The 288358-nt window shown below is 39.8% G+C and overlaps 12 protein-coding genes and 3 long non-coding RNA genes across 52 annotated transcripts; 8 read left to right on the top strand and 7 right to left on the bottom strand.

Moving 5' to 3' along the window:
* Window positions 1-91404: 91404 nt before the first annotated feature.
* On the top strand, window positions 91405-112170 carry LOC137194146 (mucin-2-like). 2 transcript variants are annotated; one of them, XM_067605750.1, is made up of 29 exons: window positions 91405-91686; window positions 91897-91949; window positions 92097-92171; window positions 94253-94473; window positions 94581-94662; window positions 95104-95501; window positions 96241-96805; window positions 96938-97134; window positions 97229-97618; window positions 98113-98402; window positions 98988-99253; window positions 99703-99771; window positions 100204-100341; window positions 100453-100709; window positions 100826-100910; window positions 101045-101113; window positions 101323-101457; window positions 101594-101850; window positions 101975-102059; window positions 102214-102435; window positions 102551-102688; window positions 103192-103448; window positions 103750-103834; window positions 103920-106469; window positions 107847-108055; window positions 108222-108378; window positions 108476-108867; window positions 109861-109990; window positions 110462-112170. In XM_067605750.1, exons 1-29 carry the CDS (start codon window positions 91610-91612, stop codon window positions 110602-110604), a joined length of 7992 nt encoding a protein of 2663 aa, XP_067461851.1. In that variant the 5' UTR covers window positions 91405-91609; the 3' UTR covers window positions 110605-112170. The 2 variants fall into 2 exon arrangements, with proteins under 2 accessions (XP_067461851.1, XP_067461852.1); XM_067605751.1 differs by lacking the exon at window positions 99703-99771.
* Window positions 112171-117898: 5728 nt separating this feature from the next.
* On the bottom strand, window positions 117899-123346 carry LOC137194148 (cystatin-B-like). Of its 2 annotated transcripts, none has more exons than XM_067605752.1 (5): window positions 123230-123346; window positions 122940-123071; window positions 119386-119510; window positions 119145-119246; window positions 117899-118237 (listed from the first exon to the last, which is right to left on the bottom strand). In XM_067605752.1, the coding sequence occupies exons 2-5, from the start codon at window positions 123016-123018 to the stop codon at window positions 118109-118111; spliced, it is 435 nt and encodes a 144-aa protein (XP_067461853.1). In that variant the 5' UTR covers window positions 123019-123071; window positions 123230-123346; the 3' UTR covers window positions 117899-118108. The 2 variants fall into 2 exon arrangements, with proteins under 2 accessions (XP_067461853.1, XP_067461854.1); XM_067605753.1 differs by having other exon boundaries at window positions 122940-123068; window positions 123230-123319.
* A 7536-nt stretch (window positions 123347-130882) lies between these two features.
* LOC137194144 (paired box protein Pax-3-like) lies at window positions 130883-154283 on the bottom strand. Its single transcript, XM_067605748.1, has 9 exons — window positions 149496-154283; window positions 148650-148885; window positions 148057-148186; window positions 147626-147769; window positions 138331-138530; window positions 137565-137730; window positions 137223-137443; window positions 133339-133602; window positions 130883-132256 (listed from the first exon to the last, which is right to left on the bottom strand). The coding sequence occupies exons 1-9, from the start codon at window positions 149578-149580 to the stop codon at window positions 132239-132241; spliced, it is 1464 nt and encodes a 487-aa protein (XP_067461849.1). The 5' UTR covers window positions 149581-154283; the 3' UTR covers window positions 130883-132238.
* A 1881-nt stretch (window positions 154284-156164) lies between these two features.
* Window positions 156165-161113, top strand: LOC137194145 (RING finger protein 228-like). The gene has a single exon (XM_067605749.1). The coding sequence runs from the start codon at window positions 156457-156459 to the stop codon at window positions 157081-157083; it is 627 nt and encodes a 208-aa protein (XP_067461850.1). The 5' UTR covers window positions 156165-156456; the 3' UTR covers window positions 157084-161113.
* Window positions 161114-164121: 3008 nt separating this feature from the next.
* On the top strand, window positions 164122-175665 carry acsl3b (acyl-CoA synthetase long chain family member 3b). Of its 2 annotated transcripts, none has more exons than XM_067605747.1 (15): window positions 164122-164351; window positions 167290-167741; window positions 168455-168632; window positions 168726-168835; window positions 169019-169157; window positions 169694-169841; window positions 170058-170181; window positions 170342-170413; window positions 170565-170704; window positions 171038-171210; window positions 171379-171453; window positions 171544-171735; window positions 171822-171936; window positions 172172-172329; window positions 172573-175665. In XM_067605747.1, the coding sequence occupies exons 2-15, from the start codon at window positions 167391-167393 to the stop codon at window positions 172728-172730; spliced, it is 2133 nt and encodes a 710-aa protein (XP_067461848.1). In that variant the 5' UTR covers window positions 164122-164351; window positions 167290-167390; the 3' UTR covers window positions 172731-175665. The 2 variants fall into 2 exon arrangements, with proteins under 2 accessions (XP_067461848.1, XP_067461847.1); XM_067605746.1 differs by having other exon boundaries at window positions 169691-169841.
* A 12037-nt stretch (window positions 175666-187702) lies between these two features.
* Window positions 187703-191095, top strand: scg2b (secretogranin II b). Of its 2 annotated transcripts, none has more exons than XM_067605708.1 (2): window positions 187703-187851; window positions 188395-191095. In XM_067605708.1, the coding sequence occupies exon 2, from the start codon at window positions 188412-188414 to the stop codon at window positions 190215-190217; it is 1806 nt and encodes a 601-aa protein (XP_067461809.1). In that variant the 5' UTR covers window positions 187703-187851; window positions 188395-188411; the 3' UTR covers window positions 190218-191095. The 2 variants fall into 2 exon arrangements, with proteins under 2 accessions (XP_067461809.1, XP_067461808.1); XM_067605707.1 differs by lacking the exon at window positions 187703-187851 and adding an exon at window positions 188189-188277.
* Window positions 191096-191309: 214 nt separating this feature from the next.
* On the bottom strand, window positions 191310-196110 carry ap1s3b (adaptor related protein complex 1 subunit sigma 3b). Of its 5 annotated transcripts, none has more exons than XM_067605742.1 (6): window positions 195970-196110; window positions 193938-194116; window positions 193696-193804; window positions 193012-193149; window positions 192270-192331; window positions 191310-192107 (listed from the first exon to the last, which is right to left on the bottom strand). In XM_067605742.1, the coding sequence occupies exons 1-5, from the start codon at window positions 195970-195972 to the stop codon at window positions 192290-192292; spliced, it is 471 nt and encodes a 156-aa protein (XP_067461843.1). In that variant the 5' UTR covers window positions 195973-196110; the 3' UTR covers window positions 191310-192107; window positions 192270-192289. The 5 variants fall into 5 exon arrangements, 3 of the variants coding, with proteins under 3 accessions (XP_067461843.1, XP_067461844.1, XP_067461845.1); XR_010930928.1 differs by lacking the exon at window positions 191310-192107 and adding an exon at window positions 192435-192545 and having other exon boundaries at window positions 192273-192331; XR_010930929.1 differs by lacking the exon at window positions 191310-192107 and adding an exon at window positions 192452-192545 and having other exon boundaries at window positions 192277-192331.
* Window positions 196111-196310: 200 nt separating this feature from the next.
* On the top strand, window positions 196311-200890 carry LOC137194139 (dehydrogenase/reductase SDR family member 12-like). Its single transcript, XM_067605741.1, has 10 exons — window positions 196311-196557; window positions 197002-197135; window positions 197212-197294; window positions 197398-197493; window positions 197590-197671; window positions 197763-197824; window positions 197957-198061; window positions 198292-198382; window positions 199382-199519; window positions 199654-200890. The coding sequence occupies exons 1-10, from the start codon at window positions 196502-196504 to the stop codon at window positions 199818-199820; spliced, it is 1014 nt and encodes a 337-aa protein (XP_067461842.1). The 5' UTR covers window positions 196311-196501; the 3' UTR covers window positions 199821-200890.
* On the bottom strand, window positions 200674-210450 carry LOC137194133 (cullin-3-like). Its single transcript, XM_067605706.1, has 16 exons — window positions 210196-210450; window positions 207438-207635; window positions 207086-207199; window positions 205222-205382; window positions 204380-204494; window positions 204058-204286; window positions 203785-203930; window positions 203446-203622; window positions 203133-203303; window positions 202869-202976; window positions 202529-202653; window positions 202342-202438; window positions 202126-202260; window positions 201811-201997; window positions 201437-201582; window positions 200674-201258 (listed from the first exon to the last, which is right to left on the bottom strand). The coding sequence occupies exons 1-16, from the start codon at window positions 210253-210255 to the stop codon at window positions 201127-201129; spliced, it is 2301 nt and encodes a 766-aa protein (XP_067461807.1). The 5' UTR covers window positions 210256-210450; the 3' UTR covers window positions 200674-201126.
* A 69-nt stretch (window positions 210451-210519) lies between these two features.
* LOC137194141 (uncharacterized) lies at window positions 210520-215749 on the top strand. The gene is made up of 2 exons (XR_010930930.1): window positions 210520-210627; window positions 210940-215749. It is a non-coding gene; the product is annotated as an uncharacterized lncRNA (long non-coding RNA).
* A 4698-nt stretch (window positions 215750-220447) lies between these two features.
* LOC137194136 (muscleblind-like protein 1) lies at window positions 220448-264535 on the top strand. 30 transcript variants are annotated; one of them, XM_067605712.1, is made up of 12 exons: window positions 220448-220594; window positions 233882-234893; window positions 252573-252788; window positions 252984-253208; window positions 254805-255044; window positions 256115-256168; window positions 257422-257575; window positions 258504-258539; window positions 259417-259508; window positions 260014-260058; window positions 260791-260862; window positions 261043-264535. In XM_067605712.1, exons 2-11 carry the CDS (start codon window positions 234720-234722, stop codon window positions 260845-260847), a joined length of 1293 nt encoding a protein of 430 aa, XP_067461813.1. In that variant the 5' UTR covers window positions 220448-220594; window positions 233882-234719; the 3' UTR covers window positions 260848-260862; window positions 261043-264535. The 30 variants fall into 30 exon arrangements, with proteins under 30 accessions (XP_067461813.1, XP_067461840.1, XP_067461812.1 ...); XM_067605711.1 differs by lacking the exon at window positions 220448-220594 and adding an exon at window positions 221043-221221; XM_067605716.1 differs by lacking the exon at window positions 220448-220594 and adding an exon at window positions 225472-225932 and having other exon boundaries at window positions 260032-260058.
* Window positions 243860-252565, bottom strand: LOC137194142 (uncharacterized). The gene is made up of 2 exons (XR_010930931.1): window positions 247703-252565; window positions 243860-246871 (listed from the first exon to the last, which is right to left on the bottom strand). It is a non-coding gene; the product is annotated as an uncharacterized lncRNA (long non-coding RNA).
* Window positions 264536-268018: 3483 nt separating the features above from the next.
* LOC137194132 (ras-related protein Rap-2b-like) lies at window positions 268019-270154 on the top strand. The gene has a single exon (XM_067605705.1). It carries the CDS (start codon window positions 268370-268372, stop codon window positions 268916-268918), a length of 549 nt encoding a protein of 182 aa, XP_067461806.1. The 5' UTR covers window positions 268019-268369; the 3' UTR covers window positions 268919-270154.
* Window positions 270155-274987: 4833 nt separating this feature from the next.
* LOC137194131 (complement C1q-like protein 2) lies at window positions 274988-277590 on the bottom strand. Its single transcript, XM_067605704.1, has 3 exons — window positions 277228-277590; window positions 276965-277087; window positions 274988-276805 (listed from the first exon to the last, which is right to left on the bottom strand). The coding sequence occupies exons 1-3, from the start codon at window positions 277472-277474 to the stop codon at window positions 276525-276527; spliced, it is 651 nt and encodes a 216-aa protein (XP_067461805.1). The 5' UTR covers window positions 277475-277590; the 3' UTR covers window positions 274988-276524.
* A 513-nt stretch (window positions 277591-278103) lies between these two features.
* On the bottom strand, window positions 278104-280167 carry LOC137193417 (uncharacterized). Its single transcript, XR_010930818.1, has 3 exons — window positions 279918-280167; window positions 279570-279692; window positions 278104-279410 (listed from the first exon to the last, which is right to left on the bottom strand). It is a non-coding gene; the product is annotated as an uncharacterized lncRNA (long non-coding RNA).
* Between the last annotated feature and the right edge of the window lie 8191 nt (window positions 280168-288358).

The following is a 288358-nucleotide window of genomic DNA, read 5'->3' as shown; positions in this document are numbered from 1 at the left end:
CCATCCTAGGGATTACATCCATTAGCTATGTTCTCAAAAGGTAGGGCAGACGTTTCTAGAGAAGGATATCATTTATCTAGTCTGAGGTCAGTATCACTCATCTATCCACAGAGGGATAAGTCACTATTCACAAGAGACACCTGACAATATTTCTTGTTTTGGAAGATCTTTATTGAAGCAATTTCAGTGCTATTTCAGGGCTTGCCATGCTTGTTACTGTTTTATTCTATTCTCAGTAAATGGGTCTGTAATTGGTATAATTGGCTACAGTCAACTGGGATGGATGTTAATGAATTCCCTTCATGACTGATTCTTTATTATTTGTGCTGTGGATATTATAAGCAGTGGTTTGGACATTTTATACCCTACCTCTTCCACATTACAGTATAAAGGGTTTTTTAAAACTGAAAAAGTAGCTAAGTCATTCATCTTGTAATATATGGTGGACCTACTGCACTATTTACAATGTGTAAAAGATGAGGGCAGAGTTCATGGTAAAAGATGGCTGTCCTGGTGTGTGTTGTGTAACTAACGGCTGTAGAGATGAGTGGTCCTGTGATGAATGGTGCCGTCATGCGCAGCTATAATCACGCCTACGCATGGCTTCCTGCATAATTGATTTTTAATCCCCTAATAGAAAGTAAATCACACGAGCAAAGCCTGCTTTAGCGCTGCCCTGGAAAAAAAAAAAAAGAAGCGAATAATAGCAAAGCGAGAGAGAGATGGGGGAGAAAGAGGACAAGGGCTAGAGGATGAGATCAAAATGAAGAGTAAACGTATAAAGGGTGTGAAATAGAATTAAAAATCTTTTAAAGTTGTTGCATTAGAGGCAAAAAACAAACAGATTTACTATATTTGCTGCTACATTTTAACAGAGGGGTGCTCTACTAAAGTAGCCATATATGAGATCACTGGAACTGAATTTATTGTGATGCCTTGTGAATCTCAGCCAAGATGATATTGTTTGGATAGAGTAATGAGATATAGATTGACCCATCAGCTGATACTGGGGCAGATTGCATCTGTCATCCAAAATAAATATGGCTGACACACCACTCATGTGCTGGACAGAACACAGCCAAGGAACTGTCATTCGGGCAGAGAAAACAGGCACAGAAATACATTTTGCTCAGTACACAAAGGTGATGTTGAAAATGGATTCTTTGGATTGGAGCTATTTTTTTGCATTTGCAGGGTGAGGATTTTGTGAAATATCTGCATTTTGCAGGGGTTACATTAGTATTTTGGTCACACAATGGTTTTCTAATGTTTACAGCTCCTCTGTTAAGATGTTTCAACATTTACTTCATTGGAGAATTGGGAGAGGACAAATTATTTACCACTGCAGCCAGAGCTTTAGATATGGAGATGAGCTGGTATTGATTTTAATGGGCTGTCCACTTGGGAAGCAGATTTACATCTAACTTACTTTGCTCCTTGTCCTAATGTGGTCATGGAGCTGATGACTTTAACAGACCGATTTCTTTCAGAGTAAGCAAGAAGGAAAGGAGGATGGGCTGAAGGAAGGACAGACTATTGTCAAAACAAGAAGTCAGTGGAGACACAGCTCTGATAATTGTCAGCACGTGCTCTGCTATGAAAAGAAGAGCCAGTGTGAGTTAGTGCCAAGGACTTGCTGTCACTAGATGTGCCAGCCACCCAGCCTGAGGAAGATGGAGGAGAGGAGAGAAAGACAGAGAGGAAAAGGGAGCCAGCACAAGAGATAAGAATGAAACACTCCAACAGCTGTCTCTCTGACTGTCTCCCTGACTGATGAGATTAGGGCAGCCGTGTAATTGCCTCCAAAAGGTGGGAATTATAAATTAAGTTATTTTATGGGCAATGTACGGGCAAATCAAAAAGGTACCAAAACCGTCCAATCTATATTTAATTATCAGAATTAATAGATTAAAATAAATGTTATCAATAATTCATTACATGTGTGACATTTCACTGTATCAGTTAATTGTTACTGTCTTAAAATTTTTGTATTAACAATATTGCTGCCCTGCAGCATTTCACTTTGGCATTTATATGAGTTGTTAATTTCATTTAAATACTTCTTTATACTGGCTTGTTATTTCATTTTTATATATATAAATACAACTTGTAAACTTGTATGTTTGTAAATGTACATTTAAAAAAATAATTCCTAGCAAATGGTGGTACCCACGTCAATTAAGTGATTAGTTGATGAACAGTTAATTTATTAATTACAATTTTGATAATTTAAGTCATTTATTTAGTGAAATATCAAACATTCACTGATTACAGCATCTTATAGGTGACGTTTTGTATTTTTTCCTGTCATTTATAAGTATGGAGCAATTTGAAGATGCAGTTTTAGGCAACTTATGATATTTAGACATATTTACAGTTTTTAGACCACTTTATTAATACCTTTTATTCAACAGAGTAATAAATAATGAAAGCAATAATTTACTGCAGCCATATTCAGCACTTAATCTTGGTATTGATATTTTTACTTGCTTTTTTTAATGTGACTTGTTGGTTAGAGTGCAACACTTCATGTTACACAGTCATGAAAGCTACATCGATCCTTCTTACGTGTTCCTGCAAAAGAATGTTTTCCCCCCAACTGTCTTCAGGGAACATAAGCTCAAAATCTCTACATTTTTAGACCAAGTGTGCGCTTGAGGTCACATAATCGATGCAGTTGTGCATTTTTCCAACTTTTCCAAGCAACTCTGAACTACGATATACAGACTGCAGTGTGTTTTGTGCACAGAAGGTTTCTCTTCTTTCTTTATCTTTTGGACTGGATGTTCATATTCCCCCATCACACACACACATACACAGACACAGACACAGACACACACACACACACACACACACACACACACACACACACAGTCACTTTGTTCTCGCTGCAGTTTCTGAACAGTAAGTATTTCTGACCTTGGTGACGAAAAGACAACTCCACTTAGCTGCTTTGAACTGTTTTTGACATCCTGCATAATGGTTAGTGACTGTCTGCCTCACCATGTTCACCACTCTGCCACTGTGTACAAAGATACCGTATCTATTTTGTAGATGGTAAATTAATAGCATCATTCCACAGGCTAGATCAAAGACATTATATTTAAATGTAGATATCATAAAGTGACAGTGCTTACTCTGAGCCCTTTGTGTTTGGGGATGGTAAGGAGATTTCCATCTGTCTAGTTTGGGTTTAATCCTGATGTTGACACAATGCATTCAGCACTAAGATTATAATAAATAGCCCTCGGAACCAATTTGCTTCAAATATAGCAGCGTTGAACTCAGTCTGTTGGATCAATTTTAATGTTATGTTAATAACTCCCCTTGTGTACAGTGTTTTCTGCAAGTATAGCACTGGAAGCATTCACACTCTCAGCTCACAGTAATTTGGTAAAGTTTAGCTTTATTTGTGGTTAATTTGGCCCATATTACTGCACAGTATTTTCATATTCTGTAAACACATTACTGTAACATTTTCACACATTTTATTGACTTTAGTTTGACATGCTTTCAGTATTTTCACATGTTCTGTTGAAACCAGAGAGAGAAATACAATACTACTTTCTGCTGTAACCTGAATACTTAAACATGTAAGGAAACTAGGTTTCTCTGGTTTCCTTAATTGAGTATGGGAGTGAAGCTCAGACAACACACTCTGGCTATGCACTGTATGCAGTATGTTTGGGTATCCTAAGACATTGTCTATATGCATTGTTTTCCACATGTGAAAAGTAGGTTATTTGTATAATTCAAACACATTTGCAAATAAAGAACAATCCCTCCAACACAGAACCCTTGGTCCTTTGCATGTAGCCATCTCCACAACCTAGCAGGGTATTTAAATGAGTATGTGAGTATGTGGTTGAAATATTGGGGTGGTTAAAATCAGTGGTTGTTGTACTGAATGTTGTTGTGGCTGTGTTGGCGGCTATAATTAGAGTAAAGAATTTGTTAAATGTTTCTGTGTACATAATAACTCCCCTTTCCCTTCTCCTGATATTATCACAGCAAGTGCACTTCACTCTCTCTCACACACACAAACACAAACACAAACACACACATTTGCCTTATTCAAAAACTTCCTGAAGGAATGTTGCAAGAGATGATAATACAGAATTATATATATTATTCAATAATACATATCAATAGCATGAACACCACTGCTGAGATTTAAACATAGGTGATCCAGTTTCATGTCAGCAATCTAACTCACTGCACCAACGCTGCAGGAAGAACTTCTATTTGGCTTTCAGGCTATGTAGGGCTGGCACAGGCTAGCTGCTCAATTGCTGTATTAAACAAATACGCCATCCTATCATTAGCAAAAAATAAATAAAGATGAGGTTACCCTTTTTCTGCGCATGCAATTAGTCACAATAACCATGCCTTCACTGTGTTGTTGGTAAATAGCAATGTCCTCGCTAATGATACTAATGATAAACTCCCCCTAGTGGAGAATCTGCAGCCAGCTAAATATGAACTATATATGAAATGATATGAAATTTGACTGTTTGCTGTCAAGTTTTCTCTTCTCACATGGCGCATAACACTGATAACAGTGGCTGATTTACGACTTGATAAGCAGGCCTCTCATTTCAAGTAAACTGGACAACTGGAAGTGTTATCAGCTGTTGCAAGCTAGCTAATTAATGCTTCACGAGTTGGTTGAAAATGTTGTCTTTGGCTGACTTGTTTTAAAACAAGAACCATGTAAAAAGGTCTTCAGTATGCAATTGATGGCTACATGATATCATGCTAAAAGAATGAAGCTAAAGCTACATGTCCCAGGATAAAAGTTAGTATCCACACAAGTTGATGGTCCATAGAAGACAACATGGAAATAAAGGAGCAGCATGGTTATTGTATTGCAGGGTAGAGCAACTTGTACTTTTATTTTCAAGATTTTGTTGTTTAATTTGGAGGACTTGTTAGGAGAAATTCAAAGCTAAGATCGGGAAATCCCATTTCCTCCCATTTTATTTTATTGTCCTGTAGTTTCTACGGTATTTTTGCATTTTTCTACTGTATGTATGTATTTTAAATAATTTTGTTTGTTGTGGTGTCCTGTATTTTTTGTCCTGTATACAACTGTCCTGTTTTGTGATGTTTTTTTAGCACTGCGTGGCAAAACCAAAGATAATTTTCCACAGTTGAGGAAAATAAAGTTCCTTCCATTTCAGTCACTATTCAGGGGAGGTGTTTAACAGTCACTTGTGAATTTCACACTCGGCATGTGAGGTGGTCAGTCCAAATGCTCTAACAAAACAAGGAAAAGAAACAATGTGCTGCGTCATGGTTAAAAAAAAAAAAAAATAGAGGAGAAATTACAGGGGAAATAATCTGATTACTGACCATCTGCATTGGAATGCAGATTTTTAAAATTTCTCCAAGTAGTCTGGTTCCTTTCTGTGCATGTAAACATAGTGAATCTCTTTGTTAACAACCTCAGTCCATGGGACAGCGGTGAGAGGTAGAGCCATCCTTACATGAAAGCTTTGTATTAAAACTGACATAAACCCAATGGAATGGAGCTCAAGTGGGATCCTCCCACTGACTGCTGAGCCTGGTTAGTCATGCATGCTATGGGAATGGAGCCGAATGCAATCACCTTCCCTTTTTTAATGGAGCTGTCAGGGCAATCACAAACCTATACCGGCCACAGCAGCTGAGGGTGTATGAAGAGGCACTAAGCCAGCTGATGAGCCCTGGAGGCCTGATCACTTTGCTTATAAATTCGGTATGCATGATATTACACATGTGGGGAGAGAGAATTCTGAGTGTGTGGACATATAGTATGTGTGTGCTTGTGCATGAATGTGAACATTTGGGTGTGTGTAGTCAAGTGAATTACTGGTATATATTTTGTGAGTGTGTGTACAACATACTGTACATTGTACACATACTATGTATGCTTCAGTGTTTGTGTGCCTATGTACGCATACGGATGTGTATATGAAAAGAACTATCAATCAAATCCTTCTCTTTGCTGGTGTGCGGATGACACAGAGTCCCTGATGAAGGCCCAGTCATCAAGTGGCTAAAGGGGATTCTAATGAGATCCTAGGAACAAGAGAGCAACATCTCCACGTTCAGCCTTTCAAGTGGAGGGCGGTTGGGTCAGACAATGGAAATTAGACTGGGAACATGAGAGGCAGGGCATTACATGACTGATATGAGCTGACATTACTGGACTGTATGCAGTAGCATAGACATCACAAAGGGAGGATACTTCTCAGCTCAATATAACATGTATCAGATTATGCAGCTGTGTTGGACTGTAGGAGATCATGTCTAGAACATGTATTTGATTATTAGATTGAGTGCTCTTGGTAAGGTCTACTAAGGTTTTCCCTGCTATAGGAAGCAAAAAATGATGATAATGTTATATATACATCAAAAGATTTTAAAGCATATGTTAAATGAGGAAGGCTACATAAATAATATAAGTATCAAAAGGGGATACATTAATGAGAAAGCAAGAGCAGAGAAAGACAGACGGAGTGGGTGTATGAATCATATTTTATAAGGTTAATTATCAATAATTAAAACCACTGGTGTTTTATCTGGTGATTAGATAGAGGACAGAACCCATATAACCTTAGGGTTACAATTTTCTTACTTTTGTAGAAAAATTAATTTCGTGCGATGATTAAATCTTAAGATGGGATAGTAAGTAACATAATTAAAGGTTGAGTCCAGAATGTTTTATCTAGTTTATTCTATTGATTGCTAAGTACGGTTATTTTTCAGGGCATTGAAAAGAGACCAGTATTTTTCCAGCATGAGCAAGGACTGATATGAAATGTGACATTGGCTCATGATTTCATTAATCGTGGAAATCCCACTAACAACGGTTGACTAGTTTCTGCCCTGGATATTGCAACAAATGGACTAATTTGTTTCAAAGACAAGAATAAATTGTGCTTCTCTTTGCTTTTATCTTACCAAATGTAATTTTTATATTTATGCCATTTCTACAAATGTCACATTGAAATGATAGATTTAGCTACTTACAGTCATTAAATTAAGTGAGAATGGTTGCTCGTATGCAAAATCCTTGTATGCTTTTAGTCAGTGCAAAAAGTCAACATGCATTTTCACAGATGTACTCCCTTGGATGATAATACTTAGGCTCTTTGCAGCAGAGCACTGGCTGATCTGAATATCAAAGCATAGTGGTTTTCAAATGTATTCAGCACGTGTTGTTTCCCAGTGTAGCTCTGACCCTGCAGTAGGAGCCTTCTGTTAGGATTCACACAACCCCATCACAGGATTCAAGCTGATGCCGCCCATGGGGACCAATATCAAAGACTTCAGTTTCGGTTACCAGATTGCATGTTTGTGCTGTGCTTCCTACCCTCTGAGCTGGGGATCAGCGTTTGACTGAGGAAAACACCATTCTGTCGCAGCTCTCTCTAATTGAGGAACTTAAAACAATAACAAATATAATCTAAATGCAAAGGTTATAATCATGTAGTTTCTTCTCCTTCATATGCTGTTTGATGTCAGTAACCAGCCTCGATGGGATCTCAGTAACGAGCTGAGGACTGGACACAATTACACTAAAGCTTTACAGCAGTAATTGTTTACAGTGAAACAGTTTTATGATAATGTAAATAGTGTTTTGTGAATATAATGTTGCAATCTTAACTATTTTATGAATCTCATGTGCCGTATCTGTATGCAAGATTTTGCAGCACCTTAATTTGACAATGCTAGTGTACCAAGATAAGTGAATCAAGTATTTTTATAGTATTTTAACAGTAACTGTATACCTGATTGGGATTGCATGGTGACTGCACTGCATAGTATTTTAGTGTAGTATATCATAAGTCATCTATATACCATCATTTTTTTCTACATAATATGTTTTTCTGAATAACATCATGATGTTTTTGCAGGTTCTACCCCTTTACTTAAACATGGAGCTGAGTGTCCTTTATTTAAACTCCCTGCTTGCATCATTTTGTATAATGCAATGCATCTCACACAGTGCTGGACCACAACTTGGAGGAATGATTAGTCTTCCTCCCCATGGAATTGTACAACATTATGATGTATATCTGCTCATCTCTTTCTCACCCAAAACTTTTTTGGCCTTCCTCAGCATAAAGTGTTCAATACCTACCAAAATGACTTGTGCAGATCTCTCTCCCATGACTACTTTAACTCCCTCTAAACTTAAAACTCAACTGTGCTACAACCCTCAGCAGCTTTTTCTTTACATAGATGTGTGCATACAAACATATTACCTTTACATACTATATTTATCTATTGTTATTTTCTCTAATTGGCTCCACCTGCTTTCCACCCTAGTCCCCATTGTTTTCCCATTATATTTACATTTGTAATATCTGATGATTTAGCACCTTCTCCTCAGCATCTGCCTCGTGGAGCCCCCTCCTCTGTGACATACATAGGTACACAGAGACATTTGGCACATTATTTGACAGTCACAAACCAGTGAATCCTCCCCGTTTTATTCCAGTGTGTGTATTCAATTTTATTCAGCCTGGGAGAAAAAGTAGAACACATGCTATCCATCCTGTCAGTGAATCAGAATGAAATGCAAGCTGGAGCCTCTGCAGTGATGCATCCGTAAACAGTTGTTCCAACTGTATTGTTTGACTTCAGCAGCATCACTGTCTTTTGCAGCTACAAACATTAACTGCACACCCACTCAGATAAGTGTATGAAGTTAAAAGGGTATGTTTTATACAAGAGTTAACAAGGCAATTTTAATTCCAGAGCTAAACTATTTGCTTCATGTAACGATGGCTTTGTTTCTTTGAAGCCGACCTGATATCAAAGATGTGAGGAGGTTTGTTGTATAACATGCCACTGAAAGATGACTAATACCCTTGCTGATCTAATACATAACTGTCAAGTGTCACAGGGAAGCACGCTGTTTTAACATCTATTGTATTTGTAACTCTGACCATCAGTTCAGAGTAAACTGTTAAGCATCTGTGCAAGTTGTTGTGATGCCAAGGTAGGCAAGGCAAGGCAGTTTTATTTATAAAGCACATTTCATACCCAGAAGTAGATTCAAGGTGCTGTACAGAGAATTCAAAACAACACAATTCAACATTAAAACGACGTAATTGGAAAAGCGCAAAAGAATAGATACATTTTATTTAGAAATGTAAAATATAAAAGAATTAAGAAGTAAAATAAAATAATAAAATAATAGAAATAAATAAAAAGATTAAAAATAATAATAATACAATAAAAATAAGATCATGAGTTTTAAGAGCATTTAGTTAAAAGCTGGAACATAAGGCTTTCAGTCTGGATTTAAAAGTTGTGTGGCTTTGGGCATTCCTAAGACCATCAGGCAGCTGGTTCCAGCACTGTGCTGCATAATGACTAAAAGCTGCTTCTCCTTGTTTGGATTTTGCCCTGGGCACCACTAGCAGTCCACTCCCTAGTGATCTAGGAGGTCTTGCAGGGTTATATTGCTCAAGCATATCAGTCATATATTCAGGGCCAACTCCATGTAGAGATTTATAAATAAGTAATAAGACTTTAAAATCAATTCTGAGGTTTACTGGCAACTAGTGTAGAGATTTAAGAACTGGGGTGATGTGGGCTGTCTTTTTGGTTTTGGTCAGAACTCTTGCGGCTGAATTTTGAAGTTGCAAGTGCCTGATGGTCTTTTAGGAAGTCCATTACAGTAATCAATTTTTGTTGGAGATAAAAGCATGAATCATTTTTTCCAAATCTTGTTTTGTCATAAGGTCCCTGACCTTGGCTATGTTTTAACGTGATAAAATGCTTATTTTTTTATTGCTTTTACATGAATGTTAAAAACTTAGGTCAGAGTCAATTAAAACACCAAGGTTCTTAACCTGCTCTTTTGTTTTTAGTGCCTTGTCCTTCAAGTGAGCAGCAACCCTGAGCCTCTCATCTTTGCTGCCAAATAAAACTACCTGTATTTTGTTTGCTTAATTGCATGAAATTTTGAGACATCCATTTGCACAATTCATTTGCATAATGACTCTATTGGACCATAGTCATTTGATGAGAGAGCTAAGTAAATTTGAGTGTCATCAGCATAACTATGATAAGCAAGGTTATTGTTCTGAAGGATGTGGCCAAGTGGGATCATGTGTAGGTTAAACGTAAGTGGGCTGAGAATTGAGTATGATTTCAGCCATTTTAAAATTGTTCCAGAAAAACCAACCCAGTTCTCCAGTCTATGTAAAAGTATACTGTGATTGATGGTATCAAAGGCTAAGGTCTAAAAACATTTAAATCTTGTCTTGCCTGAATCACTATTTAAAGGAATATCATTAAAAACCTTTATAAGAGCCATCTCTGTGCTGTAATTGGCACGAAAACCTGATTGAAATTCATCAAAATAGTCATTTAAAATTAAGAATTGTGTTAGCTGATTAAAAACTGCCTTCTCTATAATTTTGCCTAAAAAGGGTAAGTTTGAGATGGATTGGAAGTTGCTGACATTTTTTTGTTTTGTTTTGTTTTTTAATAAGAGCTTAACAACTGCAGTTTTCAAAGGTGAGGGAAAGGTGCCAGACAGAAGTGATGCATTCACAATGTTATGAACATCAGTTTCTATGGAGTTAAAAACATTTTTTAAAAAGTTTGTGGGCATACTGTCAAGAATTAAGGTGCTGCACTATTTTTAATAAGGTATCTCTGTTGATGGGCCTGAACTCTGACATCAGGCTGGGTTCCTTGTAGGTGTGGTTGGGCAGTTGAAGGTTTGGTTTAGCTTTTTGCGAGGCGGGATATGTTAGTCTCTCTTCTGTAGCAAATTAAGTGTGAGCTTTAGTGTGAGTTTTATTTTTATGATACTGGAGAGAAAGGATTGTCTTTCTTTACAATTTTTTTGTCCCCAGATCTATATCTGGGGCAGTTTGCCAAACCAAACCACCCACATATTCATCTGCGCATGCTGGTTTGTTTACATTTCTGAGGCTGACTTTCAGCCCAGTTAGACTGTAAGGAAACTACACAAACTAAGTGCAAAGACTGATTGTCCCACGGACAATTATGAAGACGATTGTGAGTCATTCCACTTTGAATGGCCGAGCATATGTATTTGAGCTGGAGTACACAGAGAAGAGATAAAACAGCTGAAAGAAGAAATCAAACTTTTAGCTCCCCATGGTAAGAAAAATGTGATTATAACACGTACCTGTGTGAGGAATTACATTATGCAAAGTCTCTATCATCCAGTGGTAGTCCATGGAAACTGCTCAGGCTTTATCTTGTAATTTTATCCTTGCAATTTGGAAACTTGCAGACATGATCCATTTTATTTCATCCACTAAGTTACTACTTCTCTAGCATGAACAAACACCGAACTATCCACAGCCTCAGACGTAAACAAACTAACGTGCAAACTGCCCTGGATGTAATTCCCTATGCAGTTAGCCATAATGCTGCTACAAGCGGCTAGCTCCCGTGTTTAAGAAGGGGGGATGTAGTGACTGGCAAGTGGGGGGAAGTCCTGCTCGTCCAGGATGGAAAATTTGTTGGTCAGTCAGCTGGAGGGCCTGAGGTGGATGGGGACAACAGGGAAGTTTCCCACTATCTTTACCCTTATGGGCAGTAGTCCATGACTCCTTCTGGCTAGGAGGGGAGCTAACCGGGGCCTTGGGCTTAGCTCCTAGCTGGGTCCAGTGGTCTGCTGTCTGGGCAGCGACAACATCCAGACATGGGACAGTCGAGTCTAGTTCTCCGGTGGTGGTGGTGGTGACATCAGGGCCCAAGGCGATCAAAAAGTCGAGGATCCGTTTGAGCTGGTACAGGACGGATATTCTCCCTTCCAACTCTGAGATTTTCTGGGTCAGGCAAAGACAGCTGTTGCATCCGGATGGTGGGTGACTGGAGGCATGACCTATAAGGTCAGGTGGTGGCTGCGGCACAGGCCAAAAGACTGGGCCTGCTGTGATGGATCAGCCTCCAGTAAGTGGGTTTGATAGTTGTGGTTTCCCCCCTGGTGAAAGCGTAACAACAGCCGTGATATTATCTGCAGTACCCATTGGTTAGCTAGCTCCTATGCTAAAAATGAGCCGGGTAATGCTAGCAGTAAATCCACTAGTGGTGGGCTATCCCACCCAGGAGAGTGAAAACTTAAGATCCCAACATCTGATAACTAAAATCTTTTGGATCTTGAGTAAAGCGTCAAAATGTGGCTTAAAACTGGATAAAAATGTCAACTTATGACAGAGCTTCTGACGGATAAACACAACACCAACACATGCACAAAGGCACAAAGAGTAGGAAGTCTTTTGGGTGATAACATTACTACTTCATTTGTGTTGGCTCAGAAACAGACTATAAACTTCACAGTGCACTGCAAAAAAATGACTTCATACTTTGGACATTTGACAGTGTCTCATTTTCTTCATCAACCAGTTCTCTTCTAGATAGGCTAGTCAGTGAGGTGATTAGATTACCTGGCCTCTCACACACTGTAATTTATGCTTCATATTTTACTCTGAATTACCTTGCTGATGGGACTAATTAAATGTGGCCTGTGGTGGAGGCAAGCAAGAGAAAGATTCTTTGGAATAACAAGAAGGATTTTTTTTATTTCTTGATGCCACTAACAATGACCTCCATCCGTTTTGAGGTGCCCTGAAGCATGTGAGCAGGTGTGAGAGGGGAGAGAAAAGACTGTTTTAGTTCTTATACTCTTTTTAACCAAAACTGTGCAGTCACATATTGTAATCCTATATTTTGTCTTGCTCTTTCTGCAGGTGAATGAGTGGTGCTGATGACAGTCTGGTAAATTATGTCATTGTGCATGGAACTTGATGTTCAGAAGAAATCCAAAGAATAAGACAAACCATACCCCAAAAAGCTGACTGACCAGTATAGAATTGATGACGGTGATGATGTGAAACTAAAATGCTTCCCTAAAATCAATGGCAGAAGAATTTAAAATGTGTTTTGTATTCGTTATATTGCCAACCCTTGTCATTCCTCCCCAAATTGTCGACTGCTTATATCCCTTTCTGTCATCTAAAGAACTCATAAAAGCTCAACTCTCCCACCTTCTCTCTCACACACAAACATAAATAAACATTTCCAATATATCTACCATCCCATTGTTGTCTAATTTTGTTTAAGACAACCCATCCAGCCGTCTCAAATCTCAGCAGAGCTGCACTTCAGCTTCCTGACAGCTGTGAGCTTGATTCGTACCGGCAGCCATGTCATTGATTCCTTGGCAGAGGCAGAACTATATTGCATCAATCTAGGCTGCAATATCATCACCTGTAACGAGACATCTCTGCTTTTACTATTTTCATATGTATCGCCACACACACGTGTACACACACATGCACACACACACATTTGCCTGTCATTCAACTAAGGATGAATGAGTTATTGATTAGTAGTTCAGTAGCTGTAGGTTATGTTAGCTTACCCATGACAAAAGCCATACTGCTCCAAGGGTAAATTTATAAAGCAGGATGTGCAGCAGGAATATGCTTCACCTTCTTATTCAGTTACATCTTTTTCAGTGGTGTAAGCAGTATTCAAATTTCTTGCTATACCTATCACAGTGTTCCACTAATTTTGCAATGGCCATGAGCAATCAGTGTTAACTCTTCCACCTGCATTATGCTCTTGAGCAGGAGAAAATTGCACCGTATGTGATCATGGCTGTAACCTTTAAGTGGTATTCTAGGGTTGTGGGTGTTTTAATTGCATCATAAACCTGTAGTATATACTCACATGTCTGTGCTGTGGTTTCATCCAACAGTCCAAAGACACGTTATGTTAGGTAAATTAACAGCACTGAAATGCCAGCAGGTGGAAATGTGAATGTGAATGAGCATGTGTTTTTCTTTACATATAGTATAGTATTGGTGATGGCCTGTTCAGAATATACCCTGCCTCTACCCCAGTGCATGCTGGGATATGGCTCCAGTAACCCACAGCCCTGACCCATGGTTGAATAAGCCTGATAGTGAGCCCCTGGGGAAAAATGAGCCATTGACACCTAATTTGTTACAGGGGACAGATGCACATGCACATTTCCAGGTCTAAATTTATATTCTGGGGCTCTACTGGAATATCTTTGCATGATTTACAGTTAAAAAAAAACTCCTTATTTATCTTATACTGGCCGTTTTTTGCAGCCCCTTAGCTCAGCCTTTGTCTGAAACAGGCTGCTTTAGCTCCTGCCTCTGTTCTGATTGGCCAGCTCCCGGAAGCTGACCCTCAGCAGACTTCCAGTGGCTCGGGAGGCTACGTAAACAGACAGTACCAGTAGGATTTCACTTATTTTTCTTGTTCTCTAATCGAAATGGAAACTTCTTAAATGTATGCTCTACATGTTCAAGCCCAAAACTGTTCTGAAATCTGGGAGTCATGGAATCTGATCTCATGACGAGGAACAAGTAGAGTTAACGTTGTTTTTAGAGCAGGCTGAAGCCCTGGCTTTTGACTTGCAGGGAGCATTTTTACATGTGTACACCTCAAGTTTTGGAACTGATATCATTACAGCAGAAAATCACAAAAAGCATGATATGTCCCCTTTCAAGAGACTGAAGATTCAAGAGAACTTTATTGTTATTATCTCCCACAGCAAATTTGTAGTTGCATCTCCAATCCAGTGCCAAGTCATTGAGATATATAAAAATAACAATATAAAGATTCCAAATCAAAAATATAAATGTAAAAGCACCAAAATTCACAATACAAAATGTCAATATCAAAGTGCCAAATGTACTATTTTTAAATAACAAATTTATCAAGAAAGACAGCCACTGAATAAAAAGAAAGAACTACCCTTCAGTATACAATAAATATTGTGGTAATTTGGTTGAACACAAATTTATTTAAGAATAAACACTATGTAAATAATGACACATGGCCTTTCTACAAGATAAGTACACAAGAGCAGTATATGGTCAGAGTAAGGGTAGGCTACATTGCTCTTAGTGCCTCTTGACATGTGGGAAGGATATTGATTATCAGAGACCTCACTTTAAGGTCAGTAAGTGTAATATTTAGTGAAAACTGATAAGCGTAGGATCTGTGCATGTGGAATTAAATGTCATCTCTGGAATGAGGAAATTGGGTGGATTTGTCCAAGTAGCGCTCACAGTTAGAAATACGCTAATCCAAGCAGGGAGAGGTGTCTGTGTCCATGGAAATAGAAGTGATCAAGTGCTTTTGGAGCACTTGAAGCAAGCAACACCAGGCAAGAGGGGGAAAAAAAACACAACAAGATGAAATGGAGGGTTGAATTGTGCGTCCACGCCATCTCCCTTTGAAATGACTAATTCCATTTCTGTTAATTAGCAGCTACACTTGTAAAATGACCTCTGAATCCTGCCTCTATCTATACTGCCCACTGCCTAGCGACAAAGGTCTATATACAGAGAGGATCAGAGCAAGAAAGAGAAAGCAAGAGATTAGGGGTAAGGACAATAAGAGAGGACAAGGTACACTGGTTTAAAAGAGAAGAGGGAGAATAAGTGATAACAAAATGTGTGAAAAAAAACACAATCAACCAAATAAGATCAACTTTCTTGAAGCTCAATCTCTAACAGTCCAATTATGTGTGGCACTGGGTGACAGGATGTGTGAGTGTACTGTTTCTTTGTCGGTTTGGCAAGAACTGAGATAAGGTCAAGAGACAAGCGGATGATGCAGAACAATGAGATTTTTTGAACAAAGACAATGAAAAAAAAAAAAGATTTCACTGTGTACGTGATTTTCTGCCATTGGTGTATCAAAAAAATATGTGACAGCACAGATATTTCACATGGTGCATTCAGACACAATCAACCCTCCAGAAACCGCAGTCCATAATGAATCCAAGAAAGCACAAAGTATGGGGATTTGAGAGGAAATTTCACTGCTGCAGTGGAGTTTAGCATGCAGGAGGTGGCCTATAAATTCACAGAATGATACAAAGGGAGATCAGTGAGTGATGGATGGAGGATTGGTAGTGCAGATCCAGTCGCAGATTATTTATTGATTAGGTAGCAGAGGGTGAGGCAATAGGTGTCTTAAAACTGACCTCCATATGGACATTGGATAAATTACTCCCACAGACATTCAGGCAGAAGTTTAGTCTCGACTCATCTCGAGGAGAAAACACATCATACATGTAGCTCGGATCCCTCTTTCAATTTATGGCCATCCAATCAAATGCTCCAGGTTTGTATGACCACTCAAACACACAGAGCTTGGTAATGATTAGTGTTTAAAGTTAGATTAATTGTTGATCATTAGACACTGTTAACTACCTGAATCACAGTTGTGTAAACTGTGACAGACTGAATCTAAGTAGGAATCCACATAGGAAGTGAAATGTGAGCGGCGCATAAGTGCTATTTGTTCAATCCACACTGATTCCGACCCGATGTGTATTCAGCGTCTCTGTCCAGAGAAGCAGCCGTCTGCCAGCAGCAGCTCCCCAGGAGCTGAGAGGACAGTGGCTGGACAAACTGCCCTCACTAGGCCGACTGACAGCAGAAATTTACAGAACCAAAATACTTTTTGTGTCTGCTCCACAGGAAGAAATCGACAGTGTCTGTATAGATTGATTCATTGATTTTATTTCCCACTATAACAGGCAATGGGTATCTGCCTGCAGTGAAACAAGCAGCTCACAGACAGACTGGGAGCCTATAGGCCTATGCAGCGGGATATCTGTGTGATTTAAACAGCTGTCTGTGCAGATTACGCTTCACTAAACATGGTAGAAATAGACTCGGGACGTAAAAACACGGGCAGTCTCCGTGAGACGCACGTCATTCGCACATCTCGGAGTCAGTGTGGATTGATACATTTAATAAAATGGAAGCGTATCTATTCCGTGAGACGCACGAGTGACGGACGTCAAAAACACTTCTAAAATGCTTTCTATGCGAATTGGCCATAAGAAGCTACATCTTGCCCAACAAAGAGAGACTTGATTGAGTTTGTCACAGTCCAACCAGTACACATATTCAACAATTGCCACCTGAGTATTAAAATTATTCCGGGATTTGCTGCATGAAAATTACTGGGCTATGTGATACTGGCCAAGTGCTGAAGCCCCATCAATTACTCCTGGTAATAAATTGATTTGTGTGTTTATAGTCTGATAGTCCAGCCTTTCATCTCCGCAGAGTACACAGCAGATAATAACCTTTCTGGCTAGAAGGCCTTCCTCCTATGCATTCATAATGACTGACCTCTTTCAATCAAACTATACACAGATACATCTTGTGTTATGTAGTTCACAGTGCACATAATAGTACATAAAGAAGGAAGTATGTGGAACATATTCTGGTATTAAATTACTGTCCTCGGCATTAATGAATGATGAACATTTGCATCACCCCCTGATGTGAACATAGAGTTTCAACACCATCTGCTATTTGTTCTATTCCCTGTTTCCATGCCTGTGCTCCTTTGAAGAGGGCCTTTTAAAGGCATTCAAATATAATGCTAAATAGCTGTCACTGCCGGCATTCAGACACAACCAGAATACAAATGTACAGTGCAGAGGAGAAGGAAAAAATCACAAATGATAGCTACAGCTGCTTTCAAGTCCTTATTGGGTTCAGGGACCAACAAGTTGAGAGGACACCCTGCAGACCTGTGGCCCCCCAACACCTGGATCACACTCACTTGCTTTAAAATAGTGAACACATCATAGAATGCAAACAGTAAGAGATCCTCTTTGAATCAGCTAAGCTGCAGGGATCATTATAACATCTGGTTAAACTGCCTGAATAAATAGTATCAACAATGTTCTAATTAATGTTGTTTAAGTTGGGTGACATGAATTTCAAGTAATGTTTTGCTGTTCAATGAATTCCCTTTAAGAAAGATTGATATTATCTGAAGTCTGAGCAAGAAAATGCAAAAGAGCTGCTGATTATGTTGTGTTGATGGCATTGAGTCCAACAAAGTATTAAAGAGGTTGAAACTACAGCAGCTTTGTGCTTCAGTTATACTTTTATTATTCTGCTTTCACCCAAATTTCTGCACAGTTTTTGTCCACATTGAACCTGCTTTTTAATCAACTGTCACATACTGTTTACATTTTTTTTTTTTTAATAAATTCAAAAATAATAAGTTTGACATCATCAAATATAACCTCCAGTCATAAAACTAAATGACTAAACTACATATTTTGCCTAAGAAAACATTTTATGTTAAGTCATTAATCATTAATCATCATTAATCAAGGCTCCCCACTTCCAAACGTGAGAGACATCCACTCGATCCATTTCCGCAAACGGGCCTCTAACATCAAGAGAGACCCCCTTAACCCTAGCTGTCCCTCGTATTATTGCCTAAATCAATCAAGCTATCTATTTATCTATCTATTTTAATATTTTTAGAATTGTTCAGTAAGTAAATTACTTGTAAGTATGCAAAATAGTATAGCTGCAGCAACAGAATGAAAACATTTCCATAATCGTGATTTTTTTGTTGTAGAAAATACGAGTGACACAATTGTATTACAATAATTGGACAAAGGCCTTGTTAGGATTTTTCACAATCTGTGTTGGTTAAAACCAGCTTCCACACTCTCAGGTCTGAAAAGCTTTTGATTCTTATATTAAACGACCTTAATATATTTGTTGAGTGTAACATGTATTTAACATGTGCTTAGAATATAAACTTTGTTATCATTCTGCAACAGGTGTATCTAAAAACAAGTACTCTATTAGGATGTCTATTCTTACATGACCTATGGCTCCGGCATTAGGTAAACAAGGTGATTTGTACACAATATGGTTTCCAGCGACAATGACGCTTGAGCCAGGCCAACCGTGACATTTGTAATTGGGACTAGCTGTCATTGTCACAGTGATTTATGATATAATTAATGAACAATTAGGTGACATATTAGAGTGGTCTTCTTTGTTTGGCTCAGATTTTGTTTGAAAGTTTTTCTTGCTGATTATTTTCTCACAGCCTCTCTGGTTTCAGGCAAGAGCTGGAACTGAATATAGTGTAAATATATATTTTGAATGTTACACAATCCAAGCACTAATGAGTGAAATTATAACATTATGTCGTTCTTGTTGATCACAGGCAAACTAACTTGAAATGTAAAACTGATTTTGTAAGTTGTGTTAATCTTAGTAAACAGCTGTTATTTGTTGCTTGTTTGTAATGCATATTCTGTAATGAACTGACAGCTTCTGATATTTGGGAAGCTGATGCAGCAACAGTACTTTTCATATACTTTTAATGTCTCCAGTAAGGTAGTTTCATCCATCCCATCTGTAAATAAAGTGTACCACTGGCAGTGAGTATGTCATTTCAAGGTAATTAAAACACAAATTGGCCGATGCCCTCGAAATTTATCCATTTTGGCTCCTTCAAAGCAAAATAAAATCTCCTCGTTTCTTTGAACCTGTGGCGAGGAGGTGTGGTGCTGCATAGTTCCTCAACGAGGCTTTCTCAGACTTGACAGAAACAGCTGGAGATAATCAATAAAATCCTCCCACCACCTCTGAGAGGATGAACTTGAAACATACCAGCAGACTTAATTTCTCTCATGAGACTCAGGAAGGGGACTCATTAGACTAATATTCCTTTGTTAATTACTCCCACCATGATCACTATATAACACTAACATTTAAAAAAAACCCTAACATGTTGTTTTCTCTACTAATGGCCAGATCGGCCAAGATTTGCTAACCGATCTATCACCTAAGCACCAAAACAAATTGACTCCACACTGCCAGGTACATGCCTCAGGTTTTCACAGACTTTTATCAGACTGTACTTTCATTCAGGATTCGTTTATGTTAAATATTGTGTTATTTCAGATTTAAGGATGGAGAGGAAACTAATTAGTCCTAATTAGCATCTAACCCATGACTGATAAAATTTGCCTGATAGACAAAATCTGGATAAGAGATAATTGGGAGATCAGCTTTGCTTCTGTTAAACAGGCATTTTTCTTTATCCCTCTTATTTGTTGCTGGCCATGATAATGAGAAAGGTTTCTGTCTGAACATTGACAGTCCTGCTGTTGTGAACACAGCTGAGCAACAATGAACATATGCAGCCTATCACTCAGGGAAAAGGATGTCTTTCTTACATGTGACACAGTAGCAGTGCTGCAGAACCCTGGGTGGATACAATATTAGTGTTCACTGCCTTTCTCCTCACCGATTCTCACCCCAGCTCTGCAATATCTATCGGAAGAGTTCCTTTGCCACACTGTTGGTTGAATGTCAGTGTGGTGGAGAGATTAATCGGTGGTCACCTGCTGTGGGTTGTCAATTGAACGCCTCAGGAAGAGGCATATCAGCATAACAGGAACCCATTTTCAAATATATGTCATATTCCATGAACACAACCTGCCCTTGTTTTCTCTTTTGAAAGGAGATCTCCACCTCTTTGCTTGCTGTGTCTAAAGATTAGAGTTAGTGTCAGGGCAAACTATGTAGCACAATGGCAACCCGGCACTGCACGCCACAGGGGGTGGATGAGGTGTGTTTGAAAGGGAAACTATCAATACAGAATAAAACACAGCAGGAGACAACAACTACCGGTCAGCTATCAGCTTATTACAAGGGAAATAAAAGAACTTCAGAATGCATTTGAGTTCTTCTCATCTCAAGGGATCGCATGGATAGACACACCTGGAAAACAGCACAGTACACCCACCATCACTCCCCTTGTTTTAACACTGGTAAAAAAAGTTAAGCACCTTTGAAAATGTTTAAGATTAGAATCTATTTCAAACGCCTTTATTATGAATGCAACAATATCTAAATTGGTACTAAAATAGACACTGTTTTTCTAAGAACTATTCACAGCTTCAAAATATATTTTACTGAGCTTGCATTTGCTCCAGGAAATGCCTGAGGATGTGCCAGAGGCACTTCATCCATGATTATTACAGAAATTTAAAAAGGGTAGAAAAAAAACAGGTTAGCAGATTTCCTGATGAGGTCTGATATGTGTACAGTCATTTTACATGTCATACATGCTGCCTATTACTCAAAGAAGTCCAGGTGTCTTCTATGGAAACCTGCTGATAAGCCAAGCTCCCTGTGGATATGATAAGATGCATCATCTATTAGAAGTATAATCTTATAGATCTTATAGAACAGACAGGATGTGGGAGAGCTTTCAGTTTCTATTAAATCGTTTTTTCCTGTTTTATTATCAAAGGATTTGCCTGGCGTTACAAACCTTTTGCTATTACATTTCTGCTTGATGACATAAGCTATATTTATCTGGACAACTTCTCTGCAATGCTTATAAAGTCATATTATCATTTAAGCGATAATTCTGTGTTTAATTAAGTGAGAGGTCCTGTTAAACTGAGGTAATTGACTGCTTACATGATGCAAAACACCTTTGATGCTGCAACCTGTGACAAAAGTTTCATGTGCATTTGTTTCAGTGAGAGCTTTTTGATGTCGAGTTATTCAAATAAATGCTGCATGGATACACGTTATTGTTCTGTAACCCTCACACAGTAGGAAAGAACAGGATAGTTTCACCAATTGGATGAATATTATAGAAAAATGAAATTGACCATGCTGATGCAATGTTAAATGCCTGCTTGGGTTATTCTAAGACACGCTTGAAAAAACAACTTCTTTTCTTTATTTTGTTCAAAGAATGAGGAATAAAAAGAGTAGACTTGAAAGCCACACAGCTCACGCATATCAGGCCTCTGGCTTTCATACTTTTATTCTTCTTTAGAAATTCATTCTTCTTTCTTTTGTGTTAAAAAAAATCTCATATTACAGTTGTGTTCTCAGTCTTCAACTGTTAAAAGCACAAAACTGAAACATCTTAGGAACACCGCCAAGATGGCAGCATAGTGAAAGCCCTCCCGACCATTCCCGACTAGATTATTTTAAACCTTCCAAAAAGTGTGAATTTTCCATCAAACTAAACTTGAATTGAAAGAGGGTGGCAATGGATACCAGGCTAAAAAGCAAAAAAAACAAAAAAAAAAAAAACAACAAAAAACCCCACAGCAACCAGAAATACACAATGAAAAAGCCAAGCAACTTTGAAGCCATTCACCAGCCAGCAAACATACAGGCGAAGTAATGCAAATGCCTCGTGAAGAGACCATCGATTTGGAACTGATTCTTTGGGAGCTTAGAGGTTGCCAGCATAATAAAGAGCAGCTATAAGTAAACTAGATGCCAAAAATAACTGACCAGGAAAGCCTCCCCAGGAATGAGAACATTAGGATATACGGAGTTCCTGAGGGAAGAAAATGAGTCACCATCTATGATCTCCTCTGTGGAAAAGTTACTCTGAGAAAATCTCAACATACCAGACAAAATAATCCACAGAGGTACATAGGTTTCTGAAAGATCGACAAATCCAGTTCAAAACCCTGTATCCAGCACAGCTAAGAGTCAAACATGATGATGAAACCCGAATTCATGAGATCATGAAGGAGGTGACTCAGGACCTGTAGAGGAGGGGATTCCCACTGGAGATCATCAAACCCCCAGAGACACTGATGGAACAATCGTGACAGCTAACCTGGTAGAGAAGCAACCTGCACTAAACAATGTGAACTTCAAGGAGAAACTGCAAGCATTTAGAAGAGCCTCAACATCCACAACTTAAAAAACTGGACATGCTTTTTTGCTTGCTTTGCTCCTCTTAAGGACACCCCAGTAATTTGTTTTGAAAAATCTGAAGGCTGGGGTGGGTGAGTCCATCAATATAGCTTTTGATCAATAATAGAAATATCATTAACCTGGTGATACACTTAGTATAATAATGATAGGGACATGATGGGACTTTTCAGTGCAGCTATTTTCAGCAGGGGCCCCTTCTGTTGGCCTCTGGAGAGGGGCTTTCCCTTGGAGCCATTTTTAAGAGGCTCAGGTAGGGTCATGGATAGTGGTGCAACGGATCGTAGTTGATCCGTGATCTGTATGGATTGCCCCCCACAGTTCAGCACGCATGTGAACCATGGATTAATTGCAAAATGTAATGTCTCATTTAAGACAAAGTAAGCAAACTGCTGTAAGTACAAGTCATGGACAAACAGCGTGTCGCTAACGGGGATTTTGAAGAGAAATGACCAAACCAGCATCTAATGGGTCCGAAGTGACATCTACAGGTATTTTTACATGATGTTTAATGTGCTGCAGCTGAGCAGCTAATTAGCTATCTAGCTGCTAACTGACTTTAGCGATGAATGTTTGTTTAGTGGCTCGTTCAATAAGCTAAGCTGCAGGACAAGACGTGTGCTCATGTTTGTAAGTTATCAGGTTTTAATGATGTGGACACAGGCTGTTGTTTCATCCGCTACCATGTTTAAAAGAGGAAGGTATCATGCCTCATATTGCAATTTAATTTAACAATTGAGCATTTAATATTTTATATATTTTAAGATTTTATTTAACCATTGGACATCTTGAATGTTTTCATTTAAGACCATGGGCAAAAGTTCCTTGCTGTAAGTGTTTTACAGAATATATGGAAAACAAAGTTTTATTCCGTGACTCAAATCCATGATCTGATCCGAACCGTGAGTTTTGTGATCCGTTGCACCCCTAGTCATAGAATAGACCTCTATATTAGAAGTCACACTAAATAATATTGCTAAATATCATACTACCTTGATACGTTATTTTTGTTCAGTGTTCAACTGTTGTTTACTCTCTGTCAGTTCTTACAGGGAGGGGAAAGCTTTTCCAGTTTATGATTGGGGAATGGTGCTAGGTCACTTAAATGCAAAGTATACCTACAAGATTAGCTTCTTTTAAAGTTAACAGGGTACTCGAGCCAATTAAAAGAGAGAAAATTCTATCGAAATTAAAGAAGGATAAAATTCAGATAGCTTTTCTGTAAGAATCTCATCTTAGTGACACTGAGCACACCGAATTAAACAAAATGGGATTCAAACATGTGAGAATGAAAGGAGCCTTAGTGAGTCTTCTTAACGTGTATGTTCCCTCAGGTAGTGACTGGTCTTTCTATAGACAAATATTTTAAATAATGGCAACAAAGAGCAAGGGGATTTTAATTTGTGGAGGAGACTTTAATGTATGTCTAAATCCAAGACTCTTCTAGTGGAAATTCAGATTCCAAAGGTATCAGTGAGAAGGGCATTACATATAGGCATTACAGATGTTTGGAGAGAAATATATCAATCTAGTCGGGATTACACTCACTACTCCTCACCTCATGCAACCTATTCCAGGATAGATTATTTTTTCATTTTGAGTAGAGAGCCTCATAGAAGAGAACAGTTTAATATTGGTCCAATCGCTCTTTCAGACCATAGTCCTATACATATATACATACACACACACACACACACATATATATATATATATATACACACAGTATTGTGAAAAAGTTTTAGGCACTAAAAGTAAAGTGAGAATTCTTACAAAAATATTGCTATAAATTGTTTAATTTATCAATTAATTTCTTACAAAGTTGAGTAAACAGCAGAAACCTAAATGAAATCAATGTTTGCTATGGTAACTTGCAGGTAGGTTGTTGTAACCATCCTGGGGAAAGAATGTTCGGTGGATTTATTATTTAGGCCATCTCAGGTGCTTCTTCATGTAATCCCAGATTGACTCCATGATGTTGAGATCAGGGCTCTGTGGGGGCCATACCATACCATCTGTTGCAGGACTCATCATTCTTCTTGTTGCTGAAAATAGTTCTTTATGACTCTAGCTGTATGCTTGGGGTCATTGTCATGTCATGAATAATTTGGGACCGATCAGACATCTCCCTGATGGTATTGCATAATGGATAAGAATCTAAACATCTAGGGTGCCTAAAACTTTTGCACAGTTCTGTATATATATATGTCACTTTATCTCAATAGTAATTTAAGATCTACACTTTGGAGACAGAATTCAAATTTTTTAAATAATCCACAGACCAAAGAAAAGTTAAAGAACAAACTTAAAATGTACTTAGATCTGAATAACAATGCCAGGATGGCACCATCTGTGCTTTGGGATGCACTTAAAGCGTAATTAGGGGAAAATAATAGCTATCACTTCTCATGATAAGAAACTTAGAAAGCAAAAGCTTCAGAATTTGGAGGATAAATTAAAGCAGTTACACAGAGACCATGTAGACACTCTGAATGAAGAGGCTAAATCAAACATTACCTAAATAAGGAATGAACTAGATTAAATAAATACACAAGAAATACCAAAAAGTTGTTATTTACAAAAGAACGTTATTATGAAGTTGGTAGGAAATCTTCGAAACTTCTATTTTACAGATTATGAAAACAACAAGCAGATAATACTATATACAACATAAGAAATACTGACTCAGGAGAGATTGAGACAAACCTAGAAAGAATCCAACGGAGTTTCAAAAAGTATTATAAATCACCTAACTTCCAACCACAAATTAATGACAACCTTCAGATTGAGTCATTTTTATTGAATCTATCTTCTATTACTAATGAACAAAATGAAAAATTGATAGCGGAAATAAAAAAGCGGAATTAAACTCAATGCTCAAAAGCAATTGGGAAACTAAAAGCAAATAAATCCCCAGGCACAGGTGGTTTCACTTGCAAGTGGTATAAATAATGCAGGAACAGTTGGATCCAATATTACTGAATTTTTTTAATTGGGTGCGACCTTCTTCACGGAAGGATGCAATAATTTCTGTCATACCAAAGGAAAGGAAAGACAAACTAGATTGTGGGTATTATCATCTCATTAGTGTATTAAATGTGGACTATAAATTGTTCACATCCATACTGTCCAGAGGAATAGAAAATATTCTACCAGAACTCATCCATTTAGACCAGATAGGTTTAATCTGACAAACACAAGATAATATCAGGAGAACACTGCACATTATTAGACATGTCACACAATAGGAAATAGAGACAGCCATTATAAGTTTAGACACTGAGAAGGCATTTGACTCAGTCAGATGGTCTTTCTCACACAAAGAGTAATCAAAATATGGCTTTCACAAGTCTATCATTGAAACATTTAAAGCAAGGATAAAAATTAATAGTGATTTATCAAATTCATTTATCCGAGAACGACGAATAAGACGAGGTTGCTGTGCCTCATAACTCTACTCACTCTTCTACAAAATGCTGATATTAAGGGGATAGACATGTTAACAGGGGAACATAAATGGGTTCTATTTGCTGATGATGTATTGATATACTTTACACAGCCTACACAGTCACTCCCAAACTGATAAGTCTGCTAGAAAAATATGGGACATTCTCTTGTTATAAGCTTAATATATAGAAAACTCAAGTAACGACACACCCAACCATATTAGACGGAAATATAAATTGAAATGGGATTCAGAAACAATTGAGTAACTGGGTATCAGCTTGTCTAAAGATATCTCAAAATTATTTGACTTTAATTATGGTCCATTGAATGCAAAGATAAAGTCAGACATATTAAGATGGAAAGTTATTCCTCTTTTGAGTTGGAGTTACAGAGTAGAGTCAATTAAAATGAACATTCTGCCATGAATGCTGTATCTTTTTCAGGCTCTTCCAGTGAATTTACCGAACAAACAGTGTATGGAATGGGATAGGTTGATATCCAGACATTATAGCAAGGGGAAAAAAACAGGATCAGTTATAAAACTTTACAATTACGAACAGAATGTAGTGGCATGGACCTCCCCTTACAAGAATACTACAAAGCAGCATAGTTCATATGTTTGTGTACACCAGCATACTGACAGAAGGGGCACCAGTAGTAGCGATGATAGCAGATACTGAATAACAAAACATGGTAAACAAAGATAACCCTTGGATTAATATATTATTGAAAACCTGGCAGGACACAGTAAAATTAGGTGGATTATGTAATTCATCTAAACTGTTACAGTGGTGTGCTTACGATACAGAATTTGTTCCAAATGGCCTCACTAATTATTATACATTTGTTCACAAGGGGGCATTCCAGAGCTTTGAATCCTTACAGAAAAAAATATGGTCAAGAACAAAATGATTTCATAGATACCTTCAAGTTCGGCATTATTAAAACCAGAACCTGGGTGTAGCTTTAGAAACGGGAGAGACAGGAATCATGAAAATATTCTTATCAATATCTAAATCCACAACATGTACAGTAATAAGATTATCTCCAGAATGTATAATGCTTGTGTTAAATCCTAATTTACCTTTGTCTTTTTTTTTCATGGATCCGGTGAGTCCTCCTTCTGGCTAAAAGAGTTGGCACCGGAAAAAATGGTCTCTTATACTGTGGCTGGCAGGAAGTGGAAGAGGTCAACCGGGCAGGCCAGAGGGGAGTCTGCCTTTCGGGATCCAGTTAACTTCAGTTACTTTAGGACTTTAAGTTTATTTTTCTTGCTTTTGATAGTGGTTGTTGGATTGTTAGTTGGGTTGTAAATAGTTTCTTGATTTAAATCTTTGTTGAGATTATGGTTAATTTGTGTTATATAGTTAATTGTTTATTCCTGCCCCCCTTGGGTGTCTGTGTAGGCTAGCCTGTGTGTATATAAACCCCCTCCTTATGTGCCATTTGTCAGGTCTGTTATGTTGAGTTCACTTTAGGTTGCTGTTTGTTTAGTTGACCTCAATTTGAGTTAAAGGGCCCTAGTTTTTGAAATTACTTTCCTCTAGTTTTTTCTATATTTTGTATTTTGGAAAAAAATAATTTGTTAAGTTGAAATTAAGTTGTAAATAAATTACTGATTTTTGCTTCATACACCTTGTGTTCTTAAGTTTTACTGCTCGGTCCCTGACAGTGTCCCCTCATGAAAATCAAATGCCCGTCCTATTGATTCACTCTAGCACCGCGTTGGAATATATATACATATATATATATATATATATATATATATATATATATATATATATACACATATACATATATATATATATATATATATATATATATGTATATATATAGTGAGAGAGAGAGAGAGAGTTATATGCAGCGATCTCCCCGCAGCTGCGTCTCTCCATTCAGAGGCACTGTGCGCATTTACGCACAAGACACAGCAGCATAACTTTCATTGATTATTTAAATCTCTGACACACCGAGAGGATCGGTCAGGCTCTAATGTTAATTAACGCTCTGTGTTCTTCTACACATCCAATAGGTCAGCTGTTACACACACACAGTCCAGGTTCATACTGTTTGGAGTAAAGCAGCCGTCCTCCTGATAAATCCTGAACTCATTATGACGAGCAGCACAGCAAAACTAAAACCTGTAGTTATCAACTTAACAGGACAGAGGAAACTATCCAGCAATGTTTAGCCTCTGAAATATTTTTTTAGACAGACAAGTGAAAAAATTAATGGGTGAATTTCTATTCTAATTGTCGATTTGAAAGGGGAAACTGGTTAGGGGAATGAGAAAAACAGGAAAAAACGAGAGGTGGATAACGTTTTTAATTCACATGAAAAACAAAATAATTTGTTTATCCTGTTATCAAACAAGTTGAACAGCTTTGGACGGAGGGTCCTGTGCCTAGTCTGCCAGAAAATAGGACGTCAGTTGAGTAGGCGGCCCTTCAATGTGGCCCAGGATGCTTTGCATTTACACTACTAAAAGAATGTGGCTACATGCGGCCCAGACCACCTCCAAATGTGGTCTGAGTGATCAGATCTCAATCTGTTCTCAATGCGTCTTGGGTGCTTTTAAACCTGTATTTAGAGCTGTCCACTTGTGATCGGATCACCCGAGACACATGTTAATACAAGGTGTAAACAGGACCAAAGAGAAGTGGGAGAGTGCTGGAGAAGAATAAACTAACTAAGCTATAACATGTTAATTTATGAGATTTAGAGGTACTGGTCGGACAATTACTGTATGTTACCTTTGAGCAGATTCAGGCTAGCTGTTTTACCCAGTTTCTATTCTTTATGCTAAGTTAACCAGCTACTAGTTTTAGCTATATATTTACCATACAGACATGAGGGTGGTATCAATATTCTAATCTAGCTCTCAGCAAGAATGCGAAGAATAAAAGCCCATTTTCCAAAATGTCAAATTATTACTTTTAACATCTAAATTTGGCCTAGATAGAGGGTTAGTTGAACTCAATCGTTGTGTTCACTTGGTCAGTAAGCAAGCTATGTGTAATAGTTAATCTTGATGGAGAAGTTCATGTAGAAATGAGTGATTGGTATTGTTGTTTTAAGTGTATCAGGAAAATTGTTTGTTAAGAGTCACTCCACTAATCTTATTGCACTCCTATAACATTGCCGGACAATTCGATGGACAGTTTTTTCAAAAGGGAATTGATTCAGGAGAACTAGAGATCACCCCTTCTTTTTGTTTTTTATTCTATGCATTCTTCTCCCTTGTCAAACCCTGGTCCCTTCATTACCCATAATGCAACTCGACTGCCAACAGCTCAGTTGGTGAGTCAGGTGTGTTACGCTTGTAGTGGCTAATGTAGCCTCAGGTCGCTAGACTCAAGCAAAGATGAGGAGCGGGCTACAGAGGTCTGGTAACCTTACTTCTTCCTAACTCCAAAACCCCAGATTTTTTTCAGTTTCAAACTTGTAGTCTTCAGCCCCAACAGATGTTATCAGATATCACACTGCTCCCTCCGGAGCCACAAAAGGCTTTTTCACATATTCAGTTGTATTCTCCAAGACCTGTAAACAGACTTTGATGTGTAAAATTGGTGGTGCCCCCCTTTAAGATCAAGGGAACACAGTGTGAACAGACTTAAAAGAAATGTATGATCCATGTAATATCGACATTTAATCATTACCCAAATACTTTGATTCCAAGAACAAGTGGTTGAGTGTTATTCAATTCTTACTCATGAAAAACTGCAGAAGCTTGCCCATGAGCAGTATGGTTACAAGGCTAATTCCTTAGGAATAGTGTAATCTTTTCTGAATTTTTGTCCAGAATCATACAGAATATTCAGTTATTTCAGTATTCCAATAATATATTTTTACCTTTCTTGATAAGGACAAAAAACGTTCTAAGTATTGTTCTTGTTAGTGAAAACCTTATATTTTTAGTTGAATTGCGTTTAACCATTAGTTTTATGAAATGTTGCACCCATAGACTGTATATAAAGGTGGACGAGGCAAAGGATGACCTCACCCATTGGTTTACATTGGAGCTGGTTTGAAGCCCAGAGTTGCAGCTTATAGTCAACCCCGTCTTTTCCAGTTGGAGCCATGACATATAAGGAGTGTGGGCTATTGCCTTTCATGCTCTGCAAACACATCCCACCATCTCGCACTGAAGTAAATGCTAGCTTATTGGGAACATCAAGTGGTGCACACTTTGACAAACATTAGATACTTTAGGTAAACTGTGCTAACAGGGTATTATCAAAATAATAAAATGGATTGTAATCAAGTAACATTTAAGGGGACCTATTATGCTCATTCCCAGCTCTATATTTTTATTCTGGGACTCCACTACAGTAGCTTTGCATGATTCACAGTTCAAAAAACTACTTATTTATCTTATACTGGCCCTTTATGCTGCCCCTCAGTTCAGCCTCTGTCTCTAACAGGCAGTCTTAGCTCCTGTCTCTTTACGGCCCCCCTCCCGATGAGCCCACTTACTGGAAGCCTACCTAGGGGCAGCTGTATCAGAGTCATGTTAAGTTACCGCTGATGCAAATCCAACATTTCCTGCTTTACTGCTTCAAATCAAAATAAAAGCTTTTAAATAACTAAGTAAGAAACGTGTTCCTCATTGAATTAGCAGAGGTTCGTTAGCGGCGCTAAACAGTCTACACAATAATATATGGAGATATTTGGAGCTCTTTTGTCAGCAAACAGCTACAGTGATGATGTTTGATCAAGAGCTGCAGACAACCAGCACACCTCCAATAGGTAAACTACTTATTTTACTTTGCTGTGCTATGTAATGGAAAAACCCTCACAGTGTGCCAGCTCGACTCGAGTCAAGGCTTGATGTGACTACCACCAAAACAATGGAAAAATGCCATAATGTTAGCGAAGCGGAGCAGTGAACTCATACACCGTGTGTGGAGCATATGACCATATAACGAAATCTGTGATGAACCAATGTCTCAGGCTCGGGCTGAAAGTAGAGAAAAACATTGGAGATCGAGTGATCAGAGCAGTCTGAAGCTGGTGCTTTATGCTCACAGGGATTACTTCTACCTACGTTTACCTCATTATTTTACACTTTGGCCACATTTAACATGAACATCCAACATTGTAACACTGTATATATATGACTGAAAATAAGGAAAAGCAGAATAGGTCCCCTTTAAACTTACCGAAATATTGCAACAATATTCCAAGTCAGTGTGATTCCCAGAGCCGGGGAGAGCAGCAGGCGAGCCAACTCTCAATCATAGCTGTCAATCAACACCCACACAGCAGACATCATAGCCTACTATAAATCTTAAAATTTTATTAACGGAGGAATCATTTCCAAAATGACCACCAGCACACTTATTAGAGGGCCTGAATTTAGCAGTTGAGACCACAATGACTCGTTGACTAAAATTATTGACTTTGTATTTCTAGAGAGAAGTTGACACTTTTTGAATGGGAGTCAATTAGTGCCAGGGATTTTTTGGAACCAGCATCTAGCAGCCGTCGGTGGCATTGCACTTCCGCATTGGCTTCAGCCTCAAGCCGTGGCAGCTGTTGCTTGGTTGCATGCCTTGTGAGAACATGAAATTCCTTAACTGAAGTTAAAACAAGAAAGAAACTGAAACTGTAGAGGGTTTTCACAGTTGCTCACAGACTGCACAAAGTGCTTCTCAGAATAAAGAGTTCTTTCACTTTCACCACTGCGGCCAGCCTTCTCCCTGTGTCACACACACTGTGGATTATACATGTGGCTGCCTTGCATATGAGAAGAGTACGTGATGTTGCAGCAAGGAAGTGAGCGAACACCAGAGAGAGATAAAAGTGAGATATAACATGAGGGTGATACATATTTAATCCAGAGCAATACTGTATTATTAGCCTTCTAATGTATTATTTCCTTTTAGTTCCCCCTGTAGCTTATTTCAAACTCACTCTGTCAAACAGGGGAGGTTTGATATCAGATTTTCCAGCTCCAAAGAAAAGTTGAAGAGTATGAGATTACCTCCTGGAAGTGTATCCAGAAAATGCTGATTTGATATCTTTTATTGGAGTTTGTCAGGGGAGTTCCACATTGCCTCCATTTCATAGATTTTTTTTCCATTTACAGCTATGGGAAATTAGATAGAGGCTGCATCTCACATCCCATCTCGCTCTCTAATACAGCATGTTAGTGGGACTGTTGAGTTGTTCCTGGATGATGTGATGAATTCCGACATTCAGTGAAACAGGGAGCTGGTGGAGAGAGTCCTTATTGCATGACAGGGAAAGAGGAAGAGAGAGAGCAGAGAAAGGCTGTGGGCAGAAGAAGAGGAAAGGAGTATGGTAGATGAGCTAGAGAGGAGTATATAACATCAAAGGAACAAAAGAAGGGTTGAAAAGGAAAAAAAACGAAAGATGGGAAGGACTGAGAAGATGAAGAAAAGAAGAAAAGTGACTGGTGATTTGGTTTATGGATGCAGATGAAGAGTGCCCTCTAATGGGTAATCCAGCATGTAGTGTCACATAGGCAGCTTCCCCCAAACAATTCTGCTTATGAATGAAATTTCACCTACAATGTAATTACAATCAGAATAAGGCAAAGAAAGAATATTCGTCATTAATAATAACTGAGAGACAGAGGTTGGTTGAGGCTTGGTGTTCTGCTGTGGCTGCAGTAATTGCATAAAAGCTAATGATAAACCTACTGTGAAGAACAATATGTGAACGGTACAGTAGATGATAATTATGTTTGTTGGCAAGTGTCTGAAGCAAAGAAGCTTTGAGTGGAATTTATGTGCCCCCCTCGCTTTGTTCATGTTTGAGGAAGAACTGAATAAACAGCTAAATGGCCATGTTCTGAGGTTTGTTCCTGTGTAACCTTGGTGAATTGCCTGAAAAAACGATTTCTCCAAGATTGACTCTGCAGAGAGAGATTGGGAGGAAAAAAAAGAGAAAAAGATTGTTTTATTATTGTGAGTGTGTATATGAGGGGAGCACAGGGGGGAGGATAGTAAGAAATGGAAAACTCAAAAATGGGCAGGGTAATATTTCAAACACAGCTCTCTACTTTCATTGTCTTAAAGGCACATTGCCACACACAAAACCTTCCAAGATGTCTTTCATTTTCTTTTCTTTTTTTTTCTCCCTGAAGGAAGCCTTCTTCCTCTCAGTGGCTCAGACCAAAGCCTGTGTCTTTATCTGCCCCTTCTGTGCACCACATCGCCCTACTGAACATCATATTTGATCATTGTCTCCACAGGAGGCTCCTTTGCCCTCTCCCACAGCTCCATCTCTGGCCCCGCTGGCTCAGCACCGAGCCCACATCAAGAAGACCTCATCATAACTGTCATTGTTTTCACTCAGTCACTCTGGCTCTGACTTCCAAGGACGTGCCCCCACCTCAATCACCACCTTTTCCTACACACAATAAGCCCTAACTGCCATAATCAGGGGGTATCCTTCTGTTTCTGCCTCTTCTCTCTTTCCCTCTCTACAGTTTTTCAATTTTGTATTTTTTTGCTGCCATGTCCAGCCGCCACTCCTGGCGAGGTAAAGCAGGAGAGTAATAAGTAAGACTGGCGCTTCCACGCTGAGCTAATGACAAGGACACACCGTCCTGATGGTCTTTGTACTCGCTGAAGAACAACTGTCCAAGGAACAGAAGGTAACAGGGTCTAATCAGCAGAAAATGGAACAATGGCGATGCTATTTCATGCCTTTGAGTGAAACACACCAAAGAAGAGCTTTCAATCCGCGTGATAGTATCAAAGACAAACATCAAATATTAGGCTTTTTGTCTAGGCTAACTGATTATTTTTTTGAGACACACAATGAATTCAGATTCACCTGTAGTAAAACATGTTTGATTTCCACACTGTGTTTGATATGCACTGCTTGTAATTCAGATTGTTATACATAGTGGGAAATATTAACATGAAACAGGACACCAAATACTGTATACGTTAGGACCAGCTTGCACAGTGTCACAGAGCTACTCCAATCACAGTGAGCCCTGCTTGTATCTGGATAAACCTCCAGTACGCATTGTATTGTCAAGGGAATCAATTAAAATGAGATCTTGTGTTTCATGCTGCAATTTTTCTATTGGATCTTTGTAGCATTAAGTCATTAAACCCACTAGACAGTAAATCTGTGTGCCTTTGCTCCTCTCAATACTGTGCTGACACTAAATGTTTTATAATCTACACTGTATCTACTATCTGTCAAAGCTGTGCTCCTCTATCAAGAAAAAAACATCACAGCAAAAGCGCTAATCGTGTCTGCTAACCTAGAGGGATTGCCAGATCTCCTGTAACTGCTCTTATCACGCATATCTACATAAACAAACACACACTCGCACGCAATATATTGTTTTAATCTGCCGCTGCCCAATCCCCCTGGCTAGGTCATATTGTATTAAAAACAGCATGAGGCAGTGTTGGGGGGGGACCTCAGTCTGGGCTACCTCCTCCAGTGCCCATGTCATGTCTGGTACTGCCTGGGACCACAATCCAATCAGACAGATGGAGGGCTGTTTGAGGAGCAGAGAGAGCCTGCCCCCCCTTGCCAGTAAATACTGGCAGCTCTTGGATTTAATTACATTCACAGTATGGTAAACGGAACGGTGCCACAGGCCCCATAATACACCTCTGCTCTGCACAGAAAAAGCCAAGACATCTAGTGAGTGAGTTCTTCTCAGAATACTGTGGAGAAGACTAATGAAGAGTTACGCATGACTGGAAAACACAGCTACTATCCAACACTGCACTAGAAAGTCTGAATCTAAGCGATTTGTGCTCAAAATACGATTCAACAATCCGAAGGGTGCCTTTAACTGAAACCTGTAATGCTTTGAAGTTAGGGTCAATGAGTAACTCGGGGAAAAAAAAAAAGGAAGCTGAGAATTTCTGTGTTCCCTCTAAATGTGCCAAAAGTGGAGTTCAGCATGGGTTATTTTGACCATGCCCTGTGACTTTACGCTCCAGTAGCAGTATGTGCTCATCACGTGCTGTTAGTATACACTCTGCCCTTTCCCCCATGCAACCCCGTCTCAGACCCAGACAAATTACTGTGTCTCCAAGCTGCTCTCTCCTCTGCGCCAAACATTTCCTCTTATTTCTACCCCATTCCCTGAAGAGATGTCTGTCTGTCTGCTAATACCGGTGCGGCAGCAGCTTTCCACCTGCAGGGTCATTGGACAGGTTCCCATGAAGGTCACAGCTGTCAGAGTGAGAGGATTGGGCCCGGGTTTACTTTGCCGCCAAAAACAACCACTTCATCAACACTGGGGAACATGTGAAGGTGGCACTAGAGCATCTTTCTGTGGGATGCTTGAGAGCTGTTGGAGAAACAAGTACGGGCTCCCACCGGCTCCATGGTGGGCTGACACGGCTGCACCTCAATCTTCATTAGGGTGGCCTTCTTGTGTGTTTTTTGGCAGAGGAGAATTAGAGCTGTATCTGATTAGGACAGGGAAAGCAGAGCAGAGCCCTTGAAAGCCTAATTGATTAGACTGTCTTTTTTTATCCCCCTGCTCTCCTCTCCACACACCTCTTAAATAAAGTGAGGTGAATACAAATACAATGCAGGACCACACACCTGTCACCTCTGAGCCGCCAATTTAAACCTTAACGCTCTGCCGCTAACAAGCTCGATTGTTGGCCAAAGCTTTAATACTGGAAACTTTTGCCTCTCTGTCAGAAAGTTAAAGCCACATAAAGCATTTACTGGGGAAAGACATTGGTGAAATAACTGGCAAAGTTTTGGCATTTAAAATTCTAAATGAAAGACATTTTAATCAAATAGCTGTAAGAAACAGGCAACACAAGTCCAGCTCAGTTAAAGTTGTAGTTGTTGTTGTTTTTTCCATGAAGGAGGACATTGATTCTGACCAGACGGGGATGTTGAGAGCAGCATTTACAGTACAGCTAGCTAAATCAGCTATGCTCACATGGCTGCACAGAACTGAATGAGCCAGCGGCTTATCAGGACAAACAGACAGCACATTTTTAATGAATAATTAAAGCTAGTGAAAACATTGGCGTGCATCTTCAGCAATTCTGTTGGTGCCATTGCTCTCTTAGGGAAACTTGACACTTATGTAAAAACAAATCCACTGGTTGTAAGTTTGCTACATGATGGCTGTCATTGGCAGGGTTTTAGTACCAGCACTACTGTAACTTGTTAACAATTTCAACAAGTACATACCAGCGTTTCTCCTATATTCATTTCGCAGCGGCAGTGCACTGCTGCAGAATTATGAGTGCCGCTGCTAAAATTTCACACAATTATTAACATCAATGGGCTACTAATGATTTTCACTTGCACACAGTGCAAGCACACTCTCCGTTATCGTGAAATTGTTTTGACTCATCGACTAGTGTATCAAATCCCAGAATCCTCCTTCTCCTCCTTCGTAAAAGGACATCTATGTGAAAAGTACTGTTATAAGAGTGGCGTAGCTCCTTTAGTGCAGTGTGTAATGTGTGTGATTGAGCGAGTAGAGCAAGCAGCAAAAAAGTAGCGGCGAACGTGAGTGGAGCAGAGGAAAAGGTTAGTGGTAAGTTGTCAGTCTGGCAGTAAATGTACAGTACAGTACAGTCAGTTAATAAATGCTTCACCTTCTCAAGACCAAGAAAAGTCTCGTCTGTTGTTTCCCCAGTTGCTGGAAAAGTGAAGGAGGTTAGCCTCCAAGTGAGTGACAATGGGTTAGCCTAACCTGACCAGGCTCACTTAAGGTGGGCTGACCTTTAAGGTGGATCAGCTATTCTCATTTTAGTGTCAATCTCAGCTGGTCCTACTGTAAACAGAGAACGGAGAAATGTCTGGCTGCTGAGTCTCCCCCTAGTTTGGCTCAGCAATCATTTGTTCTGTTGCAGAAGAGTTTACTGTGCTATAGAGGGCATGACTGCAAATAGACCACAAGACTGTTAATGGCAAATACTGTATGTTTAATTTATTGTTACATTATTCATTGTTTAATTCTGGGTCTCACAATTTTTTTGAGAACAAACCTAAGATTAGTAAATGGTGTTTTTTTTTCCCTCTTACTGTGTCATGTTGTCAAACGCGTGCTGGAGAACACCTTTAAAACTTGAGGAGGAAACATCTGTGAATATGATAATGGAAGATTATGCCATTCGGCTGTGAAATATCAGTCATTTCAAAACAAATGTGTCACAAACCTGGATATGCGTTCTACAGTAAAAACTAAGTGTATATATCATATTGTTATTTTTGTTTTTTTCAGCAGTATCAGTTCAGAGTATTTCTCATTAACAGGTGCTGCTTGTAAACTAAGGTATTTACAGCAGCATTTTCTTTTGAGATTATCAGCATATTTTTTTTTTAAATTTTCCTTTTGTTTTACAGACTGGACATTAAACATACATTACATACATACAAAATACAAACACAAATGACACAAAAAAAAGCAGAACAACATATGTGCACAAACGCAAACAAAGAAATATGAGGAAAAGAAGGTGGCATCAATAAATACTTCATGTAGCTGTTTTTTCATTTGTTTGGTACTTGATAATCTTCTTGTTGTATCTCATCATATTATACACCATTACACATAGTCCGATATGGAATTCAAATATGACCTTTTTGTATCCTACAGTATCCTTTGGGCCCAGATCAAGGTGCTGGTGCACCAAGTTGCAGTCTGGCGGCAGCTCTTTCCATCCCTATTAAGTCCATAAACTCTTGCAGCCAACTGCTCAGGCTAAAACAGGTTGGAGTTCTTATCTTCCAATTCATAACAATTTTCCGTTTAGCAGCCAGACAACCCAGTGTTACAAATCTCATTTTCCTTACAGATAACCTATCTATTTTGTCTCCTAGTACACACAGTATAGGACATTTAGGAACATCAACCTGGAGGATATCTGTTGTTATCGCTGACCAGAAGTACTTCACTGCTGGGCCTTCTCACAGACAGTGTATTAGATTGCCTCTTTTGCCGCAGCCATGCCAGCATTTGTCTTGAGACTGTAGCTTTCATTTTATTACATTTTACTAGGATAATATACACCCTGTGTAAAATTTTCATTTGAACGATTCTATATTGGACACATTTTGATATTTCTGAAGTATTCCATATTCTTTGCCGATTGGCTGCGGAAAGGGGACCCCTCCTCCCAGCAAAAGTGATTATCAGAATTAAAACAAATTAAAGCTGAAATAGTGAAAATACTGCAATATGCTTTCTTTTAAACAGCCAGAACAATGCAGAGAGTATATAAATGTTTTAGTCCTTATGTTATTTAGAGTATTGATTTAATTTCTAATAAAGTTTCTGTTTTCTTGCCTGCTGTGTAAAGCATTGTTGGGTATTTAGAGAAGTGCTATATGAATAAATAAAAGAAAAGAAATTATACACTGCACAAGTCCTCTTAAGTTGTTGCTGTTAGGCACATAGTTTATATCCAAGCACAATGTAGAGGCCATGAGATCTATTTGAAAACCTACTTGTTAAAATCAAGCATAACTTCAAAAATGTCTTGAAACAGCTGAGAAATAGCTGTTGAGCTTCTGCCTCTGACGTGAGTTCATTTTTAACAGAGAAGTTGAAGTTGAACCATTTTTACATCATTATGCTAGTACAAGGAGCCTAATAATATACACTGTTTGCTCTCTGCTAACAGTGCCAGCCATAATACATCAATCATATGTTCTGCTTAGTGATTATTGTATTTTCTTGTTTAATATGTATCTTCATTGTATCCACATTTTTTTCTTTTTAAATGAATGCATAAAAAGCCTCATATGAGCTCATTGAAAACATATTATCAATTATTAACACATACTATTTATTATCCCTGTTGTGTGCACTCCAAAAAATCATTTCATTTCCGTCTATCTGGCTGGGTTTGTGTGTCCTCTCTCTGGCCTTTGGCTTCTTTCTGCTCTCTGAATGCCAATATTTCAGCATTGTTTTTCTAGTGCAGTAAGCATCCCACTGAGCAGGAAGGTGACCATCCCTTGTGTCTTTGAAGTCAGTGTGTGTGTGTGTGTGTGTGTGAGTGGAGAGACAGTGTGAGTGTAAGGTGTGAAGGATTGTGTGGTTTGCTGTGTTGTGCTATCTGCATTACAGTTCGTGAGATTGCAAATAGTGATAAAAACACATCTGCATAGTGTGCAGGCTTAAAGTAGATTAACTGAACATTAGTGCTTTGCAGTACTGTTTTAGAGGTTATCTTCTCTCCTGTCAAGCATATTTAATATGACATCACTCTCACGTGAAATATCTTCAATAAAAATTTTGACAATAAATAAATGTCTTAGGGAATGCATCTATAAATGTGATATAGTGGTGTAGGGTGTAGTATCTGAGGACTCCTGTTCTGACCACGGAGAGAGGCTTTACCTCCACTTTCCCGTTCACTAGGAGGGAGCAGTTATGACAAGACTTCAACCATAATGCAAAAACGCTGATCCTCTTCCTCTTTGTTTCTAATTCTATTGTAGAAGTCTCCAAAGAGGCCATGTCAAACCTGGGTGAAGGATAATCAATAACAGGTAAGGACCATGTATTACGATGCACCGGCTTTTGAATTTAAAAGATCAATTTTCTGCAGCGCTGTGACAAGAACAAAGGAGACAAATTTAGACTAGCTGTTTCATTTGTCAAAGGAGGTGGAAAATAAATTAATAAATAAAGTACTACGAGTAAAAGTTTTGTAGGGATTGACCATAAGTGACTGTGACTATAATTCAAAACATTAAATCTCACCACCATGTAATAATGGCATTTCACTACTTGGACATGCAAATCCTCCAGCCAGTAGCTCGTCACAAATACCCATTGAGCTTTTATGCATATTTAAACGAATCTGTTCAAGTTCTTGGACTTACCACAACAGCCTCATTCATGTATGATATTCAAAAACTAAAGTTTACCGCTTATAAATGTTTATTGTGTACCCTTGGTAGCATTTCTACACAGTAAATCTCACTGCATTGCCAATAAAACCTTTGACACTGATGGCATAATAATGATGTTTAGTTCCGGTGTCACAGAGTGATCATAATCCACTGGAAGGTCGACTTTTGACGTTGTCCCCCATTTAATTTGTAATATATATACAAAGCCTCCTGCAGTACATTTATCTGTGCTGGAGCAGCTGATATCGGGACTCTTTCATTACTCTTTACAGATGCTCCCCCTCCTTCTCTTTAGCCAGTCAGCAAACACAGGGCTAGAAGCTAATCTTATCATCATTACATTATGTATTTGTGCTGCTGAGATTACCGACATATCCCCTATAGCTTCTAGAGGATATCTCTGACTAAAGTAAACACTTCTTACACACAAAAACACATGTATTCACAGTAGCGGGCAAACATCCATGCAGATAGCCCCATAGATTCGTGTCCCCGTGCATTTGTGCATGCTCACACGCACACGCAAAACACAATGTCAACCAAGGCAATTTAATGCAATATATATGAGATAGCTTTTTACACAGCAAGGACTGTGATATTGTGTTGGGGAATGTTGAGTTCAGACAGTTGATACACTCTAATACTCAGGCTGTCAGCGTGCGGGGGAAAATGCTGGGAATGTATGAAAGACACTGGCAAACTGCACAGCACAGGCCTACAGCTTTCCTCTGAGATAAGTGTGACACAAGTGCCACCTGAGCACGGCACAGCAAAAAACAAACAAACAATAACAAGATAAAATGAAGCAGGTAAAAACTCTGTCCTTAACATGAGCTATCATACTGTATTCAATGGGCATACTTCATGCTCATTTCATTGCCATACATTGCATTTATTGATTTCATCTTTATTGTAACACTAACAACAAACTCATGTTTGTCAGCGACAAGTCCTCCAAACTATGACAAAATACATAGTTAGGCATTGCCCTCAAAAACAACACACACGCCTTCCAAATCCATTACATATGGCTGTTTTCTGATTGCCAAGGTTAAGCTAATGGCTCTGTGAGGCTGATTCACAATCACAATGTTAATATGCTGATGTTTAGCAAGTATAATGTTTACCATGTTCACCATCTTAGTTTAGCATGTTAGCATGCTGTCATTTGTTAATTAGGACACACAAACTACAGCTCAGGCTAATGGGAATGTTTCTAGTTTTGCAGATTTGTATAAAATGGTATTGGACAAATAAATCATTTGACCTGATCGTGCTACATGAAAAGTCAGGAGATCACAAAAGCTATTACAGTTCACCCTGAAAGTTATATGAAAGTCTGTACCAAATTTCATGGCAATTCCCTATAATGTTGTTGAGTAATTTCATTAAAAAACACAAATGTCAACTACATGGTAGTACTAGAAGTCAAGGGATCACCAAAGTCATTATGACTCTTTGTCTGGGAATCATGAATATCTGTGCTAAAGTTTGTGTTCATCCATACAGTAAAAGTTGAAATAACAGATGAGTGAAAACTTTGACCTGTTGGTGCAACTAAATGAAAAGTGAGTTCATCATCAAAGTCATTAGGATTCATCCTCTGAGCACCATGGATGTCCATACAATTTTTCATAATAGTTTATCTAACAGTTATTGAGATATTTGAGGAGGGACCAAAGTGGTGGACTAAAAATAAAGTAGTATTATCACCTTTCTGACAATGTCAAGAAAAACTGAAAATGTATGAGCTTCATAAATGCAGAATTTATGGCAGAGTTGTTGTATTGGATTGCATTAGATTGCACAGGTGTTCCTAATGAAGTGGCCGGTGAGTGTATATTGGTAGGAGGAATGGAGAAATGAACAGTGGTCTCCCATGTCCACACATTTTTTCACTCATCGATCTACCACAGCCTCCTCTTATGAGTATTTTTTTTGGCTCTATAACAACTTCATGCTGCTTCCTCCTTTGTTTCTAACAGACAACTGTCATAATTAGCATGGCCACTAGAGGCTCTTGTCAGGTAAACATCAATATACTGTAGGTCGTAATAAGCATTTGAGCAAACAACAAATTCTGTTGTTGTTTAGCAAGGACCTGTTTGGAATCATAATTAGCAGATATTGGGGATGTAGTAAGCATATATTAAACTGTGCAGATGTTGAGACTTAACATTCAAAAAGTTCACTTTTTAACACATCCTCAATCCTTGGTTTTGCTGAATCTAATATTTGTTTTTTTGATAATAGGGTTGGTTTGCATGTATGATCAAGGTTTCTCTACATAAACACACAAAACAATTCTAATACTGAGGTTTCTGTAACCAAAAGGTCAACGCTTTGCTTGTATAATCTAGTACAGTCTGTCAGCACTATAGATCTGCAAATATGCCTCACAGTAACCTACGTTTTTATAGTGAAGGGCAGATTTTCCCTGGCTCCAGGTGTTAATGTGATAATGCCTGAGTGTCTGTCAGTCATTCGCCTTGAGCTGTGAGCCATGCTTTTTACAAGGCTGAATTATCCCCACCATAATGCTTTTCCACAAAGGACTCACACTGCCACACTATATCATTGTAGAGGGAAAATTGCAGGCTGTACTCCACTCCTATGTAACAACTTTATTCAGCTGTCCATGGAGCGTCCTACCTGGTTTTCAAACAATGGTTACAGCAGATGGATTCAATTGAGCCAATTGAACAACAGAGAACACAATGTACTGCAGCAAGGGTGGTGCATAAATGATAGGAGTGGTAAAAGTGGTGTGAATGGTAAAATGGCAATGGGAAAGTTACCTTCACCTAATGACAGCATCCTTGTTTGCGTAAATGAGTGAAATAATAAGAAGGTGAAAATGTTCTTCAGGTGAAGCAACTGGGATTAGGGATGCACGATATTGGATTTTTTGCCGATATCCGATATGCCGATATTTCCAACTCATTGTTGCCGATTGCTGATGCCGCTATATACACATATTTTTTTTCCAGCTGGCTGAGGAGGCTGTTGATGAACCTAATACGTTGGTTGCCAACCGCCGTTATAAACCAAAAAGAAATTGTTTTTTTTCCCCCCCAAACAGAGTGGTACATCCTGTTATTCGAAGTGTTTCCTATCTGTGCCGAACAGCAGTTCCTCGACGGACTGTTTCCAGTGGTTGCTCCACCTCACTCAGCTACCCGTCAGACCCGCTACTTCTTCCCACTTTAACCTGAATAACAAACCGGGGGCGCGGTGCCTCCCAGCTAACGTTAGCTCTGGCTCTCTATGTGGATCCAACCGGAATATTGAGCCCTGGTTTGTTATTCAAGTTAAAGTGGGAAGAAGCAGCTGGTCTGACGGGCAGCTGAGTGCAGTGGACTCTGCGGAGGAAGTACCAGGACCGTCAGGGTGACACAGTCCGTCGAGGGAAGCACAGTCGGGCGGTGGAGGAGAAGGCGACATATCGGCCTCTCATAATCAGCAGAATTCGCCAATGCCGATATTTCGTTTTAGAGCTTTTATCGGCTGATACCGATGACGTGCCGATAATATCATGCATCCCTAAAGGGGATGCAAACATTTAAACTGTTACACAACAAGACAGGTCTGACAGAACCTGAGGATTTAGAAAACGGAAAGTAAGATGTTTATGAAAGTCTAAGAGGTCTTATTCCAGCAAATACGGACTTCTGTAAATGGTTTTATTCATAAGTATAAAATGTCCATTTGTTTTAAATGTCCGACATAGAAGAAGAAGAACAACAACAAGCACGTCCACGACAGGCAACAGACATTGGTTTTCATTCTGTCATTGCTAAAGGCTGATAATTGGCTTTGATAGCTTTTTCATTTGCAACTCCAATGACTCAGCTTACGTTATTTACTTAAGTTCTGTGGAGAGCAGTATACAAGTATGAAATGGCAAATTTAAAGGGCCTTTTGTGTTTTTCAAAGAAAGAGAAGTTTTTCAAGCCCATTGGTTTATAGCAAGACCAACAGAATGGAGTTGTACTTTTAAAGCAGCTATAATCAATATTTTTCATAAAAACAATGTATCAAACGACAATGTGCAATGTCAAAGATGTCGCTCATAGTCAGGGTTCGTACAGCTTAAGGCAAGTTAGATTTAAGACTTTTTAAGCCTTTTTTAATGCCACTCAGAATGAAATTTAAGACTTTTTGCCCAAATGTTCAACATGACTTTTTTGGTTCAGTGAAAAAGCTGGATGATCTACTTCAAATGTAACACTTTCTAGAATGGAAATGGGAATAAATGTGGAAAGCAATAACATAAAACAACATAAAAATCATGAATCATCAGTAAAAAGGCACAAATGGCTGAGAACTATAATTCCGAACAGCTATCCTATTGCATTCATCGAGTATTTTGTTTTTTAGTGAAGCATCACAAACGCGTCTTTGTTAGCATCTGCATTAAGCTGATCTTGTCTTGTTTGGATTTGTTTGAAGGTTGACTGCTGTCAACGACATACACTGATGATCAATTTTAGCTTTTTACAACAATGCTCAAACACTTATCACTAAGACCCCAGGAATATAATAAATATAAACTCAGACAGGGTCGATGGAGGGAGAGAGAAGCACAATAGTAGCACAGTGAGTCAAGAACAGTGTGTAGCTGGTATAGAATGAATAACTAATGTAACCTGCATTGTGTAGACAAGCACAGTCCCGCACTGGACTCAAATTCATGACCTTGTACATGGGAGGCAGACACGCTAGCAAGGAGGCTAAAACCCATGAGCGCTACACTGGCACAGCACTGTACCCGCTGGCCACCATTACAGTAACTAATGCAGGTTTGGCAGGAAGGAACAGCCGAAAAAAATGAGGAGTTTGCAGTTTAACTTGACTGCTTTGCTTGAAATGTCAACATGATTGAAGAGATAAAAAAAAATCCACCAACACTTGTAGTATAAAAAAACTTCACTGTTAGACCAACATGTTTCGGCTTGTGGCCTTCATCAGGGTCAGCCTGTCAGATGTCAAATGTCAACATTATTGACATTTAGCTCAAAATAACTTATATTTCTTGTCTGACAGCAAACACTAATTACAACCAGCAGGGCAACGCTAAAATTTTGTCAAACTGTACGAAACTCAATATTGTGGCAGCAGATGATGAAATGCTACCTGTCAGGTGTTATGCAGATTGTGAATCCAGCTACTCTGACAGTGAAAGAAAGAGAAAAAGTAGAAGTTAGAACTATATGACAACCTGAATAAACTTAGGATAGAGGAGGACAGACTACTTCCTTTCTCTGTAATTTAATTTAAGAAGTTTTTTTTTTTTGGTTTGGAAAAGGGATACACACAAACGTAAAACAATGTTGCTAAATAACTAGTATTTCCATCTGGCCTTTGAATTGTCTGTGTCTGAAATGTTTATGCTTGTAAGCTTTATTCGCATTCTGATGGCCTGCAAGTTACTGCTCACGCTGTGGCTATTTGTCAGTGCAAACGGTTTGAAAATTGCTTTTTTCAACTCACATTTTGCTACATTTCACATTTCTTGTGGAAGTATGTTGCTATCTCATATAAAATGTATTACAACTGCTATCCCTTCCTTTTATGATATTAAATTCTATTGAATATTTAAGGTCTAACTGATATTAAATTGCATGTTTTTCCTTTTCTTCTCCTTTTTAGCAGTACCTTCACTGTTCTTCCATTGACTGGCAATGACACTAACTAACAGGCTGACATGACACAAAAAGAGCAGAAGACTTTGAAGCACAAAACCCACATTAGCTTTTCAGGTAATGCTTCCCTCTTATGTACAAGCACACATGTCTTATGTTACATCTTGACTTGCTGAACAAGCTACTAAAATCCACTGGAGGAAATGTGCACTGCTAACATCATTTTGCACAGCAGATAGCTAATTATCTAAGTCAGCTATGGCACATTGAACAGCTTAAAAACTTACTTGCAAAAGTGAACATTGGTTCTGTTTGGGTGCCAAATGATGTGGTAGTTATTCTTCAAAGCCACTGCTAACAAGACACTTTTCTGTCCTCGGCTTCTAAGCTACAGTGAGGCTACAGTTAGTAGGGATAGGGTAAATAAATTTGAAAATTATTTTGTCATTCTCTGGGATGAAAAGGGAAAAAGGGATGACATTGCTGTATTCTGGCTTGATCCCTTATTGAGGATATTATTTTACCATGGTATATAAATTCTAGTACAGCAAGCCATTAATATGCTATTATTGGTGATCTGGTTTGCAGTCATTTCTAAAAAGTACAACACTAGTTCACTAGTTATGAAAGCAACATTTTTTTTTCTGAAGGTCTAGTCATTGTGTTACCTGTCAATGTATTAACAGACACAGGTGAACAGCAAAGCTGTGCCTACTGTGAATAAGAAGCACAATGTATCACTCCACGGTCAACCCATGCCATGTGTCATGAAATGTATCTGCACCTATGAATGTAAGTGAATTGAAAAACGACCACCTCTTGCTCTGCCATTCACCTGGAGCTCTTCTATTTCTGTGTGCCACTGCAATAAAAACCTCTCCCCTGACTTTCTGAAAGTGACTTTCAGTGCCTAACCATGTAGGCCATGATAATGTTGGCCATTTTCATAGGAGGGAGTGAGGGGTACTTGGCTTTTTCAATAAACCTCTGGTGATGTGTTTTGTAATGCATTGGTTATACTTCACAGTAAAAACCCATTCTGTTCCTTCGCCAGCCTGTGCACTTCTCCCTAAATTGCCTTTTCTCCAACTGCCATTCGTTATGCTTTCCACTCCGCTGCGCAGATATCATTTATTTATTTTATGAAACAACAACCCCGTCAAAACAAAACAACCTCACCCCCTACCCACCTACAAACTGACAGCTGGATGGATGGATGAATGGACAGACAGATGCACGGATGGATGGATGTATGATGGAGGAATAAAATCATTATTGGGCTGGATAACAGGGATGAATAAACGGAACAATGGGCAAATCAATGGCAAGAGGTAAGAAATTAACATCCAGTCTGTTGGTGGATTAGCAAAATACTTCATACAAAGTGGTGGAAGTGGGAAAAATGGAGTGGGAAAAGAAGTGGTCCCGAGTTAGTGATTCCCCATTATGTGAAACTCAATTTTCCCTCCTGCCTCTCTTTTATCTGGTGCCATTATGGAGACTGTGTTTGTCTGGTGGCAGGGAAATAGGCCTGCTTTGTTTAGACTAGTGTCAGCTATAATGAAAAAGCACCATCAACTCAGAATGGGGGCTCTGTGCAGTGTCTATCGTGACACCCAGCAGATAATAACTATTGATTGCTATCCAGAGACAAGAAAAAAGACAGAGTGGAAGAAAGAGCAAAGGAAGATAGGCAGGGAGAGCGAGGATGCGGATCAGACATCTATTTTTTTTCCCAATCCTTTCACCAATTATATCTTAGCAATGAAATAAAATTGCTATTACAAAGCCATGCAATGAAATAACTTGTATTTTGGCAGAAGCATCACTCACGCTCCTCTAACAGATAATCAAACACACCATCATGCCACATTTTTACACTATTTTAATCCAAAATCAGCGGCAGGGAGCTGACTTCAATTTCCTCAGGCACAAATGCATTGCCTCAGCTTTAATCCAACTTCCCTACATTCCTGCAGCCCTCCATTTGTCTGTGTTCCAACCTCTGTCCTTTATTTTAAGAGCTGTCAGATTCCTGCTGAGGTGCACACAGCTATCGTTACAACTCCACTTAATATTTCGTAGCTGGGAATAAAAAAGATAGGTACTGTTTGCATCTCTCACTGCCTTTGACTTGGCAAATCTTCTCAGCAACTCTGAGACCCACATAAAAACTCACTGCAGTAGATAAAGGTGACACTCCAATAACTCATCCTTCCGTCCTGTACATCAAAGGTGGACTGCACAACTCATTGAACCTGACCCCAGGCAGTAAAAGCACCACCCATTAGTGCTGTTTTTTTCCCATAATGAATGTTTGTGGCCATTGATTTTCCATTCTAACAACCCTCTTTGCCTCTGTATCGATCCCAGTGGTTTTCATATGTAGATACAAGGTTAAGGTGTAAAGTGTTAAACGGGTATGACAGTTGGATCTCTGTTGGCCATGGAATTTGCAAGCCCTTCACGTCAGTTCAGCATCACACCTCTTTTAATCAACAGCAACTGTAAATGAGTCGTTTTGTGCGATGGTTCAGCTAACCGCATGCAGTAGGCTCTCTGTGATTGATTAACTGGGTTTATAGAAGCGACTTTCTCATCAGAATTTTCATTTTTCATTACAGTGTCATTTTATTACAGAGTGTACATGTAGGTGTTCAACAACACATTTTACCTCAAACAGTTTCAGAAAAAAAATCATTCAATGAAGCTGTTTTGCTGGAGCTTGTTCTGTATTCATAAATATGTGAGCCCAGGTACACCAAAGCTTTAGGTGCTTTGCACATTTGCATGTGTTTAATACTATTTCTCTGGGCCTTAAATCCAGACACCAAATCCTGCAGATTAGATTTAAGCAGCATGTGTGCTACCTGACATGTCCACCATGAAATGCACTGTGTGCTCCTGTTTTAGATTAAAATGAAATACAAGGCAAGGGGATTGAGAGATGCAGTGAAGGAGGAGACAATTTACATAATTACAGTTTCATTGCATTAACATAAAGGGCAGAAACACAAACCAGCTGTGGTGCATATGCTAAATTTAAACGTCCTGATCTTCACTTGATTGTGTACGTAATATTTATGTTGTATACTGTATATAATATACAACTGTGCTTTCATTGGGACGATTATCTGACAACTATTTTTCCTGCCTTTTGTCCGTGTTAGTATTCTGTGACTTAAATGATTCCCAAGTACTAGACTGTAAAAAGAGCTTATATTTCACACAAGGCCTTGCCCTCCAAGGCTTGGCCACACACTTCTGTGGACATGCTTAATGAAATTTTGCATTCACTGGTTCGGACAATCTGGACCAGCCCACCAACCTCAGGTAAGATCTCTCTCACTCTCTCTGCAGAGGAAATGCTTTTATGTGTGGTCAGTTGCATTTCCTGGCTTGCTGCATCACTACCGCCACAGGCCACGTCTTAGCTTTGATCACTAACTGCGACAGACAGGTTTGACTAAATATCCCCACCCTGGAGAAGAAAGATAGAGAACTTATCTTCCTCAGAGCTTGTCTTTTTTTCAACCATATGTGTAATCTGACTCTGAGGATTTAGCTCGTTGATTCCAACATATGGAGGAGGACTGAGTCCAGTTTCGGTCCCACATCCCACTGGCACACAGATCTGCAGTTAAACCTTGGCCACCTCAGCCAATGACCAAGTGTCAGTATTGGAAGGCAGAAAGACAGAGATTTCATCACAGAGCCGTCACTTCTGCTCATGCTACCACAACTGCTGAAATGCCGGCCAAGATAAAGCCCAGGAAGAAGAGCTCTGGCCAGAGATTATCCTCCATTATGCTGATGCCCACTCCCAGCCAGCCCACTTCCTCTTACTAACTTCAGCCCGAGAAGAAGAAAGTCTGACTGATGGTAGGATTCTGAAAGGTTGTCTGCTTGATTGCAAAATGAGATCATCATTTCACCAAATCAACATTGTTGCGATTACAGGCCAATGGTATTTAAGTGTGGCACATTAAAATGACTATTAAAGTGCATTAATTGGGTTTTTTCCACCCCAGTGAATCTGAGACAGACAACTATTTCCAAAAAATGGACATTTAAAGTTCTGGACAGAAACCCTTGAAAGCCTCCATTGTTATAGAGATCATCAACACATTGAATCTTTACTACCTAATTTCAGGCTTTTATCCCACAGTGGTGTCACCAGCAGCAGCAGCTGGTCCCACTGGCTTACTCCTCAGTCCTGTTCTGCGCAGGTGTCTGGCCCCAGGCCAAGGTCACACCAACAGGCTACCTGCCCTTCTGATGAGTCACAACGAGTTGTCACAGGGTTCAACAGGGGGCAGGGCACTTGTTAAGGACCCTTCTGTCAGAACCTGAAACCTTCATAGTGCAAAAGAATCTGCCAATGCTTTGCCTCTATTGCTTCCGTCAGTTGAAACATGTTTCTTTCCCTTCTCTTCTGGTGAGCAGGAATCTAACACAAAGGGTCAGGCTGGTGCAGAAAAGCTGCTCAGGTGGTCATTTCTGAACATATCCTTGACAAAGTTTTTTTTCCCCCTAGAATGGACACAGACTGTCCTCCCTGCTAATGGAGCCACAGCCTGATTCAAAGACAGGGGCACTTCCTATATTTCAAAGTTGGCCCTTTCTTCGCTCTAGAACTCGGCACATGGAAATCAGTTAGTCGATCCAGACACAGGATGGGGACCCAGCAGGAGCAGAGGTACTTGGCAAGAATGAAAAGTGTGAGCAGAGAAACTGCCACAGGGTCAGCGCTTCCTGCAGCTGACATGGTGATCTTGCTCTGTGTACACTATGTATTCTGATGCTCAGAGTACATTTGAGACCCACGGTTACTTACGGGGCTCCATTTTCATGAATTAATTGCATACAGTGAAAATCCCAGCCGGGCACGGGCACACAGGGCATGTCAACTGAATGTGTGACTCTTGTTGCCAGAGGCATGTTGTGTGATTGTGGCACAATCACAAATGAGGCGTGATTAGGTACAATACATTATTGTTAGATGTGGTAGGGACTGGAAACAATCAGTACTAATCAAATAACCTAGTATACTTGTCTCTAAAAGCAATTTGAACCATTGTGTTAGATACAGATCTGCTATAAAAAAGCTTCTACCAACGCTGATTTCCTTCTGAGGGAGGTGCAACATCAACAGGGCTAATTTACAGCACCATAACATATATTGGCTTGGCAAGAGGCAACACATTTGCTCATCATGTTGTTCTTGTCCTTGGAGATCCATAACCCAGTGTCAGAAAAAAGAATTCACTGATATTAGGCAAGGAGCCAAACACAACCAGTGGCAGTCCACAGAGACAGTCGGCATCGCTAGATGAGGCCACCTTCACAATTTGCACTCTGCATGTCTTGGTGCATACTGACAGCTCTATGTTGGATGACAGCACATCACATGTTTTCACCAAATCTGATATCACGCTGATTCAATCAGAGATGCTTGGTGACATTTCTAAATATGGAGACACACATGTTAGCTCAAGTGCTGTGTCTTTTAGACATTAACCTTTTTCTTTTCTTTCTTTTTCTTTTCTCTCTGATTATATGTTTCTCGGCTCTCTTAGACTTTGAGACACATATGCAAAGAAAATGAATTAAAGTTTACATCAGAAAGCTTTAACATCTAATGTTATGAGAAAAACAGTCACATTTTATTGCTTTAAACATTTGTATTCATCTCATTTGTTCCTCTGTGCTTATTAAACGTTAATGTTATTGGGTCATTTTAAGAAAGTTAATAATCTGTAGCTTAACTGTTAACCTTGGTCTTGTAACTTTCCCAATTCTGCAAATCAAGTGTACTGTATACGAGCCTTGCTGATTCAGCAGTGTTCGCTATGCCGAGGTAATTGACAAAAACACTGCAGCACCAGTAACATCTGTAGACTATCTAAACAGTCTTCTGTATCTCATGCTCCACAAGCAAGCCTATTAGAGATAGCCATTACTGTCAGGGCTGTATTGTTGGAAAGATAAAACAGCCACAAGACTGTGTTTTAGTGATGGGAAGAGAAAGCAAAAACCAGCCAATAAACAGTAACACAAAGTATTTACGAACAGAAAAAAAACAGGACTACTTAGATTACAATGTTATTTACATGTTTGAACTCCAACTCCATTGACCAATAATTTAAATCTTAAATGTATCTAAAGTACACTTTGCATGATTTTCCATGCTCATCTTTGAATTTGCAGCCTATGACTATTTAACTTGAAAATGAAAATAAAAAACTGAGCTTTTGCGAATTGGATTTATCCTTTTTTAGCTCATATAGTATCAAATGAAATGTCAATTCTCTTTTTTCTGAACATCTGATTGGATGTGTGCAAGTCAGAGGAAACCATTCCTTAGGCTTATTTTCCAAGAGATCATGATCAAGCATATTCTGTAATGTCTTTGTAAATAATAAAAAAAAGCCATCAAAAGCATTGGCCTGGAGATTGAGTCCTGGACTGCTGAAGTCTTGACTCTGCACATTTTTATTTGACCCTGCACAATTAAATCAATTATATGAGACTTTGGGCAGTATGCAATTTAATGGGAAAGAATGATTAAAAACATTTCTATACAGTAAAAGCTGATGTAAATTAAAGACATGCTAAAAATGACTGCAGTTGGGAGTTTTAAAAGATTATATAGATATTGATTTCTTTCATGAGATATAAAATTTCTCTCTGGATATATGTATATGTCATTATTTCATTACTTTATTATCATCTATTAATTAATTTGGGTTTAAATTGGGGAGACATTTATATTTTATTTAGGATTTATGCATTTCATATGTTTAATTTATTTACTGTGCATTTAATTTACATCATCGCGCCACAAAGCATCAGAGAATATTTCTGACAAACCAAAATGGACACATTATCATCACAGTCAGCCAACCCACCTTTCTTTCTCTTCCTCCCAAGTGCATATTGCCTTGCAGGTGGATATAAAGCAAAAGAGAGATTGGGTGATGCATGCAATTTTGATGAAAATCAGTGGGGTGCAGGCAACAGTTTTTAGCTGTCACACACCATACCAGCAGGAGAGAGGGGGAGAAAAGATGGAGAGGACGTGGAGGGAGGGAAGATAATGTTCTATTCAGAGTGGTGTGGAAGCAAAAGGGATCTGGACAGCAGTGAAAATACTTTTTAAAGATCATCCATGTATGTTGTTGACATGAGGCCTGCAAGTAAAACAGTTAAAAACAGAATTAAAATAACAGTAAGTATTAGAAAGAAATGCTCCTGTGTGAGAGGTTTTCTCACTATGCTTCTGTCTTTTCTTTTGTAATTAAAACAATCTATTGTATCACTGATCTTAGACATCATATAATTTCTGAGAAACCAACTGATATTCTTGGAAAATAACACCAGATTAAGTGGTCATACTGTTTAGTTATATGAAGACATCATGGGTTCAATTGGTTCACATCATGGGTTCACAATTTTCCAAGTCTGTCGTAAAACAACAGTCAGGAGCAAAAACGAACATTGACACATTTTTCTTGTTGTAATCATTCTTCCTGTTCATACTGGCCATTAAGAGATCCATTCATAATGCACTTTTAATGTAAGTGATTGGGGACAAAATCCACAGCCCTCCTTCTGTGCTAAAAGTGATTTAAATTTTTATTTCATGATGATATGAGGCTTCAGCCATCCAAATTAGTCAAACCAATTCAATATCTTTCAAAGTTAGTCTTTTTAGTGCCAAATTCCCTTTTTTTTGTTACGATCCTTCCACTGCAGCTGAACAGTAAAACACTGTCCACTGAGGAACAAAGACTAGAAAGAATATTTTACCAAAAGACTAGCTGTGGTGGATATCCACTTAATTTGACAAACTCAGGAGACTGAAGCCTCATATTATCCTGAGATAAACTTTTACATACATAATACATTCTTGCTCAAAACGAGGACTGTGGATTTTATCCCCCATCACTGACACTGTAAGTGCATCTGGAGGGGATCTTGTAACGGCCAGTATGAACAGGAGGAATGATTGCAGCAAGAAAACCCTGTTTCAGTGTTCATATGGGCACCTGACTATTGTTTTAAGACAGACTTGAAAAAATGTGAACTTATCCTTTAAAGCTGCTTTCATTATTGCAACTTGGGGCAGCAGAGAAGCTGTAAACCACAACATCTGACATATTATCAACTTATAAAGTTATTATGTGTATGTTTTAGTAAACTATTGCTTATTTTCACATTCAGCAGACATAGTATTAATCTGTTGTAGTAACATAACAAATATAAGTGAAATATTCATTATTTTTTTACTATTTTGTAAATTGTCCTTAATTTATGATGATTTTTTTCTGGATGAATGATTATAAAAAACTTGAGTTGTGTTTCAGGAAAGGAACTTTTTTTTATGGCTGATTTTATTTGTAGAGCTTAGTACAGAAAACAAAGCTCTTTGTTTACAATGCAAGAAGTTTTGTTCTTCTCTATGTTTGACAAATGTTTCACCACTGCAGCTGTATTTTGGGGTCTTGTAAGTCCATGTGGGCTGGGTACTTGCATGTGCATGACACAATAATTAACCATTTACCTGAAATTACCTGCAATAAACAGATAAATAAATGTTGGCAAAGAGAAACAGCTTCTTTTGACTAATAATGCAAACATAACCTGTCTCATAACCTCTTTCACAACTTAGAAAGTATCATCTATCTTTGGTAGAACTCTGCAATGCCGTGAACACACCTGAGTTTTAAAATCAATGCTGAAGCACTGCTTGAATGAAGTTAACAAGCAGCCAGCACATCTCACACTACAGGACTGGTCTTAGCTCAAAGCTAGTGCTTACAACTAAAATCTGACCTACCTTCATGTGTTTTCTGGACCCTTTAAGTTGGGTGTTATTGAAATCTTTTATATATCCAACATTCTCCACACGAAGCACTTCTCTTGTTTAGCCCAAGGGCATTGAAGTCCCTAAACCCAAAGGGCTACAGCGTATGGTATAGAAGCTGTGAAGGCCAATGCAGCTTGCCTTTTGGTGACTCATTTCAATGTCTCACACCTGTGGCTGTCAGGCTCACAATGTGATGCCTTATAGGATAAGGGGAAGATTGTAACAAACAGAAAAACCTTGTTTTTTTCAGAAATGTTCAGACTGGTGTACCATTCATTGAAAGAATGACTGTTTATGTTATTAAGTTATTATAAAGCATAGTGAATCAAGTCTGCAAGTTGGTAGAAGTAAGTTGCAAATCAAGTCTTGATCTTAATAAATGCAACTCAAAAGGGGAGAGAAAAAACATTATATAGAGTAGTCTTTTCTGACTTTGATTGCATTGGATGAAGGCATGAATCCATTTAGTGGAACTTAAACAAAGACACAGGGTCAGACCATTCAAATGGATAGGGACAACAAAAAGAGAGCAAGCAGGGAAAAAGATAAAATGATACTTAAAATGAAACATCAGCCTGTGACAGCCTCGGACACAGCCCGATACAAATTTGAGGCAGTATTGCTGCACCTCTACAGCAGTTAATCACCCCAGAGGCTGCTGAGTGTCTTCAGCACTCTCTTATCATCAAACAATACCACACCACAATGTGACAGGTTAGAGACCCATGTTGCTGCTCCCTGACAGGGCACATCAGTAGCAGTGGAGTGAAGTAGCATTCAAGCAGGTGGAGAATGCACCCACACACACACACACACAGAGCCACACACACGCATGTATGTTGTAAGTACACAGGATAGAAACATACAGTAAATAGAGTGGTTGTAAAAGTTTATTTCAAGTCATTTTTCAGTGCTATCTCAGAAAACTGGGTTCAATTTGATCAAATTTGAAATATGTGAGCCGCAATTTCTAACGTGACATATTTTATTTTCTCCAATCAGAAGAAAGCCCATACTTGTAACCCAGGCATGAGCATGTAGGAATTGCTAATTTATCTGCAATTTGTGAGTGATGATTTGTAAAACAGGCCAACATTTGCATTTGTAAGCAGTGCTCACAAAATGCTTTTATGAAACGGTACACTGGAATGTCCTTTTACCCACACATTTAAAACAAAATACCAAGAACAACTTTACACTGAGCTTTAGCTTTATCAGTCCAAAGCAATTCATTTTATGGGAGGAAAAAAAATGAAAAAACTGGAATCATAGTCTAATTTACAATGGATGAAAAACAGTCCCTTAGACTTTAGACAGCACCCTCTTGCCAAATTATTTCTTAAGGATTTCAGACAAGTGTCTCCAAGTGTCAGCGAGCTTAATTGGCTTAACTGGCCTCAAATGGCCAATAATATACATGCACAGCTTTCATCTTTTTTTTATTTTTCTCGCATCTCTTCCTTAAAAAACACAAAATGATTTTCTGTATGTGTGTATTAGAGGTGCTAAAATCTATTATATATCTCACTAGCGAGGTCATTAGGGACCTAGTGTAGGAGAAAACCAATAAAAGCCATAATTTCAAGCTGATAAATATTGTCTGGATGCTGTTACCATACTGTATGTGATGTACAAAATGTGCAGCAGATGTGGGAAAAGTTACAGAGGGTCATTTAGAAAGTGAAACAATTGTAGTTCGAAAATTCAAACCCACTGCCTGGTTGGCACTTTAAGTGTTAAATCATAATCATCCTTGTTAAATTGGATAGTCGGCATTTTACTAATTATGCAGGGAAACATAGTTTAATGAGTTCATCCACCTAATCAACCATCACAACAAACAATAGGAAAATCTGTCCTTGCATCGGTGTTGTAATTAGAATTTCCTGTTTGTAAATCCTGAGCATTACATCCATAAGCCTAAAATCACAAATAATAGAGTCACAGCAGAAAAAAAAAACAAACTTCCAAATCTATGTAGGAAATCAATGTGTTCTTGTAATTTAAGCATTTTTTCTTACATTTCCTGGACGATTTCTACACCTCTGAAAACACTTTGACAAAGACGGTCCGTGTTGTACAGGGTGATGAAGTGAAGTTGCATAACCTCTTTCATGTAATTTTTCTTTCTTAGTTTAATTTAGTGTTGGCACAGTGCAGAGGAATTGGCATGACGTTCTTATGGAGATTTTGTGAGGAGACAGAGTCAGAAACAGACATTGGCAGGGTTTATTATTAGTCTTTTAATGCAACAAAAACACAAGAGGCTTTTACTCTGAATAAAGTATGACCTCAGTGTTCCATCTTTATTATTTCATAGACAGTCCGGCAAGTATGGTGGCACACAATGTCAACACGCATTTGGCTTTCCCATTCCCTCTCTTTCTCTCTCTCATCGTCTCAATTTCAGCCTCAGGAGAGTTATTTTGAGAAATGGCTAAGCCAGGAACAAATTCTCTCTCATTGTTGTTGTTGACTTATTCAGTTATTCGACCATGTGGCAAATGGACACAATCTCCACAAATGGAACCTTCAGCTCTGAATGATTAATTGTCAAAAGCCTGGTGGAGGTTTTTTAGCTGGGAGGGTTCTTAGCTGTTTCTGTATCACCCACAGAACCGAACTGCTACTGCTGAGATAAATCAGCAGGACACTCAGAGGAAGATGCTGCTTTGACTGAACATGATTTCACTTCATATGAAGTATTTTTGAACAGAGATAAATTCACTGAAAATGAACGCAACTTGCAAGAACAGACGGTGACTTAGTGCAGGATGGAATTGGGCCTGATTGGAGAAAGGATCGACTCACTTCATAAGCCAGTTATCTCATTCTCTGAGACAATGCCGACCGTCCAGGATATTTATGGATGAATAAAAATAAGGAAGAATAATCCATACTGCTTTCCACTAATGTACTGTGGGTACTGTCAAATGTATGTTTAATAATAAAAAAAGTGTATTTTAAATGCCTCAGTTAATGTATTTTAAATGCCTGAGTTAATGAGATTATTGTAGCCGTGTTACACTGCTGAATGTGCACAACTTCCGGGACTACTGTGTCATCAACAGTGCTGCACCACACTTACTGTAGAGTTTATTAGCCGTAATGATGTAAACATGCAGATACAAATGCACAGAGACTGTACACAGCTACCATAAACATTCAATACTTGTGTGTGTGCACGGCTCTGTTTTCTAATCTCATTCACTGTAATATTAAACCCATATGCACATACCTGAAACGTACTTGACAGTAACTCATAAATGGATGTACACATATGTAAACACAACTGTTGTCTCCATCAGAGTCAATAAAAACAACAGCAAAGAAAAAGCAAAGTAAATTTGCATCTGCAAGGTCTACCAAGACCAGCACCAGAGAAGCAGCTATTATTCAAGGATGTGGCTATTTATAGCAACCATAGTGTCGTTATTTCATTCAATTCATCTCAAATGCACCTGTAAGCCTTCATCGGAAGTGACACAGTATCTCAATCGTTAAACACTGGAAAGGTAATGACTTTGTTTATAGTGCTCATATTGAAACACGGTGTACAAATATAAGATGGAAAGAAAAACACAAGGACAGACGGAAATAAGGAAAAATTACACCAAAGGCAGAATAATTTAAAAAGAATAAAACTGACTACCAAGAATAGTTTAGAAAAATGTGATGTTTATAAAAGGCCCTTGATTAGCATAATTTAAATTCGGTCTCTTACACTGTGTTACCATTTCCTCTTCATTATGTCACATTTTGCTCTCTCTAGTACAGTACACATGGCCTTAGGTGTTTGTGTGTATGGTGTTGTTCATGTATCTGTCCCCTAGTGTTGAGTTTGCAAAGGTTAGTGTATACATGCACTTGCAAATCTACACGTATATACCGTGTGCGTGAGTGTTTTGTATGTGTAAGATCCTTTGAGCTACTGCCCTCAGGTTGTGTAGTGAAAACTAGCACTGGCACACAGGGTGACGCAGGGGCACCGACCTGCTTCACTGCCACAGCACTGGGCCGCAGTATTTCCAATGTGTCAGCCAGAGCAGCCAGTGGAACCAATGCTGGTGTGATTAGTCTGGCTGGGGGGTAAATGAAAACCATTATCAAGGTTTTTCTCTCTGCCGCATCCTAATGCAAAACACAGGAGAGAGGTGATTTGAATTGCTAAAGCCGCACTGGCGATGCTCATTTGGCACTGGACAATCTCAATCGGAGGCTGGCTTTCTACGTGCTGATTTTGTTTTGTTTTGTCATGTGTCTTGAAATGAGCATCATTATCAACTGTGACACTCTCAATGGGCTGATTCTTACTGCTTGGGTCCCGCAGTGCCACGGACTTGTAATTTTGGTAAAAAAAAAAGAAAAAAAAGTGACAGTTATAAGCCATTTCGTTCCTTTTCAACAGAGAAGTAAATAGAGTGAAAAAATGAACATGTCTGCCGCAATGTTACTCAAAATACCTTAGAAAGCCAAGATTATGCTGTAGATGTAGTCTTGCAGATTTGAGCTGAATCAGTCCTGAAGCACCTTGTTCAGGGACTAATGTTCATAAATATTTCATGAGGCACAGGTTGTTAATACTGCCCACAGACTGATTGTACTGTACTGCAAGTTATTTCTGAAAAAGATACAAAGATAGAACTTCTGCTGCATATTTTCTTTTCTCAAAGCATCTCCCAAACTTATAATGGGCTTAATTACAATTGCGGGTTCAAAAATGTGTCGACTCAGCGTGAATTGGGATGTTTGAAACTGACTATATTTGGTTCGTAACAAGCATTAGAACTGTAGGGACACTGTGAGGCATAACAGATTAAAACAACAAAACAAATTTACATCATGTTTTTTCTGTCATCATTTCAGAAACTTTAGATAGAAAATGTACATTTCATCTCATAAAATCGACGTGAAGATGTGACAAGTATGTCATAATCCAGAGTACATTCAGTAATCACTAAATCAATGCAGTGCAAATTTGCAAATGAGGGCCTGAGATGGGATAAGTGTTTGTACCTTGTTCTCAAGAAGTACTTTCTTCTCTCACTGTGGCAGAAAAAGCATCATCTGCTGTCCAGACCCTGTCTTTACAGGGTTCAACAGTTCATTCTCAAAGCTTTGAAAAATTACAAAAACCCGAAGATATTCAAAAGGCATTCATTTTTACATGAAAGCATTTTATACAGAGACAGTGCAGATCAAAACTTCTTCAACAGTGAAGATTATTATTACAGTAGATTATCTGCACAGTTGCCAGAGGTTGCACAGGTTTGACGGGCAGCTTATTTGTACTAAACTGTTCTGGAAAAGTTCTTGAAAAGTGAACATCAAGAGTCTATTTGCCAAATAATATTTTGGCTTATGTGCATATGAGCATGTTATTCTCTTTTAATGAGCAGTAAAGCATAGTGTGCTGAGGAAAGCTTAATTGCCAAGAAAGGGACCTATTTAGAATGATGAAAGAGACTAATCCTAAAGGCGACACACTTCCAAGAGAGAACAAAAGCTCCTGCAAGAAGAAGTCTTTCTTTGGCAAAAATGATAAGCAACGATTTGGACTCTATGCAAAACAAGCTCATTGTTAGCAGTAGGGTAAGTACACAAAACAGCAACAATGCTTTGTAAACAATGCAAAGTGACAGAAACACTGGCGCTCCCTGCTTTTAGCTAATTCCGCCTGGCTTCCTGGTGGTTGGCTACACCCGTTTTCCGTTTAATTGTCATCGAGCAAGGTCTCTCTCTCTTTCTTTTTCGGTCTTTTTTTCCTATTTTTACCTCATCTTATTCCCCTTGTTTTCTCTACTCTCCCAATTTCATGGCTGGGCATTCTCCCATGTATAATTCATGAGTGACATGCTTGTTTTACACACCACGTAGCAACAGCCATGTTGTGCCGCCCTGAGGGGGTCTCGACTATGCCAGCCTGTAATCTGCTTATACACAGAGCAACCAGCTCACAGCTCTCCTCACCAATTACACTCAATTCTTGGAATGGCTCTCTCCCTGACACGAGGTTGGTTGTGATCATCATGTCCTTCAAAGAGACATAGACAGAGAGAGCAGCAACACGGCATACATGTTTATGTCTGACGGGGAGGTAATTGGTTGAGTGCTCAACGTTGGGGCACCGCACTAGGCAGATAAAAGCACCTCTCTGAATTTGACAGTTGCTCTACTCAATGCAAGGTTAGAGGGCCTAGATAACATCAACACACCATGACCATAGACCTCATATACCAAGTTAGAGACTGAAAGCAATGCAGCTAACCGCAATTCACATAAGAGTGCTCACAATTCATTGTGCACAAACAAAATCATCATAATCTGTGCGCACCAAGGCACACACATCGCCGCACATACACACACACGTACACATAAACACACACACTAGACATTGCAGGTAAATGGGGTAGAATGTCGTGCTGTGTAGTGGGTAATGAGTGCTGATTGTTTGTGACGGGGCTGTAGTAAGGCTGATTTCCCAGCTGAGGAATGGGGGCTTTGTACACATCACAGGGCTGTCAGGGAAAGACAGAAAATGGGCCCACAGCTTCACCGCTCTTCAGAAATAGACAGCCAGAACCACTTCACTATTTAGCTTTAGACAGCAGACACAGGCAGAGAGTGATGATGTGAGTATTTTAAATATTTTGTGATGCAATTCTAGCTTATTTGCATGGAAATGTGCACTTGGGCATTATACGTTTGAGATGTAGTGGGGGAAAATAGACATGGCGGTTATTAAAGGGCACAGTCAATTACTGATTCACAGACAGTATTTATGCTGAAATTTGCACAACAGTTAGGTTGATATATATGGTAGAAAATCCTAATTTTTCTCTCTTTTTTGGCATTTTCTTGTGTTTTAATTGTATTATTACCAACTCTGTGAGAAAGTATTGTTGTTTTTTTCCATCAAAAAGCACCACACATGTAGGTTGTGTGGGCTGCTTAGATTCTTAAATGCTGCTGTGAAATATGTGTTGAAGAGATGCATTGTAACAATGATTTCTTTGTTTTACTTTTATTGTGCACAAGTTACATTTATATTTTGTCAGGGTAATAATTCTTTTGATTAGTGACCATATAAAGTTAATGGATTTTGTTTGCATACATCACATTACAGCCCGGATTGATATCACTTTTTCATTAGGGGTTTCCTTACTTGATGACACATAGTCAATAATTCATTGATCCTCGTGTGTTTTATTCATAAGTCTTACAGAGTAGAGGGGATCATTAAGGGGACTTTTTGCAAGCTTTGACTACTACTCAATGGAGGGAAATGATTCCTTCTGAATATGTGATGAGAGCAGCAGCCTTGTTGTAGTTAAGCTATCCGTATCTTTACTGATGACCTGTAAGAAGCCGTGAGTTCAAGCAGAGTTACAGAGTTACTAATCCACTCAACACAAGACAACAACAGCAAAACAATAAAAAAGGTTTATGTTTTTGTTTATCTAATCACTCCTACGCAGAATGGAAACAGTCCACGTAGAAACTTATGACCAAGACATTTTTGTTTTGTTACCAGGATGAGAATAGTGGGCCACTAGTGGGCCATTTGTGATCTGACAGTGGGCTAAATGACCTGAAAAACCAAAGAGATGAGACATTAGACTGGGGAAATGTATATCTAAACTTTGATTTAACTGCATCCAGCAGCATGTTATTGTACTAATTGTTTTTTGGGCTAATCAAACAAGACTAGGTTTGCTTAGAACTAAAATTAAACAAAGACAAATCAAAACTGCAACTTAAAGAAGAAGGTAGCAGATATCCAAAAAGCCAAGAGTAAATGTATCCAAGAAACATTTCTGACAGATTGCAATGTGACTGCTCAAACTATCCCAGGATTTCAAAGCATATGCTCATACAGAAGGCACACCGAGCTGTTGTAGCATTTATCTGATCCCTGATCAGTTCAATCAGTGAATGATCTGTGTGGGTGAGAGAGCATTGATCTGTATGGATAAGGATGCAGCATGAATCAGAGCCAGTGAGGACAAAAAACATTTGTCTTGCTCATAGGTCATGAATATATTCATTCAGCTGTTAGTAATCTAGCTGAGCATTTATTGTTGTAACTAAACAGCTAAACTCTATATTTTTATTCTTCTTATGGCACCAGCCCCTGAACCTTACTTGCACATATCTCAGGAAAACCAAGACGAACTATGATCTAGCCAATGGAGACTGATATATGTATATATGTACCAATATATGTATAAGTAAAACTACCGCGGTTACCGCGTTACCCCTAAATTCCACCGGGTGCGTGTGCGCTGCGTTCCAGCTCCAATGCGGCTGCACTCTAGTCAATGTATCTGATCCCACCGGGCACGCCGCGGCGCGTTTCAGAAACGTCCCAGAAGCGGCTCTCCGCTCCGCTGCGCTAAAGATAGGTGCCTGGTCTATTTTTTTTTTTTACAGAGGCCACGTCAAGCTGCACAGAGCAGATCAAGCTGGGCAGGAAACAGCATTAAGCATCCGGTAAATTTTCAAAATAAAACACCCTGTGCAGACTCCTGGTCGTATATCAACAATAAACACATTTAAAACCGATGAATAAAGAAATCATTTAACTACGTAGCCTACTTAACCATAGCAGAAGCACAAAAATCAAGGAAAATGACCAAATCAACGAAAGCTGAGCAAGTTAACAAAATTGGGCAGTTTAGTTGCCCTGCTACTGCAGTAATTATGTTAGCCTTAAGGCACTTTATCAGCTTTGACTAGGCTGCTGCAATTACCATTGTAGGAGTGCAACTGACTTTAAACGGCGGATGGCTTCCCCGCAGTGAAGACGCTCCGCTTCTGACACACTCCCGGTGGAATAGGGCACTGTGCAGAGGATGGAGCAAAACCGCGTCAGAGCCAGGACGCAGCGTACACGCGCCCAGTGGAATCTCGGGGTTACAGTGGTAATGCAATCACGTCATACCTTCCGCAGAGTCAAGCTGATATCCGCTTCGTCACTGAGTGAGTGGCTCAAGTGATGGGACATTAGTTCTTCTCTCAGGCTCTCAGGCATAAAGAATGTTGAATGCCGACAAGTATTCCTGCTGTAAAGTTGGCCTCTTAATGACAACACTGGAATAAAGACAGGCATTTAGACTATAGAGGTTACAAAGAAAAGACTACTATGGGAATGAATGCATTTGAAAAGTTTACTGTTTTGGTCTGAATGCAAGACATTTTTTTTTTTTTTTTTTCCTGGAAATACATCTACAATACAGGTGTTGGAAAAGTGGGGGGTGTCATCTTATAATCAAGGTTGCCTTATATTTGGGCAAAAACGGGTTTAGGAACCAATTATTTTATAACATCTAAGGTTTAAATGATTACTCTTTTATGGCAGTTACTACAACATTTTTTTTGACAAATATATTTATAGGCATTTTGAATTTCAGCACATCAAGACATATATATGTATCCCTCCCAAACACCCTTGTTCCTTCCCATCTCCCTCCCCCTCTGTCCACTGTCTTCACACAAAGTTAAAAATAAAATAGAATAAATAGCAGCAATAATGAAATAACATAGACATTGTTTAATAAACCAAGTACATAGTTAACCTCAACAACAATTAATAATATGGAATATAATGAAAGAAAAAGAGGAAAGAAAGAAACATAACATCTTACATGTAAAATGGTCATTGAGTCTCAACATGACAATGGGTCATCAAGCCGGCACACAGAAGAGGCTTTACACTATCCGGTCATATCTTTCATACTGACTCGTCAAGGTCGCAGCTATTTTCCAGAAAGTGTAGGAATTTCCCCCATATTTTATAAAAGGTGTCAGGTTTCCCTTTGATAGCAAATGTTATTTTCTATAAGGCAAGACTTTGAGAGAGATTTTTCAGCCACTGACTGAAAGAGGGTTTTTCCAAAAGACAGATATTGTATGTTTAGCATGAAGAAGAGAGAAAACTTTCTTTTTTCTTGGTGTCACTGAGCCTCGGGGAACAGAACAAGAATACACAGTTTTGGACAATCTGGTAATTTAGCTGAAACTATCTGTGATAATGTGTCAAGTACATCTCTCTAAAATTCTTTGATCGTGGGTCAAACCCATAAACAGTGAAACAGAGTGCCCGTTTCAGCATTGCATTTCACACATTGGTCTGGATTGTTGGCATCAAAATGGTGTAGTAGGGACAGAGTTACATAAGTATGCATGGGCTATTTGTACTGCAGGAGTCTAAATCTGGTGTTAATAGTTTGAACCTGGGCTGTGTGGCATATCTACTTCCATTCATCTTTTGTTATCTCTATATTCAAGTCATTACACAAAGCAAGTCTCTTATTCTCTGACGATTCCTCTGATTTAGTTTTAAGTGGGTTATAGATCATAGACACTTGACCATGACCACTAGAGTGATGCACTTCTTATAATATGGAGAGAGATGGGCAAAAGAAGTGAGTGATTTTGTGTCTTTGATATGTAACTCCTAAGCTGAAGACACTTAAAGAAATGTGCCGAGGAGATATTGTGTTTATTTTTTTAGAGTCTCAAAGGTCAGAAATGTGTAATTATTGTATAAGTCTCTGATTCTGTTGAGGCCTTTGTCAGCCCATAATTTGAACCCAGGATCATGTGTTCCCAGCATAAATCTCCTGTTACCCCATATAGGGGTAAAAGCATATATGTGAGTTTGTACCTAAATGACTTTGTACTTTGAATCAGACTTCAACTGTATTTCTAACAAAAAGGTTTTGTGTTCTCTTTTTTAGCTACTTTGGAGAGCAAGAGAACAAATACAGACTCAGTGGTAATGGAGTTGTTGTAGTGCATTCTATTTCCACCCAAGGTATTGAAGTTCTCTCCAAAAACCAACACATAGCTGCTCTAATTTGGGCTGCCCAGTAGTACCAGGAAAGATTGGGTAGCTGTAGCCCTCCTCTCTCATAGGGTAGGTATAAAAGGGATAAGCATACTCTTGATGTCCTATTGTTCCAGAGAAAATTTGTAATAATCTTCTTCATTTTGGGAAACAAATGAGGGTGGGGGGTTCAACGATAGAGATTGAAATAAATACAGAAATTTAGGTAGGATATTCATCTTTATAATATTAATGCGTCCAATCAGGGAAAGGAGAGTAGTGTCCATCTTTTTATAGATTCTGTTACAGAATCTATAAATTATTAATCTAAATTTATAATCTATATATTTATATCTATATCTATATCTATATCTATACATTTATTTTTAGTTTAAGTATTTAAAACCTTCAGGGAAGTTTCGGAAGTCTGTGTGAACAGGTGGATTGAGTCTCAGATTTTTTAAAACTGCAACAGTTTGAACGGCTTTGATAACTTGTGCGGAGGAAAAAATCAATACCACGGCAGCTCCATGGCTTAGTGCAAATCAAAGTGTATTAAAACAGATGGTCAATTATATTTGGATTTGAGACACCTGTAATGTCAAGTGTAAATGGGCCAAAGTGATTAAATTACATATCTTAGAATATTTAGAAGGATTAGAACTGATCAAATCTAAAGTAAACTGATTGAGATTAAAAAAATGTTTAAATGTACTGTTTCTTTGTTTGGTTGGTTGGTCTGCGCCAATTCTAAATAATTTGGACATTCCAGTGCTCATGGGACTTCAAAATTACTGTCCTGTCAAGTTTATCATCGACTTTTGCTGCAATTTCTAGTTCATTACTGATTTCAGGTAACTGTAATACCTACATTGCTACGTTAGCAAAAGAAGCTTAATGCTATAATGTATTCTTAATTATGGCCATATTTTAACTCATATTAATCCTAAGAGCTTATTTTATATTCAGAGATCTTATAGGCTTTGCTATACAGTAGTAAATTATCAGCATATACAGATACCTTATGTAACACCTTTGGTCCAACTGCGTGATTTCAAGGAGGTGGCCAATGGTTTATTGAGATACCAAACAAGAGGAAAGTGAGATACCAAACAAGAGGACCTTGACTTTAAAATATTTGTAAAATATTTTCAGCCATTTGGAAAATACTGCAAATCACTTTGATACGATCAACTGCCTTTTTGGTATCCTTTTTCAATAATTGCAGTTCTTCCATATGAGAAGACAATACACAACACAGCTGCAGATTTTCATGCACACAATTCACTGTCATCATGCACACCCACAATTTAAAAAGCTGACATTGGAAGCTCTTTGTTTCGTTTTTAACAGATTGCTATTTGTAGCTATTTGATCTGAAAGACAGCAAGCTGTCCTCCTGCTGCATTTTGTCCAGTCAGATATATTGTCTCTCACTGAACAGCAACAGTGAGCAAATGGGCAGACTAACAAAGTGAGTTATGACAAAGAAACGTCTTTTTCTGCTATGCAAGTCATCAAAGTTACATTTTATTCTATAGCTCTTGGGCTTCCAATTAAGGGGTAGCACATGCCAGTGAGATATTCCTGGTGACTTAAACAGACATGCACGTTGAAAATGGTGCTGCAGTTATCTCACAGAGCAAATCAGTAACTATTCTGGCAATAGTTTCTGTTTTAGTTGCTTTTCCATTCCAAAAAATACTTAAAATTACCAATTAAGTATGCATTAAAGATTAACTTTCTTAAAAAAATCTTTCACGATTTTTAACTTTCAGTTCAGGTTGCCCCGAATAAGCAAACACAGCTCTTTTTGCTATCTCATAGTAATTTCTAGTAACATAACTAAAATTACAATAACAAAAAAGGCTGATGCAAACTATTGCATCAATTTTATGAGTAAACATAGTTACATACTGCTTAAAAATTTCTCTATTTTCTCCTTTCCTAGGGTGGCATCTGTCTCGGGCTGATACGCTAGAATGAGAAACACTTTCTCGTGCAATGTTTTGTGCCTGCTGTGAAGAAACTCCCATGTGCCCTCTTGCCTGGCTCCCTGCTTGGACGACTGGATGCTGTTGGATGAGGTGAAATCGTCTGGTAATTGTGTGTGTGTGTGTGTGTGTGCTTGAATGCAATCCTTTGTGAGTGTATGTGAATGGTAGAGAGAGTGGAAAACGAGAGAGAACATCCAAATCAACAACCTGTTAAGAAAACATAATGAGATTTAAAAAAGGTTACTACAACATAACCAATGGCACAATTTGAAATTTCACAGTATTTCACTGAATGAATATTCAAATAGATTTTTGTTAAAGCGTGTCCCCATCCAAATGCATTTAATTTGCAAAGTGCTCCACCAGAGGATATGAACACCGAGCATCAGTCAACCATATTCCTAGTAATATCCATCACAGGTCATGTATAGCATCTGTTGACAACATCTGGAAAGTTGAACAGTAAAAGGGAATTTACCCTTTTTTACAACACTAGATCTCAGGGGCAATAAGCATTCACTTCTGAACAGTTACAGCTGCTGGTCCTTATTCGTTTTCAATATTCATTTACATCTGTAATAATTCATTAAGCATGATAATAGAGAACACTTTTATCTTTAAATATGAAGGATACATGCTACAGTCTACGTAGGCAGATCCCTCAGCCCACCATTACTTATTGTCGCTATTGAAACGTACATTCATCTTCCACAGAAAGATAACTGCCTATCTTCCCAGGTTGCGCCTGCATAAGGTGCACTATGAAAGTGTTCATGCTTCTGTCCAACAAACATTTGATACAGATGTATCGGCAAATATGTGGCATCTTAATTGTATCTGAATGTGTTTAAGCTCAACAGCTGTTACAAATTCTTAAGCCAAATTTAGGACAACTCTGAGAAAGACACAAGTAAAGATTTGCTTGTGTGCATAAAATACAAGCTCAGCTCCAACCTCAAGAAAGACTAAGGCTCATCTCCAAAGTACCCATCTGTTTAGTTGTGTGTCTCACAGTATTTGTGAGGATTTTGCCTGATAGTAAGGTTGCACATTTCCCTTCAAGGGACAGTAAAGATAAAGATTGACTTGACATTCAGCTGATTGATATGCCTGAACAAGTTAAATTATTGTCATGTCTCTGGCCTCTGACAGCAAAGCCGAACACTGGTAGAGTTGAGCTCCACTCCCAGGTACAGTGCAGTGCCTGCTGGCTAAGGGGTAGCCCAGTTGATTATGACCCCAAATGTGGCCAGACGCAGTATTAACTGGGCTGTGTGGAATATGACCCGCTTCAGAGAGCAAGCTATTATAAGAAAGCAAAACAAATCTGCCATCCAGTGGCACTTAAGGATGTAAAGAAACACATCTACATATTTGGTGAAGGTTTGCAGGGCTGCCAGGACGAAGCTCAATGGCATTCAGTTACAATAGTGGGCTACCCTCTGAAAAGCAAAGTGAAGGAAAAATGCTGCGGCGTCACCAGAACATGAGGTAAAAACATCACTATGTAAGCCACTGTAACATGAAGTAAATATTTACAGTGTAGTCTTCAGCAGTAAACCATTGCTGCTATCTCTAGTAGCTTTTTTTAGTCTCAACTCCCACTCCTTTAGTGTGAGTTCCCCTTCTGACCATTTTGTCTACTCCAATTAGACACTGGCAGGCTACATAAGGTTTGGCTGTTTGGTGTTGAGTAGATTCAGTTTGTGCTACTAATGCTACAACTTTTTTGCCATATTGTTGCACGTGGTTAGACGATATATATCCATACAAGTGCTGAGATAATCTTCACCTGATTTCTAACATGTCATGAGTAACAATCTATCAATACTGACGGCTACCGTACCACAGATGGGCACAGAGGAACGCATTTGCAGACTGAGCAGCTCTGGTGAGCGAGCGGAGCTGTGTTGCTTAATGTTGGTGAAAGTGCAACTGGAACTTATTTTAGCTACCATATTGCAAACGTAATATTACTCGTAATAGATAGCCTCACTAGATGTGTAACATTTGGTAGTTAGAGGTTATTTAGATTTACAGAAACTGATAACGTTAGCTATTTTAACAGCACAACTAGTACGGAACAAAACATTCAGACTCTATTTGATGTTTTGCATAATACACATTTTCCAGTTACTGTTGTATAGTGGAAGATTCAAATAATGACCAGTGTTGTTCAAACTGAAAATTTTACTCACCAATATGCTGCAGTTTTAAAGAAAAGGAAGTAAACAATGGACTTTACACCCAACATTTTGTACATAATTGTCATCACTAAAGCTAGCGACAAAGCACCGGGTGGATTACATCCTTGAAACTTTAACATTTCTTTGATATACTATTTAAACAACTAAACATTAATTGCCCTATTTAAATACTTTAAACCAAACAAGTCACTACAGCCACCATTGTCACTGCTATGAAACAACTGTGTATGCCTTGTGTCTTCTTCTACAGTTTTCAATGTGGGTTAAAAAATGTGTTATTTCCTGTCCTGACAGAGGAGCTGCCCTGAGAGTGGAGCCTCCCCACAGAATCATCCCCACAGAGGAGGCCAGCCCTCTTTGGATTGATCTGCCGCCATCAACATTTGTCATTTTAAACAGGGATGGTCAGCTGGATGTTTTGTACACTGCTACTCTATGCTGATGTGAACGGGAGAGTTAGTCATAGTTTAGCAAATGTGTATGTTTTGCCAACTGGGACATCATTCAGAGTCACTCACCCATGTGTGCCCAAATCATTTTCTTCACAAACACGCAATTATTTTTTTTCACTTGCGTATAAGAGCAAAAATGCTCCTACTGTATGCTGCTGTAGATGAGAGCAGCACTGCAACACTAGCAAGCTGAGCTGGACAAAACACACAACAATAAGTACAACAATAAAAGGATCGGCATTTGATTTATTTTAGTCAATACCTTTAAAATATGCCTGGATCGGCCCAGCACTGATCCTAACAATCAGCACGAGACATTTTTAACAAATACAAACGTATTGTTTGCATGTAGTCCTTCTCTGCTATCACAGGTTTTGCCTTTTTTTTTAACATTTACCCTACTATGCAGTCTTGGTTTTAGCATATTAATGCCCAGAATCACGTTTAAGTGGTTTCAATTTCAGTCAGTCACACTGTGATCTCTATTCTTTTTTACAGTCTAGGCAAGAACTCAAACTGTCCTTGGGGATGTGACCAGGGCAAATGAGAATGGCCCTGACCTTTGTCACCATATGCCTCTGAAAAATATTAGTGATCTGCATTCATTCAGTGTGATTTTCCATATGGCATCAACAGCAGGCCAAAAGAATATTGCAGGCCTCTGACTACCTGGTCACCTTTTATATTTATTTTGCTCCCTGGCTTAGTACCGTCTTCTGACCTAGAATCATCTGGTTGGTCTCTGACCTTGGCTCCGTGCCTGTCTGTCTACAGTGTCTAATCATCCTTTAGCCATGGATTGGCTCCACTTTCCCTCTCTCGCTTTCTCCCCATTGATTTTGGTCATTTTATACCTAAACACAGTCATTAATCTGATTATGACTGTGTCTGGGTCCAGTTCATTAGTCTGGCCCAGCTGTAATACAGGCAGATGTCTGCTGGGCCATAAGGATTCATCACAGAGCCATTGAGGCCTGAAGAACACACCACGCAGGACAGCACGACACATAGATACACAGACAGACAAACACAGACATAGGATTGAAGCTTTTTCACAGATTTTGCCAATGAGACAAAGTTACGTGAGATTAAGACTGAATTATTTTTCTGCTTCAAGGTGTTTTGGTTCCCATGTGCAGTTGCTCTGGAGGTACCTACAGGGTTCCATCCTAGCTGGCGAATATGTCCTTAAAAATGTGACTACACAGAGGTTAGTTGGGCTATATGGAGTCCATGATTGTCTTTTCTGTTTAAAGGATAAGGCAGGCAATGTTCTGTATTTTTCTTATTGTCAACAAATTTCATGTGCAGAGCCAAACCAACAATTAATTTATCCTTCTTACAAGTATTGTGTGTGTATCCAAATTCTGATACATCAGACCTATGTTGTTGGCTCAGTTGACAACCTTGGGGAACACATTCGTAGGTCTTTTCTAAATCCACAAAACAAATATAGACAGAATAAGCAATCTCCTTTGATTTCTTGATTATATGTAGGACATTGTCAATTACTATATTGACAATCTCTATATATACAAGTTGTTTTCAAATATATCCACTTTGAGGGATGTTTTCTTTGTGATCTGGTTTTGGGTGTTAAAAAGGCCAGTTTTGAATGGGATATACAGCATCTTTATTAGAATTATCCACGATTGTGAATTTGTTCTTACAGTAGACTCAACTGTAGCAAATGTTATCCAGTACCTTGGATTTTCCTGGGCGTTCTGTGCACTGAGATACTTTAATGATTGAAATACATCCCTTATTCCTTGTTATTAAAGACCAGGGGATGTAAGAATGACACATAAAAATACCCATGCATGTGCCTTAAATATTTCTGTAACTCTGCCAGGGAGATGGACCCACTACTAGCATATTCCATCACTGTCTCCTTATCAGAAAGCATATCAGTCAGGGTTAAAAGCTACTCAAAATGTTCCTTCCATCTTCTAACAATAGCCTCTCCAAATGGAATTAGTAATGCAGGACAATGGTGGTAATGTAATTCAGTGCATTTGCACGTCAGTGATTTTATTGAATGATCTAGACATCATATGCAGTATGTAGTGCTTTACTATTCTAATAAATTACTAAGAGGTTATATCATTCCTGCCAGATTTTATAATATGTCTGCAATACCAAGTATTTGCCATTATAAATCATTTTAACATTGATCTGGATGGCACAGTTATGAAAGTTGTGACAAGCACACCCCCCTTTCCTTCCCCCTGAAAAGGCTGGCAGGGAGAGGGACATGCTGTTCTCCAATCAGCCTGGAGAAGCTGTAGTTCTTGTGATTGACAAATCACTAGATACTGCAAAAGAACAACCTTTTCATATAACTAAAATATCCCAGTATCCTGCAAATTGCATTCATCTTCATTTACATCAGCCATTATGTTCAATGCTTACGCAGTAAATAGCAACAAGTCCTCCAAATTAAATGACCCAAATATGTTGTTTGACCATGCACTCATCAACGAAACAGAGGAGCGATTTCTAATCTGGCACCCTATCAACAGCATAGTAGGACAACATCATTTGTCTGTGCTTTTAAAAACAAATCACTGTTAAAAATAATGATGTTTTATGATGTGATGAGCTATAGTTAAGGTCTGGTTAGACACAAAAAACACGTCTCAAGGTTTGGTTAGGTTGAGGGAGTGATCATGGTTTGGGTTAAAATGATCACTTAAGGATAGAGAAATGTGGTGTAGGTTGAAGTTACTATTTCCTTAAATTAAACGACCTTCGTTGTCATGGCTACAATAGTAATCATGAGGCTAAGCTCAAGGTTCGTAGTTTCAGTAGTTTTTAAAAAACTTTATTATGCCCAGTCTCTCTATGTATGGGGACTGACCCATAAATGTGATGTGGATAATTACACAGAGAAACAAACTGTCTGTGAGGTTGCTTAACCCTCGGTGGTCATAATTTTGATTGAACCAGTCTCAGAGAGAGTTGGAGAGATACTCTGTTTACTCAGGGAACCACGTTCATATATGTAACCTTCCATATATTTAAGTATCCTTATCTTACCTTATTGTAACAATCAATTAAAGAAGTTAAAATTTAAAAAACGCCATTGAACATAATCAAAGTTGGTGCAGAACTGTCATATAATAAACTTTCTGTTTGGCAAGGGGTTGCAATCATCATGATAAAATCATCATCTTTATTCAAGAAAGAGAGTATCTTTAAGGGCAGCTTGTTCAGTACTTCAGATACTATCTACTGAGCATGTTCTATAAGATAACGTGTTAAGATAACGTAATATCTGAGATGTACAAACATTGTTCTTCTTGTGTTGGTGGAACACATAGTATTACTCAGGGAATATGGGATTGTCCTAAAATCGTTGATGTACTCCTTTTAGGGGGTAAGAAGAGAAGATAGTGGTGGGGGGGGGGGTGCTGGAAGTAGGTGACGAGAAGGATGGTGATTGGACAGGTCTAAGAGGGCAACTGCAGACATGAAAAGGCATGGATCTGGCTGGGCAGTCTTCAAAGGAACCGGATACTGTCCAGTACTATACTGACCCTAGTCTTTTTCTCTGTCTCTTTTTATTTGTCTCTCTCTGTTTATTAGGATGCATCTGGGTTTCTGTTTTTTAATCAGTCCTGACTGTATCACTTGTTTATATTGCTCTTTTAGACCTCTCAATCAACCTCTGCTGATTGTTGATGGAGATTATTGCTTGGAGTTTGTGGTGAATAAGAAACAGTTTTTTCCTTTAAGCTTCTCTCACCCTCTGTAACTTTCCACAGTTTTTCACAAATTGTACAATTTAAAGTGTTGTTATTTTAGTGTGCGTTGCTGCTTTTCATACACTTCAAGGATGACTTTAAAGATTTCATGTGTTTTTCTGCAATTTCTTAAATAGCTATAGGTCTTACTCTGTCACTTTGTATCCAAGATGGAGGGAGTCCATAAATTGGGCATAGTGGTCAAAGGATGAGCCCATTTTGAATCAATAGAACACTGTACCATTGCAACAGCTTTTTCATTTGACATTTTAAAAGGACGTGTTTGCTGGGTGGGCAATAGAATGGTGGCTATTGTTCCTTTGTGGTGCTCAGATTGTTTATCGACTAGGTGAGCATGCACCCTGTCAGTGCTGAAGTCCTCTGGAGACAACTGCAAACTCCTGCTCATCTGTGCATCAATACACAAGTTGCATCAGGGGGTCAGACAACTTTTGGCACTAATGCAAACACATACATAGTGCGTGTCCAACCAATAGTAAGTAAAAAAAGGCAACAACCCAATGGTATACCTCGCAAAAAAGGCAATCGGATCTCAAAGGAAAGAAGCATAGAGCAAACCATTGTAACAATTACTGAATGGTGTTTGATAGTCTACCAAAAGATGAGAATCATTTTATTCAGAAACATACCGAGTATTCATCCACGCTGACCATTCTGTTTTTTATGGCAAATTAGTGGTGATTGAGCCTGATAACGATGTGCTGTTGGACACCTGAAATGTATGAAACACTGTACATCACTGTGCTAGATTTTTAGTGTTGTACAGTACCATCTCACCCCTTACTGAAGCACTGTACTCTCTAGTTACCTCATTACCATCGTCAGCTATAGATGGGTGCCAGTCATATACTGAGGGTATGATTAAAAAAATTTCCAAACATGCACCCACTCAGATAATTACAAATTAGCTAGTATTTGCATAAATAAAGCAGTGCATCGATTATTAAAACATACCTCCTACCATGCCTATTCTTTATGCATCTCTTATGAATTGCTTTCATTCTGCATTCAGGGCTGCGTTAGGCAACTTCAAATTAATGCCATTCAGTTCTCACATCTAATCCCCAATATCATGATTAAAATTCCCATGGCTTTCATTCGCCTTATCAGAGTTGCTCCATGTTGAGATAATGTGTGTCTTTACGACTCTGACAAAGTTACTGTGCCATTTGTAGCTTCTCCTCTGATATTTGACGGTTGACATTCAAATGCGGTCCTTTCTACCTGGTTGCGGCTGCTCACTGTTATCTGTTTCAGCTAGGTTGAGCGAAAAGGTTCATAGGTTGGGTGCTGCAGGCAAAGACAGATCCTCAAAACATAATGAGGGTTTGTCAGGGCGCTTCTGTGCCTGGTCCCTTTACAGAAAAAGAGAAAAATGCTTTTATTCTTCCAGTCAGGGCACATAGCCCCTACCCTGGGCTAATTTGCTGTTGTTTGAATATATGCAGATCACTCAGTAATTAGAATACCAAAGGTTTTGTCTTTTCATTGTTTCTCTTTTACCTCTTGTTAAATGAAATGAAGGTGCTGTTCCTCTAAGTCCTATTGGCTGACCATTACAGACTACAGCCACATGTTTTAAGTAGTGAGAAGAAAAGGTAAGACACAAAAAGGAACCAAGACAACTAAGAAGCTGTACAAAGAAGTCTGTGTGTGTGTGTGTGTGTGTGTGTGTGTGTGTGTGTGTGTGTGTGTTTTTGAAAGCTTTGATTGTTCTTATATGCTCAACTGCACAGGATTTTGGCCAGGCAACCTTTTTGCTTGAAGCTCCGAGACTTCTCTCCCCTTATCTCTCTCTCTCTCTCTCTTTCTGTGTCTCTCTGCCTGTTTGTCATTCTTTTTTTTCCATTTCTCTTTCTATCAGTGTAGTAGCTGTATGCCTCAGCTGAGGTGAAACAGTGTGGATGTGATTTCTATAGCTCTGTTGGAGAGCAGCACCTCATCACAAACTGGTCTTGGCTGGTTGGGTGAGCGAATCAAATCCTGGATAGCATGACCAAAACGATTTCAGTTTTAGACTGGAGACCCTGCCTCACATCTCAGTCATTGGTGCACGTTCAATTGGATGCATTTGATTCAATTCGGCTCATATATGGGAAGGAACAGAAAGAGCAGTGCTGGACATCAGAGGTTATGAAACAAAACCTTAAGAGGGATATAGGAAAATACGTAATTTAACCTATGGTATCCTCTCTGTTTTTCAAAGTTTCTGTGAATTACAGTTCTGTCCCACACATTGCAAAGTCTGCATATGCAACTAAAACAATATGACATCACACATTCAAACCCACTGAGACATTGAATAATAGATGCAACAGATTCTGCAACTGCTGTGAACACTCTTGTGATCATACAATAAAAAATTAAGGAAAAACAGCATTACAGGCCAATCATAATGTGACATACAGGACCAGTCAATAGTTTGGACACATCTTCCCATTCCCTTGAATGAGGAAGTGTGTCCAACCTTTTGACTGGTACTGTACATAAAGAGAAAAAATCTGTGTTGTACATCAGCACAACACAAAGCACAGCCTTAAATACTGTACATTCTTCATGTTTCTATTACTGGTAACAAAAATAGCAAAGTCGTCAGCACTCACAAATAAGTATGTAACACTTTTAATAATGCACAGCAGCAGAAGGAAACGGACGCGTTTCAGCCCTAGGCTTTCCTCAACATATCTGAGACGTGTGTGGGTGTGACCCCTATTAAACAGCAGTCAGGGACCTGCTGGTGATTAACAACCAGCTGATACAAATCATCAAAACAACATCATCAAAAAACAAATAAGTAGTATGAAAAATAAGTCATAAGAAGAAATATATCACATACTGTTATTGCAACAACCAGATAAGTGACCAATTAATTTACACACTAACAATAAGAAAATGCATGTATGTACATATGTAAACTCATCATGTGTAGAGTATCCATAGAAAATACAAATACATATACATTAATAATACCCATCTGTATTCATAAAAAAACAAGACAAAAACAATTGATCATTTGAACCCCAAGGATACTCAGTCTGCAAGTAGTGTATCCAATAGGCCTCTCTGTGAGAGGTTCCCTCTCCCTATTTCCACCCCTCAACAGTGGCATAACAGGCTCGATACCCATGAACCGTAGCCTACAAACTCTATGGCCAGCATAATTAAAGTTTCTGGCTACAGGAGACCTCTCATCCCTATTTCTGATGCTATTCTTATGCTCAGAAATCCTAATTCTCAATTCCCTTTTTGTCTTGCCCACATAGCAAAACCCACAAGGATATTTTAATACATAGAATACATGTGTGGTCCTACATGTGATTCTACCCCTGACTTTCATTTTTCTACTTGTGTGGGGATGTAAAAAAATGCCCCCCTTTGATCATGCCATTGCAATTTACACAGTTCAAACAAGGAAAAATTTCCGGGGGAAAGAGAGCTTAAAAAATGTGTAGGCCTAGAGAATATGGGAGGGTTAACAAACTCTCAGCCAACAATGGCGTCACTTGACAGAATATGCCAACGTTTCAACTTTTAATCAACTAAGAAACAGGTAAAAAGGTAATAGTCAAGACAACAGACTGCTGTTTAAGAGGAGGAGGAGTAGGTGCTACTAGGCTATTTCTATGTTTTTCACAAACCTTAGACAAACATGCATTTAAAATTTTTTGGTCTTAATTCTTTTCTCAGCAACAGACACACAGCTCATTAGCCCGTCTCTCAAACTCTTCCTCAGAGATACAAATTCTTTTCATTCTTAACAGTTGATTATAAGACAAGCTTCTTTTCAGGCTAAGTGGATGATAAGTTGAGTAATGTAAATAGTTATGTCTATCTGTTTTTTTGCAAAAAACTGTAGTCTGTAGTAACTTAGATTTGTTTACTCTCACATCTAAAAAAGACACTGATTCTTGCCTGTACTTTAAATGTAACAGTGGGCAATCTAGACTTGAGATACTCCTTAAATGCTTCTAGTTCCTCAGGTGTACCAGTAAATACAAAAAACAAGTTATCGATATATCTATACAGTGTTTCCCCTAGGTTGACTAGTTTGAGGCAGCAGGGGGTGATGTTGATCGGTGCGGGGGGGGGGGGGGTTTAAACACTTGGAAGACACTCAGCCAGACATTTCTGTTCTCTTTTTAAGAGCGGCTGAGATTGACACTAAAATGAGAGTTGCTGGTCCACCTTAAAGGTCAGTCCACCTTAAGTGAGCCTGGTCAGTTTAGGCTAATGTACTGTTGCTAACTTCGGGGCTAATCCCCTTCAATAGACGAGTATTTTCTTGGTCCTGAGAAGCTGCAGCATTTATTAACTGACACACTGTAGCCTATACTGTACATTCACTGCCAGATTGACAACTGCTAACCTTTTCTTCTGCTTTGCTCGCATTCACCATCACTTTTCTGCTGCTTGCTTTCTGCACTGCTCAGCTACACACACATTACGCACACACATTACGCACTGCCCTATTCCTTAACGGCGCTTTCACGTAGATGTCCTTTGAAGAATGAGGAGAGGGAGGATGACTCAAAACAATTCCATGGTGATGTAGGGTGTTATTGTGCTCACACAGTGTGCAAGTGAAAATCATTGGTAGCCCATTGACATTAATGATTGTGTGAAATTTTAGCAGCAGTGCTCATAATTTGAAGCTGTGGTGCACCACTGCAGAATGAATATAGGGGAAACACTGCTATATCAACACTTCAAAAGAGAAAAATAAGGGTTATTATTGTAAACATGATTCACTTCAAACTTTCCCATAAACAAGTTGGCATAGTTAAGACTGAAAGGACTGCCCTGTCTATGTAGAAAAAAATCTTTCTCAAACCTGAAATAAATTTTAGTCAGAACTATTCCAGACAGTTTCATAAGTAACTCCACAGATGGCAACTGTGGTTCCCTCGAATTCAAGTAATAATGCAAAGCCTCCAACCCCTCTCTGTTGAGTACATCAGTAATTAAGCTTGCAACATCCATTGTACACAAAAAAAATCAGTATCATTAATCCCACCCACAAACTTCAATTTCCTCAAAAAATCTGATGTGTCCCATACATAAGAGAGTAACTGGGTTACCAATGATTTAATATGAGGGAACATATTGCCTCATATTAAATCCAATATTTAACACATTGCCTATTGGGAAATAGGCAATGTTTAAATATTGGGGAGGGGGGGGGGTTTACTGGTAACATGACTGACTCATTTTTGTCCAATGTGACTTTTTTGGAAAACTGTTGAAGTGTGATTTGAGGATATTTAAAGCAGAATGAGTCACTCTGCGGGTCTTACAAATGCAGGGGAAGGAAGCCTACTGTGTATGACATCACCACATGCTACTCATAGCTACTTTATGCAGTATTAATAAGGAGACTTCTTTCTTTTGAGAAGTTAAGTGGCAGTTAAGACCTCCTGGCTCTTGGCCTCTCTGTGTTTTCTCTCTTGACTCAGAAATGCTGATGTCATTCCTCTTACATCACAAGTGCTCCACCATTTTCAGTACAGTGGTAAAGAAAAAGCCTCACAATTCTGAGACATAACAAATCAATAAAATAGAATTTAAAGCTGCTATAATCACAATTTTTATGCTAACGATGGAACGAATAGTTATGTGTATATGAAAGGGGTTGCTGTTAGTGACAAGCCCACAGAGAATTATTAGCCAACTGCAGTCCAGTTCAGCTCTATGGAGCATTTCCAAACAATACAAAGTTAGCAACTAGCCAATGAAAACAGTATAGTATTTAGCAGCTTAGGAGATTTTCCACTGGAGTTGGTGGTGAGCAAAATATAACTAAAAGGGGAGTGAATATTTTACTTATGTTCAGGTAGCAAGAAACATGCTCACAGTGAATGCTTGTGTTGCTATACGTCTGCTTGATGTGTAAATTAGTTCACCATATCAATTTAAAAGATGATAATGTCAGTGTTGTGTTTACAACTACTTTCCACTGCAAGCAGTTCATACAGATTTATGATAGTTTTTTTTTTGTTTGTTTTGTTTCACAAACCAGTTATTAAGACGGTATTTATGTAATTGACCTTAGCAGTTAGAAGATTTGCATATACTAGCATTACTTCAACACATTTTGTAGGACCTAAAGTATACATAACAGTTCTCAAATTAGCTATCAGGTAACTAATAGGTAAACTAATAGTATAATTAATAGGTCAACTAAAAGTATGGTTCACAGATTTGTTAACTATACCATTTAACTAACTATACTTCCAGTTTTTTCTTCCGGTCTAAAATGTGTGGTGGGTAAATATGTGGTAATGCCTTAGATTACAGCCTGCAAGTACAGTGTAATTATTTCCAATTTGGTGGGTAATTATCTGTACAGTGTACAAGCACAGAACGTACCAGTACATAAATGTAGGTAGAAGGCAACAACATGTGAAGTTAGGGAATAAGGGGGTAACAATCTGTAATATTAGAATAGGTTAGTTACTTTAAAAAATACCCACAGTATAAATTATTTTCATTCCCAGATTGTTACCTGTTTCCCTATATTCACATCTTGTTCCCTTCTACCTACATGTAGTCTATGTATCAGTACATACTGTACTGCTACTCTTTTAGTACATATTTGTTGAGACCGATAATTCATGTGTGTCTTGTCTGAAGAGTCCATCCAGATATATCAAAAGAATTGTTGTTATCTAACACAAGTATACCTAACATTGTTAGGAGTGCAATAGAGCTACTTCTAAACTCTAACAGTGCACGTTTGATGGTTTGTTGTGTTTGGAGGACAGAAAATGGGGCCACACTGACATTGGCCAGTTAGCTCAGTAAACTACAGCTACTCTCTGTATATGTGTCTGTGTTGACCTTTTGCTGATTGTGAATTAAGTGTCTGTGAGTGCTTCAGGTTTCTGGCCTTTGAAGGTTACACGGACTAACTCCTCCACTCTGTTCACCATTGGACAAATAAATAGCAAGTACACAACTAGACAACTAGAATCTTTCTGTCTCGTGCCATTTCCCTTTTCCCCCCGACCTCTTGTATCCTTCCATCTCTTTCTGAACATAGGATATCTTCACACTAACTCCCTGGGAGATGGAGGGATGCTGAAAATGAAAAGAAAAACAATTAGTAGCGCTGATGGGCTTGTGTGAGGTAATGAAATTGCGTGTCTCATTGTAGCGTGTAATGGAGAGCAGTTTGAAGTTAATTGAGGGGAGATAGGACACTGGGCCACTGTCTGCCGGAGTATTGTAGTTGGGCGCAGGGTTTATCAGTGAGAGAATCACTGAACCCAGAAAAAAAAACAATTCCTTATCAGACCTCATAAATGAGAATTATCTTGCTTTAACAGACTAGATAGCGAGATCAATTGTTATCGTAATTAAATTCATACTCTTTTCATCTGTTTCTGGGTCAGGATCATGGGCATGAAAGACATGGCAGAGCCCCATTCAAACTAAATGTTTCAGCTAATCAAAGCCCAAATGTAGTTACATTACTATTTTAATATTTCTTATATACGTATTTCAGCACCTTCCTTAAATGTAAAATGAATATTCAATTCAATTTAAAGTCATACATTTCCATCAGCAGCAAAGTGTGTAGTTTTCATAACATGGTCCGGCTGAAAAATGCTCAGAAATTTTGCAATCATGGCCCTGACAGTTTTCAGAAGGAGACAGACTGCCACCTTCTGGTGGAATGATTGAATGATGTTAATGTTCTGCTCCACTAGCTTGTGATAAGTGTACCCATGGTTTTGCCTTGTGAGGAATGTGCATAGCAAATTTTGAAATGCCTTAGGGTGGTGGAAGTAGCTCAAATCAAGTACACAAATACTTCCAAACCAGCCATATCCAAACAACAATCTATATAATTACTCCCAATGTGAAAATATTAAAAACATCCCAAATCTATTTAATTGTGCAGTCCCAAACACACAGACAATGCAGTCCTGACAATGTGATACTCTTGAAAGTGAAATGATCAAAAAATTAGTTTATTATTATTATGAATTATTTTATTTGCACATATATTTGAACATTGGGCATGAGAGGTTGGAAGCAAGTAATGGCTTATGTAGATACCTCTCCTATTTAAATATCAATAGTGAAACCTAAAGAAAAAGACTAAAAAGATACAAGCATTGTGTGATTGTGTAAACATCAAAGTTTAAAGACTAAGCAGTAATACAAAATTGATAGAAATGTACTATTTACATAGAAGTTTAGTGCTATAAATCTTTGCTAATTAGAGTCTTTTTCAGATGTTTTTTGAATAATGATAATGTAGATGTTGATTGTACCAATGGAAGTAAATTGTTCCAAAGAGATGTATTTCTGTATTTCAATATGTATTGATTAAGGGAAGTCCAACAATACAGAAGATGAAAGTCCTTAGAGTGTCTTATGGAATATGAGTGAATGTCTGAGGAAAACTTGAAAACATTTTGGAAAGCATTAGGCAAGTCATGATTTAGGCAATTCATGACTTGCCTAGTGCTTTCCAAATTTTTTACAGTATTTATACATGAATACACAAGTCTGGTATATGTAACATTAAAAATTGATAGAGGATGGTATTTTCTGAAGAGAGGAGCAGATGAGTTGCATCTTTTTGCAAAGCTAATCATTCTCAAAAATTTCTTTTGGATTAGGTAAATCTTATTGAGATAAGTGGGACATGTGATGACCCAAATAGTATTACAATCACAATATAAGGATAAATTAAGCTGTAATAAAAAGTAAAAATACAGGAATGATTAATCAATGCACAAGCTGTACTCAAGATACCAGTTGACTTCATAGTCTTATTACAGACAAGTTCAATATAGTATTGCCATGTTAATTTTTCATCTACTATGACTCCTAGGAATTTAATGTGAGAAGCCTGAGTTATTTCACTGTTGTCTATGAATATTTTGCCTTTTTCTTTTATATACTTTTTCTTTTTGTTACTAAAAATCATAAAATTTGTTTTGTTTATATTGAGAGAGTTTGTTCATCTGAAACCATTTAGAAATAGAGGATAGCTCTTCATTTGCTTTTGGAATTTGTGTGCTAAAATTTTCATGGGAAACAACAAGACTTGTGTCATCAGCCAATAAAAGAGGGAGTAAATTTTTGCAGACCCAAGATAGGTCATCCATGTAAATCAAAATCAAGAGAGGTCCAAGGGTGAAACCCTGAGGTATTCCGCAAAGTAGCCTAGCTCTATTCAAATTATGCCTATTAATAGATACATACTATTCTCTGTCCTTTATATAATCAAGCAGCCACTTTAGAGCAATATCATGAAAGCCATATTTTTGTAATTTTGTCAGGATGTTGTGATCAACAGTATCAAAGGCCTTTGACAAGTCTAAAAATATACCTGCAAAAGAGCCATTTCTGTTGACATTTTTTCTGAAAACCATATTGATCGCTGTACAGTAAATTGCTATATATTTTTTTATTCTTGAATATACTAGTTTCTTAAGAAAAACAGGGTAAAACAGATATTGGACAATAGTTGGTAAATAAGCTTGAATCACCTGATTTGAACAGTGGTAAGACTTTAGCTACTTTAAGGTCACTTGGTAGAACACCTGCTTTGAGGGATAAAGTTAAAACATGGGTGAGGGGCTCAACGATAGAGAAAACTACTTTCTTTACAAGACTAGATCTTATTTCATCATGCCCTGCAGAGGAGTCTTTCATTTCCATTCATTTCCAGTATAGCGTCATGCACTTCTTTCGAGGTAGGAGGGTCAAACATACTTATGTAAGGATACTGCTCCTTAATTTTCACAAAGAGGTATACATCTGCATTTTTTATATTTTAGCCTAGGAAGGATCAATATTTACAAAACAAAATCATTTAAACCATTTCTTATATCAAAAGGACTGGTGAAAGTTCTCACACCAGCTTGCAGTCATTTTGTGAAATGATTATTTTATTTTTTATAAAATAAAATATTAAATGGAATGGGGCATACAACACATTTTTTATATAATTTATTTTTTATAATAGAGGATCTTTGTAGACCTGGAGTGATCCAGGGTTTTTAGACTTACATTTTTTGTTAATTTTAACATGTGGAAAGCATTTGTCAAATATAGAAGTAAATATATTCATGAATGCGAGATAAGCCAATTCAGCATCATGATGATTGAGCACCTCCTCCCATGAAACCTCCTCCATCAAGGCTTTAAATGAGTCCTCATTTCTCTTCATTTCATCCTCACATCAGGTTTTTCTTGTGGACTGGTTTTGGTTAAAAAAAACTGAAATATTGGAAAGTGATCAGAAATGTCATAACAATAATCCAGAGTTGATTATATGCTCAAAATAATATGTAAATAGGTTGTCAATCAAGTTGCAGATGTATATCCTATTGGTTTGTAGATGAGAGGGTAAAGGTAAGATGCATAAAGGATATCCAGGAACTCAGTTGATAAATTAGACTCACTTTTGATAAGGTCTATGTTAAAGTCTCCAAGAAGAATGCATGCCTTTCCCTTGTTACTTATCAACTTGACAGTAGAAGACAGGACATCATTAAAGATACCAACATCATTATCAGGTCGATGATAAATGCAACCAATTATAACACTTTTCCCACCAAAAGTACTAGAACCTGGAATTTCTGAGTGATTCAACCTCAGTGTTGTCTAAACTAATGCTGAGCTCTTTCATCTCAATAAACTGAAAATTGCTGTCAACAAAGACTGAAACTCCTCCACCCTTTTTGTTTTTTCTACATGAATGCACAGCATCATATTGAGGTACTGAATGGCTCATAAGGGGATAGTAAGTTAGTGATATAATCAGGGGCCAATCCCAAATGTGCTTTAAAAGTAACCATTAAATTTTAAAATCAATTCTGAAACGCACAGATAACCAGTGTAGAGATGCTAAAATAGACGTGTTGTGGACTCTTCTATCGGATTTTGTGAGTACTCTTGCTGCAGCATTTTGATCTAGTTTAAGTTTGGAGAGGTTGCATGAGGTTGTATGCATGAGTGAGACAGGAATACAGCGAGTTACAGTAGTCTAAGTGGGATGTAATGAAAGCATGGATGAGTTTCCAGATTCTTAGCGGATAAAAAAGATCTAATTTTCAAGATATTACAAAGTTACAGGAAGCATGATTGAACAACTGACTTCACCTGTTGGTCAAAGTTAAGTTTGTTATCAAAGATATCACCCAGATTTCTGCACTGGATTTTGATGCAACAGGATAGAGAATGTAATTGAGAGGAAAAATGCTCACTGCAGGGGTCTGGATCCACAATAATGGCTTCTCATTCATCTGAGTTTAACTGAAGGAAGCTTTGAGAGAGCAAGTTTTTAACATCTGTAAGACAAGATTGTATTTTGACCAATTGTGTTGTGTTGTTGGAGTCAAACGAGAAATAGATCTGAGAGTTGTTCACATAAAAATGGAAACTGATGCACTTATGAAAGAATTGACCTAGAGGCAACATATAAATGGAGAATAATAAAGTGTCAAGGACTGAGCCTTGAGGCCTTCCATAGGAGAAATGGGAGGTGGAAGACTTCAAGTCACCAATGGCCACACAGAATTTCCAATTAGAAAGATAGGAATAAAACCAATCTAAAACTGTACCTGATATGCCAAACCAGTGCTTAAGGCGTTCAATTAAAATCACATGGTCAACTGTTTGAAAAGCTGCAGTAAGATCTAAAAGCAATAAAACTGATGTTTGGCCATTATCAGCTGCTAAAAGAATATCATTAAGAACTCTAAGAAGTGCTGTCTCAGTGGTGAGAACGGATGGATCAAGAGATGGCTTTTGGAAAAGTAGTTGAACTGTAGCGGATTTAAAATAATCGGGCACTTGACCAGATAAAAATGAGGAATTGATCATGGCTAGGACAAATGGGGAGATTGAATGAAATATTTCTTTAATGAAGTCAGTTGGAAGAATGTCCAGTGAACAGGAGAATTACATCATTTTAGTAATGACATCGGTTGCTTAGTAGTGACTGACTTAAATGCTAGCAGGGTCCAATGTGTTTTATAACAAAGGTCAGAGAGAGTTTGAAAAGGAGGATAATTGCATTCCTAACAGCTTGAACCTTATTAGAGAAAAATGATAAAAACTCCTCACATTTATCAACTGAGGGCTCAATAAAAAGAGGGGGAGGGTTTGTGGTGTGGCTAATAATAGTATAGTATAATAGTATAATAATAGTATAATAGTATAATAATAGTTCAGGTGGAGAGTTGAAAAAATATTTTTTGGCCTTGATCTAGTAAACTACTGGAGAATTTATGTAACTCCTCTTCATACTAATAATTGCATAGACCTTGGGCCCATCTTAAGTTGAGAAAGTTTATATCCAGATCAAAGCAGGCATTTTACATCATATCCTTGCTGTCATTTAGATCATGTGGATTAAAGGCCATTTGATTAATTGACATCACACATGATAGCTTCACAACAATACCAGTGATAATATATTCTCAAGAGATCTGCGACATTTTGTAGCTGTAGACAGACAAAATGAGTGATAGATGTGGGTGAGATTTAACCGAATTGGGGAGGGTGCATGACTAGTTAATCATATTTCAGAAAGGCAGTGTTCTCCTTCTTTCTCTCCTCTCTGAGTTGAGGTAGCAGTTCCTTTTGTTTCATGCAAACATTTTCAGAAAAGTCCTTATTAATGAAGATGTTAGTGCCTTTAAGGGATTTTGCTCTCTTCAAAATTTCTCGATTGTCTTTGTATCGGAGCAACTTAACCACAATGGATCTGGGATGACCAGCACATTTCCCAGTTCGATAAGATCTTTCTATTTCTAAAAGCTTAGAGTCTATTTTAAGGTGGTCAGATAATACTTTCTTTGCCTTGATCTCTGTCTCACTCCAAGATTCAGATTTTGAGTCCAGCACTCTATCCATCAGTAGGTTGTTTATCCACAGAACAGATTATTTACGGAAGTTTGGTAATCAGCAAGGCTGTCGGAGATAACTTCAGTGCTGCATTCTTTGGTAGCTTGCAGGTCATCCAAGTCTGCCTGTGAAAATTTGAGGCTAGCTTTAAGGTCTTGAATGTCTTTGGACATGTTCAGTACATCTTTAACAACAGTGTCCATGCGGGTAAACGTAGAATCAACAATCACTTGTAGACATGATTTGTAGCCCTTTTCTTGTTGGTCAAATAATTCCTTATAAAAGGTCTTTTGCTGTTCCAGGAGCTCATTAACCATAGACAGAGTGACAGATTCTGCCTCACCTTTTTTAGGCATTTCGATTTCTGAGTCCACAGTGACTTGAAATTGAGGATCTTACTCTGAGAAGATAGTCAAGACAGACTATGAAGGCAGGTAGGATGATGGTAGATCCAGTAGGCCCAGATTGTCAATCCAATTCCAATTTCCATACATGACTTGAATATTTGGTAAAAAAAAAAAAAAAAATCATGAATTTTAAAAGTATTTAAATGGTCCAGAAATACAATAAGACAATCTTGTCTTGTTGACAATCTCGTTGGCTTGTAACCAAAAATCATCCTGCTGCTGCCAAACAGGAAACAGGAAGAGCTGCCTTATGATGAAGTCTTGTGCAAAATCTTTTTCAACGGGCCCACAAACTATTGTTAGACCACACACAGACATGGATACACAAGGAGCTCTTCCTGAAAGTCAATATTTTCAGGAAAAAAAAATGTATATATGTATGTGTATATATATATATATATATATATATATATATATATATATATATATATAAAACATTTTGCATATGTAACAGAGTGTTGGGTGTTGAAACAAGATACATGTTTCATAAAACATGATGAAGTTTCAAGAATGGTATAAAGGGCCTTGGTTTGGTGGATATCGGGTGAGGGGAATGTTCTTCCCTCCTCCTCACACAGACTGTTGACAAAAGACAATTAAATGCAGCTTGCCTACAGTATTGATCATGTCTCTCTGATAGGCAGAGCAGAACCACAGCACCTGTATTCATTAAACAACCTGTTTAGCAACCATGTGGCGGAAGGAGAAGTCAGGCTCTGTTTGTGTAACGAAGCGCCACAGGCCAAGAAACACCTGCAAGATTGCTCTGAAACTTTTCAACGGAGCGTGACGGAAGGAAGGACGGCTCATGACCTTGTCTTAAGAATAGGGAAAAGGTGGAGGAAAGAAAAGAATTGAAACAAAAACATAACCAAAGACCAACACACATTAATTTGAGTGTTCATTGCGATAATAATTGGAATGAGACAGAGGTTATTTATTGCTTTATTGCTTTATAAACACTTGCTCCCTTTTGGGGCTTGAGGGTGAAATGTTAACAAGTTTGACTTGTCCCTGTGAAATTAAGAAATGTTTTGGCAAGTCAAATGATTCAATGAATATTAAGCAGACACTGCATATTGAGGCCTAATTTGTTTTGATAGACTCCTTTTATTTCGGAAGAATGAAGAGATTGCTTTAACTTATACCTTACCTACTTTACATTCCACAGAAGGCCCTCCGCCGCTTTCTTTCACCCTTCAGTGGTAACTCTTCATTCTGAAAACCTCATTGAAAATAGGTCATTTTCCAGCAGATAGACTATAAATGGCAGCTCCTGTAAAAATGTGCCCATAAATAGTCAGGGGATTTAAAATGCAATATTATAGACCCACTTAAGCAGTTACGTATGTCCTCAACATTCATGTACCGATGTAATTTACTGCTACAATTATCGAAGAGGTTCACAAGCACTCAATCCTCTGCAGTGTTTTGAAGGCCATACATTATGTTCTATAAACTTTACAGGAGTAGAAAAGAAATCATGCAGAGTTTAGAAATGCCAAAATGACCACACACACTTCAAAGCTACAAAAGGTGCTATTCACATTCGTTAGACTGTAAAACTAGGGCATCAACAGAAAAGGCATAAGATTTCTGTTAAACCCTGAGACATGAAAGTGAGCCTGTTTTCCAGCCTGCACTAGTCTCCATGTTTGATGACCTTGACCCTACACTGAATCATTGGACAGAGACAGCATGATCCCATTTGTCCTCATTTAATTCTCACATCTAAGGGAATGGAGCAAGTATACGAATGAGAGTGCAATAAAAGTAGAAATACTAAAGCTCTGAGATGAGGGAGAGCTCAGTGTCTTCCCTGTCCTGCCCAGTGTCATCTATCAACCATGACCTTGACCTGCTGTTACAGCTGAGGACATCTTCAGGGACAGCAGACTGCGTAGACAATGGCAAACTCAATGGAAGGTGGAGAAGATTTTCATATGCCATTGATTGACCTACTCATAGATGAAAGGCTGCACTGTGGATTGATTTTCTTTTTTTCTTTTTTTTTTAAACAGAGGTGACCTTTGGGTGCAAGCCTAGTATTAACTAAACCCTGACAGAAGGGTCGAGGAACAAAGAGGTGCTTTATTTAGGATTAAGGGACAAACATTTTCTGAGAGAAAAATAGATTTAAAAATATAGTTTTTCTAGGGCAATGGCTAAGGGTCCAGCTCATGAACTGTGTCACATGTTAGCTCCCACCCACTTATACCTTCACTGTAGAGTTGAGAATCTCAAAAACATGCACATGGAAAATCACATGTGAGGTATTACAGTCTGTTTATGCTCACCAAAATCTGTAACTTGAGACTTGCTTGGTTAATTTTTGTCAATATTTAATGGAACACTTCCTTTCCTAAAACAGAGCACTCCATACACAAGCAGGTAACATGATCTCCTTGAAATGTTAAAAAATTACAGTTGCCATTTGCCCCATTTTTCCAAAATAGCATTCCTTTGCTTACTAAGGTGTTCTATTTTTACATGTGATGCAGTGACGCTTGCAAAGAAGTGATACAAATAGCAAACATAAGCTTGTTAACTGTTAGTCATGGATCATAGCATCTGTAGTCCACAATGATCCTCGGACAACCCTACAGTAAATTGTTTTGTACTTGGTCATGGCCCCTTGTCGCTCTCCTGCTTCGTGTGGGTAAGGTTGATTATTAATTGCCCTTTTATTTTCTTGCTGAAGACATGCAGGACGTATGAGGACAGGTATGGGTTTATGGATTTATAGGTATGTAATTGAGCAGCATTTTCAGATTGATTATGTAATATTTCCATTCTAAAATAAGTATTAAGGATATACTGATAAGGTTACACTGTATTTAATAATTGGACTTTGCCCCTCTAGGTAGGGCAGACTGGTTACCTCACTGATGACTGTCTTGGTTACCAATCATGATGGCTTAGTCAGAGGTGGCTATACATTGATAAAGTGACTTGAACATACTTCATCACACACCTTAGACACACAGAGATAAAACTGATTATCTGTTAAGAAATCAGGCCTGTGTCATCTTAGATACCTGTAGATTATCTCTGTAGTTGAGATAGTTACTGTGTTGCCTTCTCTTTTCTAGCAAAGACATAAGAGAAATATCTTGTCTGAGAACTGTAGACAGTGAACACTTTTTATACTCTGGATACAGTAATATTTGGTGTTTTACAGATCCTTAACAAAGACCTTCTTTTAGGGTGGACTGTTTTAAATAGCTCTAATATTTGTTCTGGATATATTAACACATACCAACAGGGCTTCAGGAATGCAACAACAGGTGGATCAGACAGCCCCTCCCACACACTGTCTTTCTTATCACTCTTTTATCACCTGTTCATACAGTATGCTCTGCTATTTAGCTGACAATATACTCCAGCAGACACTAGTTATAGCCTGTTTTTTTACAATAACGTTATCAGGTCAATATGTGCACATGCCTAGTTGTGTACTTTTCAACAATATGGATTGCATAAGTTAAAGCGCTTAATGGGCCATCTTTTTAGCTTATCTTTTTTAAGTGTGATTGAGTTGGAAGCTTAGTTAAGATTTGAAATGGAAAAATATCATGTCATCCTTTGACTCCATGTAAAATTCATGAGCATCGTCAGCTGTCTGAACAGAACAGACCATCTAATCCTGTTGAGTTAAAAGTTACTTGTATGAGGCCAAATCTATAATAATAAACAGTGTTTTCTTGATTCTACGTGGCTATAATATTAACATTTCCTCCAAGGTGCCGTAAATGTTATTTCTCGTTCAAAAATCTAATAATCTTCTTGTAATGGAAGAGTGCTTTTGACTTACCTTGGTAAGTACCTTAATTGAATACAGCAATTGACAGGTTATGTTTTGAAGATGTTTTTATTATTAGTAATACATAAATTACATTAATAAAATTACAGCCCTGTGTGTGGGTCAAATCTGATGTTTTACCCTTTTTGTACCCTCTACCCCGTCTGACTAGTTGCAGACTTTACTTTCACCATTCGAGCAGACAACTCAAATCTCAAACATCAAGTCATGGGTTTCAAAAACTATCAAAACTCTGCCTCATAACTTAACAAAGCCTCTCAAATCATCTTTATTGAACTTATTTTGTGTTAACAGATACGCTTTTGACAAGGTATACGGATATTAAATTTAACCCTGTATTGCTTTATCAATGAGCTCATAAACATGCCAAATGTCTCCTGTTTATTCTATTTTTTTTCAATTTTTGACATTTTTTCAAGCACTTGTACATGTTAGATAACCTGACTCTAAGTGTTTTTTTATGACTTCCCAACACTAAACCCTGACCTTGCCTATTAATATTTACTGTAACCGTGTAAGCTGTTGTGCTGTCATCACTTCTTGAATATTTTTATGCCACAGACCAAGTCCATCCCCTTTCTTGGCTTCCTGTTCTCTAGCCTTTACTCTCCACCCACTGCTGTAGTTACCTGGTCAGGTGGGGGGCTATAAATGCCTAAAACCCTCTGCTCTGTTCTCAGAGTGACACAAGAGGGCCTACAGCTCTGTGCTGGCAGTTAAGAGGCCACATACTGTAAGCTGAGTTTCCACAGAGAGGCTTCAATACGGTTACTGCTCATCATTCATTCTTCAACTCATCAAAGAGAGAGTATTAGCAACAGGAGAGCAGCTGAGAGGCAGCCGTTAAGGGATCAGCCATGCTTGGAGGCATCCACTCAGATTTGTTGGTTGCAGTGACTCTACTCTTTTTATCCCAGACAGGGACTCAATGCAGGTGAGTCTAAACATAAATTAACTGTCACATTTAAGCTGATACGCTATTTGTAATGTGTTCAAATGGTATATTATGACCACTTCATTGAGTGAAAACTGAATGAAATGTTTCTGTGTGTTTTAAAATTTTGTTTTAAAGTCGGTCTGATATTTGATTAATTTATGGAAAAATCGTCAAGAATATCTGATCATTTTTGTTTTCCTATTTTAGGGCTGAAAATGACATGTCATTAGTTACGTTACCAGAATGGAGAAAAAACTCAGGTATGAAGTATCACCACTACTTAGACCTGTTAGTCATGCCTTTTTACTCCATAATCAATAAAAATGCTGGAATGCAAATTTGTCAAAGCAAGAACTTTAATATACAGACATCCTGCATATATATTATCTTTTCCTTTTCTTTCATAGAATATGTCACACAGTGTTTCTACGGCAGACACAACAATCTGATTTGTGACTGGACGAGCATCCTCCGAAGAACAGGTACAAAACACATTATTTACTGCACAATAGTATTGTGATGGTTGTAGATTAATTAAATGTAACTGTGAAATTAAAATCAAGCCAAGTTACAGTTCATTTCTGTTATGAGCTCACCCTTTCAGAGGGGATTTGGAACATCAGTCCACAGTTCTGTTTTAATCTACAGACAGGCTGTGACTGGGTCAGTGCCTCACTGCATATCATCAATTGATCTGAAGCAGGCTAATAATCTTTTATAGCCTGGTGTTCTCCCTGAAGCAATCAAAGTAGAGGACCTAGACTTGAGGTCAGGGTCTGAAATTAACACCCGCCAAGTGCCATATGCAGGTAGATTTTCCATTTGGTGGATAAATTTCAGAAGGCTATCAGCCACACTGGCGGGTTAATGTTTGTACCAAAATAGTCACGTAATAAAATATCTGGCATGATAAAATCTCATTCCTAACCAGCATAGTTAAAAATATATTTTACCATTTACAGACCTGCCAAGCCTGGACTGTACTTCAGCAACCTAGATGCATCAGATACAAATTACTGCTGTTCACACAATGAATTACTGTGCATAATTTGTATACATACGCATAACAGTACATCATTTGCTTATATGAAGCAGTCAAACAAACAGAAAAGCGAGAGAAGCACTGATATGAAAATTCTTGATGACAATAACAGATTGTTTACAAAAACATCTGCAGATGCCAATACTGTTAGTCCATTTGTCTGTTGCCTGCCTAAACATTACTTACCATGGAACACAATTAAACTTGGGCTGCACACTAATATACCACTACCACTACGCTGCATTTGTGTAGTTTCTATTGTTTACACCTCCACAACGATCAAACTTTAAGCCAATTTGATTTTTGAAAATATGATTTCAGCTAATTTGAAAAGATGATGACAATGTAGCTGTAAAACCCTAAACAGCCTAAACAGACTATTTTGTGGCTATGGTGAAATAAATATTTTAGAGCTGGTTGATACGACTGCTATCAATATAGGTAGGCTGTTACATTATAGTATGATGACCTTATAACAATACAGGTTGAATATGAACATGGCTGTTGATATTGTGCTTAATTTGCAATGGGGGTGTTTCCTTTCCTTGAAATTTTCCTAGAGTAGGCAAGATTATAGACTACAGTGCCAACACACACACATACACACACACACACACACTTAGCAGGCCACAGGCCCATTCTGCCCCTTTTACACACACACACACACACACACACACACACACACACACACACACACACACACACACACAAAATCACACACCTCCCAGTAACTTAACGTTATTTCTGCTGCCACTCACCAAATGCAGGTAGATTTTTCCATTTGGCAAGTAAATTTCAAAGGTCACACTGGCGGATAAATGTCTGTACCAAAACAGTCACGTAATAAAATATCTGGCATGATGGCTCGGAGGACATTATTCATGTTTGTCCTTATACAGTGTAAACACGCACCATATGTGTTTTTATGCACATCTAACTCGTTTTCACTGATTGAACAGTCAACAACAATAATACGAATATTACTGTTGTTATTCCATCATGTTGAATTCCAATATTTGATCTGTCACTCACAACTATTCACTAAAAACAAATGCACATGTGACACAAAAAGGCAATTCATTATTTTGGCCAGTAAAAAATATGCTTGGCCAGTGGATTTTTTTCATCTACCAGTCGCCTTGGCAGGTGAGTCAAAAAGTTAAGGTTGAGGTTCAAATTTAGCACATAACAGCCATTTTGCATTTAATGATAATTGCACCACAACAGATGTACTTCTAGTTTTATTACAATAACAAACACAATGGAATGGTTTGCCATTTATGATATAATCAAAATAACGGTATAACATAAAAGCTCATTCCTAACCAGCATAGTTAAGAATATATTTAACTATTTATATTGTGTGATTTAAAAGCATTGGGGTCAGTGAATATGTACCTAAGAAACAAACTGCTACACTGGAACTATAAAAAACAAGAGTGAGTAAGCTCACTCTCTATGATGAAGATGAAAGCATACAGTGTATCCATTACATTTTTTCATTATCATTTTCACCTCCAGAGGATGTTCCTGTGAAAATTTTAGAGAGTGGTGCATTGGACCAAGGCGAGGCATGTTTAGAGTTCTGGTACTTGGCCCCAGTTGCAGCTAATGGGTCTGAACTCCGAGTTCTGCTCAAAAGCAGCGCTGGTCTGGTAGAAATCTGGACCTCACCTGCCCTTTCCAGATCTTCTTGGAGACAAGTGTTTGTGCCTCTAAATATCATCGAATCAGGGACTCAGGTAAAATGGCACATTCTGTATATAACTATTAATCTGTAATTGAACTGTTTGGGAAATTAAAATATATTACTGTGCATTTTTAAATAAGTAATCTGCTTTTATGACAGATTGTACTTGAAGCAGTCCAAGCAGAGTCAATGGAAGGGCAGGTCACATTTAACCAGATAGGTGTAAGGAGAGGCTCATGTGGTAAGTATTTCTTTTTTACTGTTGACAACAGACTAGTTTTTGGTCCCATCAGTCCATGAAATCATACTATAGTCTGTATTCAATCTTTAATGTTTAGCAATAAATGATACAACCATTACTGTCATAAAACTAGTTAGATTCCTGTCAGTAAAACTGCAAAAGAGTCTACATCACAGAACCATTCCAAAGCACAAAGGTGTAAAATATTTATTATGTTTCATAAATTCACCATTAAATTCACCTGTTTCTTATCCTTTTCAATAATGATAATTAGAAAATCTAAATATTACTTACATAATTAAAAGGAACTAAGATAACTAGGAAAATGTGGTATAATACATATTAACAGTAAACCTAACATTTCATCATCATCAGTTATTCCTAGACAGATGGTGTTGTGGTTATAAAATGTGATTGTTTATTCAATCACGTCTCCCACAGGACATCAGTGCGAATCTGACACAGAGTTATGGACAGATGAATCCACCCACTGCCTCTGCTCTGCTGGCCAACTCTCCTGCTCTCTCTCCCAGTGCCCTAAGGGCCAAATCTGTGGTCCTCAAAGAGGAAGCTCCAGGAGGATTTCCACTTCTGGGACGTGCACTATACACAGTGACACAGGCTGCAGCACTTTTGATGGAGTGCTGTTCCGCTTCATGGCCCCCTGTACCTATGCACTGGCTAAGACCTGCTCACCCACTGAGACCCTGCCCATGTTCAGTGTGGAAGTGGTCAATGAGCAGAATGGGAACTCATCTTTGCCAACTGTTCAGCAGGTCGTTGTGGAAATGGCCAACTTAAGAGTGTTCCTGCTGAAAAGGCAGACACACCGGGTTGTGGTGAGTTACTTTAAAAGTAGGATAGACATGTAGGGGGGACATGTGCTGTGACATCAGCCTATTCCATTTAAAGTTTTGGCTGACTTTTGAGAAAGTTAATTTTGGAGCCTAAAGATCAACATAAGCCTTATTTATTTACTTATTTGTTTATTCAGGATTAGAAACTACAACAATGCAGCCATACACTCATTTTGGCACTCTATCAGTTCATTTTCAGTTTATCCAACTAAGCTGTTTATCACTATGTCATCACATATTTGAGAACAATGAGAGTGTTTTTCATTTTTCATAGCTAAAGGAGACCAAGTATTTGCAAACCAAACTGTCCTCAGCAGAGAATTAACATGTTTGTATGCTGGAAGCCAATTTTGTCTTCCTTAAAAACATACAGTATTCCCATTCTCTATTACACATTGCTCTATAAGTTTCAATTCCTATCAGCATGGCTTCAGTTTTGTGGCACCTTGTCATCATGCTGTAATGAGTGTTAAGCTTCGTAATGTACTGGATCGAGCAGTTGCCATATCTGCAGCCTCATTCTACTGATAAACTTCGTTTATCATAAAGTGCAGAGTTTAGTGGCATAATGTCCTGGAATTCCTAGATCTGCTATCAGTCTTATCAGTTCTCAAAGATATATCTGTCTTCAGAATGCCGCTTTTTATATAGACTGTCAGAGTGACTCAATACTGCTGATGATAGCCGTAAAAGAAAGTGTTAAACTAATATTATTCTTTAGGTCAATGGGATCTGGAAGAAGCTTCCACTGAGCCTCAGCAGCGGCACAGTCAACATCAAGAGCAACCCGGCTGCTGTTGAACTGGGTACCAGTTTTGGACTTTCTGTTTCATATGATAACGCTGGTGCTGTACATATTACGCTGCCATCCAATTACTCCGATAAAGTTTGTGGCTTGTGTGGCAACTTTAACAACCTTGGTGGAGATGACTTTAAAAAGTCCGATGGTACAGATGCCCATGATGCTACAGATTTGGCTGAGAGCTGGCAGACCAGGGACACCACCTCCTCCTGCGAAACCATTCTGGTACCTCACCGGTGTGACCCACTGGAAGAGGCTGAGTATGCCAGTGAGTTGTACTGTGGAGGCCTCCTCTCTAGTACCGGGCCCTTTGCTGCCTGCCTATCAGTTCTGGAAGCAGAGAGCTACTTCAGGGCCTGTGTGGCCGGCATGTGCTCTGCTCATGGTGACCCAGGGGTGCTATGTGAGACAATACAGGTCTACGCTGGTATCTGCCAGGAGGCTGGAGTCGCCATGCCCATATGGAGGAACTCCACATTCTGCCGTATGTTGCATTACTGCTTCCTGCTTTCACTTATCTGCCTCTTGTTAAAATAGGGGAAACTGTGGCAAATAATGACTATAATAATACAATGACAGTTAAGGTCATGGTCTCTCTCTCTTGCTCCATCCTCAGCCCTTCAGTGTGGTGCGAACAGCCACTTAAACTCATGTGCAGAGGGTTGCCCCGACGTGTGCTCCAGTCTGGATTTAGTTGGGTCCTGTGGAAGCTGTGAGGAAAGATGCGAGTGTGACTCTGGCTTCAAGCTCAGTGGGGGGAAGTGTGTCCCAGCAGAGGACTGTGGGTGCTGGTATAAAGGAAATAACTATGAGGTAAGGGACATGGATGAACAGGGAACAATTTCATATTCACCTATTGACTTCCACAGTGCTGTAATTTATTCACATGACTCCCTTTCACCTGCAGAAAGGAGAAACCTTTGTGGAAGGAGATTGTATGCAGCAGTGCCAGTGCATGGGTAGTAATAATGTGCAGTGCACTACAATGCAATGCGCAGATGATGAGGTCTGTAAGGTCAAGGATGGCGTCAAAGGCTGCTTCCCTTTCAAGCCTGTCACCTGCAGCGTATATGGTGATCCACACTATATCACCTTTGACGGGTTGGCTTATAACTTTCAAGGGGGATGCAGTTACACACTGACTACCACGTGTGGAGATGAAAGCTCAGTCCAGTTCAGTGTGACCGGACACAACATGCACCCTCCTCTTCAGAACTTCACCCGGTCCAAGCTGGAAGCTGTGACTCTTCAGGTTGAGGATTTGTACCTCACCCTGAATCAGAGCGGAGGGGTCTATGTAAGCAAAATCCTTGTTATTCATGTAATTCTCAAATGATTCAAAATGCAACACTTTTATAGTGTATAAATATAACTATACAGGTTGTCGTGAAAATGCATATGACACTGGACAACTTCCACTCCATGCAAAAGTATGATGACCTGCAAAAGACCCATTTATGGGATTTGTTGAGTCATTGTTCCGTATTATCTACTGCAATTCGTTAATGACATTGACTAACAATTATAGTGTCAGCACACCCATGTTTATAGGGGTCAGTTATTACCCTGTAACAGATCATTGGAGACAGTCAGTTGTTTGTCATTACAAGAATACACAAACTAATAGCTGACCCTCTTGACTTTGCCCTGAACAGCTGGTTGGAAACTAATTGATTACAATAGCTATCCTAGTAGAAATCACATAAGGACAACTGCTGTGTTGTGTTTAAGATATTCAAAATAAACTCAGTTTTCTTAGATTGAAGCAATAATCAATTGTTCTCTCTTTAGGTGAATAATAGCCGTGTCCAACTCCCCTATTCCACCAGTGTTAATTATGGCTCAGTATGGGTTTACGTGAGGAACAGCTATATTGTCTTGGAGACAACCTTTGGCCTCAGAATGATGATAGATGGGCAGAACAGACTGTTCCTGCAGGTGGATGAGCGCTACATGTATGAGCTGTGTGGACTCTGCGGCACCTACTCTAACCAGCAGGATGATGACTTCATAAAACCAGGCCAAAACTATACTGACCCATTTGAGTTTGGTGACAGCTGGAGGGTGCCAGACAATAACGAGTGAGTTGTTACACTATATAGGGTATCTGCACAATATTGAGTATACATCCAATGTATTTCAAGACATTTTAATGCTTCAAAAAGTGAAAAATCCAATTATTGCAATAAAAGATTAGCACATGCCGTTTTTTAGCCACAGTAGCAGTGTGAATCTAGGGATACCAATATTGGTCTAACAGTATGTCAGTCAAACACTTTTGGTCCTGACTGAAATATTGCACTAACTATTGGATGAATTCCATTAAAATTAGACAGACATTTGTGGCACCCAAGGGGAAAGCCTACTGATTTGGTGCTCACCAAAACTGTATCTGTCCAATATTTTGGTAAACTAATGATAATTCCATAAGCCTGAGCTGTATTTTGTGTTTAGTGCTAATTAGATGCACATGCTAACATGCTAAACTAAGGTGAACTTGGAAAACAGCATTGTCACTGTGGGCATGTTAGCATCTAACAATAGCATTTAGCTAATGTATCAGATTGATTATCAGCTAATAACCAGCTGAATACATAAAGCAGGTTACTCTGATAAATGATTTACACCAAGCTGACAACATGGCAACTCAAATCCTTCTCTTCCAGGTGTACTGCCTATCCAAATGACCCAAGAATCTGTCATTATGATGAGGAGAATGAGGCCTACAATGAGTGTTACACTCTACTGGGGGAAGCCTTCACGCCATGCCATGAAACCATTCACCCAACCATCTACATCAATAGTTGTGTTTATGACTACTGTGCAACAAGTGGTGACCAGTACACCCTATGTGAATCTCTGAAATCCTATGCAGCAGCATGTCAGGTTGCAGGAGTGGAGCTGCCCCACTGGCAGAATGGCACAGCCTGTGGTGAGTATTTGAGTCAGACATGATGATGACGATGTAATGATATTGGTGGTGATCAACTAATTAATAGAATTGTTAAGTGAATTTATTAGCACTTAACTTTAATAGAAGTCATTCTGTTTCATGTCCTGTATTTTTCATTCATTGATTCTCCTCTCTTTGCTCCTGCTTTACGTTGTTTTGATTTTTGGACTGGCCCGAAGCATTACCAAACTAAGCAACAGTGTAGGGCTCCGTCTGGGTGAATCTTTTTTTTTGGTTTGTTTTTTGTTTGGGTTTTTTGTCAGTGATATAAGAAAAGTTCGCAAAATTATCAAGTGGTTAAGATGTGGATTGGGGTGGTCCAAAATATCACCTAGGGTGCCGAAAAGGCTAAGGTGTTGAACTCATTTCCTTTTTTGTTTGTTTGTTTGTTTGTTTGGGTTTTTGTTTTGTTTTTGTTCCTATTGCAGCTGAACCCCCAACCACTGCAACTCCTCCAACAACTTCAACTCCTACCTCTCCAACATCAGATCAGACTTGTAAGAGCATTCAGGGTTGCGAAGGTTTCTCTCAAAACGTAATCACTAGGAAACTATTTGTTACTGGTTTGGATACTCAGTGGCATGATACAATTATTAATCTCAAATACATATGTATGTATACACACACACACACATATATATAAATATATATATGTGTGTGTGTATATATATATATATATATATATATATATATATATATACACACATGTTTACATAAATACAGTACATAATATATTGACTTTGCGTGTAGATTTTCAGGGGATTATTGTACAGATGTATTATTTTTGAAAACTGATCATCTACAGATTAGAGTTATATGTTTGTAGATCATTTTAAAATCAAATTGTATTTTCAAACTGTGATGTTATAATTAATGTAATTAGTTCACAATACTTATCATTTCTATTGTCTTTATTTGCTTTTCCATAGTCTGTCCCATTAACTGCAACTTTGAAAACAATCTGTGTGGGTGGGAGCAACTCGTACAGGACAGTTTTGATTGGACAAGACATTCAGGTCCCACTCCGTCAGGCCTAAGTGGGCCGAACCAAGACCACACCACTGGGGGTAAAAACCCAACATCAGGCCACACTGTCACGTGTTGTAATTGCTGCAATTGTTTCATCAATTTTTCATGATTCATGCTGATTCTTCAATTCTGTACAACTGTTCCTCTAGCGGGCTTCTACATATACACTGAGGGAAACAGTGTAACCCATGGAGACTCAGCCCGTCTGTTGAGCTCACAGTGCCATTATAGTGGCCCACTCTGCCTGCGCTTCTGGTACCATATGTATGGTTCAGCCACAGCCATGGCCCTCAACATCTACCTGCTCAAAGACAATAAAGCTACCAAGCTTTGGTCCATGATGAATGACCAAGGACCAGAATGGCATCCAGGCAATATAGATATCAGAGACTCTGGTCCTTTCCAAGTAAGTCTGACACAATATATCAGACAACACATGGATCTAAAAGATGCTGGTTAAATTCTGCACACTGTCAAAGACTTCCAATCTTATTCTGTATATTTTCAAATTGCCCCTTTCAGATCATAGTAGAGGGAATTCGAGGCTCTAATGCTCTATCAGATGTGGCCATAGATGACATGTCCATCCACTTTGGCTCATGCTCAGGTGATGCTGAACTCTTACAAACAGGACAAAAAAAACATTATTTTTTGTCATTGTGACATTTCTAATGGTGTTCAAATTATGACAACCCCAGATATCTCAGAGTGTAAACAAAGTTATCTATCACTTCCCTTTAGGTAGCTTCCCTGGGATGATTAGTGGAACTAAAATTCCTCTCACAACTGCAGTCCTCCCCTCACTAACAGGTAAGTGCACAGGAGGCTATATTTTATGGACCAGTTGTTTCCGTGTCGGAAAAGCTGAAGTGTGGTTACAAATTAACATTTATGTTAACAATTACCTGTCAGAATTGCAGATTCAGTGTTTATTGGGCTAGTTACAGATTGTCTAAATTTTTAGGAAGTTGCACAAGAGCTGCAATACATGTTAATTTTTTGCAATGTTTCCCTTATAGTCTGCAATCTCGACTGTAACTTCGATAGCAACCTTTGCAGCTGGGATCAGATGATCACAGATGCTTTTGACTGGACGTGGCAGAGTGGTTCTACACCCACCCTGATGACTGGACCCTCTGCTGACCACACTGGTGGTAATACAATCTTTGTCTATGTAATATTATTAAAGGTAACAAGTAATACACAGACAATATTTTGAAGTAAGAAAAAATCTTTCTCACTTTGGAAAGCATATCTGACAGATTTGATCTTTTCATTCCATTTGTCTAGATGGTCACTATCTTTACATTGAGGCCAGCAGTGTTACACATGGTGACACGGCTCGTCTAATGAGCTCAGAGTGCTCAGTCTCTGGTCCTCAGTGTCTGCAGTTCTGGTACCATATGCACGGCTCAGCCGATACAATGGGCCTCCATGTCTATTTGCTTCAGGACAGAAAGGCTGATGCTGTTTGGCGGAAGACGAATACTCAAGGAAATATGTGGCACCTGGCTCAGGTGGACTTGACAACAACTGGATCTTTCCAGGTTAGTCAACTTCCACTAGGCATTCAGATTATTTAAATATGGTCAACCAATGATGTTGTAATGGTAGAATATTAACATGAAGAGACTTCTTACTAATAATATCAAATCAATTGTTTTTCCTCAGATCATCATTGAAGGGCGCAGAGGCTCCAACGAAGAGTCCGATGTGGCCATAGATGATGTAAAGGTTTATCATGGCCGTTGCTCAGGTAAGAAATATGTGCACAGAATAAGTGTCACTAAGCCTTTCAAATGTGTTGCTTACTTTTATGTCTGAGTGGCTTAGTAATGTTTTATAATTGATTATAATAAATCACTGCCACTATGACTAGCAATTAACAATATTTCTTGGACTTTGTTTAGATATCGGTGATACTGGTGTATTTCCTCCTAAACCTGATGGAAACACCACAGCTCCTCCAAGTGTCCCTGTCACAACCACTGCAGCTCCAGAGCCTCCTGTTGTCAATACTACTGCTCAGTTCCCTGTAGCAACTGTAACCATACCTCCAGAAGCGACAACCAACTTCATTGATGAGGACAATATTAGTGAAGTTCCAGATAACATACCACCACCACACCCTGGTACAGTGAGAAGTCTACAGCTGCACTTAGATAATTTATTTTTTCCATGTCCAGTTTTTGGGATTTCAAGAATAACTGTCTGTGATCTAATTATCTTTCTGACTTCTGTTTCCAGTATGCAAGCTTCACTGTAATTTTGAACAAGATCTTTGTCAGTGGAGTCAATTGCTCACTGATGTTTTTGACTGGACAAGACATCGTGGCTCAACTCCTACTATGATGACCGGGCCTTCTTCAGATCACACCACAGGAGGTAATTAACCTTCTGACACACGCCAAGTAAAGTTGGTTGTATACCGTGTTGTTATGGTGTAAAACTGTAAGGTGGATTTTACTGCACCTTCTTTGCCAGTTTGACGTCAACCGCAGTCAACTAGTGAAAACCCCATTGTTGAAGCAGTTCTTCCTTGTCGGGCCAGAATAGTAGACCAATTATTGCTGTCTGACTAAGAGTTCCTGATACTGTGATTCCTATACTGCATGTTGTCAAGATAAGCTATTTTTCCTTTAGCCTTCTGAGGAAGTGCCAGTAGAGCTGCTTTCAATGAGTTGAGTCATTTTTTGCCCTTGAGTGTTTAAAGGACATTTGTATTATTAACATACTGCAGCCTTTACCATCACTGACTACAATGCAACCTATTTCATCTGTAATAGGACAAGCCTTGAATGTAGAACTAAATGAAAAATTATAACATTATCAAAGAAAACTTTATAATAGGCTGTGCTAACTGGTCTAACCCTTATGTCCTTATCCAGATGGCTACTATCTTTACATCGAAGCCAACACTGTGACACATGGAGACACAGCTCGTCTCATCAGCTCTGAGTGTTTGGATTCTGGTCCTCAGTGTCTGCAGTTCTGGTACCATATGTACGGCTCAGCTGATACAATGGGCCTCCATGTATACTTGCTCCAAGACAGAAAGGCTGATGCTGTTTGGTGGAAGAGGAATGATCAAGGAAATATGTGGCACCTGGCTCAAGTGGACTTGACAACAACTGGCTCTTTTCAGGTGAGATGTCTATTAAGGATACATCACCTAACCTGTCTCATGTAAGAAACTTGCATGACAAAGCTGCAACAATCTATTTTTACATCTCTCATAGAATGGGTGCGACAAAAAAATAAGTTGTGACATATTGCACAACCATGGCTTTGTTCGAACTTTGTTTTTGTTTTTGAACATCCTTATTGAAAGGTCGATCTGACTGACACCTGACTCTGTAGTAGGCAGGTGTTCAGTAGGAACTAACAAAACCACATGCTATAACAGGTATATTAGGCATAATGGTTAACTGTACACTTAATTTTAGATCATTTTTGAGGGGCGAAGAGGTTCCAATTATCAGTCTGATGTGGCCATAGATGATGTATCACTTCATCAGGGGCACTGTGCAGGTAATCCTATCTTTCTGCTGACATTGTATTTGGTCCATACCCAGTGTAACTGAAAACTGATGTGACTGATCTGACTGTGTTGCAGACCTTGTTCAACGAACAACCCTTGCTCCCATAACCTCTAATCCAGTTACAACAGAGGTTCCTGATACTCCTGCATCCAACAGTTCAAATTCTACACAACCACTGACATCAACTTCACCAGAGCCACAGCCACCATCAACAACTACATTTACAACAACAACTGCCACAACAGCAGCTGCAACTGCCTGTGATACACAAACCCCGACAAGACCTGATGTCCCAACAGCAGCAAGCACACAGCAACCAATAACATCAAGACCACTAACTACAGCTACTACTGGACCCCAAACCACAGCTGAACCACCCCCACAAACAACAGTTAGACCACCAACCACAGATAGACCACAACCTCCAACTGAAACTGAACCATCCCCACAAACAACAGTTAGACCACAACCTCCAACTGAAACTGAACCACAGCCACAAACAACAGTTAGACCACAACCACCAACCACAGTTAGACCACAGCCTCCAACTGAAACTCAACCACAGCCACAAACAACAGTTAGACCGCAGCCTCCAACTGAAACTGAACCATCCCCACAAACAACAGTTAGACCACAACCTCCTACTGAAACTGAACCACTGCCACAAACAACAATTAGACCACAACCTCCTACTGAAACTGAACCACAGCCACAAACAACAATTAGACCACAACCTACAACTGAAACTGAACCACAACCACCAACCACAGTTAGACCACAGCCTCCAACTGAAACTCAGCCACAGCCACAAACAACAGTTAGACCACAACCACCAACCACAGTTAGACCACAGCCTCCAACTGAAACTCAACCACTGCCACAAACAACAGTTAGACCACAACCTCCTACTGAAACTGAACCATCCCCACAAACCACAGTTAGACCACAACCTCCAACTGAAACTGAACCATCCCCACAAACAACAGTTAGACCACAACCTCCAACTGAGACTGAACCACAGCCACAAACAACAGTTAGACCACAACCTCCAATTGAAACTGAACCACAGCCACAAACAACAATTAGACCACAACCTCCAACTGAAATTCAACCACAGCCACAAACAACAGTTAGACCACAACCTTCAACTGAAACTCAACCACTGCCACAAACAACAGTTAGACCACAACCTCCAACTGAAACTGAACCATCCCCACAAACAACAGTTAGACCACAACCTCCAACTGAAACTGAACCATCCCCACAAACAACAGTTAGACCACAACCTCCAACTGAAACTGAACCACAGCCACAAACAACAGTTAGACCACAACCTACGACTGAAACTGAACCACAGCCACAAACAACAGTTAGACCACAACCTCCAACTGAAACTGAACCATCCCCACAAACAACAGTTAGACCACAACCTCCAACTGAAACTCAGCCACAGCCACAAACAACAGTTAGACCACAACCTCCAACTGAAACTGAACCACTGCCACAAACAACAGTTAAACCACAACCTACAACTGAAACTCAGCCACAGCCACAAACAACAGTTAGACCACAAACAACAACCACAGTTAGACCACAGCCTCCAACTGAAACTCAACCACAGCCACAAACAACAGCTAGACCACAACCCCCGACTGAAACTCAACCACAGCCACAAACAACAGTTAGACCACAACCACCAACTGCAACTCAGCCACAGCCACAAACAACAGTTAGACCACAACCACCAACCACAGTTAGACCACAGCCTCCAACTGAAACTGAACCACTGCCACAAACTACAGTTAGACCACAACCTCCAACTGAAATTCAACCACAGCCACAAACAACAGTTAGACCACAACCTCCAACTGAAACTGAACCATCTCCACAAACAACAGTTAGACCACAACCTCCAACTGAAACTGAACCACAGCCACAAACAACAGTTAGACCACAACCTCCAACTGAAACTGAACCATCCCCACAAACAACAGTTAGACCACAACCTCCAACTGAAACTAAACCACAGCCACAAACAACAGTTAGACCACAACCTCCAACTGAAACTGAACCACCCCCACAAACAACAGTTAGACCACAACCACCAACTGAAACTCAGCCACAGCCACAAACAACAGTTAGACCACAACCACCAACCACAGTTAGACCACAGCCTCCAACTGAAACTCAACCACTGCCACAAACTACAGTTAGACCACAACCTCCAACTGAAATTCAACCACAACCACCAACCACAGTTAGACCACAACCTCCAACTGAAACTGAACCATCCCCACAAACCACAGTTAGACCACAACCTCCAACTGAAACTGAACCATCCCCACAAACAACAGTTAGACCACAACCTCCAACTGAAACTGAACCATCCCCACAAACAACAGTTAGACCACAACCACCAACCACAGTTAGACCACAGCCTCCTACTGAAACTCAACCACAGCCACAAACAACAGCTAGACCACAACCCCCAACTGAGACTCAGCCACAACCACAAACAACAGCTAGACCTCAACCTACAACAACTATTAAACCACATCCACCAACAAACAGACCTCACCCTACAACTACAGCTAGACCACAGCCACCAACTACAGCTGTACCAAGTAAGTTTACATTTCCCTATTTCAAAATGGATTAATTTTCCCATAATTAAGGCTGTGCAAAAAAACAATAATAATAATGATCATATAATTTTCTTCAATAGATAAAAATGTTCGATAAATGTTCAATATAATTAAACTGAGAGGCTGGGTCGGCTCACACTGGTTACTGGGGGATATCTAACTACAACAGCTATTGATTGGGTTCCCATGGTGCAGGGCTATGCTTCTAATTTACTGAGCCTCACCTCCATCACTACAAATAAACTGCATTTATTACATGTACCATTATCACTAAAGGAGGCAGAGGAATAGCTAAATATAAGACGCACCAAGCAGGAGAGTGAGAGGGAGAGAGAGAGAGATGCCGTCGCCAGCTGCTTAGCTAAAGTAACTAGCAGATCTGAATAGTGTGTAAATAACTGTGGGATTAGCGAGAAAGTTGCTAAAAGGAGGGGAGAGCTATGAGTGCTTGAGCAGAACTAGTGTAAGTTTAAATGTACAGCAGGTAATTAGCTACAGTAATGACGAATATAGCAAAATTAACTGGGTTGAGAGCAGCAAAAACACTAGCTGCTGGCATTTCTTCCGTTTCAGTAACAAAGAAATGCCAGCAGCTGGAAATGAGATAATATGCTTACCACAACACATCAGCACTTCAGGTCACAAATTCATCTGGGCAGAGGTGACTTCTGTAGGTTATGTATTGTGGTTGTTTTCATTTGTATAATTTAGTTGGAATTTAAATGTTTACGTTATCGTGTGTTACTGGACATGTGACTAACTTTTGCAGCCTGAGCCATCTTACATGTGTGCTGTATCACACTGCAGCACTTAATTTTTTTAGTAAGATATTTATTTTGTTGAGGGGAAAAGGACTGAAAAAGGATTTTACTTAATTTTACTCATGCATAATTTGATGTTGAAAAAAGATTTTATCATTATAATTGTTTTGAATGTTCTACCTCAGATATGTGAAATGTGCTGCTGTTTGGCAAGTGTTTGTCATGTTCTGACCAACAATAGTTTAAAACCACAATTAACCATTTGGTTTCCTCAACTTTCACTCCGAGGTAAAAATCAGCCTTTAAAATTGAAATAAACAATGCTTAGACATTTATGTTGATAATTATCGTTATCGACTGATAAGAAATTTTTTATTGTGATAACATTTTTGGCCGTATCACCCAGTCCTAACCATAATGTATACTTAACATCTAACAAGCTTACTAGACGCCAGTGGCACTAGAGTGAACAATGTATGAACAATAGCTAATAAATCTACATAAAGTATTGGAATAGATTTTACACACCTTTTTATTTGTCATTGCATGTTCATCTGTAAATATGCATTTACTCTGTATCTCTCTGTCTCTCCAGCGCCCTCTTGCCCAGAGAACAGTCATTACACCACGTGTATCCCTGCCTGCAGTCCAACCTGTACACATCTGCATGGCCCTCCACACTGCAGTGACAATGAGGCTTGTGTGCCAGGATGTGCATGTGATGATGGCTATGTGCTGAAAGAGAGGGTTTGTGTGCCTATCCAACAGTGTGGATGTGTGGACAGAGATGGCCGCAAATATCATGTAAGTGACGGTTCAGAATGACTCTTCATCAATAGCATAAGTCATATACAGCCTTGATTTCCAAACATTTAGGACTACTTTCTGAAAGCTCAAGGATTATTGCCCAAAAGTGGTGCATGTGGACATGGAGGTCCAAGCAGTATGATGACTCTCTCTCTTTTTTTAGTTCAATGAAGAGTGGTACACCAACCACTGCACTCAGAAATGTGAATGTGAGAAACACAATGGCATGGGGAGGATTGACTGTGATGACGAGGAAGAGTGTCATGGAAATGCTGTCTGCCTTCAAAATGAGGAAGGCCATTATTACTGCCAGTCTACAGGTGCTTTAAATCACTACATTTAACTCTGTGATGTGTCTTAACTATGTTACATTTTATTCACCAATCTCTGAAATGTTCCACTCTTGTTGCTCTACAGGCTTTGATGAGTGTACTATCAAAGGAGACCCTGAGTACAGAACCTTTGATAACATGAAGCATGATTTTGACGGTGAGCACTCATATGTGCTGGTGCGGACCAACAACTTGCCAAATAACTTTCCAGATGTCTACGTACAGGGCATCAATACACAGATCGTAGATGATGAAGATGATGACGACAGCAGTGAAGAAGACAACAGTCGCAGTGTCAGGGATGATGATGACGATGATGATGACGATGATGACGATGATCATGATCATGATGATGACGATGATGACAAAGATGATGATGATGACGACGAAGAGCATGAGGAGCACCACAGATTACAAGAGCTTTTGATCAGAGTGTACAATCATACTGTGGAGTTCAAAAAGAATCGGAGGCTGGTCGTAAGTATCAAGGGCATTTTTAAAAACTCAATTTCCTAAGGAGCATTTTTAGCATGCAAAATACTGTATTTTGTTCATGGGATATCATCATATTTCCGTCCACCCACAAAGATTTGTGAGAGCACTTATGCGCAACATTTCTGTGAAGTGTCAAAAGTGAGGCATATCATGTGCTATATGTTAAATTATGCTCTTTCATGTTATTTCCCTATTGGCACTTAACACATGTTTGTGTGTTTGAGTAGAAATGAAATAGAGAGAAAAGGAGATAGAGAGGGAGTATGTAAAAACTGCAATATTATATATATTTTATATTTATCCAAGAGCCAGACTTTATTATGTAATTATCATCTGAAAAGCAGTCTGAACTATGTAATTCTAAGGCCTGCATACAGTATATTGTAACTGGTATACAAAGAACAATTGTATTCAAGCTTGAGCATATTTAAGCAGCAACCCTAAATTTCTTTTAAATTGATAGAGCTTACATTTTTTCCAGGAGCCCAAATCTAAAATGCTCTGCATAAAAAACACATATCATAGGTCAGTTACTTTTAGGAAAGTGAAAATACAAAATATTTTCAACATTAACACTAGAAAGTCATCTTTCAACAATACCTGAGAATTTTAAATATAGTTCAACAAGAGGCTACAGCCACACTAATGGCTCTCTAGGGTTGAACTTACGCCTAGCAGAGCTTTGAGCTAAATGCTAACATTCCCTGGTCTTAAGAGAAGTGTTTATTTATTTATTTATTTTTGTTTACTTAGTTAATTTATGTGAAAAGTTACCCTTCATAGTGTTCTTTAGTGTTTTTGATATTCTAAATTGTAGTTGATTTAATAAAACCCAGAAATGTTTTCCGTTTTTTCTTGTTCACCTCCCCACCCTTATTGTTCACTATCATAGTTTAGCTTGTTAGCGTCCTAACATTTGCTAATTAGCACTAAACACAGATCAATCATACATCCTCCCCTTCTGTCTCCCTTCAGCTGGACGGAAGGAGAACTAAAACTCCTGTTTCACCAACTGCCGGCCTAAAGATCCGAAAGCGTTCCTCTCGCATCTACCTAAAGACCGACTTTGGCTTCTCAGTGGAGTTTGATGGACACAGTAGAGCAGGTAACTAATCTTCACCTCATTAAAGTTGTATTCCTTTAGATTTCAGATGTTCTGTTATTAGCAATAACTTAATCAGCTCTGACACAGTATGTCAGAGTGAACATTAAAATGTGAGGCTTTTATCAATGAGATAAAATTGCACTGAATTGTGCTTACATGTACATTGTTACTGTAGACAATCTGAATCCAGCACAGGAATGTCAGACTCCACCACTACCAATAAAAACTACTATATAGAGACAAAAAAAAGATGTATCAAAATGGGTTTTTGTTTCATTGGTTTGTTAGGGATTATATAGATGTTTTCAAGCATTCATAGATATCAGGAGTCCCAGAACACACGGGATTCATACAAATCCTTAATTCACACTTTGTCATTCAACTGTCCATGAATGAGTCATTTTCACTGGGAGAGAAATGAAAAAGTGACTGAAGTGACATTGTACCGTATTGTTGATGTTGTTCCTGCAGAAATCATTCTCCCACGCATATATAGAAGAAAGGTGGGGGGTCTGTGCGGGAACTTTGATGGTAGACAGAGGAACGACTGGATGAAGCCGGATGGTACCATGGCCAGGACTGTTCAAGAGTTCGGAGAGAGCTGGAGAGTGTGAATATCAGATGGATGCAAAGATGAGACATGGCACTTAATACCCTGTGGAGATTTTGACCACAAGTAGATACATAACTTTGACTGTTTACAAGAAAACTCAACAATATCTGCCACTTTTAAATTTGGCAAAAGTAATGTTGATAATTTTGTTTGTTTTTTTTGTTGTTTTTTTCCTTAAACATCACACCCTTTCCCAAATCTGAGCTGTCAAATGGCATAATATGGCTAGTGGCAATGAGCAGTTTCCTTTACCTCCAGCTTTTCAGGACAATGAATATAGGATAATCACAACTTATTACTGTTATACACAAAGTATATCATAGTAAAAAAGTAAGGCTTCCCTACTGCACTATATTATTCTGGGATTTTGCACTGTTTCAAGATGTTAAGTGGAGCAGAGCAGGTGGACCCAAACGCAGGAGACTGCAGGGAACAGGAACTTGAAGAATAAATCTTTATTCGAGACACAGGAACAGGATACAGAGGTGCGAGCAGGCAAAACAGAACAGAACAAATGATCCAACAAGACTGAACTGAAACATGGGAATAAAATACTAAGTGAACTAATGAGGAGATGAGGTGCAGGTGGGGAGATGGGCGGAGAAGCTCAGGTGAGGGGAATGAGGTGAAGAAACAGGAGGACAGGAAAGGAGCTGAATGGCTAGGGAAAACACTGGGAACCGAGCAGGGCTAACAAGGCTGATGCAGGGTGGGTGTGTAGAGAGGCAAAGGAGGGAGAGTCAATACATGAACAGAAAAGGAAAAAACACAGAACAGAAAACCCAAAAACCCAGAAAACACAACCCTCTTAATAATAAACCAACATACACAAAACTGTCTAAGAATATACATTAAGATAAACTTAAGCACACTATGTAACACTATAACCTGCAACCACTCTGTATCTGTAGCAAACCAAAAACCCAGAAAACACAATCCTGTGTCAGTGAGACTGCGTACCTGCTGTATGAGTTCAGACCAGAGTGAAAACAAAGACAGACTAACTAATATAAGCAACTTAAATAATTGTCATGCCACATAGACTCCTTTAAAAGTCCAACTCAAACAAGCCTTCTCTGGACTGGTGGAGAATTGCAGCTAGGGACACACAGCTAGATTGTGACACAAGAATCTTATATCCACGATGCTTTTGAAAACTTACTAGTCTAAAATGTTACTTATCTCGATGAAATCTTTTATCACGAAATCTTTGTAATCTGTGAAAATATATCAGACTTTACTGTTGCCATTGTGATGCATACTATTTATTCAAAGGTGTTGTTCTTACAACTGTGCATGACTCTATCTTTTACAGTAATGGCCTCATTGTAAAAAAAACAAAAAAAACATACACTGTGTTTAATAATGAGAAATGCATGGACATGCATGACAACAAATTAATTATTTATCACCGTCTGATATTGTTGGAAAGAAATTTACTGTGCAATTAATGTTCACTCAAAATATTGCTTGCACTTGGTCATTATGTGTATCTGACAGTCAGTACTGTACATTGGTAACCTTTCTGATGAATCTTCACTGTTATAATAAATATGCACTGGTTAAATTTGTGCCACCATTTGTCTGGTCTTTTCTGCGTCAAGTGTAGCTACAACAGCATTCCTTACATACCTAAAGTCTGAAGGCATAACCATTATCTATCTGTACTCGAGGAAGTCATTACAGGAAGAAAAAAAATATTTAAGGAACTTGTGTAACATGATATTCTGTGGAGATAACGTAGTTGTTTTTTTCTGGCAGACAACAGTATCACTCCTGTCAGTGTACTGCTGGATGTGTGTGTATGTGTGGGTTTGTGAATGTCTGCAGTGCTGATCTGCATGTATAAATAAGCCTTAACAACACTCAGCAGCCACGCAGTAATGGATTGCTTTACACTGTACGTCGTTCTCCTGTTGGGTTTGCTGCCTCCATATGATGGTGAGTGAAACATTATCGCATTTAATATTGAACAGTTTAATAAAGGTGAGTCATGGAATGGCATGTTTTTTCCATAATTATCTCATAATACAAAAACAAAAAAGACTTTCATGTTGGCTCAGAATTAGGCTTAGGCAGTATCAAGGTATTACAGTATACCAGGGTATTTAGAAATCACGAAGGTGTGATTTTTAATACCGTCAAAAATACAGAAGCTCCTCTAGACAATTACATGTTCACAATATCAGATATTGAACATGTTTACAGCCTGGTAAAAAAAACGGTTTTCGTATCTATAGCTAATTTCCCTGTTCATGACAACTGTAGGCGGGGTGAATTTTTATATTACTCACGTGTTTACATTTTATTAAGGCTTAAAGTTATGCATAATTAAGGGTGAGGCCGCCTTGAGTGACAGTTGGATGTCGTCACGGGGAAACCCCTACGATGGCAACAACTTTGGTTAGGTAACGTGACCATGGCATAACCCTAGATTCACAGAGTATAGGCATAGCTGTAGCTATTAATTTAATTATAAAATTTTGGTTGCCTTGTTCAGTGTTTGATTGTACTACAAGACCCTCTAAGGAGTTGGATGTTTAGTTTTTTTCCAGTATCTTTTTGTTTTAATGGTTTTAAGCCTGTTTTTCGCTCGTCGAAATTAGCATTAGAATTAGTATTATCACAGTTAACCAAAGACTGTAAGTGTACCGTGCTAACCAAACTAGCAGCTAGTGTTAGAGGCAGCTCCACCCTCTCATCCAAATACAGTCACTTCTGGCTCCAAAAATCCAAGATGGTGACAGTCAAAATGCAAACTCAAGGTTTCAAAACGAGAGTCCACAAACCAATGGGTGACATCATGGTGGCTGCATCCATTATTTTTTTACAGTCTGTGGGATCACCTTAAATGCTGTTTTCTCAAATTCATATTACATCACATGTCTCTTTCTCTTTTAATGTTTAGCTCAAACAGTGACTCCTGGACCAACAGGTAATATCCACCACACCACTCCATACAATGTACACCTTGTTCTCATCCCTCACACCAATACAGTATTTAGGAACCAATTATTTTATAACATCTGAGGTTTAAATAATTTTTTTATGGAAGTTACCGTGACAGTTTGAATAGCTTCACTAATTTGTGCGGGAAGGGAAAAAAACAATACTGCAGCAGCTCTATTAGACACACTGCATTGTAGGCTAGACAATGTCATACATTCTACAATGACTTGTATCACCGCCAGCTCAGCTTTTACGGTTGTTTCTTTTACACAAATACTGCAATACACCATATAACCAGGTGAAACGTCAGTAAGGTATGAAGGTATGAAAAAATAAATACCGCCCAAGCTCAGAATAACTGATTCATTTTATATTCCATCTACATTAAGAAATTAGACTTAATTACATCAAGATTATATTCAACTGGTTAATTAAGTTCTTAATAATGTGACACTTAGGATAATCTGCAGATTTCTAATTATTCAGAAATTAATGACCAGATTGAATGAACATAATTGTTTAGGGTGTGTGTGTGTGTGTGTGTATGTGTTACTCTTAAATTGAATATTACATTAATTGAATGTTGTCCAGACAGAGGTCTCTCCTTGAAAAAGGACCCATCTTTTGTGTCTGTTGTGATTTTCTGTCAATTTTAGCTGTTCCAGATAGGTCACTGACAAATCCATCTTTCACTCTAGAATCAGGCAAAGCATTAGCATTAGGCTATCACAGTTGACCATAGACTGTAAATGTACCGTGCTAACCAAGCTAGCAGCTAGCGTTAGGATCAACTCAATCCTCTCATCCAAATATGGTCACTTCCAGCAAAAATCCAAGATGGCAACAATCAAAATGCAAACTTGAGGCTTCAAAACAGGAGTCCACAGACCAATGGGTGATGTTATGGAGGCTACATCCACTTTTTTTTACAGTCTGTGGGATCACCTTAAATACTGTTTTTCCTAAATTCATATTACATCACATGTCTCTTTCTCTTTTAATGTTCCAGCTCAAACAGCGACTCCTGGACCAACAGGTAATATCCATCACACCACCCCATACAATGTATACCCTGTTCTCATCCCTCCCATGCAACAGATTCACCCCCAGCCTCAGCACCACAATGATCAACTCCACTTATCTAACAAAATATTTCAAATACAACTGAAATATCTCATAGATCACTCTCACTACTACTATCATCATATCTACACTACCTGCTGTAATACAAGATTTATTATTAGTAGTTTCACCAGAGTAACCTTGAAATAATGTGCTGCAGTTACAGTTACAAATCAACGCAGTGTTGATCTTTCAGTTTAACGACTACAGCTTTGCTGTGTGTATTCCAGGCTGTGCAGGTCCACCACTGCTGTGCTGCGCTAGTCAAGACAATAGCTGTCGGAGGGGGGGGTGTTTCTGTGACAAGATTTGCATCACATTTAAGGACTGCTGTCCTGACTACACGTCAGCCTGCGCACAATGTAAGTAAAGCTTAACATGAAAGACTTTCAAACATTCAGTGTATGCCAGTGAAGGGTATGATATTGAGATAGATTTTGAACTTAATACTGTAAACCCTTCTTTTTGTCTATAGCTCTGAACACTACTCTGCCGAGCAGTACCAGCACAACAAATAGCAGTACTGCATCTACACCACTGAATATAAGCACAACCCCAAATATCATAACAACTTTGTCATCCACAGTCTTTTCAACAACAGAACCAGGTACAACAAGCAGCAGTACCACATCTGCTGGGTCTGCTACTACACCACCCAGCACAACAAGGAGTAGTGCATCTACACCAGTAGATGTCAGCACAACATCATCTACTATCTCTACACCCAGCATAACAAACAGAAGTACAATTTCGTCATCCACAGTCCCCTCAACAACATCACCCAGTACAACAAACAGCAGTACTTCCTATACAACTGCAGATATCAACAACACTTCGTCCGCAGTGTCTGTGACAGCAACACCCAGCACGAGCAGTAACACATCTACACTGGCAGATATCAGCACAACTTCAGCATCCCCAGTCTCTGCTACCACACCACCCAGCACAACAAGCAGCAGTGCATCTACACCAGTGGATGTCATCACAACATCATCTACTAACTCTACACCCAGCACAACAAACAGAAGTACAATTTTGTCATCCACAGCCTCCTCAACATCACCCAGTACAACAAACAGCAGTACTTCCTATACAACTGCAGATATCAACAACACTTCGTCCACAGTGTCTGTGACAGCAACACCCAGCACGAGCAGTAACACATCTACACTGGCAGATATCAGCACAACTTCAGCATCTCCAGTCTCTGCTACCACACCACCCAGCACAACAGGCAGCAGTGCATCTACACTAGTGGATGTCATCACAACATCATCTACTATCTCAACAAGCAGCAGTTCCACCTCCACATCCTACCTCACAACTTCAGCATCCACTGGCTCCACTGCTACAGGTCGGTAATTATGATTGTCTAGTTATTTCAAAAATTTACATCTGCTGTCATGAATAAATTACATTTATTGCTAAAAATGTGTTGCCAATGTTTGTTGAAACTATGAAACAAAATTGTTAATTTTGTATTGTTTGCATCTATGTCCGAGTTAACAGTGGTCATCAGTTAGTGGTTCAGCAGATATGTGTGACTCAACTGTCATCTTATTGCCACACCTCCTTTGGCATGCTCCAAAACACCTCAGGCTTTTGACAGTTTCCTTGTACTTGTATAAGGGACAATAATGGCAGAAATCAGTACAAGTCTGGATACCACTAGTGTCACATCTGGAGTTTCCAATAAAACACAGATTCTAGCACCATCCACCAGTGTCACCATCCAGTTCTGACAAAGGCACAGTCAGCTACATGGACATCTTCAGTGATGTATTTTACCATGCAAGCTGTTAACTACATTTCTATTTGCACCTTTCTTTCTTTAGATGGTCAAATAGTGACTGTTCACCTAAAAGCTTCTGTTTTATCCCATAATGAGGAAAATGAAGATGAGATTTTAAAGGCTTTATCTAGTGTAAGTACATACAACCTTCACCCAATATGCTTCATTCAGTTACAGTATCACAAAAAACAACATATGAATTACATACACATGTGGCTTGCAAAATAAAGTGAGAGTCTTCTCTCTTACAGTTTCTATCCCAAGACCTTCTCCCACAGAACTGTGAGGGCTGTACCTTGACCATCAGACACAACAAACCCACCTGAGAAAGGACTTATGTTTCAGCTAATGGAAGCATCAATATTACTCCTGCTATACTGTGATAATAGACTGTCAGAAAAATGGTTTAATAATGTGGGCCATGGCAGTTCTGGGTCCGTGTATGAAGTGCAATTAATTTTTCATGTGTAAAAAGCTTCTACTTGTGGAGCAGCAGAACCTGTCACCTGATGCTTTGCTTACTTACACTTGGACAATGAAATTAGACGGTTAAACCCCAACCCCATCATCTCAGCACTGTGCAACTTTATAACCTTGGCACAGAAACAAATTTATGCCAACAGAGCAAGGCTAACGTTAGTAATGTAGCTATGGTAAAAGAAAAAATGTTGATGTGTAGTTTTTCTTCGTAACTCTTTCTAATGTAGCATGTACAGCTCTTCTGGAGTAGATAATGTGTGGAAGATGTTCTTCAAGGAGTTTTGCTTGTGTTTTTCCAGGTCTTGCTTGCACCACCACACAACTGCTTCCATATGGGATCATTAATATTGCTGCATAACGTACACAGCATTTTAATGTAGCTGCTCAAATCAGGGCTAATTTTATGTACTGTTGGGTAGTTTTATCTATAAAAATGCATCATGTTTAGAAACTTAATTTAACATCCATGGTCACAAAATCTGTTTAATGAATGTGTGGAAAGTATTTCAAACAATAACTGGACTACAGAGAGGGTTTTAATCCTGATGCAGTATAGCCTAAAGACATATTTTCTGTAACAAAGCTTTTTGCCTGCTCTGTGATATAACTGCTGATCTCTTAATAAATCTTCTAAAATTGAACTTGATGCTACATCTCTGCCTCATTACAAACTGCGTAGTGAACCTGTTGTGTACTAATTAAAGGTGTTTAAAAGTGGGAGTTTGGAGACCCACGTAAAGGTGAACCCTCAGTGTCTTTCCCTTCAATGTAAGCAGCATAAACAGTGTCACATTTAAATTCAGGAAATAAATGTGAGTTTGTCTTCATTGCTTCTGTGCAAAAATATCTTTGTCTAACCCTTTTTCATCACACACTGTCAGTTGAAGACATACGCACTGGCATGCAGCTATTAAAAATCAGAAACTGCCAAGGAAAGAAAAGCAACACTAAATAGAGTCACAACAAATATGATTCATTTATTTATTCATCTTGTACAAAATTGTTCCATCTTGTCATACTCCTGTCATCATGCTCTACAGTATATTATTATATGTTAGTAATGGGAACTGCATTGTTTTTATATAATGAGCCAGGATAAAAGAAGGCATTTTGATAATAATTGATTACAATGATGGGATGCTTTGCTCAGTTTCTGATCCTATTAAAAGTACTCAATAGGGTCATCGTGGCTCTTGGATTGCTGCATATCACTCAGTTTCAGGCCTCCTCCATTAACTGGGAGTTGTTTGTGAACACGGAGGTGAACATGATTGTCTCCTCCCACGTGCACCTGCAAGGAAGTAAAAGCAAAGTTTCAGGTGATCCTTGAGTCTGCATTCACTGATTTTCCACTGAGGGGCAGCATAAACAAGCTATAGATACATATATTATCTCTTTCTAAGTTGATATGGCGAACGTGTCAGCAAACGGTTGCCTATTTACAAATCCAGCAAACACAGAGGAACATTAGCATTCATGTCTAGTCATGTTTGGGTTTACCTAGCAAGTGTAAGTACAATATTGACTCTCTTTTTAGCTGTGTTTATGGATTCCACCTCCTGAGAAAAGTATCTAAGCTAATAGCCCCATGTACAGAAATGTCTGGGATTTGTATTTCCCCCATAAGGTTTGTTCTAAGAAGCTTGTGTGACTGAGTCAAGGAGTAATGAGAGTGTCAAGGTCACATATGGGGCTACTAAGCTGCTAAATGCTCCACTATGTTATCCAGCTAGTCACTAACTTTGTACGCCATTTTGGTGATTACAGGGAGCAGAATGGATTTCTGAAAACAGCCTCCTGCAGCTGGAAATGACATCTGATTGCAGTGAGACTTCACCAAAACAGTAAAGTTACATCTGGAAATCCAGATAAATGAGCTGAAAGTCGCTATGGGGTTGAGAGGAACTGCTGTGTCAAGGCACAGTTCTCTGTGGGTTCATCGCTGACAAGCCTCTTTCACATACAAGTATTTTATATGATCCATTGTCAATATAAAATCTCACTTGATCATGTTGCTATAGAGAGTAAGTTGTTACCATTCATGGATCTGTTTTGTATGGAGCCTCCGAAGTCCCGAAAGGTGGTTATTTTTGATCTTGTGAGCATAAGATGAATCTAGTATCTTGTTTTTTAAAAAAGGACCTCGGAGGTTCCATACTTAATGTCCTATTATTCTTAGCCACAAAAATTATAATTACCTTTATGAAGTAGTTGGTCCCGGCCACAACCTGACTCCTGTAACTCTTGGCGGTGAAGACATCATAGGACTTTCCTGCTTTTTGCTCTGCATCAGACTTCACCTGAGTTACAATGAGGTGACAGCAACATCAGAATGAAATACATGCCTTGTTAACTGCGTGCAGAAACTAAACCCTTTTCAGGGAACAAAGTGAAAGTGAAAATTAAAAAAACAATTTTACTTGACTTTATTCTACTTACACTATCACAGATCTTCTGAATTTCTTCAGTAGCATCAGTTGCAGGGCCGGGCCCTCCAGGCATCATTTTGACAGCTTTCAGTGGTGAAATTTGTGAAAAACTGAACAAAACTGACTGCACCTGGTCTGGTGAGGAGTTCAAGACAAGTTGAATCAGTGAATCATATGACTCTGTATTTGGGAGTATACCACTGGCGTGGGGGGGTGAGGATTACTTTATCAAATTATATCAGACATCGGCTAAAACAACAAATAAAATTTCTGAGTTGCAAATAACCAAAAATGTTATTTATTATGTTTGTAGCGTAAGTCATTTAATGGAGGTTAAAAAAAATATTTCAACATTTCTCTTTGTTCTTCCTCTCCCTCCCTAAGACAATGTGGGTCAGTCTGAGGCGTGGCTGTGTTTGGACATGTCAGCTGATCATGATAGTCAGCACACAATGAATTGGTGAATTTTGGCACTAGAAACTGGTAGACTGGAGAATGTCCTGAAAAACCCTGTGGTTTAAGATGAGTCATGAGCTAAACTGCTACATAGGCTCTGCTTCCTCTTTCTTGTATTTCCTCTTTTAACAGTCATCTGTACAGCAGATCAGCTGATCTGCCACAAATAGAGTATAGGCCAGTGGCGTTGTTAAGGCCCATCACTCAGCTTCATCCCCAAATATTTTGAGCCTAACGCTGCAGTGTACATGTCTCCAAGCATCAAAGTTCAAAACACTCTCAGGTGTCTTACTGTAAAAGTTTCAGCAACTGCTCCATTCATTCTTATTTCATTGTCTTAGTGTGTAGATAAAAAATGAGCAAAGCTTCAGGTGACAAGTTTCACTTCTCAATGAGTAGAGCAGTAGCGAATGTGATCACTGTCACTGCACGTCCAACTTGGACAAAGGAAAATGACACCTAGAAATACTTCATTTGCACTATTCCAAGTTGATATAAGGTTGTAACTAAACACAGCATAAAGACATTACCCAATATCCATGTTACACATGAAAAATGAATTGCACTTCATATATGGGCCATATAAACCACAGACCACTCAAATTAACTATCAAACTAAAAGCTTTCAAACTAAAAGTGCATAAATCAGACAGGTCATCTAAGAAAATCACTTTTGTAGTACCATTACATTGTGGTGGAATACAACAAATCACATAACATTAAAGCAACTACAAGGACAGGGTTTGACATAACTGAGAGCCTGATGGTGCAGGGCCAGTAAGAGTTTATGCAGGGCAAGATGGTCCAGGCCAGTGACTGGCCAATCAGAGTCATGGGTATACAGTTTAGGAAGAGAGGAGGACATTTCTCTTCATTTGATAATGTTAAAAGTAAAGTTAGGCTTTGCTGTCAGCTTCCCGACTCTTTTTGAAAAATATGAGAGAAAAAGAGAGAGCGAGTGAGCAAGAGAGAGAGAGCAGTGGTGGTTGAGTGAGGAGAGCGAGCAGCGGTAAAGAGAACAAAGCAGTCAATGAAAGAAAACATTATTTTCTGATTGTTTCTCGGCGGTTACGTTCTAAAGCACAAATAAACAACCATCAAACACTCAACAGATGATTTACTGTGAAGACAGACGCTCTTAGTTTCTGTTTCATCTTCCTCCTCTGCATTTCTCCTTGTCATTCATTCATTATAGTTCAACTCCATGTCTGTAACGGACAGGTGACTTGCAGAAACAGACAGAAGGAGCTTGGAGTGAACACGCACACACTAACAAATGCCGTTATGTTCTTTCTCTCACTGTTCTATCTTAAAGAGTACATTTCTGCAGATCTCTCAGCACTGTCTCAGTTCTTGACATAAGTTTATTATCAATGTCATCCATACTCACTGAAATGTTATTATCATAAATTCTGTTCTCTTCTCCCTATGTACTCCATACTCTCTGGTTTTACACAAAATATGGAGAAATCTACATTTCTACACCATTCATTTACTGATATAATATGTGCCTAATTTTATATTTTGCATGTTTTGTGTAATATATCAACATAATATATCTATAACTTAAGGAAAACGACCAAATCTAAAGGGAACTTCACTCTTGTACATATTATGTAGGCCTATATAATGAATAAATCACCAGAATTATGGAAAAAAAAGAGTTATTTTCATTTTTTGGCTTACGTACCACTGAAAATATACAAGGGGCCAGTAAAACTCTGATCTACTGGCCAAGTGGGCCAGTGGGAAAAAATTTTTATGTTGGACACTGAAGGAGTTTTTAACTGTTACAGTCTCAATTTAATACTGATGCCTCTATATGACCTACACAAGCAAACGAAAAGATTGACTATTTCTATACAACTATTCAGTGCCTGCCACCAGGTCGGATTCCCCGCAAAACCAGATGAAATTTTATTTACAGCACGCAGATTGGAAGAGTCCCTGTTTAGTCCATGGAGGAATAGGTCACGGTGGACATTTCTGTAATACAACTGGCTTATAATGCAACATTTTATGTCGGCCTTGCTACCATGCTATATCTTACTGTAGGCTTATTATGAACACATAACATTACAAGGTAACATTGATGACTTCAGCTTTCTCAACAAAATTATTATTGCCAAGCAACTAAATCTTTTAGTTGTTAGCTTATATGTAACCTAAGTGTATGGATGGTACTAAAACAAAGTTTATTTAGTTTCACCATCATCATATTACAATTATTAATCTTACATAGCCACAAACAGATACATTACCTCATCGCTATGCATCCAGCTGTGTTTAAAAAAGAAAAATAGTATTAAAAATAAGTTGTGTCTTTCTTTCACTTGCTTCCAAAACAAATGTATGCACTCGCCAGATCAAGATCTTTATGACACATGAGGCAGTGGTGCTCATGGGAAATGCAGTCTTCATTCTGGGAAACACTACCACTTTTATCCACAAGGGCCGTCAAAATCAACACAAAATGAAAGTTCCTTGTAGAAACTTTAAACCAAGAACTTTACAGTAACATTTAAACAAAAGAATTATGTTCTCATCAAGACGAAACAACGTAAATATCAGAGATACATGGCTTGCATGTGCTTGTAGTATCTTAGCATACAAAACTATATACAGTACTACAAAGTGTATACTTTGATACAGGTACATATCAGTGCTGAATGCAAAGTTTGTGTTTGCATAAGAAAGCACCAATGCATGTATCAAATACATCATTTACAAAGTTATATCTGTGCTCAGCCTGCTAGGCAAACATTATTAATTATCAACGCTAGTGACTCAAAACAAGGATGAATACACTCTCACAAACAGCTATAGTAGGCCTTCTGCACAGGCTCTTTCACAAATCACACATCAACAAGTGACTGAATTTTAAAAAATGCAAAAACTGAGAAAATCCAAATTATTAATAGGCCAGAGGTGTCTGTTAAGACAGCAGCAATAACACACATCTGCTTCAGATTACAAACAAAGTGAGCATAACCGCTATACAAACACATGGCCATGAAGAGACAGTTAACGTTAGCTAACCGTGAGCAAAGAAACCATCGATGGATACGGACAGTTGTGGATGTGAAGTCAATTTTTAGCTAGACTTACCTTTTCCGAGAGGCCCTTTCTCCTCTTCCATACAGGTGAAGTAGACAATGTAATGTCCCACTGCACTTGTTGCTGTCATAGTCCTTTAGTTTGTTTGTTGACAGAGCTCCTCATCTCCTCTCTACATCGCTGCTGTCGTCGACATTAACAGAGATAACAAAAAAAACAAGCTAACGTTAGCTAACTCTGATTCATTTAAATTACATAAACTTTATACTGTTTGTTGTGAGGCCAGAACACAGTGCAAAATCTCAAAGTTTGCTTCACATTTTACTTTAGAGTTTATTTACCAAAAAAGTGTCAATTGACAGTTTCACGGTGGCATGTCAGTAACCGCATCTGGTAGTATGACACTTCTTTCACCAGTGCACCTGCCTTTCTCCGGTAGACTCGACATGATTGCCTCAGGTGCAGTAACACTCTTTGACCACGCAGGTTTAGTAACATGTACAAGCCGTTACAAGCCAGAGGGGCGCTGTTTCACACTTTTGAGGAAACTTTGGAAAATATGGCAAAGACTGTAATGTGACAAAGAAAATTATTGAATCTTTTCATTAAAATGACAGTAATATATGTTTTGAATAGTACACAAATACAGTTTATCATTATGGATTATATTATTGCCGAATTGACAAGAAAAATGTCGACATATGATGCCTTTTATCTTGTGTTTCTAGAGTTATGTGTTTTTGCGGACACGTAAGGAATTGCTAAAATGTCATATTTTGTAAATTAAGTTTGGTGTAATAGGGAACTTCAGTTTAATTCAAACTGCTAAAATGTATATTTTTTTAAGTTTTGTCACCACTACAGAAACACTAGGTAACTGTTAAAGTATGATAAAGTTGTCTGACATTGACTGCTGTTAGTTTTTGGTTTGATTAACGGTTTACAGCCTAATAGTGTGTGTTACTGACTGATGGTGGCTGATCAGGCTAATGATCAAGTTATTGTACTCAGTTTCTAACGATAGTAAATGGTTGATCTTTGTGTGTGTGCTTTTGAACTACTTTCCTAACACGATGTGCTTGATGGTGTCATTAATGACTCCTGATTAATCTTGAAAGCTCAGCATTTTCTTTGCCTTTTAGCTTCCCTTTTTATAAGTCACATGTATAATATGACCTCTTCTTTCTGTCAGCTGCTGTGTCTGCAGCGTATTTACTGCTTTTTCACACATGATTTCAGGTCAGTTAAACCTGTGACTTTCTGCCTTTGTATAATTATCCAGGCTACTGCTGTTTCTACTGTGTTTCATGCAGTTTGTGGGGTTTCCAAACAGAAATACTGCAACATCCAGCAGCTGAAAGTGCTGTGTCCACATAGTTAGTGGTTGAATGTGGTTTCTGTGGTCAGCTGTATAAACTGTGTAGCCGTTTTAAAGTTGTAAAAATACAAGCATAGGATGACATCTTTTGATTGTCTTCACTGATATGATCTAAGAAATATTTGTATTCCAAAAAAAAAAAAAGTTGTTAAATGATAGTTAATAATAGGAACAATCAATGTGTATAGTCTATTGTTTCTCTTCACAGTTGTTGTTGTTCAGTTATAACTGAATTAAGTAATTAATTTACATTTTCTTTTGGCTGTTTTTTCAGAACAAACCACTGCACACACAAGGGCAGCTTCTGTTTCTGCTCCATTGTTCAACAGTTTTTCTTCTTGTAAATTTCCACCAGGATCAGGATGGGAAATAATCTCAAAAGGGATCTAGTTGTAGTCTTGCAAATAGTGACCCTGCAAGATCCCCAGTCTTTGCAAAATCTGTGACTAAATACTCAGTGACTTATGACACATTGTCTTTTTTCATTGTGAGAGGGTGTCAGACTTTTGTCACTCAGTGACTTTGACCTATCTCATCTTGTATGAAGTGGCAGTGTGATCTAATTGGGAATGCACATAAAGCAAGTACTGTATAGCTATTAGTTAACTTTTAAACCAAGAACTTTAGTTAAACAGTATCAGTTAAAGTCTAACACATTCCGCCCATTATCCATTAACTAGACCTTTAGAACAACAGATTAGTTTTAAATAAAATGCAAAAAGTTAGAAGCAGTTGCCACTTGCACTGATCAGTCAAGTGACACCAACAGCTGTCAATCAACACCTGTAGTTAGAGCAACAGGATCAAATGTGTTTTTTACTTTGTCTCTTGTTTAAATAGCCTTTAAAGTTTAGGTCTAGCTTCCGAACATGTGTATATGTGATGAGGGTGTGATTGTATGCCTGTGTGTGCTCATGTGTTTCAAGTACCATCAGCCTGACAGTACAATCTTGATTTTTTTGTGCTGATTTTCTTTGGTATTGACTTTGTTGGTGGTTGTGTAGTTATCGGCTCTTGGATGTTGGATGATATTTTGTGGTGATGTGACAGTTTGCAGGCTTTGGGAACTTCCTGAGGAAAAATAAACGTATACGTATGTTTTATACCACACTCTAACAAATAAATATACACTCAGTGTGTTTAGACAATACTGAGAATACAATACCAATGCGTTATTTATTACTATCTGATACCTCTGGAATAATCATTAATGTGCAACAAAGGATTGGTCATAATGTGTGTTTGAATGCTTGCACATAGGAGATTTACTAACACAAATCTTCACTGTAATAAATATTCAGTGTGGTTACATTTTTGTAAACAATGATCCAGTCACTGGAGTCATAAGTCTAGAAACAACAGTGTTCTTTGTTTAGACCATCAGTGTAACTCATCTGTCAGTGGAGCAGAAAGAAAATCCTAACATAGTTTATTTACTTTGGCAGATGATGAGATCACTTATCAGAAGTGTTTAGATAAACCTTTTACCTGTGAACCTCTCACTGGATTTTACAGACCAGATCAGTTATTTAGCCTGAGTGTTTTCCTAAATCTATGAATAAAAATTACAAAGAGATTTTTAATCTTTGAACAGGTATTTGCCTTTGGCTCCACTTGTCTGATGTCAATCTACAGACAAACCTGGAATGTGAAGATTCAAGTGCAGCTTCTTCCTGATGTTGTGTAACTGACCTGCATGTCATGAAATGGTAAATAAAAAGTTTAAACTACACAATTTATAGACAAGATATTATTTTGTGCTTACAAGATAATCTGTTACATCCTGTGTGCACAAGAATAACGTTTTCAGAACAGGCAAACATCAGATGTTGTGGCTAGTGAATTTTCCCTTTTAATGGGATTCATATTGGCAGAAACAGTACTACATCTACACCAGTAGATGGCAGTACAACCACAGTATCCACAGTCTCCGCTCCCACAGCACCCAGCACAACAAAAAGCAATTTACTATGGGATGACAGCAGGACTTCAGCATACAAAATCTCCTCTGCTACACGGAGGTAATCAGGATGTTATGCTGAAGCTCTTCCAAAAACTCATATTCGGTATAATACATCTATTCTTGCAGATCAAAGTTTGTTCCAAAACCAAATCCAAAGGGTCTGAGTTAACAATAATCCTCAGTATTGATGTTAATGCCGCACCTCTTCACGCTCAATAACACTTCTGGCTTTTGATAGTTTCCTTCAGTAAAGACTCTGGATACTGGTAGTGTCATATTTTCACCAGCAGGTGGCAGCATATCCATAGTTTCCGCGCAAAAGGCCGGACTACGGGACCATCATCATCACAGATGAAGGCACAGTCGATGAAACAGAAGGTGTTGATGCTGTTTTCTTCTTTAGACTCCCAAACAGCGATTCTTTACTTACAAATCTCTGTTTTATTATCCAATGAGGAGACAAATGAAGATGCGATTTCAGAGGCTTTTTAATGCATCAATCATCAAAATAAGCATCATGAAGTTCCAATATCACAAGAAAACACCAATACCCATCATGCACCGTGTGTCTTCGCTCTCTCTTAGTTAGTATCAGGCTCAAGTCCTCCTCCAGCCCACCTAAGAAACAGCCTTTAAATTTCTGTCAAGATTCACTTTATTGTCTCACATTGTAGGAAATTTGGATCAGACTTCCACCCATGCTGCATCCATAAAAACCATTCCACATACATAAAAGACAGAGTAAGACAGCTACAGGGAACAAGAAACACATCTAAGAACATAATAATAAAACATACAGTTAAAAAGACAGAAAAAACATGCACTGATGTTAGATAGATAAAAACCTATAGTACAGAAAAAAAAGTACAGAAAGGTGCAAAAACTGGAAAATAGTCAATCATCAACAGATAAGTAACAATAAAGCTCTGTTGGTTTTTATATCAGTTTCATCTTTATTTCATTTGTTACCATTTAATTTTTTTTTTTTTTATTGAAGTAGGGATAAAAGAGTTTTTTTAATCTATTCATAAACCTCTTCCCTGATGGCAGTAGCTGGTACTCAGTGTTTAACACATGGGCTAGGTCAGTTATTATCTTGTTGGCGTGCCTCAGAACAGCCTGCAGGGATGGATGCTGTCTTACACCTATTATCTTCCATGCAGTCTGCGTGAGTCGGACTAGTTTGGACTTCAATTGCACACAGAGGTTACCAAACCAAGCTGCGATGCCGTATCTAATTAATGGATCTACAGCACAATGGATACAGCTGTGAGAACGCACTACACAACTCTCATGTCAGCGACTGTACAACGAAAAAAAAAAGTCTCTGTTATAAGCAACATAATGACTTAAAAGCGCATTATTCAGTCTGTACTATCTGGTGAGAGTTAAATAGACCTATTAGGGAAGGCTCGCCCAAAACATCAAGGCTCGGTATGGTCTACACGTGGTGACCCCACAACTTCAAGGCAGGAGGATGAGACAGAAATTTAATTATGAGGGGAGAAGAGGAAACAGGTCCACATGGCCTCAGGGGCCGGCATAACCTCTAGGAGCGGATAGTTCAAATTAGACAAGCATTGTCAGTCTCTGCACACCTTTGACCCCGCAGATTTAATTGCGCAGAGACCCTTAATAGCAAATATATAAATTTGTGTCTTTCCTTTTTTTTTGTGCGTCTGAATCATACTGTACCTGCTCAGCTGCCGGTGTCCGCTAATCTGAAGCGTCCTCCCCTTCTGCCACGATGTGTGGTGCAAATCAGAAGCGTGTGTTCTCTTTAAGCTCCTCTCCACGATCCCGCTGCGCAATTGAAGTTAATTCTACAGGCCGAGTCCCGGGTTCACGTTTCGCCACAGCTTTGTAAACTTAGATCATATGGGGTCACCCAGAGGTTGAAGCGGACCCTGTAGCTGCGCGTCCAGTCCTCCAAAGATCAGTTACAAATGTAATGGCAAAGGAATGTCGCTCAGTCCACAGCTTTGGCTGCTGCATGTAGTTTTTTGTTCTAATTAGAGCCAATTTGAGAGTGGGGTGTCAGTTTATTTCATGCAGAAACAATGTTTATGTGCATGTGGATTTTATCTCTTGTCTATTCTGTTAAAAAATATTGCTCAGAATATTGGTATAAGCAATCAAACATTGTCCAATCCAATCAAAATACTGTCCATCTTAGAGTGAAACTACACCAATGAAACCCTATATTCACATTCTCACAATCAGTTTATTCATTTATCCAAAATATTCAAGTCTAATATAAAAGCTTGTAAATGATTTGATCATGAATCAAGTAAAATGCTGATTCTTTTCAGGATTTTAGTAATCTAATTTGTTCAAACTGAATGGAAAATGCAATGGCAGGTCAATACTCTCCATCCCTCACACACACACACACACACACACACACACATACACACAGTGTCCATGTTGTCCACACCATCAGTCTGTTGAGGTATCCCTGGTTCCCTGTGGTGTGTGCATGTCGAAGGCCCCGGTGTTATTGATCCTGATTGGGCCTCACAGGAGGAGATTCCGGCCTGCCATTGACCCACACTTCTCCATGTTTCCACCCTTCTCTCAGATCATCAGAGGCAGCCGTCTCCTGCTTGCCTGCTTGCCTGTTTGCCTGCCTGCCTGCCTGCCGGCCTGCCTGCCTGGCGGCCTGCTTGCGTGAGTTTTCTGATTGTCAGATGGAAGGGGGGGGGAAGGGGGAAAATGAACTTACTACAGGTTTTGCAAAATCACTAGCAGGTCTTGCCTGAGTAGTCCGCACTGACGTTTTTCTGGCTTGGTGACTGTCAAAACATCCCCCATGCGTTAATTCCCTCCCTCCCTCTCTTTAGAAAGCTTGTGGCTCACAGGCTGCTCTCTTCTTCAAAGTAAAACTTCTCTGCCATGTGGCCTGTGTTGAATTCTTGTGTTGATGGCTGCCCAGGACTTATGAACTCCTCATAGGGGTCCTCTTTCTCCTCGTCGCTGCTTATGAAGCACATGAAAAGTGTCATGGCAAGGCACGAGTAGAACAACATGACAAACAGGATGTAAAAGTAAGCATTGTCGTAGGCTTCCCTGGAACTGTAGATGGTGGACACCAGACTGGTGTTGGACAGAGGGCTCTCTGTGGTGCTGGAAACAGTCCTGTTGATTTGGCGCCCGTTGATGTTGACACCACTGTCCTCAAGAATCTGCTGGCATCTGGAGAGTAGAGAAAGCAGGAGGGTCCGGTTCATATGTTTCATTTCAAAATCAGTGGTGGAAGAGACACAGAGCAGAGAATCAAAATAAACCACAATAAAAAAAAAAGGTAGAGAATGACAAAGGGGGCTGAGGAAGGACTACAGATGGAAAGTGTGTGAGGCAGGCACTACACCACTTTAGGAAAGGCACGCTGTGAGTCATCCACCCACTCTTGAAGAGTCTTGATAAGGCGGTATTTCAGAGATAAAGCCCAATCCTTTTCTTTCCTATTGGATACAACTAAAGGATCATAGAAGCACAAGCATGACCTTCTTTAGAGTATGATTTTTACAGAATTGTAAGTCATTTTGAAAATATTTCTATCAAACTGAGCAGTCATGATTACATTTCTCCCAGGACATTTTGGCTGAAAGTATTTTCTGAACCTTACAAGTCTTTTCCTATCTGAAACTTTTTTTTTCTTTTTTCAACCCGTCCTCTTTGTGCTCTTTCCTTCACTTTCAATTTAGAGGCTTGGAAGCTGCAGAGACTCTTGGATTGTTGTCAGCTCCGGTCAAGTAGTCTACTCATTTCAAAGAGTGTTGGGGTCAGAGGTTAAGTTGTCTCCAGTGTGTTGCTGCTTGACTGACACTCCACTCCAAAGCAACCCCTTTAGCTTTTTCACTCATTGTGTCTTACAAGTTGAGCACTTGTAAAAAAAAAAAAAAAAAAAAAAAAAGTTTGCAGAACACAAAGAAAATACTGAAATGTGATCTTGTCTTGATCTTATCATTGGCCGTGTTGGATACACAAACAGCATAAACAAACAGACTAAAACACACATGCAGATACATGAAAAAATATTTACAAAAACATTATTTTCCCATTTATGCACTCACTTTAGACATATACCATGACTGGCATGAGCAGCTGCATACCCTCAACCCTCCAGAAGGGAAGGGAAAAAAAGGAGGGAGTGATAAAAACTCACCGCTGATATCTGTAACCTTTTGAAGAGTCTGCCAACTGGGCGAACAGTTCCTTTCTGTTTGGCAATGAGAGCCAAAAGCCTCTGAACCCTGTACAGCCATGTCAGTGACTGATGTCCCAGTGTGCCTGTGGGCCGCTGTGCTTATATAATTTACAGCAGCTCTGCTTTAGTCATTAAGGGGTGTGAAGGAGCCCCTAGGGAGCAGGAATTTGTCCAAAAGGAGTGTTTATGAAAGTGGATATATTTATGATTTAGTGCTTGCGGAGTGTGCATGAGACACGCAGCTCACAGAGACTAGGTATTGTCATTATCCTGATAGATAGAAAGTGAAAAACAGCTGGCATGTTTAGAAAGAAATAAAATTTCATTTCCTAAAATGAATTGTCAAATGGTATTTAAAAGCCTCCTTCACACTTCCAGGAATAGAATTATAGAGGATAAATGGTGAGGGTTTTATTTATTTATAATTTTGTTGACCTAAAATTATTTACATTCAAATATATTGAGTCTAAAACTACTAGAATTGGCTTATAAAATAGGCAACATGTGTACCTTTTTAATTTTACAATGTAAAATCCAACCAGGTTACAAAAACCCACAAAATATCCCATAAGTGACACCCATTCAAAGTCACAACCTCCTGCATTTTTATATAGTTTATTATAAATAGTAAATAGTGCTGTATTGTACACAAAATTTCTTACAACAAAATCATTTTATGCCAATGTAAATGAAAATTATACAAAAGAAAAAAGACATGAATAATGAACATTGTGTAAGACTTACTTAAGCAAGACATACAGAAGAGACAGAACACTTGAACAACACTAAATAAATAAGAAATGGAACTAGTGTTTGCAAGTTCCTGGTAAAAACTAATTTAACACATGCAAAAAAAAAAACAAAAAGCAAAATTAACTGTCAAACTGAATAATGTATTCACTGGCAGAGAATTTTTTTTTTTTTTGGCTTAATGACATTATGACTACATTTGCTGTTTTTCATCGCTTGATGATTTCCCCTGATTGATCAATGCACACAACCCAAAATGAATGACATTAAAAAAGAGAGAGTGTGTTTTTGAGGATATAATCAGGGATATTTGATCCGTGTTAAATTTACATCACATGAGGTATGAATGTATTGCACTTTCTTTGGGTTGCAGTTTAGCTATGACTCCACTCGGCCTCGATTCATGCCTTTCTGCTGCTTTTCCCGGTGTAGTCACATTTTCATCGCCGATGTCTTACACAAGAATCACATCAATGTACAGTAATATCATTTTCCTAAGACATTGTGATGAAGAGATCCTTGCGGCTGAGTGCAACAAGTTATCACCATCCGGCCTTTTGATAACCATCAACCATAAGAATCCACCTCTCGTCTATCAAGTTGGCCCCAAAAGCACAGGGGTCTGCTCACAAAGTCCGCCTCAACTTGCATCTCTGCCACTTATTACAAAAATCAAATACAGAATCTTGAATGTATTTACTTTCCCCTCCCACCCCTTTTCTTTTCCTCTTCAAGCATGGACAACCGTGCTCGGTCCTTGGAGCGTGACATGACGCACAAGCAAAGCGAGTGCCAGGTAACAGGAGAGGCTGCGCCTTTGGTCCTAATTATTCCAGTCAACCCCCTCCATCGCCATCGCTACACCTCCATCTCAAGTGGTTCCCTTGCTGAGGGAGAACACCTCAACCCCTCCACCCACTCAACTCCTCTCTCTGGCTGTCCTCCGGCCTGCACTGGAAGCTTGGCAAAGGCAGTGGGTGGGGGTGTTCTCTGGCGATGAATGTCAGACTGGCTGGGGGAAGCCTCCTGCTCGGGCCATGTTGTGGGCTTCATATAATGAAAGGCACCTGAGGAGGACATGGACAGACAGAAGGAGGGTTAAAGATATCCTTTCTGCATGGTGGATTTCATTCAGCTATAACTGTTTAAATTCTCTGACTGTTAAGCTAGCAAACAATGTGAAATGGGACGTTCACAATGAGAGGTGTGATTTTGACAGGAAGGACTGCAGATAAAAGAAGCAAGAAATGTTTAAGAGCAGGTGAGAGCAGGTGAGAATGGAAACTGAGGTCCTAGGTTAAATAATAAAACTCAGAAAAACAGGTGAAGAGCTTTGGGAATCTCTCTGGACGTTCTTTGAACCTAATGTGGCTGGTAAAACTAGCCTGACACTGAGCCTTAGCCTGGATCTCTGGCTCTGCTCCACTGATCAATAACAACTCTAAATCTGACCTCCAGTGGGACACATGGTTCTAATCCCGGCCTGCCAAAGGCCATAATCGCCCCCTGTTAAGGAGCCCCTTACCCTCCCTTTATACACACACACACACACGCATACATGCCTGCGCCCACATATACACATATACACACACACGCATTTCACCAAACCCCCAAAAGCTACATGTGGGTCTCTCCCAGGACCGGCTAAATTAATGACATCAAGATGTTGCCACTGATGGGCCAGTCAGCATGTGGTAGTGTACCCCGGATCAGCCCCAACACACCGCTCTGACCCACACACTCCCCCTCCCTCCTGTCAAACACGCTTTGGGAAGTGGCTCCTTTCATTTGGGCGGCTATCTTCGTTACATGGAGGTCATTACATGGCTAGGTGAGCTACACTAGGGTTTGATGGGCAGGCTCATCATACGGGGTCATGAAAGGACAGTGAGCGAAAATGTGTGTGTTGGGATAAGACCCTGACATGCCTCTGCATCGGGCCACGTGGATAATCTGATGATGGTAATGTAAACTGAGGTAACCTGGCCACTAACGCTCTCTAACATACATGTAATTTCAGCACAGAGCGGGGTGATTTGAGAAGCTCGCTCATCAGAAGGGTCTGTGCAATTAGCGTGGGTTGTTAGTCAGAAAATATAAGCAAAATAGCACAGCTAGGGCAGAGGTTACAGAGACACATCATGCGTACCTTGCTCTGACTGTATTGTCCATACTGGTAGGATGGATGGTGGTCCATGGCGTAGGCTGGAGAGGTGTAGGAAGGTGGGCAGTAAGATTGGGTGCTAGGCAGGGTGGGCATACTGGTCAGGCCTGGTAAAGCCTCTAGGCGCTGGGAGCCATGACAGCTGGCAGCCATGCCACCGTTAGGCTCCAGGCCTCCGGTCAGTGGTGACAGGGCAAAGTCACTCTGGGACTGATGTGGTACTCCACCTGGGTTCAAAAGGCCCATCACCTGCAGGGAGAGACAGAGGAAAACTGAATGATTAGAATATAAAAGATTTTCTAGTTGCACCATGCTCATGATGAGAACATCATCAGAACACATTTGTACACATATCACAAAGTAAATAGAACATTTATTTGCTCAAAATGAATGTTCACCTAAATCTGAAGTTACACCATTCCATCAATCTTTTACTCTACTCAGGTGGGCTGAAATCTGTAGGCTCTCTCCTTGTTTATGGTCAGAAATATATTCTTACTGGCTTCCCTCACACATGTGGTTTCTTTTTACTCTGCTTGAATTACTGGAGAACTGATGGTGGTTAAAAAGTTCAGTCCTAGTGGTTTCTGTTCGACTTATCCTGTTAAATATATGGAAGAGGTCTAAAGAGTATTTTTTGTTTGTTTTTTTTCCCTTGTGATGACACTTGTAATATTTAGCAGTGTGTCGCAAATGGAATAAATAGAAAATACATAAATTGCCTGAAATTCATTTATGAGAATGTGATGTGTTTTAAGCAGAATTCAAAGGAGAATAAAAAGAGTATGTCTGATGTTCTGTTCAGAGCGATGCACTTTCTTTTTATACTCTCTCTCTCTATTCTCTTTATAGTCTCGCTCACTTTCTCTTGATGCCCTAAAATCACCGTGTCCCTGTGAGGCCAGGGTAAAGAGGCCAAAGGGTACGTGGGAACGAGGGTTAGGGTGTGTTTGTGTATGCGTGTGTGAGAGCTACCTCTCCGACGTGTAGAAGTGTGTATGTAACAGTAGGTGTGTGTGTGTGTGTGTGTGTGTGTGTGTGTGTGTGTGTGTGTGTGTGTGTGTGTGTGTGTGTGTGTGAGCGTGCGCGCATGTGTACTAAACATTTTTTGCTCTGATGTCAGGGGGGTGTAGGGGTATCGGTGATACATCGTGAACAGCTGCAACATAGGTTTGCGTGAGAAGCAAAGTCATGAAAACGTCTAAAAAAATGGAGTGAAAGAGAGAACGAGAGTTACAGGGAAAGAGTTACAGTCCATGTGAGAGAAAAGAGAGGAGAAGCCAAGCGCAAAACCAAATACACTCAAAATAGAAACTGTATAAAATATGACGAAGATGGAGTAACGATGAGTGATGTAAAAACAAGGGGCTCTCCCGACTGACAGCCAGCTGGCACACACACACACACACACACACATGCACATGTGCACATGCTGAGCAACCTCAGGTGTCTTTAATGTATGTAATTTACAGTTTGGTCTGTCAGAGTGATCTGACCCCACACATCTGACAAACACAGCGATGCTACCTACCACAAAACCAGTATTTCTTTTACTACTAAAGGTAACTGCAGTCCATATGTATTTGTATCACTATAAAATACAGATTTTTTAAAATATTTAATATTTATAAATAGTTGTATTTATTCAGATACATCAGAAAATAGTAATTTAATTGATTAAATTATTACAATTAAATATATAAACTTAAACATTTTCTGGTGGCGTCATGTAAACATTTTTTGTCCTAGTTGTGCTGTTTAGTCATATCTCCTTACAGCATCACACATGCTGTATATTCCTGTGCAGTAGTTTGTGCGGTTTGTGTCTGTGTGTACACGCTTGTGTCTCAGGGTCTGTGCTTCCTGTGTTCATGCACTCTCCCTCTGCAACTGAAACGGCAGCAGTTCCCAATGGTGTGTCTGTTTTGAGGTTGTTCCGGGGATTAGGTCTCAGGGGGGTGCAAATCCCAGCCGCTCGCTTCCTTGGTGAGAAAGGATTCCTTTGGTATGCACCAGATCAGCAGTGAGACGCCAGAGACCTCGCACCACGGGGGAAACCACTGGCCTGACTGCTGCTCTGTGCGCAGGGCAAACCGCTCAGAAAACAATATCACCTATCTAAAGTAAACCTTATCCGTATCAAATACTGCACGGCGCTCTAATGTGACCATATCTGGAGTTAACTGAACCTTTGAATCTCCTGATGGATACAGAGCAGTAGATAGTGTTGAGTAGTTTTCACAGACAAATTTGGAGTTCAGATGATCAGATAATTCCAGGGAAGATTTAACACAACATGATCCAAGCTGAGTAGTTTCAAGAAAAATGATGCTGTAAAGTTTTCTAAAGAGCAAAAAGGTCTTCATTAACTGCCAATGTCATAGAATTTAATCAATTCTCATTTCCTCTCTCTTATTAAGTTAAAATCAGGAAATTAATTTTTATCCTCGTCTGAAATGGAGAAAACTGTATTGCAATATACATTCAAACAGCTGCAATGAATACATGAATTAAAACAAATTAGCCAACAAAGTGAGTCATTTGCATAAATTACACAGTTTGTTATGAGGGGATAGATTACTTCATTCCAATCAATTAAGACACTGGAACATTCTGTGATTGCAATTCCAGACTGAGAAAACATTCCAGGCACGCCGTCCCTATGCAAGATGAGATGTCCACTCTGGACCGAGCTGCCTGCTAAGGTTAATGCTGAAACCATCCACGAGGCCACAGCACCTTTGGCCTCTTTACTGGAGCTAAAGTCACTCACTCTGTGACCCCGCGGGTGTGTGAACTCACACCAAAGCCTCTGTTACAGGACGGCAGATAACAGGTTTGCGTACCAGTTATACTTTAACAAAGTATAATTCATATCATTATTTGGCTCGGCTGGCTGAGACAAAAACTATCAACCAGTGACACTCTGGGTTTAAATCTGACCTGAGAGGTTTGACATACATCATAATATTCAGTCTTCCTTGTCTTTCTCCACTTTTACCTAACTTCCCAAAAGCTAATGTTTTAAGAATAAATGTGGCTTGTTCTTGAGGAGGAAACAACACATTCTAGTCCATAACTAGTTCTCAGATATCAAAGCAGTCAATTATATCCTCAGCCACAATGGTGCCACCTACCACTTTCTGACCGTGCACCCTGGCAACCACAGAACAAAGATCTTCTTTTTTCAATATACATACATCCTCAGGCATTCACATAGTAGTAAACCTGCCTAAGGCAGTTTTTTATCTGTGCCTGACAGGAGTCTGAGATTCTCTCTCATGGGAATTAATACCCAGCATGCATTGCATGTGGGCTGGCCACCCTTTGTGGCGGTTAAAAGCTCGTTTTCCGCCTGTTAGTCCATCTTCTGGGCTGGTAGGGAGCCACTGATGGACACTGATGACTGTGTAATCGGCCATAATTGTCTTTTCAGTTTTGATTTGTGTCATCATCCGACATCCATACATCCTTCCTCATATCTGCTCCTTTCTCCCTCCCCAAAGACTGACGTTTGCCACATTTTAAATTCATCAAACAACCCATCAGAATAAACAAAAATGAAAAGCTACCGTGTTTTTTAGCCTAACAAGGTTTTCATTAATGTCGCCACAATGACATCTCCTAGGTCACACACGGAGGAGTGTGTGTGCGTTTTTGTGTATCATTAGCCTTCCGCAAGGTGCATTTCATAAACCGCATGAAGAACTACTAGCGTCCAGTCATCTAATATGATAATATATGTGTGTGGATAGGTGTGTGTGTTTGTTTGAGGCAGAACGTATGTGCATATATGTACATGTTTGCAAATATACTGTCTCTACATGGATTTTCAGCTGTGTATTTCAATAACAGATGTATGGACAAACCTGTGGTGAGAGGCTGTTGCTGATGGCGGGGTTGACAGAGTTGGCGTGTCCTGTCGGGGCCACAAAGCTGTCCGAGTATCCTGAGAAGCCGTGACGTCCGGAAGACAGGCAGTACGCAGAGCCTCCATCCTGGGAGCCTGCCGACGAGCTGAGCCCACTCTGGTGCACGGAGGTGGGGGGCAGAGGCTGTGGTCGGTGGACTGTACTGGGCTGCTCCGATGCTGTTGGGAATAAAACATGCGATTTAAAATCCCATTTTCTTACATCAATAGTCATTTTGCTGCTGATTCAGAATCAGAGTAGTCAAATTTTTTTTTAAAAAAGCCAAAAAGTTGAGCCCACCTTGAGCTATGGAAGTAGGAGGGTAGGGGCTGTCTGACAGCTGATAGGGCTGCAGGCCTGACATAGCTGATGGGGGGAAACCGCCGGGGATGAGGTGGTTAAAAGCCATCAGTTGATTGGCTCCTGCTTGCTTCCTCCACCGGGCTCTTCTGTTGCTGAACCACACCTGAAAGAAGAACAGAGACAAGAGCGTGTGGTGTTTATTTATCTGCTAACCCAACAGAATAAGTGGACCTATATGGTCATCTGCATTTGTGTATGGTGTCTGTGAATGTATGTTTGTGTGTGCGAGGCCTCTCTGTCTCATTACAGGGAGCTGAACTGATAGAGATCTTAACATCTGGAACGTGCAGTGAAACCAAAGACATTACATCTTTGTGTGCTACTGCGAGTCACAGGGTTCAGATAACGCCAGAGGGCTGTTAAAGCTGTTAAAGCCTATATTAGCACACTACCTAAATCAGGCATGTACTTTGGGATCTTTACATAGCCCTTTTTTGCAGGCAGCCTGACAATAATAGGAAGCTGTCCTCATACACAGTAGGCCCAGTGTGTCTGTGTTTGTCCGTGTCTGTATGTGTGTGGAAGGGGGTCGGGCGTGGGGTCGAGGGTTGGAGGGAACACATGTCTAATGGCTGTAAGGAATGTGTGGCAACATCCCACGGCAATTTAACGCCCACATGACACATATCCATGACAGACCGACACATTGCTTTGCTGTCAAGATTAGGTCTCTGAGACTTTGAGGTTGAAGAGTGTGTCTAACCTGAACTCGAGCTTCTGTGAGTTTGGCCCTCTGAGCCAACTCCTCTCGTGTGTAGATGTCGGGGTAGTGTGTGCGTTCGAAGGCCCTCTCTAGCTCCTCCAGCTGCTCTGCTGTGAAGGTGGTCCGACTGCGGCGCTGCTTCCTCTTCAAGGGCAGGCCTGGCTCTGAGTCCACGTCGGAACCCTCGTCCGAGTGACTGGCTGTAATTGCGAAAAAAAAACAGACTGTTACCTTAATATTCAGAGGAGGAGGAACTGATACAGAATGAAACTTGGGGTAAATACTAAGCTGGGATACAATAGCCAGATCCGAGACAATAGATTGTGCTGAGTGCGACACATGGTACAGAGCCACTTTAGATTGTGTCCTCCTGGTGCCTTAAACTCCTCAGTGGTTCCTGAGGGGATCAAAAGCCAGAGGCTGCTTGAACATGGATTAAAGAGGACTAGATCCCCCCGGGGCATCTATTCCCTGGGACACTGTGTCTCTCCCAGTCTTAGCCATGCTGTGCACTGTGCCGATAGGGTCCCATAGTGAAGGGCAGGCAGCCCTTTGCAGGTGCTTCTTAATCTGTTTGTTCAGTTGAGGGCAGGAGAGAGCGAGCGGGTAACTGGGAGACAGCTATTGGGATCTAATTCAGCAGAAGACGGGAATCAATGAAGGCCTGAAACTAGAGACTGAGGACCATAGCTGTGTTTGGGGGGGAGGTTACCCGTCTATTAAATAATGATTAGGCTCCACAAACTAGCGTGACAGCCTGCTATTGTCCGCCATTACATGTCTGCAATCCCCCATCTCTTTCTCAGTCATACGCACACTCACAAACATGCATCTGCCGCGTCTGGGCCGTGGGCTTTCACTCAATGAACGCGGTCTATGACAATGTGTCGAACACAGATGGACACAAGACAGAAAGAGTTGGAATCCACTCCCAAATCCACCTCGGAGGGACCTCTTAAACCTCATGAGGAGGGTTCACTGCACCTTTTCGACACCGAGACTATGCAGCAAACACCTAAGCTGAGACAGAGAATACGAGAGAGAGAGAGAAAGAAACCGGCAGCCAGAGAGACAGGTGTAAGCAACAGAGAGGTTTAAGCACGGGACAGAAGCTTGTCTGTTTCCCCCAGACTGTTCATTCTCCTTCTGCCCTCCAGATTTAAAGCTTTAATTAAAAAGTGCCAAGTCAGACATGGAGGGGGGCAGCAGGGATCTCCCCTTGCCTCTGGAGCCTCTGGAGCCAAGCAGGAAATGTTTGTGCCGGTTGCCAGTGTGTGTCTGACCAGGCATTACACACGAATTTGGTCCTTGGGAATGCTGCTGTGCTCCGGACCGCCAGCACAGTAGATTCTGATGCTGAGAGGAGCTCTTTATTACATTTGAACCAAGGGCGCCTCGCTGGCATAAAGGCTCACAGGGGATTGGCTGGATGCTTAGATACTCCTGGAACACGCACTATGAGTTTGGGATGTGGTTTGTTTAGGTAAGGATGTGGCCTGAGACCAGTTGGAGCAAACTATATAATACATCAGGCACACAGAGGAGGGCCACAAACAATGAAAATAAAACTTGATATTTGTCCTATAAACACATTTCTTAAACATTAATATTGTTTTGATTAGTAAGAGCAGCTTTCATAAATCAGCACATAAACAACATTAAAAGGGACTCATGGAAAGAGCAAGCTAAGTAACACGCGATGTCATTACCATTTTAATGACAGAGGGACAGAGAAAGAAAGAAAAAGACAGAGAACCAATGACGGAGCAGAAACGAAAAGATTCCTGAGGGAGGGAAAGGGGAGCTCATAAACCTCCACAGAGGAGAGAGCTCCCCATTGGCACTGTAACTCATGTTAACTGCGGGGTGGGGGTGGATCTCTCCTCCTTTGCCCCCTTTATTTCTCTCTTTTTCTCTCCCTGTTTTTATTATTAGTAACTACAGAGAAAACACTCCGTCACAGACTCTCCCTTAATGGCAAATGACAGTGTTGCTTTTGTCATCCTCTGGCTCGCACTTTCTCTTTTGCTCTCTTCCTCTCTCACTCTCTTGTCTTTTTTTTTTTTGGAAGTGATGTGGCCAAGCCTTTGTATCTTAGCAGGGAAAAGCCTGTGGCAGGGCTCTATTGGACCGATTACCACGCTCCATCTGTAGGAGCCATCAGGGACGCCCGGGCCCGCATTCAGGGGCCTGTCACCTGCCCAGCAGGGGAGTGGGGGGGGCGCTGAAGGGTGAGATGGGGGCTGTAGGGCCAGGGGCTGAGTGGGGGAATGAAGAGTGGGAGGGAGAGGAGGGGGCACAAAGGGGTCCAGAGAAGGGCCATTGGGGGCTGCAGAGGGGCACAGCAGGGGAGCACTCCTTCATCCCCTCCCTCCACAGCCTGAGGGGCACAAAATTGGGGGATGGGGGAGTTGAAGGGGTTGACATGGAGAGGAGATGGGAGGCTGAAGGCACCTGAAGAAGATGCTGGGGAAGGGGTGTGGGGTGCCAAGCTAAGGAGAATGGGGGGATGCTGGTCATTCTTAAAAGTGGACCTGTCCCGTCCATCTCATCCATTCACTTCACTTGTCTCTTTCTCTGCGCTCACCCCTCACTGCATCCACGTCTTTGACGTTTCAAAACAAGGCTCCTACGCTGCTGTGGATCGATTTTGAGGCACGCCGATGCAGAAGCAGACTCAGCGCGGGCTGTTCCCACACATTCCCCACAACAAACAGCAGAAGAGGATACTAAACACACAAAGAGAGGCCTCGACCTCCTTACTTAAACACCCAAATCAAATTTTACGCTGCAGCTAAAGCACTGGGGAGCTGAAAATACTCCATAGCCACTCACAGTTTGGCTGTGCCTCTGACAAGAATCTTAATAGAAAGATAGATTATTATCCCTGAAACGGAAATTGGGGCTGCTACAGAATTATCTGTAAAAACAGACATTTCAAAACAATGTTAGGTGTAAGTTAACAAGGTAGTTTAGATAACAGAATGGATTGTGGCACATTTATTTAACAAAGTTTGATGGGAAGTATTTAGTATAGTTTGATGGAGTGGAATATTCAACAAGTGAATTCAACAAGTTCTTTTCACTGATCAGGGATTCTCAAATACAATTAAACACGTGCATTTACAGGTGAGCATGTGCACACAAAAATAAACAAGAAACAGACAGTGCTACAGACCCAGCGTTCAAGGTAAATAGAACCATTTATCGATCAAGAGAAGAGACTGACAGGCAGGGGAGATAAACTCCAGAAGGTCACAGATGTGAACTTGGGGAACGTCCAGTTCCATTAGCTTCACCTGCAGCAGTAGTGCCTCGAACAGGCCAAAAAAACCAAGTGAGGATTCCAACTGGGAGAATAAAGGCTGCTCTTGTTTACTGCTTGGACTACATTGGCCAGGACTCGCCCTGCCAAGCATTCATCCCCCTTCCACCCGTTAGAGAGATGCTAATATGAAGAGACATGCACAGACGCACACATCCATGGATGTGCACACATGTGCATGTCACTTCACAAACGTAGCTTCAAATGGCACAATATGAGCGGCAGAAAGTGTGAGAAAGAATCAAAATAAGTAGAAAAGGAACGGTAGCGAAGTAAGCAAGAAATTAGGAGAAGAGAGGATGATAGAGAGAAAGAAAGGAGAGGAGAAGAGAGGAGAGGAGAGGAGAGGAGAGGAGAGGAGAGGAGAGGAGAGGAGAGGAGAGGAGAGAGATAGTGAATTAAAGAGCCACAGTGAGACAGAGAAAGGGAAGGGGAGCATATGGGGCAGTTTATAGTCTTGTCTTGGTAGGGGCTGGCTAACCCTTCCTCCAGGGGCTGTTAATAGAGAAGGTAATTGAGCTGGTGACATGTGTTCGCAACACAAAACAAAGGGCAGAAGAGACAAATGAACTAGTTATTTGCCCAGGGAAGTAGATCGGGCCCTTTCAGGCCAAGGAGCATAGTGCGAGTAGGCCACTGAATAAAATAGTGGCATGCCACATAGAGCCAGAGCGAGCAGATGCACCGGAGGGAAGAATAGTTAACTGACAGCTTATGGGCTCAGCTGGGGTTAACAGTTAAGGGAAAAATGGGAGTGAGTGGGCTGCTCACTTGACTTGCTAAAGAGCCCCCTGGAACCTGCAGCTGCCTGGGAAAGAGGGAGGGGGGGGGAGGAAGATGGAGAGAGAAAGAGAGAGGGAGATGATGATGTGATGGACAGAAAAAAGTGGAGTGAATAGGCGCAGGAGGTTGGCACTTAACGGACAAAGAAATAGCGGGCGATATGACGTTGAAAGATGTATCTCTGTCTAATATTGGTGAAGTGACAAAAAGCCACAAATGGCGCTGCATGGCTATTATGTGTGCCCAGTGTGCGGTGGTTATTATTTAGTTCCACTGTGGTGCAGTTAGGTGACAGTTTCACGGTGGCATTTCCACCCTCGGGGCAGGGACAAAGCAACTGCACAGAACCCACGCGGGGCTCCAGCAACAGGCCAGTCTGCCGCACGTTCCAGTCAAACGGAGACTAACCAGCAGCAATTCACCTCAGCCCAGCCTTGTTTAGGTGAGAAAGACAACCAAACCAATCATCTTGTGCAGAATAACCAGTCTACTCTCTCCAAAATAAAAAGCAAAACCTCAAAATCTCCTAAAATGAAAGTTACCAACATTGATTCTTTGGTGTGACATCAGGGAGCGATATTAGGGAGTCAGTCAGTTGTCATCTTTTCCTAAACATTATTGTAACCTCCTTCATGGGGCCTGATAGTTTTAACAGTCGAGTGACCCTAGGTTAGCCCCCGACCTTTTCACAGCTCTTGCACAGTGCTGCAGCAAAGACGGCCTCACCGCTGACCCTGCAACAAAACTTCACAGAGTTCAACACATTCCACACTTTCTTTTTTTTACTCTACAAACACTCACTTTTATTGTTAGTATCTTAGTTATAGTTTTATGGGTTTAGCCCACAAATGTTCAGCTTCAGTTTGTCTGTTTTGAAAAATGCCAGAAATAGATACTGTAACTGGGAACACATTTTTGAAAAAAAAAAAAAAAAAAAAAAATCTTATCTCCTAATTTTCTGTTCTTTTCTAGTGGATTTCTTTGTTCAGAAAGGAAAAAAGTCATTAATCACAACAGCAACAGAGTTGTGCTGGCGTGTCCATAATGTGCAATGCGTTGAGTGAAACAGCTCTACAAAAACTGAGGCTAAACAAAGTTAAGTGATTGACAACGCTGTCTGGCTTTACTCAATTAACTATCCCATTGTGTTCCTCTTTGCAGAGTCCCCTCGCCCCCGACCCTTTTCTCTTCACACTCCTTTATCCTCCCCATCACAGAGTTTTGCTTGGCTAATACTTCCAAGGAAATAGAGAGCTCTTTTTCTACTGGGGCTCCTCTCCTTGACCTTCCATTGCTCACTGCTTCTCTTTCAGTCACTTCACAGTGTCTCTGGGGTTAGTGGGGAGAATGTGGAGAGTACATCAGCTCCGAGGGGCCGGCTCAGGGCAGGACCCCAGCCCATTACTTCAAAGTTGGCCTGCATTCATTAATTGTCCTTTGAATTAATATTGGAGGATCACAATGTGGGTGCCAACAGAGAAAGAGGCTTTAATGAAGCATAGAGTCGGCATTCAGTTGCAGATCAGCCAGTGTGGATTTTTTCTTTCTTTTTTTTGAGAAAGAGAGCCTTGAGAATCATGCCAAAACAGAACGTAATTTTTTTAAGTATTTATATGTGAGAAGAGGGACTGATCTATCTATCTATCTATCTATCTATCTATCTATCTATCTATCTATGTCTCTCAACCTCTTGTGGCCAGAAATATATTGTAAATTTTGGCTTGTTTTTCCCAAAAGTTCACTGGGCTAAACTAGCATTAGAAGCTCTATTAACACAGGAAAACACAGAGTGAGGCCCACATATAAATTTCTCCATTATCCAGCCCTGAGAGGAAAATGGAAATGCGGCTGTAGCAGACATTCCTCTGGTTGTATTGAGGCCTTCTGTCTCCGGTGACTATAGACGGTCTCCTCTTAAACCTCCAATCTTTAACTTACGCACCGTGGAAATGCAACAACCCCTAACAAACAAACGAGTCCTAGAAGTTCAACGTCTGTCTCTCGGTTTACAGTTGCGGGGTTACTGCCCTACTACTCAGTTTCTTTTGCTCCCTGTGTGTGAGAGAAATGTATCTGTTTATATTCTTAGACATCTCTTGAGAATATAAGTTATGAAACTTTAAAAATTGGATTATGTGGCGGCTACATGTGGAAGTCTATCATTTCCCCCTTTCAGTGGTGCTTGAACTGAATGTGTCTTATATACATGCTCTGACGGCTTTAAGATACGGTGCACTCTCAAACACAAATATGATCTCTCCGCTCTCCTTACACTCTCTAAATTTCCCTCGTGCTAAATCCATGCCAGAGTCGCAGGGAGCCAGTTTATTTACACAAACAAAGTCCTACTCAGCTCCTTTGACAAAAGCAGCTAAATCTTTCATGTTTTGTCAGCACTTGATTCCTCCTGTCCCTCTGGCTATTTGCCTGCCGCCGGACAATAGAGGCAGGAGAATGGCAGCAGATTGTTGGAATGCACCTCAATGAAACCAATTATTACATGTTGACTGCGTTCACCATGGCAGATTTGAAAGAACTGGGCTCATTCAATTTGGCACCGCAGGATTCCCTTTAAAGAAAAGTTATCCCTTTGACTGTTTGTATTTCTGAGCTTTTCTTTTTCTTCTTCTTCTTTCTCCCTTTCACCCCCACTGCCATAAATGGATCCCGCAAGAGTGGCTACTCCTCTTTCATGACTTTGGTTACTTTAATTAGTTAAATGAGGCTAAAGTGCTAACAGTAATAAATAGAGGGAAGGATGCTATCACTTAATTTTGTGCCACTCATGGCAAAAAAAAATGATGTAAAAAAAAAAAAAAACTATATGCAAATACACTGATATGAATATGTTGCTGCTTTTCAAACAAATGTGATAAAAAGCACAAATAATTCTTTCAAAGACATGGCAAACTGCAGCGGCTTGAAATTACTCAACCGTGTATGTTGTGTTTAAATTCTGCACACTCTCCCATAACTCAACAGTTAAAGGAGATGTAAACAACTTCGCATCAGATTCATCCCAGCAAACATCCTTTTCCCACAACGTTCCAGCCACTTGCTAATGCCATGCAGACCTGGGGCTGCCCGGTACACTCTATCCCACAAACCTTTGCAGTCCTTTTCCCAGACAAATAAATCTAAATGAGTCAGCTTTGATCTTAGCACTTAAGGAAAGCCAACAATAGTGGTAGAGGAGAAAGGGGCAGAGAGCAACAGGCCTCTCTCCACCACAACAATAGCCTCTGCAAACACCTACTTAATCAATATTTGGCCAGAAGACATTCTCTCAGTCCCCAAAACCACCCTTTTCACATTCTAATGAAGAGCTATAAAAGAGAAAAACAACAACTACTTCCACAGAGAGACACAAGAAAAGAAATACTGCTGTTCTGTATATCAATGGGGGGGAAAAGCCTCAGAGCTGTTTGCAATGTAGGATGTCACCACTTTGATGAAAAATTGTTGATATTACAGTATTTGTTTATTTAGCAATTATTCATATCAGCCTAAAAGTATTGATTCAAGATAAATATCACAAATGACTTGTTTTCTTGTAGCAGGTTTTGTGTGAGCTGTAACACACTCACAGTTTAAACAACAAAAAGTGGTTAAAAGAGGATGATCAACAAGGCTATAACTCAGATTAATTAGATTTTTTTTAAAAAATAAATAAATCCCTAATTATTTCTAATTTGAGGCATCCGCTCTGCGCCAAAGTTAACGCTTCTTGCAAGAAAAGTGCAGAAATAATTTAAAAGTTTGAAATGCCTGATCAGTATTGGGGATGTGTCTCGCCTGGAAGAGGGAGAGGGAAGTGCCCACAGATATTGCATGAATGTGTGCGCCCTAGGCGGAAAGGAAAGGGGCGGACTTTGTCTGAGATGAAAGTGGAGAGAAATAAAAGGTTTGGGTTTAATCTAGTGGAGAGAAGGGTTTCCCTGCGCTCACTGGCTGAACGTCATGCTCACTGCGCAAAGACTGTGACAAAAGCTCCGTGCGCAAAAATAACGGCGCTCTTCAATTTTATTACGCAAGGCCTGAGGTGAATTTAACACATTTCAAGAAAAAAAATCATGATGAGCCTTTTTTTTTTCCAGTTGAGAAATGCGCTGATTTAATTTTCATTTTATTTTTTCTGCATATTTAAAGCAACCTTCTCTTAAAAATTAACAACTGGCCAAACCTATATCGGAATAAATCTGCGCGTCATACATATCACTGCCAAAACACAACATGCTGTTTCCAGAGGTTAGCTATCAATAATTAACTATAGACTGCATTATGTCTACAACAGTAAACTTTCCTTTTGTGGCAGCCCTCTCCAGACCCCAACAGGTCGTAAATCAACAGGTGTTTGCCTGATGTCTACTCTGTTTTGCCTGGAAGCAATATCTCCTTTTCTCTAACTGTAAACAGTGGGGGAAAGCCCCCAAATTGGCACTTTTTTGAGTAGTCTATAAACCAGGTCGCACTGGGCCTATTGGTGTCCCTGAATAATTCATCGCTCATTGTGGGTTCATAATGTCTTCTCCGGGCCTTTTGTCAGCGCAGTTTTTTCTCCCTTTCTTTCCCCATTTTGAAAGGCCTTGGCGTCTTTTTGTACACCACTGAGCCGCTCACTGGAGTTTGGCTTTTGTGCGCGTCAAACTGAGGTGTGCGTTTCAATGGACTCTCTCTGCTTTGTCCCCTGAAGTTCATCCTCAAGTGTCCGATTGTGTGTTTAAAAAAAAAAGTTTCTCAGGCTTGGAAGTTAGACAAATGTTTGATTATCCACTTAAAAAATGCTCTCTGCCCATTTGTTAAATCTCGGAAGCCTGAGCGCATGCGTAAACACCTGCAACTTTAATGCGTTTAATCTGAATTTTACTGTTCAGATCAGACATAAAGCTTTATCATTCCTCTATGTTGGATTCCATATATACGCATTTTACTGTCGCGGTGGTTAGTGCGTAACACATGTTATTATTATTATTTTATTATAGGCAATTAGCCTATATTAAAAGTTCTCTGTCTACACCTGATTGCTGATAAACTACAGACAACAAAACTATAAAGTAGCATCACCTGCATCCACAATCAACCAAGAAATAAATCTAGTTATTGACAACATTCACAGTCAGATCTGGGGACTATACGGACACACAGCGAGGACGTTCCTGTTTGAAAAACCATTAACGCTGAACTTACATCTGTCTCCCAGAATGCCGTCGATGCTGTGTTTTGTCCGTGGTTCGTTTTCCTCCATCTCCCTCTTCACCCCTTCATCATCATCGTCGTCATCCTCACCAATTCCGCCGAATTTTGACCGCATGATGCGACTGATGGCGCTCACTTTTGGGGGAAAAAAAAGGAAAATCACTCAATATATTTGGACAAAAAAAAAAAAAAAAAAACAGTTACACAAAAAAACAAAAAAAAGTCCTTTATGTGCTCGTGCAAAGCAATATGAAAAGTTGTTTACGCACTCCAGAAAAAAGAAGGGAAGCATATTTAATCTACTGTTTATTTGTATCTAATTAATAGAGGATGTGGGTTTTTTAGGAAAAAATAAGTGAATCATTTTCACGTCTTTACTTGTAGGCCTTCTTATATGCATGTCCATAAACTGTCTCATATACCTGAGGGAACGTTGTTCCTGTCGCAGATCCCATCTTTCAGTAATTTGTCCCTGATTTCCCAGCTGAACATGCCCGGGTTTTCTCTCTTGTACTCTTCGATCTTCTTGTCCACCTCTGGAGAAGCGCTTTGCTTTAGTGGGAGGAAGGAAACAAGAATAGACGGTTACTTTTTTACATTCAAGGCCTAGGCTACGTAGTGCAACATAAATAAGTATCTGATTTGCCTGTATTTGGGATTGGAGTGTTACATAAAGCCAAACTCGCTAAAGTTGTAATAAAGCTCCAAAAGGCTTTTTTTTTCACAAAGGTCCCGTTGAACTATATGACTTTGAATCAAGTCTGTGTTTGTTTTTATTACCAACACACGCTTATAAAATTTTAGACTTCAAAAACAACAGAGTTTATACCGTTTTAAACGAGGTTTTCCTTGTTTATAGGGCAAAAAAAGTTCAGCCACCATTATATGTTTCTGAATAAACTATAAGAGAATTCAAAATACATAACTGAACTGATTTTTTGGGATGCAACTCTCTTCACATTTTAGCTACAATTTACCATATTTCCCCCAAAACATCAGCGGCAGAATCTCTCACCTTTGGCTTGCTGCCTCCGATGGCCCCCGGCCTGATGGAGCCAGTCTCCTGGTACCGGCAGAGGATTTTGGAGACGCAGCCGTGGGACACCCGGAGCTGACGGGAGATGACACACGGCCGGACACCGTGATGGGCCATCTCCACGATTTTATGGCGGATATGGTTGGGAAGAGGTCTGCCGTTTATGAAGACACCGCCGAGCTGGTTGACCCGACCCTGTCCTAACGGAGTAGAGACTGGACAGCAGCGCATGGGAGCCAAGTGAGATGGATGCTCATAAACTGTGCGCTATGTGTGTTTGACTTTGTTTTTATGGTATGAAAAAATAGACATACTAACTTTAACTTTAAAGTGATGAGAAAGAAGGAAAAACCTGTCAAGAAAACCTTTCAGAAGCAGATTAACTTTTTAAGTACAAGCAGCATAAAATCAATATTTACTGCGCAGCAAAAGTGTCAACACGTTGTTAATTTTATATATTCAGCCTTGAAAAACTGAACTGCTCATAACAAGCTGCTAGCAGCTTGAGAAATATACATTTTTACACGCAATTAGATTTCTTTTTTTTTTCCTCATAAAATTTATAAAGAAATCATAAAATGAGGAAAGAATGAAACATGAGGCTAATAATTAGAAAAATTAAAAATAAATAATTAAATGTGGTGTTGCCACTTTGTGAGTTTTTTTTCTAAATAAAATAATATTTCTTACTCACTAGAACAAGATTAAAGGACAATTTTACAGGTTTAACAATTTTCTGAAGATGCGCTCGGCAACTTTGCTGAAGTTTTTTTTTTTTTCCAGAGTTGTTGAAATAGTGAGCAGCAGCTGCTGTTCGTGTCTTACCTTCCAGAGAGTATCCTCCCCGCGGGTAGTTCTGGTGAGGACTGGGTCTCATCATTCTCGGTAAACCTCCTGCAAGCGCTGTCATGATTCCTGACTTTGTGTCAGGTAACAGTGTCGCTTTTTAATCCAAGAAAATAATCTTTGTTTGTAATATGCAGCTACAGACGCGATGCAGCCTCCTTTTCCTTGAGTTGCCCAAGTTTCCTCGACAAGAAAAAAAAAAACACTGAATCCCTCAGATACGTTGTTGACTGGTATCCAGTAACAGATGTGGGCTGAGGTGGGAGTTTAAATCAAAGTGCAGGCTGCTAACAGTCCTGCGAGGATTGGGAGGATGGATTGAGAGGATGGATGGAAGTCAAACATTTTATCTGTGGTCGCTGTCCCCTCTGACTCCGCGCTGCGCCTGCTGATTGGTCAAAGACCCGGACGTCCAGAGGCTGGGGGAGCATTGTGATTGGACAGCAGGAGCTCCCCTCTGTCTGGATTGACCTCACGAGGGTCAACTTGTCGTGTCACAAGCTTCTGCTGTTGTGCATGAAACTTTTCACAACTTTTAATAAAGCCAATTAAATACATACCTGGGTGAAGAAAGACTGTATCTGACTGGTATTTTCTTGCCTCTGGAAAAATAGACTAAGTCCACATATAGTTTACTTCAACCATAAGTAGAAATGAGGAATCAGGACACTGCTGGTCCTATGGATGAAACTTTAATAATGTACTAAACTGGATTATTAGCACAGATAAATTAAGCTATAAAAAGTATCCAATATGATAATTACAACTACCCTATGATAGAAAATATGAAATAGACAGACGCACTGTGGCTTATATGAGCTCATATTTGGTGGCTGAAAATACAAATGCACTCAAATGAGACTTCTCACACACACACACACACACACACACACACGTACACACGTACACACACACACACACACACACACACACACACACACACACACACACACACACACACACACACACACAATCATTCACAACAAATAGTTTCCTTACTTAAACATAAAGAACTTAAAGAAATTACTTGAATAATTATTGCTAATGAAATATTTGTTATTGGTATTATTATTATTATTCTAATTATTTAGTAATACTACAAGTAGTTGTTGTTTTCATAGATGTTTTATGAGCCTACGTGTTTATTGATTATAACTATTTTCCATGACGAATGAAATGACTGAAAACAGAGATATTATAGATTTATTTTTATTTTTTTTTAACACAGAGTTGAACTAATCAAAAATATCATTAGTCTGGATTTTGACACATATAGAGATTAGATTGTGGAGTAGAGAAAAGGCGTGTGCAGGTCAATTACTAATACTAAGCAGTTATTAATGTGTGGTGCATTGCTCGCTACGATACATGCGCTCAGTTTTACGCAGAAAAGGCATCAGCGCGTGGGAGAAAGTTAACGATCGTCTTAAGTTTTCATTTTAACTTCACTGGTCCTGCGTGTCCGTGGAGATGCTTTTCACTACTGTGATGAAACGCGACTCTGCATATCAGCCTGCAACAGGTGATAATAATACAAAGATATAACTCAAGGCCCACACTAACTGTATTCTTCTTATCATCTAAATCCTTTAATTATTACTGTTACTAATAGAAATAACTAATTCATTGCTATTAACTACCAACATTACATCATTATCAACACTTCTAGCCTAGCCCAGCTGTTATTATAGCAGCAGTTGTAATATTTATGGAAATAGCAGCAGAGCTCTGCGGGGTTGAGCTCCCAGTGGAGCCACGCATGCTGTGAGTGAATGCATCACTATAAAAAGCTTTCTACAACCAAAAAGATGGTTTATATCTTTCTTAATTTTTTTCTTTTTATATTAATTTGTTGGCTATCAGGCTTTCTTTATACTATATATGCTATTACAACTGTACAGTAAAGACTTGTAGTGTAGTAGTGCCTTTTTTTATACATTGATCACCAGAGTATAGATGGAAATATTAACCGCAACAGGCAGTAGAAGTTAGTGAGTGAGGTTTTTTTTGTTGTTTCTTTTTTTGCTCCATCAGACCACACAGTCAATGTAGGCCAGAGTAGAAATATGGTATGCATGCGGGAGATTCTCAGCGTGGAGAGGAGGATCTATTTCTTTTTCACCACACCCCACGCAAAAAAAAGCTCCACGGCCATCAAATAGTCGCACTAATTTAACAATGGGTGCTGCGCGGCCCCGTGGTTGAGCCACACGGCAGTGTAACACATCCGTGCAAATGGTCGATTATGGACACACAGAGCCACATGAGGGATCATTTGACTTTTCTGAAGCCTTGTAGAGTTGTGATAATTATGATAATTAGGCGTGTTTAATAGACCGATGCATTTTTTCCTTCTCCCTCAGGAATAAGACCATATAGCCTACTGGCTGATGGAGTGTAAGAGGCCTAAATCTCTGTGAATGACTGGCTGGTCATGACCTCTACGAGACAAACCGATGCATCATCAAAGCTGACGTTCTGCGAGCTGATTAACTGATTAATAATTGATGAATACTTGCGGAGCATTATTGTCTAAACATAACAATGATCCAGAAAATACGCTTGTCACAACCTTGTGTTCACCAAATGAATTGAGCCTTCAATGTGAAAATATGAATAAGCAAAGCCAGCTGTTTCGGTGGAGCTACTGGTGTGACAGATTTTTGTTTGCTTAAAAGAAAAGGAAAAACACACCAGATAGTGATGGAGCACCGAGGATGTAAGATGACAATTACTTATCCATGTTTTACTATAATATATCCCAACTGTACAGCAGGAGAGTGTCTCTTTCATTGCAGCAGTATCCCACAGCATGCAGGCCAATATATTTTTATTCCTCCTATAAGACTTGCACTTTATGTCGAAAAAAAAAAATGATGCAGTGGACACAGAACACGTGGAAACATTATATGTCCATAAAAGAAGGAATGAGGAGGGGGAGAGAGAGAAAGAAAGTTATCATACTAAAGTCTGACTATCATGAAAAGGACATTGGATCTACCATGTCAAATCAATTAGAGGGGTAAGCTGAGTCAGAAATGTGCTGTGGTGGTGCACAAAATGCATAAAAAATAAAGAACAAAATGGCCCCCGAAAAGAAAATTGTGTGTTGCATTTACTAGACATACGCGTAGAATAAGCCAGGGGCTTTCAGGGCTATATTTCTGAAACCGTACACATGAAAAAAAACACAATAATTTGCTCTGCCTCTCTCAAAGATAAAGTTAGTCTAATAGCCTAATAGCCTGTAGGCAGTTGTGATCTTGGCTGTGGCACTACAGCAATAAGCAGGCCTTACACTGCGTCAGACTAAGGCCTATTTAGACTACTGGAAAAAATCCCCATTCTCTCCACTGCGACTTACTGTACAATACTGCTCAGTATTCAGGATTAACGCAACACCGTCAGATCAAATATAGACGTTTAGAAGCAATCAAATTATCACAGTGATTATCTGACCATGCATACACACATACACACACACAGAGAGAGAGAAAGAGAGAGAGGGAGTCAAATGCTCAAGTAACAAGCTTCAACTCATTCTCAAAATTAAAATAGTCAGTCATGCATTCCTTACTGTAAAAGACATACTGTAACTGTGTAGCAGAGGCAAGTAAGAGCTCTACTGCAACAAGCAGAGTGATAGATACATTGATGACCCTCATCTGGATTATTGGTTGGATATATGTAGAGGTTTGAGTATGTTAAAACGACTGTCAGCTGTAAAACAGCGTGTGCTTTAATTGTATTAGTCCTCAGAGAACAATGCCACTGCTGTGAGGGAATTTCGAATAATGCGCCACAATATCAGTTTCTATACTGCAGTCTCCCTATGAGGTAATTATAGTTGAGGTTTTGGCACACAGTAAAAGTACTACTGCCAATTCTTCCTTTGCAATATTTTAAACACAGATTTGGAAATAGTGCTGGATACTATTTCTTAGCCACATGTTATGCAGACACAGTTCCTAAAAAAAAAAAAAAAAGGAAAGGAAAGAAAAAAGAAACAGAAAAGTTGAGGCCAGTGTGCGGTCTCTGAGTCATCCACTGAAATAAAGTCTTCATTCAACAGGTTTTTATTCTTGTGCTTGTGTATTTCCTGGTCTCTTAAGTTATAATCCTTAATGCAACTTACTTTTTTTTCTATAATGTCAACACTGTACTCGACTGTGGTTATAATGCCCCTTCAGAAATAATTGCACCGTATCTGTTCTTATTTCTTACATATCATCGGTTATGTTTGATGTTTTGTCTTTATTTCTGCAACCTGCAGAAGCTCAGTGATTTCAACAGATCTTTGCATCACAAAGACTATAGAGCCGCACATTGTTTGAAATTAGGAGAAACAGATTAGAATCTCAGAAAAAACGTTGCATCTTCAGAATAAGGAAATCCGCTCTCTGATTAGTAGCCTTGGGATGTTACTGGTACAACACGCTTCCAAAAGAGGCACTGTGTTTCTGATGTGTTTAATGTTATCAAATACATGTGATCCGCAACGCCTTCCAGTAGGAGCTCAAACTGAGAGCGATTATCATGACAAAGAGCCACAAGGTGAACACAGGTGAGCGAGAGAAAAGAAGAAGAGAAGCGGAGCGTTTGTTAACCAGACAGCCTCTGGTCATGCAGGCTTTATTTTGCTAGTTCTGCAAATGAGGATTTGAACTGAGAGCTAATAGTTTACGGTCCCATGATGAACGTGCAGTGTTATCTCCAGTAAGATTATTATCTGTCCTGCAATACATTATGCCTTTACTTCAGGTGTGTGTGTGTGTGAGAAGGAAAGAAAGACACGTTATCTGGTGTTGCAACAACACCTTCGAGTGTATTTCCTACTTCATCACATGATATATTTCGGATCTGTGAGTCATAACCAGAGGAATATCTTGTAAAGTGAAAAACATCTATAATTTGCAATGACTGAGTTTGCAACAGTGAACAGTGACAACATAATGATAGGTGGAGTGGAAATTCTGCAGGGATCCGCTAAAGTGGTGTTTTTGCTTTGAAATCACAACATATGTATGATACAATCCAGCTCTTTATGAAATGAATGTTGACATTTATTTCTTACTGTCATCAAGTAAATGTTCTCAGATCTCATAGTGTTCATAGTTTTTTCTTGTTTATTTATATTAAAATATAACATACATGCATAACAATACAAAACAAATAAATAATCATATCAATTTTAGACCATGGTTGAAAACATTTTAGTCAGTTTTTTAAAAAATGTTGCCATCCTGGCTATATTTTCCTTTACTTGATCAAACATATCCCATCCTATGGCATCCTATGGATTTCCATACCTGATTATATTTAATCATTAAATATTTTACTTGAAATGTGCAGATTATAAGAGTACAACAACAAACATCATGCATTCCATGATTAACATTAAGTGTTTTAACATGTGTCCTCTATGTCACCAGCTGTCACCACCAGTCTTTTCACCTCTACACCATGTTTGGAGCAGTTCTAATCCAAAAAGTATCTGAAAAAGCATCTTTAATCTGATTACTCTGTTTTCCTTAATAACTGTAACTCATTACAGTTACCATATTGTTGCTATGTAATTAATTTGCATGTAATTGCATGTAACTGTAATCCAGTTAGACGTGATATGCTGCTACCAAACCCTGCATACATACAGTGTGCATTACTGCTAAACGTGCATGCATAAATTCAGCCACAAGAGGGCACATGCTAGCTCAATGTATACAGTATGTGGACTCCACTGAGTCTACAGCACACACTGTATAGACGCTGTCTAGAAACCCACCGAGCTCTGTTTGAGGAATACTGATGTAACCTGACATTTTGGTAAACTTCCCTAAAGTTTATGGAGACATTTCTTTCAATTAATCTGTGTGCTATCATGATGCTATGAGTACTCTGCTAAATTAATTGTTTAATCTAACATAACTTATAAGGCTGCACGGCATATTTTCTGTGTAGCACACAGGAGTTTAAACCTAAGTAATCAATCAAAAATGAGAGTATGTCTACAACTATTTGATCTCCCATCTGGATTGATTTTCCATCAGGGAAATCAATTGTTTAAAATATGTTTTAAAGTCCACAACGCCATATTCACACATCACGTGTTCGTGGCTTATTTGGACTATACACATCAGTGGAGTGGACAGAATACACAGACCAAACGCACCTGTATGACACTACACAGGTGTATGTGAGCCATGGCTTGCACTGGCTGGCAAAAGGGGCAAACATATGGTGTTTGAAGTGAAAGACAAGATAGACTAAACTATCTGGAGTTGCTTCAAAACGAAGAGTCGCGTTTTAACTCAAATATAGTCACATCTAAAGATGTTTTGAGCAACTTTCATCACCTTCATAAAGAGTCTTTATGGCTTTAGTCTGTGAAGATTTATTTCCCACAGTGATGTCGGTGCTGAGCTGCAGCTGCAGGTGTCACCGCGCTGCTCGGCGCTGTCCACTGCCTGTGGTGCTGAAGAGCAGAGACAGACAGAGACACGGTACTCTCTGTCGCTGCGGGCGCCACATTACAATTATACGCTTAAATAGGCCTATTAAATCCACCTTAAACATATGACCCACACTTGTGACAAATCAACCAGGTGACAGAGAAGAAATTGGGTAAAATCATGCGAACAAGTCTGGAGTTTTGTGGTAAACGGGGTTTTTAGTTCTGGTAATCTGATCGTGTCCACGGGTTTTCCCCCGGGCCGGTTATACAACAGGTCTGTGATCACGGCGACCGGATGGAGCCACGGCAGCTGACTCATACCGGGCATTGCAGAGAGTGAATCTTTCTCACTTAACAGCGTGTTATTGCCATCCGGGCATTGTGTCCTCCGGAAATGTTCCTCTGTATGCTCGGGAAGATGTGATCGTCGGTGTAAATGGACAGTATAAAGAAATAAATCTTTTTTTTTCTCGCTTTATTAGACGGAACATGGCGGAGACTGTCAAAACGGGAGGCGACTGTAACGTCGACTCGTTTCCCATCGAGGAGTACGAGTGTAAAATATGCTACAACTACTTCGATTTGGGGTGCCACACTCCCAAACTGCTGGGCTGCTCCCACACTTTCTGCCGGGTGTGCCTCGAAACTCTGCACTCCCGGGAGGGTCGAGGATGGAGAATCGATTGTCCTGTGTGTCGGCACCGTACCCCTGTGCCGGAATATCTGGTTCACAACCTCCCCGACAACACCTCACTGACCCAGGCGCTCCCGCTGATTAAGCATGTGAACGCACCAGACACAGAGGACCAGACAGGTCCAGCCGTCTCCTCTGCGACCTCCCAGGAGAGCAACGGCAGCTGTCAGACTTGCAAACATGTTGCGTTTACGACGGTTTGTGTGTGCGCCATCTTCTCCTTCTTGTCCACGGTGGTGCTGTTATTTCTGGGCCTCATCTTTGTACATAACTTCAATAACACCGTCGGCCATGTCTGCCTGCTTGTTGCCAGCGTCCTCGCCCTGTTCTCGCTCATCCTCACTTGGTTAATGTGCATGTTGAATTACCGGCCTGAAACAGAAGCAAGCCATTTCAGTTCCCTCAACTCTAATATAACGTAACGCTCTGGCTGCAGCTGGGATACATAAACTTAGCCTGGTCAGTGTAATAAAATGGAAATCTCTTTATTTATTCCAATGTGCTTAGACTAGACATCTTTATAGATGCCTTAGCCAGTGTCTGTGAGCATAGTTGAATGACTGTACAGACTCTGACCGAACTGATCACATCATAATGAGCTTTCGACTATCTATCGGCTGCTTTTTTCAGCAATAAATGATGGATGTAGTAGTATCAAATAAATGAAATATAGAACATTCAAAGCTTTAGATTGGCAATGTGTGACCAGTTTCAGTTAGGTCAGAGCAGTTTCTGAGAGCCTCTGTGAAAATCACAGTGAGGCATTTGAGGTTAATTTGCCTTCTCAGGTTAATTTATATTTATCTATATAGCAACTTTTTGCACAGCTCTATGCTCCACTTTTTTAAAATTGGATGACTATGAGCATCCTGACTCATGCAAAACTTGATGATGATGATGATGATGGTATACTATGTGGTCCACAAAACATTTCAGCGACATCATCTAAAGTCAACTACATGAGTTTGGATGAGTAGATCTACAGTATGTGTGAAGCTTCAGTACTGCATACTGTTTGTGTTGCCTTCACAGAATGTACCTTTTGTATGCAACTCTTCATTTTTGCACTTGTGTGAGTAAAGTCAAAATGTGATGCTGTATGTGGAGGCATGTTATGCTATGACAAATGCTTACAGATAAGGGTTAAAGATCCCCAAAAGAGCACTGCAACTTTGTCTTGTTAATGGAAACATTAGCAGACACTGACTGGAATAATAAGATTGCTCATTACAACAGCTCCCCCTACTCTCCTCCCACACCTGTTTGCTGCATTGAATATTTGCCAAGTTTCATAAGGCGCTTGGAGGCCACTGCACGAATAGGTGTCCATGCATGTGTATGTATACGTGTCAAGCTCTTGGTATGTGACTGATTTATTATGATCTTCTTGCTCCACCACCGTTTCTAACAACAAGACCTATTGTGCCAGTGACAGAACCTGCTTATGCCATAACTACCCCTGTGTGATTACACTGACTCCCCGTGGTGGACCGAGTCAGCAGGGGATCCCAGGCCAATGACCCTGAGGGGACATGAGCCTTCACAAGATGAGAGAAATAACTTTGGGGTAGGGGGGCCAAAATAAGTAGTGTTGTAAAGCAGTGAGACAATGGAAGTGTAGATGACCTCCTAGGGGTCTTAAATCATCTGATGGGCTTAGGTTTGCTTTCCCAAGTCATATAAACTGCAAGAAGATATAAACTTCCACTAATGACTTGGTCCACGCCCAGATCACTCTCAAAGGTGTTAGGTTACAGGGAAGCATGCAATAAAAGAGTGCTTAATTGACTTTTTTTTTTTTTTTGTGGATTTGGTTCATAAAAATAAGAAACAACACTTCTCACCTATCATTTCCTATATTTAAGGGGATATGAAAATGAAATTGCAGCAGTCACTTTACTGGGTTTGGCTTATTAGATCATGATTCACAAAGATGTCTACTTTTGGTTTAGGAATCAGCTGAATCCAAATAACACAGTAGGCATTTATCTCGACTTATTGTTGTTTCAAGAGGCGACACTGGTCTCAGGAGTTAAAATCCATCTCTTTCAGGTCTCTCAAAGGGACTCCTTCATTTGGTCATCCAGTTGGTGAGTAATGCCACTTAAATGCCACCGTGACAAAAGCTTGAGAAAAAAGGAGGGGTGGCAGGCTTCCACTGGGAGCCACAGGCAACACTGTGTCTGGGGCAGAGAGCTTCATTTCAGAGGGACTGCAGGGCTTAAAGTTAAAGATTACTTTGAAATCTGCATCCCCACCATCAAACTCTCCTACTATATCCCTCCCTCCCTCCTCCCTCCAGCCGTCACTCCCTCTCCTGAAAAATAAAAAGCTGTCGCCACAGAGCAGGGGATGAGTTAGGAGCAGATCCTCTTTGATGACAGAGAAGGATCCTTTTGTTCCCTAATCCCCACACAACCCCTTCCCCCCTCTTCCCCACGAGTCCAATTGGACGTCAAGGGGCTTCATAATCAGTCAGGGGCTCAAAAAGTTATTAGTTTACCTGTTTCACCTTCAAAGATTGGAATGTAACAGTGAGGGCTTATCATGACAGCTTTTTCAAAAGCACAAATATTTCATTTAAGCTTTTTTTAATTTTCTGTCTTGTCAATCTTGTTTGAGTCTCTTGGAGAGTAGCAAGAATTTAAAGGAAACATATCATTAAGTGCATAGTCACATGACACATGTCAGTGGTTGTCAGAGGTGTTTCCCAAAGGAGCAGCCATTAGCCATTGTGCACTGTGTCAAGGAAGACGGGGTCACCCAGAAACAGACAGTTCCAGGATACATTTCCTCTCTTCCTGCGTCTTGCTTTGAGATGTTGCTTAAGTGTGTGCAAAGTGTGTCTTTGTGTCATTATCAGATTGGACACACGTATTTCACAGGGGAGATGAAAGTGTTCCTTTTGCTCGTAACATCTGTCCCATCAAGATGACCTCAAAGACATAGCCCGAGGAGAGCGATTATCACCACTCTGTACGCACACGCTCATCATGTGATCACATGCTTGTGCGTATGTGCCCCAGCATGTGTGTGTATGTGGCGGACAAGACATGAATTTGTGTGTTTGTCCGCATGTATTTGACAGAATATGTGTGTACAGACATATGGCCTAACAAGCATGCAAACACTCTTAAGACCTGTGAGAAGGGATCAATGTCCGGGGTCAAAGTGTCAAACACAGCTTACCTAGTGATTTCACTTTCATCATGTGCCGCTTCAGATGTCAAAGAAGACTTCTCTCTGTCCTAAACACTCACAATCAGATACTGTTGGATCTTCTCTCTGTCAAGTTGAAACAAACAGCATTATGAGAGACCGGTGCAGTGCAAAACCTTCATAAATGAAATGCACACTGACTCCCTCTGATGTGTAAAAGGGAGAATGCAGCAGAGAGAAAGATAAAAAAAAAAAAAAACTTCCTGTGTAAATTATAAAATTATGAAAAATTATACATTTTATATAAAATCAACTCATACTTTAAAAAAATGTTGCCCCCAGTTGTGACTCTATGCAGCAAAATGAACTAGTTCAGTTATACAGTACAGAACCAATAGAATTTGTTTTCACATGTCCTTCACATGTGCAGCCATAAACATTATAGAAGAGTGGCCAAAACACACAATTTGAAGTATGTACTGTGTAATGATGGGTATGGGAGCTTTAATACCAACTACCATCCAGTCATCTGGGGTTCTTTGAAGCCACTTCCTTTGGTGTTTATAACCTGAACAAGCAAACAGTTGACATGCTGTCATTGGTTCACTGATGTCTGTTTTAAATGGCCGTTAGTTTGTGACCTGGGTCATAGGACCAGAATATTTGATTTTCAACAGTAGTACTATGACTAATTAACTCTGACTGTCGGATGATTTCAGTATAAGGACAGGACTGTTTACTATTTATCTATTTATCTATCTATCTATACTTATCTTTCTATCTATTGACTGCCTATGTCCTCTGTGAAACCAGCTGCTTTAGCGTGTCCTCCCCAAAGTGTCTCAGCTACTCTCTCTTATCTTCTGACATTCTCTGACTAAAACCCCCAAAATAGTGGTGAGACACTCAAACTCACATCTTCACTAGAAAACTATCCAAATGGGGAGTTATCACCACATTCCTATATTTTTCTACTATACAAGAATATTATTCAGAAATCGACGATTGTAACCACACACGCCCTGCATGCCCTGAGTGAGTGAAACTGATTACAACTTTTTTATTATAATCAATTGTGGTATGGTATAATAAAACAAGTTGAGGATGTCCATTATCATTATCAAAAAAAGCTATTTCTCTTACTATATCCATTGGCTGGCTGCTCTTAAGACGCTGAGTCATACATAAGGCTTCCATTATGTGGTTTGGGGCCTGAGTGAGGAAACTGTCTTTGGCTTTATTATATTATCTGACTAAAGATTTGATCAAGATTTGACTGATTGTCTTGTTGAGTTAAAGTTTAGATTATACTGGGTTTTTGACTTGCCATAACAACAGGTCTTATCGTGTTACTCTGATGTGCATTAAAATTATAAATGGAGTTTTGATTGTATGATTTTTATATTTCCTCTGTGGTCTGTATGGTCTGTGTATGTTTTAAGTATTTAAATAGCCTAAACTAGTTTTTTTGACCAATTTGGTGAACACTTCTGGGAATAGTCTTTACATTTTTTTTCATCCTTTGTTTCATCCTTTGTCCTTTTCATTTCTGATAAAATACTTTGTAACTCTTGTAAAGATAGGTAGGTCAGTATAGGTTAAAATTGATAACGCAGTTTGTCGTTGTTTGGGAAAAGCCAATATATAGTGGAAAAGTAACACACACCACAGGTTGTATTGAGGTGCTGATCAGTGGAAGTAGATTTAAAAGCAGGAAAAAAGTGTCGCACACTCTGGCTCCATATGTATTTCTCTTTTATTTTGATGACATTTCATCCCTCAGGCCTTCTTCAAGATCTACAATCATAGTAGGACACAGGCACTGCTATGTTGTATAGGCCACACCCTTGTAGTACAGCTGATGGTGATTAGATAATCATGTTCCACCATGAGGGTGAGAAAAAACAATCAAAAGGCCTTCAGCAGATCAAGACTTTTAACACATAGTGACAGGAACTACAGCCAATCAATGCCCTTCAAATAAAGTGACAAAAACAAAACAAAACAAAACAAAAAAACCCCATCATGTTTCATATCACATATAGAGATTTAAAGTTTACATACCAATCCTTTTGGTAAAGCATATTCAAATATGTTAAAAATTACATTCATTTTGAATAGGTTTCTAATAAATATACAGAAAAAGTTAAACCTCAGCTCTGGATGAACATCATAAACAACTTAATCTAAATATGTAATAAATAGAGGTAAATTACAGAAAACACGTCAAGTCATAATCTATATTTAATCCATGGGGTGATAGGGTTCTCAGACAGTGGATCCAATAGTGTTCCCCTCCCGGAAAGTAAAACATCCAAGTTACTTCCTTTTGGAGGGAGTGATACTTTCTCAATACCAATATATCTTAGAGAGGAAACAGGATGATTAAATTGACAACAAAATGTGCTGCTACTGGATAATTCATGTTTTTGCATCTAATGGTACTTCTATGTTCAGCAACTTGAGTTTTCAGTGCTCTACTTGTCTTTCCAACATATGACTTACCACAAGGGCAAGTGATAAGATAAATGTCCGACTTAGTGTGACATGAAATAACACATTTTATAGGGATCTCTTTACCTGTGTAGGGAATTTTAAAACTGTTACAATGGTAAGTATAGTTACACTGTCTACAACAATCACAGCAACAGTTGCCCTCAGGGATAGGTGCTAAAATAGGTTGGGTTAGTACTGATTGAAGAGGAGAACATAGTAGTGCCTGTGTCCTACTATGACTGTTGATCTTGAAGAAGGCCTGAGGGCCAAAACGTCATAAAAATAAAAGAGAAATTACCCATGGCGCCAGAGTGTGCGACACTTTTTTTCCTGCTTTTGAGGAAGAAAGTCAACCAGCAGAGGTGCCCCCCCCCCCCCCCCCCTCACTTCAGATCCTTGTGGCTGATTACAGCCTATATATGAATAACATGCCAAATAAAGAAACAGAATCTCAGGGGCCATAGCTCAATTTCAGTTAGCCTATTTCAGGTTTAGCCTGACTATAGTTAGTAGGCTAATGGTTAGGGCAGACTAGGCCACAAATCGGGGAAAGCTAGAGTTGGTGATGTGATTAAATTATCTAATAAAACTTTCATACCATGTTTTATGTGAGTGATTAGGGAAAAGGCAGGTCTTGTTGGTGCAGACTGTCTGCAACAGTAGTCCCACACAGACCTACATGCATTACACATAATTACCTATAGGCCTTCTTAATAGCATGAACTAAACACAATAACTTGTCAGTTTCAATTTGATCTCTCCCTGTTTAGTTTTTACTCTATATTTAATTAAAAGAAGCCACCTGTTCAGGAAACCATACTGTACAGTCGGAAATCCAAACCTGTGAAATGAACCGGCAGGTTACCTGGTCAGTCGTGTCATTAAGGAAGTGGCGATTGTTGGTACCTATGGTTGGTAGGCAATTATTATTCCTGCGCATTGGCATTCATTGCACAAGATCACGTGATCAAATTCAAATTATTTCAAAATGGAGGAATGTTTTTGCTTGCAGGTAATACTCTAATCCTTCCCATGGTTTGATTTAAAATGGTTAGATTTAGGCACACAAACCACTTGGGTATGATTAGGGAAAGATCATGGTTTTGGTTAAAAGGCTAAAATGCGATAAAATGTCCCGTTTAACAGCACTAAAATGCCATTAAACGTAAAAAATGCCCAGTTAAGCCGAAAACCCATAATAGAACAAATTATTATCACGGAAAACCAGTCCGGACCAACAGCCTGTGGACTACAGGCACAGAATCCCGTTCAGGTTCAATAGTCAGTAAATTATTGGACCGGTTCCATAGCTGGTGCCTTACATTGAACTTTGAACTATCTACCCTCACTTTATATCACTGCTTTGGAAAAATGTATTGTTTGGATTCACTGAATATGACAGGAATCATTACCCACAGTTCTACTTTAGTAATTTACTTACTATTTTGCTGTAAACTTGTCGTATAATTGTTTCAATAAAGGTGTTGATTTAAAAAATAATGTAATTGTTATTTAATTAAATGTTTAATTTATTATTAAATGTATAACTATAAATATAAATTAAATAAATAAATATCATTATAATGTTTAATTTAATTTAAAAATTATATTTTGCAAAGTTACACACTCCATACCACCTGGTGGCGGGCGCCATTTCGCTGTTTGCCAAACGCCTAAAACCACGAGACAATTAAAAGAAGAAGAAGAAAAACATTCCTGACCGATAGTAACCTGACCTGACTGACGTCCCCGCCGCCCCGCGCCACCTCCTCTGCTCCAATCGCTGTCAGGGAATCGTCCTTACGTCACTCAATAGCTTCCGGGCTGGTAGTACTGGCCCGGTGCGGTGATGCTCTGATTTACTGTGCTACTCAATTTTATAGTCGTTTTATAACATACTTTCAATTGTGATTTTATAACCAGGCACACAGTGTTATCAGATTATATTAATATAATGCCAGAGCTTTGGTTACAAGGATAAATATATTATCGATCCAAGCCCGCAGCGACTCAGGCGTAACGCTGGAGAGAAAAGGTGAGAATGTGTTGCTGCTGTGCAGATGTTGATGAGAGCGTCTGATTGTTAGCAACCGGTCTGCTACATCGGTTTGCTACATCTCATTCAATTTGCTACACATTTCTGTACAATGCAACACTGTGTTACCTCTTAATTTTTACGCGAATTGTGTGCAATAAACTGTTTTTATCACGTCCACAGCTGCAGATGGTAGCTCACAGGCGCTAAAAAAAAGCTAGCCTCCCACTTTGCTAGCTGCTAGCGCGTCTTTGAGCTGCTAACCTGATTTAGCTTCAGACGCGGAGTGCAGTGAAAACATGTCCTATTGTTAGCTAGTAACAATGTTGAATGTGTTTACCGAGCTAGGCTTTAATAGCGTCACACATGCTATCTACAATTCTGTGCAGTTTATCTGTCAGCGGTGTGTTATGATCTTATCTAACGTCGATAGCTACTGTCTTTAAGATAAGGTGATCAAAAAACATCGATACGACACCATATCTACTGCTTCGCTCAAGATGAACACAGAGACAATTTGTTTATAACAGTCCAATAAATCAATCAAAGCAGAGGGTAGAGCCTTTGGTAAATGAAACGATAACACATTATCTGGTTTTATTATGTAAACAATAACACGGAGGCAAATGCCTTCAACGGAAAGATTGTAATTTATCATCATCTGCCTGTCCAGATGCTCACAGATAACTGTGGTTACAATTTATTATATTTGAAAGTAATAGATACCATCACTATTGATTTTTAAGGCTGAATGCTTTAGTAACTATTGAAATACAATATGTGGTGTGGCTTTTCCTCTAGTGTTGGGAATGTTGGCCCAGATTGCTGCTCCAGAGTTATGCAGGTGGCTCAATAAACGTGGTTGTTGGGACATGCCCCTGATGTATGGACATACTGCTGTAGGTATGGCTGGACTGGCTGCCAAAAGCACAGCTTTCATGGATATAGAATTATAAATATTTTACATATCAAAACATTTTGCATCTGTTCATTTGTAATTTATTTAATACTGCAATTGACCAAATACCTCTATCGAAATTGCAACAATATTGTAGGGATGACTATTGGTGCTTTCACAAAATATTTACACAATGAGATTTTTGATAAATAAACATTAGTAATGTGGATATAATAACTAAGTGGGTAAAGGCAAATAATAGAACAGCTAGAGCTATCTGGTAAGTTCAGAAAATTACATCACTTTACTGTAATGCAGCCTTTAAAACCAGGAAAAGACAACACTTATGCCATATCACAATGTTATGATATCCAAAACATAAGACAATATCTCGTCACATATCACAATGTTGATATAACATCGATATATTGCCCAGCTCTAGTCTTTATCTGTGTGTTACATGTCAATTGCTCTTTCCCACATCAGCTTTTTGCACTCTTGATCATGTGTCACATTCTTTTTTGAAAAGTAACAAGAGCAGCTGGGTGTGTCTACTGTATTCAACGTATATTACATAATGACCGAACCTGTATTACAAGTATCAAAATGAAACTGAGTGACTTTTCATCTGACATTGCTGGTGAATCGTGTGCGGGTGCGTTCTCTGCACAGATACAGGAGAGTTGTGTCGGTTGGTTGTGGTATCTGAGTTGTTGAAAAACAGGTGAGACATGTTCACCCTTAAGGTTGAACCGTTTCATACAGAGAAAAGGGAACATTTGAATCGGCTCCTTCTGTCTTCTGCCTGGAAGCACTGTACAAATATACAGTCTCATAATAGATATGGGCAGGAGTACCAGTGCACTCACTTTGAAATGATTGTTTTCTAGTTATGAGGTTAGAATCTGTGGTTTTCATTTAAGTATCCACATGAAGAAGCTTGGAGCACTTGCACAAGCATCCACATGCACACACTAACACACAAGCAGCTTGATACAAACACCAAGATTTATGTAGAAGCAGATTGGCCCCTGCAGTATAATATTGTACTGGCAATGGTATCACAGTCTTTACTGGAGCTCAAGAGTGTGGAACAGTGCAGGTGAGCAGATTTGGGTAGCCTTGCTGGTCCTCACATGGAATGTGCTGTAGTCTGTGTTTGCCAGGTCCAAGGGCAGCCCGAGTCATCAGCCAGTGTCAGATTCTTCTCAGCACTGTTACATTAGCTGGCCAAGTTGTGTCAACCTCCCACATGACCTCTGGTCCCCTCCTTCTAAGCTGCAGAATGAGTCACTGCGTCTACTTCTAGCATGCTCGGACTCAGTGGCTGCAGGGTTACACTGCAAATTACACTCTGGCCCTAAGGATACACTAGAAATAGCTGAGCTGTCCGACAGACGGTTGGAGTTGGTCCAAAGGTTTTTACAGTATAGCCAAACAACTAACAGCATGACTTAGGAGCAGTAACGAGTGAAGCACATGGTATGATCCTGCATTTGCAAACATTATTATATCTCATATTGTAGTTGCAAACAAGTGGAGAGGCTTAGAGAAGGTGTGTATGGTCAGAAAGTTAGAGGCAACCACTGCTTGATTCAGCTCTATGTATTAGCAAGTTAATTAGGAAGTTAATAATAGTCTCTCTGTGTTTACTGAAACTTAATTGTTCCCTTAACGTGCTTCCTTGTCTGACCCACAACAGAGAGGCAGTTCCTTTTTTAATCACTTGATTAACTAATAATTTCAGCAATCCTACTCAGTCTTGGGGATTTTAAGTGCAGCATTATGCTTCATCTGTAAGGCTGGCCTCTGTGCAGCAGGGCCAGCAGATCTGGTGAGAAAAATAGTGCTGACTGAGAAATGGGCTGAGAATAAGCAGAGATGGGACTTCAGGCAAGCATGGATTAATTTACCAGGAGGCAGTAATCTGTCTGCGTGCTCACGTTTGCTGCTCACATTCGATGTTTCCAAATGTGCTGATACAGTTTTGTATGCAGACTGTATTTTTTAAGTTTCATTTCTTGTGTCTCTGTGCTCCAGGTCTGGTCAACTTGTTGCAGAAAAGAATCTCGCAGAGTGCCGAGTGCAATATATTGTTGCTTTTCTTCAAGAAGCTTCAGCAGTGACTTCATCCTCAAAAGATGAAGTTGAAGGAGGACATGAACCCCCTGCTTTTGCAGGTCTTCCGCTCCGTGGTCTGGGTCTACTCTGTCATCACCTTCATACCCTGGTACTTCTTCTCTGGAGCTGGCAGCAACTTGGAGCGGGCTCGTCGGATCAAGGCACGCTCAGTTAGCAGACACCCAGCAGGTCCATACAGGGCTATCAACAGCCAAGAGAAGCTGGTGTCCTGGCTGCACCCCGGGGTGGACACACTGGATAAAGTGTTTGAATACGCTGCCAGGAGGTTTCCACAGAGAGACTGTCTGGGCACCAGAGAGGTGCTGAGTGAGGAGGATGTGCTGCAGCCCAACGGCAAGGTCTTCAAGAAGGTGAGGGACATTATCCTGTTCCTGCTACTCTTGCACACATGCAGTAGATAATTTATCCCCTTGTTTCATTCATTCTTATTTTAAATGTACTGTCTTTTAGAAGGAACAAGATTTCAGCCTGTTTTTAGTCAACGTGGTGTACCTCTTTACCACATTGTGGTTTAGAACTATATAAAGGTTTGTGAATCTGTGGGATAACAGGAAGTTCGGTTGTGTCTGTGAGGCTGACAGCTCAGTCTGCCACCGTGCACAGTGGGAGGAATGTGGGCGGAAGAGCAGTGTCACTGATCCTTTGTCTCAGAGGCTCAGAGCCTCCTCATTAACACCTGCATTGCTGAAAAAGCCCTGCAGATGGCGCTAACCGACCGGATATGAAAAATGTTGCATGAACGGTAACAACATCGAAACCTCTTTCAGATTCACCAGTTTCAGTAAAGCAACCTGAGATTAATGCCTGCAATCTCTTACACGGCGGTTTCCATGTAACCATTTTAATATTCTAATGCAGAGCAGTGCACATAATAATTCCATCAACTAGGACACTGTCGGTGTTTAATTTGGTGTAAGATTATAAAATATGCTCTGATGCTTTTAGACTACCAGACCTCTAGAATATATGCACATTTATCTTTTTAGAAGTTCATATGGGGAAATAATCCTGAATATTACATCTATACTTTTGAATGTGTGTGTGTGTGTGTGTGTGTGTATAGGTAATTCTGGGGAACTACAACTGGCTGTCATACGAGGAAGCGTACCAGGCAGCAAAGTGTTTCGGCAGCGGTCTGGCAGCTCTCGGCCAGAGGCCTCAGTGTAACATTGCCATCTTCTGTGAGACCAGAGCCGAGTGGATCGTGGCAGCACAGGCCTGCTTCATGTACAATTTCCCACGTGAGTTGACAGAAAGACAGACATTTTTCAACATGCAACATTTCTAAAGCACTCACGATGACTGACCGGTTCGCCTGGGTTTTAATTTGACAGTCGTCACCCTGTACTCCACTCTCGGACCCGCGGCCATCGCCCACGGCCTGAACGAGACAGAGGTCACTCATATCATCACAAGCAAAGACCTGCTTCAGAGCCGTCTCAAGGTACCTGCGTCACAGTCATTACCTGCATCTCCGGCTATGCAGTTTAAATGTTAACTCATCAGTTGTTATTGTGTGTAACATTAGGGGTTTGATATGGAGCTGAATTCTATTTGCATAATTACTTTTTTCCCTCGCACCTCCTCTCTCTTTCCACCCACTCACATCCATCTCTACGTGTTCCAGGCCATACTGTGCGATGTTCCGAGGCTGCAGTATGTCATCGTAGTTGACAGTAAGCCCACGAGCTGGCCAGACATCCCGAGAGGCATCACGATCTACAACATGGACACTGTGAAGGAGATGGGATCCAGGCCTGACAATGGTGAGCGTTTTGTGCAATGTGATTAAAAAGGTTTCTAATTTTGTCAGGGAAATGGAAGTAGAGTGATGGAGGCTTAGCGCAAAGCCAACACCCTGACTTGTAATTGGAGTGATGTGCCGTGCATGACCGAGTCAGCAAGAGTTCAGATCAACACTTGCCAAACACCCGATGTCATAATATCTTTAGCCGACTGTTCAGGAAAATGAAGGGAAATAGAAGTCATGTTTGTCCTCCAACTACCATTTGAGCTTTATTTATGCTTTTTTTTTCATTTTTTTTTTATAAAGAAAACTAACATGAAATAGGAAAAGCACATAATATACCTGTGAAATATACACTTCTCTCTAATATTTGTTTCCCTAATGCCTTCACTGTTACATGAAAAACAAAAAAATTGCAGTAATTAAACAATGCATACATTGAGATTAATAACAGACGTACCATATTTTTATATTTCTGTGTCTGTATACATGTACCGTATGAGGTGATCTTCCCGTCTAACCGTCATCACTCCTCTCATCTGTCTTCTTCAGCAGCAGTCGACCGCAGACAGCCAGAGCCCTCGGACATCGCTGTCATCATGTACACCAGCGGCTCCACAGGCATCCCCAAGGGTGTCATGATCTCCCATAGCAACATCATTGCTGGCATCACCGGCATGGCTGAGCGGATCCCTAACCTCAAGTATGTCGATATCAAATTTACAGGCTACTTCTCTGACACTTCCTTTTTCCTCTCTGTCTTTATCTTTTGTGTTCTGCTTCTCAAACAATATCAAACCTTTTTTTCTCACCCCTAAAAAAAAAAACTGTCCAGAGTCTCTTTTGTATTTCATTTCATTTTATTTTTCTCCAAGTGTCTATTGTGGAAATTAACCAGATGCTATTTCTGTGCTGGCAGTGAAACAGACACCTACATTGGCTACCTGCCGTTGGCTCACGTTTTAGAGCTCAGCGCCGAACTGGTGTGCATCTCTCATGGCTGTCGCATCGGATACTCCTCCCCTCAGACTCTAGCCGACCAGGTCAGTGTATAAACACACACACACACACACATTTGTTGTTGTTTGTCTCTCGTCTGCATTACAGTCTCATATATTACTTAGACTCAGGTCATCTTTTTCCTTCAAGATGCTTATGGTCACTTCTGAGAGTTGATCAATTGTCTTGTTTCATTTTTCACAGTCAACCAAGATAAAAAAGGGCAGTAAAGGTGATACCAGTGTGCTGAAACCTACTCTCATGGCTGCTGTACCAGTAAGTCTTTCTCCATCAGCGCACAAACCCAATTTTATCCAATCTGACATTATTTATCATACAGCTTAAAACAAAGTGAACAAATAACAACAGACGACAGACTTGAAATGTCAAAAGCGTGTGCTAAGAGTTTTCCGCCCGGTGTGTGCAGGAGATCATGGATCGAATCTATAAGAACGTGATGACTAAAGTGGAGGAGATGAGTAAATTCCAGAAGACGCTCTTTGTGCTGGCTTACAACTACAAGATGGAGCAGATCTCCAAGGGCTACAGCACGCCTCTCTGTGACAGGTATTACATGACACACACACACGCATGTATTCATGAGCTGAACCTATCAAGCTTGTGTTGACATTTGCTTCCTCTGTGATACGTGAGCAAACAACCTAGCCCAAAGTCCTCATGTAGCCGACACTCAAACTCTACAAAAGGTGCAGGGAATCATTCTCAAGCCTATGTGAATCATTGCATAATATTGATTCTGATATTGTGTTTGCACATAGCATTCTACAGCATCACTCAATATCCTGATTGTTGTACACATTCATAGATAACTTTTTAGTAGTCTGAATGGCTCGCTCAGCCTTTGAGTATTTTTGTCTTCTTCTTTCTCTTCCTCCTCAGTCTGGTGTTCAAACGGGTGCGTGCGCTGCTTGGAGGGAACACCCGGGTGCTGCTTTCCGGCGGAGCTCCTCTCTCGGCCGCCACGCAGCGCTTCATGAACATCTGCCTGTGCTGCCCCGTGGGGCAGGGCTACGGTCTGACGGAAACCTGCGGAGCAGGCACCATCAGTGAGGGTAAGAGGATGGATTTCGTGACAAGAGGGAGGCAGGAAATGCAGCAGTTGTTTTCGCCACCCTTTGGGAAATTAAGAGAGGAGCAGTTAAAAAGGACAGTTATTTGATTTGCAGTAATTGCCTCCATTTACCACGCTAATGCCAGGAGTCTTTGCTGGTGTTTTTCAGTTTGGGACTACAGTACGGGAAGGGTCGGCGCTCCGCTCGTTTGCTCTGAGATCACGCTCAAGGACTGGGAAGAGGGTGAGTCAGATGGCGACAAACCAACTTTAGAGAAAAGGAAGACGCACATAGATAGTTTTGTTCTAACCCTTCGGTTCTGTGCTCCTTTAGGCGGTTACTTCAGCACAGACAAGCCCAACCCACGGGGGGAAATTTTGATCGGCGGGCCCAACGTAACGATGGGTTACTACAAAAACGAAGGCAAGAACCGAGAGGACTTTTTTGTGGATGAGAAGGGCCAGAGATGGTTCTGCACCGGGGACATCGGAGAGTTCCACCCCGACGGCTGCCTCAAGATCATCGGTAAGGAATCCACGAAAACTCACTTACTTGCGAAGAGTATAAGTGACACACCCGTTATGATTGTGACACGTGTTCTCTTTCTGTAGACCGTAAGAAGGACCTGGTGAAGTTGCAGGCAGGCGAGTACGTCTCTCTAGGAAAAGTGGAGGCTGTCCTGAAGAACTGCCCTCTCATTGACAACATCTGTGCCTATGCCAACAGGTAAAATCAGTTTTTTCCCACATTTCTCGCTAGTAAAAGAAAGTATTTGTATAAATCTTAGTAAGTTCCTTTTTCAAAGCACGTCCAACTAAACACAAACATTTCATTTCCTTAGGGTGTCTGTTTTTTTATGTCTCAGTTTCTCTCTGAATTTTTTTTCTCTGCTAATGCTCAATAAAATGTACATTTACAATACAAAACAACCTAATGTGGACCGTTCTGTATCTGCTTTCAGTGACCAGTCGTACGTGATCAGCTTCGTGGTGCCTAACCACAAGCAGCTAATGGCGCTGGCAGAGCAGAGGGAAGTGAGGGGCACATGGGAGGAGATCTGTAACAACTCCCAGATGGAGAAAGAGGTCCTCCGCATCATTACTGAGGCTGCTATCTCAGGTAGAGAGAAAAGCCTTTCTATCTAATTCACTTATGTTTGTTCAGAGAAAACGTTTCATTAAAAGCTGTATTAATAAAACCGAAGTGATGCAACTGCTGTCTCTCTCAGCCGAGCTGTCGGTTCCGATCGGGTGCGATAGCTTCTCCTGCCTCACGCCAGACTTTGCACTAGTGTTATACTCATATCTGTCATTCTGACTTGTGATTTTTTTTTTTTTGTTTGTTTGTTTGTTTGCTCTCAAGCAAAACTGGAGCGATTCGAGATCCCCAAGAAAATCCGGCTGAGTGCTGAACCCTGGACTCCAGAGACCGGCTTGGTCACTGACGCATTCAAACTAAAACGCAAAGAGCTCAAAACACACTACCAAGAGGACATTGAGAGGCTGTACGGTGGAAAATAACACATAGACACACTCCAGAAAACACAGAAACACACACACTATACTTGCACACATATACACGGAGCTCAGAAGCCACTACCAGGACTACTTGGAGAGGAGTTATACTTACGATACAGGTAATAAACACAGACGCACACATTAATACAGACACACACACACACACAAAGCAACAACCCATGCGCCACCTCCTCGGCTTCCCTGCGACCAGCTTCGATCAAAGAAGGGGAAAAAAAACAAAAAAAAAACAAACAAACTCTTGAATCCAGCTCAAAGCTCTCTGTCAAGACCAAAAGGCAGAAGGTCCCTTACAGACGACTGAACCAGTCAGACGCGCGTGGTGGCGATGCGCTCACCATTCCTCTTTGATGCGTTTTAGCCCTTCGAGTTGCCACGGCAACCGGGGCTGCACACGAAGTCGGACGCCTGCATGACTCGAAGCGAAACAAATGTCAGGCTAGACGTATGTGGATCAATGTCAGCGCACCCTCTCTGTTGCTTTTCTCTCCCTTTTTCCTCTCTCCTCCCTGACTCTCCGGAGCTTTCCACCAGTCCAGCATGGTCCTGTAGAGCAGACACCCGGCAGGGGGGGGGGATGGGGTAGCACGAGCGGTGCCTGATAGAGGGGATCCCTCCTGGGCTTTAAGTAACATTCAGGTTGGAATCTATGCAGGGATCTCTATTATTTTTAAATTTCTTTTTTTTTTTTTTTTTTTTTAAATCTGTGTTGCTGTGTTTCCTTCATGTACGGTTTGTCAGCTCTGAAACCCATTTTTTAGTATTTTTGTGTGTGAGGAGTCGGTGTCGCGAAGCCAATAGAGATTGAGCGTCAAAGATTTTTTTAAAAAACACTTTTTCTTACTTTTACTTTATGGTAGTATTTTTCTGTGGGTTTTTTTTCTTTATCCCCCTGTTTTTTATCACTATTTTGTTTACTTTAATGAGCTTTTTTTTTTTTTATATAAGCCTTTGTCTTTCTCTCCCCTTATTTGCCTGTGTCCCAAAGTTTGTATATTTGAGTGTGTGTTTACTGACTTGACTAGTAAAAGAGATCCAGTCTTTAGTCTCTTCTGCTCTCGGCCTTTGCAGTAGGGTCAAACGTCAATAAGAAAGGCATCCATAGGAATTTTTTTTTTTTTTTTTCTCCAGCTCTTTTGGCCTGAGCTCCCTTTTTTTTCATATCTGACGAGCCCCTGGATGCCTCGCAACCTGTGTCTTATCGGTTATTTAGTTTGTTCAGTGACATACAGTAGCCTTGCCACGTCCGCCATGTATTCCTCCAGTCATGACCAATATGCACCGTATGGATGTGTCCAAGGGAACTTAGCCTACCATAGAAAACTAGTTAACCTCTCATTGGTTGCTCTCCCATTTACTTATTGGTGCAACTGCATTTTATTACTTTTGCCATAGGTCTAGTTACTTTTATCCTCTTTTTTTTTTTTGTACTTATAAATATGAAATACAAAGTGAATGTGCAATATTTATACACAAATTTTAAACTAAAGTATGTAGGAAGGAAGAACGCACAGACAGCAGCCCCTCCGTAGTGTATGAATGTTTAGACCTGTTACATACATGTAGAAATATAAACATAGAACACATGTAGGAAAGGAGAGAATGGTAGAGACACACTGATAGGGAAGTCTAGATTTAGCCCATTTGAACATATTGTGCGAAACAATGTAAAGTTTCCTTAAGACTGTAAAGTGAAAAAAATTGATATTGGCATTATAGAAATTGCATGTTGAAAAGTGTGCAACTGTACCAAAGCATTTGGAACATATATATATTTGAGAGACAAAGAGAGAAAGCGAATCGCACTCCAGTCAAACAACTGAAGAAACATCCTATGAAGACTTATTTAACTGCTGGTATGTATCATAATCTCACTTAGACGTGAAACATGAAAGAGTGCAAATACCATTTCTGTATCTTCAAATTGGTTTATGTGTATGATACTGTATGTGCAATGTATATAAAAAACGGTCTACAGATTTTTGCCAACTGCCATTTATTTGAGCTCTTGTGTAACATATGTTCATTACTGTAGGTTTTCAGATTAGCGGTGATATTCTTTGAATGGCACCAGACAAGTGACACTCCTGCTTCAGTCTTTCTTTCTTCTCATTAACTTCATGGACTGAAGACTAAATAGAGTTTTTGGTCAGCGGTCCTTTGCTAGGGCGACATCCTTCTCCACAGCTGCCCTCTTTGAATGCTTTGCTTGTACTGAAGAAATATAGTATTAATAAAGGTACAGTCAGGTACTCTAACAAGTTCTCTCATCAAACGTCTACTAGCTTAATACAGGAGGGTTATTTTAGCATGTAAAGTTTTACAGTACCATCAAGATGAAGTGGGAGCCCATTTTTTTCCCCTTCCTGTTTTTTATAACGTTTCTCTCTCCTGACGTTTCAGTGAAAAGTCAGTAGCTTACTGTGCTGTTTGCTGCTTATCCCTCTGCCTGGCTAGAGGCGGCTAGTTGCCTTCTGACACACATGAGCTGTCATCAGGGGTCTTAAGAATGTGAAGCATTCCCCGCGTCTTGTTGATAGCACACACGCCGTGTCCTACTAATAAACATCCATTTGAACTAACAGCAAGGCAACGACGATGGGTGGTGCGAAGATGAATTTCACCACTCCTGTTGTTTTCACTTGTATTGTAAATAGGCTGAGGGGGGGGGGGGGGGGGGGGGGGGGGGGAGGTATCAATGATCAAAGTTCTTTAAAACTACCAATAATTGTACAGGTGAAAAGCACCCTATTAACATATTTAATAATCTTTGTTACTGACCGGTTTTTCAGGTCTCCTCCTTTTTGTTTTGTGTGGTTAAGTGGCCCTGCAAGCCGGGCCATTGCAAGTGTCTCCTTCCTTTATTTATTTGTGATTTGGCCTTGAAAATTATGTAATGAAATAAAAGTTTGTGTTGTAATCACTGGTGCTCTTTATGTGTTTTAGAGGTATGTGTGTGTGTGTGTGTGTGTGCGCATGAGTGTGTCGGAACACCTGAACACATTCGGTGGGGCGTAACGTGTGACTGATACGATCAGCAGCTTGATTAGAATCATCCTGAAACCAGAGTTTCTATGGCAACGAAGGCCAGTGTGTCTGAGTGAATGTGGTTTGTGAAAGAGTGTGTGTGTGTGTGTGTGTGTGGTGCATCGACGCTAACAGAACATGCAGTTCTGGGAGTCAACCTTCAGTCAGAGCTAGTAAACAAAGAGGTTTTTTTTTTTTCCTTGCAGGTGAAGTCATAACTGTTTTTCACAATATGTTGAATCACAGACCTTTGAAATCATTCAGTTTATTCAAGGAAGAAGTCTTCCTGTTCCTTCCAGGCACACCTGCTCTCCTGCTGCTGTATTTGTATAAGAGAAAAACCTTGATGCAGCATCTTGGCACAAAGATGACCAATTCATTGTGGAAGGGAGACCCTGATCTGTGTTTGGTATCAGCAGTAGGGCTTAAACTTAAGATTACATTCATTAATGATAAATATGCTGATTATTTTTGCAGAATCATGTAGTAATTGATTAATTGCTTGGTCCTTAAAATGTCTGAAAATAGTAAAAATTGCTCATTACAGTTTCCCAAAAAATTCAATTTATCATGCAACACTGAGAAAATGAGCAAATTAACCAGCAATATATTTGAGAAGGAGAAAAGTCACTTTTGTTTAAAAAAAAAATGGCAAAAATATACATTTTCTGATTATCTACTTAATTTAGACGTGTTCAGCCCTAATCAGCAGTATAGAAGCTACAGTGAATTAACAATGCCAGTGTTTCATATTTCCTGTACAACAGTGTAAGCCTGCTCCTGACTTTTTCCCACTTTGATTCATTTGATTTGTTCTGACTCAATCTGACTCACAGCTCTGAGGTTTGCAGCTGTAACACATCATATACAATACAGGTTATATATAAGGCTTACAACACCAAATAAACTCTGCACTCCGGCTTACAATGCACCTTGCAATGTGTGTTCAGCTATAATAGACATTACAATTAAATCAAAGCTCAGCACTGAACCTTTAATGTATTTGTGGGGTAAAAAAAAAATCTCACTTATTGCTGATGACTACAAACCTCTCATGGAAAAAAAAAAGCAATATGAGAAAACATGGATGGCTGCTTTTGCATTTCATATCAAATGAAACAATAGCTACAAGATCCTAGAGAGAGGATACCGATTCCTCTAACCCCTCCTCTCCTCCCTATTCCTTCCATCCAACCCTATGGGACCCGTGAGTGAGTCACAGGCATAATACTCCCTTCATTAGCCCACTGATTCTGACGCACACACACACACACACACACACACACACAGAGCAGAGTGGCTCTACCACAAAGACAACAACAACAGCACCAAGCAGCGGGAAACTGTGAAGGACATCTTTCATATTGTATGAATGTGGTTTGTGTGTGTGTGTGTGTCTTTCTCTGCTCTCTGACTCTTTATTTCAACTTTTTCTTTCTCCTACTCCCCCTCTCCCACCTTGCTTGCTCCTTCTTCCTGTCTACTTATGACTCAGAATTTCACAAAAACTTTTATCTCTTTTTTTTTTTTTTTTTTTTTTTTTTTGCTTCATGCGCACACTCCAGTCTGAGCCAATAAACCATATTGGAGTTTACCCAAGGATGAGTGGAGCTGAACTGGAGCTGCCTCAGAACTCTGGAGAGGTGGGTGGTGGCTGGAGAAAACTGAGAGTAATTACATCTGAGGCTGGAAGGTGGTGGTACAGCGAGGACTGGGATTGAGATATGAGGCCGGACTGTTGAAAGGATATGTAAGACACTGAGGTACAGTAGGGTAAAGGGATAGGTGGGATTAGAGATATTAAGTGTGGATGTGTAGAGCAGCATAGGAAGCAAAGGTGAGCTTCCCTCTTTTGTCCTTTCACTGCCTTTTCTTTTAAAACCCCTTCTGTGCTTAAACAAGCTTTATAAAACCTACAATTTCAAACTCATATTGTGTGGAAAAAAACATAGGCTTGCCAAAAGCTTCCAAAGACAATAAAAATGTAGAAATACAGTGAAATGTATAACTAATGCACATCATTTTAAGACTCTTCCATTTGATGCAATTTCACTCCATTTCCAGTGTGATACAGCAGCAAGTGTAATTAAGTTTAAACATCTCACTTTTCACATGAAAAAGACTATATTACTTTTAATGTGATGTTGTCAGACCCTGAAAAAAAAAATGTTGACTTTGAATCCAACTTAAGAATCATTTAAAGGGAGTTTTGGCAGCATTTCTCATCGCATAATTGGAAAGTTAGTCAATGTGATGCTCTTGTCTTTAGTTGGCTGGCTTTCCCATATGTGTTCAAACTCCTGCTGATCTTGTTTTCGGTTGCAATGTGTCAAGCTGACCTTTGGCAACGCGCTAGGTAACGCTGGCTGCACCATGCCAGGCGCTGGCCCTTGGTTTAGCTCAGCTGGGTCATCATGATGAGAGGGCCAAAGTGGAGGTGGGAAAACGTGTGAGGTCTGGTAATGAGCTTGAGTAGAGATGCGAGGGAAAGAGAGGGGGGGAGTGGAGGGGATGGTGAGGCAGAGGGAACGGCAACTGATACGTCTGGGCGATGACTCACCGATGCTGTGTATTTATAGCATCAGGAGGAGGGGAGGGGGTGCGGGGTTGGTAGAGCGAGGGAGCAAACGGTTTGGGAGGCGGCCAGGACAGCATCATCGCACCGCCGTCAGGGAGTGGTGGAGGGAGAGACAGAGACCGCAGAGATAAAGGGGGGTGGGGGGTGGGGGGGAGAAAGAAAAAGATTGGAGGGACAAAGCAGAGAAGGAGGTTGGAAAAACAAGCAAGGTGGAGGAGAGGAGGAGGAGGAGGAGGAGGAGAGGGAGGGATGGAAGGGTGGATGAATGAGACTGAACATAATGGGAGGATGAACTGTGAAGAAAGGGAAAAGGGGAGACAAAAATAGAACCGCATTTGCATGAGAAGGAGAATATTTAAAAATCGTGCATGAAAACAAAGCTGCTGGGCGTGCCACGCTGCAGAGACACGTGGGCATATTTGACTAAGAATTGGACCATTCACACATACTGAATTTGAATATAACAAATGTACAGTACTTCAATGTGTGTGTTTGAGCTGTTGTGGCAAACATCTTTTACATATTTACTGGCTCATATTCACAGAAACACACACACACACACTTCCCTGCAGCTTCAGATTTAGACACTGGCCAGATGGAGTCATGTAGAGGAGGACAGGGAAAGGTGGCAGGCTTTAATGAGCATAAAAATCACCCTGGTTGCCTAGACACAGTACATCTCAAGTAATCAAAAAACATAAGGTTCTAACTTGTACAACCAATTAGGGAGGCAAAAAAAAGACTATTTTCATGTATTTCATTATTTGTTTCATTTTCTACAGTAAATATGAGCTTTATTCAGTAGCTGCTTATATAATAACAACAATAATTGGGCTAAACTGAATGTGTTACATACAGATCCCTCAGTTTTTAAGATATTTAGTTCCTCATTATGCTCTCAGTCAAACACTGTATCGCTGACAGGATTTCTTCTTCATCAAAAAAAAACACACCCTGCCTCTGCCTCCGGTGACGTCAGTGAGTGCGTGACGCTGCATCCCTTCACCATAGACACTAACGTAATCTGTGCACGTGTGCTCATATACACACGCATACAAACAACCACACAACTCACAGTCGGTTTGATGAAGGCGGATGAGTCAGAACGCCAAGGTGAACACTCATAGTCGTTAATATGTGTGCAAGGGAATGGAGGTTAGAGTGAAAAGAGCAATAGGAGATTGACGGGTTAGTGGGAGGCAGGAAGTGAAACTGCAGAGAAGTTCAGGAAAGAAAGCAAAAAAAAAAAAAGCGCAGCAATGTTTGGAGAGCAGGGATCGGGTTTGTGATGGTGGAAGAATTGTATGAATGTAAAGATCGGACTGTAAAAATGAGCTCAGCAGTGGAACATGAAGGATAGGTTCACAATTTTTCAAGTCTGTATTAAAACAATAGTGAGGTGCCCATATGAGCATTAAAACATGTTAAACTTGCTATAATCATTCCTCCTGTTATTACCAGCCATTAAACAATTCTTTCCTAAAGTGCTTTCAGTGTAAGCGATTGGAGACAAAATCCAGAGCCATCGTTCTATGAAAAAATATTTTCAAATGTTTATGTGAAGGTATTATGCAGCTTCAGCAGTCTGGATTAGTCAAAACAAGTGGTACTCTCCCAGAGTTACAGCTTTTTTAGTAACAAGTTCCTTCTTTTTGTTAATATCGTCCACTGGAGCTCAACAAGGAAACACTGTGTGAAACAGAAAGACCTTAGTTCATATTTCTGTCAGATACACTTTTAAACACATTTTTGCACAGCAGGAGAACTGTAGCCTTTGTCCCCCATCACTTACATTGAAAACACATTACAAAGGGATTTTTTAATACCTTTTTAATACCCCTAGTTTCCTGTCATCTCTCTATTAATACTATTACTACTACTATACATGTTTATATATAAGAGTTAAAATAAAAGTTCAACATTGTGGGAACATCTCACTTGCAGAGAGATAGGTGAGAAGATCAATACCACTCTCAGGGGGAAACAGCTTGCCTGACACTGTCCAAAGGTAATAAAATCACACTGAAACTGAAGTGTAAAAATGACAGTTTGCCATTTTACTGAGGGTTTTAGGGCTGAAATGTTTCTTGGTTGGGAAAGTTGCCAGGCAGGCAACCAGCAGAGAAGTCACTGCACCTGGCCAGGACGTAGTCTGGCCCAGTAAAAATGTGAATTGCTGTTTTCAAACTTTATTCTTTGTATGGATTAAACAAAGAATATACTGTATAATGTTGTTTTTTTGCTACCCTTGGACAGAGCCAGGCTTTCTGTTTCTTTGTGCTAAGCTGAGCTAATTGGCTAACATTAACAGGCACTAAATGGCATGAAAAAACACAGAAAAGGTTTGGAGCAGCAGCTGGATTGCAACATGTCTCAAGCTGAGTACTCCTCCTCAGGCAGGCTGTATTCTTGCACATATTGAGCATATTAAAGTCTCTCACTCTTTTTTCATATTTGACAGCTCCCTTCCTTTTTTCTGAGTAATTTCACTGACCTGTTTGGGAAGCCTTTTCCCACTGTTTTCCGTGGATTCAGTGGTAAACTTCTTCTCATCCTACTCTCTGCAAGAAAGTGAATATTTGCAAAATGTCAAACTTATTTTAATAGTCAGAATCAAAAGATGACCATTAGTCGAGGAGGAAATAGAGGCTGAGCTGGTAAACTTGGTCTCATTAATGCAGAGATATTTAGCTCACACCCACAGGTCTTCTGCTGGATTCCTGTGACATTACCCGGACATGTGCCCTTTTCAAAAAGGCTAAGCCTGTATGGGATCACTCTCCACCTTCATTCCTTTCATACTCCCCTTCAGTTTTCCTCTCTCCTCCTTATACTGCTCAAGACAGCACACTTCTCTTCTTATTTCTGCTCTGTTCGTCTCTGTCCCAATGGCTCAGATAACATATTGTAGCTCTAATCACCCCCGTTTCTGTCGTAGCTGAAGCCACCTGTCTCCTGAAGACAAGGACCACACTTTAACCACAGTAATTGGTGCAAGGGGAGGGAGGAGCGGGATTGGCACAGCAGAGGGAAAAAAAAGTAATGAATGCAAGCCACTAAGAAAATGACTAGCTTAAGAAACGAAGCGTCTAATGAATGAGAGGAGGATACCAACCTGTGTGGGAAGACATGAAGTTGGAGGCAGATGAAAGGCTTGTGAGGCAGCGGTCACCATGGAGACGTTGGTTGAAAAGAAGGTGAGCCATGACAACGGGCGTGCCGTTCTCTCCCCACCTCATGATGGGGTGATGAGGAGTGAAGAGTTGAGGAGGAGGATGAAAACAAACAAAGGAGTGGGGGGAGGGGGTGGGAGAACGACCACATGTGGCCCTGTTGCCTTTCTCTCTCATTCATCATGATCATCTTATCTTTTTTTTTTTTTTTCACATGAGTCAGTGTAACAGCATCACATTTGATTGTTACGATTTAAGAAGAAATCCAAGATCAAAATCAAAATCATTAAGTGTTTGCAGCTATCTAACCTTGGCTTTTGGTTGAGTCATGGGTCCGTGAGCTGATATTAAAGCATGAAAGCAAGAACACCCTGAACACCCACATAAGATCAGAAAGCCTTGAGATGCAGCCTTACGTAGCCGACTGTGTGTTTATTCTCTGTCAGCCTTGTGAATGTGAACATATGGGTGTGTGCTTTTGTGCAACTGTGACGCACGCAAGCCGTCGTGGAGCTGATATCATTCTCTCCCCGCAGCTTTGATTGACGTGTCGGTAAACAGCAACAGTGTCCCAGTTGACTGCTGCGGCTTTAGAGAACCAAGGAGGAGGAGGGAGGGGTTCTGTAGATAGTGGCAGATATTATACAGTGATCAGGGAGACAACATCATCTTAATAGTTTGGGGATAGAGGGAGAGAAAGAGTAAAATTAAATCTGACATACCAATTTGGAACTGGCTGAAAATGTTCAAATTACGCAGTGAGACAAATGCACTCTCAGTAGTGAGCTTTGGGGACTGAATATGCAACAAAATCATGTTAATTTGTGAACATCCAAGTGAGAATGTGCAGCCAAAATTCTGCAAATCAGTTCCTGGAATAAAAAAAGAACAATGCATGCAGGGCAGAATTAGGCAAATACATAGCAATTTTCAATCTTCAAGAAAAGGCTATCAAACTATATAACCACATAAAACCAGTAACCCCAACTCTGATCATTGCCTCGCTCTAACACTGGTATTCTTGGTATTCTAGTCATCCTTATTTAATGGTACTTGTAAGCTCTCATAGTACTCTAAAAAAGGGGGTCCAAGTCCAAATCATACTTAAGTTTTGCAAAGAGCCTTTAAGGGTATACCTGATTTTCTCAAGTTTCAAAAAATACATAGTGTCTCCAATCCATGTCATGGAGTTAGGAGGTGCTTGTTCCTTTCAGAACAGAAGAATGAGAAGTCTGGCAAGCAAGGAGGTAAATGTTGTGACCATATAAGCTTTGCCTTTGAGTGAGTTTCAGGGGTAAATCCAAATAAGGCACATATGGGATTGGGAGTGATGTGTTTTTTCTTTACAATTGGCGCTGAAGATAAAGATGATGATGTGCTAAAGATGTTGACCCAAAATGTGTTAAGTCTGGGTCAGGACCAGCGCATAATCTGCTGGTTGACTTTTACAGTGAGGGCATGAAGGGTCTACATTAGGGAACATTTTTGCCAGTCTTGCCTTGGACAAATGTGTATAAAGCTGTGCCTAGCACAGCGGGGAAGAGGTAGGCACTAAGTCAAGCACTGCCTCCCATTGATCATCTGTCATTTCCTCTCCAAGGTCGTTCTCCAAAAGTCTCCTTGTAGTCAGTGAGGGATGATGTTGCATATATTAGACCTGTGCACTATGGGGATAATGAAAGAATACGATCAATATGATCTGGAAAGGAAGTAATACTTTTCCGGGCAAAAAGTCTAATTTGGAGATATCTAAAATAGTGAGACTTTGGTGAATCCAGTAATTAGGAGAGTTGTTCAAACAATCCAAACTTGCACATACAGGTCAGAAATAGATTTAATACCCTTTGAGGACCATGCTCCAAATCAGAGAGAGAAGGTAGGAAGTCACGATTATTCTTGATGGGAGAGTGTACTGATGTCTGCATATATTTTGTATTTTTCAGATTTTTAACTGCATTGCTTATTTTCCTATCATCTAAATATATAACTTTTCTGATTTCTAGTGTCAAATGGAGTCACGTGATATTCCTAACTGTATACTGAGAAAATTATATACTTAAATATTTTTTGCACTAATTTATTAACTCTGTCTAATTTATTAACTTGGGTAACCTTTTAATGTTCAGCTCTTTCACTTACTGTGGGATTGTGAGGAGATACTGTACGTAGGCCTTGGACAATAGTGCCCTTAACCCTGGTGACATGCTTCCTGGGAGATCTTACAAATGATAGAAAGTAGATAGAAAGTAGTGTGCCATACATTCACAAAAGGGTTAATGAGGCTATAAAGCAAATTAAGATGGAAAAAGTAGGAGTTTAGACAACAGGTCAGGTGAATAGGAAGACTTTTCTCTTTTTTTCTTTTTATACCTGTTCATTTCTGTAATGTTGATCTTGATGTGTAGGTCTTGAATATAACATTTTGATTGTAACTGAGACAGACGGTGCACAAGAGAAGCTGGGAGACAAATCTTTTAATGTCCTGTGATATTTTTGTGTTGTTTTTAATGTCTGAAAAGTAAGTTGAAAAAAAAAAGAAACATTAGGAGAAATAATGTCCTCCAGCGTGGGGGTGGTGGATTACTAAAAAAAAAAAATACGCTACACTGCACACCCGTCATTCTTAAGTGCTCTTGCTTTCTTTGCAAGTTATTGTTCTTATTTTCTTCCAAAAGTCCCTTGAGACATCTTGTCCAGGAGAAATGCATATTTGGTAACCAGACAGTACACAATGGCAGACCTTACCATGGTGACTGGCCTTAATATAGCAAAAAAAACCCAAAAAACAAACAAACAAAATGTGGCAAGATAAAGACAGTTTAACACAGAGAGACTGCTTACTGCTCCCAAGGACAGCTGCATTTCTTCTAAACAACATCCATTCATCCATCCAAGGTCTTTCTATTATCTATTATTATTATTATTAAACTTTTCCCCCCGATACACCACTGAGACTGCTACAATCTGATTCACACATAGATAGATAGATAGATAGATAGATAGATAGATAGATAGATAGATAGATAGCCAATGAGAGAGTGAAAGTGGCACTAAGGACTCTTAATCTAATTACTATGATTTCCCATCTTCTCTGCTGTAATCCTCATCAATAGATAGAGAGAGAGAAAAAGACAGAGAGAGAGAGAGATGCAGCAGTACCAATCACTGGAAATGTTTCTCTTGTTTTTTTGTTTTTTTTTATGTCTGTGTGGGTCTGTATGGAACGATGCACACAGACAGCACATCACAAGCCCCGGAGACGAATCACAGATTCAGCCAGTGAATCTTTCACCACCAGGAACCTGCTGGGATTTGAGTTTAAAAACCTCTGATCCATCACTGAGAATCATTATAGTGCCCAGGGGGCTGATATAACTTACACAACAAGAGACAAATACACAGACAAATAGAAAATGTAGACGAGAGGAGAGATACCACAGAGATATTTATACAACATAATATGAATTTGTGACTCTCCTATGACATACGCTCACATATACAGTATATAGGAGGAGATTATTTTGAAGAGAAAACTGAAATGCTGATGTTGTTATGTTGTAATATCAATGATGTTAATCTGTTGTGATTAGGGCTGCAACTAATGATCAGTTTCATTATTGATAAATCTGCTGATTATTTTCTCAATCGATTAATTGCGCTGTAAATAAAAAGTGAGAAAACAGTGAAAATGCTTGAAAGTTGACATCTTATTTTGTCCCAACAACAGTCCAAAACCCAAAGATATTCAGTTTACTCTCATGTATGACAAAGAAAAGCATTAAATCATCACATTTGAGAAGCTAAATCCAGCAAATCTTTGGCATATTTGCTTTAAAAGAATGATTAAAGTTATTTGATTATCAAAATAGAGTTTCCCAATTAATTTTCTGTCGATCGACTTATCGTTGCAGCTTTAGATGTGATGCATGATCACTCACTCATACACATCACAGGAACCATATGACAAGTTATTTTTAGTAAACCATGTGGCGAGGAAAAAAACATTACTGACTGCGACACATATACAAAAACTACAAGTATATGTTTGTGTGCCTGACTTAACTGTAAGTGCACTGCTGCCAGTAAAAAAATTAAAGGGCTCATGAGCTGGACAAATATTCCTTTAATCTTGCCAAGAAAGCTTTAAAAATATATCCTTTATTATGGCTTTCACTGTTATGCCCACTCATGTATGACATTTCCATCAGTCAGTACCCTGGCTATGATGAAAATTTGCATTCATCTTCATCTACAGTAGTCCCTGTGTGCTTATTCATTTTCAGCATTCCACTGTAGGATTAATGAGCATATTATCCATGTCTTAATGGGCACGTAAGAGAATCTAACCTTTAAATGATTGATACCACCTAATGCTGGCTGTTGTGACCTCTGGAGCTGCTGCCGTCCCACAGGGTGGAGGCTGTTTCTGAATGGAGAGATGTGATGTCAGAGGAGTGATGCTGTAGGATTATACAACACATTTTACAAACACCATATCTCTCCTTCTCTCTCTCTCTCTCTCTATCAGTCCTTTGATCTGTGATTCAGTTTTTTTTCCTTTCCTCGCCCCTTTTTGTGCACACACACACACACACACACACACACACACATTGAGAAGAACTTAAACAAGCCAGCAAACAAACAGCAGCCAGGCAGATGGATGTGTCTTTTAACGTCAGGAGGCTCTCTGCAGCTCTTCAGCCCTGGAGAGCTGGCAGCTGACGGCACATTCAAGTGAAAAGCACCTCCAATGTCGTCGATGTCTCCTTAGTATGATGACATGCTGTGTGCCTCAGCACCGAAGGTGAAGTGAAAAGATTAAGTGGGTGTTTTTTTTTTCTTTTCTTTTACTAGTTTAATGGACATACAAGGATCACAACATGGAATGAGTGAGGAGGAGTGCATTGAATGCAATTAGATGTGCATTGAAAATGAGGGGCAGTCACAGCAGGGCTGAAACTGAAGAGCACTTATGTGTATGGCGTGTCAGAGGGCACTGAGTGAATCAGTTAGAATCACTTTAGAGGTTATAAAGGAGACTTGAGATGTTGCTGGAGTAGCAGTGAAGATAAAATCGTCCTAATGTATTTGACTGGCCATTTGTTGCAGGATGATAACAACAAAAACTTAGCAAGACAAGCATGAAACAGAGAAATTTGAATATATGTATTACTTTTAAAGCATAAATTACTTCACTCCTGTTTGGGATTGTGATCAGTGTGCTCAGACTTAAGTTTTTCTCTTTTCCCTACAAGAGAAACAGTTCTGAAAAAAACATCCTAACGAGAAGATAGAAAGGGAAATAACATGATGTCCACATCTTACTGGTTCTTTTAGGTGAGATGTATATTGTTCTCCATTTACATTGTAAACATAAAGACATATATATGATTTTTTGATACCCACACACGTTCTCTGGATGATATATGTTGAAAGAAGCACTTAAAGTGTTTAGCAAGGCTTTGATCTCGCCATAAACTCACCCATCCGTGACCTTTTGTCGGCAGGTGCCGTGCTGTGGCCCCTTTATCTTGTCGACCTGCGGAATGCGGAGCTTTGGCCCCCAGCCGTCAGGAGGGTGTTTATCACCGTCTCTGTCAGCACAGAGAGAGAGAGAGAGAGAGAGAGAGAGAGAGAGAGGATGCTGCTGAACTGCGACAGCAACTCCGCGGTGGTTTTAGCCTGTGAGTCATCGCTAGAGGGTTTAACTCCTCATGTGCCGCGACGACTATCAGCGAGGGTGGTAGTGATGGTATTAACTGCTTATTGTTTACATTATTAAATGACTAAAATGCTCTTTTGTGAGCCTTAAATGTGGAAGGAAATGTAGGCTATAATTTTTTTGATACTTTCTGAATATATTTTAAGATTAGTCTCATAAAATCGGCATCAATTTTAGTTTACATGCGCTTGAAAGGAAATATTGTGATACTTTCCCTCTGAATTGAGCTTCCACTTTAATCATTAAAAAATCCATTCATTCAAGGTGAACAGTTTAATTGTCCAAATTAATATTCAGGTCAACAGATCGCTACCTTCAGACTTTTTAAAGATCTTTGCAGTCGATATCTTTTTACAGGGCGGGTGCTGTGCGACAAGACAGTATCGAGAGCTATTTTTTGATACAGCGAGCTTCTTAGTATGCCATATCATAAACCTGAATCATTTATATGGATTTTTTAGGACCGGCTATTGCGTGTGTTGTGTGATGACGCGGTGGTCAGGTGTTGCCTCATATAACGAGGGGGAGCTGTCCAAGTGCTGAAAACAGAAGAGAACAGAGGAGATGCCATACACCTTCACTGCTGTCTGAGCTTTGTTGCCAAAGGTAAGACACGGATTTTGTTTTGTTTTTTGTTTTAGAGTTTAATCTTTAAATCAAATCGATCTGTGAATGTGTTGGATGGGGAGATAGTCTTTATTTTTTTTACATTAGCTTTTCGCAGATCTCGATACTTTATGTGCATACATGGCAGTTTTCATTGTGATGAAACGCGTTCACAAGAAGAATTACAATGTTGTTAGTGAAGTAACGAGGAAGGAAGGGTTTCTTTCTAATGAAGGTTTATGTTGTTAGTATGAAATCAGATGTTGAGGTTGCCCATAACAACGCGGGGAGTGACTCATCCAGCGATGTGAATGTGTCTCCTCGCGCAGCATCGTATCATTCAATTTGCAGAGCGTAACTCCCTGATAAGGCAAACAAACCCTGAATCAAAACATACTCGCTCATGGTTACGCTTGTTGATGTCGAGTAAGTTTTTAGACCAAAAATAATTAGAAATATAAAATTAAATCCTCGTGCATTGGTCTTATTTTTTAATTTCTTAAGTGAGGCTTCACTAACATGTTATGCTCTCTCGGTTTGCAGGTAATACATTGCCTATAATGCTGCATTTCCACCACAAGTTGCCCGCGGGGGGAGCCGTGGTCCTGCTCGCCTTCCTCCTCCATGGATGCGCCGTGCAGGCTGCGTCTCTCCCCCGCCACTACAGGCTCCGAGGCGGGGATAGTGAGGGGCAGCCGGCTGCCTACCCACCCAGCTCCGACATGATCAAAGCCCTGGAGTACATTGAAAACCTGAAGCAGCGGAACGGGGGCCGGCCTGAACCCGTGGATTACGACGAAGTGGACAAGTTCAGGGTCCTGCTTCAGCTCGCCTCGCAGCAGGACGAGGGTCCCGGGGACCGTCAGCCTTCCCCCGGCATACAGAGGCAGGACATTACCGCTGAGCAGCTGATGAAAGCCCTGCTAAAGTCTCTCCAGGATCAGGCCGGGAAAGACGCGAAAGTCATCCCCGCATCGGCGCCCAGGAACGACCGCCGCACGCACAGGCACCGCACCAAAGACACTGAAATCCCCGAGAGCGCCGCACCGGTAGACTACGGTAATTTCCCCAGACCCCACAAGAAATACCCGCTGATGTTTGAGGACGAGGAGAATACGGACGCTTCCAAACGGGCCACAGAGGACCTGGACGAGCAGTATACACCCCAGAGCCTTGCCAATTTACGCTCCATCTTTGAAGAGCTTGGGAGGATGCCCACCGCCACCGGCCAGAAGAGAGGCGTGTTCGGGGACGACGATGACGAGGATGAGGACGCCTTTAGCCTAAGAAACCCGGCCTACGAGGATGTGGCCGGAGGAGAGGAGTGGGTCCCCGTGGAGGAGAGGGAGGAGACGGAGGAGATGGTCAACGGGAGCCATGAGGAAATGGACAGGGCGCTCGGTGAGCAGGAGGAAGCTGAGAGGGAGGAAATGCAACGCCGGGCGAACCAGAACCAAGAAGACGCTGATGATGACACTAAACTGGTAGATTACTACCTGTTGAAGGTCCTCGAGATGAGCGACCAGACGCAGAAGAGGGACAAGACCGGAGAGCAAAGAAAGAGACTGATCCGCCCCTCCATTGTGGATCCTCGGACAGTGAAGGAGTTGCTAGAGCTCTCCCTGAAGCTCCACGTCCCACCACAGGACCTTATCGACATGCTGCTCACAGAGGAGCTCAGAAAGCTCCACCGCAACCCCCAAGGCTCTGCTCGCTACACGACCGGCCAGACACCCAAGATCAGGTACTTCAGCCGCAGACTGCCGCTGAAGAGCAAGCCCGCCCCCGAGGATATGGACAGAGAGGACTTTCTGGACATCATCGGCGTGGAGACTATCAGTAACGAGTACCCGGTGATGCAGAGACCCCTGAAGACTTCTCCTTCCTCGGACAGGATCCCAGTGGCGTCCAACCCTGCCGCAAATCCAGGACCAGTTAAAATCCCCCCTCCCTCCGGGCGCAGGGAGAACCTCTTTTTATCCGAGCTCAACAAGATGCCCCTGAAACGCCAGACTGACGGCGGGGATGACGAGGATGACGACGGCGACGTGGAAGACGAGGTGACGACCTACCTGGCGGCCAAAATCCTCACAGAGTACCCCAACACCATCACCAAGAGGGACACCCAGGCGCAGCTGAAGGGACAGTTCCCATACGAGCTGTACGAGCGAGCCATGAAGGACTACTTGGGGCAAGCGGACACTGACAAAAGGCCAGTAGCCAAGAGGGAAACCGAAGTGGCCACAGAGAAAGTAAATCCCACAGAGATGCAAGGGAAAGAGGAGATCACGGCCAAGACCTCAGCTCCACAGACCGTGATTGAGGAAGAGGAGGGGCACCGTGAAAACACAGTGGCAGGGATGTAGGCTGACCCCACCTGCAAGACGCACGAAATTATGAATATAGTATTTATACTGTCTCAAAAATAATGTTTGGTGGATGTGATCTAGTTTACAAATTTCTATTATATGAACTATAGCTGGTAATATCACCCTAACGAAAAAGAATTATAGCAACCTTACAGGTCCAATACATTTTTAGGAAAATAGTCCCTACTTGCTGCAAGAACATCATAGAAATATTATGAGATTAAAGGTGCAATCCGTGTGAGACCAAAAGGGTAGGAATATTCTAAACATAGGATTTGAACCTGCTATCACTCCTAAATTGCCAATGAATATATTGACTAATGTCAAATAACACTGAAATCCAATTTAATAAAGTTTTGTGATGTTGTTAAAAGTTTGTTTACATTGATTGTGTTTGTAGACACGGCAAGAAACAGGCCTATATTTTCAATTATGATCAAATGAGTAATGGTAAAATGCTTATTTTTCATCACTGTAAAATTCTTCATATGTGAATATACCTATAAATGACAATGTATGCTGACTGGGCCTTTAAAAACACAAGCTACAGTGATTGGTTACCATCAAGATATACTGACAGTATAAGAATATTATAGGGATATTTTGTTAGGGCAGTGTGCTGGCCTGAGAACGAGTGTTGTTGTGACTCGTGATATATTCAGGGTTAGTGGATTTATTGTTATTATTATGGATACTTATTTCCAAGTCTAAATATCAGACCGTCGCCTGCCTTCCAACCCTTTCATACTGCGAAGCTCTGTATTGTTGGCCTACCAGTGGTTGTGCTATGTATGCTCATTTTTAAACCATTTTGTACATGTTCAATAATGTGTGATGAATCACAGATGAATAAAGCATCAGCGGTATTATTTTTCTTCTTGCTGAGTTGTGTTGCCTTATTAAAAAAAATAAAAAAATAAATTAAAAAAAATCACACCATACACCACAGGGTTTATAATGAGAGGAAGCAGAAGGAAAAAAGATGGTGAGAAAACACTGAATTCCATTTGGTGGAGGTGTGGTGATTTTTGATTAAATAGGAGGAGAATGGTGGTTAAAAAAAAAAAAAAAACCCTCACTGCAGACTGCTTATCAAAATACATATTTTAATCACAAGCTCCGACATCATAAATTGCACGTTATAAAAACAGTGATATTCACACTCGCACTAGCAACAGCTCCTTGTGAAGACTAATGGCCCCAAACAGAAGCGATAGTTTATATAGATTAAAAACTGTAAGAAATTCTTCATGATCAGTCTGATTCAAAAATCTGTTGTATGCAGGTGTGAAAGCAAAGCCTATTATTGGTTCATATTGTAATTACAAAACGTGACATCTGTTACAAACATGTTTTTTAAGAATTAAATTTGTTCTTTTCAATATTCACACAAATTGCAGAGAAGCACAATTTCCCTTAAAATTAGTTCTTCATAATTTTTGGAATAAAATCATTCAATTCCAATATGTTAAGGCATGATTTAAATATGAATGAAGCAAATTTATAAACCTAAAAATCACTTCATGGTTATGCTTTTCATATCCCTGATCCTCTATTACTACTTCATTTGAATTTAATCACAGCAATTAATGTGATGAAACCCCATCCCCTCCTTCAAATGAGTGCAAGACTATGAACACATATGAGATTTACCCTCAAATGAAGTTACATTGCAGCAGTGTTTCAGGCGGAAGGCGAGCAGACATTCAATATGCCCATTTCCTCTTTTGAAAAAGTCCAGTGGAATCAAAGTAAATCCCATTTCCATGTTCAGAAACTTCTTTGACTCATATACAGTACATCTGGTTCCTGTATTTCCCCCCAGTGTTACTTATGTCCTTTTTCCACGGGTTAAAATGCAGGTTTGCTCATATACTCCTCCATGGTCTAGGAAAAAAAAAGCACAAAGAAGATAAATCAGCTTCTCAGCCTCTTAAAAAAACAGATTATCATGCAATTAATATTCACAGGCACACATCTACACATCACCTGTTATTAGGTGCTGAGAACAGCAACATACAGTGAACTAACACAAGCAGAACATCTAACCTGTCTGTCCATATTCAAGGTCATCCAAACAGCTCCACCTCATACCACTCACTGTTGTCATCCTGAAGCGATAATGGTCAAAATGAATAGGAGGCTACACTGCGCAAAATCCAACTCTAGATTCAAATGTTAGTCAGCCCTACTCAGAAGCACAGAACAACACACCCAGTGAACTACCGTACCACACACAGCCATCACAGGGAGAGTGGGAAGCATCAGCCAAACACTAAACCTACGCCGCGTTCCAGGGAAATCTGTCTCTCACTCGCAATAACGCTGGCAGAGGGAGAGAGAGATATATACACACACAGGGGTAAGAAAACAGCAGCACAAACACAAGTCTATATCTAAAAAAAAAAAAAAAAAAAGGAGCAATAGCTAACATCCAGAAACCTATTAGCTATGAGAAAGACAAAAGGCACACCAGGGACTCAGCAGCACCGCTGTTAAATGAACTCATTATGACACCGACTACTTGTGACGCTTGTTGGTGAATTCACACTCACAAAAATAAACTGAAACCATATTGGAGCTTGATACAGGATTCATCAAATGTGTTTCTGCTTTGAAAAAAAAATGAACCGATTTGAGACCCTCTACAATCCAAAAGTACCCCACAGCCGTAATTTAATGTCCTCCGATTCCACCAGAATCATTGTTCAATGATGTTGAACCACGCAACAGATGTTAACATGCCTCCTGTTGTGTCATGCGTGAGTGTGTGTGTGCATGAGCGTCTCACCTCCTGTAACATGTCTGAGGCTTCGATGGCGCGATTCACCATCTGTTTGGAGGTTTCCTGTATTTCCCCTCCCATTAGGAACTCATCCAGAATAAAATAGGCCTTCTCAAAGTTAAAGATTATGTCCAGCTCACACACCTGAGAGGGGGGCATGACAGTGATTATTGCAGGTGCATTTTTGGATTAAAAAGGCTGTTAAAAACAATCTCTGTAGAAAACAGCAATAACCTATTTCAACAGTAATATGTTCAGGACTTGTGCTGCCATCAAATGTCAAAATTACACTTCAGTAGAGCTGCAACAATTAGTCAATTAATTGGTACATTGATTGACAGAAAATTAATCAGAAACTATTTTGATAATTAAATAATCATTTATCACTTTTTTAAGCAAAAATAACACATATTCACTGGTTGCTGCTTCATTTTAAGCTGTGTCATTTATGATGGTAAACTCAATATCTTTGGATTGAAGCCACTGATTGGACAAAACAAGATGTTTGAAGACGTCACTTTGGGCTTCAAGAAGTTGTAACAGGCATTTTTCAGTATTTTCTGGCATTTAATTGACAAAATGATTAATCAAATAATCGAGGAAATATCCAACAGACTAATCGATAATGAAAATAATCCTTAGTTGCAGTCCTACACTTCAGACTACAGTTGATTAAAGAAGGTGAAATACATTGCCAAAGTATTTGTCCAGCAGCTCCACGTAGCGATGAATAACCTCCAAGGCTAACAGCTCATTCTCCTGGTTCTCTACACCCAAGCAGAAATACAAGCTTGCATATCTGCGGAAAACAAAGTGATGATTTTCAGCTGATGTAGAGGAGATATATGTTACATATACAGGAGATGTATCTGTGAGTAGAAAGGAGACTGGTGGTCCTGTTGCCTAAGAAACAGAGAAAATAACCCACCCACCTCTTGTAAATAATCTTAAGGTCTTTCCAGTGCAGGAAGTTACAGGAGCGTGGTTGTCTTGCCAACACCATGGTGGTCATGTCCCTGATTATCTTCTTCTTCTCACGTTCCGATATGGGTGTAAACCACTTCTGCAGACGCAGTTTCCCCTGGCGACTGAAGAGCAGCAGGAAACGCATCTAACAACACAGACACACCGCAGGGTCAGAGTGGCAACTGTGATGCGTGCACACATAGAGTATGTCCACACAAAGTCAATCCATAGGGCATTATTAACTAGCCACCAACACACACACACACACACAAACCGAGGGTCGTTTGGGTGTTGAGCTGCTGTCACGGCTCATTAAAGAATAACTCCGCTGACTAAACACCACCAATACAAGGAAAAAAAGAAAAGTCTTGGCAGGCAGAAATGTGAAGGTCAACAAATGATTGAGGAAGGGGTGTTTGGAGTTTCCCTTCCGATTTTCAACAGAGCTGAGGAGTTGTGTTTCGGATGTTTAGAGAACGTGTTTCCTAGCTTCGGAAATAGGCTTGGCTACATATCACTGTGGACATTAATTTTCCCCCCCAACTCCATCAGAACCACACTGCCACACTGTTTCCTTTGAATCTTCCTCGCATTGTTGATAATAAATGAGTTTAAGTGGTTTTTTTGTGTGGAGGTTTTCCGTGACTGAATTTAGGGTCGAAGGATGGAGGGTGTCATACATCATAGAGATTGTAAAGCCATCTCAGATCAATTTGTAATTTGGGGATATATAAATGAAACTGGCTTGACTTGAAAATATGTTTGCAAAAAATCTGGGGATCTATTTCATTACAAGAAAGAAAGAGTTGGTCTGATTAGTTGAGTAACAAATTTATTCATATGTTCAAAAATCCTTTTTCACAGGCCAACCATCATTGCAAACTCAACAAAGCAAAGTTCAAACACTCTGCTTTGAACAATAATATGTGTCAAATATGGTTTTTCCACAAGAAATGTCTAATTATCACTTTAAAATCCTTAAAACGGCATCTACTCCTTCTCCGTCACTGAAAATCCAGAATCTTTAAATATGTAACTATTGTTCATTTCAAAGGTCGAATTGGTGGAAAGTGAAGTAGGAAACCATTCTCAGTGTTATGAGCACATCACAGTAAAGTTGTACACTGGACCAGGATTGGCTGCCAAACTACTTGTCATGTCACAAATCCTGCTCATGGGGCCACCCCTAAAAATCAGATTTTCAATAAGCACAGAGAGAGAAACTTTCACTTTTGAATGTGAAAACATCTTTCTAGTGTCAAACTCTGCACATACATCATCCTGCACAGTGACGTTCAAACACTCAATTGTAGGAACAAGAAGAAAAAAACCCTTTCTTGACCAGAGGGGGACTTTTAATTACAAATAAGCCTGTGCAGTATAATGCCCACAATACTTCCTTTTACTGTAATGGTGGAGGCATAATTTTCATATTTTGGAGATACCAGATACATAAAATATGGGACAGTTGTCGAAGCCACCTGTAAGAGGATATTTTAAAATATGTCACCGCTCAGTTGCCCTACAAAATGAAGACATACCTGTTTTTCATTGTATGCAATTTGGGAACAAAAGGATAGCAGGGATTAGTAGGCTACAGTGACACTAGAAAAAACAGCACAACCAGTCCTTTTACAGGTATTTCCAGGTGTGTATCCCCTGTGTCAGCCCACAGGCAAATTAATATGTAAAGCATTAAACTGCCACCAGGGCAGGACTCGACGGAAAGCGACGAAACCTGTTTTACTAGGGGGACCTTACTTCCGACTGTCGCAAATAATAATAAAAAAGGGATACACATAGTTAAAAACTCACAGTAGAAACCAAATTTTGGTGCTGTTAGGCAGCCTGACAAGAAAAAACAGGCTCCAGAGTAACGAGAGTGGGTTAGAGGTGTAATTTCTAGCTTTAGCTACCTCTCAGCGACGACAGGTGCGACAGGTGAACAGCCGCTAAGCTGACGTTACCTTACGCATAGAAAATAGTAACCGCACTTACCATTTTGACGCCGCGCCAAGAGCTATTAATGCTCTGAAACGATTAAAAAAAAAAAAAGTACTTTAACCCTCACAAAGGGTCAGCAAGTCCAACTGAACACATATCCTCTCTATCCGTCGTTCACTGCAGTGTGAAAGTTGGTAAACTCCGCCCTCCTGGCCGCAAGAGGAGCGGTGCCTGCCGTACGCGTCACCACACCTCACCACAACCATCTGGATTGGTTATTGTAGATTTATATCGCAGGTATAGGATCCACCACGTGACTTGCGTGAAGCGTTTTAATGAATGAGCTGATCAAACTTTAACCTCTATCACTTGGCTGTCATGAGGAGTGTGTGTATGCAGGACACACTCATCCTACATGCAGTGTACATGCAGGGTCGGTAGAGAGCAGTAAGTGCTCTCGCTCTCTTTCGCTCTCTTTCTCTCTCTCTCTCTCTCTGCCCGCTTCATGTGATAGTGACCTGTCACAGCTGGCTGACAGACTGGAAAGCTGGTGCACTTTTTTTGGGATTGTTATTCATTTGATAACATGTCTATGTATCGAAATGCCGTCTGGTTTCTGAACGGAATCCATCAGTATACAAGGTCAGTCAACTATTATTATATCATTATGTTGGTGCTTCTCTATAGATGTATTGCTGACAGCTTTGTGCTTTTCAGTCAGTGTATATTGTTAGTTCATCTATTTTTTAAATTAGGAATGTTTAAATATAAGATTCACAGTTTGTAAAAAAATATATATTTAATGCAATTTATTTTTTAATCAAGAGGAATAAAGGTCTGATCACTGTATGGCACACATCCCTACACAAACTGGCCTTTATGCACAATCACAATAGTGCCATTGACAGCTGATGTGTTTTGAGGATGACACTCACATCATCTGACTGTACTAGAGCTAAAATGTGGAGAAAGAAAAAAAAAAAAACATTGCAGCTTGACAAACTCATATCCATCTTGTGTCTTTACAAAAGTAAATCTCTCAAATCTGAGACACACATTGATTATTTTTTAATGTGTTACCTCCAGGAAGGGATATGAAATAGCGTCTAAAGACTTTGAGCCCCAGGATCTCAATGTGTCCGTTGTGGGAAGGTCTTTTATGGTCACTGGAGCCAACAGTGGAATTGGCAGAGCGACTGCCATGGCTATAGCCAAGAAAGGTACATGTAGGAGAGGTGTGTTGTCTGTCATACACTTTATATAGATAGAAAATAAAGTCTGATGCTTTGTTTCCAGGTGGGAGAGTCCACATGGTCTGCAGGAACAAAGATAAAGCCGAAGAGGCCAGGGCAGAAATTGTCAGTGAGTCGGGGAATACGGTGAGTGTGTGTTAGCCTTAAAAATCATTATTACTAAATATGAAAAAAAGTGTGAAATCCCTTCATTTGTGAGAGAGAATGATAAATAATCTGGTTATTCTAGGAGGTGTACGCCCATATTTTGGACCTGTCAGAGACACGCAAAGTCTGGGAGTTTGCTGAGGCCTTCAAGAAGCAGTATCCATCCTTGAATGTGTTGGTAGGTATTGATCATTAGTCTTCATCACAAAAAAATACATTCAAAACTTTCTTTATAAAGCAGGAGTGTTTCTTCTCTGTCATGTCTTTGCGACAGATAAACAATGCAGGGTGTATGGTGCACAAGAGAGAGGTGAACGATGAGAAGCTGGAGCAGAACTTCGCCACCAACACTATGGGTGAGACATCATCCTGATGGCCAACGAGACTCATGCTGCTGTAAATTTAAAGTCAAGGCATAAGCTTTGTGACTTTTCTCCATCTCTTTAGGGGTGTACATCCTCACCCAAAGTCTCATACCGTTTCTACAGAAGAGCCGGGATCCCAGGGTGGTATGATCTCACACACAAACACAGTCAAATTGCTCATCTGCATCATGTGGACAGTATAATGCCACTTTTGTCAACGCTGGAGTAGCTGTTGTCTAAGCACACTGTGCCTCTTTTGCTCTCTGCCTGTGTTAGATCACTGTGTCCTCAGGAGGCATGCTGGTCCAGAAACTCCAAGTTGATGACTTACAGTCAGAGAAGGGCTACTTTGATGGTGTCATGGTGTACGCCCAGAACAAGGTAGGAGAGGAGAATGAAAGTATCTTAACACAGTTTTTTTAGCTGCAAGTCTTTGTCAAAGATTTACTTAGTAACTACTTTACATCTGTCTCACTGGGTTTGTGTCTGTCTCACATGATTGAACAGAAAGAAGGATGGAAATAAAGATGATGCAAAATACATTCACATTAATAGAAGGGATACTATAGAGAGGTAAATTGTACAGCTAACAATGTGCTGTTTCTTGTCAGAGACAGCAGGTGGTGCTGACACAAGAGTGGGCCAAAGCAAACCCTGTCATTCACTTCTCTGTGATGCATCCAGGCTGGGTAGATACACCAGGTACTGACGCATAACGCACCCTAAATGGTCAATAAACTATTGATGTTGCTGCTGGTGTTTTTTTCTCTTTTGTTTGTACTTGTTTTTCTAAAAAATGCTGTTTATGATATAGAAAAAAAATAAAAATAAAATCACATTGTTACACAGGAGTCCCGTCCATCAAATGTGGGAGATATTCTCCTGGTGGTGGTGCTATAGCAAATGTTTAGAGATTACAAATTCACTAAAAAGAAGACAAACCTCAACCAGACTTTACCAGAAAGTATGGGGCAGTCTGAGTTCACAGGCGCCACTGCAGGTGACAGTTTCACAAAATGGCGCCTAAAGTCTGGCAGTTTTAAAGTCCATCCATCTGATTTTCTTTCTTCCAAAAAACAAACAACAACAACAACAAAAAACACAAAAACTTTTGGTCACTTGAGTTGACCTGACTTAAATCTCTGTCAACCTTCTATAAAATCAGACATGTAATTATTTTCATTTGGTTGAGATGAAAATTCTCCAAACATGTGTGACCATAAATTCTACTAAACATCTGCCCAGCTATGAAAAAAGTATTTATCTGATCACTGTGATATTGTGAGGCAGATCATATATAAAATAATCTGATTAGGTGCAAAGGTATATTTAATGTTTACTTAAAAACTGTCATTTTGCCAAATCTTTATTGTAATCATTCTGTAACTGCAATGAATAGGTAATTAAATATAAATAATTGTTTACAAAGCAAAAACGTCAAAATTAATAGAATTATTTTCATATTATTAATCCCCTTTTTTCAAAACTGTTTCTCCAATCCTCAAATTGTGATAATCATTTTGTTGCTTTCTGTCAATTACTACTAAAGTTCTACTTAAGATTCTCAGTTTAGCTTTGTCTAAATCTGAACATCATTCCTGTAGATTTTTAATCTTGGCGCTTCGTTTCATTTGTTTGACATTGAGTCGGTATTTGTTGGTAATATGCTACTTACCCCATCTGATGTCTCCCTGTTGGCAGCTGTTTCCACATCAATGCCTCAGTTCCACCAGATGATGGGAGAGAGGCTGCGCACTGTGGAGCAGGGAGCCGACACTGTGGTGTGGTTGGCCTTGTCCAGAGCTGCTGCCAGAACACGCAGCGGGCAGTTCTTTCAAGGTGAGCAGCATGAAAGGCTCCATCCCACAAACACACAGGGAGATGTTCTTTCCATTTTTTTTTCATCTTCTTAGACATCATCATCATCATCATCATATGGTGCATCTGATTCTGACAAATTATTTGTATTGCAGATCGTAAGCCTGTTCCTACCCACCTGCCTCTGGCTTGGACTCACAGTTCTACTAAAGAGATTCAGACTTTCATGGCTAAACTGGAGAATATGGCCGAAGCTGTTAAGCCACAACCTGACACAGAGCTCAATGGTCCCCTGGGTCCTTACAGACCTCAGGTTGCCTAAATTCTGATGCGTCATTGTCACCATTTAAGTATTTATAACAATAAAATCAATTACTGGGAAATGTGACACATTTGTCATATTTAGTCTCATGTATCTCCTAATTCTACCCATTTTGATATCATATTGAAGACTGTTGTATTTTCAGGGGAGTGCACAGCTAAGTGTCACCTGATCCTATCTGTGATGTCACCTGTTAACTGGACTGTTTGCTCTGAAAATGTTGTGACCTATTAATGTAATACTGAGTAATTGATTTACAGTAGAGTATAATTAGAACATATCAATAGAAGTTGCTCAACACATTAGTAACTTACCCATATGGGTAAGGGTTGTGTGTTTTCTATTTGATTTGTTTTTTAAATTTCTGGCTAATGTGTCATACCTGAAATCATTATGGATCAGTGTTTGCACAGGAGCCTACAGTGATCAGATGTACAGTACATATCGTTCCCCTTGGTGTTTAGTGAAATTGTAAAAGTTCATTTTATGCACTACAGCTGCTCAACCTGCTATAAAGCACCAATGAAGTTGTTCGATATTTACATGTAACAGTAATTATAATGGAGCATTAAAAGCCCAGTGTAGTAGACGCAATTCAAAATCTCTGTCAGCGCAAATTAGAGTTTCTGAATCCTGACAATTTGGGCTTGAAGCATACTTTTGTTTTAATGCAATAAAGACGACATTTTAACAGGAGCAGATCTCTGGGAGTCAGAATTCAGGTTTTTGGACACCTGGACATGATAGACATGCCTGTGTTCTCACGCTAACTGCGATGTGAAAATCACAATGAATATTTGCAGATTAATGCAGAAGAGGAGCAAAGTATTTCTGTCAAAAACTACAGAGCATCAATAGTCATTATTTTTATTTTTGTTTTGTAACAATCCACATTTGTTGTTTTTAATAATTTTATTATTTTTATACAGTATTGAAACAAAAAAAATAATGTGGTGCATTCACATTTTTCCCAAGGGATTCTTTGCAAGTTTGATCTCTACAAGGGTAAAACAGTGAAAAGCTTGAAGCTGGATCCATCCATGTTAAAACTCACAGGGAATAGGAAGACTGGGCCTGATTTGAAAATCATCTACAAGATTTGATGGATTTTTTTTTTTTCTGCGCCGATATTTTATTCCCGATTTAAGTGTGTTTACTGTGTTTTTGTAAGGAACGACGAATCAGGTTCCCAGCATTTTGTCTTTTAAAGAAACTTCCAGTCCATGCGAAACAACAGTCCAAAGAAAACAAACAAATCCCATTCCCCCCCCATCCAGTCTCTTCCTCCTCTCCACCACAGGTCTCTCTATGCAACGTAGGTGTACACTTTACGGTCCTCTGGTGTCCTCGCCAAGTATTCTCTTTCTATTAGTCCTTCTATACGCTTTTTGATTACCACAGGACTGGGAAGAAAACGAGCCCGGAGCTGCTGAGTCACCTGAGGACACAAAGTCACAACATGTAAGAAAAGATGTATCAAAACCCCAAGATTCCCCTTTATTACATTTCATTGCAGCGTTACAATAGGTTTAAGAACCGGAGAGGACAAAAAGTTGTTGAATCAAAACTTAAGTCTTTAACAGACTTAATTTTGTATAGTCACATGGGCTCCTTACCTCCGCCACCAGGACATTGTGCTGCATCTTCTTCCTCGACTTCATGATTCGGACAATGGCTGCCTCAATCTCATGCTTCCTGTCATCATCCACTTTCTGCCGCGTCTCTTTCCTTTCAGGGTCTGATTCCCCTTGTTTAGCAGCAACTGGGAAAAGTAAGACAGGGAAAAAAGATGAGGAAGAGGAGATAAGGTAGAGAAAGTGGAATAGTCCCATCCATCTGCCCTATAGTCTCCACACAGTGAGCTGGAAGAAGATGATGAAGCTGAAACATGATGTGGGGTAATCTGTGTGTGTGTGTGTATCTGTTAGAAATGAAACATATTTGACAAAGGTTATAGTCTCACTGTGTGTCATACACAAACTTAACACACCTGTCTGTATTTTGACTCTGTGCAGTTTGGAAGTAAACTGATCATTGACTGTAAACACATGGCCGTTCTCGATCTCCTTGGATTTTGGCTCCTTGGTGAGAACTCTCTGTGTGGGTTTCCCACAGGCCAAAGACTGCAACGCTCGCACCAGCTCCCGCTCAGGAATATCTGTCTCCTGCTGGATCTCCTGTAAACAGGGACAGAATAGGAGAGAAGGTTTTAAAAAGGTGGACACGGGAGCTGAGGACAAAAAGATCTACTGGAAGAACTGAGATTTACGAATCCAGGTTAGGAAGTGCTGCACTGTGCCCTCACCTCAAAAGTGCACTTTTCTCTGTTGTTGAAGAGCATGAGGATGGTCATCTGGAAGGTGGAGACTTGCAGTATGTGCTTACGGGTGTTAGAGCCCGTCACCTGGGCGCCTCCCACACCCACTTCTGAACCATCCTCCTGCAAACAAAAGTAGAAGGGAGGATAAACGCACACATTTTGATGCTGCCTTGAAGAATACGTCATTTAAAAGTGGCATACCTTTTTAACAGCCCCATAGAAAGTTGCATTTAGGTCTGCCCCACCCATGTGGTGCTGCAATGTGAGCTGTCTACCACTGTGTTTGGCGAGATAAAACCTGTGAAAGAAAAGCAGGGACTTAGTTCCTCAGAAACCCTTTAAAGACCAACACTGATTCTCCCAATGTAGAGTATAAATTTAAGATTACCTCCTAAAGACTTCAAAGGCGTGTCTGGGAGCAGGGGGGATGGTGCATTTGGGAGTTGCCGACTGTGTAGGCCAGTAACCAGTAGTGAGGACTCTTACTGTAAGGTCCACACCACTTAGAGATGCCTGAAAAAGACACAGTCAAGTGATGTAGTGATAAACAGACCTTTAACTGCATCAGAAATCATTACCAATTTAGATGCAACTGTTCAGTTAGTCTGTATATTAAAATGACCTGTTTACCAATTTAGAAGTGATATTAACTTCTAATTCTGTTTCAAATGTTCCCTTCTTATCATGTACTTAGGATTCTTGTTTTGTTTTCAGATAGGGTGTCTTACCGATGTGGACTGTATATGCTGCCTGAACTCATCCATGGTAGTGTTGGAGATGCTCATGTCTCTAAACATCCCTTCCAGTTTTGAGGTGAACTGACAGCCACATTCTGTCTGCAGAGAAGAAAGACAGAGAACAAGTTCAATCACTGGCAGACATTCATACAGGGTGAAAACAGGGCAACATGAGCAGAGCGGGAGATATAATGAGGAAAAAGTAAGAGGGACGTGCATTCACATCTGTATCTTAAACCTTTCTCATTGTTTTACCTTGAGCTTAGAAATCATGTTCTTCTCTGAGTCATCTGAGACACTCTTGTTGCTGAGCAGCCTGCGGCCCAGATGCTGCTTGTAGTACCTTTCAAACACATCTTTCTCCTGCATGAACCTGAACAGCACCATCGCCTTGTCCAGGATTGATTCCACCTCCTGTTCTGTCAACTGATCAAGGAAATCAGGGAGAAAAATACAATGAGACAATGTATAGTTAATAAATGTAATGTGCCTACAAAAAAATGTCTATTATTATAGATGTGCTCATTTGGTCAAGCAATTTTTCTACACTTTCTAAGCGGCTACATACCCCTTTGACTCCCTTCTTGAGCTTATCATCTATGAAGAGCGATAGGTACTCTGGTGAGCGGGAGTTGAGGTTGAGAAAATACTCAAAGTCTCCAGCTATGGTTTGTTTGAACAATCTGTCATTGTTGAAGGACTCCAGGAGGAAACGATCAAATCGTGTCTTCAGGTCCAGCAGGCCCTGGTGAGAATAAATAAACATTTGATGAAATATTTAACAGTCAAGAAAAGAAAAAAAAACAAAACACGATTCTCTTGTATTTACAATTTTAAGCAGGGTTCCCCAAGTGTTAAAGTATGGAGAAATTAAGGGTTTTTTGGAGTCATTGTTGAACCAGCATACCTGGATATAGTCAACAGGGTTCTTGCCCTCTCCTTCTTCTGACACAAGCGCCTTGCCCTGCTCTCTCAAGTAAGAGCTCATACACTCACACATAGTTTTCAGGCCATTTGGCACACGACTGAACAGCTTGTACATGCATGCCAGGTCTGAGAGAGAGATATGGAAAAAGGATTGAGAAACAAGTAGAAATCCCCTGCTTTCAATTGCTTGGTTTCTTCTCATATCACACCCAGAATAAAATGCAGAGAAACATCTATGAGGTCATGCGTTTACCTTCTGTCTTGCCATTCTTCAGCATATGGACAAGACCAGAGTTCTCCATCTCTACAATAGTCTTCATGTGTTTAGATATGAGCTCCCTTTCCACCACCTTGACAATGGGCTCCTCTGTCGACTTGTCCAGGCAGTGCATTACTCGCTCAATCTCCTCATTGATTCTGGCCTCTACCTTCTTAATGTAGACACTGGCACTGTTTTCTGCTAGGAACTTTTGGCTCTCCATCTAAAAGAAACAGATAGTATGGGTTGTTTCATTTGAAAGACTGATAGGGATTATACAAAACACAGAGACACTAAGAACCTAGCACAGACTCACCTGGAAGAATTCAGCTGACATATCTAAGAAAGGGCCCTCGAAGTCCTCCTCATATACAGACCTGCCATCCAGGCCAAGAATCATCAGCATCTGGCAAGCGTTTCTGATTGCCCCCCTACAAAGAACAGTAACAAAAAAGTAGTTTCAATATTGATATTTTTGTAAAAATGTACTTCCTGCTGCTAAATCCGTACTAGCAATTAGTAAAACGACCACATGACAATAAATTCATAAAACAAAGAATCATTTGAGTTTGATTGCAGATATATCGCAAACATATTGAAACAAATTTTAGGACCTTGTTGCATTTAAAATAATTTTATTTCTACCAGTGTAACCAGTAGTATTGTATAAAAAAAGATGAAAGCCAGACAGTAAATCATAATGCTGTTAAGTCTTAACATAAATGTCTTCTCAGTAGATTAAGAGGGCGTGATGAGGGAACAAGTTTGGTAATGGCAGCTGTTAAAAAGGCCAATAAATGCATTTTCACTGGTAAGATGCTTTAAAAAAAAGAATTTATGTAGTGTATAGACACACTTCTGAATCTGCGACTGAATCCAGCTACATTATTCATCTTAATGCAGTACATCAAAGAAATCTGTTGACCAGATCAGAATAATAGATATCAAAATCTCTACGTCACCAAATTTTTGTAGTTTTCCCAAATATCCAGTGAACTAGCACAATCTGCACTAGAGCCATTACGTGGCTGAATTTACTGTGACCAACCTTACTTCGCTCTTCTTGTGTGTAACTGGCCCCACTGATCAACCAGTAAACTAGCCTAAATCAATGTCTTACTGCTCCAGGCTGTCAATCAATGAATTAGTACTTCATACCTGTCTACAACCTCTCCCTTCCTCTCACGTGCAATCATGTCCAGTAACGTCTGCCGTAAGTGGTCTCGAATGCAGCCGTAGCGCACCACCTGGTCCCTGAATATGATGAGGCCGAGGTTGTACACATTCTCCACATTGTTTTGCTGAACATAGACCCGGTCCTGGATACAAAAAAACAGAGAACAGAAAATTACATTAGTTGTTGTAGTGTGGAAAGAAGTACTACAATCCAAAACTGCTTCAGTTTACTCATATGAATACATGCATCTTGACACCTTTAAGACGCTTCATAAGCACAGGTACAACTACTGTATATTCAAGAGTATACAGTTTCTGTAATAAGTATTCATTCCCCTTAGATATGTCATGTATTCAAGTATGTGCTTTAAGTATTTTTAATGTTGATCAGTATCAAAAAATGAATTACATCCACTGTGATTCAATGTGGTGCAAAAATAAAATGTCCAGTGGGGGAGTGAATCCTATTAATAGAGCTGCATATGTCAGCAAAGCTTTCAGTCTACAATGTACCAACCCACTGACAAGTTGAAGCGTTTTCAGAAAGTAATTAGATACTGATGAAATACTAACTATGCTGCTCAATAACGAGACGTGCCATCACCACCGCTAGTCCAAATCAACAAATCTTAGCTTGTGCCAAATTACAGAAATTGTTTGGATATCATGTGGGATATTTATGTGACTTGAATCATCTGGTTTTTTTTTTCCACATTTGTGTAATGAAAGCCAATAGCTTGCCTGAAATGAACACTTAGTTTTAGTCTTTATAGTGCCTGTTTCATGAACTTGTGGGGTTTGGCTTTCTTATGCCTTTCCTTTTGTCCTCACTTTGGGGGCATTAGAGAAGTAATTGAGTAAATGAGTTTGCATTTATTAGATTAGATACCTATATATATATATATATATATATATATATATATATATATATATATATATATATATTATTAGATACCTATATATTAGTCACCAGCAGGTAACTGGCACAAATGTAAGAAAACAAACAAAAAAACAACAACAACCATGCTCCTGATAGGACTGAAGTGAATGAATATCATGAATATTTACAATAACCCTACCTTACCTAGACAAATCAATGATATTGACTGAGAGAGACAGTTACTTCCCAACAGGGTAAATACACCTGGTGAGAACAGCAAAGTCACACTTGCTGGTTGTCTGATTCTCCTCTAGAGGTCAGCAGGCAGATAACAACAGCAGCAGCCTGCCCTCATTGCATAGACGTGGTGAGTCTGCAGTAGTTTAACAACAGAAAGCCAACTGTCCGGGGTAAAGGCAGGACAGGAAAAAGGAGAGTATGATACAAAAGAACCCCAGGAGAGATGTGTAGTCCCTGTAATGCCAGCTCCATTGTTTAGCCTAATTTGTGTGTTTGTGTGTGTGTGTGTTTCTCAAGCGCTGACTCACTCAAAGACAACACAAGAGACAGTTTGGACTTGCTGCAGGCTGAAGTAAAATCAACTAGTCCTGCCAGTTATCCAGCAAAACAAATAAATACAGCAACAGAGGCTCTTTTCTTAGGCCCACAAATAAAGCAGCACCTTACAATCAAAGTCCAGAATAGTATGTAGGTGAAGGTTGGACAGAGTTGGACACAAAAGGCCATTTCTTCAAAAGCACAAATCACTCACGACAAGGAACAAGCACTGTAATCCACTTGCAGAGGCAATGGAGCCCATGTGATAAATGTAAAACTACTGGTTATACAAAAATTGAATGAAAGTCACCACAATTTCATGTTGGTTAAGATATTTGTAAATAATCTACAACTACAGTATAATTCAGTTACCCAAAATGAGTATGACAAAAGGCACAGTCTACCTACCATGTACATGAGGATGTCTCTGATCATAACCATGGCAGTTTGATGGTCATTCCAGGCCTGGTTCAGTGTTTGCAGAAAGTTATTATTTAGAGAGTTTAGGACGTCTTCCCGTACCTGAAATTAGAAACATATAGATGATATTGCTTTGCTGTTAACTGTTTTACACACAAGTGAGTAATTTTACATTCTAATCCAGAAGTGACCATAACTTGAAGAACGGAAATCTAAAACAAAGTGCTAAAACAGTTCTTAATTACTTTTTCTTTTGTGGACAATGTGAAAACTACTATTTAGCATTCTGTCAATGATTTAACAAACGACAGATGCATTGATGAGGGATAAGTTTCTTTACTTTGTTGATGAGGTGCTCTGTGACGACTTCCCTCAGGCCCGTGTAGAGCTTCTCCCCATGCTTGTGGAGCACCATCGTGTAGGCGTTCCTGTAAAGCTCCTCAAAGCTTAGCCCACTGTTGTTCTTCCTCTGGATCTCCTGGATGGCATTCTTTAGAAGGTCCCAGATGTTGTTCACATACTTCTCATCCATTGTCATCTAGAAAAGGGTAGAAAGATGACAGTGTGTTCACTTGCAAAATTATTTTACTCTGTTATTTCTAGATGGCATAAATAGACAATGACAGTGATGTCAAGCCAAAGAATTTTTTTTGTAATACAATTTAACAGGCCAGTAATACTTGCAAGATCCATATGCTTAATTCAGGTCTAATATAAGCTGTAAATTGTTAATGAATGTTAGTGCTGCAGCTGTCTTGGACCGTGTCCACCCTAAAGCAAACATTTGAAAACATCTTTTTAAATCACTTTCAACCTTTGATCCACAGTAAACAAGCAATATCCACCTTGTAGAGTTGACTGTTTGTAAGCACTTATGTTTGATTGACAACCATCACAAAATTGAGGGTGTTTAAGTGTAGTAGCAATGTTAAAACTTCAACTTTATGTTACTTAAAACTCTCTCTGTGATCGTTCATTTCATATACAGCCAATCATACAATACAAGTGATGCTTGTGTTATTGGGTCTGCTATCAGACAACTGTGCAAGCAAAAAATAACACACGGCAATAAAGTGAAGCTATGATCACATTTTTATATCTCAACAGCAACAGACAGATATTACTTCTATCAATTCAGCCAATCATGTGGCAGAGATGGAGCCATAACAAGCCAATCAGGTCGCAGGAAGAAAGTTAAGATACAGCCATGCATAGTGTTCAGTTGGGTGTGCTTTTGTTCTGCTTGCTGGAGTCAGAGAAAGAGGAGACTGTTAGCATCAAGCATCGGCCAAGAAGGACATCACAGCAAGACTATTGACTGTTTATACAAAAGGTTAAGCAATTTCGGCAGTGTGGTGCTATGTACTTTGTAGGTTGTGTCAAAGAGCTGTGTAACAGGTAACCAAACATCATGGCAACAAACAACTGTCTTGTTCTGAGTGTCCATTACAAGGGATTGAAAAAGGCAATTAAAGTAAAACAAGACAGCAGAGTCTTTGGATGTTTATATCTCTCACAAACTATCGTTTCCCTGCTTTACAGAGAATGGACAGAAAGTAGAGAAGCAGCCATTGAAGTGTATCAAACTTCTCTACCACCTATGATGTATTCAACTTTCTGACTCAAAATAATATACTTATAATCACAGTTAAGCTTTCAGTATCTCCAATTGTGACTCAAGAGACAAATGTATGACTGAAATTATTATTTTTGTCATGATATATTGTGATTTCTGCTACATCCACATTAAATATAGCTTCTACGTCAATGCCATTATAAAATTCAGTGTTTCACGGATCATCTACTTTCATTCAGTCATAGTAGACTGCCTTCTCAGGTTTTGGCCTCATGATACCTTACCTACCACCAGTGAGGTGTACAGATGTTAAATTTAGGGAAAAGCGAGCAAAAAGAGAAGTATCATAGTCAGGAGAGAAGAGTTGGATCGGTGAAAAGTAACTCTGGCTTGAGAGTTAACCAAACTAAATTACTGTTTCACATTTTCAAATGTAAGGTCACTCAGGGTTTTCAAATCACAGGATGAGAATGTCTCAATAACTATTACAAACACGGGAGCTGGAATAGGATCAATTGTTCAAAATCAATTAAATTGTCCATTATAGTGACCAAGACCACATGGTCGTGGCTACAATATGAATTAACGGTCTGGTCTTGCTCTTGTGTGTAAGCTCAACATTTGAGAAAGGATTAACTGATCACTCACTCATCTGCTCACTGACTCACTCAGCCACACACCCACTCATGAACCTGAATATCCAACTGAGGAAACAAGTATTTGCATATGTTTCACACTAACTAACCTAAACGGGGAATGGATGGATGTTGCAAGAACTAGGTACACAAGACTGCATATCCCAAAACCTTAGAACTGTGTGTTTTACAAAGATAAACTGAGTGTGTGGATATGAAGGTACTAGTCAGCCCAGTGTTCAGTGGATGTTGATGAAATCGTCGTGTGACAGTAGTAATAGTAGTAGGTAGCTGGATTCACAACAACATTGCTCAGGTTATATTAGGAATGTTTACAATAACTCAACGTTACTCTCATGTTAGTCTGAACTTGCGTTAACTCTCGAGCAAGCACTAACATATCATGTTAATTGCCATTTTTTATAGTTTGCCATCTTTAAAGGTCTAAAGCCAAAGCGTACGACGATGCAATACCAACAGCCAAAACAGCCTGCCGTTACCATAGCGTAACGATACTTGCTTACTGACTGCAACTACCATCAAGTCGGCTAACATTATCAGGCCTGCTAAATAGCTAACGCTAGATGCTATTTGCTAGTCTCTCACTGTGGAAGTTTCCTTACAAATGCTAACATTAGCTAATGTCAAACGACGGTGGCATTTTCAAACCATGACGCTAGCTAACGTTAAATAAACTGAACTGATAACACAGCTAACACAGTGCGGGTAATTTGTCCAGCTAACAGCAGTTTTCATTTGACAATGACATGTTTTTCTCGTATGACCAGCTGGCTAGCAGGCACTTGCCTAGCATATTGAGCTGTCATCCACGGTACTCGAGTCTCACAGTTGGCGTCTGAGCGCTCACAGAGCCGGTAAATACTTACGGGAAAGGCTCGTATCCTCATCTTGGTGTCCTTCTTGGTGCCGCCTTTGAGGTTGGACATGATTAGTTAGAACGACTATCGCTTCTAAGTTAACTTAAAGACTACATGAAAGGCGGCTGCTAGTTTGCTTGCTACGCCAGGAAAGCGGCAGGGAAACTCTGTGACCTCCCCTTTGGGAATTAGGTCGGTCTGCGTGTCTGTTATGTTGTTGTCACTCGCTCTCCTCTCTCAGTGTTTTCTTGCTAATGTTAGCTTGTATGCAGTGATGGCGGTCGGCTGTACTCCTCTCACTCACTGCGCAACGCCGAAATCTCGCGAGAGTGAATTGACCACAGTGACAGGTGCATTCCACAGGTTGATAATAACCGCTCATATCACAGGGGTTACGTGGGCATTACATTTGATGTTTAACTCAATTTCGACGTAAAAGCTGTAAGTAGCGTTATTTACGAACGTAACAACTACTGTAGAGAAAAAATAGCTGGTTGAACTTAAAAACTGTTGACAAAAAAGCACCAAGGACAGAAAAAAAGACTTTATTCGATGATTGATAGGCTAATGTTACACTATTTTTGCTAACTTTGACAATAGAGGGTAGCTACTTTTTAAAGAAAAAACATAACTTACACGACCACTCCGTTGTGTCAGTGATAGGCTAGATACAGTCAAATGTATTCATATATATATACAGTATCAGATAAATTCAGTTTGACCATCCTTATTCTCATCTTTGCTGTTTTCCAGTCCACCGCTCACTGTAATGGCCCAAATGCGAATTCCGATGACTGACCAACGGCTGGAAGACTGAATGTCTTCTCACTGTCATGACGACGCTCTCTGAATGATAGAAAGAAGAAATACAACCAATACGTGAGACCACTGTCTTAACTCCTATTAAAAGAAGACACTACATAAGATTTAATGACATCATTCATTTCAAAGCAAAACCTCCAAAGGAATATGGACTTAGAGCACAATAAAGGCACAAAAAACAAGAATTATCACGGACACAGTTTACAGCCTAATGTGTATATTTTAGGGCTAATTAAACTTTTTTTCTGCTAAGACAGGTGAAAGACTTGACTGTACTATTTGTCAACAGTGGTAAGTACTCAAATCCCTTACTTAAGAAAAATTACAAATACAGCAATGTAAAAATACTCAATTACAAGTAAAAGTCCTCCATGAAAAATCCAACTTCAGTAAAAGTACATAAGTATCAGCAGCAAAATGTACTTAAAATATTAAAGTAAAAGTACTATTTTTGGTCCATCTGACTGATAGATTATTATATATGACATCATTAAATTATTAATACTGAAGCATCAGTGTGTAAGCAGCATGTTACTGTTGTAGCTGCTGGAGGTGGAGCTAGTTTGAACTACTCTATATAAAGTTAGCTAGTTCAGTCAAGTGGTCCCCAACCCAGGGGTCAGGCCCCTCTGAAGGGTCACCAGATAAATCTGAGGGGTTGTGAGATGATTAATAGGAAATGAGAGAAGAAAAAACAAAGTTCTGATACACAAATCTGTTTTCAGTTTTTAGAATTTTTCTCTAATCTTTGATTTTTGGTGAAATATTGGATCATTTGAACGTTAATTGAGAGAAAAACATGAGAAGTTTAGAGGGAAAATCACAATTTGGTGGAACTATTAATAAGTTATATGTCCACAATGTGACCATGACTACACACTGCTTTTTGCAAGATGTCAAAAGACAAAAAGGTTGGAAACCACTGCTTTACACTTTAACAATGTGTTGTATTTTAAAAGTAGTACTAGTGGAGTAGAAAATACAATATTTCCTCTGAAATGTAGTGGAGTGGAAGTATAAAGTAGCATAAAATAGTAAAACAGTACCTCAAAATTATACTTAAGTATAGTACTTGAGTAAATGTACTTAGTTACTTTCCACCACTGTTTATCAATACAAAAAAGGTATACAAGTCTACTTCTGCATTCTGCTGTCATGATGGGAACTGTTACAGTTTTTCGAAAAACAGCTCCAGCTCTCCTCCTCAGGCCCAAGTTTTCCAGCTCCAGCTTTCTGATTTCCATCCGCATTGCGCTGATCACCTGGATGAGCTTCTGTTCGCTGTCCATGGTGCTGACTGCAAACACTTTCACCCTTTCTACATCTTTCTCATTGGCATTCAACCCACCACATGACCCCTTCTGACCTGTAAACACACAGTGTATCCCCACACTTACGTCCCTTATCATTTAAAGCTGATTTAAAAGCTTACCACTGGGTCAACAACGAAATAAGAAATCAATGAAAAAGCAACAATCTAGTCTGTCATCAGACTTTTGATAGTCTGGTCACTTGATGGGGTGAGTGTTATTTCCTTCTTAGTGATCTGATGCCTATCACTTTCCCTCCTCCTGTTAAATATTCATCTACTCTGTCAACGTAAAGCAACAATAGGTACTTGGGAGAGGCGTAGCCTGTGGTCTAGCATAGTCCATATCAAGGTGAAAGGGGGGGGGGGGACTGTTTCTCCTTTAAACTCCTCTCAATGTAACTAAAATCCATACAGGTAGACTTAGAAGGTTTTTATTCATATATAATGTCATCTTTGGCATCTAAACATTCAGCTCCCTTTTTTTTGCCACACTTTATTAGTATGTAAGATCATATATATCAAATTAGTCCTCTTAGCTCCCTCACTGATATTGTTATTATTATGGTTCACACAAACAACCTCTCTGCATCACTCACATGAAAAAAAGCACATACTCTTTAAACTCACAACACAATGAGAATAATTGTAATGAATAATCAGATGGCTAGTGCTTTTGTTTATAAGCATGTCTGTGTGTGTGTATATGTCTGTGATTGTGTATTTACTGCATGCTGCCTCACAGTAAGAACACCTATGCCTACGCAGTATATTTTGAAGAGAGAATATGACCCTGTGAGCATCTGGATGGTGCTGCTCTGCTGCTCTCTAGTGTCCGGTAGTCCCAGCACCGAGAGTAACCCAACACCAAGATGAAAACTATTGTTTCACTGACCTCTTCTGGTTGAAAGCCTCAAGTCTTTTGCACCTCTGACCACAACAGTAATTTCAGAGTATGCTGAACACACCCTGACTACTCTTTCTCAAAGAGGAATTAACACATTAGGCGACACTTGCTCCCCATTAGAGTGTTAAATAGCTTCTGTGACAAGGACACTGACGGAGACCAGTAGACATAAAAACATGAGTGATAAGCACAGGTGATGTCCTGAGGGGAGACAGACAAATAAAGAAAGTACTGTTTAATGGTACAGTGTTGCCCTTACAGACACGTACAGAAGATTGTAATATTACAATCTTCTGTACGTGTCTGTACACTATGTCTTTCTGTAATTATTACAGAAAGACATAGAGTTCTGACAGCCTTTCTGTGCATATTACTATTGAGGTTAATCAGCTTGTAGTTTCATTTTGAATCACTCAGGAAGACTTGTGGTTGTACAGGGTTTTTTATATATCGGATGTAGGTGGATATATCACCAGATATGTTTTTTATTGCTGACATAAGTGTTTTAAACTTGGTTAACCTTGCTGGTGGATTTTTCTCTATCTTGTGAAAAAGCAGTGTGTGGATTACACCAGCAACCTCAGCAGCAAATTCAGTTGTAGTGGGTCTGTCTGATCAAATGACATATCATGACCACATTTGTTCATCCCAAAAAAATGAGATAAAACACCATCTCTGATATTTGATGATGTGCTGTTTGTCACTGTGAAGTCCCTGCTGATTTCTCCTATAATCATGCTTGATGACACTGTTTTCTATGGCACGCATTTGAGCAGCTGAATGTAGCATAATATCACGTTGCCTGTTTGCTTGTGCCGTGTTTTGACACCACGTTACATACTTTAAGTTCCTCCCTTTTCACAGTGTGGTATGTAAGCTGTTTGTGTGCTGATAACAACCCCCTCAGTCACTGAGAGATAAACTCCTCTCGCTGCTGTAGAGACAGCTAACACAAGATGCTGACAGCTTACATGACAGAAATGCATTGTGATTGTGGAAACAAAGACTCTGCTGCGTAAAAATAATGTTAAATGGACTCAGATATTACTATTGCTGGGCACACACAAAGTCATCGTTTTCAACCACAATAACAGCAGCATTCATTAAAAAAATTATGTTTACTTTTGTTTGCACCATGTCATATGCAAGATGCCCAGCAGGTGGCATGTACTGTGGTGTGAGTGTTACAATATTAGGCCTAAAGTACTCAAGCTTCACTCCATGTGCAAGCACATGACATCCTCTAGCAGCAGAGTAAGCCCAAAGGACAACGGTATAAAGTGGTGCATTTGAAAGCAGAGGTAATTGATTTTTTGCAAGTGATTACAGAAGCAGAATTTAATACTCTGCTTTTGATTTCAGCTCTTTTCATCGTTGCTAGTTGCTTTGCAAACATGATACCAGGGGGTGAGGACAAATGCGGCTCCCTTCAGAATCCCGCACTCATCATTTTAGCCAAGTTGCTGTTGACCTGGTGCCAACACCACAAAACAGGACAAGTAATTTAATTTGCCACTGCTGCCGACCTTGAAGCAGGGAATGTAGGCTACCAGAATCCCAATGGGGAGGCTTGAAGAAAACGTTCTGGGAGCTGAGAGAGGGGTCAGACTGTTCTGCTTGTAGCATCACACACAGTCTCCTCACATCTAAAGGAATACTTTTGTCCTTCACGTTTGCATGCAGAGATTGGAGAGATTTGTCTATTTTTGTTTTAAATGGTAGGGTACTATGTCTGAGAGATAATGCGATAATGTTACCAATTAACGATTTCACTTTAGGTTTACCAGCTGCTTAAGCCAGAAGATCCTGTGTAAAACATCATAAGCTTTTAAGGGTAACATCATTATGATACAATCTCTAATAGTCACAGTCAAGGCTATGGTTTTAAAGGTTGATACTGCTCTATATTTGTCTCTTTCCATGGCATAAAATCTGAAAAATGACAAGTATGCAGTGCTTGGCCCCCCCCCCTCAAAAATGTTACTTCAAAGTGGAAAATATTATGTAGCAGTGGTCAGGGAGTGAACTCCAGCATATAAACAGATGGCATGACTGGCCAATAAATCCAGTTAAAGATTAATATTGAGCTAGTCCTAGCCAAGATGTGAACCTATGTGAGCTTTATACCTCACAAACAGGGATTGGATCATGACTCACTGGATATATCACACTAAAGTCTAGAAAGTATCACCTCCCCATATGAGAGGTGCTAAATAAAACAAATAGCATTGGAGGGCATGAGAGATAAGATAAGATAAGATAGAATTTTATTAATCCCAAAGGAAATTCTTGTGCCAGAGGTCGCTCCAAAATTACAACATAAGAATAAAAACAATAGAGTAATAAATGTCAAGTGTATAAGGAGTAAATTCTAACACCGTTGACTAATAGAATAGCAATAAAAGTAAGATACATTTAGTAAAATAAATAAAGTAAAACAGAAAATATTGCACATGATATTGAAAAGTGATATTGGCAATTATATTGAAAAAATATTAAAAAGTAATATTGCATGATATTGAAAAGTAATATTGCACATGATATTGAAAAAGTAAAAGGATCTTGGACATACTATAAACGTATCTGCTGTTATTATGTGATACATGCCAAGAATGTCTCATGGTACTTCTGTCAGTAATATTTACATATTGTATCTCAGCAAATATGTAACAAGACATGATATTTTAGTGCATTTGCATCTCTTTTGATGTGATCACATACCATAAAAATTCATGTGTCTTGAAAAGCCTTGCAGAAGTTCAGAACATCAACTTAGAAATTGCTTGGTCATTGTGTAATCACACAGTTATTTTAACTTGTCGCCACAATGACAACGATGATATGACATTAAGAGGTTAGGTAAATTCTCAAATCCCCTAAGTAAAACAAGCGTGCTGTAACGTTGTAACATGTTGGTAATGTCTCATATGCAGGCGCATTCCCAATTCCATCTCTCATCACCCGGAGGGAACAAATGTCCTCTTTCAGCCATGTGATGTGATCTGATCGTAATTGCGGTCATAACTTGTTGCTCCATCGAAGTGACATCTTAAATCACCCTGGTGAAAATATCGTGGGTCAGAATTCAATATTGGTCGTAAAATCTAAATATAAGGCCCCCGAGACTAAGCTGTTTCGCAGAGCGCTGCGGTAGCTGTCTGGCAAGAACACACGCAGGGTAATAATAAGGCCTGAAAGCGGAGTCCTTGGAGGAGAGGAAGAGAGCTTCTGCTATTGAGATTATTAGTATAATATTTGTGAAATGGTATAATGGTGTTTAGAAAATCAAAGGCTGAGGAAGCTATTTGAAAGGAATTTTTGTATCCTGTACTATGTGTCCTTGTCATCCAGCATGCCAGTGTTTCAAATAGAGACCTGTAGGTTTTCCAGCCACTCGGCACTGTCTTTAATAACATAGCTCATAGCCACGGTCCCATCCAACAGCCTTCATTATGACTCAGTAATCATAGACTACATTTGTTTTTCTTTTCCTCTCCACTCTCTCTATCTCGCTCTTTATAGGCTTCTGTCTTTCACCCCCTCTGTTTGTCTTCCTCCGAGCAAGACGAATCCAGTAGCGAGCAAGAGCCGCTAGTGGAGAAAGTGTTTGTTGACTTTTCGGCACAGACTGGTGCTCTGTAGGGGAGCAGTCTGTTATTTATGGCTCAGGGCCTTATGTGATTGGCTGAGGAGAGATATAATTATGTCTGGCGCTCAGCTTTGCTAGTTTTAGAATTACAATAGATGCCATGTTGAGTTCACTGGTTGCTAGGTTACTAAGTGGAGGGTCCTCTACTGTATAGAAAATGTTTGTGATATTTTGTCTGGTGGTTTAACCTTTTTCCATACTTACCCTTGGTCCTAGTAAGTTCTCCCCAATGAAGTGAAGCTGCTTAACACTGGGCAATGTAATGAGTTGATACTGTGTGGGATTTTGTTCATATTAATCTCTTGATATAGCGTCAATGCCTTACAACCAAGTGTTATAGGTGAATAAAATGAATAATGAATAGCTTTACCTGTAATTTATCACATCTCAATGTGTTTCTGTGTAAACATCTTCTAATAGTCCCACTATTTTCTTTTATGGCAACAAATATAAACAAAGGCAAAAGGAAATTCAAATCTTAATATGTACATTTGAAGCGTTGTTAAAGGAAATTGTTATAAATGGTGTGTATTTCAGTATACAGTGTACAAATTGCAACAATTAATGTTTAGCAAAAAATTTGGATGATTGATGGCTAAACACAATTTAGTACAACCCACTCTGGTTCTTTATTTGTTGTTTATTATTAATAAACTACTTTTCCACTGGATGACTTAGCTATAGTCTGAATCAATCGGCAAGACAGGCACAAATTAAACACCATCAGACGACTATAATTTTATGTTTTGTCAATGTCACTTCAATAGCGTCTAACAGTGAAGTTTCTTCACTGACTTCTTGACTGTATATCAAAGTGATTGTATTTTCTCAGCTCACATAAATGATCTTAAATGGTAGATAAGTATCTAAAAAACTGATGGAATTTCCAGTGAACTGTACTATACATGGGGGTGAGAAAGGTTTTGATATAGAAGAGGCAAGATAAACAAGTCTCAACAGCTTTCTTAATGGTCCGTGAAGGTTTTGATTTACAGCCAAAGATTTAATAAAACACCTTTTTTTTTTAATAGAAATTATAATACGCAATTCCTGCAAAGGGAGTTTAATTGAATTAATAGTTGTCCATGACACAAAAGTCATGAATAATTCTCTTTATAAAAACAGTTACTAATGGATATTGCCGTAGTTGCCTTTATCTCCTCATTATGCGGGCTGGTCAAACAGAGACCCTGAATAGACTAATGGGATTATGTCAGTGTGAATAGGTCTTTTCTGGGGTTATTCCACACACTTCAGTAAAATTGCAGCCATGTATGTGTGTGTTCCCCATAGGATGGTGGGAGGTGAAGATGAGACTTCAGCACTCCACCATAGATAATCCTATTGTGTATTCCATAGCATGGCTTATGTGATCACTGTCTTAAATAATACATGTGTAGTCATATCACTAGTAGAAAACACAGGGATGGGAAGGGAGTAGAGGCTCGATGAGTAATCCTCATCTAATCCATTTATTTTGAATACAGGGGCTGCCACGGTTAATAAATAGTGACGTGTCTATCATTTTCATGAGTGTGCAAAGTCGCAGTGCTGCCTTGTCCTGTTGCTTTTTACTTTTTAGTGTTGTTTGTCTTTAAAGAAGACACATTAACACATTTAATTTAGCTTATTTTAATATGCTTTTTAAGCAAATGCCTTGTATATCAGGCTAATTTAATTAGTGTAATAAATATGTTTTCATTTACAGGTTTATTTATACCACACAAGTTGGGAAGTAATCAATTCATTTTTAAATTCCCAAAATAGAATGTGGTGTATTTTGTTGTCATGGAAGATGTGGCTACTCTTTCTCCCTGTCACATGAAAATCAGCCAGATCACGATGGAGAAGAAAATACACTTCTAGGTCGACAGCATCAAGTTTCAGTGCAGACCGGGGTTATTAAAGATTACATGACACAGTGTCAGGGCCTGGCTGAGTGGATAGTGTAAGTATAGACCCTCTGATTAGTCCTCTCTTCACACCTAATTACTGGTGTGATTTTATGACAAGCTGTTGTGATAGTGGGCAACGGACAGTCGTATTGAAGTCATTTACAGGGCCAAGCTGTCCATGTATTTACTGAAAGTGATGTAAAGATAAGATAGATGTAATAGTGTCCAAACGGGCAAATTACCTAAGCTCACAGTAGGAATAATTTCACACTGTGCAAGTATACAACTATTAGAACTGGATAATAATTAAAATGGCACCTCTATATAACAAATTTTGATTGTCACCTCACTCACTCTCTCCAGCTCCTTAGTGTAGATAGGAATGCGGTAGTGCCACTTGCAGACTGCAGTGTCCATGGAGCCCTAAAAAGGGAAGGAGTCTCACTCTGATTCCTGGCAGCTCGTGGAGGAGTGAAGGCTAAATTAGGCCTGGTTTCATTGACTTCCAATCCCCTGAGTCTCACCAGCCCTGCAGCCCAGAGGAGGGGAGGCCGGCTGGTGCTCAGGGCCTCTGATGCTTCCTCAGAACTACACCAGGCACTGCCTGGTAAGTTTAAGTGTCAGTTTTAGAGATGATGTGCCAAGAAAGCTTGATATTAGAGGTTACATCTCCTGATAATATTCTGAGGAAATGGAAAAGAGACAGTAGTCATATCAAAAGTTTTGTGATATTTACCATTTTTCAATAAATCACCCTCCTTATCAACTTTAGTGATAGTATAATTAAACAAACACAATGATTATGTATTCTACTCTGTGGGTTTCTGTCCAAAAAACTGCTGTATTGCTTTATGGCAGTGGGTCCCAACCGGTTTGGCTTGTGAGCCCTTAGGGCAGTGTCCACCTGTGTCCCCACAACACAAGCTATGGCCATCGTGTGAACAGAGCTTATTAAGATTTTTTCCTCTGAAGGACTTTTAGAGACATGAGGCTGTAAAAAAAAAGAAAGAAACAAACAAAAATTAGAAAAAAGGTGTAGAAACAGAAAGAGTAACAGAAAGCACTTCTTTATGGTACTTTATGGTAGAAGACTGAAAGAGTTCTGCTAAACTTTCAGCACAAATTAAGTATCGACAGATTATAGCCTTCAACTCCACCTTTGGCGAGGTATTGCCTGGCTTCACCTTAACTCTGGGGTGCCCCATCAATCCTGAATTAATGTACCCTAACAGTTTGTTAGAACTACACAGGCCTATGTGTATAGATGTTCAGCTTTTAATTAAATTGCAAAATATTGTCAAATAGTGCACTAATTGATTCAATTTAACACAAAGAAAACTGGAGATGCATTTTCATTGTTTTGTAATACATAATATGTCACCAGAATGCCAGAAATAAGGTCTCTGAAACTGTCAAATTTGTCATGGAAGACCACAATATCCTTATTTTCCCTGAAAACCTTGTTATTAGTAGCCTCAAGTATGTACTGCAATAGCAAAATTAATTTTGCAACATGAAGTGACATGCAGTATCTTTCAAATATGTGGTCTCAAATTTGACACAATAACACTGACATGAGACACTAGTCAGCAACTGTCTGCCTTCCACTTGTCTCTGCTCTTTCCCCTTTGCTGTGCTGTCCAGTGTGATTGACCTAGTCTCTTTCTCTGTGCTGGCAGTCGGAGACAGGTGCTGAGTGCTGCTGAGTGTTGCTGTGTGTGTGTGGGCTCCAGGGGCCTGGTTCGACATTCCAGTGATAGTTTGATAGACAGGAAGGAGAGGAGGCCAAATGCCCACACCAACCTGACTGAAGAAGAACTGAGGGGGTAAGTTAAATCCTGTGATGATGTACCTGCCATGTGGGTATTGTGATAACATATTGCAAGTCCCCTTTCTTTTTTAAGTTTCTCAACAGCAACCTTTGCAACACCCCACTTCCTGATTTAGAAAGCTGTTTCACCGCTTATCTCGCTGGCTGCAAACTGCTCTAATGTCACAGGCACTTCCTCTTTTCACGCACTCTCAGGCTGCAAGCATGCGGACATGCCTGTGTGCGCATATATATTATAAACAAAGCGCATACAGTTGTGAAAATGGAGGGAAAGAGGAAGTTACAAAAAGGGGATGCAGAAAGAGGCGGGGAAAATAACAAGGTGACCATATTTGGCATCAGTAGATAATGCAAGCAGAAGATGCAAATTAGATAAGGAGTGGTTGTCATGGAGACTTGATGTTGCGCAGTGATGGTTCGCTGTAAACCTGACCACATTTGTGGTATGGCCGTTGCTAAGCAGAAGGTGCTATTATGAGTGAGCGAGAGAACGGAGTGAGAGAAGTAGAGGAAGAGAGAAAACAAGATGTTAGTTTATCCCGCAATGCATTGCGTCAGCATGACCTGTGTTGAAGTGGCTTCGTCTGTCCCAGTGGCACATCAGCACTAGACAGACACACAGGTAAGCTCACTTCTGTAAAGTCACTATCTGTAGGATTAAGAATTTGTAGATTGTTTTAAATTATTTAATTGTGAGATGGTTTATGGTGTTATTTGTGTTTAATTTTTGTTTTGTTGTTGTTTTTTATTTATTTATTTAGATTTTGTAGCTGTGTCATTGGTGGTAGTTTCCTCTCCCCGTAGAACTTATTTTCGATGATACTTTGCACGGAAGGAAAGTTTCTCTGTCACATGCGCAGTATTTTGCTCTTTATATAACAGTGTCCAACTCGTCTCCGTACTGTAAAGGATAGGTGAATCTCTGATTTGTAAGGGAAATTTATTTAATATTTGACTGTTTGCAGCCGTATAACTGAAGGCTACATTTAGACAGAAGAATTGCTGGAAGCCCAAGTTAAAAGGCCTCTTTGCAAAGGGTGTTTCCATTCGTTTTCATTTTATCTCCAAGATAAGCTTCAAGCTTGAATGGTGCATACACACACACATACACACACACACACACATACACGGTGGTGTCAGATGAGGACAAGACAGTGTGCTATTTCCTCTCTCTGTATTTCAAACCTGACAGCTTGAATTGCACCTGCTTCCCCTCTACTGCGTCAAAGTGGAAAGAAGTAAAAAGAAAAACCACAAAGTATGCAGCAAAGAGACTGCTAAATTCACACTAGAAGGTGTTTTTTGTCAGCATTCACACATCTACAATTTGTCCCACTTTTTTTGTACGTTTTAGTAATGTCTAGCATATTTATAATGTTGCTGTGTATGCGGGGTACTCCTCACTCTATCCCAAAATAACATGCAATGCAACGAGGAACCATTTTAAGTGTAGAAATTATTTAAAAGCATTATTTTGCTTCTTGATTCTGCAGCCACCAAAATAAATTATAGTTAAATGGCTGAGGTTGAATGCAACTCCCTGCTGTGGACCTTTCTGCAAGACTGTGTACTGTTGCAGTTGTTGCTGTGATGGTCTGTAATGGGAGTGTAATGTGTATTTGCGGCCTTAGTGATAGATGAGCTGTCAGAGTTTGGCACACAAAGGCTCTGGGACATTTCCTCAGTGGAGTGAGAGTTCACATCAGCCAGCCAGTGTCATTTACAGAGGGCTGGGAAATAGCAGAGCGCTGAGATGATAGGGAAGCCTTAAGGTGGAAAGTTACGTTCATCAGGGAGGAGGGGGAGAAAATAAGGGCGTGGGGAGGGTGGGGGGTGGGGGGCAAAGGTGAAGGGTTAGGATTTGATAGTTTGACAGAGTTAGAGGGGTCACTCATGCCAGGCCATGTTGACTTTGGGCTCATGTGACTGATGAAAATGGATGTTTGAGTGAGTTTCCAGAATATTCTGAGCTCTCTACTTTTTTTTTTTTTTTACCTACTCTCTTAATAGAGCAGTCCAGCAGTTTATTACAATACTTTCATACATCTGAAGGACTTGAAAAAGACAGATAATAAAAAAAAGAATGATGCTTCATATGGATCAAGCTCCAAAGACTGCTGGAGGCCACAAAATCCCATGAAGGGTTACGATTACTTGATAGTAACATTAAAAGTTATTGCCTTAGACTTGACAAAGCTCCCTTCACGGCCTCAGAGGACATTATAAAACTGTCTTCACAGGCTGATAAGTTCTCACTATGACCAGTTAACTGATCTTGATGTGTAAAATCAGTGGAATTCCCCTTTAACTACACCACACCTCTTCCTGTTTTCAGTTGGTTAACATTAGTATGTGTGTGAACAGTTGCATGTTGATTCCTGTTGCTCTTTGCTCACACTTAAACAACTCTGGGGCCTCATTGATTTCCAAGAGAGAACAACGGTCACGTCATCGTCTTATCTGTGAGACACAAGACATGTAGGACAGAAAGTTAAAACATGTGGCTGATTTCACTTTAGATAAAGAAATATGAACTAGAAAAGGAGAAATAGGTCCCTGTTGTACATTTGATCAGATAGTATGCAGAATAAAACTTGAAAGTATTGCTTATAGAACCTAATGAGCAAACCATCTAGTAATGGCAAAGCTCATACTTCTAATTGAATGAGGCAAATATGGTCCTGCGGCTTGTGACAAATAGACAAGTGGTTGTGGTTCTCTTGGTGGAGAAATTCAGAGGAATTAAGATGTAGTCATAAGTGTGCGAAAGTGATGAAAAGACAGACTCAGGCAGCATTCAATGAATGAAAATGAATAGGAAATATGGACTAGCAGGACAGAGAAAAAAAAAAAAGAAAGAAATACTGGCGTACACTCAGCTGCAGTAGAAGAGGGGAAATTCCACGTCAGTGTCTGAGTTTCGCAGAGAGCCCAGATCTTTGGAGGCATTGCTAATATGTCTCATATTAAGCCAGAGCAACATCAATCAACATGTTTCTTCATTATGGGTCAAGGAAATCTCCATTTGGAGGTTAGAGTGACCTACTGCTTCCATTGATCAGATATCAGACTGCTCTGCTAATCTGAAAGACACATATGTGCTCTAGCGGGCCTGTTTCCATGGTTGAAAATAGGTCTCCTTCCATCACTAATGAATGATGGTTGGAATTAGTTCAAGGCATGTACTGGGCTGTTATAGCTAATAATACCACTATATCTCTATCAAAATTTACTATGAATCATAGTACTATGATATCTTTCTTTTGTCGGACGTATAAAACATGCTCCCCTTTTTTCTCTGTGCGATTTCACATTCACATTGTGTCCGAATATTAGCTATGTAAAGGGTTAGCACTGCAGCTGGGGCTCTACCACAGATTGTCACTCGGGGTTTAAGGGACTGTTGTGTAAATTAGAGATGACTTATCACCAGCTTTGTATTAAACAGAGCTGTGCAGCAGTAGAAACTGGTCCAGATAGGGAGGGAAAAGGTGGAACAGAAAGAGAGCTGAGGCATGGCAGTTTTACATACGAGAAAGGCATTGGGTTTTGTTTTTGTTTTTTGCAGTATTATAAATACACATGCAAATAAACCAAAGAAAGACAGAGTTCTTAGATCTGTCTATGTCCAGGCTCATTTATCAGCATGCACATTAGACTATGGATGCAGATGTGTTTATCTCAGACAAACTGAATCGGCCTACAGTGTGTTGGATTTGCCTGGTTACGTATTTAAATGAAAAGACATTGCAAAGCTAATTTCCAATGTTTCAAAGAGTGAGAATGCACTTTCTCCTTGATCACAATCAAATGATGTGAGTCATAGACAAGATGCAGGATCAGTCACAAAACTTGGTGTCAGCACACAATTTAAAATCTGTAAGGATTCCTGCAGAGGCCAGGGCTACTATCTTCATGGCTACCGGATATTGCAGCATCAAATCCAAATCAAATTCTTGAAGGCTCCTTTAGCCTCTCTGGCATTCCCCTGGATGCAAGGTTTGTGGTGGCAGAAGCCTTGAGTCACCACAATACAGGAGAGTTGGCAGCAGCAGTTGCTTCAGTGCTGTCTCTGTTAGCCTTTTTATAATATGTTGCTGACCTGCAACCAAACTGCGCTGGTCTGCATCTTTGTGAATTCTCCTTTCTCGAGCATCCACAAGCTCTATGTTACTCTGAATGTATAACTAGGGTAGTCCAGTTTGATTTAGTGCAGTCCAGTGTGTCCTGCTTTTATGTGGGTGTGAGGCTGAGCTGAGGTGTCTGAGGGTTACATGCCACAGCAGAAATTTAGTATGAAAGAAGGAGAGGGGGGATCCGGACAGAAGCCAGACCTAATCTGCCACAACCTCCCAGTAATTTTTTCCATAATTCTTTACTCCACATCCCTTAATCTTTTCAGTCTTTCCAGCTGCTTTTTTCTCCTCTCTTTCTTCTTCCTCCTTACCTCTTCTCATCTCTTGTATCAGTAGTGTCTGTCTCACCCTTTCCTCCCTGGATTGTATTTAACATCCAATCTTTTATTTCTGATGCCGTCCCGCACTCTGCATAGTCTTTCTTTACTTTTGTGTTTATCTTGTCACTCATTTTCCTTCTTTCTCTCCTTCTTTATATTCTTGCTGTGTTTTCGAAATCCTTCCTCCCTCTCTCTTCCCTCTCTCCTTCCTCAGCCTGACTGGATAGGCAAGGGCAGTGTTTCTGTAACTGAGCCAGCACTTCCTGGTGTTGTTTTAGGGGGGGCGTGGCCAGCGTTCAGCGAAGAAGAGAGGGAGGGAGAGGGGACTGCAGGATCTGTATGCCCAGTGCAGGCAGTGTTCCCTCCTCCTCCTCCTCTTCCTCCTCCTCCTCCTCCTCCACAGCTGTTGCTACTGCCGCCCAGCGAACACCACTTTCCTCGGGCAGCAGACAGACAATCCAGAGGCTGGGGAGTCAGTAGAGACACAGCCCAGCTCGTCTCAGCACAGCTCAGCACAGCCCAGCTCAGCCACTTCAAGAGGCAGGGGAGGGGAGACACTAGCGCACACAGCCAGCGCTGCAACACGCACACAATCACACAGACAAACACTCCTCCTCTCTCGCTCTCCCTCTCTCTCTCACTCTGGTCGGCTTGGCTCCGCACAGCTCCTCTACTCATTCGCTGCTGATTCACTCGCTCACTCGCTTGCCTCTCTTCTGCCAGTCGCTCTGCCTTGCTGCGCTCTGCCTGCCTGCCTGAGAATGGTCCAGCCGGTGCCTGGGGGTCTGCTGTCGCAGCCTGTCTGAACGCATAAACACACAGAGTCAATCGACACGCGGAAGCACACACACACACAAACTGGAGAGCAATGTGAGAGGTAAGAGCTTGGTTCATAACCCTCCTCCCTGTCTCATTGGTTTATCTAGATCTTTCCTCCTGTGTGTGCTGCAGTCTTTACTTTCCAAAGTAAGCGCCTGTGCATTGGAGCATAGGTAGAGATATGGGGATTGTTTGCCTTAGTGTCTGCCGTGTGTGTGTGTGTGTTCAGTATGTGGGCCACAGGGTTAACATCTATTTGTTACGGCTTGTTTTATAGATATAGGCACACACACACATGCACGAACACACTCACCCAGTAAGACACATTCTTGGCTCAAAGCAGACAGTCACACAATAGCTACTTCCTGAGGGTAGCGCTAGTTAGCAAGAAAATTTTCTGCTGTGTGTGTGCGCACGCGCACGCGCGTGTGTGTGTGTGTGTGGAGGGCCGTGGTTGTTCCAGGAAGCAGTGGAGAGGATCAATAGATCGCCCACTCAGCTTTCATTCCCTCCGTCTGACTCAACATTGAACATGTTTGGAGATATCCTGCAGGGCTTGGTTAACAAGGAGAATGGTAAAATTTGATTCTCTTTTACCGCTTCTCTCCCTTGCTGCGTCAGCCTAAGGGGGAAGCATGGTTTTGCATGTGTGTGTGTCCTGTATGTGTGTTTCTACTTGTGTGTGCTGTGTAAGACAAACTCCCGCCCCGCTGCATGTAAATTATGTGTGACATGTGAAGCTGCTGCTACCTTATATGGTGAGCACTGTATTTCAGTACAGTAGAATCTTGCCAAGCATTCCCGGGTCGCGGGAGGAGAGAGTGTGTGAGAGGGTGACTCTGTCTGTGGGAGTGTGTGCGTTAGTTTGTGTGTGTGACTAAGTGAGTGTTTGCATGCGTCTGACAGAGGGGGAGTTTCTGAAAGAGAGGAAAGAAAGTTGAAGAGAGAAGCAAAGAGAGGCAAGAACGAGACAGTGAGAGAGAGAGACCCAGCAAATGGAGGGATTTTACTTGTCGATGTTTAAACTGGACTGAAAGTAAGTAGTTCTGTACTTTATTAAGACTTTGGGACGTTACGTGAGATTGCCCGCAATGGTTTTCTGTCTCTCAGGAGTTAAGTTTGTCTGTGTGGATCATGCTAAGGTAAACAGACCGTTTTCTTATGTACGGTAGTATGCGGCGTGGTTTGTCAGACTCAAATACCATAATTTCACATTTTTTGCGGACATTGGTAAAATACAGAATGGTAGGAGAAAGCCAGAGGATCTTAAGAGCTTTAAAGTTTAGCGATCCTCCCCTCTTCTCCACTTTTTGTCCGTCTCTTCACTACCTCTGCCCTCCCTCCCCCTCATGTCTCTGGGTTTCCTCTTGGTGGTGTGTCCGTGGTTGGGGCAATGATGAGGAATGTTGTTGTTGTGACTTAGAGGGATTCAGAGTGGCTCAGACAGTAGCGCACACACACACACACACACACACACACACACACACACACACACACACACACACACATATATACTGTATACAATAACAAGTATGTACACATATGCAAGCATGCGCAACACAGACAGATGTGTGGCAGATTACATTGTTGAGACTTTGGTAGCTCTGCTGCAGGTAGACGTACAATTTTTGTCAAGCAGAAGGCTGAGGAACGTGTTGTTGTTGTTAATGTGGATGTTGTGGCTATTAATATCAACAATAACATTGCTCTCTATGTGTATGATTGTATATGTGTGCGAATTCAGGTGAAATCGCTGTCCATTTATGTGTGTAGCCTATGATCTAGGATCTGCCCTACAGACAGGATTACATGCTTGGCTGCATCTGTGCTGACAGGTTAAGCCTTTATTACATGAGGGCTTCTCTGTATGTTCCTACTGTGTTATGACCACATTTCAACCCCTCTGAGCAAAAGTTTGACACAACTTTAGCAGAGTTAAGACACCTTCCACATAACGAAATTCTAAGCTAAGCTAAAATGAATCACTTCTACCACTGTCACAGACAAGATTCCTTATTGCACCAGTAATTGAATGTCTCATTAACCTTCTCTAAAATTTATGCATTTCTACTCTTTTCAAGTAACTAATTATCAGGCTTCTGTCTATCAGACATTGAAGTATAGACTAAACTAAACCAGTGTCCACCGGTATGTGAACCACAGACCAGAGCTAATAAGCGGGGCGAACAGCATGTCGAAGCTGCTGGTTGTGGAGTCAGTAATAAGCGTCTAGTTATTTTCTTTGTTGTTGTGTCCAGAGGTACACGTGTCAACACAAGCCTGTCCTTGTTTTTCTACACTCCAGCTGCATTAGCTCCGGCTTACAACCCTGACCTCTTCATTTCTGTAGGAAAGACATACAGCTATAACATTTAATAACACACTCCTGCCCCAATAGTCTCATTCTCTCACTCACACTCTCTTTCTTGCTTGCTCACTTCCTAGTCATTGTTTCTTACATTGTGACTGCATTGGCTCTGTTTGCCTCTGGTATATTAGAAGCAGGCCTCAACACAAGAGAGTGGATGTGGGTATGATTCAGATCGACCGGCAAGCAACACCACGCATAACACAATTCAGCAGCTACATGCATTAGCATTTCCTGTCCTCTGTAAAAAAAAAAGATTTTAAAAATGAAAGTTACACAGATAACAGGAGATACAATTGGTCACTGGAAGAATATGTTTGCATGTGATATATTGTGTTGAGGAAGCTAAACATAGGTCCTGGATGTGCCTTGTGGTCACTGCATACGTGATTACACAGTGTGGTGTATGCTCAGGAATGAATGTGTTCTTTATGTATGTAAATGTACAATGTGATAAATGCTAAGTATTCTCTTAAGGTCAACACATTTTAACACAGCAGTGAGTGTGGTTTGCAAGTTTAGCAACAAAAGTTCTTAGTTGTGTTTGGAAAAAACAAAAAGTGACTGCAACAATTAACCTGAAAATGTCCCTTTTTCATACATATTATAATATATATATATATTTCATTTGTCCTATAAATGCTAATGCAGGACATGCAAACACTATGGATCACAACTAGATTCATCAGTAGCTGTATATACTGTATACAGATGGATGTCAAATTTAAGGAAAAGCCAACAAGTAAGGTGATGGCCAGCCTCAAAGCTTCATGGTAGCTCCATAGGTTTTATATCTACATTTTAGATTTTTCTCTGAACTCTCCTGGAGGGATAAAAAACATTCCTCCAAAAGATATTTCCTCATTTTGTGGTTTGATGATGACGATGGAATGTGCTTCTCCTTTAGTCCAAAATCTCCCTCAGGTGTTAAACTGAGTTGAGTTCTGGTAACTGGAAAGGTCATGGCATATGATTCACACCATCCTCATACTCATCAAACACCTCAGTGATCCGCTGCGGCCTAAATGGAAGCATCAGCATTCGTTACGTTTCTTCACTCACTGATGAGGTTATTCCTTAAATTTGTCACTTGTCCGTATGTAGAAATCAGCCTGCGAGCTGAGTACGCTGACAATGTTTCGTCACATTCACACAGACAACATAAATGTGAGCCAATGAGCCACTCATTAAACCTTAAGGCCACCCATTATCCTCACTGTCCGTTGACATCACCACATCCTCAATACACACACATGCACACACAAAGATGCAGTGTTGCACACAGGCAGATATTCACCACAGCTTAAGAATACTCACTGTCAAGACACACAGAGGTCTGTGAGTTTGTATAGGTTTGTGTTTGTGTGTCTTTCAGTGAGCATCCATGTGTGCTAGACAAGAGATCTCATTGTCTCCAGAGGTTTGCTCTCAGAGGAATCAATGGGCATTGTTTGTTGTGCGTTCCTGACCTAAGACTCACTTTCAGTACCACATTATTTAATCCCATGACAAACCATTCAGATAAACTAGTAGTTGAGAGGAGATGACGACTTGGTGATGATGATGATGATGATGACGATAAGGTGGTCGATAACAATCCCAACTGTGGTGAGGATACTGATACAAAGATACAGAGATTTTATTTCAGCCTGATCCTGTGGAGCATAGCAGTCCATGTGAGCAGCATTTCATCAATAACCTCTATTCATAACAAACCAAGCTCATAAATAAAGTATAAATAAACAGTGTTTTCATCGTTTATTTTTAATGCTTTCTGCTGTTGCCCCTTATTCTCCTTTTATACAGACCTAACTGGGTACGATCTCTCAGCCAATATGAAAGGTCTCAAACAGCAGTTTACTCAGGGATGTATGCGATATAGGAGAGCTATGGTGGATAAAGCAGCAGTTCTCCATCTTGTTCTCTGTATGTCTGTGTCAGTGTCAAGAAGATCAAGAGATGGAGAGGAGAACATGCTCACGTGTCCGTATATGCACTAGTGTGTATGTGTGTATGTAAAGGTCAGTGAGGGCACTATTGACATGCTATATTCTGAGCACATGGAGAAGCAGCAGCAGTAGCAGCGAGGCCTGGGGTGTTGCATTTCCTACAGTGTCCTCCACTGTGATGACCTGTCTCAGCACACTGTCACCCTCCACCTCTGTCAATATGCTGAAACCACTCCTTTTACTGAACAGCAGCAAACCAAAAGAAAAGAACGCCTCTTTCTCTGCAGTCAAAAGCTAAAAAGTAAAGCTCTGGCTAGAAGCTATGGTTTGTTAGTTAGATTTGCCATAGCAGATAACAGCAACATAACAAGTCAGATATCTGCATTTTGCTTCAGCTTTATCTCAATTCATGCTGCATCAACCTCAGAGTTTCATTTCTTATGCAGTAATTGTGCAGAACACTAATTCATTACCTGTAGTGTCAAGCTGTGCTAAGCTAGATTAATAATGTTGCCACTCATGTAGATCTTTTCAGGAAGTCTTATCATAAACTATGAACCACTCCCTCTTTCTTGTCATCTCATTGTTTCTCTAGCGGTTAGTCACAAGGACAGCTTCAAGACCAGCCCAGATTAGCAACTAGCGTGTTGGTTTGATTGCACTTAACTATGCCGTCAGTTGAGACATGCCTTCATAACAAAAAAAAGCTCTCTGTGTTCAAGAATACCTCATAATGTGTGAGCACCATCAATCACAGTCCACTGTGCAAATCACTGGCAGGTTTTATGCATAGTTTGTGCTTTCGTTGGAGGTAGAGGGCAGATTTCAACAGCGTCTTTGACTCATTGAGAGCAGATTTGTTTTGTGACTCATAAGCAAGGGAAAGTAAAAGAGGGGCAAGCTTGCTTTTCATGTCAGAAATTGTTTGTGCTGTTGAGGCATATGCTGGTGTCACATGACCATGAGCTGATGGCGATGTGCTGATATTGTAGACATACTTCCTCTTCTCCCAGCCATGTAATGTCTCTACCACGTGTCCTAAAGGGTGATAGGAAGAACACGGTCTTTCTGGCGCGCTCTCCCGCCATCTTCCCTTCCTCCAGTGTGGTTGACCTTGCACCAGCTTGCAAGACCTTGGAGTCTGAGGGAGTGCTGCAGAGGATGCTGAAAGAGAGCGCCGGCTAGACAGTCACAATGAGGGGACAAAAGTAGAGGGATAGATGGAGTTGGCGAGGGGTGGAAGGAATAGGAAGACCAAGGGAGTCAAGGATCCACTGCTTAAAACAGTATGAACGCTGTTGTTCGAGTAGCGGAGTAGATCATATTATACAGTCACCTATCGGAAATGGATGCCTTCGTGACTCACAGCAGCAACAGTTAGAGTGGAATTAGATCGAGGGAGTGGCATACTGACAAGAAAGACCATCCAGATGAAGAAATCAATAGGGGAAGGATGTCCATGTCCAGACATGATGGATCATAATGAGCGCTCATTATCACTTTGGCACCGTCTTACATCATACTACATCTTCACCCCCTCACAGATATGTGCTGGTCTGACTTTAATAGAAACCATAGAAACAGATTAGGCGGCCAGACAGAACACAGGGGGTGTCAGCTTTTTATGCATGAAGTCATCACATTCTCTCATTTGATTGAAGACAGCCCCTGGTGCCTTCAATTAAAAAAAAAAAAAATTATCATAGATGTCTCTATACCTCCTCATTAGCTGGTGTCCAGATGTGGCTTAAGTTCTGTCTGTCCTCACCTGAACTCAGCTGGAGAAATAAGTACATGTGGCATCAACATTAAAAAATATTAAAAACACAGGTCTTGGGGCATACTGGGTTACTCAGAAAATTCAGACTCGGCTGAGTTGACATTTTCACAGCAATGAAGATGAAATGATGAATGCCCAAGTTCGTGGGAATAGAAACATGCTCATAGTCATATAAACAAAAAATGACATGGCGCATGTTGGACCACCAGTTAAATTCCAAAACAAGACATCCAATCCAGTCGGTCTTAGTCAAAAATGTTTCTTGGCCCGAAAAAGCTATAAAACTGACAAGGAAACATTACGGCGTCTCACTAAAAAAATAGCAGCATTTAATAAAATGTTATTATCTGTCATTTGAAAATATTGAGTCTGGTACAAAAGAGAGGAGAAATAGATCTTTTCTGTTTGTGTTTTATTGAAGCTTTCAGTTATTTTGGTCTTCCTTCTGAATTGGGTGATATGGAAGATAATTTGCCACGTGGTTTTGTGTATGATATGGGCAGGGCGTTGGTTGTAGCGTTTGTATTATGATTATGCTTGCAATGCAAAGGTCATTTGTAGCTATCGTATCATTCTTGCTACCGCAGGGGTCATCCAAGGTGAACCAAAGCAGTTCCTCCTTCACTCTCTCTTTCTCTCTAAACATTTATCCATGTTGCTGGGTCATCATGACCTGGGCTGCACTGCTGCAGGGCTCTGATATAGCGTGTTGCAGTGTTGCAGTGCCGTAAAGTTAGTAGCAGTAGCATTGCTGAAGGTGCACATGCTGTTCTGGGAAAAGCGATTTCTCTACAAAGGGTGTGGTGAGTTACCCTGCCGGTGCGATAAGAGCAGAATGGGCCCCCAGGAGCCCAGTCATTCAAATTCCGCTAGCAAACACTGTACAATGGGTTCACCAAAATAGAAACCACTGGCAACACTACAACATTCTGAACAAAACAGAAAACTCTCCATAATCAGTCATCTCTTCTGCATGTGATAAATAGGTAATTTGGTGTATGAAAGTGAAATAATAAACATATGACAGCAGACAAGTTCAAACCTTGCTGTCATGATGGTGGTATTTCTTATTTTGGATGCTTGAGTTCACTGTGAATAATGTTATCTAGGATCTTTTATGAAGGTTGTTTGAGAGAGAAATGTATCATCTGTGCATGGGTGATCATTGGTTGTCATAGGAAAACATAAAGTGAGCAGAGTGATTAGTTCAGCCTGTGTCTTTCTCTTTTTCTCTTTCCCTAGCAGCAGGCAGGTCAGCCTCCTCTTTGCTCCTCCCCCTGCTCTCACCTGGCGCTCAGCCCAGAATGTTGCTGCAACTCTGCTAGCTCTCATTGGTCCCCACTCTCACACCGCTTCGCAAGAAGGGAAATGACTAACCTCTTCTCCCTCATGCCCTGCCTCGACTTCCCCCTTGCTTTCATTCTCTTCCTTTCTTTCACCTTTAAACACATATGCAATGGCCGGCTTTGCTGTACTCGACTGTAAGTGATACAGGATTTGATCTGATTTTCCTGCGTCGAACTGGTGGAAAGTTGTGAATGGCTGCTTTGTGCACTTCTGTCTGTGTGTGTGAGTGTGTGTTTCTGTGTGGCGTGGCGTGATGAGCGTGTGTGCACACCATGTGTGTTTAGAGCACAGGGCGGGTGAAAGTTTTATTTGTTTTAGCTGACAAACCCTGCATTTCTGACATTTTTACATATTCTTCATTGCCACAGCTGCATAGTTAAGCAGTGGCATGATTTTAAAAAATGCTGCAGGTCAGAACATCCTATGAAAGATAAACGAGAGGGAAAATAAACCTGAAAGTTTTCTTTGGATGTGTATCATCAGACTAATCTCTCTTCTCTCTGTCTTTTCCTCCTCTCTATCTATCTCTCTCTCTCTCTCTCTCTCTCTCTCTCTCCCCCCAGAGGAAGTGCCTTCGCTGATGTCTGCTGCAGCTTTGACCTGCTTCTACAGCTGAAGCTCCACCCTCCCCCCTGCCTCGCTCGCTTGCTGCCACAGTAACACAAGTACAAGGACAGCGACCACACCCTCCTCACAGCCTTCGCTCCGACCCGCTCGTCCATCCACTACCATCACCATCCACTCCTCACAGCCGGGCTCCAGCCTCAGCTCTCCTCACCAGACGGCCCAGCTGCCAACTGCTCTCCACCAGCTGACCAGCCTTACCACAGCAGCCCAAGACACCACAAGGCTCACGCAGCATCTCACACACCTTGCCTTTAACCTTCACCTTCAACCCTCTAAGCCTCCACTTGGTCCTCAGTGTCCTTAACCTTCCTGTAGCAGGCTACACCCAGACTATCACCTTTGTTGCCTGCTTCACTGCACCTAACCAGAGGTGTTTGCCACCTTGGCTTGTGAATATTGGTGATGAAACGGATCAGCAAGCAATAAACAGTGAGAGAGAAACGTCAAAGCCAAGAGTGGCAACTTAATTGTTAGGCCAAGTCGTCTCCTGGATATAATCACTTCCTCAGTGGTTAATCGATCAGGAAAATGACTCAGTAAAATTCACAGCGAAACGTCGTCCTGCAACATTTCACATTGGACAAGGAGCCTTCACAATCAATAGGAACTTGTTTTGAATGTTTCATTTCAACTTCACACACAAGTGTCACGGACAGTAACAACATCAATACATAAACATAAAAGAACTCAAAAGTTGTGGATTAAAACACTAGAGGTACTTTATTCACGCTTGAACAGATCTCAGTTCGGAATACTCTTTGCCAGCGTGTCGCCATGGCGATGAACATAGCACATATCCGTGACACAAAGTGGCTGACACTGGAGGTATGTAGGGAGTTCCAGAGAGGCACGTGCTCACGCTCCGACCAGGAGTGCAAGTTCGCTCATCCTGCCAAGAGCTGTCAGGTGGACAACGGACGGGTCATCGCTTGCTTCGACTCACTCAAGGTAAAAAAGGAGAAGTGGTGAACAGGAAGTCTGGAGGTCAGAGTCCAGACAGGCAGACAAACAAGAGATAGACCACTGATTAGAGACTGTATGAATAAATAAAGTAACAAACTGGAAATAGCAGTAGTTTACAGTCCACATCATGGTAGATCGGACCATCTGGCCACGGCATGTGCTCTCTTTTGTCCCGCCCATTTCTGGTCGGGTGACTGCAACATGTGATCAAGGGCACAGAGAGGTGGGGGGGGAGTTTCAGCTCTTTAGTTTCAGGAAGCAGAAGTCAGGCGTTTGCAACACTGCACTGTGGAATTTTCTAGGACAGGCTGAAATGTTTGGGCCGGTGTTTACTGCATTTATTTCAAACAGGAGTCATTTAGTAGTCAGTCATATTTCCAACTGATTACACTGTATACCCACACAGTTGAATTTACTACATCAGCACAGACCCTCTGGAAGTGACAAACACTGCTGTGAGCCAGTTTTTGAATAGGAAAACACAGATGAATAGGATGTCACATGTACAAACTCATATGGATGCCCTGAGCACAACACATCTCAACAGCCAGAGAGGAGGGAGGCGATAGCGTCATCATGTAGTTCTCACTCAGTCAAACCACTTCCTGTGTTGAGGCCTAGGGGCAGTTAGAGGGGGTTTGTGTGTGTGTCTCTATATGAGTATGTATGTTAAAGAGTTAGTGAGTGAGGTGTCGGGGGCAGATCTGGGACACTGTATGCAGTAATTTTCCATTTTTAGGCAGCAACAGGAAAGCAAACACCTCTTTTTCTTTCTCTCTCCCTCGTTCCCCGTCTTTCACAATCTCTCTTTTTATCGCCACGCAAAATCTCTAGAGATGGGCGGACCTCAACCCTAAGTTTCCAGTACTGACACACATGCACGCGCACACACACAAACACACACAGGTTTGGCTGTGTGTGTGTGTGTGTGTGTTTTCACTTCTGTTTGTATTCTGCCCCTGCAGACATTGGTGACTCGTGGTCATTGGCAGTGTGTGAGCAGGGCAGGGTTAAGATGAGGACAGTGTGTGTGAGTCAACTCAGAGAACAGTGTTTATAGCCAGATGTGGACAGAGGAACATTGTCAGGCCCAAGCTGAACTCTTCCCAAGTTTCTTCACATTGTGCTAACACCAGTGCATGTTTGTGTTTGTGTATGTGTGTGTGTGAGAGTGTCAAAATAGTAGGCTAAATTAAATGATATATCCGATGTATCTTCTTTTTTTTAATTGTTAAGATCTATACAGACCAAGTTGCCAATTCAATTTTGTCTTACTGTACTTTTTTCTTACCAGCATTACAGGTGGGCTCATTTTTATTTTTATTTCTTCATAAAGAAATAGAAAATATGGCTTAAGTATTGACTTGTTTACACGTTTAACAAAAGAGTACCTGCACACTGCTAACTTATTTCCAAATCTTCTTCAATTCCACATGGACGTGACAACGTTTAAACCACTGTGGGTCTTCTGCAGGACTTCTTGCTTGTTTAGAAGTTTAAAAATGCGTTATTGATTGGTTGTGATTCTTGCTGAGTCTGACCTTGTGTTAGCAAAGTCGTTATGTTCTAAGAAATTATTTTGGTGATGACAGTGTCATCATAACCAATAGACATGGTGGCCAAAACTACAAAAATAAGACCCAAGAAATCAAAAATATCATTTAAACCTCTTCAGCTGCGATGTAAACGCTACAAAAACATGCACAGATGAATCACAAATGTTCTGACTATCTGGATGTCATGTCTCCCTCATTTCAAGACATTAACCGCATGTAGAGACATGTAGAGATACTGAGAAAGTAGTGGAGGTTTTATCTACAGGCGAAATACATATTCAATATGTGAGCATATGTTTAAATTGTCATTCACACTGAGGTAAAGGTCAGCTACTGGAAAGGAGTAGCTGGCAGATATATGAAGGCTTTTTGAAGGAACCAAGGGGCCTATTTTAGTAGTTTGGACTCATTTTCCTCTAGGACTTGTGTATTAATGGAGATGGGTGCCTTTTTTTAACCGTTCGCCCCATTTTTTCCACTGGTAATGAAAAACAGAGCAGGTCTCTGAAACCCACAGTGGAAACAGCAGGAGAGCGAAAGAGAGAGAAAAAGAGGATGGAGGAAATCAGAAGCGAAGGCTGTTGATTCGTTAGCGGCATGTATACACCAGAAGATAAGACCTAAACCACAAACATTTAAGCACAGACACATTCACCACATTGTTACGGTTTTCCTGTTATGTCAAGCCACAAACACATCACCTGTCCTACTTCACTTTCACACAGGTTGAGTGTTTGAAATAGGACAATTTCTCAGTTTAGTTGCATTACATGAAGCCACGTCACTCCCCGGTACTCTGTCTTGCACCCCCTTCATATTCCCACGCACACTCATGCACCCTCCTGGACACATGTGCACACACTTTTCTGCCCATGAGAGAGGATCGACCTTCTTCTTGAGGAGTGTATAATCAGAACAGGTCTCACATGATCACCAGTGCATAGCTGAGCAGGTCACACCCAAACCCAGTCATTTCCCCAACAGCCACTCTCACTCCCTCCTTTTACCATGGTGCACGCGCACACACACACACACATATTAAGGACACAGTTTCGCACATAAAAACATGTGTCCTGCACTAGACCACGCTTTAAGAGCCCATGTTGAGGGAATTAGAGCAGGGAATATATTTGTACCAGAAATAGCAAAAACAGTGAAATTGCAATTTTTCATTGGAAGATGTTCACGGCAGTAATCAGATATGAATATACCCTCAAGCAAGACAATCAATCAGAACCAAGTTTTCATCTAGGCCACAGAATTAAAACTGAGTTGTCGTGTGTGTGTGTGTGTGTGTGTGTGTGTGTGTGTGTGTGCACATTGGCTTTACACTTGGCCTTAACCCCAGAGTGCAGCCCTTTCTGTTGCCTGTGTATCTGGTTGGTGCAGCGCAGACAGCACAGCTATGTCAAAGTGAGGTAAATATTTGTAGAAGGATAATGGCCGCCTAGACTCCCTGATTTAAAGTCAGCTTTGTAACTTTGTCTATTAATGATTAACTACTGAGCAGAAAGGTTAGGTAAGATACGTGGATTCTAAGTCTTTATAAATGGCTCATATTTGCAGCTAAATATTTATATGCAAGCAAACAGATAAGTGAAGAAACAGGTGTGATGCAGAATGTGGCGCCTTTAATTGCATTGTATCTGATAAAAATACAGAAAGGAGAGTTTAAAATGCGCATGATATGTGGTGGAAGTAACCTGCTTTAACCCTCAGTAGTTGTGTTTTGTGTTTTCTACTTGCTCCACTAAACCATTCCTAATCAGATTGGGGTACAATAGTCAGCTCAGGTTGCAGAAGCAAGTGAACTAATGCCTGCCTCATTAGTTTATACTAGAAAGAGTCTGAAATAATATAGGTTTCTCACTAAATGAACTGTAACACGCTGCTCCACCCCACCCACACAGAGGTAATCTGCCAGCCTTTTTCAAGTACTGTACCATCCTACTTTGATTTAACGCAAGCCTATTCTAGTCCACATCTCCCTCACTCATTTTCCTCTCCTCTGTTGCTTGTTTTCATTCTCCTCCCATCTTGGTAGCTCCTTCTACTTGACTTCCCGCTCAGTCTGGTTTTTGCCTCATTTACTTTAGGCCACACCCATCCCTGGACAGGATGGTTCACATTACACCCTGGTAAAACCACACACATACACATTCATTGACCATAGACCGTATATATATAACATAGACGCATATGGTGCAAGTTTAGGGGCTGATATGACATTAACCACGACCTTATGTGAACCCACTAGCAGCAGCAAGTCCTTGTTTTCCCACAACACAGCCGTCCCTGTCATAAAAAAAAAAGGAGTGGTAACCGTTTAACTATACACACAGTAACACACACAGTATAGACCTTGTACTTGGTCTACCTGCCAGCCTGACACACCCACTGTCATCATGTCTGAGTTGTAAGAAAAGGAGACAAAGTGTGCGCGCATGCACGTGTGTGTGTGTGTGTTATATCTGTGTTAGTGGTGCTGTTGCAGCGGGTTCCTTTGTGTTACTACTGGTCTGAGCCAAGATTACATTCCTGCAGAGCAGAGGGCGGGTAAATACCTCTTATTTATCTCTCTCTGCCTCTCTCTTTCTATCTCTCTCTCTGTCTCACTGTCTGTTTCTCTATCTGTCTTTCCTCTCGTTTTGCTGACCATATTTTGACAGCCTGTTTATATTCAGTGGCTCGATAGAACAGTCAGGTTAAACACACACAAACAGTGAGTGGTGGTTGGCCAGACACACATGTGCGGTAAATATTAGCCGCGTTGCTAGTCGACAGTGTTTTTTATGATTTTAAACAAATTATCCAGCCAATCTCTGGGCAGTAAAATCAACACATCATGCTCTGTGTGTGTTAGCATATGGGTTTGAGTTCAAAGGGCTAATGTGTATTTCACACTGCTGTCACACACCGCACAGTGCATTAAAAGACACACTGCACATGGCCACGTGTAGGCAACAGTTGATGAACTGCGATAAACCAGAACAACATGGCACAGTTTGGTGTGTTTGGAGAGTGTAACTTAGCTGAGCATATTCTTATTTTAGACTAGTTTAAATCAATCAAATTCATATGAGTGTAAATTATGAGATTATAATTATTAATTATATTAAGTATTAAACTATCTGCATTACGGAGGTTAAAACAGGCCAAAACTTCCTTCTTGGATTGTCAAAATAGATTTGTGCCACATTCAGACACAATCCAAATGCAGTGTTTAGCAGCCGCAGATGGGCATGTGGAATCCAAATCCACTCATAGACGTGTGATCCTCACACTGCTCGCTTCACTGGCTTCTTGCCAAAAATGACTAGCCTAAAGAAAACACTGAGAAGAAAAGGAAATAGGACACCTGCGCGCAGTGTTATAATATAAGAATCTGACCAAGTCAAATGTGTTTTCAGGATGAAGGATGAAGGTTTGTTTTCAGTAGCGCTTCGCTAATCTCCAGTGAGCGTACTGCAGTGATGCTATAATTCAGACAGACACCGTTTCCTGGATCCATATGGGCTTCTGTCCTCTGCAGTCGATGCATGGAATCTCCATCCTAATTGGATTTTTAATAGGATATATCTGTGGGTGCATCCACAATGAATACTTCTCACCTTTAAGTTAACAAGGCGAGGACTCAGTCATCCGTAAGATACAGCTTTTTTTTTTTTTTTTTAAAAGGGAGCTGCTTATATCACAGTGTCGCCCGTGTGGCCGTGCTCAGTCGTGTCTGAAGCTGATTAAAATGAGAAGGTTTCACTAGGTTTAAGCTGAGTCACACAGAGGGGGGTTTTATTTTAGAAAGCAGGGTCTTTAACATCTCTGTCTCCAGGTGTTGATCGGTCTATTCTTGTGTCTTTATGCTAGAGGGATTTATGTTTTGACCAGGCTAATCCTGGCCTACACACAGACACACACACACACACTAAAATAAACATACACTGAGACTTTCTTTAGCTTGCTCTTTCTATGGTGCGTACATCCTTGTCAGATCAACGCGGCTGTGCTTTTTGTCTGTGAGCTTATGTGACGGAAGATTAGCGACAACAGCCTGTCTTTTCTTCTCAGTGTCAGCCGTCCCTGTCCCCCCATCACACTGGGTCCCTTTATAACACCACTGATACAATGATTACTTCTCTAGCCTTACGCTTTCTCTCTCTCTCTCTTTCTCTCCATCTCAGCATACAGACATACCATAAAACCTCATATCATAGCCTGAGGGTTTGTTTGCTTCACTACTACAAATACTGAGATATCGAAGCCAAGATTGCAGTGTTACATAATCTAAAACTCTAAATCAGTAAGCAGACACATAAATGTCAATGGGCACTTGATGATGTCACTTGGTTTGTATCAGTGAATTTATATCGAGGTGTTTATTATACACAGATGTTTATTGGCTGTAGTGTGTAGATTTTCCAGCAGCTATTTAAGACAGGATATGACAACAGAGCAAGCGTTGTCATTTACTGGAAGTTTTACATTGTGAAACTAAAGCTTTTTATAACCACACGTACTGTAAAAAAGAATCAGCCCTCATCTATATTTCCTTAAACACATCATTCAGACCAACTTTGCATAGGCTTAGCTACAGTATCACCTTTTAAATGTTTGTGACATAGGAATTTGAAGTTAAACGTTATGCTGCTTAAGTTATGGTCCTGCTGCACCAACTCTGACAACTCGGGCATTTAAATTAGCTCTATTGGAACATTTAACCAGGCTGTGAAAGCTATCAAAAGTGCTATTAAATCAAAATTCCAACTTCAGCCTTAATTTTGTTGTTTTGGCCATTATCTGATAAAATTGTACTTGCCAAAGTAATTTCTGATATTTGGGAACGTGGCAACTTCAACTTCAAGTACAATAAAAATTATCGTTAGTTGCAGCCCTACTGTATTATCTAAACCACCTTATTTGGTGGTGGAACTAAAAGTGAGTGCAACAAAAATGTTGGTAACAAGCTTGCAACCATTTCTGTCATAAGCACTTTTAACCCCTGTTCTACCAGAAAATGTATAAACCTACTGACATATTTGGAAATGTTGGAAATTTTGGATAAATGTGTGCAAAATGATACACTGCAATACATGCATGACATCTAGAATACATGTATGCCCATTTCATGAAATGACACTGCATTAGAAAACACGCGGCTCTATTTTCCCTTAGTCTTTATGCACATTTTTTGTGTGTGTGTGTGTGTGTGTGTGTGTGTGTGTGTCAGCGCCTGTTTCATAATTTCCTGGCTCCAAATTAATATGTTTGCACTGAGGTGGGAGGAGAGACGCAGCTCAGGCGGTGTTTATGCTGATTAACCGGCACAGTGCAATTTTGGTGCTAACTTTGGCACTTTGGCATTGTGTTTGCATTAACACCTGCTCTGACAACCTCTTATCACAGATGCAGGGCCATTTTTTGTGGTTTTAGTTGGCAGAGGTGCATGCACAGGTGCACAGTTTTCAGGAGAATAGAGCACATGGAGTCTTGGGTTTGAATATTTCACTCAATTCAAACATCATATAATTTCAATGAAAAGCTGCAATAAGCTACCAGAGAATATAAGCTATATGATACTGTCAGACAATCTGGAATAAGATCATTTTTCCAATTTAAAGCCACTTAAGGGGAAATAAAAGGATGGATGATAAGGGGTGAAAAGGTTTTTTAGTCTCAATGTACCTTCAGCCTTATAATTGGTTAATTTTTTCCTAATCACATCAATCCATCTCTGTCTTTGACTCTCTCTTTTTTTGACCTTTCTTTCTTGTGGGCTTTTTTTCATTACCTCTCCCATGCAGTCACATATCCAGTCAGTGAGATCACCCATTATCCTCCCATTAGACAGGTGATAGAGGAGCTCGAGGGCACAGCTAGACGCTTAGCTCTACTCTTTCAACACCTTTTCAGGCTGCCCCTCCTTCTCGCCAGCTGTTAGGTCCGTCAGTCAAGTTTACCCTGCCCCTTATCTGCCGAACGTGAAAGAGCTGATGCCAGAAGCTACATGATGATATGCCTGCCGGTGACAGTTGTGAAAGGCACGAAAATGTGAGGCAACAAGGAAAAACATAGTTGATAGCTGTCCATCTCTTTTTCTCTCGCTCAGTTGTTCTCTCTGTGCGACTATCTTGTTTTTTTGTTTTTTTTTAAATGCATTCCTTCTCAGAAACACAGTGTCTGGGCCTGTCAAACCCACGGCGTTGGTTTTAATTACCGTACTTTTTCTCTTTTTTTTTTCTTTTTTTTTTTTTGATTCACTGTTCCTGATTCCTCTCAATACTCTTTATAAGGAGAGGGGAATAAACTCTATTACAAAGCTCCATAAAACCTAGTTCAAGTTTTATGTGATATTCAGCTAAAACTCTAGTAAATTGTTATCAACAGCCAATATTGTCTACATCTTTGCCAATCAGGATCCATCATGTGTCCTTGTTTTTTTGACCTGAAACAGCGAAACCACCTGAGGTCCAATTAATGTTAGCCCTGATTAGTTTCAAGTGACACACACAAACTGCTTTACTCTCTCTTTACACTTTATGCACCATGTAAACTGTCTCTTACTCATTCTGGCAGCAACTACACAATATATTGCTTTATATAGCATCAGTATCATTAGCATTAATAACAAATAATGCTTAATGGAACAGCTTTAGTCAGTTATATCTAAATGATCAATAACGGCAATGTAATGATTGATTTTTTTTATGCCTCAGCACCTGACATTTCCATCTTCTTCTCATACTGGTTTACTATTATATGTTTTTCTGGATTGATCAGTATCACCAGTTAAAAATCCAGGACTTCCTGACTGGACTTGAGGCTCCTCGGTTGGATGGCAGTGCTTAGATGTTGGTTGTTGTAGCTATTCCCCGTTAAATATGATATTCAGACTATTCACTTATTGACAACTGTAATGATAATAAATATAGATTGTTAAGAAACTTGCAATAGTCCTAATGTGATAGAAAATAATATAGTCATTCATTCCTCTTAATGCTTTCCTGTCAGGATATCAACATCTGTACATAATTTGTGAAGCAAGTGAAAAGCCTCAGAAATAAATTGAATGATCCTACTTCACTGTCAATTTGTTTCTCACTTTTCAAGAAAAAAAAAATTATGAAGAATCAATATTAGGCTAAATCGCTTGTCATACTACAGGAAGAGAGAAAGAAAAAGGGTGAAAACATCCTGTTTCTGCTCGTGCCAAGTCCAAAGGAGATAATCGCACGCAGAAACAGGATTAGGCCAGTTGACAGTGGGATTAGAGCTGTGGATAGGATTACAGTCTTTGAGATAAGATTAGCATAATACATGCCAGATTAAATCTGTTAGAGCTGCAAACCAAATTAATCATAGTTATTACTTTACCACCGATGGAAGAGACTTTTTTGTGTGTGTGTGTGTGTGTGTGTGTTTCTACAATCCAGGTGTCACAGAACTGAGGAGGAATCAAACACTGTGCAGATGGTGCTGGTGGTAAGGGTTAGAAAGGGAGAACAGAAAGCTGGGATCAAAGACAGGTGTATAAAGGAGAAAAGGAGTAGTGACATGTCTCTAAAGTTTTTTTCAGCTTTTGAAGTTTTAAGACGCATTGCATAGCTGCCACTCTGAAGCTGTAGAAACAAGAATGCAGTCTGCATAAAAGAGATGAGAAAGACAGAAAGACGGGGAAAGCATACAGTATACTTTCTCTCATCTTTCTGTGTGCCTTTATAACTTCTGTTTTATGATCGCTTTCCCCTCTTTTTTTAATCTCTCTACAACAAATTTCATCGAATTTTTATTTATTTTTTTTTATTTAGGACTGCAGTTCAATGCTCACCTAAAGCATGTGCCTGTAATGATTTTAATAAAAAAACATCTGTAAAATACACAAGTGTGTATAGTGAGGAATTGTAAAAGTACATTTACTATTATTATAGATGATTTCTAAGAAGAACTTTCTGTTCAAGAAAGAGTTAAGGCACTAAAAGCGTAATCTAACCATTAGTCTCACATGTCACTAGATTAGGTATTTTTAAGTTTGAAATGGCTGATGAAGATAAATGGCAGGCTTTGATCTTCAGCTTGTGAAACACCGAGAAAAGAGCACACCTCAGTCATTTCAGAAACAACAGAGTCGTTATTGACGCCTCACTGCCGCCTGGACCTTGTGATTTCTACGCAATGACTCTTCTTTCTCTCTCCCACTGGGAAGTGTAGCTCGGAGATGATTAAATGAACATTCTCACGCCGCCCCGCGTACTCACACTGCGAGTACTGGATGGCTTTAATGAAGTGCTGCTGCTCAAATCAATACCTGTGCGATCATTATGTTATTACTGATAATGAAAAGTGTGGGACTAACTTTAAGTTAGCCCTCACAGGAGAAGAAGCTCTGCCCTACTGAACAGAGGCTGTAGAGAGAAAAAAAAAAAAATTGGCGTAAATAAAGTCACATGAAAGTTTGTTTGTGTGAAAATAGATAGCAAGAGACAGAGAGCAGGGGGATGTCAGGAAAAAAACAGAGAGGTCTAAGTTTGGATGCAGGGCTCCTGTGTACGTGACATCTGACCTGAGGCATTTCTGAGAACCAACACCCTCTCAAGTGTGAATTACTCATGCTGTAGAGCTGCGTGTGCATATGTGTGTAGTCCGTTCACGTAAATAGCTAGGTCTGTGTTTTATGCTGCTGTGACGCATACATATGTAGGTTCACGTATAAACATCAGTCTGCTGTCATTTGCAGTTCGTACCGTATTTCCTCAAATCATTTCCTGAAATCCACTCAAATTTCCCTCCCAAATATCACCCACAAACGTGTCCTATTTATCTGGCTAACTTTATCGCTCTCTGTGTGGTCTGTGTTGTAGCTGTATTCCAGTCTGTAATCCTTTTTCTCTCCGTCGTTGTTTGGTGAGGGTGGTAATGCGGCACCGGGGGCATATTGTAACTATTATCATAGATTAACACTCCCTCCCTCCTTCACATCTCCATAAGCCCCACTGGTCACATCAACTCCCTGACCACTAAGCTGCGCAGCACGGATACACTATGTACAGTGAGTCCCAGCAGGGAGATATAGACATAATCTCAAGGGTATGTGTGTGTGTTCATAGTCTGATATAGAAATGCAATCCACAGCAAGAAACAGCCACATAAGATCCCTGATGTCTTCTTCACCCTCTTCAGCAACTTTGCTGCTAATTTAATGCTGCATTAAGTGACTAAAAACAGAAAGGAAATCAATTGTACTTTAGTGTATAGGGGTATTATTGATTGGGAATAGCTGATTACTTTTTTTGGTAGCTTAATGAAGGCCAGTTTACTTAAGATAAGACACCAACACATCTACATATTCTTATATAGTTTTTGGACTGCCGTGTTGTCAGTAATTTGCATGCTAGTTCACTGTCTTTCAGGAAATTTCAGTTTACATGCCAAGTAAAATGATCTGCACATTGTCAATATATTGGCCTGACTTCATGTGTTTTATATTTCATGTCATATTTGAGTACACGGTAGACAAAGAGACCAACCGCTGGGTCTGGTCCTTTGAGTCTCTGCTGCTCTCCAGCAGAACAAAGCATCATTCACAGTGTGTGTGTGAGGAGAAAGGGCTTTCATCTCTGTGTATGTTTAGACAGAAGTCACTGGAACGCAGGGCAGAGAACAGTGTAGCTTCACATCACAACCAAACACAACTGAGTCTCACACCATAACATCACACCACAACGCCGGACCATCAAAGATAGGGAAGGAAAGCAGATTGGGATAAAGCGTATCTGTGATTTTAGTGCATGATGAAAGTGGTGATATATGCAGGATACACATATGCAAGGCTTCAAAACAGTGATACAAAACAAAAATAAATCATTTTCCATGTTTTTAATCCTTAAGGCTCAAGGAATTATGAGTGATCTGAGATAGATCTGAGGGGTCGTGACATGTTTTACAGTGTAGCAACCAGAATAAAAAGCATATTTCTGCTACACAGTTTTTTATTTTTCTATGTTTTATTACTAGTGGGCAGTTATACCTCCTCAGGCCTCTATGAATTATTCAAATAAAACTATCTGAAAAAAACAATACTGGTTAAACTGGTAACAGCTCATTAACATTATGCAGACTTTGAGAAGGTGTAGTAGTAGGTGTAGCTTCATTTTAAAAGATCACAAGTCAAAGACGTTGAGAACTATCAGTTTATTGGATATATTATGCTGTTTCCCTTAAGTAGAAACCAGTTTTTTTTTCACCTCTGCACAGCTTCACTCTTCCCCTCTCACACACACATGTGCATTGATTCATCTCGCTGCATGCTTCATCTCTTCTCCTCGAAAGGATGGGATGCAGCCCCACCCAGCATTCTTTATACATTGGTTCATTGTTTGTTTAAATCCCACACAGTCACAAAAGCAGGGTGTGTGTCTACGGGGTGAGAGAGAGAGAGAGAGAGAGACCGAGTTAGAAAAAGAGGGCGATCAGGGTGGGACATGTTTTTGCAACTTATCATCAATCAGACTGCACGGTAGCCAGCGGGATTATTGTTTCCAGTTTGGCCTGGAGTTTGGCAAGTCTGATCTCACCAGGAGAAACACAGACTCATATTAGTATATAAACACAGCCTGGACTGAACTTGGAGAAGGCAGGGAAGGTTCAGTAGAGCAGTGGGGGCACGTGGAGAAAAACGGTGCTGACACAGATGCACACTTTGAAGATATGCATAACATCATATATTATTGTATAGTAGCAAAACTGAGCACTTATTCAATTTTATCATTTAATTATCGTTTAAAATGAAGGTTAAAAAAAAAAACTGTGAATGACAATGAACAGTGAAAATACATTCTCTTCCCACAAGAGATCTGAAACAATTTGATATTTAATCTAATATCAAAGCAATTACTGTCAGATATGATTTGTTTGTATCACAGGACACTTAAATGTACCAATAGTAAAACAATTAGTAATATTATTAGTATTTTATTAATAGTATTTAATAGTATGTAATATTAATAGTAATTTAATATAATCTACTCTGTATTATTTATCTTTGAATTTTGTCATTTTGTAATTCTAGCCCGCCACAAAACTGATCATTAGCTTGCTGTTATGTTTAAGGCAGCTGCTCAGAAACACACAAAAAATGGGAAGTGCCAACTAAGTAAAAACAAAAATAGATTGTTTCAGAAACATACTTTGGTGATGAGGACAAATACATGCAAAATACTGCACTATTACCACATTCACCAGCCTGACCTGACACGGGGGAAATCAGCTAGTGGCATGGATGAATCATTCTGGAGCTGCTCGTCTCATTGTTTTCATCATTTCTGGCATAAGCAGGAGCGATGACAAATCAGTTTATTCCCTAATCACATTCTCATCAGGTATTTTCTCACGGTGCCATGAAAATGTGATTTGAAGCCTTCTATGGGTCTCCGTAGCACATCCAATTTTTAATTTGCATAATTACCTTTAAATTGTGTCGCTCTAATAAGATAATGTAATTCTAGTTCCAGTTCGTGGACCCTCAATGAAGAGAAAAGAGACGGTTAGCAATAAGAAATGTTGAATATATCATTCAGCTGCGGTGAGAATCTGCTTTTTGGTGATGGTTGTGTTAACAGCAGAGACATAAAAAGGCCCACACAGGTGGCGTCTGGATTCCCTTTTCTCTTGGAACAGTTATCGGCTGAGTTCCTGTCAGTGATCGGGAAGATTCTAGGAATCACTGTGTTGTTGAGTGGGAGTGTCTGGCTGCTCTGTTGCCGTGGACACCGTCTCTAGCTGCTCCTCAAGGCCACTGATGTCACAATAACAGTCACAAACATGGTGTGAGGGGCGACGTCTTCCTCTTCCGTCCCTCTGGCTGCATCTCCGTTGCTCTCTCCTCCCTGCATGTCATGACCCACACTACTCACTTCTGCAAGTTCTAAAATTTCCCTGACGCAGCCCAGCTCTCGCCACAGAGTCACTATCACTCTCTCTCTCTCTCTTTCTCTCTCTTCTGGGACCAGATTTTTTTATTCAAAATGGCTGCCGATGTTGGTAGACGGCTTTCACTTTGGATGATTCGGCAGAATGGCAAATGTAGTAAGCAGGAGTTAAAGCCGCATGTTTATTTCTCAAACATAGCCCTCCCACCTTAACACACACACACACACACACACACTGCTGCAGTGGTGAATCCAGCGGTCTACGGAAAGGGTCATATGGGGTGAATGCAACGTGATCCTTCGTGCCTTTGCAACTAACCCCCCTCTGCATACACACTCCCACTCACCACTCACGTAACACACACACTCTCACCCTCCCCACACTGCATGCCATTGTCACTCTCTGGATGAGTGCTATTAGAGCCTGCTTTCAGCTCCTCTCCTCTCACACACATCCATGACAAACTCACCTCTGTCAGTGTCAGAATTCCTCTGAATGCCAGCTCAGCTTATGTACACATAGTTTGCATACAACCTTGGATAGACTCCCTTGGTACCTTCATTCCCAATGGGTTGATGAGGAGATTTCATTTGCTTGTTTCTTATGAAGTGAACGCAATATGTGTTGTTTTTTACCTTTTGTTTTTGTATCTTCTATTTATTTTTTATAAATTGTTTTATGTTTTAGTAACCTACATCATGTGATTGTGGCTCCCCCTGCTGGGATAGACCTGTTGTGCCAGTTGTGGACATCTATAATTAACCTCACCTGTGGCTATTGATTGTGAAATTGCCAATACATGTGCTGAAAAAGGATGTCTTGCCCGAGATGTCCGTGTGCTAATGCTGGCCTAGTCTTTCTTTTGCATACAGCCTGGCCAGTCTTGTATGTTAACAGGAGACCTTTACCTCCGCATGGAAAGTTATACACTTGTTGAATGTTGCTTCAATCTATTGATGCAGTACTTAAATTTCCTTTGTAAGTCAAAGTTATTCATGCTTTTAAGCACATTTTTCCATACAGTATAGAAATGTTACATATTCTTTATCTGCTTGCACCATTGCTACATTGAAGGTATATAACACACATAGTGAGTCTAATAGTAAAATCAAACATGCCATATTTGTAAGACTGCACTTTTATGTCAAATGTAACATTGTAGATGGTGTTTGTACCATTTTATATATTTTTGTGTATTTCAGTGTTATAGTTTTGGTATCTTTGAAAATCTCTACTTAAAGGGGGCCTAATATTCACATTTCCAGTTCTATATTTTTATTCTGGGACTCCACTAGAATAGCTTTGCATGATTTGCAGATCAAAAGAAACTCCTTATTTATCTTATACTTGCCCTTTATGCAGCCCCTCAGTTCAGCCTCTGTCTGAAACAGGCCATTTTTTTGTGAAGAGTGGAGCAGAGCAGGTGGACCCAAATGCAGGAGAACATTTGGGTCCACAGGCAACAGGAACTTGAAGAATAAATCTTTATTCTGGTCTGAGTGCAGGCAGAGCAAAACTGAACAGAACAGAGCAAACGATCCAACAAGACCGAACTGAAAACCAGTACTTAAATACAAACTGAACTAATGAAGGAATGGAGAATGGGTGACTACACAGAGAACAGGGAAGGAGCTGATTAGTTGGGGAAAACACTGGGAGCAGGGAAGAGCTAACGAGGCTGATACAGGGCAGATGTGGAGGGAAAAGCAGTACAGGAACACAGGAGGAAAAACAGAAAACCAAAAACCCAGAAAACATAATAAGTAGGCTCAAGAAAGCCTTAAATGCCAGCCAAAAATGCCAAATGCAAACAAGAATTCACTGTGTGCTACAGAGCTAAGATAATCTGAGTGACATACTAACCCTTAAAGTCCAAAAAATAGATCTATTCTTTTACCCAAAAAAAGAGAGGGGGCAAAAACTCAAACATCACCACATAGATTGTGAATTGCTTGAAAAGCACTAAACCTGGCAGCTCAGTGAAACTAACCTGTAACACATTCTCTAAACAATCTGGTCAAAACAAACATCCTCATTCTTAACCAAATGAAGGCAAAAGTATTTCAGATCTCACTTCAGATCTGTATGCTCTTCCAATTGAGCACATGTATTCCAAACAAGGCAGTAAAATGTCAGGACACAGGTTCAATGCAACAAGCAACAGTATCTCATCTGTCCTTCTCCCACTCAGCCCAGTCTAAACAGACAGGGAGAAAAGTCTGAGGGCATCTGGTGGACTGGTGAAGAATGGCAACTGAGGGACATAGAGCCTGTGACACATTCTAGCTCCTGTCTCTTTAAGGCCCCCCTCCTGATGAGACCACTCTATTCAGATTGGCCAGCTTCAGGAAGTCTTAGGAAGGGGCAGACATATCAGAGTCATGTTAAGTTACTGCTGATGAAAACCCAACATTTCTTGCTTTTGCTGCTTCATATTAAAAACCTTTAAATGACTAAATATTGATAGCAGTCGCTATTGTTCAATAAAAACAGTTCTACACAACAAGATATGGAGATATTTGGAGCTATTTGTTCAGCGTATCAGTTAGAAATAATGCAGGGAGGAATAATACAAGCAGAAACAGCCACAGTGAAATGTTTGATGAAGAGCTGCAGGCCAGCATACCTCCAACAGGTACAACTTATTTTACTTTGCCCTGCTGTGTAATGGAAAAACACTCACAGCGTGCCAGCTCGACTCGAGTCATGGCTCGCCATGAATACCCCCAAAACAAAGGAAAAATGCCAAACGGAGCAGTGAACTCGCGTGTTGTGCCTGGAGCAGATGACCTAATCAAGAAATCTATCATGAGTTGACGTCAGCTTTGGAAAAGTATAATAGGTCTCCTCTAAGATAGATAGATACATAGATAGACAGATATTAGAATTTTTATTGCTGTCACCTGCTTTATTCAGGACAATCTGAAATATTAAAAAAGACATCCAATGACAACTTCATATAGCAACTTCAGACAAGTGGACAAAAAAAAAAATCTTAAAGAGGCCCCTTGCGATTTAAGTATGCTTCTTATGCCTGCACCCCCCATCCCCCTTTCCTCTTGCACCTGTCTGGTGCTCCAGTGTCAGTGAAAGTGAAGGAGGCGGGAGAGGGGAATGAAGTCATGACCGAGTATTGAGATGAATCCCAGGGGGGGGCAGCTCTGTCAGCGAGGGAAAGCACAGGCTGCCACAGTCAGCTCAGCTGTGCCACAGGGCTGAAAGTAAATACATGTCTTTGCTAAACTGTGGACGAATTTGTGTGTGTTTGTCTTACGTCTGCATGATGTGTGTGGCCCACCTGTTATAGGAGCATGACCCCGATGTGCACGCATTGAAATGTATGCATTCTTGTTCGTGAAAGAATGTGCGTGTGTGTCAGACTTTCTTCCTAGACTCCTCCCCTCCAGACTGAAGGTATAATTGGATACTCACAGCAGGCAGCAAAAAGGGATCCCTGTCTTAGATAATTATTTGAAGGCTTTGAAGTGTGACCTCTGGATGACTGCTGATACAATATATAGGGATCATATGAGTGGACAGTATTTATAGCATCAGTCAGACATGTAGCTAAGCTGGACGTCTGGAGAGCAGCGCAACAGTGTCAGTCATGACCTCCTGGGGCAAGCACACATACAAACACACACACACACGTACACATATCCCTGCAGGGACTGACAGAAATGGCAAGCTGTTAACAATTAGTGCTAGACTCAGCCCAGACCTAATGTGAATCTGAGTGTCTGATATTGAGCTAGGTATAAACAAGGCAGCATGCTTTGATTTGGCCTTCTTACAAAAAACACATCCCCACAATCCAGCATTTTCAAAATCTTTGTTGGCACAAACACATGACAAACATTGAAATGGAAACAAAAAATACAGATCTGCTTGTTTTCTGCCATATTCACTTGGATTATTTTAATAAGTCCACATGGAGGGATGACATGAACTAATGGAGTACTGCAATAACACAATCTAGTCTGGAAAAACAGTATAGACCTGCTCAAATGATGACTTCGCAAATAAGCTTCATCAACTTAGAGACTTCATGAGCCCTGAAATTTGTATCTGGGATCCTCTCAGAACAACTTTACCCGAGCTGTTTACCAAATTTCCAATGTGAACCCATGCTAACCTGTAGCATATCTCTCATTCTGACTCTGTTGTCACTTCTGCGTACCTCTTTCAGGGCCGTTGTTCCAGGGAGAACTGCAAGTACCTGCACCCTCCTCCGCACCTAAAGACCCAACTGGAGATCAATGGCAGGAACAACCTGATCCAGCAGAAGAACATGGCCATGTTGGCCCAGCAGATGCAGCTCGCCAATGCCATGATGCCTGGCACGCAGCTACCACCTATGGTGAGAGGACACACACGTATGAACACACCACAGCTACTGCCCACGGTGAGACCACATGTAAAAGCTTACACAGATACAGCTCCTTCACTGTCTGCGTGGCTCTTTCAATCTTTTGGTTTGTCTTACCATCAGTCCCTCTCTTTCTCCACACAAAAACCTCACAGTCAGTGGTTTATGCACCCATTTTATCCACAGTAATTTCATTTTGCCATCTTTACTTTGCTCTCCCTGAACCTCCAGCCCATGTTCTCGGTGACCCCAGGCCTGGCCACCAACGCCAGTGCAGCAGCAGCAGCTGCAGCCGCAGCCTTTAATCCGTACCTGAGCCCTGTGTCACCAGGCCTGATGCCCCCAGAGATCCTGCCCAGCACCCCTGTCCTCATGGCCTCCAGCCCCACTGTCAGCCAAGTCCCCAATGCTGCCGCTGCTGCAGCCCAGAAACTGCTGAGAACAGATAGACTTGAGGTAACTAACTGACTGGTTTTCTGAATATTTTGTTTTGGAGTGAGAATGCATTATGTGCTAGAGAATCAACCCACTCCTTCCAAAAAAATCCAGGAAAACTCTAATAAACTCCATTTCATGATGTATTTCTTTCTTGGTGGGAGTGGAGTCACCCAGGATGATAATGAGCCTGTAAACAGGACAAGTGCTGTTAACAAGTGGTTTAACAAGCAGAAGAAAAACACCAGCCTTTATTGTACTTGTCCAAACTGCATTTGAAAGCGCTGAATCATAATATTAATAGCAAGTATTATGCAAAGTAGAAGCTAATTAAAGGAAAATAAAAATTCAACTGTCAGAAGTTTAACTATTGTATTTCGTAAGTTTATGATATGGAGTGCAGAGTTGTTTTGTAATTAATAGTTTACTGCTTTGTAAAGAGTTGTTTACCACTTAATCTGCGTCGTATAGTTGCAGTACAGTTTGAGCTTTCCTACAACATCATTCACAAAGTACTTTTAAGACAAATACCAGATAATGAGCCTGAACTTGCTGAATATTTATTTGAGCGGAGAGATCAGTAATTATTTCCATGGCACTTGTGACGGTAAAGCAACAGCAAAGGAATAAGTGATTGTTAAGGTTTTACATCAAGACAATAATTCTTAATTTTTGCTGCACAGCATTTTTTGTTTGCCTACTTTTTCATTGGAATAATGAAAAATGCTACAAAACAAGAAAGTAAAAGTAAAAAAATCCAAGGTACATCATCTAGAAGCATCTGTGTGTGTGTGTGTGTTTATTTATCAGGGCGCACACGTTGTAGACTAATTTCCTCTTTCAAATCAGACCACAAAATCAGAAATCTAAGCATAAATTTACCTGTTTGCTTTATTTCATGTATAGAGCACACATTTATGTACGTTTAACCATACACTGCTGACACATGTAGAGCAGAACAGCAGAGCCGATGCCCAAGACATTCATGATACCTCTAATTTAAAAGAAAGTGCTGCCCTCTGGTGTCTCATATATAGACTTCAAAAACTGTCTGAGACTCACACTCCAACAAACATCACAGCTCTTCTTAAAGAGGAACTTAATCATAAGATTCTGTCTATTGTGTTAAAGTTTTGTAAGCCTAAGGTAAAGTTCTGTAAAGCCATGACTTCCCTCAGTGTAATATCCATTCTAACCCTAACCTTAACTTTATAACGTATCTCGCAGTTCCAGTTAAACAGGAAATAGACCGTATATATATCTGCATAGATCTTGTGCTGATGTAAGAGGAAATTGTAATGAGGCAGGCCCAGAGATGCCTGAAATGTTTTATACAGCAGGAAGAATATGATCCTATGAAGCAGTTTTATCTATAATTGGAGTTCAAGTCTCATGCATTTTTAAGCTTAATGGATTTTTGTAACTGTACACCCACTATAATGGCAAAGTAAAGGTTTGATGAGTCATAGATGATATATATTCTGCATAAAGACTCAAATACACAAAGCAGCATATGTTCTATACGGGAGTTTTCTTGTACTATATTCACATACTATGCTGATTTTGTCGGTAACTCCATATCTTTTTATCATTTCTCTCATCTCACTCTGTTTTTAGGTGTGTCGGGAATATCAGAGAGGAAACTGCTCTCGGGGGGAGAACGACTGTCGCTTTGCCCACCCTGCAGACAGCACCATGATCGACACCAACGACAACACCGTCACCGTGTGCATGGACTACATCAAGGGTCGGTGCTCCCGGGAAAAGTGCAAGTACTTCCACCCGCCGGCACACCTGCAGGCCAAAATTAAGGCTGCACAGCACCAGGTGAACCAGGCCACAGCCGCCGCGGCCATGGTGAGCAATCTAGACAAGCGTAGTCACACTCATTCACACCCACACAACGGACTAGCAAGTCATTTTGAGAACGTTTTTACATCAGGGCTATGATTCTCATACTACTATAAATCAGCCACCCAGTAGGGACTTTGCTCTGTGGGTCATACTCACATACATTTTTTTGAAAGTATCTCACGTTCTTAGTCGTAGCTTTTTCAGTTCTGCTTTTTGCAAGGTCAGATGTGAAAGGTCTGCATGTTTGTTTTGGGTAAAATCTGCTCAGAACAGGATGATATGAAGAAGGATCAGACAATGGTACATTATGACTGACTGCATTTAGCTTTTTTTTTCTTCCTGATGTGACCAAATGATTGTCTCATTCCTTGTTCATCTCATCCCAGACCACAAGCAGAGAGTCAGTTCCTCTCTTTATCTCTCTCTGATGGCCTGGTCGTGTTTGTGACTCCCATTGTTTTGTGCTTCCTATCTATTACTTCTCTTCCTCTTGACATTATTAAAAAGGGTTCATTGTGCTTTCAGGCCTGTCTCGCAGTAACTGCACCTGTGAATAATAGCACAGCCACACACTGTCTGTTGATTAAAGTGTTTTCTACATGCTTTTATTGACATAGCGAGGCAGAGAGCTTGGGGTGAATCATTGTAATGTGACACTGACTATGATGTGCGCAGTGAAATAGAAACCTGTAAATTGTTGCTTCCATATCATTTTCTGTCCTATACAAATACTGAATTCCACTTGAAGTAATGATTGAATAATTTCCTCATTGCTATATTCATCCATCTTTGTGTGACAATAACTAATGTAGATTGGTAGTTATCATTGATTATTGATGATCATTTAACTGTTGAGCAGTAGAGCTAGTGTCCACACTGTGCATGCCTTAGTCCTGTTATCCCCTTGTATATTGCATTCCAATGATTTGTTTTTTTATTTGTTTTTGTTTTTTCTCACCTATACCCAAACTGCACTGCTGCCCCCATGATGCACCTCTGCTTGCTGGTTTATGTTAATGCGCTTGAACCCCATTGGCCCATTGCCATCATGTGCTCGCTGCCTGCTAATTAAGACTCAGTCGGCTGTCAAATCACTGAAGCGACCCCTCGACGCAACCTTTGACCTGGTACTATGACCTTTCACCTTTTAGCTTGGCATGTGGCTTTGTTGTAGAGCAGTGTTTTTAACCAAAGATACCTAGCTATTTTTGTTGTCTTTGTCTCAGTGCAATGTCTGTTTTTCCTCCTGTTGATCTGTCATTATTGCTCGTGATAAAATGATTGTGGCTTTTTGGGGGGGAAGAGGCGGGGGGTTAAGATTGCATCCGACCCCCAAAACGACTTTCAACTTTCACATAGATGTCACCTCAAACACAAATTCAAACGTGGAATTTGTGAGAAGGAGCCACAATCAATTCATCACCTGTAGCTTATTTAACAAAAGTCAGTGAGGGCTAGGGAAGTAGAGCTTTTATAATGGTGGCATGGCTTCAGTCTTATGTCCAAGTCAGTGGTCAGTGTTGTGGAGCAGCTCAAAATCAACTGTGTGCATGTATGTGTCGCTAGTGCATGTCAGATGGATAAGGGTGGGGCTAAGAGGAACAGTCTTTAAAATCATACAGGGGTGATCCCACCATAACAGATGATTACAGTTCAAATGATAGTTCACTCCCATCATCAAATCTTGTCACAGATATTCAGACCTCAAGAATGGCCTCATGTCGAGATAAAATCCACATGTGGTGCGCTTTACGGTGTAAATATTGACACCGGCCAAATTTTTTTTTTTTTTTTTCTTTCACAACTGACTTTTGTCCCTTGGCCTGAGACCATTTTTGACATTTGTCTGAGAGTGAACCATCACTTAAACATGGCTTACACAGTTTATCATGGAGCTAGCAGTGCAGCCTCCCTTTCTCTGTGCTTCCTACCTGTTCCACCTCTTGTTAGCAGCCTTATTGTTTTAATAGTTAATGCTTGCTTATGTTGCATTTAGTCAGCCCTAGGAGTACAAAGTTAATAATCCAAGTAAGCTTCCTGATAAAATAATGAATACATGAATGCTTGTTAGCCAGTAGCTCCAGTACGCACCATGCTCCTGCTTGTGTAGTACTTGTGTCAGACTGCTGCTTGCTTGCTACTGATGATGATATGATGATATTGTTGTTGTACACACAAGGATGTTGTAATGCTGTTTCTATGATGTCCTCTAACGTTATGTACCTTTTTTTGTTTTCTTTCCCGTTTTTTGCCTCTTTCCAACACACTCTCTCTCTCTCTCTCTCTCTCTTTTCCACGCACCTCTCTCTCTTTCTATCTCTTTTTTTTTTTTTTTTTTTAATTTTCTTTCTCACTGACCTCCCTCCATCTGGCTGGGCAGGGCATCGCCCCTAGTGTCATGGCTCCCCTGCCAAAGCGGGCAGCCCTGGAGAAAGCCAACGGGGCCTCTGCCATGTTTAACACCGGCATGCTCCAGTATCAACAGGCCCTGGCCAGCATGCAGTTTCAGCAGCAGGCTGCTTTCCTCCCATCAGGTATGGCTCCAAAAGCAAACCACAGCTAGTGCTCTGACCACCCAGAGGATGCCTGGATCAGTCTAACCTGGCTCCCGCTTGGCTTTGGTTGGACAGATTACAGTTCAGAACATTGTGGACCATCTATCCAACTTAGTTGTTTTTTTTAATTCTTTGGATAGAGGAAGATAGTCAAAAGCTCTAGATTTTATTGAAGGTTTGAATTAAGTGCCATTTCTTATCTCAAAGTGCAGATCTGTGCAGTTTAAAGACTAATGATGCTTCAACAAATTTGTGCATTATGCTTTGTATGGCATTGCATGGCCACTTTTTAGTAAGAATGAGTTAGAACATCTATCCGCCTACTAATTGCCTTAATATTACAAGCGTATGCAGGCTGAGTGAGGAAGGGATGGATGTTTATAAGAGAGAAGATATGTTTTCTAATTTCTTAGATTAAAGTGTCCATGGTGTGGTCACTGAGATAACATAGCTGGGGCTTTGGCTTGAGCTGGGATGAACAGGGCTGGACGGGTTGGTTAACGATTGGTTATCTTACGCCTCAGTTTGGCAACAAACGGCAGGCTGCAGAATCTGGCTTCTGTACACATTCGCTGTTTTCCTCTCTTCTGTCTAGAGTGTGTATATAATGTTTAATACTTAATAGTCACAATCATAACAACACTATCGCTCTCTTGATGTATTACGCATTCATATGCATTACACTTCAGACAAAAGTTTAGATCCTAGACTCTCATTTGATTAACAGATTGCCTGATGATGAGTTCACACCTTCGCCTTTTTTTCCTATCACTGATGATTGTCCAAGAGATATTAACCTTTTTTTCCCACCTTATCTCTCCCCCTCACTCTAACGAACCTTGTGATGGGCTGTTTTGATTTCTCTTCCCTATCCAATCCACTTCCTGTTGCACTGCATGATGGGCAGGCTCAATATTGTGCATGACACCTGCAGCCAGCGTTGGTAGGTTCCAGCTTTCCTTCTTCAGTTATCTGTAACCTCATGTCTGTGACTCGCACGCCATCAAAATCTAACCAGCATAGCTAAAGCTACTCTGTGAAATTTACTGCACGTGTCAGAAGGAGCTTCTGACACAGCAGCACTTTGTGATTTTTAAATGGGTTTTGGTGACCTGAGAGTCACTGTTTTGGTTGCGTGACAATACTTTTTTGTGATTTGAAGCATAAACAAGAGTCCACGTAAGAAAAGACAAATATTGTGACAATTAAATGTTGTATATTACCTGTGTTCCAGCTGTAGTCATTCATTATATTAGTTTAACTGACCTTTGTTTGTTAATTTTTCTATGTACACTTAATTGCTTGACTTCGTTCTCATGCTCGTTCTCAACTTGGCTTTTGGCTGGTCTAACGTGACACCTGTTTAAACCCCTTTTAAAACCATTTAAAAACTGAGGGAGTTCAATTATAACCTTCCCCCTTATCTCCTCTGCCATAATGTACTTAAATCAGCACTTTATTATTCATATGTTAATTGTAATTGCTTGTAGAACTTTTTTTTAACTTAGCTCTTATCTGGTGTTCATCAAAACAGTACATTATTGGTCATTTCATTGCTAACAGTACACACAAATGTGGAAGTAGGCTGCAGCTGTCGAGTTCTCAAATCACAAGACCTCTTATCAGCGCCGGCAGAGGGAAGAAAGGGAACCAGTTAAATCGAATCCCTCTCCGACTCCCTGTCTCTCTCTTTGTCTCTCTCTCTCTCTCTCTCTCTCTCTCTCTCTCTCTCTCTCTCCTTCCTTCATTTGCCTGGTGTGTATGTGGCTACACTGCTCCTCTGTGTATTTTTGCTTACATGATTTTCCCTCCAAAAAAAGTTCCCATGATGCACGGTGGTACTCCAGTCTCTGTGTCTGCAGCCACCACATCTGCCACAAGCGTTCCCTTCGCAACTGCCTCCACCAATCAGGTTTGCACCTCTACCGCCTCAGTCTCTCTCTCTCTCTCTCTCTCTATCTCTCTCTCTCTCTGTCTCTCTCTTTCTCTCACTCTCTCTCTCTTTCTTTCTATCTCTCTCTCTCCCTCACTCTCTCTCTCTCTCTCTCTCTCTCTCTCTCTCTCTCTCTCTCTCTCTCTCTCTCTCTCTCTCTCTCTCTCTCTACCTCATCTCTGTCTTTCAATGCACATGGACGATCTGGGGATGCTTGTGTCTTACAGCGAGGGGTGGGTTGCGTAAAAGGCGGTACTCCCTCTTGTTGGCCTACACTAGAGTCCAACATGTATTCATGTATACACATATCATACTGTGACAAGTTTTTACACATTTTGTTTTCATTTTAACGATAAGCACCATATTGTAGCTTCATACATTTAGAATATATATATATATATCTGTCTTTCTAGAGAAACATACTGTATTGCATTTAATGTGTGCCCTCATTGTAACCTCAATTTTTGTCCTTTCCCATTTTGAGGACTCTTCCTTATCAAAGTTGACTACCAACGAATACATGCAATTGGTATGTATGAGGTAGTTTTTTTCCACATTTTTTTAGAGCCATTCGCACAGCTTGTCGCTATCTGTGCCCTTTGGTGCTTGGCTTTTTTTTTTTCCTTTTTTTCTTTTTTCGCTGCTGCTTCCAGCACGTAAAGCAAAGCTTTACCATGTTCCACATGTTATAAAGCTGGACATACTCATTATTTAAGTCATAAAAGTTATAAAACCAGTCTGTAAAAATATTTGCAAAGTTTTGATTTCAGTTCTGTTGAAGGCATTTTGTAAGCAGCTAGCTACATTGCACAATTTCATTTTACCAATGAAAAGAAGGGCAGGATGAATCATCATGTTACTTTTCTCGGTTCAAGACCAGTTTTCTGCATTTTATTGAGGTGTGCAGGTCAACAACATGGAGGACTTAGGTTTGCATGGGGGAGCCACCTCACTGACAGTTTCCCTTTGTCCCCCTCACCCTTCCCTTCCCCGCCATCCTCCTCTTCCCCCTCCCTGCTGTCCAGAAGTGTCTGTTGATTCTTATCAACACATCACGTCTGAACAAATTGTGCCACAACTGTAGCCAAATTGCTTTTTCTATCTTGTCATGTCCGTCCTTTTTCAGCAGAGAACTCATCTTAATGTAAGAAGATGTGGTTAAAACGTGTTGATCAGTGTTCGTGTTGTCGGCCGACGTCCGCTTAGAGTGTTTTTCGGTTTGGGATTCTTCATTTAATCCCTTTCTGTTTTCTACCCCCAGATTCCAATAATATCTGCAGATCATCTGAGTAGTCACAAGTACTTGACTCAAATGTAGTTCCTCTCAAGAACAGTGAGTTCCTATTTCAATCCTCACATTCTCTCTATTCATTTCAGAGTTTGTTTAATTTTTATGAGTCATATTATCTCTGGTTTAAATGTTCTTTGATTTTGTGTGCACATAGAGTACAACTTGTGATCAGTTTTTGTGTTTTTTTTTTTTTGTGTGTGTGAAATCCTTCATCTCTTACAGATCAAATGAATGTGTGCTGGCACCGTCCAAGCCAAAAGAGTTCAGCCTTTATGTACATAACCTTCAGAATGTCAAGCAATGGGACGAGGAGGGTCTGCCATCTCTTAGCCGCTCCACGGCGATGGTCTCATCACACGTGTAAACATCAAGGGTGCAACACATGATCTGTGCCATCTTCCCACATATCAACGTCAAGAAGAATTTGTTCTCAAATTCAACGTCCAGCCGAGAGAAGAGGATATCTTGGTGCCGGGGTCAGTGTGTTTTTCCCTCTGTGGGAAATGTTCACACTACATCTCTGCGTCTGACTAAATCATAGCACTCAATTCGTTCTAATTATTATTATTATTACTGCACGCACAGAAGGTCAAGACCGTGGTTGCATAAAGCGACATACCGTGCTGGTACGTTAGTAGACCAAGATTTTTCTTTCCTTTTTTTTTTATTTGTTCTGTTTAATTTTTTTAATCAATAGCCATATTTCATAGTTTACAAGTGAAATGCAAACATGCACCTTGAATTTGAATTGAAATAAAGGCACAATAATTTTAACAGGAATTTTATTCGCCAAAATAATTAGGCATGTACAGTATTGTGTTTTTACGGCTACTAGTAAAACTAGATGTTGAAATGAGGGTCTTGGACATATGAATGTTCTGGGTAAACCAACATACCTGTGTACCTTGAAAGCACAGCCAGGCTAGCTTTTCTCACCTTGTCATGTGCCATCAAGGCCATACAGCTAAAACCAGAGTGTTATCTCAGCAGTGTTATTTGTTTACCGAAGGTAAAAAGTTTTGTATGGCTCTTTTTTGTATTGTTTTGTTTTTAGAATCTCCATGGTGAGTGTTTTGTTTTGTTTTTTAACGTTTTTTTTTTTTTCATTTAATTAATCAGTTTTAGAAATGGGTTTCTCGCCAAATTTTTTTTGGATGTTTTCTTTTTTTCTTTTGAAATCAAAAATGGAGGGTTTTTTCTAAAGTTTGTCATACCTCTTTTCATAGACTAGAGTAAGTGTTGTTTTTGTCTGTTGGGATTAAATTGTTGCTATAGTCCATCGACTCTAAAGCCTGGTGAAGAAGAGGGTGTAGCTTCAACTGACATTGCGTTACCTTGTTTCCCTTCTTTTAAAGAGGAGCTACTCTAAAACTGTGTTTGTAAGAAGCACTGTTGAGCCATGTGTTGATGGGAATTCAAAACAACAGACCCAAAGGTCTATTAGGTCATTTAAACCACATGTGCACTTGAATGATTGTTTGTCTGGTCACCCTGTTGTAATTTCACCACCCATAACCAAGTGAACTTTCACTTTTGACGAAATACAACACATTTAATTTTAGGATTAATTTGTATTTCCAAGCAAAACACGAGAGTTCTTATTCACTCGCAGATCTGACTACGGAAACCAAAGCACAGTTTTTCTCTCAATCGCTAAGGATTACAAATGCATCTCTCTTAAACAATTAAGGAAACATGTTTATCTTTTTCATTCATCTGTCAGTTTTATGATCACATCCCTTCTCTGTTTTCACAAAGGTGTGTAGTGTGTCTTTACCGATTGTAATGTACCTAACAAAGCCTTAGATTACAATTAATGGGTCCCAACCCAATCAAATGTACTTTCAATCACCACGCAGGTAAAGAACACCAATGATGTTTTATAGTTCCCTCACATGCCGCTTATGATCTTTTTTTTCGTTCTTTCTCTCTATGTAAAAGTAACAATTACTCTCTTAAATTTCATTGAACTTATGTGTTATGTACTACTTAAGGATTTGAATCTATTTGAGATATGTAGTTGTAGATTTTTCTTTTTTTGCCTTACTATATATTACTTGACAACATTGATATAGCCGTTGTAGATTTTGAGGTAGTAAGACATTCATAACTTTTTCAAACCATATAAATGATAATGTGTTGAGTCAGTTTTAAATATTCACTTCATTCATATAGCTGGATGTCTTTTTCAGTTGATGTTATATTATCAGATAATTTTGTTGATGAAAGACCTTTTTGATACAAGGAATGAGATCAATTAATTTGCTGCGACTGCAGCATCTCTGAGTAGACAAAAAACGTTTTAACCAACTTAAAATTACATTTAACTTTTAAGTCAAGATCATGTTTGAAAATATATTGTATCGAAATATAGATTGTCCATGTTTTAGAGTAAAAATTGTTTTCTACTGTATCCATTTCAAAAAGATATGTACTTTTGTTTGAATATTTCTTAAGTTTGCCCTGAATGTCAGGCCAAAACGAGCAGTGAGATTGACGGGTGTTTGGATGTTTGGTGGATAGTGAGATTAGGAGCGAGAAAGCAAAGACTTTCCCGGACTGGTGAAGTCAGAAATGCTGCAGATGATGAGTTCTAACCTAAGGGACGAAGGTTGACTTTTTGCACTTCTGTATATAGTCAAATGAACAGAGAAAAAATGTGTATCATATTGAGATATTATTTTGAATAAAAAAGATCTATAATTATAAGGAATTTTGTTAGATTAATTTAAATTCTTAAATTAGAAGACCAGCTAAAAAATTGCTTGCAAAGAAGGGCACTAGTTTCTTGGCCAATGCATTCAGAGAAAGCTATGCGCTGTTTGTCTTATTTTATCAGTGGCTAGTATTGCCAGGGAATGTTGTAGGGGAACAGATATCCCCATGTCATGCTAACTTCACCCCTCAAATGATGCCCATATATCATTTGTTGGACTTGGTCATGCAGTATTGCTGCTCCCATGGTACAGTTGATACATGAATCTATCAAAATTTGTATTCTATTATAGTTTGATTTGACTGCATGTAAAAGTACAAACACGTAAACAAAAGAAACTGCGTAGTTATGTAAGGAAAGATAACACATTCAGATTACAGAATACACAATAATACATACAGTAGATAACATCCACAGTGGGGAGAAATAATACTTCAACAAACAAGTCATCTTACTCTTGTGTGATCAAACATTTTCCAAGCAAACATGTTATTTAAAGAATGGTAAAATATTAGCACTCATCCACCCCAGATACTTTCTCATAGCCATATATTTACAGTCGACACTGACTCACGGGAAGTTGTTCCTGCTATCATAGCTGTGCACTCAGCAGGTGAAGGCTCGCCACACCAAATGCACATTTGGCAAATTAGTCATTGAAATGAATGTAACAGACGTCGGTCGACATCAACATATGTCTGACTCGAGGCTGCTGTATAGTCGCTATAGAACCAAAGCACCATTTTCTCCAAACCAGATGTTCAGTCTCTTGGCTGAAACCAAGGTTTCTCTTCCCTGCTGGGGGCACACGTACGCTTTGAATGCTTTTTACTTGTAAGTGCAACCACCAATTACGTATTTGCTAACAGTTGCCACACAATAATGTACTATTCTGTCTTCAGATTTGTTTATGCACATTTTATTGTTGCCATAATTGACTCTTGCTGTATGGATGAAAAAAAATCTGAATAAAACAATATTTGATTTGCTCATGCAACAGTTATGTGGTCACTGCTTTTCTGTTTACTGAATGTAAAATCAAGTCTTATTTCATTTTTATATGGAGGAGATAATGTAGGGCTTCACCTTGAGGGCACAGTGTCATCAAGACATTAATTCTGGAGCAGCTCCATAGAGACTGACATATGACAGATGTGGAACATTACATTTATTGTGCTCAAGGCAGTTTTAACGAGATTGTGTGAAAACTGATAATATTGCTGCTAAAAGAAGCCCATGTGAGCTCCCGACAAGCCTCCCATTGTAATGTACGTAACATGTTAGTCAAGAATAGGCACCTAATTCTTACAATGAGCAAAACAATTGGCCTGCTTTTACTCCCAAATTGATTGATATGTCTTTTTAATACAACACAAAGACTAAATCTTTACACTTTCTCTGTGGTTTTATTTTTTATGATCATTAGATGGTGAAGAAAAACTAAACTTGTGACAAATATAAAATGTGAGAGTGAATGTCAGATGAAAGTCACAGACCAAACTGTGTCATCTCATAACCACAAATGGAGGAAGTGAATGATGATAATTACAGACTGCTGATCTTTTTAATCACTAAATATGTTTTGAAGCTCACACAGCTCTAATAAGATTTTGTCTAAACTGAAGATTGCTACATTTCACTGTTGACATCTGGAAAATTACACCCACTATGCCAAATTAAATCAATATAATGCTTTTTTTTCTGTATATCCCAGTGATTTATCAGACATCCCTGATTAGAATATGAAAAAACTTGGAACATTTTCAACATACTTTGATCTACAACTGCAAGCAAAGACACATCAGGAATTTCTGGGATTGTTACTTTTTGTTTTTTTTTTACAGTTTCACTATTGTAATTTAATTACAGTAAAAATTATTACACTATTCTGCTGTAGGATGTGAGGTTTACAGTTTGATACTGTAGCTAGGCCTGCAGTAATATATTGTATTTTTAGAGAGTTGCTATTGTAATCTACATGAACAGTTTCTTACTGTAAATGCTACAGTAAACAACTAAAAAGTTTTCTTCTTATTCATATCAATAAAAACAACTATAAATTGCAGACATACACTGTAAATAACAATGTGTCTTCAATCTTAATGGTCCAGTAATGAGATCAGCTGAGTTTTGCATTTAAAAACACATAACCTTTAACATCTAACACAAAAGAGGATGAGACAGCTTTATGGAGCTGAACATTTATTAAAAGGCTTTCAAATATGCCGAGTATATTCAAGTATCCGTGTTAGAAAAAATCATTGTTATGGTTCATGCCCTTTAACAGGAAGCAAATGTAAACCTGTTAGTAATAACATCCTGAGCTGCCAGCAAAACTTAGTCTTGACTCTAACTACTCAAGACTACTGCTTTGCAAACTAAGGTTTAAAAAAATATAAAAGCACAAATAAGCAGATTGCATGATAACAGTTTGTAATGCCTTCAAATGTCCTCTGTTATAATTGGCAGAGGGTTGGCCACTAGGCTCACAGCTCACTGAGTGAGAAAGAAACAAGAATGAAAACCAAGCACAGAGTAAGAGGAAAAGAAAATGAAACAATCGAATGGCAGAGAAAATCATTTTGCACAAGAAGGACACAAAACTTCCCTTTATGAAGAGACATCAAGTTCTGTAGAGGAGTGGTGACGAGGATTCATTCTGAGCTTGTTTGTCTTGTTTCTTAGGTATTACTTTCCCCAGGCTGGCCTTTGTTCTCCTCTCAGGGTTAATCACAGTGAAATCCCTGAAAACAACATGTAATACTTGTACGAGTAAACATTATTGCCTGGAAATCACCTATCATGCCCCAGATTTTAGTACAGCTTGGCAACAAACTTCAGTATCTTTGCAGCAATGTAGCTACTGCTTAGAAACACACTTGGGTTGAGCTGAGATAACCAATATAACCACTCTGTGTTATGAGGCTCAGCAACAAACATATCTTAACCAACTTGGCTACATATTTGAATCAACTTCAGTTGTTGTGTGAAATACAAGTGGGATAAACAAGGTGTTGGTATAGATCAGGCCAGACTAACATTAGTATTCACTGATGAGTAGTTCAAGTGAAAACAGACAGGTGTTCCATGACATTTATACATTTTTTTGACAACTTTACTTAATAGATTAAGATTTTATACACAAGCGTCAACAAACACACAATTATCTTACAAGATATGATGCATTATTATAGATTAAACTACCCAATAGTATATAAAATACTTAAAATTAGCTCCACCTGAACCAACTGCAACAGCAAAATGCTACTCATATAAAATATATACATTAATGCATCAGTAATAATGATACAACCATACATCAGGCTTATAGTACTCACAGGGCCATTTTTCTGCATTATGAGTACTTTTACATTTTTCTAGTGATACTTAAGTGACTTTTACTTGTAATAAAGTATTTTAACATTGCAGAATCGCTACTTGAGCAAAGGATTTTAATACTTATCCAGCTCTGGCCCACGTGGGGAAGATAAGTAAACTGACATATGTAAATGAATGAACGAGCTCATTAGCATGCGTACTTATGTGCAGTATAATCATGATTACAGGGGCAGTGGGTGGCTTCTTGCTGAGATCAGTGACTGTGAACATGTCAGAATTAGAAACAGGTGTATCGCCATGTAGGTTGCAATGAATTTGTCTTTGTGTTGTGATGCATAACAGTCAAAATATACACAAAATTAATCTTAAATAATATTAAAAAGAAATTTACAATAAAAAAGTTGCAAAATATATTCTAATTCAAGGGTTTTCAACGTCTGAGACTGTGGGCTCAATTCCTGGATGCCTATGGGATCGTTGATTATGTTATTTGATCCCAAAGACACTCAACAATTGAGCCAAGATAGCCTGATATTGCTGTGTGACATACTTCAGACTATACCAAATACATAAAAAAGGTCTGTCTGAAGGCATTTATTCGTTTCTGACTCTGACTAGGAAAGTGGTAAAAACAGTAAAGAAACCACTGTATCTCTGAACTATCTCTTTAACCAAATCCCACACATTCAGGCTATTCTCTGTGATCTTCTTTTGACGACTAATGTAATAACTAATGTAATACTTTTTCACTTCCATTCACTGAGCCACCCATGAAACTGTTTTAGCCCTCTGGGGAGGCCCTCCTCCTACTTTGAAAACCTCTGATCAAAGTGAACCTGAGCTGTTTACAAGTTTCAGTTTTAAAAGGAAGAGAATGAAATGAAATGTACCAAACATTGTGAAAGAAAGGGGCAAGAAAGGGCAAATGTTCACATTGTACATGTAAGGAGGACAGAGGTCATGCAGACTGGGCCACAGACATGCACACGCCTGCAGTTATCTGTATGCTCATCTGACCGTCTCTCTCTCCCTCTCTCTTTCTCTCTCTTTCTCCCTCCCTCTCTCTCTCTCTCTCTCTCTCCCTCCCTCCCTCTCTCATGGAGGGGTTTTTCGGGTGACGGCTCCTTTAAGAAAACGGAACTGAGCCTCTGCTTTTGACGCGCTGAGGATGTGGGCAGGAAACGCCATGCAAGAGAGGAGAAGCGATCACGCTTCCCAGCACCGTTGCACAATACAGTGCAATCAAAATGTGCTTTAATGTGCGACGTTGAATGTCCAGGAGCAGTCATTCTCCTCGGATCTGCAATCCGCGGCCGTCTGACAGCGGGCTTGGAGGCTTTTTGCCGGCGTGGGGTTTGACTGCGATCCGAGCGAGAGCGCAGCCTTCCCAGCCAGCTCGGGTTTGAAAACATCGGGGCTGGTCAGCGGGTGGGAGAGAGGAGGCTTCGTCGCGGAAAAAGGAGGTGTCTGCTTTTTTTTTTTTAACCCCCAGCCATGAGGGAGTACAAAGTGGTTGTTTTGGGATCGGGCGGAGTCGGCAAATCTGCGTTGACGGTCCAGTTCGTGACGGGCTCCTTCATCGAGAAGTACGACCCTACGATAGAGGATTTCTACAGGAAGGAGATCGAGGTGGACTCGTCCCCGTCGGTGCTGGAGATCCTGGACACGGCGGGGACCGAGCAGTTCGCCTCCATGCGAGACCTGTACATCAAGAACGGGCAGGGCTTCATCCTGGTCTACAGCCTGGTCAACCAGCAGAGCTTCCAGGACATCAAGCCCATGAGAGACCAGATCATCCGGGTGAAGAGATACGAGAGGGTGCCCATGATCCTGGTGGGGAACAAGGTGGACCTGGAGGGGGAGAGAGAGGTGTCTTCCGGGGAAGGCAAGGCGCTGGCCCAGGACTGGAACTGCCCCTTTATGGAAACTTCAGCCAAAAATAAAGGATCAGTCGACGAACTGTTCGCAGAAATAGTCAGACAGATGAACTACTCAACTGTCCCCAGTGGTGGAGACCAGTGCTGTTCATGTGTCCTGCTCTAAAAAAAAAAAATCACAAAAACAGTCATGCATCTGGGCAGAGCTTCTGACTTGTCCCTGCAGGCTTTTTTTTCCTTTGCAAAAGTATTCTCTCTCTCTTTCTCCTCACACTGTTGTCTTACTGTTGCACACAAACAAAAATCAACGACGACAACAATCGATTATGTATAATAGTCTGGAAAAGTGTTTACATGACAAAGTACTTGAATGTTTTGGGATTTTTTTATAGCTTTGTATATGACACTTCTCTGGAAATGTGCCTCAATGGGAATGTCTTATTGTAAAACCTAAGAGACACGTGTTTTCTTGTTTATTTCTCTTTTTTGCTCATGGAAAAGTGTAATGGTTTTATTTGTTGAGTTGTACTGTTACATCTTCTGGGCTTGGTGTTAGTGGTGGTGCTGGTTTTGGGGGTTGTTTATGTCTAATCCCCAGGCAGAGTTGGGATTGGACACTTTTAGGATCTTGTTTTTTGGCTGATATGAAAGAGCAGGAGGTCTGAAAAAGTCTCTTGTGAACTTGTCAGTCACCACTCAAGCCTTGCACAGGTTACTCCAATCCCGATTCCCGTGATTTATTTCTCCAAGAGGCGTAAACCCCACCTGCTAAGATACTGTGTTTGAAGCTGTCAACTGGTGGAGTTGCCTATGTATTTTTGTTTTTTTCCCCTCTCCGGTGTGGTGAAAGTGGATTTATAATGGAACTTGCACTTAGCTGACGGTGTCCCTCCTCAGTGTGCACAAACGAGGACCTTAGTGCATTGCTGTCGCTGCATGGGGGAACGCCATGACCCCATGTCAAGTGCCTTCCTAAGAAAACTCCTGTGACTGTGCCAACTGATGAGCCCTACTTCCTCTGCAGTGCGTTTTGATGGCAATCAGAACTTTTTAAGCAGTTTTCAGTATACATTCTAGTTTAATTTGGTGTTAGAGTGAAAAAGAGCCTCTACCTATTTTACTGTCAGGAAGCTCAGCTTGTAAACTGACATGCTCTTGCTGTCGGGGTCGGAATCAAGCCGTTTCTCGAGGTACTATAGTCCACCAAGAACAACAGAATAACTTTAACATTCGCTGAATGGCAAGCCATGTCTGTCTGTATTATCTAGTTTGTTATTTTTCTTTTTCTAAAAATGTGACATTTTTTTGACTTACCGTAATTGTAATTCTCCCTTTGGACAAAATCTTCTGCCATCCACCTGTCCGTTTGAAAGACTTGTAATACAAAACACATTTTATGTAACGCTGTGTGCTGTGCTTGTCTCTCTGAAAACATATTTTCCTTCAGGGGTGCTTTGAAATGGATCATTACCACTGTAAACACTTCAAGCGCTGAAACAATTAGCTGAGTAGTCAATTAGTGGATCAGCAGAAAAAGTAATTGAGAACAAAATGGGATAATATTTTCATCATTTAAGTCAGTTTATGACACAAAAACTTCAAACATTCTCTGGTTTCAGCTTCTCAAATGTGAGGAGTTGCTACTTTTCCCTGTTTTAGGTCATCATAAATGGGATATCTTTGGGTTTTGGATTTGCCTGGGTCCAGACCTTTGAATCCACCCACTCCACTGAGTTGACTGATTCTAGAAATGGAGTGTAATGAGTTGACAATCCTGTCTTGACAAGTTTTGGACTGCTGTTTGGATAAAACAAGATGGGCCCTGGGCACTTATGTGATAGATATTTTTCAGTATTACACAGACTAAGTGATTAAATCAATTATTTAAGAAAATGACAGCCCTAAAGAGTTTGTTCTTTCACTCCGCCAGGCTCTAACTTTTCTTAAAAGTCAGATATCATGTGGCCCTAGATGCCACACTTGACATTAGTTTATTAAAATTAAAAGTAATTACAGGCATTTGATGTTAACTGTTCATCATATGAGGATGAATAACCTTCAGTTGTTATCGAGCAGCACCTAGTTTGTATTATTAGGTAAGCGATCGTGGCCTGGGTGAATAAAATAACATCTCAGTCCAGTTGTTTGGGTAGTGGGTAGGGTTTCCAGTAAGTGTGTTTAGCTGGGGAGAGCTGTTTCCCTCTTCCCGCCGCATGTTTTCTAGGCCGTGGAGTGGAGGACAGAGAGGGCTTTTTGTGTCTGCAGCCAAGTTCAATCAGCCATACATACTGTAGACTGGCATTTGGTAAGCCGTTCCTCACGCTGGCCAATGAGCCTGCTGCCTCAAGTGTCCCTCTAACCACAGAGATTCAAGGTCAGATTACCAAATCCAATCTCAGGACACGCTCACGCCATTCAGCTTCTAAGTAGAGAAAGGGTCGCTTCACTGACTCTAGCAACGACTACTTTGTTTTCACAATGACTACCTGCAGTAGTTGCAACTGTCAGTGCATAGTAATCGAGGCTAAAATTCCAAAACACTTTGCACTGATTCATAGGACATAGCTCTGTGTCACTGGAGATTCCTCAAATTAAGAAATAGTTATTGGCAACTTCATTATTGCTCAATTTTTCTTCTGTATTGTATTAAACTCCCAGTTGCCGACATCTTCATTTTTCTTGTTGAAGCTAGATTTCTTCAGCTCCAGAAGAGATTGACCTGTGAAAAATGTAAGAAAATCTAAAAACAATCACAGTAAAAAAAATTTAATTGTAGGTAAATGCATTTATTAATGCGGATTAAATAGATTTAACTAGTGGTTCCCAAACTTTTAACTTGTGACCACTTGTGACCCATTTCAGATGTCTATGAGTTGTAAGCAGTTCCACCAAAGAGTAATTTTCTCAGATGGTTTCATTTAAATAATCATTCTCTACCCAAAGAGGCAAAATTTGTCATTATTTCCCAAAAAAAAGGTAGAGTAAAGAGCAAAATTAATGAATAAATGCAAATATGTGTAGCAGAACTTATTTTTTTCTTCCATCACACCCCATCAATCATATCACAACTCCTCAGATTTACCTCGTGACCCTTTGGAGGGGCCCAACCCCTAACTGGACTAAACTACTTTGCTTTAGCATTCATGTGTCAGTATTAACAATGTAATAATGTAATTTATAATACTAATACTTGATACTTTTAGTACATTTTGCTGATAATACTTCTGTACTTTGAATTATTTTGAATGCAGGATGTAGAATGGAGCACAATTTTCAGCTTATTGCAAAACGAAAAGAACCTCCATTATTCATCTTGAATTTCACAAGCTGCCTGGCAGAGTGCAATCAATGTAATACATGGCGTGTAATGGAAAATTACATTTAGCTTATATGTTTCCATTCAGCTTATCTACCGCAACATTTAACCTACTTAGTCTAAATTAGCTTTTTCATTACATGCAAATCTATCAACCACAGCTCACTGGTACGTTGGGCTTATTTAGTGTAAGTAGGAAAGGAAGGGTGGATGATAGGGCACTTCCTGTGTTGCGGTAACTTCAGCTCAGATCTGTGATGTGTTGAAACAGACATTTAGTTCCTCTTAACCATGTAGAAATAAATGGTTTACATTGTCACAGCCTGTCTTCCCTCGGGTGTCCATGACACAGGACACGACCCCAGTCTTGTAATGCTCCCAGAGGTATGTCCTTATTATTCTTTTAAACATGAGGCGAAGCTTACACACTTTCAAAAATAATATCAAAGTAAGAATGATGCATTTGATAGAAAACGAAGGAGAGGGGGAATGGTGGGAAAGGGACGAATAGATTTCATTTGTATGGCTGCCGTGCATGCAATGGCTCCATGTGATTAGATTTGAGCAAAGATCATATGACACTAACTTAGTGGCCACAGCTGGCTATCTGTGAGCTCTTTGGATATACAGCCTGAGAAAGAAATGATAATGTTCAAACAGATCATATTTTTGTTCAAATCACTGCCACACCCCAACCAGTGCAGACACCTCTTCTCAAACCACCTTTATAAACTTCTCTGTTGATACTTCAAGGAGCTTTTATGACTGTATTATTGTTAAACCACCAAACCACATGAGCTCAAACAGTGTGACAGCTGACAAACACTCAGTCTAACCCCATCCGTGAGAATGGAATAACTATGTGAGAAAATGTAGAAGTAAGAAAGTGTTTTCTATTCTTATGACTATTTGTAAAGCCTGATTAGGATTTTGCATCTGTAACTGCAGAGGAGAAAGGATGCAGCCCTGTATGGCCAAAAGTTCACAGAAGTTTGAGTTTAGATGGTGTCCTGCTAATATTTTAAAAGACATCATTGTATTTTCATGGTAAGCATACAATGACAACACAACCACTTCTCTTGTCCTGGAGACTGAAAATAGGATGCAGCTCACCTGGCTCCCAAGTCCCAAGGTGACAAAATCTGCCCCAAAACACCTCTAAAGCTCACTAATGAACTCTTTATATGTTGTTTTTATATATATATATATATATATATAATTGATACAAAAACCAATGTGTAAAAGTGACAGTGGTTGTGGTTTTACAGGGGGTTAATGTGCGTCACTTCCTGAGATCTTGTTGTCATTGCAAGGTTGCCAGGCAACCAGTGGAGACCTCAGAGAGAAAGCGAGTAAATGTGTCTCTATATTTCTATTTGTACTATTGCTTTAAATATGGAGCTAGAGCTTAGCATTAAGACTGGAAGCAGCCAGCCTGGGTCTCTAAAATCAACCAACTATGTCCAAAGTTCAGTAATTAAAACATAGTATCTAATGTGTTCAATAATTTTTGGATCTTCATTTTACGATGAGTTACGGGTTGTAACTTTTACTTGTACATCTGTTTTTTAACTTTGTAGAGAGCCAAGGGACAAAAGACGGTAGAAACATTTCATGCAAGGCAACCTTCAGTACCAACAAATAATTTGAACGTCTGCGTTTTTAAAGAATTTAAAACATTTTCAGTGTATTAAAATAAACCAACTTATTCTTGCTAAAATGTATGGAAGTTAAGAACGGGCAGTATCACAATGAGATCATTTATTCAAATTATAAATAATTATCTGTCAAAAAAGTCATAAAAAATGAAGTTGTCTGATGCAAAAAAGTGAGCAAATTTAATATGCTCAATGTTTGCATGAATACAGGCACTAAATGGCACAAACAACACAGAAAGGCCTCCTTTACCTTTTTCTGAGTATTTTCACTGACCTGCATGGGAAGCCTTTTTCTCCTGTTTCTCATCAATAATCATCTGTGCCATTAACAGAAATTATTTCATTATTTCATTTTTGTGCTTGAAAACGTACCATTACTGACAAAATTTAAATTAAAACTCCATCAACAAGTAATTTTCAGTGTATTCCCAAGCACAACTCTACTATTGCCACTGAAAGTAAACTGAACTTTTTTCATTTACATGACTTGAAAATGACAAATGATGTTTTGCATTTGAATTCCAATTATATCATAGTTTGCTGAAAAAGGCGGGGTCTGTCCTGGGAGCCAGCCTGGACCCAGTGGGTATGGTGGCTGAGAGGAGAGTACTGGCTAAACTGTTGGCCATTATGGATAACACCACTCACCCACTTCACGACACTTTGGCCAAACAGAGGAGCACATTCAAAGACTTATCCTACCTCGGTGTACCACAAAGTGGCACACCACTGCCATCACACTGTATAACTCTTCCCTGGACGAATTGGATAACCTCGCCCACCCCCCCATATGCACAGACACTGTCACTCACCCACCCACCAACGCAGTCAGTCAGACATGCACCACAACTTGGATATTTGCACTGCCAACCAGCTCTTAAGAGTATTTTATTGCTAATGTCTATTTTTAATCTTATTTATGCTTATAATTATTTTTACTCTAATTTTTATTTTTGTTGTGTTGCTTGATCTATGTTATTGCCCTTGCTTCTGTGACTAAGAAATTTACCCCCGGGATTTATTAAAGTACCTGCCTGGTTTGAGCTCATATCAAATAAAAATGAAATGGAAATAATAAGCTGTGAGTCAGCTTGAGTCTATGATGGGATTGTTGTTGTATGACTGTTGATCAGATGATCCAATTGAATTTAATTTTCACAACAGAAGTAATCTCAGGGCCCTTTTCACATAGAGCAGGCCAAGACTGTACTCTTACAGACTTATAGTTACTTCAGTACTAAAATCAAAGGCAAATGCAATGTTAATGAATACATATTTTTCATTTTACACAATAATGATGTGGATTCCTTTTAAACCTGCAAAATTAACTCAAATTATTGATTGCATTGATTTTAGTCTCCATTTTTATAGTCACACCAACAACAACAATATAAATATACTGAGACATATGACTGAAGATTGTTCTCCTTACACTCTAACCTCTGTGCTTTATTGTAACACCAACACCACTGTCAACAACATAATAGTAAACTGAGCCCTTTGACTGAAAATTATTCTCTTTACTAACTAACCCGTTTTCCCTTTTTGGGCCATGCTTATCTGAACTTCATTTCACTTACAGACGGAATAACAAATGGCCAATGAAGGGGGAGTGGTTATTTCCATTATCAAAAATCAAGGTGTTTGTCCGGAGTCTCATGTACATTCATCATGATTCATCTTCTGGCCACCATGAATGTGTGTAACAACCTTCACAGCAATCCACCCAACAGTGATTGAGGTATTTTAGTCTGTGCTAAAGTAGTGGACTGACCGACAGACCAGCATTGCCATCCCTCTATCCACGCTGCTAGTGTGACTAAAAATTAATTTCATGAGGTGTTGAGTCACTTGAACTCTACTGAAGGCATAGATACCATTCTACCAAAAGATATTCTCTAATTTAGATAGTTTGATGATGGTGGTGAAGAGCACTGGTCCAAAATATCCTGTAGGTGTTTAAATCTGGTGCCTGGTGCCCTGCATGGAAGCATCTGCATTTGTTTTGTTTCTCCACTTATTTATTTAGGGTTTTTCCCTTCATTTGTCTTCTATCTGTGAGTAGTTCATTCATTTTTTTTTCTAAGCTCTGCAATCACATCACCTTTCAAACATACATCAGTACTTCAGTCTGTCGCCAATTGAAGCTGTTTCCTTAAATTCAGTACAAAACTAGTCCTGCAACAGATGTTTTGCTTCATGGTTGTTATTTTTTTCAGAAAGTAAGTAAGTAACATAGTGTATTACATTTTTGGTGCAAAATACAACAATATATATATTTTGAAAATATATTGTGCCCTCTGTATTTTTATCATCAATGTCATTTCATTAAGGTGACACACAGATTGATATAAAATTCTACTATGACTATTGACACTGAAAGTGAACTGGACTTCATATTTTCATTTACAAAAAAAAATGAAATGGAAATAATAAGCTGTGAGTCAGCTTGAGTCTATGACGGGATTGTTGTTGACTATTGATCAGATGACGAAAACACATTTCTGTTTACCAAACAATAGTTACTTTATAGTTACTTCAGTACTAAAATCACTTTATAGAGGCAAATGCAATGTTAATGAGTACATATTTTTCATTTTACACAATAATGATGTGGATTCCTTTTAAACCTGCAAAATTAACACAAACTCTTGATTGCATCAATTTTAGTTTCCATTTGTATTGTAACACCAATAACAACAATATAAATATACTGAGTCATATGACTGAATATTGTTCTCCTTACTAACTAACCTGTCTCCCCTTTTTGGGCCATGTTTATCTGAACTTCATTTCACTTACAGAGGGAATAACAAATGGCCAATGAACGTGGAGTGGTTATTTCCATTATCAAAAATCCAGGTGTTTGTCCGGAGTCTCATGTACACCTGGTCTCCAACTTCAAGCTGTAGAGTCATGCCGTTGGTTGCTGTTTCGTGGCGGTTTCCAGCTGCATGGTTGTACACAGTGACCATCTGCACCCCATTCTTCATGAGTCTCAGCCCCATTGGTTTAGAGGAAATATTATGGCCAGAGAAGCTGAAGTAGTAGAATCCTTTGACTGGAGCAGTGAAAATACCTGTGGATGATCAACAACAGACAGAGTTACATTTCATCCCAATTTAAATACAGTATCTCTTATGCTTTCCATCTTATTCATAGGCAAAGGCAGTATTTATTTACCAAATTAACCCATATACAGTATGTATGAACACACGTCATTATACGATAAGTTAACCTGTTGCAGGGTTGTATGAGCCTGTGTTTGCGTAGACATTCTTGTAGGTCAGAGTAATCTCAGTGTTGAAAGGTCCAATATTTCCAACATTGCCAATAGATGCTCCAAATGCCACCCGTTTACCTTGAGAAGTTGTATGAAAATGAAGGGTTACTATAAAGTTTCTTTTGTTTAAACACAACTAAACCTGAACTAATTTGAACTTGAACACACCGAAAATAACAAAATAACAATAACAATTTATAATTCAGTGATGTTCTTACCTTGAACTTCTCCTCTCAGATCTTCTAACTGTTCCTCAGTGCTTTTCAATTTGGCCTCCAGTTCTCTTAAAATGACCCAAAAGTTTTTCTTGTACCCTGTTATGTCATCAGCAGCACAGAAACATTCTGGCTCGCTGCTGGGAATCTCTGTGGTATTTTCCTCTCCTGCTCTGTGATCCACCAGCTGGACCTCGGCCACAGACAGGTAGCAGAAGGATAAAGTCAGGGCAGCCACTGTGATCTTCATTTTTCAATCACTTTGGTTCATCTCGATCAGCTCGTGTCACTATGCTTTATATACCACACAAAGCAGGAAATACCTTTGCATTTACCAGAAAATGAAAGGCTGTTTTCTTCTTCTCTGATAGACCAAAGGCAACTGATTACATATCATTTAAGGGTTCAAACATGTTTTGTCCTTCCTCTTTACTTTATCTTTTTCAAACATGTACTTACTGTAAGCATTTACTCTTTTACCACTTTATGATAGTGATTTATGGCAGGTTTAAGATCATATAAAACAAAAAAACAAGTGATAAAGCAATAACACAAGATAAGAGGGTACAAAAAAGGTAAGGTACATGAGATAAAAACATATTTACTACAAACCAAGATTAAACAGTGTTAGATGTCAATCCTTGAGTAAAGGCATTTGCATGTGATTGGCCATAGTAGCGTTCCACTTACAGCATCTGACTTTTTTAGTGTTGTTGCCTTGCTGTTAACGTCATGGTGGTGCTAGAGGAAAACTGATCACTAAAGTCATTAGGATTCATCCTCTGGCCACCATGAATGTGTGTAACAACTTTCACAGCAATCCACCCAACAGTGATTGAGGTATTTTAGTCTGTGCTAAAGTAGTGGACTGACCGACAGACCAGCATTGCCATCCCTCTATCCATGCTGCTAGTGTGACTAAAAATTAATTTCATGAGGTGTTGAGTCACTTGAACTCTACTGAAGGCATAGACACCATTCTACCAAAAGATATTCTCTAATTTAGATAGTTTGATGATGGTGGTGAAGAGCACTGGTCCAAAATATCCTGTAGGTGTTTAAATCTGGTGCCTGGTGCCCTGCATGGAAGCATCTGCATTTGTTTTGTTTCTCCACTTATTTATTTAGGGTTTTTCCCCTTCATTTGTCTTCTATCTGTGAGTAGTTCATTCATTTTTTTTCTAAGCTCTGCAATCACATCACCTTTCAAACATACATCAGTACTTCAGTCTGTCGCCAATTGAAGCTGTTTCCTTAAATTCAGTACAAAACTAGTCCTGCAACAGATGTTTTGCTTGATAGCTGTTGTTTTTTTTCAGAAAGTATGTAAGTAACATACTGTATTACATTTTTTGGTGCAAAATACAACAAAATGTATATATTTTGAAAATATATTGTGCCCTCTGTATTTGTATTATCCACGTCATTTAATTAAGGTGATAAAACAGATTGATGTGAAACTCTGCTATGACTATTGATACTGAAAGAAAACTGGACTTCATATTTTCATTTACAAAAAAAAAATGAAATGGAAATAATAAGCTGTGAGTCAGCTTGAGTCTATGATGGGATTGTTGTTGACTATTGATCAGATGATGAAAACAAACTTCTGTTTACCAAACAAAAAGCAAAAGTCATATTAACTTCAGTAATAAAATCACTTTATAGAGGCAAATGCAATGTTAATGAGTACATATTTTTCATTTTACACAATAATGATGTGGATTCCTCTTAAACCTGCAAAATTAACTCAAACTATTGATTGCATCAATTTTAGTTTCCATTTGTATTGTAACACCAATAAGAACAATATAAATATACTGAGTCATATGACTGAATATTGTTCTCCTTATTAACTAACCTGTCTCCCCTTTTTGGGCCATGTTTATCTGAACTTCATTTCACTTACAGAGGGAATAACAAATGGCCAATGAAGGTGGAGTGGTTATTTCCATTATCAAAAATCCAGGTGTTTGCCCGGAGTCTCATGTACACCTGGTCTCCAACTTCAAGCTGTAGAGTCATGCTGTTGGTTGCTGTTTCGTGGCGGTTTCCAGCTACATGGTTGTACACAGTGACCATCTGCACCCCATTCCTCATGAGTCTCAGCCCCATTGGTTTAGAGGAAATATGATGGCCAGAGAAGCTGAAGTAGTAGAATCCTTTGACTGGAGCAGTGAAAATACCTGTGGATGATCAACAACAGACAGAGTTACATTTCATCCCAATTTAAATACAGTATCTCTCATGCTTTCCATCTTATTCATAGGCAAAGGCAGTATTTATTTACCAAATTAACCCATATACAGTATGTATGAACACATGTCATTATACAATAAGTTAACCTGTTGCAGGGTTGTATGAGCCTGTGTTTGCGTAGACATTCTTGTGGGTCAGAGTAATCTCAGTGTTGAAAGGTCCAATATTTCCAACATTGCCAATAGATGCTCCAAATGCCACCCGTTTACCTTGAGAAGTTATATGAAAATGAAGGGTTACTATAAAGTTTCTTTTGTTTAAACACAACTAAACCTGAATCAACTTGAACACAATGAAAACTGCATATGAATGGATGAAATTAAAATAGAATGACAGTGTATATATATATATATATATATATATATATATATATATATATATATATATATATATATATATATATATATATATATATATATCAGTGATGTTCTTACCTTGAACTTCTCCTCTCAGATCTTCTAACTGTTTCTCAGTGCTTTCCAGTTTGGCCTCCAATTCTCTGACCCAGAAGTTTTCCTAATACCCTGTTATGTCACCAGCAGCACAAGGACAATCTGGCTCACTGCTGGGAATTTCTGTGGTATTTTCTCTTCTGCTCTGTGATCCACTAGCTGGACCTCGGCCACAGACAGGTAGTAGAGGGATAAAGTCAGCGCAGCCACTGAGATCTTCATTTTTCAGTCACTTTGGTTCGTCTCGATTGGCTCACATCACTATGCTTTATATACCACACAAAGCAGGAAATACCTTTGCATTTACTAGAAAATGAAAGGATGTTTTCTTCTTCTCTTCTTCTTTCTGCAGAAACAATGTATTATCATTTAAGTTTTCAAACATATTTTTTCCTTCCTTATCTTTCTTAAACATGTACTTAAGCATTTACTCTTTTACCATTTCATTGTAGTGATTCATGGCAGGTTTAAGATAATATGAAACAAAAAACAAGTGATAAAGCAAAAACACAAGATAGAAAACTAGGGTACAAAAAAGGTAAGGTACATGAGATAAAACATATTTACTACAAACCAAAAGTAAACAGTGTTAGATGCCAACCACTGAGAGGAAGTAAAGGCATTTGCATGTGATTGGCCGCAGTGGCATTCCACTTTGAGTGTCTGATTTTTCTAGCAGCGTTGCCTTGCTGCCTGCAGGAGTCAGATTGTGTACAAGTGTGGATGAGTCACTCTGTTCTTGGAGGAAACAGTGATAAAAAAGACCTCACATATCCAGGGACTGAAATAAACTAAATGCTCTGCATCTGCCTCTCACTCTGCACACTGAGTGGGAGGACACAGCAGACACACTGAGGTGCTCTCAGCTCTCCCATATTCATCCAATATCTTATCTCCATTTTCAGCCTATATGCTTGTACGTTTAGGCCTGTGAATAAGTGATAAGTGTGAGTGTGTGAGTGTGTGAGTGTGTGTGTGAGTGTGTGTGTGTGTGTGTGTGTGTGTGTGTGTGTGTGTGTGTGTGTATTTACATGCATGCACCTCCATCTTCAGGATTGTTTCTGAATGGCTCTGTGTTCCTTTACGACTGAGAAAGTTATAAAATGTTCAAATGTACCTTGATAAGATTTCATATGTGCATGCAAAACTTCATGTGTTTGAATCTGGTTGCTGTATCTTCTCTGTCCACTAGAGGACAGGCAGGTGAAACTGAGAAAGAAAAACAACATATGGAGTCCTTGTGTGAAATACAAATGCTGTTTATACCAATATATTATCATTTTAGGATTTTTTAAGTTGCAAATCTAAGATAATGGCCAGAATACCACAATAAATTATGTCTACCACTTTCTCAAACTCAGTGTATGTATGTATGAAAGTAAGATGATGCTCTTCATCAAATCGTGGTACTTCTTTCAGACTTTCTTGTTGTCAACAAATCTCATGTGCAGAATCAAATGAACAATTAATTGTTCTCACAAGTATTGTGTGTGTATTACACTGTACACTGTAAATGTTACTTATAGATAGTTAGTACAGTTATATATTATAGTTATAGTTCATAGAAGCTGTGTTCCTTGCTTTAGGACTGTTTGCCAGGTCCTGAGGTCAGCTGCTGCTGCTTCTCTTGGGATGTGGGTCCTTGTGGGACCTCTGCATGGTGTGTCAGGGTTGGTTGTTGCTTGAATGTGTGTGTGTGTGTTATAAGCGGATGTAAATCAAGCTGTTTTCCAGAGAAAATTTGTGAGTGTACAGTATATATTTGCAACCATATGCTTTTCCGTGAAAGCATGACCATATTGTTAAGACATGTGTGTATGTGTGTGCGTGCGTGTGTGTGTGTGTGTGTATGTGTGTGTGTGTGTGTGTGTGTGTGTGTGTGTGTGTGTGTGTGTGTGTGTGTTTGTGCGTGTGTGTGTGACTTATCCAACTTTCGGGACACATTACAAACTAAACTTTGTCCAATTGTGGACAAATTGGGAAAAAGAGGCCAGTGGTTAAGGTTAGGGTAAGGGTTAGAGTTAGGCAAATAGTGGTTATGGTCATGGTTAGGGTTAGTCTTCAGGAATTGAATGTAAGTCTATGTAATGTCCCCAAAAGTGACCATGATCTGTGTGTGTGTGTATGTGTGTGTGCAATGGAAATTATAATTCACTTTTCTAATTTGGATGTTTTGTTCAGTTCATATCATATAATGTCAGTGATGTTCTTACCTTGAACTTCTCCTCTCAGATCTTCTAACTGTTTCTCAGTGTTTTTCAATTTGGCCTCCAGTTCTCTTAAAATAACCCAAAAGTTTTTCTTGCACCCTGTTATGTCACCAGCAGCACAGAAACAATCTGGCTCACTGCTGGGAATCTCTGTGGTATTTTCCATTCCTGCTCTGTGATCCACCAGCTGGACCTCGGCCACAGACAGGTAGCACAAGGATAAAGTCAGCACAGGCACTGAGATCTTCTCTTTGGTTTGTCAGCTTTGTCACTATGCTTTATATACCACACAAAGAGGGAAAAACCTTTACATTTACCAGAAAATGAAAGGCTGTTTTATTCTTCTCTGATAGACCAGAAACAATGGATTACTTATCATTTATTAAATTATTTTGTCCTTCATCATTACTTTGTCTTTTTCGAACACGTACTTACTGTAAGGATTTACTCTTTTACCACTTTATGGTAGTGATTTATGGCAAGTTTAAGATAAGGTAGAACAAAAAAGAAGTGATAAAGCAAAAATAAAAGATAAGAGTAAGGTACGGTAAGGTTCATTAGATAAAAACATATTTACTACAAACCAAGAGTAAAAAGTGCTAGATGTCAATCATTGTGAGAAGACTCGTAGTCAATAACCACAGATGGGTGACAAATTAAACGGTAGTGCAACAAGACTAAGAGTCTACTGCCCTATTAGCAGCAAGACATGACAATATTAATATGCTGATATTTAGCAGGTACAACATTTTCTACATTCACCATCTTAGTTTAATATGTTAGCATGCCATTTACCATTTATACATACAATACTGTGCAAAAGTGTTAGGGACTTTAGATGTTTAGATTCTTATCCATTATGCATTACCATCAGAGAGGCGTATGAACAAGGAGTCCTGCAACAGATGGTATGGCCCCCACAGAGACCTGATCTCAACATCATGGAGTCAATCTGGGATTTCATGAAGAGACAGAAACAACTGAGACAGCCTGAACCCACAGGAGAACTGTGGCAAGTTCTCCAAGATACTTGGAACAACCTACCTGCTAAGTACCTTGAAAAACTGCACTAGTGTACCGAGGAGGGCACCAAATATTGATTTCATTTGGATTTCTTTTGTTAACTGAACTTTGTATGACTTTAATTGATAAATAATACCTATTCATGGCATTATTTTTGAAAGCATCCTCACTTTACTTTTAGGGCCTAAAACTTAAGCACAGTACTGTATATAGTTATACATCCATGGATGGAAAAGATGAGCGTTGACGTCATCAGGACGGTTGTATGATTACAGAAATGATTATGTGAGTTTTAAAATTCTGTGCATTGACACCATATCTATTAAATGTAGGTTTAATTATATTAAATGTTGGCTTTTGTCTGATGTGAGGCATCCATATTTGTTTGGTTTTCAGGCATATCCACATTATTAAATGAAAGAAAAATTTCCCAGCTGTAATTACTACTTGGATTCTGACTTGAGCGCTCTGTATTGTACCTGCAGCAATCACACTTTGTTCTTCGTTTACTTTATATTTTTATTCCGCCATGTTTCTTCAGGACCTAACTAGTCCCAAAACTAACTAACAGCTAGAAACGGCTCCAATTCTAACATGTTGAGCATGTTTTCACAGTGTGTGCTATTACTTTTATTTTTTCTAGCATATTCAAGTGATTTTATATACATTTTTAAAATATTAAAGTTTATAATGACAGCCTGTGGGAGGAATGATAGACCTCAGTTGAAAAGTTGGAAACTCTTTGTAACTTAGAAACTCATATGTTGGGACATACAGTACATTGGCATGCAGTTCAATCTTTAAAACGTTTAGCAAACTTTCAATATTCAGAGGTGTGTTCTGTGTTGTTGTACCTTTTGTACTATAATGGGAAATTGCTGATCACTCAATAAACACACAAAGAGAGCATTGTCAGGTTATGAAATAATGTAATCAAATAATACAATCAGAGGTATAATGCATCATAGTTCTGGAGACAAAGATACATACCACCTAGCTATCTTTTCTTTGTCTGAAAGGTTGGCACTTAACCAGTCCCTTAAATACTACTCGTACAGAATTTAAGACATCTGTTTACTAACCTTACAGGTAAGCAACCAACCCTCAGATAGAAACATAAGTCAAAAGTTCAGCTAACCTAGGAACAGTCTTTCTTCACGACCATATATGACAGTACATAAGCATGCACCAAGTAGCATCACAAAATAACATTACTACTATATTAAATTAAGGACAAACCACACTATCCTCTAAAAGCTTATCAGTTTTACACATAAACATCTACATAACTACAGTTTATCTTATCACTGGCTCAGGTAAGGGTATAACAGAATAAACTTAACTGTTAAACACACAACTGCCTCATCTTACACAGGAAAGAACTAAGTTTAGAATAGACACAGCACAGAGGAAATGTGTGAAACACAAACTAACATTAAACTGAACTTAAACACTATCTGAAACATGTATGATATATTTAAGGAATACATCAAATGATAACCTATTATTCAGTTTTCTTTTACAGTACTTTTGGAGCAATTTAAGTCGTAAGTGAGGCCTTTTACAGCTGTTTAAGATCTTATCAGTGTATGTTGTCATCAGGCACAAGCTGAAGCAGCAATTTTTTTTTTAGACCAGAAAAAAAAAACCTAAACATGTCTCACCCCCACAGTTTTAACTCTTCAAATACATATCATACCTCAAAATGTTGCCACAAGCTTCCTATCTCTCAAAATATAAATATATTACCAAAATAAACATGTATATTTCCACAGTCACATTGTCACCGCTATGAACGGCTCTTGAAAACGACCATGGGCATGCCTCGCATCTTCTTCTATGGTTTTTAATGATAGATAAAAAAAACAAAAAAAACCCCAACGTGTTATTTCCTGTCCTGACAGTGGAGCTGCCCTGAGAGCAAAGCCTCCACAGGAAACATCCCCACAGAGGAGGCCTGCAGCCAGACCCCTCTCATTTTCTTCAGGAAATGCACATTCTAGTTAAAACTGTTTCCTTAAATTCGGTGCAAAACTAGCCCTGCAGCAGAGTTTTTGCTTCATGGTTGATGTTTGTTTGTTTGTTTTTTCAGAAAGTAAGGAAGCAAAATACTGTATTGCATTTTTTGGTGCAAAATTGAGCAAACTGTATACATTTTGAAAATATATTTTGCCCTCTCTATTTGTGTCTTCCATGTCACTTAATTAAGGTGATAAAACAGATTGAAGTGCATTCAAGTGAAGTTTGGTCTGATGTGTTTTAACTTGCATTAGAAAAGTTTCCTGGAGACACAAGACGGAAGAGCTGCAAGATGTGAGAAGTAAGAAGCTTAATAATGAAGATAAGATCAGCTGAGATTACCACAAAGTTGTATTTATTATCTGTGATGTTGGATGAAGCAGAATTTTCTGTTTACTGTCTGTTCAGCATGAACTGGTTCATCGTTTTTTAAGGGTTTTAATAATATATATTTGACCTAATTTTAATTTTAATAAAGTTGTTATACTTGCTTACTTCTGTCCATTGTCTTATGCTATTGATTACATTGCTTTGAGATTTTATTTTTACTGTAACACCACCACCACCACTATCAACAACCATGAAAATAAACTGAGCCCTTTGACTGACTTTGAAGATTGTTCTCGTCACTAATTAACCTGTTTCCCTTTTTTAGGGCCATACTTAATGTGAACTTCCATTTCGCTTACAGGGGGAATAACAAATGGCCAATGAAGGTGGAGTGGTTATTTACATAATCAAAAATCCAGGTGTTTGGAAAGAGATTCATGTACATCCTTCATTACAGTGTCATGCCATTGGTTGCTGTCTTGTAAAGGTTTCCATCTGCATGGTTGTACACAATAAGAATCTGCTCTGTTCTTCATCAGTCGCAGCCCCATTGATCTAGAGGATTGATTATAGCCACAGAGGCTTAAGTAGCAAACTCCTTTGATTGAGGCTGTGAAATTGCCTGGGGATGATCAACAGTGAGTTTATCATCAGGGAAATTAATAACATTACAGACCACTTTAAGTACAGTATCAGTTAAAGAAAGTATGTATACATTGAAATGAAGCCCTGTGTGTATGAATACACGTCATTATACAGCAAGTTTACCTGTTGTGGAGATGTAACATTCAGTGTTTGTGTAGACATTTTTGTAGGTCAGCGTGATGTCAGCACTGAGAAGTCCAATAACTTGATTATATTATATATTGCCAATAAATGCTCCAAATGCCACTTTGTTACCTTGAATGGGTTACATGAAAATGCACATGTAGTTTCCTCATACATGGAATATATATATTCATACATATTCAACTCTACAATAGTGCAATGACTATAACACACCACTACAGTGATGTATCACATGAATCACCAGGTGATGACAAAAAATAAGCATGAAATATGAAAACAAGATCAAACTGTTCCCACCTTTTATCTCTCTGATGCTCTGTGTCTCAGTGTTTTTCATTCAGGCCTCCAGTTTTCTTATTCTCTCCTCACAGAAACAAGCTGGGTCGCTGCTAGAAACCTCGGCCACAGGCAGGTGGAAGAGGCATAAAGCCAACAGAGCCACTGAGGTCTTCATCTCTGAATCTCTTCTGTTCATGTTGATCAGCTTGTTCAACACCATGTATACCACCCCGATGAGGAAATGCCCTTGAGATTGAGAAAATGAAAACCTATTTCTCCTGAAGAAACAATCCTAAATGTTTAGTTAGCATGCCAAAAGTTTCCTCAGTTGTTTTGTGGGCTATATTTTTCTTCACTCATGATCCCTTACAAAAAGAAAATAAAAAGGAAGGAATGATTCAAACATGTTTATTTTGCTTCTATGTCTACTAAACCTTTATTATTTAACCTTTTCAATAGTGATTTACGATGGCCTCAACAACAGAAACAAATACCAAAATTAGAGCATGCAAGGGAGATAAGACAGGAGATGAAAACAGATATATGTTTTATGCAAACCAGGAGTAAATACCAATCCTTGAGAGGAAGTAAAGGCATTTGCATGTGATTGGCTGCAGTGGCATCCCACTTTAAGGGTCTGATTTTTCTAGCAGCGTTGCCTTGCTGCCTGCTAGAGTCAGATTGTGTACAAGTGTGGTTGAGTCACTCTGGTCTTACAGGGAACAGGGGAAGAAAAAATCTCCCATATCCAGGTACTGAAATAGACTAAATGCTCTGCGTCTGCCTCTCACTCTGCACACTGAGTGGGAGGAAACAGCAGACACACAGAGGTGCTCTCAGCTCCCCCACATTCATCCAATATCTTATCTCCATTTTCAGCATATACACTCATATGTTTAGGCCTGTGAATGTGTGTGTGTATGTGTGTTTGTGTGTGTGTGTGTGTGTGTGTGTGTGTGTGTGTGTGTGTGTGTGTGTGTGTGTGATTGTGTGATTGTGTGATTGTGTGCGTCCACTTCCATCTTCAGGACTGTGTCTTAAAAGCTCCATGTTCCATGTGAGAGGAAAGTGCAAAAATAAGTAATGTAGTATACAGTGTAAACATATGGTAAATAAGTAATTTAATAAGTAACTTAGGTATTTTACTTCAGGCTTGATGTGTGGGTTTTAAACTGGATTTCTCTTTGAATCTGGTTGCTGTATCCTCTTTGTCCACATGGAGGCAGGCAAGTTCAAAGAAAGAGGAGGGTATGGCGTAAGATAGTAAGATGTTGGTTGTGTGCATGATATTTATACTGTATATTTAGGTAAAGCTTTATTTTAAAAGTCCCTTAATTTTCTACTAACTTTCTGGAAAGTTTCGGAGTAGTTAGGTATTTAACTGTTCATTTTCAGAATGTTTTACAGAAAGGACTGTGCAATTTAGTACAAATTATAAGAAAATTTGGGGAAAAAAAGTAAAGTTGGTTGAGTTGTTGTTACATAGCAAAGCTAGTTGCTGTGTAACTGTTCATTCTTAGGACATTTCTTTAAAAATGGTTTTATAATTTAGTAGTATGGGGAATGCAAGATTTTTTAAGAAATAATCTAATATGCCAGTACTAATACAAACTATTTTATATCAGTTAAAGAATTGTTAAGTCTAATGTATAAAAGTCCTCCTCCACTCAGAAATGTGTTTTTGTTCTTGTTCCTACAGTTGGATGTTTGAGCTTCACTGTCCAGTATGATGAAGTGCAGAGTTTGACACTGGAAGTACGTTTTCACATTCAT

This window comes from Thunnus thynnus, chromosome 12, assembly GCF_963924715.1.
Source record: "Thunnus thynnus chromosome 12, fThuThy2.1, whole genome shotgun sequence".
Taxonomy (NCBI): Eukaryota; Metazoa; Chordata; class Actinopteri; order Scombriformes; family Scombridae; genus Thunnus; species Thunnus thynnus.
This window is presented reverse-complemented; position numbering and strand designations above follow the sequence as displayed.

Coding starts and splice junctions, on each gene's coding strand:
- LOC137194146 (XM_067605750.1), top strand. CDS start 91,610: ATGCTTGGAGGCATCCACTCAGATTTGTTGGTTGCAGTGACTCTACTC. Junction 99,772..100,203: donor TCCAACATCAGATCAGACTT/GTAAGAGCATTC, acceptor GCTTTTCCATAG/TCTGTCCCATTAACTGCAAC. Junction 102,436..102,550: donor CATACCACCACCACACCCTG/GTACAGTGAGAA, acceptor TTCTGTTTCCAG/TATGCAAGCTTCACTGTAAT.
- LOC137194148 (XM_067605752.1), bottom strand. CDS start 123,018: ATGACAGCAACAAGTGCAGTGGGACATTACATTGTCTACTTCACCTGT. Junction 119,247..119,385: donor TTCAGAAGATCTGTGATAGT/GTAAGTAGAATA, acceptor ATTGTAACTCAG/GTGAAGTCTGATGCAGAGCA. Junction 118,238..119,144: donor GGACCAACTACTTCATAAAG/GTAATTATAATT, acceptor ACTTCCTTGCAG/GTGCACGTGGGAGGAGACAA.
- LOC137194144 (XM_067605748.1), bottom strand. CDS start 149,580: ATGACAGCGCTTGCAGGAGGTTTACCGAGAATGATGAGACCCAGTCCT. Junction 147,770..148,056: donor CAGGAACAACGTTCCCTCAG/GTATATGAGACA, acceptor TTCCCCCAAAAG/TGAGCGCCATCAGTCGCATC. Junction 137,731..138,330: donor TCACAGAAGCTCGAGTTCAG/GTTAGACACACT, acceptor TTCTTCTTTCAG/GTGTGGTTCAGCAACAGAAG.
- LOC137194145 (XM_067605749.1), top strand. CDS start 156,457: ATGGCGGAGACTGTCAAAACGGGAGGCGACTGTAACGTCGACTCGTTT.
- acsl3b (XM_067605746.1), top strand. CDS start 167,391: ATGAAGTTGAAGGAGGACATGAACCCCCTGCTTTTGCAGGTCTTCCGC. Junction 168,633..168,725: donor CTTCATGTACAATTTCCCAC/GTGAGTTGACAG, acceptor TTAATTTGACAG/TCGTCACCCTGTACTCCACT. Junction 172,330..172,572: donor TACTGAGGCTGCTATCTCAG/GTAGAGAGAAAA, acceptor TTTGCTCTCAAG/CAAAACTGGAGCGATTCGAG.
- ap1s3b (XM_067605742.1), bottom strand. Junction 193,805..193,937: donor CTTAAGATTATTTACAAGAG/GTGGGTGGGTTA, acceptor TGTTTTCCGCAG/ATATGCAAGCTTGTATTTCT. Junction 192,332..193,011: donor CCTCAGACATGTTACAGGAG/GTGAGACGCTCA, acceptor TTATCGCTTCAG/GATGACAACAGTGAGTGGTA.
- LOC137194139 (XM_067605741.1), top strand. CDS start 196,502: ATGTCTATGTATCGAAATGCCGTCTGGTTTCTGAACGGAATCCATCAG. Junction 196,558..197,001: donor GGAATCCATCAGTATACAAG/GTCAGTCAACTA, acceptor TGTTACCTCCAG/GAAGGGATATGAAATAGCGT. Junction 197,672..197,762: donor CTTCGCCACCAACACTATGG/GTGAGACATCAT, acceptor CCATCTCTTTAG/GGGTGTACATCCTCACCCAA.
- LOC137194133 (XM_067605706.1), bottom strand. CDS start 210,255: ATGTCCAACCTCAAAGGCGGCACCAAGAAGGACACCAAGATGAGGATA. Junction 205,383..207,085: donor GAGACATCCTCATGTACATG/GTAGGTAGACTG, acceptor TTTTGTATCCAG/GACCGGGTCTATGTTCAGCA. Junction 201,583..201,810: donor CAGAGTCAAAATACAGACAG/GTGTGTTAAGTT, acceptor TACTTTTCCCAG/TTGCTGCTAAACAAGGGGAA.
- LOC137194136 (XM_067605712.1), top strand. CDS start 234,720: ATGGCGATGAACATAGCACATATCCGTGACACAAAGTGGCTGACACTG. Junction 258,540..259,416: donor GACACCTGCAGCCAGCGTTG/GTAGGTTCCAGC, acceptor CTCCAAAAAAAG/TTCCCATGATGCACGGTGGT. Junction 260,059..260,790: donor CCAACGAATACATGCAATTG/GTATGTATGAGG, acceptor TTCTACCCCCAG/ATTCCAATAATATCTGCAGA.
- LOC137194132 (XM_067605705.1), top strand. CDS start 268,370: ATGAGGGAGTACAAAGTGGTTGTTTTGGGATCGGGCGGAGTCGGCAAA.
- LOC137194131 (XM_067605704.1), bottom strand. CDS start 277,474: ATGAAGATCACAGTGGCTGCCCTGACTTTATCCTTCTGCTACCTGTCT. Junction 277,088..277,227: donor TCTGAGAGGAGAAGTTCAAG/GTAAGAACATCA, acceptor CAACTTCTCAAG/GTAAACGGGTGGCATTTGGA. Junction 276,806..276,964: donor CTCATACAACCCTGCAACAG/GTTAACTTATCG, acceptor GATCATCCACAG/GTATTTTCACTGCTCCAGTC.